This window comes from Microcebus murinus, chromosome 1 (genome assembly GCF_040939455.1).
Source record: "Microcebus murinus isolate Inina chromosome 1, M.murinus_Inina_mat1.0, whole genome shotgun sequence".
Classification (NCBI taxonomy): Eukaryota; Metazoa; Chordata; class Mammalia; order Primates; family Cheirogaleidae; genus Microcebus; species Microcebus murinus.
In genome coordinates, this window is record NC_134104.1 from 38527037 (window position 1) to 38815394 (window position 288358).

Genomic DNA, 288358 nt, shown 5'->3' on the forward strand with positions numbered 1-288358 from the left:
CTAAGACTTAAAGTAATAAGTGAATAGCCTCCTCTGTATTCTTCTATTCTTAAAATATCAATCCCAGAGGCAACTACAATGAATGGCTTAGTGCCTATCTATGTTTAAATTTTTTTTCTTAATTTTATTCAAAAATATTCACATATACATATATACAAATATACACACACTTTTAAAAAATGGAATTGTATCAATAAATATAGTTATACCATAATTTTTTCAACTATTTGGTTATTGGTTTATAATTAGGGAGTTTTGTTTGTTTTCTTGTTTTTCCCATGACAAATGATTCTTTAGTGGGAGTTCTAATACAAATACTTATGTCCTAGTCGGTCTCTTTTTGTTTGTTTGTTTATATCATCGCCTAAAAAGGTTGTACCTTCAGTCTCAGAAACAGTTTGTGAGAGAGTCTATTTCCTTAAACCTTCATCATCCCTGATTATTATCACTTATCTTAATTTTAATCAATCTTATTGTAATGTTATTTCATATTTCAAACGTTATCAAGAGAATGAAAGAATATTTAAACAAATGTAATGGTGGATATAGCATGTTTGTTCATAAACTGAAAGATTATATATTATAGGAATTTCAATTCCTAATCTGATCTATACTGTCAACACAATTGTAATTAAAAAATAGCCAGAAGTTTCAGAAATTGACGTGCTAATTCTAAAAGTTCTATGGAAAGCTTAGAGGGATAAGAATCACCAAAGCAATCTTAAATTAGAAAAACAAAGCTGGGAGACTTACAGTTCCAGGATTATATTATCTCTTATCTATCATATAGTTTTGGTAATTCATAAAGTCTGAATGTTAATATACACATTGTACAAAGACAAATAGACAAGAGTCCAGAGTCCAGAAAAACCTTTACATACATGATCACTTGATTTTGGTGAAGGTAATTTTAGTGCTGCAGGAAATGATGTTCTTTTCAACGAATGATATCAGGTTAATTGGCTATCTATATGAAAAATTAAATCATGATTCTTAAATTATATCATACACAAAAAATTAATTCTTGAATTTATAATTAAATACAAAATGTCTGCCAAAAAGTTTCCAGGAAATAGCCACAAAATAACATCTTCTTGGCCTTGAGGAGAGGCTGTGAATCCGGGAACTCTCATACACTACTGGTAGGGTCATGAATTGGAACAAGGATTTTGGAAAATTATTTGGCATTACCTATAATCCAAAAATTAACTCTACTCCTAGATTTAAATAGACATTCATACATATATTCGCCAAAGCACATATATGAAATTGTGCATAGTAGCCCTATATATAATAGCTCTAAACTAGAGCAACCCAAATGTCCATCAACAGCAGAATTGATCAATAAATTGTAGTATGTGTATAGACAAACACATATACATTTATGTAATACTATAAGGCAATGGAAATGAATGAACTACTGCTACATGTAACAACATAATAATTGTAGTATGTGTATAGACAAACACATATACATTTATGTAATACTAGAAGGCAATGGAAATGAATGAACTACTGCTACATGTAACAACATAATAATTATTGCAAAAAATATCGAAAGACTACAGTTGCAAAAATGGTAAAGAAAAAACGTACATACTGTATAATTACATTTCTATAAAGTTCAAAAAAAGACAAATTAATGGGGATAGAGTTATAATAGATTACCTTAGAAGGCAGTGACTAGAAGGGACTACAGGGGACTGTTGGTGTTCTATTTGTTTATCTATCTGGTAGTTACCTAGTTGCACTGACTTTATAAAAATTTAATAAACTGTACAATTTGTAGTCTTTTCTGTCTCTATGTTATACTTTAACCAAGTGTTAGTGTACGTTTGGAGTTCATATAGTATGGATTTTGACAAATAAAATCTTTAGTAAAGTTTAAATAGTGACAATTTCTGAATGGCATTCCTTTAAGAATCTATAAAACTTTTGGTAGTATTTTAAAAATCCAGTGTTGGAGAAAATAATCATTCTGCCTTGGAAATAACTTGGACTTCTTAGTTAAAATTGTTATTTTTTTAAATGATTTTTTTACACCTTTCCAGTAGTTGATGTTTTCTCTCAAACAAATTAAAGATAAAAAATTAAAAATATCTAAACAAATTTTTTTAGTTCACAGAGAATTTTTAATTATAAAACATTGTCTTTAAAATATAAAATATTAGGCAGAATTAATTATATAATAGTTCTTTGAGAATAGCAAAAGTTAGTGGGTGTGTATGGATTGTTGGCAATGGCCATTGTTCTACTTGCTACAGTCGAAAGGTGATTGTATCCTATCTGACATTAACTTGCATTGCTTTCTTTATATTATATATACAGTGAACTCACTGCTCCAGTCATTCAGTTAGAACTTTCCTTAGGTATTGAGATTTAGACTTTCTAAAGTCTTTCATTGTCATAAGCCACTTTATTTAATTTCTTCATCTTAGAAATGGGACTTCTCCCACCTCCTGACATCATGGTGACATGATGATTAATTCGTTAATGTTTGTAAAGTGCTTTGAGGATGTAAAGTGCGAAATAAGTGTTAAGCACTGTTCAGTATCGCAATCAATCAACATAATGTTTTATTGTACAGAATCTGCTGCTACTTCAAATGTAGCCATTTAGTTAATGTGAGAGTTCTTATGAAATTGGAACTCTATCAAAAAATTAAGAGAAACTTTATAAATTATAAAGATGTAGCAGGGATCAGAGTTATACTGATTTATTTATTTAGTGTTTTAGTTTATATCCATTATTAATTTTCATCTTTAACCCCAAACAAGAAAAAATTCTTATTTCAACTTTCCACTTTAATTTTATGTATTAAAAATACTCATACAATAATTTATGTTGGAGTCTCCTTAGCTGTCTTCAATTCTGAATACAGTATTTAATTTCCAAAAGTATTGTTGCTCTCTTTTAAAGAATAACTGAGGGCTGGGAGTATAATTAATTTATCCTTGTATCTTCATAAAATCTAATTAATAGTTTTACATTAATGAAAATAAGTGGCAATTTTATAATATGGATTCTAGGTAGTATAAGAAAATTTTAATATCTAGTAGAGATAATCTATTAATAACAAGTGAAAGAGGTTTTATATAGCCCAGATATATTGACTCTAAGCCCAGATGTACAGAATAATCAAGAAGGTAAGAAACACAAATTCTATTTCATTTATATAAATCTCAGAGAACACATATTCTTTGTGTAGGAGTGATGTATTAAATCAAGTTTATTTATCCATGTTTAATATAGAAATAAGCAAATGATAACTAGAAAAAAACAGTTTGTTGTTTTTAAAAATAAACTATTCTTAAAAAAAAATACCTGCAACAGATAACGTAAGCACATAAAAATATATTGCACTCTTCATTGTGGCTATAATTTCAGTCTTTGAGGGAAGGTTTAAGGCGTATACTGGACAGAATGAAAGAGCAAACAGAGTTTATGTAGCCTAGACAGCTTTCCCTGCTTCTGTAGACCTAGGGAAATTTCTTCTCTGAGTTGACGTCAGTACTTGCGTGAGAAGAATCTGGGAACAGCAAAGGATTTAATTAGATAACTGACTTTGCAAAAACAAACCACACTTTAAAAAACATACAGATCCCAGAATCCTCACTCATTCTGAGAAATAATTTTCCTGGGTTCCTAAACATTATCTAGTGTAATGTTATAGATGAAGTCACTGAGCTTCAACACATTCTCGTAACTTGTCTGGGGCATAAGACTAAACCCAGAGGTTGCTCAGTCAAATGTCTGCCCATGTCATCTCTCCACTGTCTTTGTGGGTGAGGGACTGAGGGTAGGTTTTGGAATTAGGACAGAGTAGAAGTGGGGTCAACTTCTGGCTTTGCCACTTTCTATTTGTGTGACTTTGAGCACATCACTTCTCTGAGTTTCAGTTCCTTTTAAATAGAAATAGTGCCTGCTTTTCAGAGTTGCTATAAAGATTCTAGATAATGTACCATAAGTACCCAGTGCAGAGCCCAACATATAGTCAGTAGCTCAATAATTGAGGAGTAAATAATATAATTATGACCTATGATCCTTTTTTACATATTTATCTCAGAAAATGGTGATTATTGCCATACCACATTATATTATTATGTTAGTGTAGTAGCTTACAGTTATCAACTCTTTACATTTATGCATTTAATTTCACAACTGCTAGGTTAATATTCTCTTTCTATTTTACAAATGAGAAAACTGATACACAGAGAGATTAATAGATATGTGTAACACAATCAAGACTCATGGAAATTAAGTAACCAACCCAAGGCCACAAAGCTTGTGCCCAGAGACCTGGACCTCTGTCAGATTGGCCTGTTTTCCCTCCTGTACCATATACTATAGCTGCCTTCCTAAATGACTTATTAATTTTACCCTGTAGCAGTGATCCTAAGTACAAGCAAGAGAAATCCCCCCAAAAGGGAAGAGTATGGAAAACTGAGAGCAGAAGAAGAAGAAGAAAGAAATAGGTAAGACTGGAAAATCCAAAATGTAGTACATAGAGTTTGTAAACAACCAATGCCATTGATATATACCTTTACGTGAATTGCAGGATTTAAAAATAACACACTATTTTGTTACTTGGTATAATATTAATTTAAAAGAATCTTAATTTTTTTCAGGAGTTAGTGTACTATCAGTTTACATAATATCCTCTCTTTGCCACCAATTTTACAGACTAAAGTAAACTCAGTGTAGTATCTGTAACTGACATAGCACTCATTTGTCACTGGAGAACGTACATTATGTCTTCAACTGTGGCAATGACTTTATCCACAGATCCTTGGGGAACAAAAATATATCACTTACACTGCTTGGTGAGCTCATAAAGTTATTTATAATCTGTAATGCAACCATTAATAGATTAAATATTTATAACCATATTTAATAGCTATATATAACTGGCATAATTAAAAAAATACAAATGGGAAGCAAATGCTTTTTTTCTCAATAGCACAACTGATTTTTTTGTCTTTAAATATACTTAAGAGGAAAACTAGATTAGCATTTGTACAAAACTCAGTAAAAATGTCCACTAGGAGAAATCTGTAGCATATTCTTATAGCAGTATTACTCACATGAATGCTACATAGATTTTTACTTTTCCCTCCCTTCCTCCCTCCCTCTCTCTCTCTCTCTCTCTCTCTCTCTCTCTCTCTCTCTTTCTTTCTTTCTTTCTTTCTTTCTTTCTTTCTTTCTTTCTTTCTTTCTTTTTGAGACAGGGTCTCACTCTCTTGCCTAGGCTAGAGTTCTGTGGCATCATCTTAGCTCAGAGTAGCCTCCAACTCTGGGGTCAAGTAATCTTCCAGCCTCAGCCTCCTGAGTAGCTGGGACTACATGCATGTACCACAATCTCAGCTAAGTTTTTAAAAAGTTATTTGTTTATTTATTTTGTTTTCTTTTTAATTTCAAAATATTATGGGGGTACAAATGTTTTTGGTTGCATGGATCACTTTTGTAATGCTTGAGTCAGGGCTATATGTGTGTTCATCACATAGTGTTCATTGTACCTGTTAGGTAGGTTTTCACCCATCCCCTCCCCCATCAAGAGATGGTCTGCATCTCTTGAACAAATCCAAGAATACATCTTTCATATTTGTTGGGAGTAGATGGTATGACATACCTAACAATTTTCAGGAAGCCTAATAAAATATTACCAATTCTATATTCTGAGTATAAGTAACTTAGTTTAGGAAATAATACCAAATAACATTACTTAAAAACGTTAAGGGGCCGGGCGCGGTGGCTCACGCCTGTAATCCTAGCTCTCTGGGAGGCCGAGGCGGGTGGATTGCTCGAGGTCGGGAGTTCGAAACCAGCCTGAGCAAGAGCGAGACCCCGTCTCTACTATAAATAGAAAGAAACTAATTGGCCAATTAAGATATATAGAAAAAATTAGCCGGGCATGGTGGCTCATGCCTGTAGTCCCAGCTACTTGGGAGGCTGAGACAGAAGGATCGCTTGAGCCCAGGAGTTTGAGGTTGCTGTGAGCTAGGCTGACGCCATGGCACTCACTCTAGCCTAGGCAACAAAGCGAGACTCTGTCTCAAAAAAAAAAAAAAAAAAAACGTTAAGGAATTAACTGTACACTGAGATATAACTTTGGCACCTAATGTAGCAGCCCGTCCATACTTAATAAAGATGTATATTTTCCCTTATGATTATTCCCATCCAAGTACTAACCAGGCCTGACCCTGCTTAGCTTCCGAGATCAAACAAGATTGAGTTTTCAGTGTGGTATGGCCATAGACTCCTTATTATTACTGATGTAATTTAAAAGTCTCCTCTAAAAATCAATATATTAAAAAAAATCCAAAAGTAAACAGCATGCATATATTTAGTGTAATATTCTTTGCCTTTCTTAACTTGGAGCCTAAAAGCCTTTCAGTAACTGATGTCAAATTCTTAAAATAGACTGCATTATCTTCAACCATATTATCTATTCCCATATGTCATAAAACGACAGTTTCCACCAGAATACCAGGAAATATACAAAAGGAGTCAGTAAGTAGTGCTGCTTTCCTAATGCTTCTCCTAATGGGAGAGATGCTAAATTTGATTCTGATTTTGAAATGTAACATAAAAAAAGATGGAAAAATATATTTTAGTTATAAAAAGCATCATAAGTTAGGGTATGCTATGTTAGATTTTCTCTGATTTCAAACAACATATAAAAATGTGAAAAGGCAGGTATTGCATTCCCACTAAAATTCATTCATTCATTAAACAGATATTTTGAGTGCCTTCTAGATCCTAGTTGTTCTAGATTACAGCAATAAAAACTAAAGCAAAGCAAATCTCTTGCTGTGTAGCCCCTAAAATAGCCCCCAATGATCTCTGCTTCTTGGTATTCACATCCTTGTATAATACTCTCCCCTGAGTGTTTGTTAGACCTAACAATTCACTTCTAATGAATATAATATGGCAAAATTAATGAGCTGTCATTTCTGAGGTTAGGTTACAAAGAGACTGTGATTGTGGTCTTGCTCAAGCTTCTCCTGCTGACATTCTCTTTCTATCTAGGACATCTTACTCTGGAGAAAACAATGTCTCTGCCATCTTGTGAGCTGCTCTATGGAGAAGCTCATGTGCCAAGGAACTGAAATCTCTGATCAACAGCCAGTGAGGACCTGGGGCGTGCCAACAGCCATCTGAGCGAACTTCCAAGATGCACTTGCAAGCGCATCTTGAGATTTCCCAACTAGACATATGAGTGAGCTTGAAAATGGATCCTTCCCCTCAGGCTGACTACTACAGCCTCAGGCTGACTACTGCCTCTGCCAGTCCTTTGATTGCAAGACATCTTGACTCAACAGCACCCAGCTAAGGTGTGCCCAGATCCTGATCCATAGAAACTATGAGACAACAACTGTTTATTGTTTTAAGGTGCTACATTTGGAGGGCAATTTTATACATAGCCATCGATAACGAATACACTAGCCCTCATTGTTAATATTCAAATATGTACACCTGACCTAAGAAGAACACATTTTGGAGTATAAGGGATACAAGAACTAATGTAAACAGTATAGTGGTTCCTCAAAAAATTAAACATAGAATTACTGTCTGATCCAACAATTCCACTTTGGAGTAGATACATAAAATAATTGAAAGCAAGGACTCAAACAGATATTTGTACATTTATCTTTATGGTGGCATCATTCACAATAGCTAAAAGGTGGAAACAACCCAAGTGTCCACAGATGGATAAATGGATAAATGAAATATAGTATATACATAAATCAAATATTATTTAGCCTGAAGAAGAAATTCTGACAAATGCTACAACATGCATGAAACTTGATGACATTTTGCTAAGTGTAATAATCATAAAAGTACTGTATGATTCTACTTATATTACATACCTAGAGTAGTCAAATTCACAGACAGTGACAGAAAGTGGAATGGTGTTTGTCATGGGCTGGGAAAGCAGGTAGTGGGTAGTTATTGTTGAATGGGTATGTAGTTTGACTTGGGGAAGATGAAAAGAGTTCTGGAGATGATTGGTAGTGGTGGTTACACAACAATGTGAATGTACTTATGTCACTAAGCTATAAACTTAAACATGGTTAAAATGGTAAATTTTATGCTATATATGTTTTACTGCAGGAAAAAAAAAGAAAACACACACAGAAAAAGAAAGAACTAATGTAAAGGAAAATCCTTACCCCACTTGTATACTTTCCTTAAGCTCAGACAATTGAGGGTAACTATTGGGTAGATGTCAAAGTTTGGGTGTATGACAAGACTACTGAAGGTGCAATGCCAACCCTCTTGGTGGTGATGGGAGGCATTGGTCATGCTTCTCCATCCCACAGAGAATCAAGAAGGGTAAGTAGTGCTCGAATGCACAAAGTAATGATAAAATCACATTCAGTGGGGGAAAAAAAACATAGAAAGCAAAAATAACACTGGTTCTAAGCCAGTGTGGACATTATAGATGTCAGGTGAGACAAGGTAATAGAGAAGTCCAGAGTGTCTTGTCTGGGAGACACGGCTAAGCCTTGATTGGTCACTGATGTGGTGGGGGTATGTAAGACCAGAGATTAATAAAAACTTCCCTGAACCACATTATCAGAGCAGCATATGTGGGTGGGGTTTTCAGGGTTAGGTCTCTCATAGCACTTCACATAAAGTTGAATCTATTCTATCATCAAGCTAGAAAAGAGATAGGCAGGGTGGGATGTAGGGCCAGACTGACAAAATATATTCAGTCAGAGAACAAGTGGGTACGTATCTCTGAGTAAATGTCTAAGGCAGGGGTCCTCAAACTTTTTAAACAGGGGGCCAGTTCACTGTCCCTCAGACTTTTGGAGGGCCTCTGGAGAGTGCGGCGCACATTCCACACATGTGCACTGTGGGCCCCGGGAGGAGTCGGCTGCTAAGCAGGACAGGCAGTGGCAGCAAAAACACCTTGTAGGATGGATTAATGTCCTCAGTGGGCCTCATGTGGCCCGTGGGGCATAGTTTGAGGACACTTGGTCTAAGGCCTTTGTGTTTACATCTACAGGTAAGAGTTAAAGGATAAAGGTAATAAAAAAGTATCAGTCTCTCAGAGATTCCCTGCAGAATCCCTCTCCTGCAGGGAGAACCAGAGTACGAATCTGTCCAGATGGCTCACACAGTAGGCAAGCTCAGGGAGGGCACATAACTCTCTAAGTCTAGGGATGAAAGTTGTTAAGTCCTAGTGCCATTTTTTTAGATTCTAGGTGTTTTTGGTTTCTTCAACATCTGAATAAAGTTTGAAGAGAACTTAATACAATTGAATAGTTACATTATAACTTATTTCTCGGTGTTTTTGGTGCTAAAAGTTGTCTCATGCAGTGGTGAATACAGAACAGTGTGATGAAAAAGAATAGGAAGAAACTTCTAGCACAGTGCTCACTGGCATCCCAGTGAAGGTTCAGGGACACTTGAAAGCAGAGTACTACACTCTTCTGAGGGGTAACAAAGAAGAAAAAAGCTTAGTGGGAGATCACAGTGGATGTGGGACCGAGGGCAAGAGAAGCACTGTACTGTGTTAATGACCTCCTCCTTTTATCATTTACACTTCACATTTGGATGTTATATATCTTTGAATACTGACATTTCAATTATTAATATATGTTTTGTTTAGACCATATCAGCCTAATTATAAAGTGAGGCGGATCATAAATTTGCTATTTTTATCATTTTAGTATTATTGGATTATGCAGGACACCACAGTTGATCGCAAGGATACACAGATGATTAAGAGTAAACTCTTTTTTTCTTCAGCAGCCTGAAATTAAGTGGAAGGAAATAAACATTTACCTTGCAGCATGAGATGGAGGATAATAGAGGTCTGGATACAATGCAGAGCAGAGGGAGTACTTATGGGGGCCAGAAGTCTTCCTGACAAAGGTGAACGTTAAAATAGTCTTGAATAGTTCTAGCCTGTGGAGAAGCAGGGAAATGTAAGAGAGAGCATGAAGCATGAATCCATAGCCCTGGATATGGATAGGAGAAAAACCTGAGATATGTCAGAAGAGGGAGGTATAGCCAGACCTTACTGGGTCCTGAATGCCCCGCCGTGATTCTCTGTACACAATGGGGCACTAGTGATACAAGTGAGATATCAAATTTATGATTTTTTTTTTGGTCGATGAAAACTATAAAAAGAAATTGCTTTCGTACAGCTATAAATGGTATTAATTTTTATGAATTATGTGGATCTTCTTCCTTAACTTTCTGTCTTTTTCTCTACATTGACTCTACAAGGCCAAGAGTGCTTACTCAGATGGAGATAATTCCCACCCACCTCACTCCCTATCTACCCCAACCGTGGCCTGGAGAGACAATAGAAGGTTATGGTGGAACTAGAAGTAGAAATGTTAAGCAAAATGGTTAATTTATTTGGAAACATTCATATAATAAATATCACTATGAGAATTTTTAAAAACTTCATTTTGGAGATCTCTATCTGGAAGACAAAATTGATCATTGGGATTCCTGAGTTCTTATTAATATCTCTCTAAGCCAGAAGAAAGTAAAAAAAAGAATACATTCTTTCTTTCTTTTGAATTTTAAATTCTTTTTCTTTTGTTTTAGTATTTTATTTCTTTCTCACAAATATTGCATATACTGTTATTTTTATTTTTAATTACCTTTAAATGTTATCAAATTATTAGTGGTATGATGAAAGTTTTATTTATGGAAAGAATAACCAGAAAAAAATATAAAAATAATATTTCATAGATAATGGAAACAAAGGTTTTACCTCCTTGAATTTCTTTCTGAAGAGTATATTCAGACAAACTAATTTGGTCCCATTAATTATAAACTACCTATTAAGTTATTACAAAAATAAAATATTTGTATTATAAAATGGAACATAAGATACAACAATCACCATCCCATGAAAATTCTATACTGTAAATGCAAAAGTAATATAATAACCAAGGTAAAAGTGGCTTGAAATCTTATAAGGATTTGCTTCATAATAAGCCTGACAAAAATTAGTTACAGCTAAATATTTTGAATGATTTATAAGGTTTTCTGTTCTTCTTATTTTGGAATTGATTCCCAAGAATAATGAGGGCAGAAAATCAGCTTGAAGGGAACATTCCAAAAGTTCTCCTTAAGGTACAATAAAGAAATATTTTGCAATACCAACAAGCAGCAATAACAATAGCAAAGCAGACAAAGACAATAAAAATAAACAAAACTAAAATTTTAGGCATATCTTAGCTTAAAGCTGAAGTCTAACTTTTTCATTTTCAAGAGAATGCATTTTTCTTGCTAGAAATTATGAGTTAGATAGGACTACTGCTTTCTGTGTCTTTCTATTATCCATTCATCAGACAATGGGTTTTGGGGGGGGGGTAATATGTGCTTGTCACTATACATATGTGCCCTTATAGAGCTAACAGTTGAATGGAAGAACTGGACCAGAACATAGTAAATTAGAAATGAAGTAAGAACTGAGAAATTCCCATTGGATATAGCAATGAGGAGGTTGCTGTGGTAGGAGCTGCTTCTATAGAGTGTTAGTTCTTGTGATGACTTGAGGAAAGATGAATGGAGAGATTTTGTAGATAGACTATAGACATTTTAATCAAGTTTGGCTGTAAAGGTTGAAGACAGATGGGGTGGTAGCCTACCTGGGGCTTAAGGGTGGAGAAAAAACCTTATATTTTATATTGAAGAGAGTAAAACTTGTTCACATGCCAAACAAAGGGAATCAGAGGGGAAGATGAGGAAGAAGATACTGGAGGAACTGTTACAATATACAATAACATACATAAGTATGGAAATAAGTGAAATCCATGGGCTGATGAAGGTAGGGATTATATACAATTTAGACCTACAGTAAAGTATAGATTCCTCATCTTTTGGAATTCTATTTGCAGGTAAGACTAGTTGAGGCAGATGGTACTTTCTTACCACTGTGTTTGTTTCTCTACCCAGTTTTTTATAATGAGAAAGCTGGTGAGGTAAAAAGAATTAGACAAGGAACAATTTTCATCACAGACTCTACCTCCCTTTGTTTCCCCTATAAAAGGTATCATAATTTGTTCTAAAATAATTACTTAAAAAAGCAAAAACAATAAATCTGAATAAGAGCAATAGGGTGTTCTTAAGAGCCTTCACACACTTCAAATGATTTCAGTGAAATAAAAAAAGAGTGAAGTGATACCCTTGTGGATTGATAACATTTTTCAATGGTAATCTATATTTTTCTTCTTGTGTTCTGTTTTCCTTTTCCTTGGGTCCATTTAAGGAGGCATTTTTTCCACAGTGGTCATCAAACCAGGCCTAGAGAGAATGGAAAGGAGGCTGCAAGTCTGGGTGCATTTTGTTTTCTGCAAGCCTAAGTCTAGAAGAATTTGGAGGAATGATGGAGGAGTTAAAAAGAAGGTGGTTTATGGGTATAGACAAAATGTTTGAACACATTGTACCAGATAGTAGTGTTTCCCTCCAGACTAGGAAAATTTCTCAATGCTTTAGAAGTTTGGTAAAGGAGGTGAGGAAGGAATCTCTGGGTCCTGACATCAGCAATGACCTGCTCTCTGTATCCATTACTGCTGCTGGGGGAGCCGTAAGACCTGAGGGAGGAATGGCTTGTGGAGTGCCTTGGCAGGCAGCATCGTGGGCAGCTTCAACAAGTTCCCTGTGTCCTTAGCAGAGCTTAGAAGCTCTGGAACCATTAGGTCTGGCTGGGCTGTGCAACAGGAACAATGGATAGCTTAACAAAAATCTGTTGGTGTGGATGCGGAGAGATAGGAACACTCCTACACTGCTGGTGGGACTGCAAACTAGTTCAACCTCTGTGGAAAGCAATATGGAGATACCTCAAAGCGATACAAGTAGATCTACCATTTGATCCAGCAATCCCATTACTGGGCATCTACCCAAAAGATTCAATGACACTCTACAAAAAAACACACCTGCACTTGAATGTTTATAGCAGCACAATTCACAATTGCAAAGTTGTGGAAACAACCCAAGTGCCCATCAATATGTGAGTGGATTAATAAAATGTGGTATATGTATACCATGGAGTACTATTCAGCTCTAAGAAACAATGGTGATATAGTACCTCCTGTATTTTCATGGATAGAGGTGGAACCTATTTTACTAAGTATCCCAAGAATGGAAAAACAAGCACCACATGTACTCACCATCAAGTTGGTATTAACTAATCAACACCTAAGTGGAAAAGAAAAATAAGATTTATTGAGTGTCAGGCAAGTGGGGCAAGTGGGGGGGATGGGCATATACATACATAATGAGTGAGATGTGCACCACCTGGGGGATGCTCATGCTTGAAGCTCTGACTTGGGGGGGGCAAGGGCAATATACGTAACCTTAACATTTGTACCTCCATAATATGCTGAAATGAAAAATCAACCAAACAAACAAACAAAACAAACAAAAAAACAACACAAAAATCTGTGATGACCGAAGACTGAAGACCGGATGCTCATACGTCCTTAAATGCCTTGGTACTAATTTGTTTCAAAATCATTAGACCAGTACTGCTCAGTGTGATCTAATGGTTCCAGAAGGGATATTTATTCTCACTTTGGTGAGTTTTGAAGGAAGAGAAGAGCAAGTTCCATAAAGATACATAATTATAAAGAAGATGAGCATCAAAGCCATATGGATTCCACCTTCCCAAAAACTTTGTAAATCTTTAACCAATACATTTATACTGATGTTTTTCACTTTGGGCTCACTTTAACATAGATTTACAATTCACTAGCACAGAAAGTTAACACACCCTCTAGGTACACAACCAAATTTCTAGGTGCTCACTGCTGAGTACAATTGAGTCGTATAGCTTCTTTATAAAAAATTTAAAAACTGAGAACATATATAGTAAGCTTCAACAAAAAAGACGCCAGTATTAAATTACTGTTTATTTCAGTTTTAAGGTAAAAGAACCCAGTATAATAAGTTTTTAACGTATACCTATTTGTCATCTCACTGCATACATATGGAAAGAGTGATGCTCAAAAGGTAAGAAATTTTCTAAAATAAGGCAACTGGTAGCTTGGGGAGTTGGTTTGTGAATGCAGGTTTCTCCCTTTCTTTTTCCTCCTTTGTTCTCTCTCCCTTCCTGGCTTTTTCTTTTTTTGTTGTTTTTTTTAATCCCCTTAAGTTCCATTTTACTATCTTCCCTGTTTCCATAAGTGATTCTGCCTTCTTTCCTCAGCAGTAATATTTATTATCAACAAATATACATAATTTATACACTGAGATAATATTTTTTGTCTTTAAAGTAGTAATTTTGTGTGGATTTTCTAATAAGATTGCTTTTTATAAAACAACTTTAGAGCACTCTCAGCATTTGCCTAAAAATGAGTTTATGAGCCATGCAAGAGGAATTTTATTCCATGTCTTGTTACGTCATGTATGTCTAAAATTGATACTGAATTGGTCACTGACAATTGTCATTAAGTTTAGTATTAGATAACTAGTGGATAATTTAAAAAATTCTTAAGGGATGAAATACATCTCCATTGACTTTAGAACAAAAGTGTATTACAAGCTCATAGGGCAATTTAAGAAAAAGGCTTAAAGTATAAAATCACAGCACTGCTAAACTGAGAGAAATCTTTGTCCAACTTCCTTATTCAGCTTGAAGGTACTTTTAAGTGGTTTAATTGTGGTTTAAAGATAACACAGAGATTATCACATTAGAAACACAAAGTTATTCAAGAGAATTCTCACCAAAAATATTCATTTTCTGTCTTTACACATTTATAAGACATCTAATTCCAAGAAGGAGACTTAGTGTCTACCACTAGAGCTAATGGAACAGTGAAGACAGATTTCTCCTTAATCCCCCTGAACCAAAGAAAACTAATCTTTAAGGCTTACTATAACAATGAAGATTAAGAATTTCATGAAACCCAGGTGGATAAACAATATCTATATTATAGCCTTAAAAATGTATACCATTTCTTAAATGTGTTTTAATTTTACTTTAAAACATGTGAGGATTTAAATAATTTGGATTTTAATCATTACTCTTTACTATTTTTTTATGATGCAAAAATAATGCATATATTATAGTATCCTATAGCTAAGTTAAATATCTTTATTGTCCAACAGCTTTATAGTGGTCACTTCTAGAATTTTGGGAGTTTGTAATAAATTTTAATTTTCCTTCAACTAAAGACTTTTTTAACCAGATTTACATTAAGAAGAAAGTCTCAATATTACAGAGTTGTCCAATTTTATCAATGAGAAAGCAAGTAGCATGTATTTTTATTGAGAGAAGCCAACTAAGTAATAATTAATTAATATATGTTACAATATTTTTAATACCTATAGTATTTTATGTAACATTAATAATTTCTCAAGAGATTACATATGATCTAAAGTCAGCATTTTAGAAAGGTACTTGCCATTTAAAAAAAAATGTTTAATTTTTTTTGAAGTATGCAATCAGTAAAAATAAGGAGTCTTTTTCCTTTTTTTGCAACATGTAAAAATCTATGTTGTTGTGGGAGTAATATTATTGATTTGCTGGGTAGAATAGGTTATCACCAAAAAATTGCTTTAGAACAATAAGTGTAAATCTACTTTTCTTCTAAAAAATATAAATTGAATCAAATATTTGGGCCATGAAAACCCTTATTAAAATTTGAAATGAGATAAAATATTTTCAAATATCCCTACAATATTTCTTATTATCTAGAATTAAATATGTATTTTAAAAGTTAATTTAAAAAAATAGCTTGTTAAATGGTTTGTGTAATTTGCCTAATGAACAAAATATTCTTCAATAAAGAACTCTTTGTTTAAATAGGCCTTGAAATAACATATGGGTTTTTAGTTTTTAATACCCTTTTCCCAAAACTTAGAAACTTTCTGAGGCAAGACTATTTTAAAAACCATGTTGATTATAACATTATTTGAGTAGATGGCAGCTTTCTGAAGACAGAAAGCATGTCTTATTCATCCTAGCACTTAGCATAATTCCTAGAACTTGGCTTATTTATCCAGTCTATTGGACAAACAGATGAATAAGTTTTCCACATGAAACATCTTCAGGATATCTACAGCTCCTTTATATTATTGTATTTTTATTGTGCAAATAGAAATGTATCTTTTGAGTTTCAGAAAACTAAAAAAACAATAACTTAAATATATCAGCAGCTAAAAAAACAAATCAGGAAGTGATATTTGTTGGCTACCCATATGAAAATGAAATGCAACTTATAATACTTAAAAATCTTACCTACTTGGGGAGATACTGAATAATGACAATGATTAGTAAAGATAAATTAGATTTAATTATGAAACCCTTGAAACTGAGACATGAAATTTAGGGTTAGTGGGCTAGGCACTATTTTAGGTCTTAGTCAAGGGTTTAAGCATGATAAACTCAGAATTTAAAATAAATGAGTCTCACTGCTATATAAGAAACCCTTAAATGATAAGACTGAAGATAGGGAGAGCAGCTGAGAGGTTGTTGCTATAATTCATTGTGAGCTGTATGGTTGAAATGTGAATATAGGGAGACATAAATAGAAGATATTTAGCAGAAAATATTGATAGGACTGGATATAGGCCAAAAAGAAGTTGAACTTTAAATTTCAAGCTGATCTGACTGACAAAATTGTGAACAAAACCTTGAAAAAATAAAGCACGAGGGAGAGAGGATTGGAAATGTGATGACTTGTTTTAAACTCATTAAATTTGAAATGACAGTAGGGAATCAAACATCTATGTGAAAATATAAAAAAGAAAAAATCCAGCAGGCCATTTAGAGACATGAATGGTAATGCATAGCTAAATACACGTTTTTTTAAGCTTAATCAGCAATGTAGGAGCACTTGAAGTTATGTTAAGGGAACATGATTATATTGAGACAGGAGAACAGAGTCACAGTGAACTCTATAAATTATAATAAAAATGAGAGTAGGAAAAGAACCTGTTGAAGAATAAATAAGGAAAATTAAAAGAAGGAAGGTGAGAACTAGATTAAAGTAGGAGATGCAGAGGGTGGACAGAATTTCGTGAAAGGAAATATAGCTATGGTGTTCAGGAGCCTACTATCAGCTCAGGAGAGCAGATTGTTAAATTTCCAGCAATTCTATGAGTCAGTGCTTAAACATAGCCATTAAAAAATGTAAAATTCCAAGTGAATAAAATAAGTTAAAAACTAAGTGAATAAATACTCAAAACTTACCAATTTCTAATTATTTTACTAATATTAATAGTACTTAGGTCATTTATATATATTATATATAAAATATAATTCCACATTTATATATATATATATATATATATATATATATATATATATATATATATATATATAATATGGAAATCCTAAGTAACACTGTTTTGTTGTTATTGTTAGTCAGTAGTTTATTCACTGTCATGGCCATGTAATATTCAATTAAATGAATACATAATATCACAATTCATTCTACTATTGATAAGCATTAAGTTTGTTCCAATGAAACTTATCTACAAATACAAGCAATGGGCTGGATTTGACCCAAAGGAACTAATTTGCCAGCTGTTAGATAGTTAACAGAACTCTAAATCATGCTTGATTTTTTAGCACTTGTCATTTTCATAGTGTAAATACTCCCACCATTGCTGATTCAAAGTTACCACTGTGACAACTTTGTGTGCTGAGTTGGGAAGAGACATGCAATAAAGCAGCATTATGCCAGTTGAGTCTCGGCTGGGAGACTGTGCCTGACAAAGGAGAAGGAGAAAGCCTGTACAAATATCCTGAGGATTTAAATTGTTTTTTAAAAAATCTACTCTCTTGCAATAAAAAGGTAATCACTTTCAATAGCTTTATTAATTATAAAAGAAACTAAATTTTAAATAATATTACTTGGGATATAGGCAGTTCCTTTCCTCTGTAAACTTCAAAGTTAATAATGTGTGGAAGTTAATTTCCGACATTTCCTTTTAAAACTACTGTGGCATTCTCTGTCTGTTTACATATGACCTTCATTAAGGGTAAGAATTTCCTCATTTAGATTTTGGCTTTATATGAGGCTAATATTGGTTGTTTCCCAATACTTTATGTCAAAAGAAGATAATTCTTTTTCTTTCTTTACTTACGTGTTCCTGAATCTCTAAGTCATACTTAGGCTTGGACAGGAAGGCAATCACACTCTTTGAATTTTTTTTCTCTTAATTCATCAGATCAGAGCTGGCATATGGCTTGTACTTTAGCGTCTTGAAAACACTGGGTAAATCCAGCATGGCTGTAGACATCAACCTTGTGAGAAAAGATTAATTGCATTTTCTCATCTTCTTTTATGCTCCTTGTTACATGATTATATCTTAACAAAAGGCCAAGTCAGGTGTAATAAATTGTTCAGATGATAAAAGATTAGAACCAAAAATTGTGAATATTTTGAAGTGTAGACTGAAATCTCACTACCACTGCCTCCCTTCCCTGCCTGCCTTTATCTCCGTACATTTAAACTTCTTTGATTTTCTTTTCTTGGGCTTTGAAACCCATCTCTCCAGTATAGGCATCTAAAAATTAGTCACTGATGTATATAAAAAACTGGAAAAAATGCAGAAAATCTTTGGCTTTTTTAAAAAATTTCAGCATATTATGGGTGTACAAATGTTTAGGTTACATATATAGCCTTTGCCTCACTTGAGTCAGAGCTTCAAGTGTGCCCACCCCACGGACAGTGTACAACACACCCATTAGGTGCGAATGTACCCATACTCTCCTCCTCCCACCCACTGGCCCAACATTCAATAACATATGAATGTTACTACTATATGTGCACATAGTGTTTATCAGTTAATACCAATTTGATGGTGAGTACATGTGGTTCCTGCTTTTCCATTCTTATGATACTTCACTTAGTAGAATCTATCCAGGATAATACAAGAGATGCTAGATCACAATTGCTTTTTGTGGCTGAGTAGAACTCCATGGTATACATATACCACATTTTATTAATCTACTCACGTATTGATGGACACTTGGTTGTTTCTATATCTTTGCTATTGTGAATTGTGCTGCTACAAACATTCGAGTGCAGATGTCATTTTTTATAGAATGTCTTCTTTTCCTTGAGGTAGATGCTCAGTAATGGTATTGCTGGATTAAAGGGTAGTTCTACTTATAGCTCTTTGAGGTATCTCCGTATTACTTTCCACAGAGGTTGTACTAGTTTGCAGTCCCACCAGCAGTGTATGAGTGTTCCTATCTCTCCACATCCACACCAACGTTTATTGCTTTGGGGCCTTTTGATAAAGGTCATTCTCACTGCAGTTAAGTGATATCTCATTGTGGTTTTGATTTGCATTTCTCCGATGATTAGAGATGTTGAGCATTTTTTCATATGATTATTGGCCATTATTGAAAAGTTTCTGTTGTTGTCCTTTGCCTACATTTAATGGGTTTGTTTGATTTTTTTTCTTGCTGATTTTTCTGAGTTCTATATAGATTCTAGTTACCAGCCCTTTATCAGATGGGTAACATGCAAATATTTTCTCCCATTTTGTAGTTTGTCTGTTTGCTCTAGTGACAGTTTCCTTAGCTGTGCAGAAGCTTTTCAAATTTCATCAGGTCCTATTTATTTATTTTTGTTGTTGCCATGATTGCCTTTGGGGTCTTCTTCATAAATTCTTTGCCCAAGCTAATGTCTATAAGAGTTTTCCAACACTTTCTTCTAGAATTCTTATAGTTTCATGTCTTAGGTTTAGATCTGTTATTCACCATGAGTTGATTTTTGTGAGAGATGAAATCTGTGGATCCTGTTTCAGTCTTCTACATGTGGCTATCCAATTTTCCCAGCACCATTTATTGAATAAGAATTCTTTTCCCTCATGTATGTTTTTGTCTGCTTTGTTAAAAATTAGATGGCTCTATGAGGATGGTTTTATATCTGGGTTTTGAGTTCTGTTCCATAGGTCTATGTTTCTGTTCTTGTGCTAATAACATGCTGTTTTAGTTACTATAGCCTTGTAGTATAGCTTGAAGTCTGATAAACTGATGCCTCCCAATTTGTTCTTTTTGCTTAGATTGCTTTTCCTAAATGGGGTCTTCTCTGGTTCCATATGAAGTGTAGAATTATTTTTTCTAGATCTGTGAAAAATGATGTTGGTATTTTAACAGAGACTGCATTGAATCTGTAGATCACTTTGGGTAGTATAGACATTTTAATAATGTTGATTCTGTTGATCCATGAGCATGGTATGTTTTTCCACCTGTTTATGTGTTCTGCTATTTCCTTTTTCAGTGTTTTGTAGTTCTCCCTGTCTTTTACCTCCTTAGTGAAATATATTCCTAGGTATTTTATTTTCTTTGTTGCTATCGTGAAGGTTATTGAGTCTTGGATTAGGTTCTCAGTCTGACTGTTATTAGTGTATAGGAATGACTGATTTCTGTACATTAATTTTGTAACCTGAGACTTTGCTGTATTTGTTTATCAATTTCAATAGTCTCATGGCAGAATCTTTGGGGTATTCTAGATATAAGATGATATCGTCAGCAAAGAGTGATAATTTGACCTCTTCTGCCCCCATTTGGATGCCCTTGATTTCCTTCTCTTGTCTGATTGCTCTGGCTAGGCCTTCCAGCACTATCTTGAATAGAAGCGGTGATAGATGGCAAACATGTCTGCCGCCAGTTCTGAGTGGGAATGTTTTCAATTTTCCCTGTTCAGTATGATGTTGGGTGTGGGTTTATCATATATTGCTTTTATACTTTTTAGATAAGTTCTACCTATGCCCATTTTTAAAGCATTCTTATCATAAAAGGGTGCTGAATTTTGTTGAATGCTTTTTTCTGTGTCTATTGAAAGGATCATATGGTCTTTTTTTTTTGCTTCTATATATGTGGTGAATTACATTTATAGATTGTGTATGTCGAACCATCCCTACATCTCTGGGATGAATCCCACTTGGTCATGATGGATTATTTCTCTGACAAGCATCTGAATTCAGTTTGCTAGGATTATGTTGAGAATTTTTGCATTTATATTTGTAAGGGATATTGGTCTGTAGTTTTCTTTTTTTGTTGCATCCTTTCCTTATTTTGATATCAGGGTGAAGTTGGTTTTATAAAATGTGTTGGGGAGGATTCCTTCATTCTCATTGTGGAATAATTTTTTCAGGTTATGCACCAGTTCTTCTTTGTTGGTCTGGTAAAATTTGGGTGTGAAACCATCTGATCTGGTACTTTTCTTTTAGAAAGGCTTTTTATTACTGCTTCAATTTTAGTACTTGATGTTGGTCTGTGCAGGAATTTTATTACTTCCTGATTGAGCCTTGGGAGGCTGTGTGTTTCTAAGAATTTGTCTATTTCTTCCACATTTTGAAGTTTATGTGTATACAGTTTTTCATACTATTCATAGATGATATTTTGTATTTCCATGGTATCAGTTGTAATTTCTCCTCTTTCATTCCTTATTGAGCTTATTAAAGTCTTTTCTTTTCTGCTTCTCATTAATCTAGTAGAGGGGTGTCAATTTTATTTTTTCAAAGAACCAACTTTTTAAAAATTAATCTTCCATATAGTTTTTTTTAATGTATTTTATTTAGTTCTGCTCTGATCTTTGTTATTTCTTTTCTGCTGCTGGTTTGGGGTTGATTTGCTTATCTTTTTCCTGGACTTTGAGATGATTCATTAGATTCTTGCTTTCTGATCTTTCTGTCTTTTGGATGTAGTGCTTCAGGTGGTAGGTGGGTCCCTGGAACTTCCAGGTTTGTCCTTATTCTTTACCTCAGCTGATGGAGGGGGCAGATTGTGGGGAGGGAGGCTGGGCAAGGCTGGATTGGGAGAGCCTGCCCTCCACCCTACAAATGCTGTTAGCAGGGGTTAAAGATCTGTTCTCTGCTTCTGGACAAAGCTTCCAGGGAGTGGCTGAAATGGCCCCACTCATCCAAAAAGTCTGCATGTGGAGGTGGGACTGTTTGAGACCTGAAGTCTGGAGCAAGCTTTGCTCCTTTCCACCCTTCCCTATTTCTTGATTTCTCCCAGGCCTCTGTCAGCAGGCAGGAGCTCAAGCTAGTGGATCTCCCCTGAATGTGATGTAAGCCAGGAGGATCCTTGCCCAGAATCATAGCCTCAGTTGGGAGTATGGCCCTCCTGTGCGATCAGGGTTGCCCCTCAAGCTGCAGGTAAGACACACTCTGAGCTGCCCTTGAAGGCACACATACCTCAGTAGACTAGTTCACAAATATCTCTTCTGTGTCCCTGGCAATGTGATTAAGACCTGGATGTATGGGATCTGGCCTGCAGTCCCATTCCCTGGACTACAGAGATCACTCCCTGACCCTGACAGGGAGAAGAGGGCTGGTCTCAAGTCACCCACAAGGTGCCCAAGTTGGATCAATGTCATTCTGCCTCAGTATTTGTCCTGCTCTACTGGACTCACCAGGCAAGCAACACCTAGGAGGGCTAGCAGGTGGGGAGCTCACAGTCCAAGTATCCCTAAGTCCACTACAGAGCCCCAAAAAGAAAAGGTCCCTTTCCCTGCTGATACCTTTGGGTGGTGGCACCTCCTGATCAGCTCAGGTCTGTGGGGCAGAGGTGCCGCAAAGGAGCTGGGAGCCTTGCGCACTGTCCTTAAGGGGCTCACTGCTCACTGGTGGCAGCTGTCTCTGGGCTGGTGTTGTCAGGTCTCTTTAGTAGCTCAGGAGCCCACCAGCAGTCTGAGATGCAAGGGAGGGAAAATTTAACTGCTCCACCTACCCTTATCACTGGTCTCCAAGCCTCTTAGGGTTTAGACTCTGCTGATGCCTTTCTCCTTCCAGTTCTGCTCTGCAACTTCTTGTTGTTGAGTCTCTTATAGTTTCAGACACCCTTCCTTCTGACTCTCATCTGATCTATGTTTGTCTGCCTGTTTATTTTATTTTTTTTCACTTTCATCTAAAATCTATCTTTCTTGCAAAAACACTCTGGCTGGTGGTTTTTCTCATCGGCCATCTTGCACATCAATGCAATCCTTGGTTTTTGAACTCAAATGCTTTACTTATTATGTACGAAGAAAATATTTATAAAGAATATTTGTTATCTAGTTTTGAACCCTCCACACTCCTGCCAACAGCTCCTCTGAACTGGCAGAAGGAAATAGAAGAAGAAAGGAAGCGAAATAGTTAAGCTTGCTTAGGGCTGGGCTCATGCTTTGCCTCTATTTCCTACTCAGTATTATTTCAAAGCAGGTGGAGTGCTTATTGATAAAAACCCCCACGATAAGTTTGGATTCTCAAAAGTAGAGGGGACCAGTTTTGGGAATTCAACAAGTTCTACTCTTGTAGGTATTGCCTATGTTGGCGAGGTTGTGAGTCCTGATGGATTTTTTTTGGTATCCAAGAAAATAAAATCTTGATAATGATTTATAGTTTTTTTGATTCATGAGAAGATAACTAAAACTTTCTACTGCCTTCAAAGAGAGTGAGCAATTAGCTGAAAGAAAGAATCAGCAGACTAAATTAATTTCTTAGTTTTGGTTGCTCGATGCTATTGCAGACATGGAGTATGATAGACGTGTCACAGACTGACAGTGGTAACAGATGCAGGGATAAAGGCCAAAAGAGACAGGGGCCACCTCAGCACATGACATTGTAGTGCAGAGGCAGCCACAGACCAGATGTCTTCTACTGACCTCCTTCCCCTCCATATGAACCTCTAAAAATTAAGTACCAATTTCAGGAGAAAGAAAAAGAGAAATTCTGAATAAACAACATTTAACCCTGAGATGATCAAGGGTAGCAGGAAATGATTAAAATTCTATTTTCTGTGATCAGGCATGATGGGACCTAAGGCTCATTTATTCAACATATATATTGAACAATTGCTATTTACCAGCCACTGTTTTAGAATCTTGAGATATACTGGGGACAGAGATCTGTGCCCTTATGGAGCATACATTCTAGTGGGTGACACAGAAAAAAAATGACTAGGAAAGTTGCAATATTAAATAGGATGGTCAAAGTTGGCATCATTTTGGAGGTAAGATTAAGCAGACTCTTGATAGAGGTGAGGAGTTTAGCTAACCTGATATTCAGGGGAAAAGTATTCCAGGTGACAGAGAACAGCTAGAACAAAAGTCCTAGGGTAAGAGTACATCAGACTCATTTAAGAGAAAGCAAAGTATAGGCGAGTTATAGGAAATGAGGGCACAGAGTTAACAGGGGGCAGATCTTAGAGGCTTGCAGCTCACTTTGCAGAATTTGGCTTTTACTTTGGGTAATACAGGACTCCATTAGAGTGCTGTGAAAAGGAGGAAAGTGATCTGATTCACTTTTCCAAGGGATCATTCTGCCTGGTGCCATGGAGATAGACAGAAGGGACAAGCATAGTGATAATGAGATCAATTATGAGATTATTGTTGTAATTCAGGCAGGGGATAATAGTAGCCATGGTAAAAGTAAGCACAGTGGTCAGAGTTTGAATATATTTTAAAGGTAGAGCCAATAAAATTTCCTACTGGATTAGATGAAAGATATGAGAGAAAGAAGAAGTCAAGAGAACTCCAAAGTTTTTTGTCCTGAGTTACTGGAAGAATGTACTTGCAATCCACTGAGTTGAGGAAGGCTACCTGATGAACAGGTCTGGAGTTGGAGGAAAGATCCAGAGACTAAACTTGGGCATGTTAACTTTAAGATGTCTATCTGACAGCCAATTGGATTTTTGAGCATGTAGTTAGGTACATGAAATTGATGGGTCTTGATTGGATATATTAAGGAGTTTTCAGCACATAGATAGTATTTAAAATCCTAGGGCTGAATTGAGGGCTGGTTCCCTGTTCATATGTTTGAGTAATTTATTAACATACCACTATCTTGCAATAACAACCATAAATTATAGATAAAATACCAAAAAGAACTACTCAAGGCTTTGGGATTTAACCCAGGCAGATTATGGATTATGTTGAAAAATTAAAACATGTAAAGAGTAACTGACATTGGGTGAATTTCTCATTTTTACAACTTTTAGCCTGCATACTATCATCAGTAGTTTCTGCAAGGAGTGTCTAAAACTCTAACATAAAATCTTAAGTTGTTCTGGACTGAAGAATCAAAAGACAGAGTTTGGGGCAACCACAGACAGTAGAAAGTTAATGGGGAAACAGAGAGCCAGAAAGGGAAGGTCTAATCTCTGTGTATAAACTCTAACAAGTCTCTGGCTGACACTTGAACCATAAGTATGTAGAAAAGACTTTGGCTAAGGACAAAATAAGTGAACTGGCATTTGAGCAACCTCAGGAGAGAAAGGGTTTGTAGTTTGAGTCCAATTACGTTAACTATCTAATAAAACAAAAATTCTACTTTTTGGAGAAATATAATAGAATATAGAGTCCCCATAATATAACATTTACAATATTCTGAATATAATCTGAAATTACTCAACATATGAAGAATCAGTAAAATGTGACTATTGTCAAGAGAAATAACAATCACTGGAGGCCAACATTGAGATGACTCAGATGTTAGAAAGATCGGGCAAGGATTTTAAGCTTGATATTTTAACTGTGTTCAATGAAGAAAGAAAAGATATTTATAATGGATGAAAATATAAAAATTCTCAACAGAAAAACAGAAAACAAAGATGAACCAAATGAAAATTTTAGAACTAAAAAACACAGGATGTGAATTAAAGAATTCACAAGTGTGCTTAACAGTAGAATGGAGATAACAAAGGAAAGAGTCAGTGAACTTGAAGAATGATCACTAGAAATTATCCAATCTGGAAAAGTAAGAAAATAAATATTCATAAATTTGAACAGAAATTTAAGAGTCTGTGGACAATATCAAAAGGACTAACAACAGGACGTGGAATCCAGAAGAGAGGAAAGAGATTGAGAAAGAAAAAGCAGTCTTTAATTTGGTGAAAGATTCAATAATATACATTCAAGAAGTTAAGCAAACTCAGATTAAGGCAAATATAAATCACACTATTCCTGGTCACATCATAGTCAAACTTCTGAAAACCAAAGATAAAGAGAAAATATTTAAAGCAGCAAGAGAAAAATGACAAATTACCTACAAGGGAACGAGCCACTGGCTTCAAATCAGAAACCATAGACCCTAGAAAAATGTCTTGAAAGTGTTCATGTAAGTTGTGGAGCTAGATAAGATCACTAAGGGAGCAGACAGAGAAGAGGAACTTAGGCATTAAGTATTATAGAAGTGATAAGAGAGAAATGAAGACCAAGAATGTCATTGAGGTGTCCTGGAAAATGTATCAAAAGGGAGAGAATGATCAACTGTGTCAAATGCTGCCGATAAGTCAAGGCCAGAAAACTGGCCATTGGATTGAGCAACATGGAAGTAAATAATTCATCTTGACAGGAACAGTGTGGGTATAATGATGGGCTTAGAACTTGGTTAGAGTGGGTTTAGGAGAGAATGAGAAGAAATGAATTGGAAATAATAAATTAAGGCAACTCTTTCAAAGAGTTTTACCTTGCATGAGGAGGAAAAAATGGAATAGTAGTTAACAGAGAGAGTGGGGTCAAGTGAAGCTTTTGTTGTTGTTGTTGTTAGCATGCTAATTAGCATAATCTGTTAAAGAGCAGAACAAAATTCCAAGCATAAAAAGGGAGAGAATTGTCTATTGCTATCAGGTCTGTAGAAAAACAAAACAAAACATTTGAGCTAGAATTGTACACATGAATATGTGACTTGAATTATCATATCGCCTCTATATTATACAAGGCCCTTTACTCCCCAGACTTCACTATGTACATACAATTTGGTCATTTTTGAATGTAATATTTGAAAGTACATCTAGTAAAAATTATGTCAAATTTTATGATTTTATAGAGTAGTAACTTCTATTTGTTCTTTTTGATTTTTAATTTATGGACATGTTTTAAATAATGACAGGTTACATTTCAAAAATTATGTTTTAAATTATTTTAAACTCAGAAAATGCATTTTTCTAACAATATTGGTGTCATGTGTGGTAGTTTATCCTGGCCAGGTCACCCAATCCTATAAAGTAGTTGAATTGTATTACTAATTATTTGAGATGTTTCAGATATTAAGACTTTTATTTCTATGGTAAAACTTATTCTAATCTCCAACCCAAGATTCTGGAACCCATCTCCCATTATGAAGTGGACCTGAAGGTAGGAGTGGAAACACAGCCTCCTATCCGCACTCCACACCCTCATCTTCCAGCAGTGAGGGTGGGATATTAAGGCTCTCATGGCATCAAGGATTGAAGCAATGGGATAATGGAGATCCTGGACATTTGTTTCTTCACCAGTGAAAATTAAATGAAGACCCAGGAGTCACTACAACTATAGGGATGAGAAGGAAGTTTCAGCAGCTAGAGTGTGGTGGTGAGTTTCTGGTTTCATAGCTGCGTATATACGAGGGTGTGTTAAAGTCTTTCTGTGCTGTACAGGTTATGTGTGTGCATACATGTGCTATTTTTTTCTGTACATACTGAAGTCCTGTCAGCTTGTAAACCCAACATCTAAAAAGTGTCAGTTAATAAACTTTCATCCAGATCCCTGCTTTTATGATTAAGAGATTAGGATTACGTTAACTAAGGATAGATTTAGACTAACATATTTTAAAGGATTTCCAAGAGAAGTCCATTTCCTAAACATTCTGCACCTACAAGATTGTACAGTGATAATTAGTGTATGTGTGTAATGGTGATGCTCAGGGCAGGGAAAAATTTCTGAAAGGAATTATGAATCATCCATAGTTAAATTATTCACAGCATGGATTTAGTATTCTTTGTAAATCTTTGAACATTGACAAACCATATAATTCATGGGTAAAAGGAATGTTAACCAGAACAGTTCCCAATCATGGGGATGAGAACTTATGATTGTGTCCTTAAATGGAGAGATATTTTATTTATATTTTATTGAAGTAAATTTTTCTTTCTTTTCTTCTTGATCTTCTGGGTCATTGTTACAACTGTTTCCATTCACCATTTTCTGCTTACATTGGAAGATAAAGCTGATATTCTTAGATACATATTGGACCTTAAGAATTGGAGGTACATTTGCCTGTTTGTGAGGATATTGAATGACTTTAAACTTGCTAGTTAGAACATTTCTTATCTCAAATGCACCAGGGAAGCACATGGGTTCAAAAGGTTTAGAGTCATTGTAATTATGACTCATTGAGAGTATGAATTACAGCTAAGTAATTTTCTTTTCTTGTTTCAAAAGAAATGGGTACACAGATGTATATTCTGAATACTTGCAGAGTCTTAATTGCTTGCCACGGGGTAGTATTTAGGAGCATGATTAAATGGGTTAAGACACATCTATAGAAAGGAAACTTCTAAGAGGGAATGTACTTGTTAACGCTGCTTCTGGGATTGAATTTAAGATTTGTGACATTTTTCTACTTTCTAAAAATTGCATGTGGTTTATGTACACAGTGTTAGAAACTAGCTGTATTTTTCATCAATGCTATATTTTGTGCTGATTCATTGACATTTTTCTCAAATAATAGTTGTTATTTCAAAACTCCTCACTTTTCAGAAATGGCATAGGCTTAAGTATCAAGATCTCTTCTCTGTAATTGTATTCTTCTAAGATATCACTGGTGCTGCGATCAGGAGCTATTTGTTCAATCGTGACCTGTGGGGCTTTCTTAACCTCTTATAAACTTAAGTGCCAATCACCAGGCTGGATATAATTAGGCTTTGGTGATATCTTTGAGCTTTGAAGGCTAATGGATAGCCTCAAGTATTTAAATAACTGCTTGAACTTTTTTAATTGATACAAACTGTCTGTATAATTCCACTTCATCTAGTATGCCACCTGAAGAGTTTATCTTAGGTTTATGTACTTAATTGATAGTGTACAATGGTACAAGATATTTATATGAGTTTTTGTCTTACTGGACTGCATGTGAGATAACTATTCTAAGTTATATTTTAAATATATATACCAACTTCAGAGACTAATACAATGGAATCAATGTTTATATACTAGATCTGCACATTTAATTTTTTCTAATATTTCTTTTGTAAATATACTGAAACTTATGCATCCAATAATTGTTTCTATTTTTTTACATTGCAAATTTATATGAACACATTTTTACTTTTCAGTTAAAATTAGAGTATCCATGTGAAATTTATGAAAACTATACAAAATGATTTAATATTTAGCTATAATAACTAATTATTTGAAGACTTTCATTTGCATTGTAAGGTTTTATTGATTTCCTATGTTAAAAATAATCAAGATCCATCTGGAGGAATAATTGAGTTCAGAGATTATTGTTCTACAAAAAATAAGAGAATAAAATGTACATTAAATATTGACCTGAATCGTGATTTATATAATATGAATTTTTATAACAGAAATTGTGGAAGTAAAAAGAATTATAAACAAGAAAATGATTTTTAGAATTTATCATTGAGAATTAATCTTAGTATCACAGATTTGGAGTAGCTATGTATTTCTGAGTCTGAAATTCTTGTTCTGCAATGTGCCTGCCAGGTGACATAAGCAAGTTAGGAGACTTCTGTGAGCAGCTGTTTCCTCATCTCTAAGATGGGGAAATAATTATGTCAAATACTCAACACTTTTTGATATTTCATGGACACAATAAATGCTATATCATTGTTATTATTCCCACAGAAAAAATTATCCTATTACTCTTTAGTTTCACTTTGATTATAACCAGAATTATAATCAGATTTGGCTTTAGATTGCCTTGAACTCTTTTTAAACACAAAATTATGCCCTCAAAGTATTAAGAGTTGACAATACTTATGCTAGAGTCTGAGGGAAATTTACTTTTCTGAAAGGTAACTACGTGAGAAAGTCACCATTTATTTGAATGTATACGTTTTAGTATATTTGAAAAAAATAGCGATGCTCTATAATCACTCATATATTGATGTGCTTTTGTTTATTGTATTCTCTTGATAAGTAGAGGATTATATAAAATCACATGTCATTAGATATTATTAAATCTAAGTCATGAAATGGGTCATTCCCGGATTGCTAACCTATATACTAGTACAAATATATTATTTTTGGTGTTTTTGTTTGATAATTTTTATTTGAAAGAAGTTTGTGTGGGTGTATGCATGTATACATGTATGTATTTTTCTTTTTTTTTTAGTATTTGCAACTAGTATGGTATAGTAAACAATCTCCAAAACAAATCTTTGCTATGCCATTGTATAGATATATAATTTTAGGGTTCTGTATGACAAATAAGAAATGCCTTAGAATTAAGGAGCATATGTCTACTCATAATTTTTATTTAAAAGAGAGCAGAGGCATTTGCACATGTCTTCTTCTATTGTTGGGAAAAAAAGAGTATGAGCCATGGTTTTAAAAAACAACAACAAAAAAGCTGTATGTACATGACTCTGCTACCTCCATTAGTTCTTGGAAACAGATTATAATTTTGTAGGTTGGTAATTTTGGTGTGCGTCTTACCTTTGATTTCAGAAACTAATGGATATAGCAGAGTTATGTATGTATAATTATCTTTTTTTCTGGTAGCTACTAGCCATATAAGGCTATGAGCACTTGAAATTTGGCTTTTGTGACTGAAAAACTGAATTTTAAATTTTATTTACTATTAATTGATTTATATTTACATTTGAATAGGCACATTTGGCTAGGAGATGCCATATGGAACAGTACATTTCTGGATTTATGCACAATTTTCATACATGGTTCCATTTATGTCTTGCTTTGCTGCTGACAATGCCTAGGGTACAAGCGCCTTGGCATGCGTATCCCTGAACCAACCCCCTCATCTTACAGAAATGGCTCATGCAGAAGATTACAAAGCAACATACAAGCAACACTGAGGCTCAGATCTCTAGATTTTGTGTCCCAGTTTTAGAGTTCCCAACAGAACTTAATTTCTGATTTTCTTATGATAAGTGATAAACTTGGCACATAGTGATAATGATATTCAATAAGCGTAGTGATTAAACTCTAAGTAACTTTCTGTGGTATGGTGGTAAGAATTGAGAGGAAAAAAGAATAAAGGGAGCATTCTTATAACTTGTCTCTGCCCATTATCTCTCCAGTGAATCTGTTGACAGAAGTGGCTATGTTCTTAATAATAAGCATTATCACTGGGCTTAGTAACGAATTATTAGTTGGAGTTTGTTATGTGAAAGCTGCTAAATTGAGTATGAGATAAAGAATGACATCGATATAAATCAGTTAGGGCTACTTTTAAAAGTTGTTTTCTGATAATAAAACATAGACTATTTTAATAATAGTAAACACATTACAATGAAGTACACAGGGTTAGTGATTTGGGGATCAAAGGGCCATTGCACATAAATCACTAAACAAATGCCATCTAGAGACTGAGACTAGAATTTTTATGTCTTTTTGTTTAAATCCAGATTTTCTCTTACCAGGAGAAAATTTGAAATTACCAGAATATAAGAAGCAAATTAGTGCAATGTGCTCTTCAAAGTTACCTTTATGATAATAGAACACAGAAGAAATTGTCACGTAGCTGCTTTCATCTTCCCAATCTATATTTCACAGTGGCTCTTTTAAGTCATTCAGTTTTCCCTATTATTACAAAATATTTATAGGATGGTACACAATAAGAAAGCCTGACTCCTGTTATTTCTATAAGAATAATTTCCACAAAGTTTTTGGAGGATTAAACGTTCAAGATTTCATGATTTGCAATCCAAGTGCTACAAACTTTGTGGTAGAATTTCAGTAGATGCTGATAATATTTCTGCCAGAAATTTAACTAGTCTCAAACTCTACTCAAAGGCATTCTTGAAATTAAGAGTAGCAGGCTGTTAACTACCTGAGTGCCTCATCTTTTAAAAACTGTTTATAAGATTTTGGTGAGACATATAAAATAATTTCCATCACCAACAAAATTTTCCTTGTGGAAGCAACAAATGCTTTGAGCTTTAAATGTTTATATATTCCGAACTTGCAATGAAGGCATGCACTTTTTATTTCCTTGAGACATTGTTTTAAAATCTTCTGTTTAAATTGTTATTCTCTGAGCTTTAGTAATAATTATAGGTTCATACTGAATAACTCATCAAATCTTGGAAGAAAACAATAGAAATAATAGCAAGAGAGACTGAGTTTAGAAAACTGAGTCTAAAATTGAGTTCAAAGCTAATTGCTCTTGTTTTGGGTCTACATGATACAAATTGGATACTTACATGGATTTGATGTACTAATTCCTTTTGTGTTATGCAATTTTTAAAAATCTGTATAGGTAACCTATTAATATGAAGTTGGCTTTCATTTAAACTTATTATCTCCCATTCCATTGGAAAGATCTCTGTTTAGAACTATGGGAAACAAGGGCAAACATACACATTTCTAATGATAAATTAATAATAAAGGGAGAGATATCATTAGCACATTGTAAATTATACAGTAAGCCTTAGATGACTTCTTTAGTACCTTAAACACCCAAGAAATTTCACTAGTTGGCAGCAATTGGAAATGCATATTAATTGTATACCTCATCCCACATCTGAAATAAAAGGAAAACATCAGAAATAGACTAATTCTGGTTCTCTTTTGAATATCATATTTTAATTTCTTTTATGTTTCTTTAATCTTTTCAGCAGTGCTTAAGGATTTGGAAGATGTTGATTAAAGCATTTCCTCTGATTAATTATATTTTGGCTTTCAACTGTTTTATTTTCTTTTAAAATCAAGTGCACACACATTGTCTGGATTATATGAGCATCTGCTCTTCCCAGTCTCTGCAAATATTTATATAAATCTAACTGCCACCCTGATCCCTCCAAGTTATCACTGCTTAGCTAATCCTGATTGCATCTCCTCATTAAACCATCTTCAGGATATGGAAACATAAATAAAATAGATTAACGACCTACATTTTAGGGATACTTGTATGCATGGCTTGCCACTTAACTCATGTTATTAAATTCTCAGAACTCATTCTGAAAGCACAAGGTTTCCTTTACCTCTGCTTTCTTTAATTATACATATGATTATTATTAATCTAAAAAGCATAGACATACCTCATTTTATTGTGATTTGCTTTATTGAGCTTCACAGATATTATATTTTTTTTATAAATTGAAGGTTTGTGGCAACCTAGCATCTATGAATGGCATCATCGGTGCCATTTTTTTTCAACAGCATATGCTCACTTGGTATCTTTGTGTCTCTGTGTCACATTTAGGTAATTTTCACAATGCATCATACTTTTTCATTATCATTATATGTGTTACAGTGATCTGTGATTAGTGATCTTTGATGTTTCTATTGTAATTATTTCAGGGCACCAGGAACCTAGTGAACCTAGCTCATATAAAACAATGAACTTAATTGATAAATACGTGTGTTCTCATTGCTCCACCATTCCCTGCCTCTCTCCCTTCAGCTAACTTTGGATTTGGTTTATTTTTGTTTTTCTAGTTCCTTGAGGTATGATGTTAGGTTGTTAATTTGTGATGTTTCTCACTTTTCTCATGTAGGCATTTAATGCTATAAACTTCCTTCTTAGCACTGCTTTCTCTATATTTTGTGTTTTCATTTGTTTCAAAAATTTTTTAATTTAATTTTTTTACATGTTTTATAAGCATTTATTGAGTTGAAAAACTAAAAAATGTAAATTTCATGTCATACACCTTCATTTGGAAATTTTCTGCATGGGCTAGATTAGTTAAAGTTTTTTAAAAGACCAGTGACATTTGAACTGAAAATATCTTATTTATTTATTTATTGTGGACTTAGAGAATTCTCCTATAGCAAGTTAAGCTTTTTTCCATTGATCTAAGATCATTCCCCTAGGATTCAAAATTAAAGTCAATGTCTGGATCACTGTCAATTGGATGCTTGAAAAGCTTGATATATCTTTAAATGATAACCCAGAACACAGCACAGGGCTTGCGCTGGTATAGACTGTGCTCTCTCAGTGGAGATAAACAGAATTTTGATAATTAGTGTGGGAGGGAGTGTCCTTATTAATGACTTCAACAGGATCTAAAATTGGCATTTGTCAGACAAACCATTATACGCTGAAGGTCAGTTGTGTTCTGACATAGGACCTAACCATTTGCATCCTGCTACACCCATCTCTAACATAGAAACACTGCAAGTTTCTTGATATCAAATACTGTGCACAGTTCTCTACTTCCTTAACAATTCCAGTAGCATGCACTCTCATTTATACTGCTCTCTGTAGATCCTCCATGAAGCTACAGCTTGATAGTTGAACAGGTGTGCCTGATGTTATAATGAAAATAATTCCACAAATGAAAATTAGGTTTGTTTTCTTTGTAGGCTCCAGACTTAGCTATAGAACGCTTTGGGCTTCCTTTATAGAAGTTTCCTTTACATAAGAACTTAACTACTGATAAGGTTTTCTTGCAAACTGGCAAATAAGAAAGATCACTCCTAACAGAATTTTTGTTTTTGATTTTATTTTTTTTCTAGCTAAACACAGAGTAGAAGACTTTCGGGGTTAATTTAAAATACACTTTATAGGTAGAGTTTAAATTGGAGAAAGAGTTTGTATTCAGTTGTTAACAAATATTTGCATCCTTTTAGTTATCTCTGAAGAAAAAAAAATATGGAATATGAGGCTCAAAATTCATTAGTCCTTCTAAGTATCTGTGCATAGTTTGGATTACCACATTTTATGTCCCAATTTAAAAGTCATCCAAGTTCAAATTTCTTTCAGTTGCAAATATGTTCAGGATCCCTGGGGAGTTTGTGGCTGAACCAGATGGCTGGTAAATATGCAGAGTTTCATCTATTGTAACTTCTTTATCTCAAAGTAATTTAGTTTCTCCTCTTTATATAGCCTTCAATGGAAAGCAAATTGTGTAAGGAGAAAATGTTACTGATGCTTATTCAAGTTTTTTTGGGGGTGATTTAATGTGAGTCAGTCTTAGTAAATATGGAAAGAAATTGGGGCCATAAGATAAATTTCCAGGTTCACAAATTATCCCTAGCATGCCAAATAAATGGTTTTTGCATAGAAATGAGTGTAACTTGTCCCAGTATAACAGAGGTAAAGGTCTGAAAAAGGGAAACGCAATGTTTTATGAGTTGTCTCTTTAAAAACCCCACCCTTTTTGGGATTTAAACCTGTATTCCTGTTGAGGCCAGTAAGCAAAGGGGCAGAAAAATGTTCTTTGTTGTTTGCTTTATAGTATCTTATGCCACAGGAGATGGCTCAACAGAATTGTCTGGACAAGGATCAATCACTGGTGATAAGGTTGACTGAAATCACCAATTATAGTCAAACAGTAATAGCCCAAAGCCACAACATTTGACACTGGTCACATAGACTCCAGCTCAAGCACACGCACACAAAAAAAACCCCCATTTTTTAAAAAGCACTGTTTTTTGCTTAAAGCCAGGATGGCAGTCTTTGAAAAACTAGTCCACGGCTCTCCTCATTTGCTGGCAAATTAACAAACTCCTTCCTTTTCCTCAAATCACTTGTCCTCATTCCTTGTTTTCACTGATTTGGCTTCAGGAGCAAGTACCAAACTTTCAGTAACATCAGTAGAACCAAGGAATTTCAAGAGCCACAAATTTCAAAAATAGACCAACTTCCAGATTTGACTGAAATGTTTTCTGATTGGTCTAGCCAAGCAATGTTATGTATTTCAGAAATTCTCAAACCATGTTCTGCCAACTTTGCCAATATATTTGGGAGGAAAGATACAAAATTAATCTCTGTCTTTATTTCCTTTATGACCTAGAGATTGTTCAGATACGTGTTTAATTTCCATGAGCTTGTATAGTTTCTAAAGTTTCTCTTTGTATTGATTTCTAGCTTTATTCCACTGTGGTCTGAGAAGATACTTGATATAATTTCAAACTTTAAAAATGTGTTAAGATTTGTTTTGTGGCCTAAAATGTGGTCTCTCTTGGAGAATGCACCATGTGCTAATAAAAAGAATGTATATTCTGTAGTCATTGGGTGAAAGGTTCTGTAAATATCTCTTAAGTCCATATTGTGTAAACTCTAATTTAAGTCCAATGATTCTTTATTGATTTTCTGTTGTGGTGATCTGTCTAGTGCTGTGAGTAGGGTGTTGAAGTCCCCTACTATTATTGTGTTGTTGTCTGTCCCTTTCTTTAGGTCTAGTAATATTTGTTTTGTTAATCTGGGCACTTTGTTGGCTACATATATATTCTGAATTTTTATATCCTTTTGCTGAATTGATGTCTTTATCATGATATAATGACCTTTCTTCTTCTTCTTCTTTTTTTACTGTGTTTTGATTTAAAGTATGTTTTATATATAAGTATAGTTCTTCCTGCTCACTTTTGGTTTCTGCTTACATGAAATATCTTTTTCCACTTCTTTATTTTTACTCTATAGGTGTCTTTATGGGTAAAATGAATATGTTGTAGGCAGTATATAGTTGGGTCATAATTGCTTTTTTAATATTAATTCTGCCTATCTATATTTTTTAAGTGGAGTATTTAATCTCTTCACATTTGTGGTTAATAATAATGCGTGAAGCTTTCTTATTGCCATATTGCTAATTGATTTCTAGTTGTTTTATAAATTCTTTGGTTCTTTTTCTCTTTTTGTCATTGTAGTTTGCTGAACTTCTGTTATATTGCTCTTTAATTTCTTTCTCTTCCTCTTTTGTATGATTGTTTCATAAGACCTGTGAGTCTTATATTTTTGTTTGTTTTAGTGATGGCAAATATTGATCTTTCATTTCCATGTTTAAAAGGTCTTTGAGCATTTCATGTAGGACTGGTCAAGTAGTGACAAATTCTCTCAGTGTTTGCTCTCTGGGAAAGACTATTTCTCCTTCATTTATGAAGCTTATTCTGGCAGGACATAAAGTTCTTGGCTCCAAGTTTTTTTTGTTCAGCATTTTCAAAATGCCATCCCATTCTCTTATACCCTGTAAAGTTTATACTGAGAAGTCTTAATTTTTAAGAAATATATTTGATATGGCTATCACTGCCATAGATGGTGATTTCTCTAATGGATATGGGTAATGTAAATTGAAAACCTGAAAAAGATTCACCATTGTAGATATCATTGAGAAACTTTTGATTAATGGGAATAGGTCCAAATATTAACAGTAATAAGAATTTGAAAGATATTGATTACAACCCTCATGGATGACTTTGAGGGGTTCAAGACTTTAGTGGAAGAAGAACCTACAGATTGGGTGGAAATAGCAAGAGAACTAGAGTAGAATCAAAGCCTGAAGATATGACTGAATTGCTTCAGTTTCATGATAAAACTTGAATGGTTGAGGAGTTACTTTCATGGATGAGAAAAGAAAATGTTTTCTTGAGGTGGAATCTACTCCTGGTGAAGATGCTGTGAACATTGTTGAAATTACAAAAAAGAATTTATAATATTACATACTATTATTTGATAAAGTGGCAGCACTGTTTGAGAGGATTAACTCCACTTTTGAAAGAAGTTCTAACATGGGTGAAATGCTACCAAACAACGTTGTGTGCTGTTTTGTGAAAGTAAAAGTCAACATGACAAACTTCATTTTTGTCTTATTTAAGAAATTTCCACAGCCCCAATCTTCAGCAACCACCACCCTGATCAGTCAGAAGATATCAACATTGAGGCAACAGATTTTACCAGCAAAAAGATTACAACTTGTGGGAGGCTCAGAATATTTTTAGCATTTTTAGCAATATTTTAAAATTAAAGTATGGATTTTTTAGACATAATGCCACTGCACACTTAACAAACTAGAGTATAGTGTAAACATAACTCTTATATGCACCAAAAATAAAAAAATTCTTGACTTGCTTTATTGCAATATTTGCTTTATTGTGGTGGTCTAAAACAAAACAGGCAACATTTCTGAGGTATACTTATAATTTGGATATAATGGCTAAGATCTTATCCAGAGAATATACTGTTTTGTTTTTCTCCATAAAATTAATATTACCAAAAATTTAGAATTTATTAGGAAGTTTAAAGGTAATGCATGAATGTTGAATATTTCCTATATTCGTTTTACCTTTATTCTTAGAATTTGTTCCTTTTCCTTTTTTATTTGTCTATGGGCTAAAAAAATATCTAAAGATAGTAACTCTCGAGAGGGATGGAATGTGAATACTTTCCATAGATATTTTCCTTCACCTGGGTTTCCTTAACTAATTACAGCTTTCATACGGGGACAGTACTTTAATCTGGGCCCCTAGCTTTATTTCATGCTTTGATACAGAGTGAGAGACATCTATTTGACTTCATTTTACAAATTGTCCTTTGACCATGTAGTTTCTGTAGACAGAATGATTTTTTTTATAGTAAATTTCTAAGACTGAGAATTTTTGTTCTTGCAGCTTTATGTAATTATGTTCAAAGGGGTTTGAATTAAAATGGAACAGATGTGTCCATCTTTAATTATGGTGTAACAAATTGTGTTACTCTAAGGCTTTATTAAGTGAAACGCTCATCTTTATGTAATAACGGGTCAAACGGTTTCAAAATGATATCAGTGAATACAGTGTATTGCCTATTCCACTGAGACTTCAAAAAGACTGTTAAAACTCAGAGCATGTGCATGTAAAGTCAGAAGAGACTATGGAAAATGTACATATTTGTTTTTTATTCCTAGGTAAGTGAAAACAATCATTAGAAACATATGATATATCTTAATGTCATCTAAATAGGACAAAATAGTTAAAATTTGACTTCACAGATATATATAAAAAAGAGTAGTGGGAATATTCATTCTCTTTATCAGAAAATACTACTTTAGGGTTTCCTAACTTTCCTGAAAACCTTTTTGTATTCTTTTGTTTAAAAACTATTTTGTAAATGAGTAGCCAGAAAAGGCCTTTTTTTTTTTTTTTTTGCACCACCTCTAAATCTGTATAACAAATCCTTTTTAAGACTAGTTGGAAGCTACCTAGAGAACAAAAAAATAGCAAGAAGAATACGGATAGGTACAAATCTTTTGACTTGAGCCCCATTTCAGTGTTTGTTTTTGTTAGTTGTACCAGAATTGTTTTATATTTTTGGACATCTTCAACTCCTTGTGATTTTCCTTTCCCATACCCAATCTGTCAACAATTGTTATTTTTATTGTTGAATATTTTTCTTGATATACTGTTTTATTCTTTTTTTTTTATTTCAGCATATTATGAGGGCACAAATTTTAAGGTTATGTATAATGCCCTTGTGTCCCCTCCCCCCTCAAGTCAGAGCTTCAAGCATGACCATCCCCCAGACGATGCACATCTCACCCATTTTGTACGTATATACCTGTCCCCTCCTCCCCCCTCCCACCTGCCCAACACCCAATAAATGTTATTCCTATATGTCCACTTAGGTGCTGATCAGTTAATACCAATTTGCTGGTGAGTACAGGTGGTGCTTGTTTTTCCATATGATGCTCCATAATCATCACCACCCTAATCCAGGCTCCATTAGGTCACACTCAGTTTACCCTGTCAATTTTCCAATGGGTTTTCTTGATATATTTCTCTTCCCCTTTCTATTCTTTCTTCAATTCATTGCAAATCTAATGTAAGGATAATAATTTTAGTTTGACACATCTCTTCTTAAAATACTGTGACAGATTCAAGGCCATATTATGCAAGGCCATAATTTTTGGTCTAGTCTCTAGGATCATCCATAATCTCTAAGTGCCTCCTTATCACTCCTCAATAAAGTGGGTAATAGGATCTTCCCTTCATAATGTGCCTTCAGTTTCAGTATCTAAACATAGTTTCCTCCAGGCAGAATTATTCACTGCATCCCACCACACATACTATTATCCTCTATCTTCTTCCCATGATCTTTCTTGAGCCTAGGATGCCCTGGGATCTGTCTCTTTTTCATGGAACCCTTTCTCTTTTTTGAAAGGCCAGAGTTTTCATGGTGCTTTCTTTCCCCTCCCCCTACTTTTCCCTTTCTCTGAGTTATTAATTCATTTTTGGTTCACATCTTGAGTGTTTTTCAAACTGGTCTGACTCTTCATAAAGATCTTAATTTCCTTGTAAAGACTTATTTATACAGTGGCTCAACTATCAGTATGAATTATTTGATTAATTGACACACCTTCTTTAGGGGATTCATTGCTAGGACTGTATTCTTGTTTACTAGAATGGGCAAGAGGCAGAAAGATGAGATAGGCGAAAGAGAAAATTTGAGAAATGAATATTTTATTTTATTGCAAAATCTGTAAAAATGTTAGTCTTAAGGGAAAAATACACTAAATTCAAAGATGAGGAAAAAAAGTAAACTTCACAGAGCTGTAGTAAACATCAGATGTTGAAAGAGAAGATTATGAGATTATCCTTCAGCTTTACTCTTTAAAAGACAAATTACAACAAAAAAACAAAATAAACCTAAAGAAACCATAGAAAACACTAAGCGAGAATGCAGAGATAATAATAGATTTCAAAACAGAAAACGCATCCAGAGAGCCCTCTCAATATGGTTCTTCACCATCCAGGAATGCTACCTCAAGTCTTTAGGCCCCCATAATGATCTCTAGTCACTCTCCCTTTCCCCCCCCCTCACTTCCCCCAATAGACAGTACACTCACATTTTTAGGATCCAAGTAAGGGAAAAAAGTTTGAATTTTTGGGGATTAGGCAGAGCAGCAGAATAGGCAGTGTAGTTTGATACTTCTTTCTGCTAATCTTCAACATGGAACTCTGGCTCTCATCTGAGAATAAACACCTTTAATTCTAATGAATTAAAAATAAGACAAAGATTAAAACTGAGTTACTTATCTAATACTAGAGTATGAAGAAATGTTATTCGTTGTATTCACTTGCCTCATTAAGTATACTTCATGACTTAAACATAAATAACATATATAGAATTTTGCTTCTATATATTCTATATATTCTAACATATATAGAATAGAATCCTTGAATAATAAATTCAAAGGAACAAAACTTCATTCATAGCAAAAAGTATGGAGTAGAGATGGAAATTCAACCAGAGTTGAATGCTACAAATGAATGGCATTTTCTTAGACAAATACATCTGTTATTGTAGATCAAATAATGAGGTTCAAAGTAGACTTGGTTTCGGATAATATGTTAATTTTTCTCTAATTCCAAAATTATTATAATGTTTATTATAGAAAATTCAGATAGAGGCAAGAAAAAAAAGCAAAAAGCTACCCTTAATCCCATCCTACCACCTAGTGATAACCATACTCAATGTGTTGGTGAACATCTTACCAAGATATATGATATCACATTATAACAGTCTAATAAAAAATTTTACTTAGCAATATGTAGTCATTTTCATGTCAATTATTATAACATACTCAAACTTTGATGTCCAACATAGGGCAATTCTAAATGTATGATAATTAATTCCCCATTTTCCCATTAGAAGGTCAACTTATTTGGTTACAAAAACATACTTCATATAACATTTTAATAAATATTAAATTTATTATTAAATTTTAATTTAAAAAATCGCATACTCCATGATAGTTCATGAATTTTTTTATCTATGGAGACATGCTTTTGGATCACCAGTTTTTCAGAGTTCATTTTTTTTTTTTTTTTTTTTGAGACAGAGTCTCGCTTTGTTGTCCAGGCTAGAGTGAGTGCCGTGGCGTCAGCCTAGCTCACAGCAACCTCAAACTCCTGGGCTCCAGTGATCCTTCTGCCTCAGCCTCCCGAGTAGCTGGGACTACAGGCATGCGCCACCATGCCCGGCTAATTTTTTTTTTTTATATATATATATCAGTTGGCCAATTAATTTCTTTCTATTTATAGTAGAGACGGGGTCTCGCTCTTGCTCAGGCTGGTTTTGAACTCCTGACCTTGAGCAATCCGCCCGCCTCGGCCTCCCAAGAGCTAGGATTACAGGCGTGAGCCACAGCGCCCGGCCTTCAGAGTTCATTTTTACTTTTATATTTGCTTATGTCATTGTTACTGGAAATTTCACCAAAAGCCATAAGTATTCATTTACATAGCATTAAAGTTATGTATTTTTGTTAATCTCCACAATATAATCATTTGTTATGTTGCTTTTATTTTTATTTGTTTATTTATTTATTTTTTTTTTTGAGATAGAGTTTCACTCGGTTGCCCTGGCTAGAGTGCTGTGGCATAAGCCTAGCTCACAGCAACCTCAAACTTCTGGGCTCAAGCAATTTTTCTGCTTCAACCTCCCAAGTATCTGGGACTACAGGCATGCGCCACCATGCCCGGCTAATTTTTTCTATTTTTGGTAGTGATGGGTTCTTGCTCTTGCTCAGGCTGGTCTTAAACTCCTGAGCTCAGAGGATCTGCCTGCCTTAGCCTCCCAGAGTGCTAAGATTACAGGCATGAGCCACCGCGCCAGCCACTGTGTGGCTTTTATTTATTTTATTATTTTTTATTTCAGCATTTTGTGGGGGTACAAATGTTAAGGTTACATATATTGCCAATGGGCCCCCTCCCACCCGCCCGACACCCGATAAATATTATTCCTATGTGTCCACTTAAGTGTTGATCCATTAATACCAATTTGCTGGTGAGTACATGTGGTGCTTGTTTTTCCATTCTTGAGATACATCATGTGGCTTTTAAAAGTGACCTTGTTCACTAGAATATTTAACAGTTAATGTTGTGTAGTCAGACTCTAGGAATAATCATTAAATATATCCTAATCATCTATAATTCTATTTTCTTATTGTTTCAGTCATGTTAACTTTCTTTCTATCTAAATATATGTGTGTGTGTATGTGTGTGAATATATCTATATGTATATTTATATTCTAAATATATGTGCGTGTGAATATATCTATATATATATTTATATTCTATCTAAATATGTGTGTGTGTGTGTGTGTGTGTGTATACACACACACACACACACACAAAGTAACCTTGATGAAGGTAATTTTGGGCTAATGTCTTTACCCAATCCTTGAAATGCTATTCAAGACAGAGGAATTAAGAAAGCATCCTTTGAAAAGACTTGTATTAAACTAACTCATTTTTTTGAAGGGTAATTTTGGGAAAAAGAAATTTATCTTATATTTGAGTTTATAAATTATAGAAAAACCCCTTATCAGGGTCTTATGAAACATGTATTTGAGATTTTTTTTTTGTTTTACACTTGCTCAATAAAAGCTTTTTATATTCTATAATTAGACAATCAGGATTTTTAAAAAAGAATATTGAATCTGAAAGCGATTTTATTGCTTGTCTAATCTAACCCTTTTCATTTTGTAAATGAAGAAACAGTAGGAGTAAGAGGAAAATGACCCCTTCAAGTTGCACAGAGAGTTAATATTAGACAGATTTCCTGGTGGCCAGTTTATTGCTCTTCACTTGATATCATGTTGAGGTGTAAACTTTTTTTTTTTTTTTGAGACAGAGTCTCACTTTGTTGCCCAGGATAGAGTGAGTGCCGTGGCATTATCCTAGCTCACAGTAACCTCAATCTCCTGGGCTCAAGCGATCCTCCTGCCTCAGCCTCCCGAGTAGCTGGGACTAAAGGCATGCGCTGCCATGCCCAGCTAATTTTTTCTATATGTATTAGTTGGCCAATTAATTTCTTTCTATTTGTAGTACAGACGGGTCTCACTCTTGCTCAGGCTGGTTTTGAACTCCTGACCTCAAGCAATCCACTTGCCTCGGCCTCCCAGAGTGCTAGGATTACAGGCGTGAGCCACCGGCATGAACGCCCGGCCTGAGGTGTAAACTTTTGTATAAAACTAATTCATGCTAAACTTGTTCCAGAAATTTAGAGACACATGAAAAGAACCAATTCTAATTAATTCTACCAGCCTAGTAAACTCTGTATCAGGATAATTTCAAATTTATCTTAAGAAATCCTGCACTACTTGTTGTCTAAGCAATGAGGACAAACTTCTCTACTCCTTCTCTTTAGAAATACTGCTCTTTATTACCTGGATGGACCCTGCTTCCTCTATTCTACTTCTTTATTTAAGGGAACTTACTTATGTGGAATAAGCTTAAACATTTCCTCCCAGTCTTCCAGCTCCACATATCTCTGGATTCTGGGAGGACATTCATTCATTTATTCATTCAACAAACTTATACTTAGTGAGTAAGCTGCTGCTTTGCACTGAAACTGTGCTAGATACAGAGGAAGCAAATATGAAAATATAAAATTTGTGATAGTCATTAGGGCTATTCACAATATTTTAGCTATTCTCTTTATAAGTGTATAGTATGATTAAATTAAATTGTCCACCTCCTTTCTATTAGATATGTATTTGTTACTTATTTGTCATAATTTATTAGTTGCCTATGACTGACTTTTGGAAGTCTATGTCAAGAGGGAGCCTCTGTCAGCATGTAGCATTTGGTGACCACAATTAACAGAACTGTTCTCCTGGCCAATGTTGGACAAGTGATATCAGACTATTAAACTACTGAGATTTTAGGGGTTATTACTGCAGGTTAACCCAGCCTATCTTGAGAGAAAACCCTTGATTTCAATATCTACTTAATTGAATGGGGTAGAGATAGTATTAAAGTATTTCAATTATACTCTAATGAGGTCTATTATTAAAATATGCTCATATACGACGGAAGGACTAAGGAAAGAATTTGAGGCCACTTTATTTAGCAGGTTGTAAATCCTGCTGGGACTAGGTCTCTCATACCAGGGCAATGGGTTTCCTCCTGGCCTGGGTGTGTCTAGAATTGCCATCTAGAAGCAAAGGCCTAGAATCAGGAACTTCAGGAATCTCTTGGTGCTTTCTTCTACTGTGGTTGAGCTGTTCCCCAACTTGCAAGACAAAGGCCTCTGTACTTTCTCTTCTCTTTCCCTGAAGTAAAATGTCTTCCTTTTTACACTGCACTGCTTGGAGTTGAGGGAGAGGTAATACCCACACTCCCATGGCGACTGTAGCTGGTGTCACACTGGGTCACACCCTAAACCCACTGCCTCTGAGACCAGTGCAGCATCAGGAATTGCCCAAAGGTTTCAGTCTTTCTCTGTGGCCTGACAGCCACTCAAATTTATTCAAGGCCCTAGACATTTTTAGTCAGCAGTAAAGCTAACCAGGCTTGGATTCCTCTCACTGGAGTGGAATATTCACCTATCTTCCAGGGCAGATATAAATGCCCCTTCTGTGGGCACCAGTGAAATTCTTCATGGTATTGTGTTCTGCTGTGACAGCATGACCTTGAGTTCCATTGCAAAGTCCCACCCTCCCTTCACTCTTCCTCCCCCAAGCACACACTTTCTCTCTCTGAGCTGCATCATGCAGGGTTAGGAGAAAGGTGGTATAGGCAATGTGAGACTGTCCTTCCTACCTGCTTCAGTGCCTCTTGTCTTTTTATTATGTTAAAACCAGGGACTGTGATAGTTCACCTGATGTTTTTACCCTTGTTAAGGTGCTTTCTTCTGTGGATAGTTGTTCAATTTGATGTTCCTGTGCAGGGCAGAGAGAGGATGATATGTGGAGGATTCTATTCAGCCATCTTGCTTTGGTTGCTATTAGTATCTTCAATGCTGTTTTTCATATTATATTTTCCTCCGTGGTTTTATTTTTAATATTTTCTATAATTATATTCTGAAGTTTACTAGTATGTTCTTCTACAATGTCTAATCAACTATTAACTCCATTTAGTGTATTTCTTTTTTTTTTTTTTTTTTTTTTTTGAGACAGAGTCTCACTTTGTTGCCCAGGCTAGAGTGAGTGCCGTGGCGTCAGCCTAGCTCACAGCAACCTCAAACTCCTGGGCTCGAGTGATCCTTCTGCCTCAGCCTCCCGGGTAGCTGGGACTACAGGCATGCGCCACCATGCCCGGCTAATTTTTTATATATATATCAGTTGGCCAATTAATTTCTTTCTATTTATAGTAGAGACGGGGTCTCGCTCTTGCTCAGGCTGGTTTTGAACTCCTGACCTTGAGCAATCCGCCCGCCTCGGCCTCCCAAGAGCTAGGCATTTAGTGTATTTCTTAGTCATAGTTTTCATCTCTAGAAGTTAGAGTTGGGTTTTTTCTTTTATATTTCATGTCTTTACTTAATTTTAACTGAATACAGTTAGTGCAACCATTTTCAGTATCTTCTAATTCTAAAATCTGTATTATTTCTGGGTCAATTTCATTTTATTGATTATTCTATTCTTGTTTTGTATCTTTGCTTTCATGCTTGGTAATTTTTATTTGCATATTTTATAAATTTGTATTGGATGCCATGCATTGTGAATTTTACCTATTTGGATGCTGGATATGGTTTATATTTCTATAAATATTCTTGAACTTCATTCCAGGATACAGTTAAGTTACTTGTAAACAGTTTGATCCTTTCTGTTTTTTTTTTTCCTTTTTGAAAACCACTGGGACCAATTTAGTATTCAGTCTAGTGTTAATTTTTCCTCACCATTGAGGCAAGACCTTCCTGAGTATTTTACTCAATTACCTGTGAATGATGAATATTCTTAATCTGACTGGTGGGAAAATGTACTGTTCCTGACCCTGTGTTAGTGCTGGGGCATTGCTCCTGATGTTTTCATCCTCTGGCTTTAAGTAGTTTCCTCACATACATGCGCTGATAATTTCTTTGTACAATTTTTGAAGGGATCCTTTGCAGACACCCAAGGTTCTGCTTCCGTGCAACTCTCTCCTCTCGTATACTATGTCTTGTGAGCTCTAGCAGTCTTCTTCTCCCTGCACTTTCAGGTCTGTCTTCTCAACTCAGGAAGTCCACTGGGCTCCTCCCTGGATTCTCCTTCCTCCTATCATGGTCTGAAGACCCTTTCAAAGATAGTAAATTAAAGAAATTGTAGGGTTAACCTCTTCTGTTCCCCAGCTCTCAGGGATCACTGTCTTTTATTGGCTGTTGTGCAATGTCTTCAGATACATTGCTTTATATATTTTGTCTGTTTTCTTGGAAGAAGTGTTGCTTCAGGTGTGATAGTAAATCTAGTCACTGTTACTTTATCTTGGGTTGAATCAGAAGGTTCTATTAGCTTGATTTATAACTTTTAAATATTTAAAAATATTGTATGTGGGCCTCCATTTGTACTGTTTATCAAATGTTAGGGTGGCTCTAGAAAAATGAGAGACTTGTGTGTAAAAATATGAGAAAAAGATGGATAATTGATGTAATAATAAAGTCTCAAAAAGGAGGAATTATTATACCTTTTATTATAAGATTTTTACAGAAAGAAGATAATATAGGATACTTGAAGAATGGCTTAATAGTTGATAATCCATGCCATCAATATTTGGAGATGTCATTGATTATTGACGTGTAAAAGGCTTACTGAACCATAGCAATAGCATAATTGCTTTTTTAAGGTCTTAAATTTATGGCTGTATTACTTCTAAAGCTATCTATTTTTTCTATCAGTTTTCAGTAGTCTTGGTGTAGAACAGAGAACTAGTTGGCTAAATTTATCTATGTCTTACATGGAAAAAAATAATGAAGCCCAGATTTTAGGCTAGATATGAAAGAAATTAGAAAGATATTTAAAAATTTGGGAATGAATGCGTAAAATATAGCTCACATTTATTTAGCACATACAAACTGTGCTCACTGTTCCAGATTATCTCATTTGTTCTTCATAATACATTTATTTGGTAGTTATGGTAGTTATGATAGGTTATGACAGGTGGCTGTGGTGGGTTAAAGATACTTCCATTTTCCTTAGACAAGGAAATTGAGACCTCTCCCAAGTTTACACAATTAGGAAGTGCCTGGATCCAAACAGCTTGATTTAAGATCCCATGAACTTAACCACTGACTATATTTCCCAGGAGGTTAACATAGAAATGAATCCAAATATACAAGACAGCTGGAAGGATTGTAGGTTATGGTCAAAGAGCAAGACATTAATTTTAACAATATCAGGGACAGAGCAACTTTGAGTCCTGTTAAATCTGAGGGCAGTTGAGTTGAATGGAATGGAATTAGAATTGTGGCAATTTAATACTTTTAGACATGATTTTTTATAGTTCAGATTCATAAACATTAAGATCACCTATGATATTGGCTGAATTTGAGGCTGAGGGTGAGACTAATGAAATTTTATTTTTGTATTTTATTTGTCATACTGAATTACTTTCTATAGGCCTTTAGAAAAAATGAGTGACCCTAACATTGGACTCCTCATTTTATAGATAAGGAAAGGTTCCCAGGTCCTCAACCTGCCAGCACACAATCTAATAAATGTATAAACTTACTTTTCTGAAGTTCATTACTTATCATCACTCCCGAAGTAATGTGGGTCTTAGTTAGGTGTTCCTTCTCAAGAAAATGTCTTGATATCATTGTTTGGGACTTAATCTTTATGCAGTGACCATTATGGCTTCTTTGGTCACTGATACCTCAGTGATAGAGAGGAACTCTAGTGCCTCCAGAAGTAGGGTCACCTAAAGTTTCTTGCTATAATAGAGAAGTTCGCCAGAATGAGTATATACCAAAGGGCCAAAGCCTGTGGAATCTTCAAGTTTCTTGGTATTGTTGTAACACTTGTGTTGCAGTGTCATGGAGCATCATTTCTCTAATGCCATTTTAACTCAGGAAAACATTGTAATTTTAGCAACATACCCTTTCAAGAGGCTTATTATTTACACAATATTTTCTGATGAGGATTGAATGAAAGGTGGTGCCAGTTTCAGCCTAAGACAGAAGACCATCATCAATTCTGTCCTATACCCAATGGGATTATAATGTGAAAATCAGTCCAAAAGTTACTAAATTTTGAAAATATTCTCTTTCATCTGATTTTGTTTAGTGTAGGTGTCCTGCTCCATAGCATCTGGTCCTCAGAGAAGGATTTTAAACTCCAGCTCTATGAGGTCCCACAGATCTGCAGTCCTGTGCCAGGTTGTGGATTTTCATTTGTGGCTAGTTCCATGATTAAAATGCTTCAGAGCATACCAGTGACAAGGCAGCACTGGCATTCCAGTTCAGTCAGTTTGTGTAATGGTTAAGCCACAGTTGTATGCGGATATCATGTTGTCATCATGTTCTGGAATGAGTTGACTGAAAACCAGATGTGGTTGGGAAGACAAAAAAAAAAAAAATCAACCTATAAGGCAAATTAGGAAAGAGAAATTTATTTTTCTCAAAGAGAATTGAAGTTTTCATGTCAGCAAGTCCTAAAGTTTGGTTTGCAAATGAGTCTTGAAGTTGAAAACAAAATACTTTATTTCCTCAAGCTATAATTCTGTGTCCCCCACCATGTTTATATTTTAACAAAGAATGGATATGTACAGGGTAATCTTAATTGAAGTGCTAAAGTGATCAGCAATTACTAGGATTAAGAAAGAGAAATAGGTAGTGGTTTTGTTGAAGGGGGAAAGAAGGGCAAAGGAAGGGTGAAATGTGTAATTGAAGCTAACTCAAAGAATAAGAAAATCTTTTTTAAGTAACGGTATAATCAATACTGTAAGTTGAAATGTTTTTTTCAGAAGAACATTCAGGCTTGTGATGGAGGCAGCCCCCTTGTTCTTATCAAGAGGATGAAGGTATAAAAGAAGAGTCAAAAAGCTTCTGGGGAAACTGAGGCTTCATTTGTGAAAGTCATGCTCTGAGTGAGCCTTAATCATGGACAGGGAAATAGACATTTAAGGTTGAAGTACAGAAGGTGTCATAGGTAGGGACAGGGGCATGGAGTGGAGAAAGGATGCAGCAATCCTAATGCTAGAGCACATGCTGAGTTTCATTTTTCATGCATTATTGTCCTGTAGTGTTTATTATTAAGATAAAAAGATTTCCAAAGCTTTTGGAGATAAGAAGAAAAAGAAGTTCTAAGGGGACTCCATATTATATACTTACATTTCCCAAATAGTTAGAAATCTGTGTTTTCAATACTGACCTTTAACTTTGTTGAAGACAATGCTTTGGAAACAGATCACTAAGTCTGAACAGGTTATTGCAAACCCTTCACACCAACAAAATGCACACTACTCTTTTCATCATTCAGGAATAATCTGTCTGATACTGTTGAACATTAAATACATGGAAAATTTCTGTTATTAAATAATTGTGTGTGAGGGTGTATATGTCTGTGTGTGCATCTTTTGGGCATACAAGCTAGTGCTAATTTGCAAAAGCTAAAAGAAAAAATCCTCCTTTGGATAGCATTTATTAAAAATGCAAGTCATTTGACTAATGGTAAGATGATAGTATTTGCTTCCTCTCTCAAATAAACAGATTTGTTTCCAGGAATTTAAGTGATGGAAAAAATGACCTTTAAACCTAATTTTCAAATGGTAGAGAGTATTCTATTGTGAAAATAAACATACACATATTTTGAGGAACATAAATCTCTAAGAATTTTTGGAAGCAAAAGCTATTAGCTGAACAATATGGAATTTAGATGACATTGCCAACATTTTCTCTTATAAGTAAACTAGTTTTTAATGAAAATTTGGAGGAATACTATTCTAACAAAGAATAAGTTTAATTGTTAAAACTATTTCTGGACAAACTAAAATTTTTTACTGTTAATAATTTTTCAGTTTTTCACTTTTTCAGTTAATAATTATTTGTTGAGGGCCTATTAGTTGCCAGGTTCTCTTCTAGGATCTCAGGATAAAGTAGTAACAAGGCAGAGTATTTGCCTTCAAAGAGGTGATATTCTTGCTGGAAAAGATAGACAATAAAAACAAAAAATAGGAATCACATAATATCAAATAGTGGTAAGTTCAAAGGAGAAATAAAATAGGAAAGTTGGCTAGAGGGTGATTGAGAGGCTACTTCAGCTAGGCTGGCTGGGAAAAGATTATCTGAAGAGGTTGCATCTGGGTTGAGGTTTCAAAGATAAGGAGATGGACAAATTAAGATTTGGGGGAAAAGGGTTTAAACGGTAGTAGTCATAATTGAAAAGGTCTTAAATCAAAAAGCTTGATATTTTTGTGGTGGAAAGAAGGTCAGTATGTTTTTTCCAAAAGAAACAGAAAAATAATTTCTATAGGTTTAAACAATTAGGATATTTTTGACTCATGTAATGAGAAGTGCAAAGGTCAGGTAGTTTTCAGTATTATTTGATCCCATCGCTAAGAAACCAGAATTTATTTCTTCTGTCCATTTTCTTTCCCAGTGTGTTTGCATTGACCTTTTAGCTGTACTTTGTGAAGGTCAGTTCACTTTGTGGTTGTAGGTTGGTTGCCAATAGCTCTTAGACTTCCTCATTTAAGTTTGGAAGGCAAGAATATTAATCCCCAAAAGTCTCTTTGAAGAGTAAAGAACAACTTTCTCACAAGCTCTGTAAACCTCTCCTCACATGTTACCTAAAACTTGTAAATTATCAATCCTGAACTAATCCCCGGTGAGGGGAATAGAACTACCACCCTTAGGTAAATTAGGCCCACATCTGGGTATGTCTGGAAGGAGGAATCCATATGCCCCATACTGTTGAGACACATAGCCGACATGGCAAAAAGGATGGCATGAAAAAAAATAATTGTTTTTGGAGGAGGACTGGGGAAATTGTTGGTTAGGCAACCTATTGATTATAAGATGCAGCTACTATGGGTATAGCATAGTGAAGAACGAGGAGAGTGGAAAGAAATTAGGCCAGACACTTAGGCAAAAGTTAGATTATGCAGAGACTTGTAGGGTACTTAGTTTGCATTCTACTCTAGTCAAAGGGACAATAGATTTTTGGATTTTTAAGCTTGTATGTGTGGGTGTGTGGTGGGGGGTAGGTGGGTAGGGTGACAAGTTTGTGTAATTTTTCCTATAGAAAACAATTACAGAAACTGGAAAATTGTCAAAAACAGTAATTTGAAGGCACTGGAAAATGATCAGAGGCAGGCAAAGACTTGAGAAGAGTCTATTACTAAAATGTTACTACTGCATCAAGTAGAATGTGTAGCTTCCTTGCACTTTTTGCAAAACTTGAGCCTAAATGATTCAATTTCAGAGTAGAAAAATCACTGAATACTTAAGGGAACATTCTGGAGGCAGGAGCACGACAAAAGGGCTGAAATCCGAAAGTCTCAGCATACATTTTGCCAAATCTCTGGATGACCAGTAAGTGTGCCTGTTTACATGAAGACCCAGGAAGTCTGGTGAAAAAGTCTGGTGAGAAAGGGGAAGTGGATTTCCTCTTGAAAGATAGAATTGCTTCTGGTGAGATATTGGAGCTCGTTGTGTCTTTGATTGAATGTATTCCTTAGTCCACACACAGCTTGGGTGGCAGAAAACAGAAGCCTTGTTAGATTGATTTGTCAGAGGGAGAATTCTGGCATAGAGGAGTAACTGAAAATTCACTAGGGGGGCTAAAGGAAAGAAACCACCAAAAAGATGAGCCCAAAATCTGAGTATAAACTCAGTTAATGTCCTTGACAGCCTCCTAAATAAAATAGGTGTGGAGGAGACCAGCAGGGGGCCAGGCTAAAATAGCAGCAACTGGAAGCCAAGAACACTTGGCAGCTATATCAGCTTCTTCACACCATGAGGGAGACAAATTTCAGTTTGAGTCCAGGCAAGTTAGTGACTTACTAGAACCAAGACCCAAAAATCCTAAGAAGAAGAAAGAGATTTCAGAGTTACTATAACATACTGTCTGTGTCATCCTAAATAACAGAGAGGGGACTCTAAAAGAAAATATTTATCTAGAAAAAGCATTGCAGTGGGGAATGCGTGTGCCATAGTGAACTATGTTTATATTCAGGGAGGTAAAGACAGACAAAGATTTTTAAGGGAAAATGAGGTGGATTACATAATTATTTTGAGATAACTATCCTTTGCTACAAGTATCAATAACAAGGGTGGTATACGTCCAAGTTTGAACAAGCAGTTGTTGGGCCACTTCTCACAGAAGTATTTTTTTGTGTAAAGTTGTGGTTTTTGCAGTCTTTTGTGATAGTTCTTGTTATTAGGCTTTTGGTCATGAGAATCCTTCCTTCATGGCCTACCCTGCCTCTGTTTTACAGGGTTTTTTTTTGTTGTTGTTGCTTTTTTAACAAAAGTGACTCCATTTTGACGCTGACAATTTTTACATTTGTTATGGTTTAAATGTTTGTGTTTGTACCAAATTCATATGTTGAATCCCTAAGCCCCAATATGGCTGCATTAGGAGATGGAACAAACTAGTTCAAAAGAACTAATTAAATGTAAATGAGGGCATAAAGTTGGGGGTCAGATTTGATAGGATTTTTGTCCTTATAAGAAGAGGTCACTCTCTCTTTCTCCTTGTATATGCACAGAGAAAAGGCCAGTTGAGGACATAGTTAGAAAGTGGCCATCTGCAAGCCAGGTAGAGAGCCCTCACCAAACATTGAATCAGCCAGTACTTTTGTCTTTGACTTCTAGCCTCTGTAACTGAGAAAATCAGTTTATGTTGTTTAAACCACCCATTCTATGGTATTTTGTCAACAAAAAATTACTAGCCATCGAAATAGTCTGAAAAGGGTGACACATACGCAAAAAGAAATCTATCAATACAAACTGATTGCAAGTATGTCAGTGTTAAATTAGCATAGACTTCAAAGGGGCTATCATAAGTATTCAATGAATTAAAGGAAAATATGTTCAAAGATAGAAGGGAAGTATGCTATTACTGAGTGAACAGATAGGGAATTTTAACAGAGATATAGAAACTAAAAAAATGACCAAGTGTGGATTCTAAAATTGAAAATTATAATAACTGAAAATAAAAATACGTTAGATGGGTTCAACAGAAGATTGGATACGCCAGAGAATGAATCAGTTAATTTGAAGATACTTCAATATCTAATCCAAAGGGGAGAAATAAAAGTAGATTGAAGAAAAATGAACAAAGATTTCTCAGAAGTGGCATGTGAAAAATATCATGTGTTTCAACTTACATGTAATTGGAGTCAAGAAAGGATAAAAGAAAGAGGGACAGAAAAAATATTTCCAGAGTTGATAGCAGAAAGCTTCTGATGTTTGAGGACAAACATTGACTTACAGATATAGGAGGCTCAATGAGCCCTAAATTAGAAAATTAAGAAAAAAAGCAGCATCTACACATGTCATAGTTAAAATGTTGAAAATCAAAGTTTAAAGAGAAAATATTGAAAGCAGCAAAAGAAAAACATTAAATAAATCATTTACGTAGAGGGGACTATGATAAAATTATAAGCTTACTTCTTATCAGGAATAATAGAGGCTGGGAGGCATTAGAATGACATATTCAAAGTGCTGAAAGAACAATACAAAAAAGTCAATGTAAGTAATAAGAATTAAACATCATGTAAGTAATAAGAAAGAAATAATGTATGTAACAGAAGAAATTACTGAAGTAAAAATAGAAAAAAAATGAATGAAATAGGGAAACTCAATGAACCCAAAAGTTAATTCTTTTCAAAGATTAAATAATTGATAAATATCTGGTTTGATCAAGCAAAAATTAGAAAACATGAATTACCAGTATCAAGAGTGAAAAATGAGCCATCAGCACCAATAGTACATTTAAAAGATAAGAAACTTTTATGAATAACTCTATGCTAATACATTTTAAAAATTAATAAAATGGACAAAATTCTTGAAAGAAAAAATGACAAATGATTCAAGATAAAGGAGAAAATCTAAATAGTTATATATCAATAAAAAGTGAATTCGTTTCCTCGATAGAGCTGGAACCCATTCTACTAAGTGAAGTATCTCAAGAATGGAAAAACAAGCACCACATGTACTCACCAGCAAATTGGTATTAACAGATCAACACCTAAGTGGACATACAGGAATAACATTTATCGGGTGTCGGGCAGGTGGGAGGGGGTAGGAGGGGAGGGGTATATACAAGCCCAACGAGTAAGATGTGCAACGTTTGGGAGATGGACACACTTGAAGCTCTTATTTGAGAGGAGGGGGGGCATGGGCAATATACATAATCTTAACACTTGTACCCCCATAATTCACTAAAATAAAAAATAAAAGTGAATTAGTGGAATTTGTGATTAAAATTTTTCACTAAGGAACTCCACATATAAGTTGCTTCTTTGGTAAATTCTATCAAATATTTAAAAAATAAATAATACCAAGTCTATACAGATTCATTTATAGAAGGAAATGGGTAGAGAATGTATTATACATGAGCAAGGGCTGAAGCACAAAGACTGGTTAAGAGCCTGTTAAAACAGTGTACATTCTTTCAAGAATTCAGGTCCTGCCTTTTCTTGTTCATTTCTATGTCACCATCTCTGGAATAGTGTTTATTTGGCATATTGTAAGTACTCAGAGAATATTTTTTGAATAAGTGAATTAATATTGAGGCCTTTTGATCTTAGTTATCTAAAATGGCTGATTTCAGTCTTTAACTGAAATTAGACCTTAAACTATATAGACCTTAAACTATCTTCTTCATCATTATTTTCTTCTAAAAGAGACTTTTCCCTCTCCCAGGTGGAGCTCTTCTGCTATTTTGTTGATCCACTTTTGCTTCTGTAGCTTCAGGATCCAGTTCTTTGAATTATTTTCTTTGTTTTAGTTGTTAGTTACTGTTTATGTTCACTTTTTTTTTTGGCCTACAAATATACTCAAAGTAAAAATAAGCAATAGTTTTCCCTTGTTCCTGCCACTTCCTCAAGCTAACATATTTTCCCTCATTCCTTTTATGGCTACACTTACTGAAAGAACCTCAACATTTGACCTTCATGTCAAACTTGAGCACTGGTTCTGGTGTATACCAACATTTTTATTTCTAAGGTTACTAATAATTCCTAATTGTTAAATCCAATGACTTTTCTCAATTCTCATTCTCTTTAACTACTCTGCAGCACTTAATACTGTCGTTTATCCTTTCCTTTTTGTAACTCTTGTACTTTGGCTTCTATGATATGGCGTTGTGATTTTTCATCCACATTTCCAAATTCTCTGTCTCTGTCTCAATCTTTGCCTCATTTCCCTCATTTTACCTACAAAGAGAAGGTGTTCCTTAGAAATCCTTTCCTCCATCTTCTTTCCAATGGCAACCTCATTTGATATCATGGTTTTAATAATTAGCAATGTGCTGGTGATTTATAAGCCTACAGTCTGACATTTTTGCAGAGCTCCAGATCATCATTTCCCCTGTTCTTTGGATACCTCAACCTAAAGTTCTTGTCATAACCTCAAAAGTCAATATTTCTGAAATGAAACCCATCATCATTCCCAAACATCTGCCTCTCACTATACATTGGTGCCTCTCTACCCAGACTTGAGAACTTTGGTATTTCCTTTGATTGCTATCTTTTCTTCATTTTCACATTAATTTATTTGTTAAATCCTATTTACTCTAGCTCTTTTATGTCTGTAACACTTGCCCACTTTTCTACATTCCCATTGCTGTTATGCTGTTCAGGCACAGCACTATGTTTGTCCTGTGGATGATTGAATCTGTATTTTAACTGCTTTTTTCAGATTGTAATGTCTCTTATTGTCATCCATGTTGCATTCTGCTGCGGAATTCACCTTCCTAAGATGCAGTTTTAAAAATATTATAAATATTAATAATCATAATAGAAAAAACTTAGTAAGTGTTTACTGCATGCTAGCAACTCTTTCAATGCTTTACAATTAGCCTTCATGCAAATCTTATTGACACTCTCAATATTTCCATTTTGTAAAAGAGAAAACTGAAACACAAAAAATGTAAGTAATATGCCCAAGGTCCCACAACTGGGAAATGGTAAAGCTGGTATTTGGTCATTTTAACTAACACATTGTACTGACTATTCGCATAAAACCTGAAAAGACTCTTCATTTTCTACACAGTGACCATCTGTGAATTTTATTCAATTCACTCTTTTTTAATTGAAAAGAATTTCATCTTGTTCCAAGCAATAATATGAGTGATATAACAGATTTTATGTGCTAATGATATATTCTTTTCAATTTTTTACATGCCCATAAAATGCATATATAGCTATTAAAATGAAAAATATCATCAGTGTGCCACTTAAAATGATATTGTATGCCATATTTCAAGACATACAAAAAAAAAGACATACTGATCAGCAAACAAAGTTAAAATCATTATGCTGTTATGCACACTTTTTGTTATTCAGATTTATTAATGATGGAAATCCAACTTAAATATGTAACTTTTCCCCCACTTTTACCATTTAAATTCCCATCAGTAAAAAACTAATAAGTGAATAAATCAATAATTTCAGTCTCTCCTCCCTGTATATACTCCAGTTCTGGCTTTTTGAATTTTGTTCATGCTATATTCTTATCTGTAATACCCTAGTAACAGAACTTCTGAATATGCAAAAGTTCTTCCCATTCTTTCTCCTCATGAGGACTTGATTCAGTTGTTTTAATATATTCCTGTGGTTTGATATATTTTTATATTCTAAACCAGTCCTTTCCAATAAGAATCTACACAATGAAGAAAATGAAAACAAATTGTTCAATATTGGTAGCCACATCTTATTATTGAGCACTTGAAATATGGCTATGAGACTAAAGAATTATATTTTTAGCTTAATTTAATTTTAATTAATTAAAATTTAAATTTAAATAGTCACATATGGCTAATGGTTTTTTTAATGATAATACAGCTCTAAACTATCAATTCAATACATTGGTATTACTGAATGATCAGTATATTTTAAAAATGGATATTATAGTAGCATATACCTGTCTTGTCTTTCTTGTTGCTTATAGTTTGTTGGAGGGAAGCATTTACATTTTATCATTTTATTGTGTATCCTAATACATCTAGCACATTTCTTTTTGTTTAAAAAGTACACAATAATACACAATAAATATTTATTATGTAACTAAATGAATGGATGGCCATCTGTTAACTTTCTTTAATTGTGTTAGTATTAGTGGTATCAAAAGCTGCTCCATATTTTAATTTTTTAAGATAACTAAGGTAAAATAAATACTTATAATAAACAACTTGTCTTCATCTTTGCAATTGACTATATGATTCCTTAACGTAAAGTGCTTTTATTTAATCAATTCAACAATATTTTGCTTGGCAATGCTAAACATTAAAAAAATCTTTTATGTTAACAATCTCAGCTCCAAATCCAACTTGACCACAAAGCCCCAGTTTTACTATAGCTCAGTCAACAAACCCTGGACATGTCAGCCTAGATTTACCATGGTTCTAATCAGCATTTTGCACATGGACAGCTCCCCATGTGGCACACACCCTTGTGACACTTGTCTCTTTCTAATGCAACTGCCTGCATCTCCCTCTGCTAGTTTTAGAATAAACGCCTTGTCGAGAAAAGAATTAGATTTTGACAGCTAATTCCTATGGTTAATTGAGGTGATAGATATACTTGACATTTATCTAAGTGCAGAATAGAAGATTAAGATGTATTTTTTACATGCATTCTCTGTTTTAGAGGAGGTCATTTTCTGGGGTCTTTTTAATATGCCAGTGCAATTAATAGTAGTGATAATGCTGCTTCATATCATAATGTCTTTAAAGTTCTTTCAAACTGACAGGTAAACTTTTCTTTTTGTAGGGTTTGAATTAGTTGAATCTTCTTATAGTCTACCCTCTGGGTCTTCTCCTCTCAGTCTTGTAAATTAATATGGGTTGAAAAATACAAAAAGATAGTGTGCAAACACACTCAGCTCAAAGAAAATAGGGAAAAAGGGTCATATTTGAGATTACCTTTATTATTGTCCCTAAATTTGTGAGGGCATGCTCTGGAATTGTTAGGCTGATGATAAAGACATTTTAATTTTTGCACATGTATTCAAAGTTCCTCAGCATTTTTTGTGCTTCTTGTCATTGCTTTGAAACACAGACTGTAGTTTTTCGTTTTCCAGGGAGGTTTGTTTTATTTTTTACTATGCCAAGGTTATCTTATGCTGATATGTAATAACTTCCTTAGTGATTCTCATCACCTAATTTAATATTTGATATTCATTTATTATAGCTACTATATTAAACATAATATTACATTTGTAGAATTTCATTTTGATCTGTAAAACATTTAGATAAAACTTAAAAAGTTTGTAGATTTACAGAATATCAATTTGTGAAAGGGATGACAAAAGCATATATGCTTTAAAAACTTAATGCAGTTCTTCATTATAAATATGATAGATGATATTAAATATTATCATATTATAAATATGATAGATGATGTATTGGGAGAAGAGTTAGAAATAAATTTGAAGGTTGGGAAAAATCTATTTAAGATGGAAAACAAAAATAATTTTCACTTAGAATAGGTAAACCATTCTATTTAGGCTAAAATACGAGGAAAAACAATAGACTGGGATGCCTAAAGCAGTAATGCTGAAAGAAATCAAGTGTCTGCAATTTAAGAGCCAGAAGAACTAGGCAAAGAAAATATTAGATTGTCAGTAAATATCAGTGGTTCACATAAAGCATCTGGTTGTAAGGGTTCAAACTACATGTTAATGTTTTAAAAAATATTACCTTTGATTTTTATATCATTTATTGTGATCATTGGGGCAATAGCATTTTAAAAAATATTTATTTAAATAGCACTGTTTAAAAACTATTTATAAAATTATTATAGATAAAACAGCTATTTCTAAATAATGCTGTTTAGTAATTAATGCCAGAGTTATATTTTTATTGATTGATAATGCTTCATTTAAAAGAGAGTATGATAGGTTACTATATCTAAAATATGAATCAGAATTAAGGCAAGAAAGAAACATAATAACTATAAAAATACAAAAAAATTAAGAAGTGAAAAGATTGGGTCAGAAAAAGGAAGTAAATGGTGTAGACCTACTAACTAATGACAAGGGTTTTAGGAGGAAAGGATACATAGATTATTTTTATTTCTTGCGCATGTTGAGCTATTAAAAATTAGTATCTTTCTTAATTTATTTCTGCCAAGGAGCTTAGATGTTAGACTGATTGGGCTTGCACTATATCCCTTATACAAGTGTAAACAGGGAACCACTAGAATTAGGAATTAAATAGATTCCTCTTGGAAGAAGATACTTAAAATGCTAGTCCCTTGCTTATCTTGGATGGTGACAAAAAGACCCTGAAACAGGGAAAGGATGCCTCAATGCCCTGTACTTGTGCCAAGTTAGGGCTAGGAATACAGTCACTGTCCTGAGATTAGAGTGTGGCAGGAGCTTTGTTTATCAAGATTACCACCCTTAAATGTCCCTGCTCATGAAATATGTTCCTTGAGAGAGAGAGACCTGTTTATAAATGAAGACCTAAGCTCTTCTCCAAGGGAAGAGGCTAACTAATATCTTAAATATTCCTCCTTGAAACTTCTACATGGGAGGCTAAGCAGAATGATCCTGAATGGTACCAGCCAGAGCCCAGTGACAGGGAGGAGCAATGAGACCTTGAAATAAAAGTTCCCATAGGAAGTGAATAGTATGGGCTGGTTCTTTAGATAGACTATAAGAATTAATTATTATTGCTATTGTTGTGGTGAGGGTGAGGTCTTGCTGCTTGTGATACAGCAGGGGGCTGAGGCAGGAGGGCCCTCACGGCCTAGCCTGGCTGCCGTTATGTGGGAGAGAGTTGCTGGATATGTGAGTGGTTCCTAAGACAGGTGTATCCTTACACTCCAACTGTGGAGAACCACTGTGGGTACCACAGCAGATAAAATTAACATTTACAAGACTGGGTAAAACAATTTCAGCAGTAACACAATTTTAAAAGTGAGAGACAATGGCAGCAAAGAAGGATCAGATGTGAGATTCCTATAAGCTTGGTTTCAGAAGAAGGTAAGAGGAAACTTTTGGAGGTGATGGATAAATTTATGGCATTGATTGTCAGGAGGTTTCACAGGTGTATACTTATCTCAAAACATATCAAGTTGTATACATTAAATATCTATAGGTTTTTGAATGTTGATCATACCTCTATAAAGCTTTATTTTTTTTTTAAATAACTAAAAAGACAACCTGTACTAGCCAAGAGATCAACTATGAGTTTCTGTTCCACCCATTCTGAGAAGAGTGGCCACAGGCAACTCTAGGCCTACTCTTTATTTCTCTCCCCATCTGATGCTTCACCCAATTTCACTGCCAAATAAAGACTTTCTATGTATTGTTCTCATTCAAATGCCTTGTGAGAGAGGATCTAACTTGTTCAGTTAGTCACCATTTGATACAGAACATTTCTTTTGAATGTAAATCTTGCAGCTAACCACCTCAGAGTTATCTTCTTACACAAAGGGTGGCTGTCTTTTAAGTAAGAACTGATCCTTGGTACAATCCTCTATGGTCAGAATATCAGTATTGAGGAACACAAGGGTAACTGGTCCCCGTGAATTCGTGCCATGAATTTGTAATAGAGAAATTCAGAAGCATGATACTGCTGCAACCCTACCAGATCGGGGATGGCTAGGCAGAGGCTGCCAGTAGATGGAGCTTCATTAAGACCTCTAGAGACCCTGAGCACTGGGAATATTATAGTACTTCTGAATGTGTAATCAAAATATATTAATCTGTGTATACACACACACACACACACACACACACACACACATACACACGTCCGAAACAGTTCTAATTTTTCTACCAAGTGTTTTTCTATTTTTGTTAGAGATGAGGTCTTGCTGCTACTCAGGCTGGTCTCAAACTCCTTACCTCAAGCAATCTTCCCACTTCGGCCTCCCAAAGTACTAGGATTACAGGAATGAGCCACGACACCTGGCCTGTCTGGTTAAGCTATTTTTGAGGTTTGGCCAGGTAAGTATGACAGAGAGATGAAAAAAGAATTGAGGTCATTTTTCAGGGAGCAATTATAACAACCCAACATGTTCTAAGCTAGAGTAGGAGAGTGTGAATATGGGATGTGGGGAAGAATGGAATACAGAATGAAGACAAACTGGTGGGGTTAGTCATATAGAGATTGAATGTTACAGTGGGGGTACAACTGTTCGCAGAATGGAGGAAAAAATGTGCTAGTCACTGGATGTACTGCTAAAGTGGAGACTTTTAATGTACTCTGGGGTTTGACCATATGAGTAGGTGGCTGAGATGGGAAGGAAGAAAAAGATCACAGGTGAGGAAGTCAAGGAACTGAAAGATCAGGTGTTAAATGGACCATCCACATGGATGATGATGTTACCAATAATAAAGCCAGGCCTGGAGATGATGGGAGATCTGGGATGGAAATGCAGTGAAATAGAAGCTAAGATCTTCAACCAATAAATGGTGGGCGAGAAGTCAATGAAGATGAAAGTGGGCAAGAAACCTGGAGACTATATTCTCAATCTAGTTATTTTATACTTCTGTGTTTAATTTCAGCATTGGTGTAACCATTATCTTTAATTTGGCTGCAAACACTTGCTTTTACTGAACTATACCCATTACATTTATGTGCTTGCATATGTGTATCCTACTGTAGAGACTAGATGTAGCCCCCATGATGCCCATTATCTTTTAAACCAAATTCTTCATGGGAATACATTGCAATTTTGTGCATAGCCCATCTTTGCCACACTAATCTATAGGATGGTATTGGTATATGAATTTTATTTCTTTTCCTTTCCTTCCACCTGGAAATGCCTTAAGATAATCTATAAATATTATTATAATTGTCCTCCCTATAGTATTCCCCCAAATTTGGCATCTTAATTTTGGTTTTCCTATTTGTCTGTGCTCATTATTCACTTTTTTTTTCTGGTGGCAGTTCTACTATCCGATTTTCTCTGTTACCATTCCTATTTTAGATTCCAACAATTCCCATTATTTCTTTGCTGATTATTTTTTTCATATAAATTTCTGATTAAATCTCCTCTCTCTCTCTCTCTCTTTCTCTTTCTCTCTCTCTCAAACACAACACACACTATTAGTGTCTTACATGAAAGAGTGGTTTGTTTAATATCTATATTTTTTAAAATGTAACTCTTCTAGTTATTTTTGGTGGTAGGCCAATTATGTTAATTAGAGTATATTAAGCAAAGTACATATTTCCAGTCTCTGCACATATATTATTCAATTTGATCAAGCTTCAATATATAAAAGCTTTTTGCAAAATGTAGTGTCAAAATGTTAGTCTTTGGTCAGAATCTTGGCAGATTAAGTCAATTAAAAAGGTCAAAATGATGGTTCTTTATTTTACAGGAAGTGCAAATGTACAGAATCTATTATTTAATTAAATGCAAGTCTAAAATAGAGAATATAAATGCATCCAAGTCAAGAAGTGGAAAAAATTGGTTTGTTAACAGTAATCACATATAAAGTTGGCTGTTTAGTTTGTTGCCATCTTATTTATCCTCCTTTGCTGTTATGGAAAACCTCATGTCCCCATACAGATGCAAACATTTTCTAGTTAGTCAAACTGTCTGCATCATTAATTTTTGGTGAGTTGAACATCTGCTGAACATTGTGTCTAAGTCACAGTGAAGTCTTCCATTGAGAGTATATCTACTCTTTATATTATTTACTCCCTCTGCCCAGTTTAATACAAAATAATATTGTTAGTATTGATTGACTCATTAATTTACCAAATATTCTATTAATATAATTACTTATTCTCTCCTTTGTACTGTTCTAAAAAATGAGATTATAGTGAAGCAAATAGACCAAAACAAACAAACAAAATATCACCCCCAAAAAACCTTGCTCTCATCAGCCTACATTGTAGTGGGAGGGGATAGATAATAAAATAAATAAATTATATGGATATATTGGATGATAATTTGTGTTCCATAGAAAAATACAAAAGTACCACGTGGGAACTTCAGGAGTAACAACAGGGTAAAGGTACAATTTTAAAAAGAGGATTTAGGAAGGGTATAATTGAGAAAGTAGCATTTAATGAAAAACTATACTGATGTGAGAAAATGAAGGTGGTGTTCACCAGGAGGAAGTTTGTTCCAGGAAAAGGGAACAGGGAGAGTAAAGGCCCTAAGTCTGCATCTTGTCTGGCTGTGTTTGGGGAACAGCCAGAAGCCAGCATGGCTTGAGCAGAGTGAAGCAGGGTGAGAGCAAAAGCAAATGAGGTCGGAGACTCCAGGGGAGCCAAATCATGGAAGACTTGCAGGGCATCGTAAGGGCTTTGGCTTTTCTTCTCGTTGATATTGGAAATTAGTGAGCAAAGGAATATGAAGGTCTGACACAAGTTTTAAAAGAGTCTCTCTGTGCTGAGAACAGACTACACGGAAGGCAAGTGTAGAAGCAGGGACGGTCAGCACAGATTGGAATAATCCACACAGGAGTTTATAGTGATTTATCCCAGGGTGCTGGGGGCAAAGATGGTGAGGAGAAGTTGGATTCTGGATGTATATTAAAGACAAAGCCAACAGTAGCAATCTATTACAAAATTACACAGCAGTGCACAGCAATGGAAACAGTGAGACTAAAAACCCTGTATTTTTTTTTTTTTTTAAACTGAGAAGGCATATTTTCTCCTGTTCTGTGAATGTATTCTATTAAAGTATGGCTTGTTTCTGTCCACTGGAAAGGAACCATGCTAGTGTATTTCCTTTCTTCCAAGAAAATCCCCAGAATAGCTTGTGTGAAACAAGTACCCCACAAGGGTCTGGGGAACCTTACCTGAGTCAGAGAATAGGCTTATCTGAAAACAGCTTATCTGAGTCAGAGAATAGGCTTATCTCTAAAGGTGTCTAGGACTTTAAAGCCCCTTCATCTATTCCATGGATACAAGAAACATAAAAAGCTTGAATTGGGCTGTGTGTGTGTCTGTGAAGGATGGTGTGATAAATTTGGGTAAGTTCAAAGTTATTACAACAGATCTGATACTTGATTGGAGCCAAATGAAGCTGGCAAGCAGGCATGAATAACAAAAGGCCCTCTTTCTGAAAATTTACTTTACATGTAGCTTTTGGATTAATGGTAAAGATTAAACACCGGGACATGAGATTTTAAAGGTCATTTTATTTAACCCAGGAAAAAGTAACTGCTAGAACATTCTTTGACTCAGTGACACTGACCAGGCATTGTGGAGAAAATGATGTCATGTATAGGAAACGAAAGAGTTAGTTATGAAGCGTTGTAATACTTCATTAAGCTGTTGACTAAATGTCACATCCAATGAGAGGTCTTTTCTAAGAGTTGTACTGGTTACAAATACTTGATGATATAATAATATAACAAAATAATTAATAACTAAATTAAGTGGACATTTCTTAATTTTACTTCAATTCTTTGATTAAAAGTTGCCTGCTTTGGAGGTACATTTATTAGGATGTGAAGGTTTTACTTATTTCATGAAGTATTAGCTAAGGAGTTATTGAGTAGTCTGAAATAATGAATGCAGCAATATAAGTATCTAATTTTTTTTTTGCCATGGATTATTTTAAGGTCCAGGAAAATCTAGGTTTCTGCATCATGTATTTTGATAGCTTTCATATGATAGTATACTTAGGAAATCTGATTATGAATATGTTAATAATGATATTAATTACATTATTTTGTTATTTCTAAAATGTTATGTTATTTTGTTATTTCTGTCCTTTCTAAAATGTTAAAATTAAAAAAATCAATCAGTGCTTATTTAAGAGTAAGTTCTGCATAATAATTAAGAAGTTGGGTACTGGAATCAAATTTCTCTATGTTTAGCCTCAGCTATTTCTAGCTGTCTGACTGGGGAAAATTACTTAATCTTTGCATGCTCAGTGTCCACATAGGCAAAATGAGGACAATGATACTTAATAGGCACCTGCAAGGACCCAGGAAGTCTGTGTCTCTCTGTTTCTATCTTCTCTCTCTCTCTCTCCCTCTCTCTCTCTCTCACTCTCTTTCTATATATAAAATCTCTATAGATGTATAGATATATCTATACATATAGAGATATGTATGTACCCCACTATTAATGCATAATTCATAATAAGAACTAAAAAATGTTAGCTATTATCATTTTTGGAAAGGATTTTTTATATGATTATTTTTAGGTTTTTGCACTATTGAATTATACTGTTTACTTATTTATTCATGCAACAAATATTAAAAATCTACTCTGTGCCACACAGTATGCTCAGTATTGGGCATATAGCTGTGACCCAAATGAACATAATACCTGCACTAATAGACATTACAATACAAGACATAAAAATTTTTTAAATATTAGAAAAGCAAATTCAAATCTGAAAAAAGAAATAAATAGGTTTCTAAAGGTTCTCATACCAGGCAAATCTAAGCTACAATAGCTTTTTGTTGTTGTTCTTAAAATTATATTTAAAATATGACTGCATGATTATGTGGGTTATAGTCAGTTGGAAAGTGGGAAAAATGTATTCTAGACAGAAGATACATCAGGGGCTGAGAACCAGAGGCAAGAATGATTTGTTTGAGAAACTAATAAACTTATCATCTTTAGAGCAGAAGCAGCAAAGAGGAACTGCAACTGATGAGGCTGTGGAGGTAGAGAAGGGTCAGATTGTGTATAGTCTGGTAACCCACACTGGAAATCTATAGATTTACCCTAAGAGCCACGGGAAGTCATTCTAATGATTTATGGCAAGAGTAACATGATCATAAATTCATTCTAAAAGAGATTACTCTAGAATTAGTTAATGGGGGTGGAGGAAGACAGCGAAGAGTGATTGCAGTGGGAATAATGAGGAGGCTATTGCAGCAGTTCATAGAGATGAGGGTGGCTTGATGATAGCTTGAATGGAGGAAAATGGATAGAACCAAAAAAATTTAAGATTTGGAATCACAAAAATTTGCAGTAAGTTGATGTAGAAGGAGTGACAAAGGGAGAATGGCCAAGACCAAGACCCAGATTTCTGTAGGAATCACCTGAGAAGATTGGGGTGCCCTTTACAAAAATAGGAAACATAGAATAGGTGGTACAGGGCAGGATAAAGTGATAGAAGATAATACAAGTTGCTTCAAACTGTAGTTTTTGAATATGTTAAATATAACTATTTTACATTACCACTAAAAATTTATGAAAGCTTCATTTTTTCCACGTCCTTACTAATATCTAGTGTTTTTAAATTTTAGTCATACTAGTGGATAGTGGTGTCTCAGAGTTTTAATTTACATTTCTAACATGGCTAACATGTTAAGTAGACTTGTGGTTCAGAATTCAGGAGAGAATCTGGACTGAGGATAGGTAAATTGTCACATACCACAAAATAGCAATTAAAGTCCAATGAACAGAATTATATATCCATAGGGATAGAGTGTGTGGTGAGAAGAGAGTGGGATAGATCTCAAGAAACTCATTGACAGAACAGGAACTCATTGTTCAGCAAAGGAATCTAAAAATGAATCGTCAGAGAAATAGTAGAAAAGCTAGGAGAACATACAACATGTATGTTTAGAAAAGAGAGAGTTCCAAAAAGGAGGAAGAAGTCAACAAATCAAACTTTCAATAAGAAAGATAAATAAAGAGCAAACATATTTTGATAGAATTTTGGAGCAGGGAAGACATTACTGACTTTGTTGAAAGCAGTTTTAGTGGATCTGTGGAAGTGAAACAAGATTGGAATGAGCTGGAAAGGAAAAATGTGATGAAGAATTGGAGAGAAGAGAGGATAGTTAGCTGGACTATTGGGTCAAGGAAATATGTTTTTGTTTTTAAGATGGGGCAATATGAACATTCTTAAAAGCAGATGGGATGAGGTTAAAAATGCAGTTTTGTTACAGTTGAGAGGTGCTTAATTATAATAACAGCACAAGGCTCGGAGATGGGAGAAAGAGCTGGAATTTAGAGAATAACTGGAAGGATTGGCTTTGGAAAGGATGAAGGACATTTCCCCCCTTGTATTAGGAGAAAGGGAGAAGGACTTGTTATAGCTGTATCTGAGACAGTATCTTTGGCATTGAAAATTGGAGGAAATCTCTCACATATCTACAGAGAATATGAGGGAAGATGGAGGGTTCTGGGTTCAAGCAGATTGGAGAAGTTTTGATGCAGTCATTATGGGGAAAAGTGGAAGAAAGATTTTAGATAAATTTACTCAGAGTCATGGGAAATATTGAAAGCCCACTAAAGACTATTACATTTTTTATGTCAGCCTGTTAGGTATTCCTCCACATAAATTATAAGCCTGGAGAAATTGTGTGGTAGATTTACCTAGAGTTAGGGATTTGGCATGTATGTATGGGTAAAAGAATTTTAGGAAAGAGAGTAGTAAATAAGATGATTTGTTGAACAAAAATAGATGGGACACGGCCGGGCATGGTGGCTCACGCCTGTAATCCTAGCACTCTAGGAGGCCTAGGCGGGCGGATTGCTCCAGGTCAGGAGTTTGAAACCAGCCTGAGCAAGAGCGAGACCCTGTCTCTACTATAAATAGAAAGAAATTAATTGGCCAACTAATATATATAGAAAAAATTAGCCGGGCATGGTGGCGCATGCCTGTAGTTTCAGCTACTCGGGATGCTGAGGCAGGAGGATTGCCTGAGCCCAGGAGTTTGAGGTTGCTGTGAGCTAGGCTGATGCCATGGCACTCACTCTAGCCTGGACAACAAAGCGAGACTCTGTCTCAAAAAAAAAAAAATAGATGGGAGAGATATAAATAGAGATAAAGCTTATATAAATAAGTATATATAAACATGGATAGATAATAAATACATACATATAAACATACATACATACATATGTAGATAGAAAGGGCAGTGGTTCAGTGGACTCAAAAATATTTTGAAAACAGGTGTAATTGCAGCAGCAGAGCGAAATATACAGAATCTTAGGAGATTGTGTGTCAGAGAATGAAATTTCTAAAGCAGTTTAATGTGATTGCCTGGTTTATTTTATGGTTATAGAAGAGTGTGGTTGAAATAAACTAGAGAATATTGCCAAAGGAGATGTAGAATTTGAGATATAAGATCCAAAATGTAGAATTTAAAAATAAGAGTACAGTTTGGCCAGGAAAGTGCAAGGTGATCTGGGTGCCAAAGTTATCAGTGAATGAGGAAAAATGACCCAGAGATCGGTAGATAGTACAGAGGTTTAGCAGAGTTGAAGAACTGAAATGATATAAGCTACACATGGGCAAGAACAATGGGCTGGAAGCAGTGCTCAGGAACAGTGAAGACACAGATCCAACTCCATGAAGTGTGTGGTATGTGGGGCCATGTGTGGCCTTTATTGGAGAGAAATGTCCAAGATGTGGTGTCCTCAGAAGAGAACAAGTTTACACTTAAAGTTAGGAGAGGTAGCGAACACTCAGTTAAAAATTTAACAACAATGTTTGTGCATAAGTCCTTATGTGGACATTTGTTTTCTTTCTCTTGGGTATTGAGTACATATAATGGTATGTGTAAGTTTGCCTTTGTGAGAAACTGCCAAGCTATATTCCAAAGTTGTTGTACTATTTTACATTACCACTAAAAGTTTATGAAAGCTTCATTTTTTCCATATCCTCACTAATATCTAGTGTTTTTAAATTTTAGTCATACTAATGGATAGTGGTGTCTCAGAGTTTTAATTTGCATTTCTAAATGGCTAATGATATTTAGCACCATTTTATGCTTTTATTGGCTACATATTTTTCATGAAAACTTTAAGTCTTTTGTCCAGTTTTTTATTGGATTTTCTTATTGAGTGGTAATTGTTGTTTATATATTCTGGATACAAGTCCTTTGTCATATATATATTCATGTGTGTGTGAATGTTATTTCTTTAAGTATATATGCTTGTGTGTATGTGTATTTAAGTATACACACATGCATATATACTTATACACATATACATGCATAAAATTCCCTTCTAGTTTCATTTTATTAATGGTTTATTTTAAAAAGTAGTTTTAAATTTCCATAAATTCCAATTTATCAATTTTTTATGATGTGCTCTCTTTGTTTCCTAAGACATCTTCACTTATCCAAAGATCATGAAGATTTTCTCCTTTTTTTTCTTTCTAAAAGTTTATAATTTTAGCATTACACTTAATTCTATAATCCATTTCAAGTTAATTTTTAAGAATGATATAAAATAAAGGTCAAAGTTCATTCTTTCCCATAATGATTTCTAATTGTTTCAACATCATTTGGTGAAAACACAGTCCCTTTCTTGTTAACTATCTTAGCACATTTGTGAATATCAATTGAGTTTATCTGTATGTCTAGTTTGGGAGACTCTCTTCTCTGCCATTGTTCTAGATATGTTTTCAAATAATGTAAGACTTCTTTTTTCTTCTATGTCAAAGTTGTTTCAGCTAAAATCCTTTGCATTCTTATATTAATAATAAAATCAGCTTCTCAATTTCTACAAAGAAAAACATGTTGGAATTTTAATTGGGATTGAGTTGAGTCCGCAAATAAATTTGGGGAGAATCAACATCTTAACAATATTGAGTCTACCTATCTGCTAAAATGGTATACAGCTCCTTTCATTATTTCTCTTTTACTCTGTCTCATATTTATCTTTTAGTTTTCGGCATTCAGGTCCTTCATATATGTTGCTAAATATATCCCTAAGTATTCACATTTTTTTGTTATTTAAAATGGTCTTAAAATTTTATTTTATAATTGCTTATCACAGTTAATTCCTTTTAGTTGGTGGTCATATTTACCTAATATATTTTGAGCATCTGCTAGATGCAGTCACTTGCTTTATTCTGGAGTTACCATGATCAGTAAAATTATAGGCCCTCTCTGCCCTTTTAGAGTTTACAGTCTAATAAAGGAGACAGACAGTGATAAAACAGTCACACAATCAGTGCAATAAAAGAGGAGTACCTACTTTTTTAAGGCATATAATCAAGCAGTTTGGCATTGTGAAGGGAATAGAGAAAGCTTTCCCGTGAAAGTGCAAGAGAGTTGAAGACTGAAGGATAAACAAGAATTAAGTAGATGAGAAAGGGAGGAAAGCACATTTTAATCAGAAAGAATGTGAGCAAGGATGATGTGGAGGGAAAAAATACAGTAAGGATGAGGTACTGAGAGATAGTAACAGTAGTTAGGAGAGAGCAAGGGGAAGCATAATGTTAGATTTTGATTGAAAGATGCCTTAATGTCTAAAATATGATCTTGAACCCAAGCTTTTCTTAATTCTGAATGATTTAAAGCAGGAACATAACATTATTATGTTTACATTTAAAAAAGATCAATATAGCCTCCATGTAGAAAGTGGATTGGAGTGAAGCCACAGTAGAATTAGGGAGGACAGTTAAGTGAATATTGCAATAGTTCAAGAAGATGGCTTGGAATAGAGTGGCGAGTTAAAAATGGAGAGAAGCATATACGTTCAGGAGGTAATTCAGGTAAAAAAATCTAATAATAGTTATAGCTTGAATATGGCAGATAAGGAAGAAGGAGTTGAGGATGGTATAATGTACCAAAGGTATGACAGTGACATTTTTAAGACAAGCAAGAGGAGATGTGCAATAGAGTTAAGTATGTTTGAAGCTCAGAAAAGAGGTCTAGGTAGAAGATAAGCATTTACTGTCCAATGGAGTGGAGCTTTGAGATGAAATCCTAAGTGAAGATAAAATGATTTTAGTAAAGATTAGAGAATGAAAGGAGGATAGGGCCACACTAAATTCCTGTTTTCTGTCTTTCTAATTCAAATACATTCTGGCCATAGGTGTGTCAAGACTATTATCCTTGTTCATCTTGATTTTTTTCCCTTGAAGTTTCCAATTTTGTCAATTTTTTCTACTTTGATTTCTTATGTTTTGTGTTACATTTGCAATAGTATACTTCTGATGTTACACTTGTAACATTCATCTTTTAGTAGTTTTATCAAGTTCTACAAAATTACTACTAATAAGAATAACGATACAGAATAAATGTCAAAATGCTGATAATTCCTCACATGACAGTGCAAAATTGACAAGTAACAAGTTTATCAAATAGGCGTTTAGATGGGCATATTTACTTTCTAGAGGATCGCTAGAAAGAGATAAAATGTGAAAGAGTTTACCATAATTTAATAGATTGGGGAATAAAAATTGGAAATGAAATGGGAAAGATGTATTATAGTATCTATATTTGTAAAATATTAAAATATTCAGTGTATGTAAGATCATGGAAAATCAGCTTTTTAATCACTTATTATTAGTATTAGAATATCTAGTTATTTATTTCCTATCTCTTTTTTTGCAAAATAACACCACAGTTTGAAGCATTTCAATTTCAAATAGTATCTCATTACTAAAAGTAAAAAGTAAGAAGTGTCCTGATAATACATAAATTGGCCATTCCCCTTTTAGATTCCATTTATTATTTTATTTATTCATAAAGCAATCCTTAATCTGGGAGCTGGGCCAGTAAATTGATTTCATTTTCATTACTTATAACAGCTTTTTGGATAAGAACCATTGTTCTATCTAAGTGAAATTGGGTAACCGTTTCCTGACAACCTACAGGAAAAAATATGATTTCCTACAATAAAACACTGAACTACAGCCAACTCAGAGAAATATGCTGAATTCATGAACAGAAAATTAAATGCTTTAATGTAGAATGAATATAGATACTATGGCTGCTGGAATTGTTCTTAAACTTGAGCTGCTATTACTTATGCAAAATGTCCAAGGAAGATGAATGGCCCATTGTTGAACCCATTGAACAAAAAGCTTTGATTTCTAACAGTGATTTTAATCAGGACTCATTATGTGACTTAGAATAAGATACTTAAAAATTTCATGCTTCTGCTTTATCATCAGTACATAAGAAAAAAAAATATACTTCTTTTTGTCCTTTTACTCTTAAAGTTATAAAGAATAATATGTTAAAGTACCCCGCTAATATAAATGCAAAAACTTCAGTTAAAAAGTTATTTAAATCTGAGTACCAGTTAGATATATTAATCCTAAAATAAATTGGGTGCATATAGACTTAAACATTTTTAAATACTGTATATACCAAAATATATTATATTATGTGTTCCATCTTTATCAATGCAACTCTTTCCACCGTGGTAGATTTACTGTTAAGAATAGAAGAAAGTAGCATATTAAATGTAGAGGGAAATCCTAGCTATCAGATCCCAAAGTCAGGAAGCTTTATTTAGTGATTATAAGTTGAAAGAAGTCTGGCCTCTCAAGTCTAGAGATGCTTGATTTTTTTTCAACTAGGAGCCTTATATATGGAGACAAATGATTCATTATTTGGAATTGTTTTTCATTATTACTCTTTGATGGCAGGAAACATTTACATCTTGCTCAGTGTTAAAATCTGGATAGCTTTCACAGTCTCTTGTACATACCAATGCTCAAAAGCTATCTGAGAAACGAATGATATCAAACAAGATATCCACTTACTTATTCATAAACTTTTAAAAATTGAAATAATGACTGCCTTAGGTTTAAGGATACAAAGACATATTAGACACACTAAGGAGTTTGAGAGCTGTCAGAGAAGAAAGACATACAAAAAAGTAGAATTATAATAAAGTGCTAACTTGATAGGACCTAGTTGTTGATATATTTGGCGTTTTTGAGTGAAATTATTTTTGAGGGATATATTCTTCAACAATAGCAGAGAGACTGAAAGCATTTCTTGGAATTCTTTTGGAAATACTCTGTTACTATGAATTCCATTACAGAAGATTTTACTACTTCATTTGTATACCAAAATAGTTGTTTTGGGCTATATTATTAACATTATGAAGAAGATGTTTTATTGACTTTTAACATTTGAAAAAAAATCACATATACATCCTATTAATATATAAGTCACCAATATGAGGCATATTCAGGAATGATTTTCCAGGGTCAGTTGAAAATAGTAGGGAAGCCAAAATCCTCACCCACTCTGCTTCTGCATCCAAAGCTCAGACACACACATACAGACCAATAATAGCCCAAATTTTATGTCAATCTTTCATTCATCCTTTTGTTTATTCATTTGATAAATGTTTATCAAGTTCTTACTATATGCAGGTAGTGTGCAGGACATGGGACAGGTAGTGATGAATAAAACTTATTCTTCCTGGTAGATATAACAGGCACATAGGCCTGAGAGTGAAGTAAGGCTTCCTACTTCTTCTTCCATAAATTAAAGATAGAAAGGCCCAGGGTGCTAATTCAACCTGAGTCACCACTCCAATTACGGTTAGAGAATCTGGAAAAGGAAAGAGAGAATGGAAACCTGCCCCTATATGAGGTATCCTTTCCTAGCGTGTTTTCCCGTGAAGAGAATTGTTAGGTTGGTGCAAAAGTAACTGCAGTTTCAGATCATGAATTTTAAATCATTATAACTAGGCTCAAAAACATCTTTATTAATCAAAATACGAACCATTACAATTGACACATTTTTGTCAATGAGAAATAAGTTTGTTTATTCCTGTAGCGTAAAAATTCATGCTTCAGGATTCGACAAAAGCTTGGAAAGCATTTTCTGCATCCTGCTGGTTGTGGAAGCATTTTCCCTGCAAAAAGTTGTCGAGATGCTTGATGAAGTGGCAAGAAGTTGGCAAGAGGTCAGGTGAATATGGTGAAGTTGGCAAGAGGTCAGGTGAATATGGTGGATGAGGCACAACTTCGTAGCCCAATTTGTTCAAATTTTGAAGTGTTGGTTGTGTGACCTGCTGTCAGGTGGTGTTGTGGATAAGAATTGAGCCCTTTCTGTCGACTAATTCCTGCTGCAAGTGTTGCAGTTTTTGGTGCATCTCATTGATTTGGTGAACATACTTCTCAAATATAATGGTTCCCCTGAGATTCAGAAAGCTATAGTAGATGAGACAGGCAGCAGACCACTAAACAGTGGCCATGACCTTTTTTGGGTGCAAGTTTGGCTTTGGGAAGTGCTTTGAAGCTTCTTCTTGGTCCAACTACTGGGCTGGTTTTTGCAGGTTGTTGTATAAAATCCACTTTTCTTGCACATCACAATCTGATTGAGAAACAGTTCATTGTTCTTGCGTACAGCTTCTGAGACACCCACTTATTGAGCTTTTTCATCTTTCCAATTTGCTTCAAATGCAGAACGACTGTAGAATGGTCGACATTGAGTTCTTCGGCAACTTCTCGTGTAAGTTGTCAGAGGATCCGCTTCAATGATTGCTCTCGATTGGTCCCCGACAACTTCCGATGGCCAGCCACTGCATTCCTCATCTTTAAGGCTCTTGTTTCCTTTGCAAAACTTCTTGAACCACCACTGCCCTGGTCATTCCTTAGCAGTTCCTGGGCCAAATGCCCTGGGCTAAATGCACAACTAATTGATGTTGTGCGTTGTCTGTGCTGCTTTACGACCCATTTTGAACTCGAATAAGAAAATTGCTGGAATTTGCTTTTTGTCTAACATCATTTACATAGTCTAAAATAAATACAAAACAAACAGCAAGTAATAAGTAATTAGCAAAAAACCATAAAGCGAGAAATGAGCATTAAAATGATGTATAACATAACCACATTTATTTAAGAATGTATTTCAATATCAAATAGCAAATTTCCACAATACTAAAACCTCTATTACTTTTGCACTAACCTAATACAAAGGTGAGCTCAGAAAGAAAATTAACTGGGGAGACTGGATCCTGCATTTAGGCACAGAACCTACCCAGATTAGTAAAATATGGCATACAAACGACAGAGAATGCACAATGGAATGCCTAATTGAGAAATAAAATAAAAAAGAAAAGTATAATACTTTATCATATGATAGAAACATCATAAAATGAATCATATGATGAATATTTGAGAATAGAAAGGTACTATCTGTTCTTGCATAAAACAAATGGTAGATTACATATTAGGAGCAAGATGATAAATGCTAGAGAAATTTTGGGCGAGAAGTTCATTTAATCTGGCATAATTGAGACTTCAGAAAAATATTATCTGAGCTGGGCCTGGAGGGGCAAGTTAATTCATTCAGTATTTAACAAATATTTGCTAAAATTTGACTACCTGGGATTAATGAAACTGGTGGCCTCACTTGTAAGATGGGAGATTGAACTGAATGATATTTTTTCAGTTTGGGCTTACCTACTACATGATCTAATTCTATGGGTAAAGAAGTAAACTTTGGTAGGTAGAAGGAACAGAAGCAAGTTATGGTAGGCCCTCAAAGATGTCCACGTGATGTATGTCCATCATACATCACAAAAGAAGCTTTGCAGATGTGGTTAAATGAAGGATTTTGAGATGAAGAGATTATCCTGGATTACTCCAGTGGCTCTAATATAATTACATGGATCTTTAAAATTGCAGACCCTTTTCTAGTGTGGTAAGAGACAGGGAGGTATGACTAAGGAAGAATGTCAGCAAGGTGCAACATTGTGGGCTTTAAAGATGGTAGAAGAGAACCACAACCCAAGGATGATGGGTGGCCTCTAGAGGCTGAAAAAGGAACACAGCCCTAATGACAACTTGATTTTAGTCCAGTAAGACCTAACTTACAAAGAAAGCCCTGTTAGACCTCTCAGCAACAAAACTGTAAGATAATAAGTTTGTGTTCTTTCTAAATTTGTTATATCAGCGACAGGAATTTAATGTAAAAGCATTCATGTCAAGGTGATAAGATGAGCCATGATGCAGAGGAGGAGAAAAATCTGGAGTATTTTTGTGAACAGAAGTTAAGGAATCAGTAAGAAATTTGATGAAGGTGTAGGATGTATGTAGAAGAACAACAGATGATAATTCAGTACAAATAGATTGGGTTAGGTTATTTACGTGAGGATCCTAAAATTTAAGCAAAGATTTTTTTTATGATGAACAATAATATGAAGTTATCAAAAGTAATTGAGTAGTATGCCATTTGTATTAAAGGAGAAATAGAAGGCAAAATATTTAGTACTATTGCTATTTGCTTTTTGATAAATCATTAAAATATAAAACATAAAAGTCAAATTTAAGGCCTTATAAAATGACTAATAAAACAGATTGTACGCTTAAAGAACTAATTCTGATTATTTGACAAAAGCTTAAATTCTCTTTAAATTTTTTAAAATAAGATTAACTCCAGGAAACTGCCATTATTTAAATAAAATCATAACCACATGCATGTGTAATCCAGATGATTACTTGAATCTCAACAATAACAGTGAAACAGAAATCCATTAGTTAATGGTCCTCAATTCATGTAGTTCTTGCTAGTATATAGCATCTTACAGCAATTTTCATTTAATTAAAAAAAACTATCTTCTAGGGACTAAGCTTAGGAAAAAAGATACTGTTTTACAGAAAATTTGATTCAGGACAGATTGCACTGCTACTACAATGGAAATATGTGTGATTAGAAAAAGTCAGCCTTTTAGGAGAAAGATAGGTTTATTAGGATTGTCAAGTTCCAAATGATGAATTAATGAAATCCTCAAATCCTATTGCTGTGGAGTTGAGGATTTCATTAATTGGAAAGACTCACACGCAAAGTCTCTGTGGGAAGTTGTAATCTTTTCCATGTCTTAAGAATTGGCTCACCAGTCCAACTTTACAACTGAGTGTATTTAAATGAGATTTTCTTAAGAAGAAGAATAAGAGAACGCAAGGAAAAAGGATAAAGAAGGAGGTGAGGGGGAGGAGTAGGGAAAGATGAAGCATACAGAAAAAATTCTGAGAAGGCTATTATTTACAAAGGTATAAATTAAAAAAAACAAAAAAACCCCCCACAAACTTCTGATTTATTTGTTAAATGAGCTCTTGCTAAGTGTCTAGCTTCTTTTGGCCATGAGGAAAATAGGATGAGGCAACTGTCTGCTTTGGAAAGAAAGGGCAATCTGCTATGTTTTATTTGTCATTCTTTGGGCAACTTGTAATATCACACATGGTAACATTCGACATAGGTACAAAATGGGATAAATGGAAATTTAGTGAGCTATCTGCTTAAAAGACATTCATTTGAAAATTTGTTTTAACTTTGGCTTTTAAATAAAATTTAAACAGTGTTACTTGATTTCACATTCACCAGAACAATAAATATTTAACAATTCTGACAGTACCATGTGCTGGTGAGGATATGGAATAAAAGAATCCCTCATATGTTCGTAGTGGTTGTATAAATTGATGCAAGTTTTAAGAACAATTTGGCAATATCTAGTTAAATTGACCAGGATTCAGTATTCTTATTCCTAGTGCTGTACTTACTTCAGAAAAACTCTTGCACAAGAAAATATTCACAATAGTAATCAATGTGACATTGTTGTTTATAGTAAAAAAAACTAGAAACAACCTAAATATATATTATTAAAAGTGGATAATTTTATATATAGCCATCACAATGAATAAAGAGAAGAAATTAAAAATGTTGAGAGAAAAAGGAAAACTCTTAAGAATTCATTCAATATAATACCTATTATTTCAAATTTTGAAACACATACAAATAATATGTTACATGTAAATACATAGGCATTATTATATATTTGTATGTAGAAAGCATAAAAACATGAATGGAAAGAATGCATTTCAACTTCAGAATGTTGAATATGTCTAGGATTCAAGGGGGATGATGACATGAATAAAATCAATTAGGTTGCTCAGAAAGGATTTCAGTCTAACCTCTACTGTTTTATGTCTTTCCACAATTACCCAAAGAAAGTTTGATAACATGTTTATTAAATCTGTGAGGTGGATATGAGATGTTTGTTATATTACTTTTGTATATTTTCAAATTTCAATCAATTTAAAAGATAAAAGGCCATATTTAATTATTTTATCCTATGTACTAATTATCTCATGCATAATCTGGTAGTGGTTTTAGTTTGGGTTATTTTGTGTGGTTCTGTTAATCCTATTTCGGGCCCAGAACCATATTTTTCACTTCAGTGAGTTGATCAATGTTCTTGCCTAGTTGTGTGCTCACTCTGTAGCAAGACTTTCTACGACCATCATGGATTTTGCTGATCCATTTGCAAAGTTAGTACTCAAAGAGTTTTCAATATCTGTAGAACTATATGCTGCAATATTTCTAATAGTTTTTTTGTTTGTTTGTTCAAGATTAAATTAAACAGCCCTGAATATGATTCATTTAAGCACATGCTCTGGAAAAATAAGGTCACCATTAAAAAATGTAACTTTATTCTAAGCTGGCCAATTTGATTTACAAAGATAAATATCTGCCATTTCTGAAAAAAAAGACCAGCTTTTCATTAGAGATGAGCTTAATCATTGACACCATTACTTCAAGATTATAATGGGGCAGTTTTGCTCTTTCATCTTCATCCTTGGTAGAGCAGCCTTGACCCTTTAGCTTGCTTCATTACTATCTTTCACAATAAATCATCAGCCCAACACAGACAACTATTTAGAGAGCAATAATAATAATAGTTAACATTTAAAGAGCTTTTATTATTTGTAGCACTATGATTTGTAGCACTGTGAATGGATTATCCAATAAGATTTTAGCAACCTATGATAAAGAAGCTGTAATTATTTACTTTTTCTTGATGCAGTAGCTGAGGCTTAGAGGGGTCAATGACATCTTCAAGAATATAAGAACTCTGGGCAAATAAGAGCATAATTGTGAATTAAAAATATTTAACTATTAGCTTGGTAAATGTTGTATTGAAAGATAACAACGCTTTGATTGGAAAAGAAATCTGGAAATAAGTTGGAAATGGTAAAAAGGAGACCTATGAATATATGGTAGGGGCAGAGACAAACACACCCTCCCGGGAAGGGAAGCAGGTTCTATTCTTTTCTGATAATATTGAGAAATAAGTTCCACATACTTTGTGTATTTCTCTTCTTTGGTGTATATGTACCTTGAGGGTTCCTGTGAAAGAAATCAAGTCCTAAGTAACCAGAAGAAATTGAGAAAAATATCAGAAGAAAAATGGTAAAACAGATAGTTTGGAAATTTGGGGAAAGACTAAAGGATTTCATATTAAATGTGAATATACTTCAGAGACTCAGATAATTTGGAAATCCTCTATATTCACATGTAGCTTATACATTTAATGTTGTATATGTTAGATCAATGCTGTCCAACAGAACTCTCTCTTTAGCTCAGGCCCAACTGGAACAGGTTTACATGAATAAAAGGGGTTTTTCCCCCCTTTAAACTTAACTAATCTGTTTAACACATTGCACCCTCAACCTTCTCTCTCTTTGACTCAATATTGCCTTCACTTTCTGACTTACTCTTTGTCTCTCTTTACAGAAACATAACTTCATTTACTCTTTTATATTAACAAAGATTCTGTACTTGACCAAACTTCAGTCAGGCTCCTGAACCTTCTAGCCCATCTGTTGTTTCCTTATAAAATTGAATTTAAGCAACAACCCTGTTAAGTCAGCTTAGTAAGAATCCCCATTTCTGATATCTGACCACTCTCAAGGTCTGATCAGGGTTCTCATCCTCCATCATCCCCTAGGTCATGTTTGATTGTCCTGGCCTGCCTTTAGCAAGAGTCCTGCTAGGTTCGTATGGCCAGAATACACTCTTACCTTAATGTTTTCTCTTAGCAGTTAACCATCTACTGACCCCAACCCTGCTCCTTGGGTTATAAATTCCACCTGCCCATGCCGAATTTGGAGTTGAGCCCAATCTCTCTCCCTCACTGCAAAATCTCACTGTAGTGGTTTCCACACATATCACCATGCTCCTCTCCACCTTGTATAAAGTCTGCCTTACTATCTTTAACAGGATCCACCCTGTGCCCTTCGGCATCCTGTGCCCTATCCAGAAAGACTGATCTATATACCAAGAGTTCCTCTTACCCTCTAGTGAACTTGTGCTGGAAGTCTGCTACAAGAAATCAGAGAAAGGAGAGAAAGGTCGTTGAGTTTAGTCTCTTGCTTCCGTCCCTGTAGGATTACCTCCCACTGACTCTGCTTCTTCTTTTTTTCTCTTCCTTTTATTTCATCGTATTATGGGGTACAAATATTGTTAGGGTTATGAATATTGCCCCTGCCCCCCTCACTCCTCCCATGTGCCAGAGATTCAAGCGTGTCCAATCTCCCGGTGGTGCACCACACACATTATGTAAGCACACACCCTTCTCCTCCTCCCCCCTCCCGCCTGCCCACCACCCGATGAAAAGTTTTTTTTTCTTTTTTGTTTGTTTGTTTTTGACATTTTGGTTACATTGTATGACTCTGCTTCTTGATCAAAGGTCAGAGCTGCCGTCCAAGTAGCTTTCTCTACAGAATCCTCTCTTTGACTTCCAGAAACCATATCACCTTCTTCAGGTTAAGCTTAGGACTAATAATAGCGTAGCTATTTCCAGCCCTGAACTCTAGTGAGATCTCTTGTCATTTCTTTATACTCTGCCAACACCTCGGCAAATAGCTTATTTAATAAACTCTCTTTCAATTATCCTAATTTGAGTGTGTCATCTCTTTCCTGTTGGGACCTTGGCTGAACCAACTGTTTTAAGGCACTTTTCCTTTATTTAACACTTTCCTGATATATAGTCTGTCCTGAGCACCCAATTATCTATTATTTGATTATTACTTTGTTTTCATCTTTATTCCATTAAGGAACTTATAGAATACAAATATTTCAAGATGGAAAGTTTAAACATTCTGGTATCAGCTTTTCCATGTACTAGCCATGTGATCAAAAGTAGATCATTCATTTCCTCTGAACCTAAGTTTTTTTCATCTAAAAAATTAGTGGAGTTTAAGGTTATCTTCTGGCTTTAAGATTCTATAATTTTATGAAATAAAGAATATATGATTTTTTAATCTCATTGATTACTCACCTCTAGGCTATGCTTTTGTATTATATGTGAAAAATATAAATAGAAGAAAATAAATCTGAATGATTTCAAGATACAAAAAATGCCGATTTTATATAAAAACACAAAATAATGGCTATCATGATTATGCAGCTTTGAATTTGAAACTTAAACAATAAAACTACTCAAAACTAGAAGCAAAACAAGGAAGTTAAGTGCAGGTAGTTTCTTATTTAGTGCATGCTGATTATATGTACTCTGAATCTTTAGAATTCAATGAATACAATTTACTTATATTTTCAGGCATGGCTAAGGGAAAAGTGGTTACTTTAAATGTTACCTATAAAAGCTCTAGCTGGCAGTTAAACTTTTCCATTTCATTTTCCTCTTATCTCTTTAGAAATGAAGAGATAACTTTTTGAAATATATAACATTCTAAAAGAGGAGAAGAAACACACTCAACATTCAATGGTCAGGTCTTGGGGAATATTTTGTTCCTATTTTAGCTAAAGGGTATAACATTGATTGAATGATTTTAAGATGGGATTTTTTGGCCGTCGTTCCATTAAACTTGATATTAAAATATCAAAACATAATATGATAGTATTTCTAAATAACGTTGTGCATCTTTCTTCAGCTGTGTTTTCTTTCAATGAAATCAAACAAATACACCTGCATAATTAAAAAATTCTTTATTTTTGTTAGTCCCTGGAAAGAAAAAAATGTATGTAGTATTCAAGATTTAAATCCCATACTTGTGGCAGACCCATGCCGCCATGCAATTGGCCACAGAATTCAGTTTCTGTCATGGAATTTGCCCTGTGGAGATCACTGCGCTTCACTCTCATGCGGCTGACAGAGAAGTGAGGGGGAGTATTGCATTTGCTTTGCTTTGGCTCTGGCTTAGGAAAATTGTTCAGGCAATTGCTTTTTGTAGCATGTAATGCTGTTAGTTCCTATCCCACTGCTAACAGCCTCCCTCCCCCAAGCAGACCACAAAGCGGATGAAAGAAAGAAAAACTACTTCTTCTACTAACCATATTGGCCCAGTTTCAATAGAAAACAGTAGCTTTTCAATCCTACCTCTTCAGACTCTATGTGGATTCAAGGAAGCCAGAGTGGACTCATTTATTCTATATTGTGCCGGGTATTACCCCAAATTGTGCAAACCTTCTTTTTCTTAGGTATTATAACTTTCAGAGAAAAATAAAATAAAAACTTCAGAGAAAGTAGAAAAAGGAGGAGAGATTCTGAATGTCTATTTATGCATTTCTTGTAACATTTAGCATGTTAAATGTGTGAATATGTTCATCTTATGCTTTTATGGATTGATACAAAACAAGATTGTGCTACTAGATTCAAGCCAGCAAAATGAGGAGGAGACATTAAAGTTTTATCAGCTTCTTGGTGGCATATGTAGTGTTGAAAGTAATCTCTTTACGTTTTTGGAATCATAGTCACTGCCTGTGATGGAGGTCAGTGTGCCATGCTTACCCTCCATGCAGGTAGTAACACAGGTGACCACACAGGCTGAGAATACAAAGTTGTTGGTTTTTTAATTTTTTTTTAATGGCTTAGAGATTCTTTCACATGCAAAGATTTATTTCCTGTAAAGGCGATACCCTTTGGAAGAAATTCAGGAAAATACCATGCAAAGGATTTATTTTTATATGTGCTAGATTAATTTTAAGATATACACTAAAGTGATACATTCAGTAGAACAGAAAGAGAAAGAAATCCATTCACCAGTACTAAATTAACTTCATAATGGGCAAACTGCTAAGAAATAAGAAATAGAGGTGAGAAAGGAAGCAGCACTCAGGTGTCATATCTTCTTAGGTAGTTTTCACATAGGCAACAGAAATGTAGGTTTTTCTTCAAGGAAATATAGACCAATAATTGGAGGTTTGCTGTTTTTTATTGTTCACCACAAGTCTGACAACCCTCATTTAGTTTCTAATGGTTTGTTTTCCTGAACTCTAAAATTCGGTTCAGTTTCCTTGTCTATTAGGCTAGTTTGTTTTGTCTCTCTCTCTCTCTCTCTCTCTCTCTCAGATGTTATATTACGGAAATAATGTCACAGGACTTTGTGGGAATGGAATAAAAAAGAAGAGTAGAGACTTTTTTACTAAATCAGCTGATTAATCTTAGATAGTATAATAAAAAAAATAAAACTTGAATTGGCTTTGATAATCCAGATTCAAGCCAGTGCCTGATCAGGTTCTCAAAACTATTGTTAATAGCAAGTAAAGCATCTATTAGCTGTTCCATATATCGGGGGGCAGTTATATTCCTGTCTTCCTAAGTGTTTATATTCAAGGTTGCTCATTGAAAGGGGGGCACTGTGATCTGGAAGCTGCTTCTATCCCAGACTGAACACCTCTACTCTGTTATTAAATGCATCACACTACTCATCTCAAGGATTTGAGTACCTAACAAATTAACTGGAAAACTTCCTTTTGTTTTAATGTTTTGGTAGTTTCATGATCAAAAACAAGTCTTAGTAAATACATAAATTTATCATAATTTTAGATCCCTGAAAGTGAATCAAAATAAATCAGCCAAGACCATTACTGCCAACTGAGACCATTGGAAAGGGGCTCTGGAATGGTGTAATTAGTTGCCATTACATAGCTGCAAGCCTGCAATTTTCCTTCTGACTCTGACCCACTGCATTGCTTAAGTAAGTATTTGCACGAAAACTTGTGATAATTGATCCCCTTCTGTGTCAAGTGTCTTCATAACTTTAAAAATTAAAGATGAGGAGTGTCTCAAGTGGTTTGGCAGGCAATTTGATTCCAATTTTATTATCACAATGGGTCCATAATATGCATGAAGTGTCCTTTCTGATTAGCCATGCCTCAGCAGTTACTCTATTTCCATTTTTGCTTGTCTTTCCCTCCCGCTTTTCTGTCTCCTCTTCTCACCCAGGCATCCCTTCATTTTCTGAGAAAATGGAAGAGGCTGCTTGCAGAAATTAGTTAGCTATTCAAATTAGCTGCCCAGAATCAGGATGGGCTAATATATGACAGTATTCCTTGCTATACCAGTTGCCTCTGTTACATGTGAAAATGATTCTTTCCATCACTTCAGAGATTAGGGGGGAAAATGCCTAGGTGGTCAGTTACAGTGAAAACTTTGCCCTAAACAATATTTTTTCTTCATTCTCTCATGACCAAATTATAGAAAATGAGGCAAAGAGAAAAAAATTAGCTTCTTTATTTTTTAATTTTTGTCAAGTCTCAGTACAAATTGTAGCACATATATACAGTGCTATCCATAAGCTGAATATAATTTAATGAAGAAGTCATTTAGCCACAAGATCATTCTGTTTTATTTTATTTCCTTTAGGTTCTTTTCTCATATTTCTATTTTTGCTACATTTCCTAGTAAAGTTAGTGGTCTTGTCTTTAATTGCCTATCAGGATATATATTATTTATTGGTCACTTGTAAAATGAAACAATAAAAACTCAAATTATCCTTTACTACAGGAACAGTTATAAAAGCAATGATAGTATCTAACTAGGGGGACATATTTTTAGCTACCCTAAGGCCATTGTTTGTGCCTGAATTAGTACTATTGTGTGTCAAAAGTGACTTTTCACCCACCAGTCGCTGAGAAATCCTATCTGGACTAAGTCAATAAATCAGAAAATTCCAATGTCTTCAATAGAAAGATCCAAATTTTGCTACAAAATGACTAAAAACATATGGGGGTTCATTTAATTTCATAGGAACATGTGACTCACTGACTCAAAAAGAAGGCTGCATGCATGAAATGAGAACTGCAATGGGGCAATAACTTTAATCAAATCTCAAAGCTTGGAATATCCTGAACCTGTTTAGGATATTCCTGTCCCCACATATTTCCAAAATTGTGAGAGTTTCTTTTGTTTGTTTATTTATTTATTGAGAGAGAGTCTTTTCTCTGTGGCCCGGGCTAGAGTGCCATGGCGTCAGCCTAGCTCATAGCAACCTCAAACTCCTTGGCTCAAGCGATCTCTCTGCCTCAGCCTCCCAAGTAGCTGGGACTACAGGCATGGGCCACCATGCCAGGCTAATATTTTGTACATATTTTTAGTTGGCCAATTAATTTCCTTTCTATTTTTAATAAAGACAGAGTCTCGCTCTTGCTCAGGCTGGTCTCAAACTCCTGATTTTGAGGGATCCTCGCGCCTCGGCCTCCCAGAGTGCTAGGATTACAGGTGTGAGCCACCGTGCCTGGCCTAGAGTTTCTTTTATATAGTGATTTATTTCTGTAGCTATAAATGGAAAGGGTCTAGTCTTTTAGGTATATGACAACTCACACGCATGTTTGAGGTTGCTGGGAGTCCGATTGTAAAGATCTCTGGTTCTAGAAACTTCAGGATTTATTTTAGTCATTCGTTGCCCTGTGAACCACTCATCCACTGAGCAAGCTCTCCTGCTACTAAAGTTCTTTAAAGCAACTGTCTTTTGTGACCATCTGATTGACAACAGTTTAAAAATCTTCAAGATGATTGTTCAGGAAATCTTGTTACAAAAAGTCTCTGTAAACTTTGGTTATTATCCTTAAATCTTGTCTTTTCAAGTTAAATATGAATTATTTCCTACAAGTTTAGCCCTTTTATTCTTATTTCTAGTCATCATTCCCATTATTGTAACATGTTAAGTTCAAATATGACTTTAGTGATTGTCAAATGGTTCTATTTGATTACTTCTTTGCTGTAAGGATATGAAGTCAACTTCACAATGATTTCTTATCACAGTGTTGGTTTACTGTGTGAATTCTGGTGATAAAAACTTGATTTGGGTATCCAAAATTATCCTATAAAATAAAGACTTTTGTTATGTTTAGAAAGATGAAACAAAGCAAATAATAGCTGAATAAAATGTTAATGTTGTCCTTAAATGTAAAGTAATTTCTCATTTTATCTGTGAATGGGCAAGAAATATTTACTGTTTAAAATTATAAATGCTTGTGGTATAATATGTAAAAATAAGTTTTATTACCTTAAATTAAATATGAATTATAAGTTTCCTTATACATATAGTTGTAGCATATATCTATTAGTCATTTTTAAATGAATATAAAAAATAACATTTTATCTTAGGATAACATTTTTCTTTTTATTTACAACAATAAGGAAGACATCATACAATGTGATCAAATTAAAAACATAATTTATTTTTTAAGATTTATTTATTTTTTAATTTGTATAAATTTATGGGGTACAAGTACAACTGCATTACATGTATAGATTGCAAAGTGGTGAAGTCAGGGCTTTTAGGGTAGACATCAACTGAATAATGCACATTATACCGATGCAGTAATTTCCCATCATCCACCCAAGTCCCACCCCTCACCCTTCTGAGTCTCCATTGTCTATTATTCCACTCTCTACATCCATGTGTACACATTATTTAACTCCCACTTATAAGACAAAACATGTGATATTTGTCTTTCTGTGTCTGACTCGTTTAACATAAGATAATGGCTTCCAGTTCCATTAATTTTGCTGCAAAAGATATGATTTCATTCTTTTTATGGCTGAATAATATTCCATTATATATACATACCACATTTTCCTTATCCAGGTAGAGTTGTTTTTAAGGCATGAAAAAAATATCAATTTTCTCCACATTTTGAAGCAAACTGAGAGCATCTTGCTTCTTCCAATCTGAGACATTTTATAATGTCTACATGGAACACAAAATTTACCATATATTTTAGCTTGTTCATTTGCCCACTCCATTTATCTATTTTGGACTTGTCTCACTACATGATTATTAAGTTCTTATAAACTTGGACTATTTGTGTCATTGTTAAGTACACAGTAAGTATTTGAAAAATTTTCATCTGTCTGATTATCTGCTCAGCCATTAAACAGATATGATTTTCTAGAAAAAATTCTATTTAATCCATTTAAATTAAATTTTAGCGCTGATAATTACTTAAGGTATTAGAAAAATTTTATTTGGAACATGGGTATGTGTATCTACTTTAATGGTAAATTTATTAAATCTAAATATATGCTAAGTACTGCTGATAAAAATCTAGTGTCTGAATTGAGATGTTTTCTAAGTGTGAAATACATCCTAGTTTTCAAAGACTTACTATAAAATAAGAATTAAAATATCTCATTAATAGTTTATTTTATATTATTAAATGTTGAAATAATATTTTGGAAAGATTGTATTGAATAAAAACATTATTAAAATCAATTTCATGTATTTTTTTTAAATTTTTTAATGTGATGACTAGAAAGTTTGAATTTACTTATGTGTCTTGTATTGTATATCTATATGACAACACTGTTAGAAGAATACCCCCCAAAAAATATAATATAATACCCCAAAAGTAATATAATATGCTTTGTACATAAAAATAAATTTGAAATGAAGAGAGTTTGGTATAAAATGTCATAAACAGCTCAACTATGATAAATACTCATTTTAAAAAATTTATTTAAACTTTTTTTCCTTTTAAAAAATTTGATAGATTTAGGAAGTACAAGTTGAATTCTGTTACATGTATATATTGTATAGTGGCAGAATCTGGGCTTTTGGTGTACCCATCACCTGAGTAATGTACATTGTACTCCATAGGTAGTTTTCATCTGTCCCTTCTTGTGAGTTTCCCATGTCCATTATACCACTCTGTGTGCCCTTATATAGCCATAGTTTAGCTCCCATTTATAAATTAGGATATGTGGCATTTATTTGTCTGTTCTTGAGTTACTTCACTTAAGATGATGGTCACTATTCCATCCAAGTTGCTGCAAAAACCATTATTTCATTCTTTCTTATTGCTGAGTAGTAGTCAATATACATATATATGTATATAGACACACACACACCAGATTTTCTTTATCCACTCATCAGTTGATGGGCACTTATGATATTGATTCCATATCTTTAGGATTGTGAATTGTGCTGCATAAATATACAAATGCAGATATCTTTTTGACATAATGATTTCTTTTTTCTGGGTAGATACCAATTAGTGGGGTTGCAGTATAAAATGGCAGATCCACTTTTAGTTCTTTGAAAAATCTCCATACTGCTTTACATAGAGGTTTTACTAATTTACATTCCCATCAACAGTGTATAAGCATTCCCTTTCACTCCATCCATGCAACATCTATTGTTTTTTGACATTTTAATGTTCATTGTAATTGGAGTATGATGGTATCTCATTGTGGTTTTATTTGCAGTTCCCTGATGATTAATGATGTTGAGCATTTTTTCATATGTTTGTTGGGCATTAGTATATATTCTTTTGGAAAATGTCTGTTCATGTCATTTGCCCACTAATGGTATTGTTTGCTTTTTTCTTGCTGAATTATTTGAGTTTCTTATAGATTCCAGATATTAGTCCTTTGTTGGAGACATAGTTTGCAAATATTGTCTCACATTCCATAGGTTGTGATTGATTCTTTATTATTTCTTTTGCTATGCAAAAGCCTTTTAGTTTAATTAAGTACCATTTGTCTATTTTTGTTTTTGTTGCATTTGCTTTTGAGGTCTTAGTCATAAATTCTTTGTCTAAGCCAATCTCCAGAAGAGTTTTTCCTAGATTTTCCTAGATTTCTTTAGTCCATCTAGGGTCCATTTTTGTATATGGTGAAGGATAAGGATCCAGTTTCATTCTCTTTGCATATGGCTATACAATTTTCTCAGCACCATTTAATGAATTGTGTGTCTTTTTCCTAGTGTATATTTTGGTCTGCTTTGTAAAGGTCAGTTGGCTGTGGGTATATAGTTTTATTTTTGGTTTCTTTATTCTTCTCATTTCTCTATGTGTCTACTTTTATGCCAGTATTATTCTGTATTGGTTATCATAGCTTTGTAGCATAGTATGAAGTCAGGTAATGTGAGCTTCCAGTTTGTTCTTTTTGCTTAGGATTGCTTTAGCTATTTGGCTCTTTTTCAGTCCCAAGTGAATTTTAGAATTGTTTTCTGTAAAACTTGTGATAGGAACTATTTCAATCTGTAGATTACTTTGCACAGTATGATCATTTTAACAATATTGATTTTTCTGAGCCATGAACATGGGATGTTTTTACATGTTTGTGTCGTAGTTCTTCTTATAGAGATCTTTCACCTCCTTCATTAAATTTATTTCCAGGTATGTTATCTTTTTTTTTTTGCAGCTATTATAAATGGGACTGAGTTCTTGGTTTGGTTCTGAGGTTTGTAGTTGTTATTGTATAAAATGCTATTGGTTTTTATACATTGATTTTATAACCTAAGGCTTTGCTAAATTCATTGATCAAATATAGGAGTCTTTTGGAGGAGTCCTTAGGGTTTTCTAGGTATAAGATCATGTCATTATCCAACAGAGATAATTTGCATTCCTCTTTTCCAATTTGGATGCCCTTTATTTCTCTTGCCTGATTACTCTGTCTAGAATTTCCAGTGCTATAGTGAATAACAGTGCTGTAAGTAGGCATTCTTGTCTGGCTCTAGATATTAGTGGAAAGATCTCTCAGTTTTACCCCATTCAGAATGATACTAGCTGTGGGTCTGTCATATATGGTGTTTATTGTGTTGAGGTATGTTCCTTTTATATTCAGTTTTTTAAGGGTTTTTAACATGAAGGGATGCTAGACTTGATTGAATACTTTCTCCATATTCATTAAGATGATCATATGGTTTTTGTTTTGAATTCTGTTTATGTGGTGAATCATATTTACTGATTGGTGTGTATTGAACCATCCTCACATTCTTAGAATGAAATACACTTGAATATGGTGAACTGTCCTTTTGATGTGCTGTTGGATTCAGTTTGATGGTATTTTGTTGAAGATTTTGGCATTTATTAATAGATTTATTAGAGATATTGATATGCATTTTTCTTTTTGTGTCCTTTCCTCACTTTGTCATCATGGTGATACTGGCCTCATAGAATGAGTTAGGGAGGATTACTTCCTTCTCAAATTTTTGGAACAGTTTCAGTAGAATTGGCCCAAGTTCTTTGTATATCTGGTAGAATTTGGCTATTAATCTATCTGGTTCAAAGCTTTTTGTTTTAGGGAGTTTTTTTATTATTGATTAAATCTTCTTGGTCTATTCAGGAGTTCTATTACTGCTTCTTCAATCTCAGAAGGTTATGTTTTTAGGAATTCTTAATTTCTTCTAGGTTTTTTAATCTGTGAGCATATAGTTGTTCTTAATAGTGCCTGGTAATGTTTTGTATTTCTGTGGTATCAGTTTTAATGTCTCCTTTTTTGTTTATGATTGTGTTAATTTGTGTCTTTTCTCTTCTTTTCTTGGCTAGTCTAGCTAGTGCTTTATCAATTTTGTTTATCTTTTCAAAGAAACAACATTTTGTTTCATTGATCCTTTGTACTACATTTTTGGTGTCTGTCTCATTTAGTTATGCTCTGATCTTTTTTATTTCTTTCTGTCTGCTAACTTTGAATTTGGTTTGCTCTTGTTTTGCTGGTTTCTTGAAGTGTGATGTTGAGTTGTTAATTTGTGATCTTTCTACTTTTTTGATGTAGGCATTTAATGCTATAAACTTCCCGCTTAGCACTACTTTTTCTGTATCCCACCAGTTGGAGTATGTTGTGTTTTAATTTTTATTTATTTCCCCATATTTTTGAATTTCTATTTTTATTTCTTCATGAACCAGTGATCATTCAGGAGCATGTTGTATAATTCCCATATATTTTTGGTGTTTCTGAAGTTTTCAAAATAATATTTTCCTTCTTAGGAGATACATGATGAAGTATTTAGGAGCGAATTGCTTCTTTTGGAAACTACTTTTGGAAGATTTGAGAAAAGAAAGTGTGTGTGTCTGTGTGTGTGTCTCTGTGTGTGTATATGTGCGTGCAAATGCATGCACACACATGTAGATAGGTAGCAGGTACTACAGAATGTTAACTGTTGGTGAGTCATGCAGGCAGTTCTGTGCTGCTCTTCTAAACTTTCAGTGGATTTAATGTTTTTCAAAATAACAAAATATCTATGTGCAAAGATATTTTTATGCATTTGTGGCATGGAGATGAGAAATGTGATCAATAATGCAAAACCCCAACACATAAGTGACAAATATTTTCAATATATATGAAAAATGTTTAATAAAACTGATATATTAGGAAATATTAAGCTCAATAAGAAACAGATAATCACCTTAATAGAAAAATAGCCAAATAACGTGAGTAGGTTACCAACAGAGGAATAAAGACAAATGGCCAAGAGACTTATTAAAATGTTTTGCACTGATAATCAAAGACAGGAACAAATACCAAGGTAGGAATTTTGCCTCTTATTTAATAAAATATTTTAAAATTATAAATAATATGACAGTCTAAAACTACAATATATTAAGAAAACTATATGTAAATTTATATTGAGTAACATATCTTAACAAAATCTGAAATATCAGCAAAATCATAACAACAAACAGTTTTTTAGAGGAATTTTTTAAAGGCAGAACATTATAGATTCTAGATTCTGTTTCCTCACATTTAGAAAAGATAAGTTAAAAATGCCTGCATCTTGGTGTTGCTGCTGGTAATAAATGATTCAATGAGATAATGACTGTAAAATTAAAAGGATTAAATGAGATGAATACATAGTAGGCACTTAGTACAGTATTCAAGTGGAAGTGACTAATAGACTTCAATAATAGATTATGTAATAAATTAATTATATTTTATATATTCAATAAAAAACTATGGATTCATTAAACATAATGTGTTCAAATGTTTCTAACTGGCATTTTAAAGGAAAAAGTCAGGTTACCAAAAACAGTGCTTAGTATGATATTATTTTTATAAAATAATTCACAAATAATTAAATTTATACTCATTTAAAAGAATAGAAAGTCACATAGCAAAATAGTCACAATAGTTCTTCAGAGGGTAGGATTATGGATAATGCTAATTTTATTTTTCCCCCAAATTCCTCATAATTATTTCATTTATTCATGCTAAAACATCCCAAAACCCAAGCCCCAAACAACCAATCTTCTGCAAGTTACAAAATTCATCTCTGAAAATGGAATGTGATTTTTATTCCCTAATCCAGATTATAAAGAGAAAATGAATAAACAAAATAAACTCAAGGCACTGATACAGCAGGACTTCAGAGTTATCTGGGGCTATCTCCCTGATCTTAAGAAGTATTCTGCAGAGTGAACACAATGAAGATGGTCTCATACTTTATTAGAAATACAGTGGCATGGTAAAATCGGGTAGGCTTGTTTAAAAACTGGTTCTGAAGTGCATCATGGTATGCTTTAAGAAAATTGTCTTTAACCTTTCTGAATTTCTATTTTTCCACCTATTTGTAAACTGAGAATAATACTCCTTAAATAAGGGTACTGTGATCCTTAAATAAAATAATGAAAGTGGGGAGGGTATGAGAAAGGTACAGAGAAACTTCTATTTGTTTAGTATTCACTATGCCAAACTTTAAATTATTCAATTTATACGCATAATCTCATTTAATTTTCAAAAACTACTGAGGTGCTCTGGGTATAATTTCTTGCAAAGTTCAAGAGCCACATTAACATACAGAGCCACCTTCATAGTCCTAAGCCACCTTCATAGTCCTTCATAGTCCTCCAGATTCTTTTTTTTTTTTTTTTTTTTTGAGACAGAGTCTCGCTTTGTTGCCCAGGCTAGAGTGAGTGCCATGGCGTCAGCCTAGCTCACAGCAACCTCAAACTCCTGGCTCAAGCAATCCTGCTGCCTCAGCCTCCCAAGTAGCTGGGACTACAGGCATGCGCCACCATGCCCGGCTAATTTTTTGTATATATATTAGTTGGCCAATTAATTTCTTTCTATTTATAGTAGAGACGGGGTCTCACTCTTGCTCAGGCTGGTTTCGAACTCCTGACCTTGAGCAATCCGCCCGCCTCAGCCTCCCAGAGAGCTAGGATTACAGGCGTGAGCCACCGCGCCCGGCTTAAGCCAGATTCTTGAGGTATAATGTCCTTGTATCCCTACAACTTGAAGTGAATCACTTTGGCAGGTGTGATCTCCTGAGGATGTAACATTTTCCCATTAGACTTTAACTTCTATTGAGGTGCCCTGATATAAATCTTTGCCAAAATTCAGAAACAAAGAAGCCAAGGTTAGCCTCTTTGTTCTTTAGAACTGTGGTCCCCAACCCCCAGGCTCCTGACCAGTACAATCTGTGACCTGTTAGGAACTGGGCTGCACAGTAGGAGGTGAGCAGTGGGTGAGCAAGGGAAGCTTCATTTGTATTTACAGCGGCTCCCTATTGTTCCCATCACTGCCTGAGCCCCCACCTCCTGTCAGATGAGCGCCAGCATTAAATTCTGCATTATGATGAGTTGTATAATTATTTCATTATATACTACAATGTAATAATAATAAAAATAAAGTGCACAATAAATGTAATGTGCTTGAATCATCCCCAAACCATCCCTCCCAACCACCAGTCCATAGAAAAATTGTCTTCCATGAAACTGGTCCCTGGAACCAAAAAGGCTGGGGACTGCTGCTCTAGAAGGCTTGAATGAAATAGGGTGATAGAGGCTCCAGTCAGCCAGAGGAAGGAAAATCAAGGGGATTCACAGAAAGGCCACTTGCATTTGCTTTTTGTTTATAGGTTTTTCATCTTCCTAGTGAATCAGGTTGCTCCCTATAGATTCAGAGACCTGATTTCAGCACACAACTGAGATAAGGAGACCCAGTAGCATTCTGAACTCTCAGATAAACAGATCATGGTGACATTAAAATTAAGAGGCCATGAGAGATCAGTAATGCATTGCTATAGCTTTGAGGCTGGAGGGAAATTATTGTACTTCTACAATGTCTTTGCTCCTGAGACACTTGGTATGCTATACCACTGAATCACAGACATTTATCACCCTTAATACATCTACTCATTGTCAGCAGCTTCTGAACATTGAGGGAATGATGCTCAGTTTAAGACAACATAACTATAAATCCTACCCCATTAATTTACTTTCTTTTCAACAAATGTTCTTGCAATTCACATTGCTTGAAAGAAAAGCTATTTTGTCATTCAAAATAAAAGCATCTTTTTGTCTGTTTGTTTAATTTCCAAATTACATAATATTTCTTCTTCTTTTTAATTGCCCATGGTAACAGTTTTTAGTGTATGGGCTCAATGTAATAGCATGGCATGAAAATAATTTAGAGTGCCATGAGTGTCTTTCTGAATTCTCCCGTTTACATCAAGCAAATATATATTTTTTTCTTACAAATAGGATCAAAACTACTTGGCATTGTGTAAGATTACTAGACACAGATAATATAATCTTTTTCTTTTTAACTAAGAAAAGCTTGCCTTTAATTTATATATTGCATTGTTTGGCATGCAGGGGAAAATGTGATGACAGAAAAATAGGAAGGCAATTTAGTTTATTTACACCATAAATAGCCACATTTGTTAGTACTTAATGTTTATTATTTATTTATCCCTTTTTGCTGCCTCTGCGTTGAGATAAAGAGTTGACTATGTACTTTCTTCATGCTTATCTGGCCACAACAGAAGGCTGCCTGAGAGCTGGAAGGACAGGCATTTAAAAACCCAAATATTTATCAAGAATTACCTCTCCTGGCCTGGTTAAGCAGTCAGCCTGTAGTTTGCAGAGACAAGAGCCCTTGTGTTTGGGCTGGTGCTTCACTATTTCTTAGAATGATGTTCGATATTCACTCCATGAAACATGAAGTAGCCTGACAACTTATCAGTATTTTATAGCCTCCTGTCTGTAGCTTTATTATTGTCAAAGATGGTGAATTCCCGAGTGGACACACTGAGAACCAACTACAAGAGTGACAGGCATGCTAAACAAGGCAGCCCACTTTTTATGTAAGATCTAGTTGTTCATTTTCTATTAGATTGGTCCCAAATTTGCTTCCATGCAACTGTACACCACTGGCCCTGGTTCATCTTCCTGAAGCAACATAAACCAACCGTTTCCCTTTTATACACTATAGCTCTTGTCTATTTGACATTTCTGTGATTCACAGAGGCCCATGTTGGACCATGAAATATTTTGACTTGAATTGCCTAGGACAATTATGTACTTATACATCCATATTAGAATATCGTATATAAAATTGTTTCTGGTAGAACAAGGTCTAGCTAGCTCTACTTGGGACCTAAGAGAAATTTGATTTGAAAATATTTTTAAATTTATAATATTTAATCACAGCAGCTCGTGATACTCTAAATGATTTGAGAACTGGTAAAATGTGATGATGTATAAAAATATGAGAAATTTAGACTGTAGTAGATTTTGTAGTTGTAAGGAAATCTTTTGAACGAACTGAATAATAAAATATATCTTTGTGGCATTATATTCCTTATGCAATCAGAATTTATTGTAATTTCATTGGAATGTGTGAGAGGGTATATGTCACTGGGATGGAGAGAGGTGTTTTTTTTTTTGTTTTTTTTTTTTTTGAGACAGAGTCTTGCTTTGTCACCCAGGCTAGAGTGAGTGCCGTGGTATCTGCCTAGCTCAAAGCAACCTCGAACTCCTGGGCTCAAGTGATCCTCCTGCCTCAACCTCCCCAGTAGCTGGGAATACAGGCATGTGCCACCATGCCCGGCTAATTTTTTCTATATGTATTAGTTGGCCAATTAATTTCTTTCTATTTATAATAGAGATGGGGTCTCGCTCTTGCTCAGGCTGGTTTCGAACTCCTGACCTCGAGCAATCCACCCGCCTTGGCCTCCCAGAGAGCTAGGATTACAGGCGTGAGCCACTGCGCCTGGCCTGGAGAGAGGTGTTTTGATGAAAGCCAGTGGAATATTCCTAAAAATTTCACTTTTTTAAAAATAGAAAGATCATGTTGCAGTTAACATATTGCATGCCTGTTGGCATCTTATTCTAAAGCACTCTCCACACAAGAGTAATTTTAATAATTAGGACTTTCATTATGCTACTGCTGACAACTTCCAAATGTCTACAGGGAACTGAACATTTGCACGTTGTGTGTGTGTGTGTGTGTGTGTGTGCGTGTGTGCACATGCATGTGTCAAAAGGCATGCCTTCCTCCTCTACTCTTCAGCAGCATTTAGTCTGGCATAAGAACAGATTTTACTGGTTACTTTTAGTTTTAGTCAATGAGAACAGGTGAGAGGAAAGGGAAACAAAATTATTAAGAGTAACATTATTTATGATTAGGCATTTAGTTTATTGTTATTGCTGCTTTCCGCTTTCAAATTTGTTCTCTTGAATATGGAGGAAACCTGATGGCAAAGTGAATTTTTATAAATCCCAATAATAAAACAAAGACCAACAAAAGACTCTTTTGTTTAAGTGTCATCAGTCCTTTTAAAGTCTTGTTTAATATTCATTTTAGAGCAGTTGAAAGGATATTCTGACGTCCAGAAGGCTCTAAAGGACTTATACAGAGTCAAGGTAGAGGAAAAAATCAATACATTCTCACTCATACTCCCACAGCATCAGAATCACCTGGGAAGAGATTTAAAAATATTGATAATGCCCAGGCCTCTATTAGAGGAATTCTGATTTTATTAGTCTGTGATAGGGCTTGGACATTGGTATTTTTCAATATCTCCTCAGGAAATTCCAATGTGTACTCTGGAATTGGAACAACTGGTTTATTCTAGAACAGCATAAACGTGAAACTTAGACTTGGCAGGCTTAGAACGCAAATTAAGAACTACCATAGAGATGTGTCTGGCTGTTCCTAACTAGATATAGTGCTCTACTCAGTTCCAAAAATTATGATTGTTGGGTAGTACATGGTTAACTTAATATTAATAGCATTTATCTTGCATTTGGCTATCACTTACCAATAAGACTGAATGACAAATTTATCTTGCTTCTACTGCCACTTTGTTGTTATATGAAATGTGATCCATATACCACCTATGCACAAAAGTTAAAGCATCAGGCATTTCTTGAGAAAGACTTTTGAAATGAGATTTGTAAACTCTCATATTTTCTCTGATTACAGTTTTTTCTGATTACAATAAACTATATTTTCATCATTTATTATGAAATAAATGAAAGTAAACATTCATATAATTCTGTAGCAAAAATATTTAATCAGGAGTAGATTATTTCCCTAAGAAGACATAAGATAATTTAGAGGGAAAGTAAAGTATAAATTTTGGAGAAGCAAGACCTATATTTAAGTTATATTCAGAACTCAGACTAAAGGCTATGTCTTTGGGAATGTATGTTACTTGGGTTATGACACATGAATATATGACTGCTAGGGAAGGAAGAATTAAGAAGAATACAACATGACTTGGTAGAGGCCAGTGAAACAAACGTTTGTTTGGTCCAACCTGAAATGATCTCTGGTTCATTTATATCAGATCCAACTCATGTAATAGGAGTTGGGGAAACTACAACAATCACATGCAAAACATCTGAAATATAGATTAATATATTAAATATAGATTAATATATTAATATATTAAAAATTATTATTTAAACTCCCAAATTTAAACACTAAGAGCTACATTTTCAGAGAACACATTCAGGAGGAATTTGTGCAGGATACATTAAGAACCTGTCTCATTATCAAATCCCTTCCTCTTACTCTTGTCTCAGAAGAGAGATGTCTTAGCTTCTAATTTCACTTTCTTCCTTAGCATTAGATCCACTCAGTTTGCATATTGTTCTTTACAAACCCTTCCAAACCTTATTTCTCCATGATTTATGTCTGTAATCATTGAGAAAAATCACTTTCTTTGATTACACTCAAATTCATTATGTCCATGTCCTGGTTTCTTCTTCAAATACTGAAGGCACATATGTATCTAGGGAAATTCTCCACCAAGATCTTCTAGTAACACCATAACTCTACAAGGAAGCATTGCCTCCCATATACAGCAACTATTGTATTACTATTATCAGTTTCCCTTTAGCTTATATGACTTTATTTTATATTTTCAGTACTTTAAAATCATTTTTATTTTACAGAAAGACAGCTTCTATCAAGACAGTCCTTCTATCAAGAAATTGAATTTCACCAACATAGCACAACTCCCCAAAGCCATCTGGATTTGCTCATAGCAGTGTTGTAAGCTTACTTAAAAGGACAACTTTTAGCAGAAACTATCCTAGAAACAATTTTCTTCAATGGGTTTGTATATTTTTATTGTAAAAAATGTAAATATTATTTCAACAACATTTTAAACAGATTTAATAGTATAGCAGTACTAAGAATCCATGTGCTATTTAATTCTTCAATTAGCAAAATATTGCCTGTCTCTTTCTACATCGTATAGTGTATGTATTTCTGCAGATCTTTCTCCATTTCTGATCTATGTTTCTTTCAGAGTGCAAACTCTGACAAGCAACTTTTATTAGACATTTTTTTTCTGAGTAACTTTATAATGATGTATAGCCTTTTCAGAACAATCCTAAAACAAAGAAATAATAAAAATTGAACAATATAACTTAAATCCCATTTGTCTCTAAACCTCTGGGAAAGAAATGTAAAATTGGATTTAGCTTTAAATGTTAGAACTAGTTTATCAGTGTAGACAGCAAATTTCATGAAGATATTAGTATACCATCTGTCTGATTTACTGCTTATTATCTGATGCCTTGTACAGGGCCTGGTACATAGTGAGTGCTCGGTAATTACTTGCTGGTTAAATTCAACCATTTAAAAAAACAGTTTTCTCTTTTATCTCCAAGACACTAGCCAAAAGATTTGAGTAATTTTCTCAAGTCTAATAATTGTAGTCCAAGAAAATTGTGAGTTGTATCTTAGTTTTCTATTGTGTAGTCTTAATATAGTTTATTATAAAATGATATTGAATAAGAGGTATATAACTATACCTTCAGCCTTTCTGACAGCATAGTTTCATCATTAACTTGAAAAATTCTCAAATAAATAGGTTTCTTTTCATTCTCCTAATAGGAAAACAAAATGTTTGGATAAATTAGGTGAAGTCCTAGTGAGCAGAGTTTCTTTGTTTCACCTCTTTGTGTTTGTTATTTACAGAAATGAATATGATTGCCTTTAAAAATAGTTACTTTTTAAAATTATTCATTCCTTTTCTAATTATATTTTCTGAGTTTCTTTTTCACTAAAAATAGAAATATGATTTCACGCTAATGTGTATGTTTTAGTTTATTTAGTTTTTTTGTTATTTAGATTATTGTTTTATGAAAAAATAAATTTAAGAATAAAATATTATTTTTGAGCTAACTGTTTAACTATTCATCCTCTCAATCCCTGAAGAGGTTTGGTAAGTATCTGTGACATTGTCTAGCATTGAATGCATGCTGGGTATACAACTTACAGGGCCCCAGTGTTCAAGGTTTTCTTGAGGGTTGTGTCTATATTTTTATTTTCTTGCCACCAGTTTAAAAATCCTAACAAAACTGGTGAAAGGTAGATTGATAAATTGATGAACACCTTTATTCGTTTTTTTTCATTGATTATCCCTGTGCAACAGATCCTATAATACAGGAAATACAAACATCAAAACATGATTGAGATTTGTATAGGCAGAATAGAGAAAGTGATCCTCTACGTTAAGGATCAGGAGAAAAAGAGATGGCTGGGTACCCTTTTGTCTCCCTCCTTTGGTTTGGCCTTTTAGAAGTGGTAACAAAGGAAGTATCAAGATTCCAAAATGTTAGAAGTCTCCTTTGTCTCATTGCACATACCTTGGAGGATATGGGACAGGTCAGGGAGCTATGTCCGGCAGCAAGTAGTAAATGAAATGGACTGTAGCAGCAGAACAGGTTCTTGTAGCACGGGAGAAGCCCATTTATAGATGAGGAAACTGAGGCACCAAGATACGAAGAAAACCTGACCAAATTTCCGTGCCTGCGGGAGTGGAGCAAGAACTGAGAGTTTTATTCTTGAATCCTTGCCCTTATTTGCATTCTCTGTTTCATGGTGATTTGCCTGTGGATTATAACGGGTAACCTGGCACTGGGAATACCGTCTTGTCTTGGGAAATTAGCGTGCGTGCGTAAGGAGTATGTAAACCTGTGTAGTAGTTATGCATTATTCTATAGTATTTGTTTCTGAAATTTTGTGTCCTTGAATCTACTGCTAAAGTAAGATTATATATATCAGTTTGATCCCTTAGTAGTTTGTTCATGTCAAATGAGAAAATTTTGATCAGAATAATTTCCTTCCACCTTTGAGATGATGAAAGAGCTAAGACGGTGACAGCTGCTGGAGCTCTGACTCTGCTAAGCAGCAAGTTAGAGTTAATAGAATTGAGGAGAGAAAGAAAACACAGGGAAAACAAACTTTTTCTTTAAATTTTGAGTTTAATTTCTCTGTAGGAAATAAGGAAGGACGTTATTTTTGATATGGAATACATTGCACATATATCAGTTGGGGGAAATGGCTGTCTTGAAAATATTGAATCTTTTAATCTATACACATGAAATGTGTCTTCTTTATTTAAATATTCAATTCTTCCCACCAATGTTTTGTATGTATCAGTATACAAGTCTTACTCTTTTTCTGTTCAATTCATTCTACATGTTTTTTTATTCTTTTTGATGCTGTTAATAGATTTCTTAATTTCATTTTCTGATTGTGCATTGTTAGAACACAAATATAATTTTTATGTTGATCTTGTATCCTCAGTCTTTACTGAACTCATTTATTAGTTCTAGTAGTTTACTGTGAATTCCTTGGGATTTCTCTATATATGATTATATATTTTGCGAATAAAGAAACTTTTACTTCTTTTCTTCCAATCTGGAAGCTGTTTGTTTCTTTTTTTGTGGCCTAACACACTTGCTTGAGCCTCCAGTATAATGTTGGAGATTTACTTTTGTGAACTCTTATTTCTCTGTGCAAATAAGAGATTGAGTTCATAATTCTGGAAGGGACTTTATGTTTCTCAAAATATGGAGTTGGGTTTTAACTCAAAATTTAGTTATGTAACCATACTACTTATGTTCTACATAAACTTTCCATGGACTCACATATCCTATGAACTTTCTAAGGGTTTTCTGTGTCATAGTCACCTCTGGTTTTTATTTTCAACCTCCACTAAATTCTTATTCTTTGCTGCTATCTTGGAATTTTTACTCTATATTTTGCCTGTCCATCCTTTCCTTGACCAAATAACTATTTAAATGAATCTTGCATGTACTAGAAGTTTATTTATCATGTAGCGCTTATATTTATTCTCAGGGAAAGGACTGCATATAATATTCTCCAGTAAAAAGCAAACAAACTTAAAATCACATGCTATTAATAGAAATCTCTATTGTTAATTTTTGGCTACTTAAATTAGGGGACATTTTATTGGCTTTATTAAACTGCATAGGCTTGGCTACTATCATTGTCTTGATGGTTCCTCTCTCCTCATTTCAACTCTGATATATTTGCCTCACACTTTCTTTAATTCTTCTCATCTGTTATTCAGAGAATTTCAACTCTTCTCCCTATTTCTAAACTCAGTTCCAGGCCTAACTTTTCCTATAGAATTACCTTCCTGTTATTCAGCAGAATAATGTCTATCTTCTAACTGCATTCATAATCAGTTTGAAGAGTTGTGCTCTAAAATAATGTTTATTTTTCTATGTGCTAAATTGGCATAGCATTAGTTTAATGTGTTTATGTGGCAAATTCTATAAAAACAGCCCTGGTCACCTTTTTGCACAGTGTTGATGAGGTTGAATCAAGGTCTTTTGCTGCAGAATGGAGGTGGCTTCACTGACTGGTATATTATGATCCTATATAAATTTTAACGTTTTATTTTTAATAAACTTAATATTTTATTCTTCCTGAAGATGTCTGAGGGCAACTCAAAAAAGACATTGTATTTGAAAGATACAGAAAGTTTTAAAAAAGTAATACAAATTACCACTTTAGCTAGTGATAAATGCTTTAAAGAAATAAAAAGAACTTCAATCATTTCCTTAATATCATTACCCCAAAGTATGCAAAGTTCTGTCATTGGCTTTTACGTGGAAAGATACCTACATCTTTAAAAAGTCACTTATCAAGTGCTGACAGCTATATTTTCGCTCTTTTCAACCAATGAAAGTAAATTCATGAACAAACAATTTTAGAACATGGCTTCCTGGATTTACTGTATAAAAAAATAATGTTTAAAAGTTGACTAGTTATGCCTCATAAATTATTTATTTCCAGTCACAACCTTTAACAATGCCTTTTCTGTACATGTGAAAATTCTATGACATAATTATATAATATTTTAAGGAGCAAGTTATTAATGTGAGTTAGAAAATGTTCTCAGCCTAGGGAATGAACCAGAAGAGGTAAACAACAGCATATTTTGCAATTTCAAACTCATGTAATATTTTAATTCCTTTTACAATAAATCTAGAACTATAAAAATTTATGAAAATTTGTATACATAGAGCTACATTACTGATGTATCATTTCAAAGATGTTACTCTATGTATCATTTCAAAGATGTTACTCTAATGTTATTTCTAAAATTATTAATCTAAAAAGTATTAACTATTATGTAATTAAGAAAAATTATATACCACACAATCACAACTTTTAGACATTAGCAATGGTCGTATTACAAAATAAATAATAAAGTTAATTTACATTTGAAAATACTTTATAAATGCTATTTAAATGAGATGTAATTAGCTCTCTTTGACATTTAATATTCTGTACAATCTATGCTTCTCTCTTTTGGGCATCAGGTTTGATTAAAAGCAAACCAAGATATAATCTTCCTTTCTAAATGTTAAGACTTTTTCAAATCTACCTAAGAGTAATAAAAATAAATATTAGTAGTTTGATTCTTTAAACTCTGTTTTTAGATATTTATGTCACTAGCATGATATCCTACATATAAATTGAGATGGTCTTTATTTGGTGGACTCAGTTTTCCTGTCAATTCTATAACCAATATACAAATTTGCAGAAAATATCTTTCCTCTGCAATAATCCTGTGTTAAATGGCTAAGTGATCAGACATAATTAAATTCCTTATTTGATACAAAATGGTAGTACTAGTACTAGTAGTGGGAGGAATAGTAGTAATATAATAAGCATTTGTGTAATTTTTAATTTTACCACATATTGACATATTCCTTATCTTATTTAATATTCAAATCATTATCCTCTGCATTTTAATCTTACAGATGAATGTTTGGAGGCTCATAGAATTTACTTTTCCACCAAGATTATTTGGTAGAACTCCAACCAACATTTCTGACCTCCAGACTTGAATTCCTTTTATTATGCTACATGTTGTTAGGGGGTGGTAGGTAAGTTTTAATAGTCTTGATTTTAGCCAGTGAAAAAGCTGAAAACTTGGGAAGTCAAACAAAACATTCATTAAAAATTCATTTTATCTACATATATAATGTGTGGGCAATTTCCTAGTTGCGGCAAAAGAAAAAGGAATATATTGGTTAAAGTTTCATAATAAGCATTCTAAATATTTTTCCATAACAGATGCTGATTTTAAGTAAAAATAGTCCTTTCCAAAATAAAAAAGAAGCACAAAGAAATTCCTAAAATGTTGTTTTTTGATATTTATGCAAAATTATGGAACCATGAATATTTAAAAACTTGTTTATGCTTTTTTGAATTAAAATTACTGGAGTATTTGTTAGACATCATAATGTATTAATTGTGGTCAGAGTTAAAAATGACTTTCTAAGGGGCCATATCAAGTGACTGTGCAGATAGTAGGAAGAATGAATACTTCATAGCCTTGCTGCTTAATATATGGTCTAAGGACTAACATCATCAATAGCAAGTAAGAGTTAGAAAAAAGTGCAGACTCTCAAACTTTACTCCGGACTTATTGAATCAGGATCTGTATTATAACAAAGTAATTCTTATGCTCTTTATGCACTAGCCCATATAAGTAATTAAAGGATGAATTATAGATTTATTAGAAATAACATGGTATAAAACTATATTCAAAATTGGAAAAACAGAGTTTGATGATGAATATGCAACCACTTAGCAGAAATATGATATTTGGCAAAGAATAAAACCAAATGCGACTTAGCATCCTCATTTATAAGACATGAGGATTAGTCTAGTTGTTCTTAACTTGTTTCCATTTCTGACTTACATTTATTTTTCCAAATTAATTGTTAAATGACATCTTCCTAGAATTATAGTAATTATGAGCATTTAAGTGATTTATAAAACAATTAACTCATTTGAAATTGTAACTATGATCCAGCTTATTTCTTCTTGGGTCAGAGCATCTGTTAGTTTTAGCAAACATTGGCCTTTGATTTTAGATTTGGGGTTTCATTGGTAACACAATTCTTTTAACAGTCTCAGTAGGCTATTATTTTACTTGCATTCTTTGATATTATGGGTCAATGGCTACTAACCAATACCAGACTTCATGTCCAAATATGGTTCTCATATTTAGTCATCACCTGGAAGGTTTCCAGCATGAGTCTGGGCATTTTGCTCATCTGAAATACCTTAGCTTCTTGTATCTTAGCTTCTACCTGTTTTTCAATGAGCTAGGATAATGAGACAGTGATTTGCCTTCAGCCTCTGTCCTAAGAAGTGAGTTTTCCTATTGATGTTGTTTACTTTAATAGGCAGCCAATGCCCTGCAGGGCATATTTGAGGTATCCAACAGGAAGTACCAGGTTGAAGTTTCCCTTTTCCCCATTCTTGGTCTCTTCTCTGTCCCAGTCTTATCTCATAACTGTGACTTATAATCATTCTGACTTAAGTTTACACTGACTTTAATTTAGGGCAGAAAAGTTATCATTTGCAAACCTCAAAAATATCTGATATTCAGTCTAGCTAAAGAGCTGACTTTCTCAACAAGGCTATATTCTCTAAACTTTTGAATTTCAAAGGGTCAGCTTGGGGTAAAGCTTGTCATTTTTAAAAAGGTTTCAACAAATATGCCAAACCTTTCAGAGCTCAGCATTTTTCTATAGACCTCTAAACTTTTGCCTTGGTAGGTGCATTTTCGAAGATCTCTTTTAACAACAAGTGGCAGTTTGACATCTGTATTTGCTACCCTTTACACGTATGATGAATGTTTCAACCAGGGATGGAGTGACTCATCACTTCTCAGCGCTGCACCTTCTAAATATTAACTTTTCCTATAAAACAGGGTTGAGAGGAGATTGTATCTATAGAATAAGAGAAGGCTGCAATTTTCTTGTTTTTTAGATACAATATCTTCTCAAACCTATACATCTATATGTATATTATATCTATATAGCAGCCTTTCTGCTGCTTATCTTGTTATATAAAAATATAAACACATATGTATATTTATATATTTTTGTCATATAAAGATATATAGCATATATATGTGCATATATTTTTCATATAACAAGATAAGCTCCTAAAAATTAAAAAGGATAGTGCTGAAGAGTAATATTCAATAGGAGGGCTAAAAAAATCTACTAGTAATCCAGAAGATAAGTTGATAAATTTGAGAAAATTTACCAACATACAGATGAGAAACAAAGATATAGAAAAGAAGAAAAGCTAAGAGACCTGGAGGTCGGATATAGAGTATCCAATATTAGTCTAGTAAGAATTTCACAAGAAGAAAACAAAGCCAATAAAGGAGAATAAATATGAGGGAAAATTTCAAATTTTTACAAAAGTCAATCTAATGCAAATGGACAACTCACACAATTACTTAGTAACAACAATGATCAAAAGCAATGTGGGGAAGAAAACCTTATACACACACCATCCTGTCCCCGCACGTACTCACTCCTAGCATGAAATAGTGACATTGCAGACCTTCAAGGTTTAAGAGAAAATCCAAAAGCTTCCAGAAAAAAAGAAAACAAAACAACAACAACAAAAAAAATGAGATTTCTTCTAAATAGAAGAATGACTTTATTTAAAATTTAGTATGACTTCATATCAGCAATACTGAATGATAAGAGGTCATAAAGCTAAGACTTCAAAATTTTGGAAAAATTACTTGAAGATGTATTCTACTAAAACAATATAAAATTGTTTGAGAAAAATGAACACCTGGACTTCAAAAATTAGTGTAAGAAACCCAGGAATATAATATAGAAAAGCAAATGAAGAAAGCTTATAAGGAATTGGTCCAACTTAGAATATTAAATTTGAAGTTTTAAAGTAAAGTTAGGAACCATTACACAAATTATGTAAATAAGAACCTAGAAATTCTTGATGTGTTGAAGGCACATGTCTTCTGTCAAGTAAAAACGTTAAAACCAATTTGAAATTCTGGTAAAGACAAAGCTCTAAATCAATTATTCTGGAAATGAATCAAGTAAATATGTGACATGTTTTCAGAAAAATAAAGCAACTATGTATTGATCATATGAATCAGAAAAGAGAAGAGAATCTATTGGTATTCTAAATTTCTGTAAAATATTTTTGGATTTATATAATAATAGATAATTGCTCAAACCATTTCTCCTTGATGCAGTGGTGTTTTATCCTGTAAAAGTATGTTATTTTAGGGGTGGAGCAAAAATAAAAAAGCATGTTAATTTATAGGATATTTTGGTTATATAAAACATTTATCTTTTAATTTCTTTAACATTTTTATACTTTTATTAAAATTGTTTACATTTGTTTTTCAGACATTTGAGATATCTTCCAATTTTTTATGGGATTCCTCACTATGCTATTTTTACAGAAAAATTAAACTATGCTCATTTACAAAATATATACCTTAAGAAATCACATACTAATAACACCAACCATTTAATATTTTCACAATTGTTTTAATCTAGAAGAACATTTTAGGAAAGAATTTTTATTACCAAAAAATATTTATCTAACTTTTAGTACTTTATTTAATTTTATATATCCATTGGTTTGTTTAACTAAAAATTAATTAAATTACATATATAATGCTTATAAACAAAAATAAAAAACATAACATTTACATATCTATCCATTATCTACCTTAAATTAATTGCATGAAGAATCCAATGTACAACATGAGATTATAGTTAAAAATATTGTGTTGTATGCTGGTTATTTGCCAAGAAAGTAGATTTTAGGCACTCTTACTAACACACACAAAAAAGAAGGTAATGATATGGGATGATGGGTGTGTTAATTTGCTTAACTGTAGTAATCAATCACTTCACTATGTTTATGTATATCAAGATAAGTATTAAATATATCAAAAAATCATGTTGTACACCTTAAATATATACAATAAAAATAGCTACAAAAAAGAGGTGAATACAATTTTTCAAAACACGCACAATCTCATTTGGGAAAAAACAGTAAAGTAAGAAGAAATAAAATATCTTGAAATCTTACTAGTAAAAGGTAATTACAACTTGTTTTTCATCAATTTCCTTTGTATTACAGTGTAATCACATTTCAAATAAAATTTTGCATCTGGCTATTTCACTTAATATTTATTGGTGATTAACAACACATGCCAATAATTATTCTCTGAAAAATATTCTTTTAAAAAAATACTGTTAGAATATTTGATTTGCTCATGCCTAGAACTTACCTGTTATGCTATGTTAGAAAATATATGTTCTTATTTTTGAGTCATGTTGAGCCCAGATTTTCTGTTGTTTCAAGCCAAAAATATCTCTACTAGAACAAAATTTGGATCAAGAAATGCAGTGTTCCCAATAACAGACCTAAAATGTAGAATTCATGGCATAGAGGATATTCAGTAGGGTATGGGGAGGGCCCTTTATTTGCATTGTGGAAGTGGATGACCAGTATTAATTGACAAGAAGTATTTCAATACAATGTCTCCTGTTATACATGATTATATAAACTACTTGTCTACCAATACTGGAGAGGAAAAAAGTCAGAGTATATGTTGTGTTAGTGTTTCTTCAGTAGGTCTGGTAAGGAGACTAACTCTAAGTGAGGTGGCCTATCCAAATGCAGAAAAAAAATATTTGTCTTTCGGAAAGAGGCTCTTTCTACCTGTTGTCTGCATATGAGCTTAGTATCCAGTAATTTTTCAGAATGGGAAAAGCTGAATTATCCAAGGTGGCAGCAAAGGCAGAGAAATAGGAGCCTTAACTGGAGGAAAAACAACACTAAGTTCCCAGTTGTCTATGAAGCATCTTCTCTCTCCTTTTTTTTTAATTGATTGATTTTTTTTCGGCATATTATGGGGGTACAGATTTTAAGGTTTCAATAAGTGCCCTTTCCCCCCTCCCCCCACAAGTCTGAATTTCCAGCATGACCATCCCCCAGATGATGCACATTTCACTCATTATGTATGTATATACCCACCCCTCTCCTCCCTCCCACCTGCCCTATACCCTATTACTGTAGTACCTATGTGTCCACTTAGGTGCTACTCAGTTAATACCAGTTTGCTGGTGAGTATATGTGGTGCTTGTTTTTCCATCCTTGGGATACTTCACTTAGTAGTTTGGATTTCAGCTCTAACCAGGAAAATATAAGATGTGCTATATCACCATTGTTTCTTAGAGCTGAATAGTACTCCATGGTATACATATACCACATTTCATTAATCCATTCTTGGACTGATGGGCACTTGGGCTGTTTCCACAGCCTTGCAATTATGAATTGTGCTGCTATAAACATTCGAGTGCAGGTGTCTTTTTTGTAGAGTGTCATTGGATCTTTTGGGTAGATGCCCAGCAATGGGATTGCTGGATCAAATGGTAGATTCACTTGTATCGCTTTAAGGTATCTCCATATTGCTTTCCACAGAGGTTGAACTAGTTTGCAGTCCCACCAGCAGTGTACGAGTGTTCCTCTCTCTCTGCATCCATGGCAGCATCTATTGTTTGGAGACTTTTTGATAAAGGCCATTCTCACTGGAGTTAAGTGATACCTCATTGTGGTTTTGATTTGCATTTCTCTGATGATTAGAGATGTTGAAAAAGAAGCAAAAACAAAGACCACATGATTCTTTCATTAGATGCAGAAAAAGCTTTTGACAAAATTCAACACCCTTTCATGATTCGAACACTTAATAAAATAGGCATAGAAGGAACATACCTAAAAATGATACAAGCCATATATGACAGACCCATAGCCAACATCATACTGAATGGGGAAAAATTGAAATCATTCCCACTTAGAACTGGAACCAGACAAGGCTGCCCACTATCTCCACTTCTATTCAACATAGTGCTGGAAGTCCTGGTTACAGCTATCAGACAGGAAAGTGGAATTAAAAGAATCCAAATAGGGGCAGAAGAGATAAAACTTTCACTGTTTGCTGATGATATGATATTATATTTAGAAAACCCCAAAGGGTCAACCAAGAAACTCCTGGAACTAATAAATAAATTTAGTAAAGTCTCAGGATACAAAATCAATACACAGAAATCAGAGGCATTCATATACGCCAACAACAATCTACTTGAGAACCAAATTAAAGACTCAATTCCCTTCACAACAGCAACAAAGAAATTAAAGTACCTAGGAATATACTTAACCAAGGATGTAAAAGACCTCTACATGGAGAACTACGAAACACTGAGGAAGGAAATAGCAGAGGATGTAAACAGATGGAAATCCATACCATGCTCGTGGATCGGCAGACTCAACATCATTAAAATGTCTATACTACCCAAACTGATCTACGGATTCAATGCAATACCTATTAAAATCCCATCAGCATTCTTCACAGATATAGAAAAAATAATTTTACGCTTTGTATGGAACCAAAGAAGACCCCGAATATCAAGAGCAATTCTAGGCAACAAAAACAAAATGGGAGGTATTAATATGCTAGATATCAAACTATGCTACAAAGCTGTAGTAATTAAAATGATCTTGTATTGGCACAAAAATAGGAATATTGACCAGTGGAACAGATGTGAGAATCCTGATATAAAACCATCCTCATATAGCCATCTAATCTTGACAAAGCAGACAAAAACATACGCTGGGGAAAAGAATCCCTTTTCAATAAATGGTGCTGGGAAAACTGGATAGCCACTTATAGAAGGCTAAAGCGGGACCCACACCTTTCACCTCTCACAAAAATCAACTCACGTTGGATAACAGACTTAAACCTAAGGTATGAAACTATTAGAATTCTAGAGGAAAATGTTGGAAACACTCTCCTAGACATCGGCCTAGGCAAAGAGTTTATGAAGAAGTCCCCAAAGGCAATCACAATGGCAACAAAAATAAATAAATGGGACATGATCAAGCTAAAAAGCTTCTGCACAGCCAAAGAAACAGTCATGAAAATAAACAGACAGCCTACAGAATGGGAGAAAATTTTTGTATTCTACGAATCTTCTCTTAATCATTCTCTTTCTCAGGAGTGGGATAGAATCAGGGTTGCTATGAACAACCAGTTGTAATGCAAATCAAGTTATTCCCAGGGCAACTTGTACATTTCTTTCAAGGTAGAAAGTCAGGGAGAGGAATCACTTACAGGAGCTAGTGTAAATAATGCATGGATATTTAAAGATTCAAAACTATGGCAATCATTTTGACCATTGATATTAGATCATAGAATTAGGGGAAGACCAAAAGCCTGATAAGGTACTTAAGGAATTCTGTATTGCTAACGAGACCCCAAGGCTGAGTGATAACAGCCTCAAAAGTTCAACTCATAGGGCAAATTCTTTGTTACCAAACTTCTCCCAAAAGGAAAAAACACTCTTAGACCCTCTGAGCTCTCATTTTAGATGTGGCCTTAGAGGACAGATCTAGGTGTCTTTGACAGTTAATAGGATAGAAAGTTCACCTGAGACAGCAGAATTCCAAGCAGGATTTGTTGTTTGCCTGCAATAACCATTCTGTCTACTTCCTACCTCCTAAATGGATATTGTTGAATATTCCTAATACTGTTGAAGTATCCATCCTCTTCCATATATACAGGTGTCTCATGGAATACCTATTTTGTCTTCAACTCAAGGGCTGAAAGTGGAATGTGTAAGTTTGTTTTGGTAATCTTAACCCTCATAATGGAAATTAATTTAGGAATGTGCAAGTGACCCAATTCTAGCCGGTAAGATGTGAGAGAAAATTAATTGGTGGGCTTCTGAAAATTCATTATTCTTAAGAAAGAGATACAAGCAGTAGATGGTCTCCTGACTGTCTCTGCATGTTTTCCATGTGTGTCCATATGCTATGCTGAGAATTGTTATAGCAATCAACCTATTATAACAAACTGAGAATAAAGCCAATGCAGGGAGGCGGACAGAACCAATACAGAGGTTTACAGAGAAATGGGTTCAGAGGTCATCTTCACTAAAATTCACTATCCCCCTGGATTTAATATCATATGAGATATTTTATTCTCATTTGTTAGCAAGGCAAGTTGGATTTTCTACTACTTGCAGCATTTTAAAATATTCTAACATTCTCCTGATGTATATAGTACTAAATGGAACACACTCAAACTTAAACAGAATTATTATTACATGGAGGGAATTTGCAGTAACTTAATATTGATATTTTCTTAACAAAATGGTTAAAGAAGAAGATCTGGTCCTTATAAATTATAAGCCTGGATCAGCAGAACATTTTGATATTTATAATTAATGGAAGATGTTTTGCGATAAATTTTAGTATGCCTCTCTCTCTCTCTGTCATTATCTCAGGAATAGGATTAAGAGAAAAACAAAAAAGGAAGGAATTAATAGCAGAGTATAGAAGGGAACAGAATGAAAGAGAAAGAAGGAAAGATAGTCATATTTACTGTACAATGTTGTTTAGAACCTGAATTACTTTGCTCAAATTAGCAAGGTTGGATACATTTTATTTAAATCTCCTAAACATCTTATATAATATATATTACCAAGTGTCAAATATTATATACGTTTTAAATGTTAGTATATTTGAAAGAATGAAAAGTTAATCAGTTATTCTACACTGAAATGAAATAGATTAAAAGAAATTTTAAAATCAAATTAAGTGAGATTTTAAAATAGACTAAGTGATATATTAATACTACAAAGATAATTTCAGGATTCAGAAAAGCTGATATATATTGAAAAGGGAAATAAATGATTTTTTTTTCCTTAAAAGCATCCTTTGATTGTAAAGGACACTTCTGGCTACATTTCATAGTGAAAATGATGGTTGAGTTATATCATGCTAACAGGATGTCTTTTTCATTAAACATAATCTTATCATGAGATTTAAACAAAATCTAAATTTAATTATAAAATATAAAAGTGTATAATTTTTAAGAGAAAAGAAATACTACATAAGTTTATAATTAAAATAGTTGGACTGTTTAAAACTGCATTGGACTGTTTAAAACTATGAGCTATAACTATAGAAAATGCTATCTGATTATTCAGAAGAAGGAAAGTTCTCATACGATACTGATAGCACATGGAACTTTGGTGGGGCAGTTAGTTTGCTGAATAATTACATTCCTATTCCATTGCAATAATCAGAAAATAAACAAACTTGAATTGATGTTATATGTGCTGTTGTTAAACTGAAAATCTTAATCAACTTCACAAAATGATCAGTATTAAAACTTTGAGGCAAATCTGTTTATAATTGCATATATGTGGGTTTATAGAATTTTAAATGGGCAAGTATAAATAACACTGACTTCTAGTTGAAATTTTTAGTGTTCATGATTTTAAAGAATTTACTCTATGTTAAAATAGAGTCCAATACACTTGATACTCTAACAGGTTTTTATTTGGAATCTATGGCTTAATTCAATAAATGTACTATTATTAATAATTAGTGCAAGAAATGATTGGTGCCTTTTCATTATCAGATCCTAGCCACTCTCTTGAAAAATTTTAAGTCAATTCCAAGTTTTTCACACTCATTTAATTTTTCATTTTTACACTGAAGTCTACTAACATAAGGCTAATGGTACTGTTGTCTGCAACCTTCTGTCTACCTCTTTTCTAAGGTTTCAACCTGCTTTGCACCTACCTAAGAATTTATCTTATTAGAAAGCTATTTAAGAGAGAACAAATTCAAATCCCATTAATGATCCTGCTCAATTTGTGTCAGATATTTCAGAATTCATAGTATGCTACCCTCAGTTAAACGGAAGCTACTATGTTTTAATTTCAACTGAAGTTGAACAGGAACTAGAAAATTGTGCAATATCTTCATGATTATGGTCTAAGAAGGGATTTTCAACCATAACATTATTATAAAATTATTCTTGAGCACCTTTAAAGCTGATCTCATATTGCACACACGCTATATATTAGAAAAATTATAAACTAACAGTTTTTTCCAAGTCAAAGTTATTTCCTAATATCAGAAATACTATTTATTTAAAAAGAATCTTGGCCTAAAACAAAACGAAGTTTAGTTACTGTTATCACAGACCGATTATTCATCTAGCTCATTCCAGTGTTAAAAATAGGTGTTTTATTTATGTTTCCTAGTTGTATCTTCTACCTCTGCGGTGTCTCTTACATTTACCATTTCAACTTCTCCATTCTTAGAGTCACCATCATTATTCATTTCTTTAATGATACTAATTTTGATAATATTTAACATTTACTAAGTTAAATATGTTAACTTTCACTTATCCTCTTAACAACATTGTTTCCTACTAACCACTCCTAGATTATAAAGGAGGATTCTTTAACTTGCCTCAACGACTTCATATTCACTAAGTACACTCATGGTTTTATCTCTACCCTGATTGCCTCTCCAACATTCTAGCTTTTGAAATCATGCCTATCCTTAAAGTCCTCTTTCAAGCTTGGCATCTTTTCCATGAAATCTTTTCTAATCTCTATCTACCCTCTATCTTTCAACCTCCTACAATTTCTATAATTTACATGCTTCACTTTTCTTTGACTTTTCAGTGACTGCCTCATTGATGCCATCTTATTACTGCACATCTGTAATTTGAATAATGTAATGGCTTGTTAATGAGTTGAAATATAGATGCCTCAAAACCGTGTCCCATGTATTTCTATGGTGATTTCTTTCCTATAGAATTCTATTATGAATACATTTAGAGTCTAATAAAACAACAACAAAAAAACAATTTGAAAAGGCATATTTCTTTGTAATAGTTTTTACATTTTTTTTAAAAGATTGGTTTGATTTTTAGTTTAGTTACCTTTACAGATCTTAGAAGAGTTAGCCCTACCAATAATTGCGCAGGGACTAAGATTCTGTACTCTACTTAAAAAATATTATTTTGAGGTGGTGGGCAGAAAAAGTTCTAAACTGGAAGCTGAACTCCAGTTTATATTTGAGTTGTTACATTAACTTGGGTGACCAATGATTTATTTTCCAAACTGAAACAGTTTTGAGAGAGAACAAGGTCATTATAATTAAACCAAGACATTCTTGGGAACACTTCATCCCATTAACTAGCTAGGTAACCTACACAAATTAGTTTAGTTCACTCATAAATATTTGCCCATGTATTTAGAATTTTGCATTTTGAATTCAGGGATAATGTAAACACAGGGAACATTAGTGGCATAGAACTCTTCTAGAAAATAATAAAATTTAGAAAACTATTATTTGGAGTTAAATATGAGATGCTTTTTAGATTAACTAGAAAAGAGTTGAGTAGCAATAAAAATTGACTAGTTATTACCATGCAATAACCTATTATAGATTAATGCAGATATTAAATATGATCTTCAGGCCTCAAAGAGGAGTTGTATGGGAAAGGCTTTGGAAGTGTCTAGAAGAACTCTGATAGATAAGAAATGGGAACTGCTCCAAAGAATATATGTAGGGAAATGGATATGAGAAAAAGACATATGACTGTTTGAGCAAGGGTAAATTGCTTTAAATGTTTTAAAGCTTTTTGGACAATCCACACTAAGCATACTAGAAATAATATTTTCTTTAATGTGTTTCACCCAAATTCAATATTAGTATTCATTTAGCTTTGATTTTTTTGTTTTCATGTAGAAATTAAAGTATTTTCCCCCCTTAAAATGACTTTAGAGGTATGTGATCTGTTTACACATTTATATACTCTAGTGCTTAGAAGTTGCCTGCATTTCTGAAGTCATCAGAGATTATCTCAGAATCTTTCTGTAGCACTTTTATACATTCATCCTGTTACCTCATCCCAAATGCCAGGAAATATCCTGGCCAGATGCAGATAAAAATATTGCACTCTGTATTAATGCCATTATTTGAATTTCAAAAAAGAGGAAATGATCCTTAATTGTAGATTCAATTGTTATTTGCAGGTGCAAAAGGAAACTTTGGCTGCCTCATTTAATAACCTGTTTCAAGAGTTCAAAGGTGAATTTAAAAAGGATAGTACAATTTAATAAACGGCTAATTTACTAGGTGTTGCCTCGAGAAGTTTATTGGCCCTTTAGGGAAGGAACAATACTTTATATTAGCAAAAGGAACTTCTATTAGCAAATCACATTACATCAGAAAGGTGTAAACCTGTTTTTCTTTTTAAAGATATATCTGCCTATTTTTTAACTTTTGCCAAGAGAAGGATTAAAGTTTGTTGTTATTCATGGTCTGGGTTTGAAAGATAAGTGTGTCTAAAACTTGCCTACTCCACATTTCTACTCAAATAATATAGTTTCTGCAGAGAAGGATGTTTTATTACTGTGGGAAGAAAAATAAAGAAACAGAAGGATTAAATGGAATGTATTTCTTGGTTTCTTACATTAACTGATTTTGAGGTTATTTCTTCCGTCAGCTGTTGTAGCAGGAAAAAGAAAGCAATAAAAAAGTTATATAGCACATTTCCATGATTGATTATATGCTGGATTAAATTCTTGAATGTAGAGTTGTTTTCTTATCAGAGTTGTCAGTGTGAATAGCCTGGTATTTTGTTGAACATTTCTATGCATTTTGAAAATATGATATAAATTAGAAGATAATCTTTTAGACAGAGAATACACTTTTTTCTTAAGCAGAATTGTGTTAGACTTGTTATGGAATTATCGTGCTGTATCTAGATACAATAGTTCTGATTTTAATGTAAAGTCTTTTTTCATTCATTCTAAACTGATTGTTTATACATGAATTTTATATTTTTATCCCAATGTATTTTTCAATAACACCAATAATAAGGAAATACCAGTATATGTCTGCATTTTTCAGAAGTTTTCTCTAACTAGAGTTTAGCTTCATGCTATCATCTTTAAAAACTGTGGTAGAGATATCATCATGATGGATACTCAGACTTTTGGGGGGAGGTGGGGAAATGGGCATTTATTGAAACCTTAAAATTTGTACCCCCATAATATGCCGGAAAAAAAAAAAAACTGTGGTAGAGATATCAGTAAAAAAGGACCATTTTACTTAAAAACAGAAGCAAAGTTTAGGCAAATCTTTAAAAAAATAGGGGAAAGTTTGAAAAAATTCTACAATTCTTGAGAAAATATAAATAGCTTTACACCAAGCCAATACCAAATCTGAAAGGCCAAAATCTATGTATCTCATGTATACTTGCTTTGCTAGATTAGAATATATATAAAATATGTATATTATATATAAATGAAATAATAATATATAGAATATACACACACATGCACACTAATTAGGTCCTGCTAATTTCTATTTGACCTATGAAGTTTTTAAAAAGTATATGAATATGTCTTAATATTTTATCTTCCCATAATTGTATAACAAAGGGAAACCATCATAAGTTCACATAGACAAGAACACCCAAAAATTGTCTAGAAAGAGTTATGAAAGAGGTATCTATATTTGATCCCACTATATTAAAGGACAATGATAATTACTTTACAATAATTAACATGACAATTTATTGACAATGTATGCATTATTAAACATTATACCAAGCATTTTAATTACATTTTTACATTTATTCCTCAGAGGAAACATATGAGATAGGTACAACTACTGTCTTTACTTTACAGATGAGGAAACTGAGGCTTAGGGAAGTTAAATAATCTGCCCAAGGTCATAGAGCAAGAAAATGACAGAATTAGTCATATACTTTTGGTCTACTTGACTTAAATTAAAAAAAAACAACACATATCAGAAGTATGACAATTCTTTTATCCCTTCTGTATAATTTTCTTCCTGATTATAATGAGTTCTTATAAAGTCTTGTGATGTCTCTTACTATAAAGAAGCCTGGATACAATCAATAATTATTTATTATAATTAATTAAAAATTGAGATGTTTTCATTGCAATTTTACAATATAAATAAACTTCATATTTTAGTCTAATTGCTTTAATGATTAATCCTTCCATTGGCTTAAAATAAATAAAAATATATATTTGCTTTTAAAAAATAACACTAATCTACAAATTTCTACTTTAGGTACTTCAGCCTAAAGAAGTTGTAAAAATAATATAGAATTATATTTTTCAAATTTTATGATTTAATGCCTTTTTCTTTCTTATATACATTCAAACTCAGGCTAGTTATATGAGTTAGAAAATATTCTAGCCAATACAATGGGTTTATAAACACTGTTTATATTAAATGCTTTGGCACTGCTGTTCAATATAATCATCCGGATTTTACCTCAAATACTTAAAATTGTTGACAAAACAATTTTTGGTAGTGTTAGAAGTAAGGAAATACACAAAACAATAAACTTGATAGGAAAAAGAAGAAGGGTTTAAGAGTAGGAGTTAGGAAAAAGGAATGCAAATTGAGAAAAGAGGTAGAGAGATTTGGGTCAAAGGGAAAAAGGTCAGGAAGATGAAGGAGAAAGTCTTAGAAGGTATGTAAAGTATGACTGAAAACAGATGCCAGCAAGGGAGAGCTGGGGAGAGGAGATGATGATCCCTAAGGTTAGTTACCCTTTCACGATATAGAAAAAGAAATTAAATGGCCTTGTATGACCAGACAGAGACACCAAAAAGGATCCTTCTCAACCGTCTTTGAAGATGAAAATCATGAAGTCAAATCTAGTGTGTGTGGAATTTAGGAGCAGATCACTGTGTTCACAAAGATGTCATTAATGGTGATATCTACTGAAAAGGGTTGTTGTAGAGCAGTAAATGAATTAATGCACATTAAGTACTGAATAGATGTTGTATGCTATCATTATCATTATTATTTTGATATTGCTTCATTTGCTATTTTCATTTTCTATGAATAGAAGTATTGGAAAGTAGAGAAATAAAAAGATAGTAAAGAGGTAATTGAGTCACCTTGATTTATTTGTGATATCAAAGGTCTAAATAGAGTTTTTTCATTTTTTCTTTATACTTACAATATAGTATTTAGGAACAATATATAGCAAAATTATTTTTGCAATTTCACAGTGAAAATATTGCAGAATTGTCTCTTGAAGGAAGATTTTTGAATTTGTACATTTTGAAACAGAATATATTAAATAGATAAAGAAGATCACTGAAAGCTGATTAACCCATGTTCCTATATAGTTTGTTTTTTTCTGGGGATGATTTGAACAAATATTTGATGAAGAACAACACTGGAGCTTAAACAAAAATACTTTAAATGGGAGACCTTTTTAAAAATGATTTAAAGTAGTGAAAATTTAGGGGAAGCTATTAATAGCAGTTTATTTCAAAAAGTTCTAACACATTTTCTAATGAGTAAAAGGTTATGTAATGTTTATATTCAGTAAATTGCAGAAAGCTAAAGTGTTTCCTGTCATTATGACAATATTTTGGTTTGTTGTCATAACAAGAAAACTAATGTCCTGCATTTGGAAAAATAGACTAATCTGGATAGCTATTTGCTAAATATGATATTTTAAGATATTTTATTTCATTCTTATCTTAAAATGATTAACATTTGGCCATTATCAAATACACTAAGATATAGAAATAGTATATATATGTGTTAGTGACTTTAATGCATTTGGAATAAAATCTGCATTGCTGAAATATAATCGTTTAGTTTCAGATAGCTAGGGATGTTATGTTATGTGGAAACCATGAATAAACCAATATGAAGGCAATGTGTAACTTACTGAATCATCCATTGGAGGCTATGTTCTTGATTTTGCGTAGGTAAAATATCTTGAATTGTACATGCAATGTAATCAACAGGTTTCTTAATGTGTCATGGTTTTCCATAAAGTTCTTCCCTTTGTTTGCACAGCTGCTTTCTAGAGATCTGTGTATCACATTTCGCTTAAATTATTGTCACTGCTATTTTAAACCTAGTGATCATTTCCAGGAAGAAGGCTGTTTTGTACAAATGTTTGATCTTATGAGAACTTGATACACTATTTCGTTATCATTAATAGTTTTAATTTTGTGTGGTCAAGATGTTTGGATTGCTCAATATACCGTTAAACTGTGACTTCATTAACTAGGAAGAAATGTTGTTTATGCAAATTTTAATCTAGAGAGAATATGATATACAATATTCCAAAATGTAGTTCCCTTCAATCATCTTGTTAGAAACATTACATCAAGGGACAATTGATTCATAGATTGATTTATTGGTTTGAAAGGATATCTTAAATCTTAATCTCAAAGACTATATTGGCTTCAAAATAAATTGATAGGCAGGCCAGTAATGATATAAACTTAATAAAAAATTACATGATGGATTTTAAGCATACATACTTCTAATAAAACACATTGAAGTCAATAAATGCTGCATTAGCGACAAGCATCCAATTAGGAAGACACTGCTTGTTTTCTACCTTGGAGTTTACAGTCTAATTTTCACATTCATTTTAAAGGTCTCACTTCTTTAGTTGACTGTCTTCCCTGTCCCTCAGCCACCCCCAGGTTCAGATCTACATTTTTCCTAACTACATACAGGACACTTCTTCATCTGCTTTCAACGTCATCTTTGAAGATTACGTTGAAGATTACATCTTCAATGTAATCATCACCTGCCCCTCCTCATTCAGAGTCCATTGTTACTGCCACAGTGAAATTTCTTAGTGTCCTTGAATGTTTTAGGTTCTTTAATGTTTTTGTGACTTTTCACAGGATAACTTTACCTTAATTCTTCAACAGTCAAATGATCCTTCAAAAACTCAATTCATAGGTTACTTCTTCTTTGAAGTCTTTCTGGACTTTCCAATTGATACAGACGTTCAGATCATTTGTAAGGCTGTAAATATAAAAGTGTAAAGAATTCTTGATCAGAAAACACACACACACTTCTACTTGACAGTAACATAGAAAAGAGATTCAAAGCTTTTTCATTGTGCTTTTATGCTCAACAAGTTGATGGTCTTCATAATTAATGTAATAATTATTGTCAGATATTGCTTTCTATTTACTTCAGGGTCTAGCATCTTGCAGATTTCTTCTACTAACTTTATTAGAACTCCTGTTTGCATTCTCACATAGCACAAGTAAAAACTTTAAAAATATAAATCTTGAATACAATTATCATATTGGCCAGGCCAATTTCTCAAGAATGATGAATTATCTAAGGCAAATTATCTGGGCAAAATATTAATATTTGCAGTATATATGACTAAAGGTAGACATTATTATATAGTAATATAAAGAGCACCTACACTTAATAACAAAACGATAAATATATCCATCGAAGTCTGGATAAATAAAAATGATCAAGGAATTAACAGCAGAGAAAACTAGGTGGCCCAAATTTAGCTGATATTCAAGGTATGAATATTAAGACAAGAGGCCTTGGGGTAGAAGCCAGCAAGGACATAAATATTTTAAATATTCTACAGCCAGCGTTTGCAAAGTAGCTAAATGTTAATTGTATATTACTGATGGGAATGTGATTTCTTCTTAAAAATTTATTGGAGGAAAATTTGGCAAGATGTTTTAAAGTCTTAAAAATATAAAATTTTATTCTACAATTCTAATTGTAGAAAGTAATCCCAAAGAAGGAAAAATGTACAGAAATATGGGTAGACTAATAATCTTCAAAGCCTTGCTTTTAAAGAATGGTATTTGGAAAAATATTATGGATCATGGACATTGATTAAAATTATATTTGAGAAGAATATTAATAATGCAAAGTATCTGTTATTTTATTAAATAAACAAAAAAGAAAATGAGTAGTTTCATCTCATATGTGCATAAAAATCCAAATACATAAATAATTGGAATGGGTGATGGGATTATGGGTGAATTTTATTTTCTTGATCATATTCTTCTGTTTATTGTCTAAGTCTTCTGTAAATATTACACTTATCATCAGAATATTTAAATGACTAGTCATCCAGGCAGATAGCTATTTCTATCTTTTCTAAGACACAAAAGAAATTTTTATATTACTTTACCATACATCTTTAATAGAAGAGTTATATGCTATTTCCTTAACTAAGCAGGTGGTCCAAAATAGTGCATAACTAATTTGATATCTAAACATTAATTTAATTTCAAAATTACAGAAGAACTATATTCGAAATACTTCTCTTTAAACCTGAAATATTTCCTGGGGTCAATTGCATATTTTCTAAATTTTCAGTATTTGCTAGTGTTTCAGTAAGTTGTGTGGTGGAGGATATTGACTGGAAGATTATTGGAATTTAATAGGGAGAACATTAATTGGGTAGCATAGATGTAGTCTTTTTGAGCATTATAGTATTTGGACATTCTTTTGTATTTGTGAATCTGAGATCCTGGGTCATACACTTTGATAAATCCTTGATTCCTACACAAAAAGGAACAAAGAGGCTTTGTTTGGAGATACTCTTGCAACAAAATATCTATGTCTATGCCTATGCCAGTATATATCTATGCCTGTCATTGCCTATGTCTGTATTTGTGTCTTTGTTCGTATCTATGTATCTGTATCTATATCTTTATCTACATCTATATCTAAGCCAATTAATATTTAACTAGTGCTTGTGGTTGCTGTATCAAGAGACAAGCCTAGAAGAATTAAATCCCATAGTTTCTTCCATAGTATATAGGGAATCCCTTATCTGTTATAGTCTAAAATTCTGAAATAGAGCTAAAGGTTAACACTTATTTTGATCTAATATTTTTGTGTAACATTACTATTTTCCATCCCCAACTCCCATAACACATGGACACTTTAAACTCTAGCTTTTGCCACTTTGAGATGTTATTCTATTTATAGGAGACCTGCAGTGTGTATGTACATTTAGAAACTTTGTGGCAGGCCTGAGATTTTGCCTGGTAAACCAAATGATAAGAAATGTTTTCTGATGTCTAACGTATCTCTCACTACTTTATAGGTTAGTGGGAATTGAGCTAGATGTATGACTGTTATGGTATTGTTTATGATTTTATCATATGTATATTCTGTTTATACACATTTCTGCAATAGTGGCTTTCTGCTCCTTTGACTCCTGGGTAGAGTTTAGCTACTGGCAAACTATATATTTCCCAGAAGTGACCCCAAAAGAGAATTTTCTTTTGAAATTTATGCTCTCCCTCCCTTCCTCACTCCCTTCTGTCCTCCCTTTTTCCCTCCCTTCCTCCTTCCCTCCCTCCTTTCTATCCTCCCTTCCTTTCTTCCTTACTTCCTTCGCTCCCCCTTTTTTCTTTTTAACATATATATGATGTATCAGAAAAAAAGAAATGATTTTCATTTTTATCTGGAGTACTTATTTAGTTTTAACCTCCTGAATTATTCTCCTCTTAATTCTCCTTCAAAACATGGACAACACCAAACATTTTTCTTTTATTTAAATACATGGGGATAAGATCATTTCCTTGATTAACTAAGTTATATGCTAATATGTTATTTTCTGTGAATGCTTGTAATTTTAAATATATGAAGTGTGCATATGGACTGGATATGTCCAGTAATCTTTATATTTTATACATATCATAATTAGCTTTAAAATAGTTTATTGAACTGAATTTCCTATTCTTCCTTCTACTGTGCCTTTAAGACTTCAGAAAACTATCTTTTGTGGCTTTCCTGTGCTTTCCTGAATGTGCTTTCCTGAATGGAAAGTGCTTTCCTGAATGGTCTGCTCTGGAATATTCTCTAAAAGGTGATGACAACAATGGGATACCACGGAAGGAAAGGATGGGTGCTAACAATTTACCTTGTTTCATCATCCAATGTTTTTACTCACTGCCCCTAATCTCCAATCTCTCCTAACTTTAGAACTTGGTTTAGATTTTCTGTTACCTTTCTTGTATCATATGCTCCTGTCATGACAAAAGGGAGTAGATATGACACTTTATTTTACAAAAATATGGAAGGTTGATATTTTAAAGTTGTTTTGGGGGGAATTTTTCCTGAAATGAAAAGCAAAACAGAAAACAAAAAACAAACAAAAAAACTTATACAGAAACATGAAAATTAATGGATTTTTACAAAGCCTAATATTCTCATTATGAATTTGAACATATCCAATATGGGGAATTTATTCAAAGTGGCCAAACTAGTCTGGCCACAGACTAGTTTGTCTGTGGCACTTTACACACCAAGCTCATGGTTCTTGAACTTGTCAAAGTGAGGACAGAGAGGATAGACATCTTAAATACAGCTGTAAGGCGGTGCCATGTGGCTTCTGGACTGCTGGATGGATTCTTGCAGAGCTCATGGCTAGAGTTTCTTCATGTCCACTCCACTGACAGGTCTCTATATTTGGATGATGACTTGATTACAGATGAAAAGGGTCAGAATTTGTTCAAATACCTTATTTGAAATAGAGAATTGTAGAGCTCAGTTCTGGAAATGGTAGCCTAGGAATTATGTTTATTTTTCTCATTAGAACACAGTCCTCTCAGGATTAATTTTCTTCAGGGAATAAAAAAGGCATATCACCTACAAGATTGCTTAGCATTAAATTAGTTCAAGTTTCTGTCTCTAGAAATCATTGAAATGGCTGATTTTTAGTTTTCACAAAAATTCTCTTGGTTAGAAGCACTTTTATGATCAAGAATACATATTTATTAGTGTCCATGTGTGTGCATGTGTGATAGAAAGGGTTGGGGAAAGGTAGCCTTAAAGTATAAATCTGAGAGATATTCTTGTGGGTTTATATTTGTAAAAAGATGAGAGTTGAATGCCAGAATTTGACAAGGCAGCAATGTCAGTACTAGATTTATGTCTAGTACTCATGTCAGGCTAGAAGATAAGCCTCAGATCAGAGGGGTTTCTTCTGAAGTTTTCTGTATATCTGAGCCAGAGAAGCTTATAAAGTTGGTCCCCAAAAGAAGATTATCATTTTTTAATAATCAATCCTCACTCTGAGTTTGGTGCACTAAAAATTGAGTCCAAGAAATTCTCTAAATTCAAATCCTTTGGCTTACAAACATATTAATTCGGACGTAATGGCATTTTAGGTGTGGGGAGTTGATTTGGTCACAGATTAAAACAAACAATGCTAGGTTACTCTAGACTGAAATAAAAAAGAAAAGATTATATTGCATATTCTGAATATTAAGTCAAGTAAATATTGTTAGAAAATTAATCATGAATACAGCTCAGATACTGAATATTTATAAATACTAAACCAATCTACACCAATATTTAAGGCATTTATGTATTATTTATATTTTTATTCTATGACTTTCCTAGAGGACTAAATCTCAGATTTCTATTGATCTTAGTCCATACACCTATTTATCTTTTGTTTGGTTGGTTTTGATGGTTTCTTGAGAAACAAAGCATTTGCCTCATTGTACACTCTATTGTTTAGAAAGCCTTACATTTGAAATATTAAATGAGGTTGACTTGTGGGACTGTATTTTATACTAGCTCTATTGTCTATTGATTTGTGAGCATTTTGCTTGCAGACACTCAACTGCAGGTGGGATTCTTAATATTAGTAGTATTCCCTTACATTGGAACTACTACAATTTGTTGATTAATTTGCCTACTGATAATATATTATTTCCAGTTTGGACAAAGGCTGCGATGAACATATTCTTGTAAGTCTTTGTATGGATATATGTTTCCTTTTGTATTGGGTAAATAGCAGGAGTGGAATAGCTAGATCAAATGATACACGTATATTTAGCCTTTTAAGAAAAGGTCAACTGTTTCCCAAACTTCTTATATTAATACTATTTTGTATTCCTGTCAGCAGTGTATGAGAGTTTCAGTACCTCCACATTCTTGCCAACACTTAATTGGTTAACCTTTTAAATGTTAGCCATTTTAATAAATATTTTATGTGGTTTTAATTTGGATTTCCCCAATGACTAATGATGTTAAATATCTTTTCATGTACTTACTTCCCATTCCCAAATCATTTTTGGAGACCTTTCCAAATCTTTGAGCACCTTTTATTTCATTCCTTGTTTTCTTATTGAATTTTGGGAATTTTTCCATATATTTCTATATATTCCTTTATTAAATATATGCTTTGCAAATATTGCTCTATATTTATGGTTTATTTGGTTTTTTTCAGTTTCTTTTTTTTTCTTATTTTTTTATTTCAGCATATTACGGGGTTACATATGTGTAGGTTATGTATATTGCCTTTGCCCCACTGAGTCAGAGCTTCAAGCATGTCCATCCCCCAGACGGTGTGCACTACACCTATCAAATGTGTGTATGCCCAACCCCCTGACCCCCTCCCATCTGCCCGACACTAGATGAATGTTATTACTGTATTTTTCCATTTCTTAACAGTGTCTTATGAAGAGCAGAAGTTTATAATTTTGGTGAATTTTCATTTATTCATTTGTTCTTTTATTGATTGTGCTTTTGGCATTGCATAAGAAAATCTATGCTTAACTCAAAATCACAAAGGTTTTTTTATATTTTCTTCTAAAACTTTTATAATTTTGCATTAAATCTATGAATTTATTATGAATTGAGTTTGTATATACTTTGAGATATGAATCAAACTTCATTTTTTAAATACATGTGTCTTTTATCCAGCTCTATTGAGATATGATTGGCAAGCAAAAGTTATACATATTTAAATTGTACAAGGTGATGTTTTGATATATGTATATATTGTAAAGTGATTATAATAAAGCTAATTAACATACCTATTGTCTCACAGAGTTGCCATTATTTGTGTGTGTTTGGTGAGAACGCACGAGAATTACTTTTTAAATAAGTTTTAAGTTTACAATATATTTTTATAAGCTATCACTATTGATAGTAGTGCCCTTTAAACAATATCTCCCATTTTCCCTCATCGCTTAAACCCTTGTACCCATCATTCTAATCTGTGTTACTATGAGTTTGACATTTATTTTAAGATTGCACATATAAGAGAGATGATGTCTATTACTTTCTGTGTCTGGCTTATTTTACTTAGTATTAATATAATGTCTTCGAGGCACATCCATGTTGTTGCAAATGGTAAGATTTCCTTCATTTTAAAAACTGAACAGTATTCTATTTTGTGTGTATACAAACACATCACATCTTCTGTATGTATTCGTCTATTATGGAGACAGGTTGGTTTTCATATCTTGGCTATTATAAATAATGCTGTAATGAATATGGAAGTGCAGACATCTCTTAGTGACACTGATTTTATTTCCTTTGATATATACTCAGAAGTAGAATTGCTTGATTATATGGTAGTTCTATTTTTAATTTTTGAGGAACCTCCATACTGTTTTCCATTATGGCTGTAAGAATTTATATTCCCAGCAGTGATGTCCAGTGGTTCTCTATTTTCCACATTCTTGGCAACACTTGTTATCTTTTGAGTGTTTGATAGTAGCCATTCTAACAGGCATGAGGTGGTTATCTCGTTGGAGTCTTGATTTGTGTTTCTCTGATGATTAGTGATGTTGAGAATCTTTTCATATAGCTGGCCATTTTGTATGTCTTTTGAGAAATGTCTATTCAGTTCCTTAGCCCATTTTTCAATGAGGCTAATTTTTTTTTTGCTGTTGAGTAGTATAAGTTTCTTATATATTTTGGATATCAACCCTTTATCAGATACATGGTTTATACATATTTTCTTCTGTTCTGTAGGTTGCCTTTTCATTTTGTTAATTGTTTCTTCGCTATGCAGAAACTTTTTAGTTTGATGAATCTTATTTGTTTAGTTTTGCTTTCATTGCCTATGCTTTTGGTGTCATATCAAAGTAATCATTACCAAGGCCAATGCTGTGAGGCTTTTCCCTTGTGTTGTCTTTTAGGAGTTTTATGGCTTCAGGTCTTGAATTTAAGTGTTTAATCCATTATGAATGGATTTTTTTGTAGGGCTTAACAGAAGGGTCTAACTTCCTTTTTTTGCATGCATATATCCAGTTTTCCCAACATTATTTGTTTTAAAGAGTGTTTTCCCAATTGTATACTTTTGGTGCCTTTGTCGAGAATTAGTTGACCACATAGGTGTGGGTTTATTTCTAGGCTCTCTATTCTATTCCATTGGTCTAGGTACCTGTTTTTATGCCAAAACTGTTTTGATTACTAAGGTTTATAATATGGTTTGAAATTAGGAAATGTGATGACTCCAGCTATGTTCTTCTTGCTAAAGATTGCTTTTGCTATACAGGGTCTTTTGTAGTGCCATATGAATTTTAGGATTTTTTTTTCTATTTCCACAAAAAAATGATGTTGGAATTTTGATAGGGATTCCATGAATCTATAGATTGCTTTGGGTTGTATGGACATTTAAAAATATAACTTATTACAATCCAGGAACATATTTTTCCATTTATTTGTATCTTTTATAATTGCTTTCATATAATATAATTGCTTACGTTGTATTTATTTATTTTTGAGACAGAGTCTCGCTTTGTTGCCCAGGCTAGAGTGAGTGCTGTGGCATTAGCCTAGCTCACAGCAACCTCAAACTCCTGGGCTCAAGCAATCCTCCTGCCTCAGCCTCCCGAGTAGTTGGGACTACAGGCATGCGCCACCATGCCTGGCTAATTTTTTCTATATATATTAGTTCGCCCATTGATTTCTTTCTGTTTATAGTAGAGACAGGGTCTCGCTCTCGCTCAGGCTGGTTTTAAACTCCTGACCTCGAGCAATACGCCCGCCTCGGCCTCCCAGAATGCTAAGATTACAGGCGTGAGCCACTGCGCCTGGCCTAATAAATGTTTTATATAATAGTTTTCAGTGTACAGATCATTCACCTCATTGGTTAACTTTATTTATAAGTATTTTGTTCTGTTTATTGCTATCATAAGTGATATTGTTTTTCTTGATTTCTTGTTCAGATAATTTGCTATTAGCATATATAAATACAATTGATCTTTGTATATTGATTTTGTTACCCTGTAACTTTACTGAATTTGTTTGTTAGTTCTAACTCTTTTTTGGTGGATTCTTTAGGGTTTTCTATGCATGATTATGTCATCTGCAAACAGAAAATTTTAATTCTTTCTAATTTTTTACAGATGCATATCCAATTATTACAGCACCATTTGAAAAGACTAACTTTTCTGCACTGAATTTCTTACACACCTTTTGTAAAATATCTGCTATCCTTATATACTTAAGTCTATGCATATACTTCATACCCTTTTCCATTTACCTATTTGTCTGCCTTTATGCCAACACCTGGCTATTTGTTATTGTTGCTTTTTTAATACGTCTTGAAATCAGGTAATGTTGATCTTCTAACATTTTTCATTTTCAAAGTTGTTTGGATATTCTAGCTCCTTTGCATTCATTCCAGCTCTTCACTCAGGTTAGCTAATATTAACATAACCATGGCATATTTGTCAAAAGAAAGAAATTAACATTTGTTCAATAGCATTAACGTATTTTAATAGAAGTTTGCTGATGTTTCTATTAATGCCCTTTGATTGAGAACTTGATCTAAAATATCATGTTGCATTTAGTCATTATGTTTGGATTTCCCCAATCTGTCACAATTTATATCTTACCTGATTTTTTTATACCTTTGATACTTTTAACGAATACATGTAAAAAATTTGTCAATTTGGGCTTGTTTGATGTTTTCTTATGATAAGACTGGGTTTATAGATTTTGAGGAAGTGAATTATATGTTTTATATATTGCTGTATTTGACATGCTAAAATTTTCTTTAAATTTTTCAATATTTATGAGGAATATTGATGTATAATTTTTTAAATGTAGTAATATTTTTATTCTGTTTTGGAATTAGAGTAATACTTCATTCATAAATTAAGTTGGGAATAAATTCTCCATTTAAATTTTCGGGAAAAGTTTGTGCAGAATTGGTATTATTTCTTTATTAAATGTTTGATAGAATCACTGATGAAGCCATCGGGGTCTAGGATTTTCTTTATGGAAAAATTTTAAACTCAAATTTAGTTTATTTAATATAGATAGGGATTTTTAGGTTTTCTGTTTCTTGAGCAAGCATTGGCAATTTGTATCTTTCAAGAAATATCACCCCTTTCATCTCAGTTGTCTAATTTATGATAATATTCTTCCTGATATTACTTTATTATCCTTTTTATTACCTGTAGTGTCTGAAGTAATAATGTCACCACTCTCATTCCTGTTATTTATAACTTGTGTCTTTTATCTTTATTCCCAATCACTTTGGCTAAATGTTTTCAATTTTGTTTACCTTTTAAAAGAAATAGCTTTCATTCCTTGATTTTCTGACTTATATTTCATTGATTTCTCCTCTAATCCCCATTATTTTGTATCATCTACATAATTTTAGTTTAATATGCTCTTCTTTTACTAGTTGCTTGAGATATAAGCTAATATCATTGATTTGAAAACTTTCCTCCTCTTTAATATAGTCATTTAATGCTATAGATATTTCTCCCTCCTATATTCTGCTTTAATAGCATCTCATACATTTTTATACATTGTATAAAATGTATATGTATTTTATATGTGAAATATATTCACAGATATTTCTTTTATTAATTTATAATTTAATATCATTGCCAAATCTGAGAACATACTATGTACTATACATGATTTTAATTATTTAAATTTATTGAGATTTGTTGTATGGTGTATAATATTTTGGAGAGTATACTATTTCCACTTGAAAAGAATATTTTGGAGTGGAGTGTTCTATGATTATCAGTTAGCTCAAGTTAGTTGATGGTGTTTTTTCAAATCTTGTATACTGTTACAGATTTTCTGCTTGTTTTATCCATTAATGAAAAAGAGTTGTATTTTCCAATTATAATTTTTCTACTTATTAGAAATATGTCTTAACACTCCATAAAAAGACATCTGCATTCAAATGTTTATAGCAGCACAATCCACAATTGCAAAGATGTGGAAAACACCGAAGTGCCCATCAATACATGAGTGGATTAATAAAATGTGACCATGGAATACTATTCAGCTCTAAGAAACAACAGTGATATAGCACATCTTATAATTTTCCTGGTTAGAGCTGGAACCCATACTACTAAGTGAAGTTTCCCAAGAATGGGAAAACAAGCACCACATGTACTCACCAGCAAACTGGTATTAACTGAGCAGCACCTAAGTGGTCACATAGGTACTACAGTAATAGGGTATTGGGCAGGTGGGAGGGGTGAGGGGGCGGGTATATACATACATAATGAGTGAGATGTGCACCATCTGGGGGATGGTCATGCTGGAGACTCAGACTTGTGGGGGGAGGGAGGGAATGGGCATTTATTGAAACCTTAAAATCTGTACCCCCATGATATGCCGAGATAAAAAAATATAAAAACAAAATAAATAAATAAAATGTGGTATATGTATACCATGGAGTATTATTCAGCTATAAGAAACAATGGTGATATAGCACCTCTTGTATTTTCCTGGATAGAGCTGGAGCCCATTCTACTAAGTGAAGTATCCCAAGAATGGAAAAATAAGCACCACATGTAGTCACCAGCAAATTGGTATTAACGGATCAACACCTAAGTGAACATATAGGAAAACATTTATTGGGCATAGGGCAGGTGGAAGGTGGGAGGAGGGGATGGGTATATACATACATAATGAGTGCTATGCCCACCATCTGGGGGATGGACACGCTTGAAGCTCTGACTCTGGGGGGGAAGGGGAGGAAGGCAACACACGTAACGTAAACATTTGTATCCCCATAATATGCTGAAATAAGAAAAATAAATATGTCTTAAAAAATAAAGTAGAATGAAGTAGCAAGAAGAATCACATTATTGGAAGGGGAAATGAAATATACAAAAGAACTAGACATAGAAAACTATTGCCTTTCCTCGATTCCAGGAATTTGCATTTCTTCATAAAATTTTTAAGTACCTATTCCTATTGCAATAGGATGCTTGTGTTTTTATTGATTGTTAGAGATAATTATATATAAATTATTTATAGTCATCATAAATTCTGTTAAATGTTGGTATTTGGAAAAATTCTTGATCCATATGTGTTTGCTTGGTAAGAAATGGCTTCACTTAATTTTCTGAATTTTAATATTTTGTTGATTACATAAGGTTTGCTATATTCTAAATTAAAATTTTAATCATATGACATGCATATAGAGATAATTGAATTACTACCTTTTCGAAGGTTATGTCTCTTTTTTTCTTCCTGTTTTCTTCTTTATTACTTAGGCCAGATCTTCCTAAACAATATAAGATTGTAGTATAGTGGATATGTTCATCTATCACCAACTTATAATAGGACTAGTTTACATTTTAATACCAATTGAATATTTTGCTTTTGCTTTCAGAATGATCTTTGTTATCACTAAGTAACTAGTTTTTTTTCTTAGTAGTTTACTGAGTTTGTGGAATAGAGGTTGGATTTTTATAAATTTTTTCTGTTTAATTATTATAACATAATAGTCTTATATATTTATAGGGTACATGTGATGTTTTGATATAGGCATACAATGCAAATTAATCAGATCAGTGTAATTGGGGTATCCATCACCTCAGGCATTTATCATCTCTTTGTGTTAGGAACATTTTAATTCCACTCTTTTAGTTATTTTAAAGTATACTCTAACTTATAGTTTATAGTCACTTTGTGATGCTATCAAGTATTGTTCATTCTATCTAACTATCTAACTATATTTTTGCAATGATTAATCATCCTCACTTTATTCTCCCCTCCCTGCTACTCTTCCCAGCCTCTGATAACAATCATACTACTTTCTGTCTCCTGAGATCAATTGTTTTTATAGCTCTCACATATGTGTCACAAGTGATATATGCCCTTTGAGGTTGGCTTATTTCACTTAACATAATGTTCTCCAGATCCATCCATGTTGTTGCAAATGGCATGTTTTGATTCTTTTTTATGGCTATATAATGTTCTATTGTGTGTGTGTGTGCCATGATTTACTTATCTATCCATCCATTGATGGACACTTTGGTTGCTTATAAATATTGGCTATTATAAATAGTGCTGCAATAAACATGGGAATGTAGATATCTTCTCAATATACTGAATTCCCTTCTTTTGGATATATACCTAGCAGTGGGAGTGCTGGGTCACATGGTAGTTCTATTTTTAGTTTTTTGAGGAACCTCCATACTATTCTCAATAGTGTTTGCACTAATTTACATTCCTACCTATAGTGCATAAGGGTTCCCTTTTCTCCCAATCCTCACCAGCATTGATTTTGATAAAAGCCATATTAACTGGAGTAAGATGATGTATCATTGTAGTTTTGATTTGCATTTCTCTGATGACTAATGATGTTCAGCATTTTTTCATATATCTGTTGGCCATGTGTGTGTCTTCTTTTGAGAAATGTTTACTCAAGTCCCTTGCCTTTTTTAATCAAATGATTTGTTTTCTTCATATTGAGTTATTGGAACTCCTTATATATTCTAGTTAATAATTCCTTGTCAGGTGCATAATTCGCAAATATTTTCTCCCATTCTGTGGCTTGTCTCTTCACTTTCGTGATTTGTTCCTTTGCTGTGCAGAAGCTTTTTAGCTTGATGTGATCCCACTTGTCCAATTTTGCTTTGATTGCCTGTGTTTTGTGGCTAGTACTTAAGAAGTCTTTGCCCAGAACAATGTCCTGAAGCATTTCCCCAATGTTTTCTTTTAGTAGTTTCATAGTTTCAGGTCTTACATTTGAGTCTTTAATCTATTTTGATTTGACTTTTGTATATGGAAAAAGGTTAGAGTCTAGTTTTATTCTTCTGCATATGGATATCTAGTTTTCCCAGCACCATTTATTGAAGAGACTATCTTTTCCCCACTGTATGTTCTTGGCACCTTTGTTGAAGATAAGTTCACCATAGATGTGAGGATTAATTTTGGGTTCCCTATTCTGTTCCATTGGTCTATGTGTCTGTTTTTATGCCAGTGCCATGCTTCTTTGGTTACTACAGATCTGTTGTATAATTTGGAGTTGTGTAATGTAGATCCTCCAGTTTTGTCTTTTTATTCAGGATGGCTTTGACTATTTTGGGGGTTTTTTGTGGTTCTATATACATTTTAGGATTATTTTTTTCTATTTCTGTGAAGAATATTGGAATTTTGATGGGGATTGCACTGAATCTGTAGATTTCTTCAGGTAGTATGAACATTTTAACAATATTGATTTTTCCAAGGCATAAATGTGTAATATCATTCCATTTGTGTGTGTGTGTGTCCTCTTCAATTTCATTCATCAATGCTTTTACAGTTTTCATTATAGAGCTCTTTCACTTCTTTGGTTAATTATTCCTTGGTATTTTATATTTTTATTTTTATTTATTTTTTTTTATTTCATCATATTATGGGGTTACAAATGTTTAGGTATATTGTTGTGCCCCCCCTCCCCGAGCCAGAGCTTCAAGTGTGTCCATCTCCCAGATGGTGTGCATCGCACTCATTATGTATGTATATTTTATTTGTAGCTATTGTAAATGGAATTGCTTTCTTAATTTCTTGTTCAGGTTCTTTACTATTGGCATATAGAAATGCTACTGATTTTTGTATGTTGATTTTGTATCATGCAACTTTACTGAACTTTTTTATCAGTTCTAATTTGTGTGTGAGTGCATGTGTGTGCATGTGTGTGTGTATATGTGTGTGGAGTATTTAGGTTTCTCTAGATATAAGATTATATTGTCTGGTAACAATGATAGTTTGAGTTCTTCCTTTCCAATTTGGATGCTCTTAATTTCTTTCTTTTGTCTCATTCCTCTAGTTGGAACTTGCAGTACTATATTGAATAACAATGGTGAAAGTGTACATCTTATCTTGTTCCAGATCTTAGAGGAAAGGCTTTCAGTTTTTCTCCATTCAGTATGATATTAGCTATTGGTCTGTTTTATATGACTTTTATTATATTAGGTAATTTCCTTCTATCCCCAGTTTTTTGAGAGTTTTATCATGAAGGGACATTGAATTTTATCAAATGCTTTTTTCGCCATCAATTGAAATGATCATTTTTTTATCCTTTGTTCTGTTGATATGATGTGTCACAGTAATTGATTTGCATATGTTGCAAACCATCCTTGCATCCCTGGATCATCATGAGCAATCTTGCTAATGTGTGATTGAATTTGGTTTTCTAGTATTTTGTTGAGGATTTTTGTATGTATGTTCATCAGTTATATTGGCCTATAGTTTTCTTTTTTGTGTGTCTTTTTCTGGTTTTGATATCAGGGTGATACAGACCTCATAGAATGAATTTGTGAATATTCTCTCCTCTTTGATTTTTTTGGAATAGTTTAAATAGGATTGGTATTAGTTATTCTCTGAAAGGTTGGTAAAATTCAGCAGTGAGGGCATTGTTCCTGGGTTTCTCTTTGATACAAACATTTTTATTACAGCTTTGATCTTATTATTATTTCTTGGTCTACTCAGGTGTTGGATTTCTTCCTGGTTTGATCTTGGTAGGTTGTGTATGTCTAGGAATTTATCCATTTCTTTTAGGTTTTCCAATGCAGTGGCTTATAGTTGTCTCTAACAATACTTTGGATCAGTATCAGTATTAGTTTAAAGTCTCCTTTTTTTTTATTTCAGCATATTATGGGGGTACAGATTTTGAGGTTTCAATAAATGCCCATTTCCCCGCCTCCCCCCACAAGTCTGAGTCTCCAGCATGACCATCCCCCAGATGGTGCACATCTCACTCATTATATATGTATATACCCACCCCCCTTCCCCCTCCCACCTGCCCAATACCCTATTACTGTAGTACCTATGTGACCACTTAGGTGCTGCTCAGTTAATACCAATTTGCTGGTGAGTATATGTGGTGCTTGTTTTTCCATTCTCGGGAAACTTCACTTAATAGTATGGGTTCCAGCTCTAACCAGGAAAATATAAGATGTGCTATATCACCATTGTTTCTTAGAGCTGAATAGTACTCCATGGTATACATATAACACATTTTATTAATCCTTTCTTGGATTGATGGGCACTTGGGCTGTTTCCACAGCCTTGCAATTATGAATTGTGCTGCTATAAACATTCGAGTGCAGGTGTCTTTTTTGTAGAGTGTCATTGGATCTTTTGGGTAGATGCCCAGCAGTGGGATTGCTGGATCAAATGGTAGATTCACTTGTATTGCTTTAAGGTATCTCCATATTGCTTTCCACAGAGGTTGAACTAGTTTGCAGTCCCACCAGCAGTGTAGGAGTGTTCCTCTCTCTCCCCATCCATGCCAGCATTTATTGTTCGGAGACTTTTTGATAAAGGCCACTCTGATTTAATTTATTTCAGTTTTCTCTCTTTTTTCTTAGTCTGGATAAAGGTGTGTTAAATTTTATCTTTAAAAAAAGTTTTGTTTCATTGATCTTTTATATCTTTTGGTATCAATATCAGTTAATGCTGCTCTGATCTTTTTTATTTCTTTTTTTTCTATTAATTTTGGGTTTCATTTGCTCTTGTTTATCTACTTCTTTAAGGTGCATCAGTAAGTTGTTTATTTAAAGCTTTTCTACTTTTTTGACATAGGCTGTTATTGCTATAAATTTTCTTTAGTATTGCTTTCACTGTATCCCATAGGTTTTGATATGTTGTGCTTTCATTTTCATTTATTTTGAGAAATTTTCAAATTTCCTTCTTAATCTCTTCATTGACCCTTTGGTCATTCAGGAGCATAATTTTAAATTTCCATGTGTTCTTTTAGTTTCTAATTTTCCTCTTGTTATTGATTTCTAGTTTTGTTCCATTTTCATAAGAGAAAATAATTAATATGATGATTTCAACTTTTTTGAATTTTTTAAGACCTGTTTTGTGGCATAACATCTGGTCTATCCTTAAGAATAATCCATGAGCTGAGGAGATGGACATATATTCTGTAGTTGTAGGATGAAACTTTCTCTAATTCTCTATTAGGTACATTTAGTCTGTAGTGTAGATTAAGTCCAATGTTTCTTTGTTAATTTTCTGAATGGATGATGTGTCCAATGCTGAAAGTGGAGTGTTGAGATCCCAGTGATTATTTTATTGGAGTCTAACTCTCTCTTTAGCTCTGATATTATTGCTTTAAATATTTGAGTGTGAGGTTGCAGTTTATAAAATTACTCTTTAAAGCATCTATTATGTTTTATTTGTGAATTATGAATGTAACAAATTATAGTATATCCTAACAATAAATGATCATTGCTTTGTTTAAATAAGATCGACTTAGTCATAGTTGATTATTTTTTATTATACTGTTAAGTTTATTGTTTTATTTTATTTAGGAATTTTTGTATATAAAAAAAGTGACATTATCAATTACTTCCCTTTTAATTTTGAACTATTTTTGTCATGTTTCAAAATCTGAATTATGTATAGTAGCTTCATAGAATTACTTTTTCTATATTTATCATATTTTGAAAAGGTTCATATAACATTATGAATATCTATTCATTGAAAGAATAGATATTCTTTGTAAGAACTCAACTATGAAATATATTTGGGAACAGAGAATATTTGAGTTAATTCATCATAATGACATTTATTTCATTCCATTCTCATAGTTTCAATCACATTGGTACCACTTTTTTAGTTATCTGTAATATTTATGTGTTTCTAGCAAAACATAGTCTTTGAAAGAGAAGTGTCATTTGCTAAGTAAATCTGGAAATTTGAAACATTCAGAAATATTTTTTTTCTCTGGATTTTATCTCAAAGACATTCTTGTTCATTCCATTTGTCTTGAATTCCTTTTTTTCGTCTCTATATTATAGGATTTCCACATTGCATTTATCTTTTTTTCTCTTTTCTTTTTTAAGTTTTCATTACATCTGTGTGCCAGATCTTGGTTCATCCTTTAATGTTTCACCTTTAGTGCAATTTTGTTTCAGCTGTGTCTTTGTAAATTAGTATCAAGTTATGTATTTTTATACTTTTTATAGAAGTAAAGGAACATATAAAAATACACATAGTGTAAATGTTAGAGCTCAACTATCACAAAGTGAATTCATCCACTCAATCATCATCCAGGTCAAGACACAGAACATTACCAACATTCTAAAAGCTCTTTCTTTATGTTCTCACCTAATCTCTACCTCTCAAAGTGTATTATTATCCTGACTATTAATACTATAGTCAGTAGCATCTAATTTTGTAATTTCTTACAAAAAATTATGAACTTTTAAATTTTCATTCAATATTTGTTTTGTCTGAAATCTGTGAGAATTTATTTATTTATTTTAAAATATTATGAGGGTACGGATATTTTTGATAGATGCCTTGAGTCAGGGCTGTAAGAGTGCCCATCATCCAAATAGTGTTCACTGTGCCCATTTGGTGGGTTTTTGCCCTTCCCTTCCTCTTGTCTGCTTGATTTCCAAAGAGTTTTACTTTCCTTTGTTTACTTATGTGCTAATCATTCAGTTCCAATTTTTTCTATAGCACATGTGATATTTGTTTTCCCATTCTTGAGATACTTCACATAGAATAATGGTCCCAATTCCCTTCCAAATTGCTGCAAAAGGCATTAATTTATCATTTTCATGGCTGAGTAGTATTCCATGGTATTCATATATCACATTTTGTTAATCCACTCATGAATTAATGGGCACATGGGTTGATTCCACATCCTTGTGATTATGAATTGTGCTGCAATAAATATTTGAGTGCAGGTGTCTTTTTGATAAAATGACTTCTTTTCCTTTGAGCAGATACCAAGTAGTGGGACTGCTGGATCAAATGGCAGGTGTACTTTTAGTTCTTTGAGAAATCTCCCTACTCTTTTTCATAGGCGTTTTACTAACTTACAGTTCCATCATCAGTGTATAAGTGTTCCTTTCTCTCTGCGTCTGTTTCAGCATCTATGGTTTTTGGACTTTTTAATAAAAGCTGTTCTAGCAGAAGTCAGGTGATATCTCATTGTGGTTTTAATTTGCATTTCTCTGATAGTTAATGATGTTGAGCATTTTTTCATGTTTGTTGGCTATTTTTCTATCTTTCTTTTCTTTTATTTCATTATATTATGGGGATACAGATATTGTTAGGGTTACATATATTGCCCCTGCCACCCCTCCCCCACCACCATGCCAGAGCTTCAAGCATGTCCAACCCCCAGGTGGTGTGCACCACACCCATTATGTAAGTACACACCCTTCTCCTCCCCCCCCACCTGCTCACCGCCTGATAAAAGTTTTTTTCTTTTTCTTTTTGGCATTTTGGTTACCTTATATATCTTTGCCTTTCCCTAAGAAGGGTTAGAGGCATTCCTTCCCCCCCCCCAATGCTCGCCACATCCCTGGGATGTGGGTCTCCACCATCCCCCACAATGCTCGCCACAACCCTAAGATGTGTATCTCCCCCTCTCCCAAACCCTGGTGAGTAATACCACCGTTTGAGCACCATAGTTTTAATCAGTCAGTACCAATTTGATGGCGAGTAGATGTGGAACCCATTTTCCTGGTCTTGAGTCACCTCACTTTGGATAACAGGCTTAAGCTTAATCCAGGATAACATAAATGGTGCTTGCTCACTATCGTTTCCTAGGTCATTTGTCTATCATTTGAAAAATTTCTGTTCATGTACTTTGCCCACTTTTTAATGGGGTTGTTAATTTTTTTCTTGTTGATTTGTTTGAGTTCTTTGTAGATTCTAGATATTAGCCCTTTGTCAGATATTTAGATCATGAATATTTTTCCCATGCTGTAAGTTGTCTATTTGCTCTTTGATTATTTCCTTTGCTGTGCAGAAGCTTTTTAACTTAATCAAGTCACATTTATTTTTTTATTGTTGTTGTTGCTATAATTGCTATTGGGGTCTTAGTAATAAATTCTTTGCCTAGACTGAAATGAAGTCTAGAGGAGTTTTTCCTACAGTTTCTTCTAGAATTATTATGGTTTCATGCCTTATATTTAAGTCTTTTATCCCTTTGAATTAATGTTTGTAAGTGATGATAGATAGGGTTCCTCTGTTTCATTCTTCTGCATGTGGCTATCAAATTTTTCCAGCACCATTTATTGAATAGGGCTTCTTTTTCCCAGTGTGCAATATTATCTATTCTGTCAAAGATCAATTGGCTTTATGTAGATGGTTTTCATCTGGTTTCTCTATTTTGTTCCATTGGTCTCTGTCTAGTTTTTTACAAATATCATGTTGTTTTGGTTACTATACTCTTATATTATAAGAGTAGTTTGATGTCTGGTCATGTGGTGCTTCTAGCTTCATTATTTTTGGCGAGGATAACTTTGGCTATTCTGACTTCTTTCTGCCTACAAATGAAATATAGAATTATTTTTTCTACATCTGTGAAATATGCCATTGATATTTTTATGGGGGTTGCATTGAATCTATAAATCACTTTGGGTAATGTCGACATCTTAGCAATGTTAATTCTACCAATCTATGAGGAGGACATAATTCTCCATTTGTGATTCTCCATACGTGTCTTCTGTGATTTTTTTTTCATCAGTGTTTTGTAGTTCTTCTTGTAGAGATCTTTCACCTCTTTGGTTAAGTATATATCTAGGTGTTTTATTTTCTTTGTAGCTATTGTGAATGATACTGAGTCTTTGATTTGACTTTCAACTTGACTGTTATAAAAATATAGAAATGCTACTGACTTGTGTACATTGATTTTATGTTAGAGACTTACTGAATTTGTTTATCAGTTTCAGCAGTCTCTTGGTGGTGTCTTTGGGGTTTTCTAGATACAAGATCATATGATCAGCAAAAAGAGATAACTTTGACCTGCCCTTTCCCAATTTGGATATCCTTTATTTCTTTTTCTTACCTGATTGTGCTGACTAGGGTTCATAGCACTATGTTGAGTCAAAGTGGCGATGGTGGTCACCCTTACGTTTCAGTTCTTAGAGGGAATACCTTTTAACTTTTCCCCATTCAGTATGATATTGGCTGTGGGTTTGTCATATGACTTTTATAATTTTGAGATATGTTCCTGTATGTTTAGTTTGTTGAGGATTTTTTTTTCATGAATTCATGCTGGATTTTGTCAAATGCTTTTTTCCATGTATTGTGATGATCATATGGCCTTTGGTTTTGCTTCTATTCATATGGTAATCATATTTATTGATTTATGTGTGTTAAACCATCCTTGCATTCCTGGGCTGAAGCCCACCACGTGATGGCAAATTATTTTTTAATATGTTGTTGAATACAGTTTGCTAGTATTTTATCGAGGATTTTTATGTCTATATTCATAAGGATATTGTTTGTAGTTTTCTTTATTCATTTTGTCCTTATTTGGCTTTGGTATCTAGGTGATATTGGCTTTGCAGAATGAGTTGGGCAGAGTTTCCTCCTCAAAGTTATGCAATAATTTCTGCAGTATAGGTACCAGTTCTTCTTTATAGGTCTTGTAAAATTAAGCTGTGAATCCATCTGGTCTGGGGCTTTATATTGTTGTTGTTGTAAGACTTTTTATTACAGTTTCAATCTCACTGATTGTTATTGGTTTGCTCAGGAGTTCTATTTCTTGCTGGTTGAGTTTTGGAAGGCTATGTCTTCCCAGAAATTTGTCCATTTCCTCTATATTTTATAGTTTATGCATAGAGGTTTTTTATAGTATTCATGGATAATGTTTTGTATTTCAGTGTTATCAGTTGTAATATCTCCTTATTCATTTATAACTGAGCTTATTTGGGTCTTTTCTCTTTTTTTCCCAGTTAATTTAGCAAGACATCTAGCAATCTTGTTTATCTTTTCAAAGAACCATGTTTTTGTTTCACTGACTTTTTATATTATTTTTTGTTTTTGATTTCAATTACTTCTGTTCTGACCTTTGTCATTTGTTTTCTTTTCTTGGATTTGGGTTTGATTTGCTCTTTCTTTTATACTTCCTTGAGATGTGATATTAGGTTGTTAATTTGTGATATTTCTGACTTTTAGATGTAAGAATTTAAGGCTATGATTTTCCCATTAGGTATGCTTTTGCCTATTTCCATAGATTTTGGTGGCTTGTGTCTCTTTTGTTGCACAGCAAAGGAATGTTTTGATTTCTATTTTAATTTCACTATTGACCCAATAATCATTCAGTAGCATGTTGTTAAATTTTCATGACTTTGTGTAGAATTGAGTGTTCCTCTTAGAAAACATTTCTAGTTTTAATCCACTATGGTCTGAAAAAATACATGGTATTATTTTGATATTTAAAAATTGTTGAGACATGTTTTGTGGCCTAAGATATAATCAATCTTGGAGAATGTCCCATGTGATGATGAGCAGAATGTATATTCACTAGTTTTGGGGTAGAATGTTCTGTAAATGTCTGTTAGATCCATTTGTTCTAGGGTCCCATTTAAGTCAAGTGTGTGCTTATTTATTTTCTGATTTGATCATATGTGTAGCTCTGATAGTGGGGTGTTGAAGTCCTGGCAATCATGATGCTATTATTTATTTCCTTGCTTATCTGTAGTAGAATTTGTTTTATGTATCTGGGAGCTCCTGTGTTGGTTGTATATATATTTAAGATTGTTATGTCTTTTTGTTGAGTTGCTCACTTTACCATTATATAATGTAATGAACATCTTTGTCTTTCTTTACCATTGTTGATTTAAAGTCAATTTTGTCTGATATGGGAATGGCTACACCTGCTCTCTTTTGTTCTCCATTTGCATAGAATATTTTTTTCCATCCTTTCACATTGAGCCTATTCGCGTCCTTGTGTTTTCTATTTGTCTCCTGGAGGCAGCAGATACTGGGCTATGTTTTTTCATCCATTCAAGCCTATGTCTTCTGAGTGGTACATTTAAATCATTAACATTAAGAAATATAAATGATATTTGTGATGTTGTTCTGTTCATCATATTGGGTAGTGCCTTATTGCTTTGTTTCTCTTATTGTGCTATTGTTTTATAGGAGTTGAGCTTTACCTATTTTGGGTGATTTTACATGTGGAAATCTATTATGCTGATTCATGTATAATGCAGTTTTGAATATTTTTTGCAGTGCAGGTCTGGTCATGACAAATTCCTCAGTGTTTGCTTTTCTAGAAAATAATTGATTGTTCCATCAATTGTGAATTTTAGTTTTGCAGGATACAAAATTCTAGGCTTTAACCTTCTGTTTAAGAAGGTTGAAGATCAGACCCTCTTCCTCTGGCTTGTAAGGTTTCCACTCAGAAGTCTGGTGTTAGCCTGACGGGTTTTCTCTTGTAGGCCAGTTGTTTCTTATGTCTAGCTGCTTGTAGAATATTCTCTTTCATTTTTACTTTAGCCAGGTTGATTGCTGTGTGTCTTGTAGATGTCCTATTTGTTATAAATCTTTTTAGTGTTCAATGAACATTTTCTACCTGTATGTCTGGATTTCTGGTGATACGAAGAATTTTTCCTTAATAATTCCCTAGTATGTTTCCCATACATTTACCTCTTTCTTCTTCTCCTTCATATATACCTATAATTTACATTTTAGTTTTCTTCATATAGTCACATATATCTCTGAGTATTGCTTCATCTTTTTTTTGTTCTGTTCTCTGCCTCTTTAAATAACTGGGTTAGCTCCAGAGCCTTGTCTTTAAGCTCTGAGATTTTTTATTCTCCTTGGTTTGATCTGTTGCTGAAGACTTCTGCTATGTTTTTGAAATTCCCTAAGTGACTCTTTCATTTCTTTAAGTTCTCTTATATCCATACTTACATTGTCTATTCTTTAGTGGCTTTTCCATTAATTTTCTGAAGTATCTTTTTAGCTTGTTTTTCAACTTTCTTTTCAATTGCATTCATCTTATTTGCCATCCATATTCTGAATTCCATTTATGTCATTTTGACAATTTCTTTGCCTTTGGACTTCACTACTGTACCTCCATTGTAATCCCTTGGTTTTGATTTTTCATATTGTCAGGGTTCTTTTGCTGGTCCCTTCTCATCTGAAATCTCTTTCCTCAACTCAGGGATAACAAGTTTTCAGGGCACCTATTCTTTGCTGGGCACTCTCCTGCTTAATTAGAAGAAAGGAGTTCCCTAGGTGGTTCTTCCCCACACCCCACATTCTGGAATATTTATGCAGCAGAGGAGGGGAGTGTACACTAGAAGCCTGTAATACAGCTGTCCTCATTCCTTCTGTTCACTTGTGATTGCCTTTGTTCTAGCCTGTGCTGGATGCTGTTTGTGGTCGGTGTTGGGTAGTTCACCACGTAGTTGTAGATTGTTGAATTGGGAGCTGGACAAGACCCTCTTCACTGAAGCTGGTGTTGTGAGGATTGCTCTACCTAGAGTTTCCCTGTAGAGGTGGCAGTAGCAACTGAATGAGGCTATCTAAGCAGTGGTCACGGGTTCCCAGACTATGAGTGTTTTCTCAAACCAGGTCATGGTGTACTGGTGGCTCAAGGTAAAGGGGTCCCTGACATGGCATTGGATTTTGGAGCACTTCTTTAGCCTTTTGGCAGTGGTGACCATTGTGCTGTAGGGGAGGGGTGTTTGGCTTTCGGTCACAGAGTATGGCTCAGGGAAGCTTCTATTTAGTCTACTCCCTCCCTGAGTCTGGTGCCGACCTGGCGCCATGCACCCGAGAGCTCAGGTGCTTTCACTGCTGCCCTATCCTCACTGCACCTAGTTCAGTGACTCTGCATAGACTCCAGGCAGGTTACCCATTTGACTAGGTAGAGGTCTGTGGCCTTGGAGGAAGCCATATAACAATTCATACAGTGCCATCGGGATGTGCATGGTGTCCCAGTGCTGTATATTCCTATTCCTCCCTGCACAAACTTTGATCTTGTTAAATATATGACCCTGTCACCTTTTTCTTCCCCACGTTGAATGTCCCATATTGCTTCTCTCTGATTTCTCAGTGTTCCCTCAGAGAAGATCAATCCATACATAGGTAGCTGCCTGCAATTTTCACTTCTTTCCTTGAGAACAGTGTTCAGGTTGCTTTTAGTCTGTCATTTTTTCTAACCTTCACTCAATATTTTGTATGTTAGATTCATTCAGGTAGTTGTATGATGTTACATTTTCTGTTAATTTTCATTGTTGTTTGGTACCTCATTAGATGAACACATTATAATTTATTTATATATTACACTATTCGTTGACAGTTGATTCAAGTTTGGAGCCATTATGAATAATGCTCTAATAAACATCCTATTACATCTATTTTGGTGCAAATATTCATGCATTGCATGTCTATTAGTACTGAGGAATGGAATTACACACACACACACACATGAACATACACATACATACATACACACACATACAAGACGGGACTTTAAACTGTGGAAAAATGGAATTAAAAGATAAAAATAAAAATATAAACTTAATTTATTAACATAAGCTCTATCAATTTCAAGAAATTTTGTAAGCAATTATACCTGCCAGTTAGTCCATCTTGAAAGAACTGAGGATCCTGTGAATTTAACCATGTAAATTCAGTCTTTTTACATTACTAATTGAAGAGAAATGAGTGCCTTTTAAATATGTTTTAAGGTTAGGAACCAAAAACAAGTCAGAAGGAGCCAAATCAGGATTTTAAGGTGGAGGCCTAATGATTTCCCATCAAAACTCATGCAAAATCCCCTTTGTTTGAAGAAAGGAATGAACAGGGCAGAAGGACTCCCTGGTAAAGCCTTCTTGGGCATTTTTCTGCCAAAGCTTTGGCTAATGTTCTCAAAACAATATCATAATAAACAGATGTTAAATTCAAAAATCAAAAGGCCTGAGCATCCTGAAAAACCCTTCTATCTCTTGGTATCCATTGCTTTGACTGTGCTTTGTTTTCAGGATTGTTCTGGTAAACCCATGTTTCATCTCCTGTTACAATTTTAAAAAACAAAATAAAACTTCAGAATCTTGATCCTACTTGTCTAAAATTTTCTTTGAAAGCTCTGCTCTTGTCTGTAGCTGGTCTGAGCACAATGGTTTTGGTATTTATTAAGTGGAAAGTTTGCTCAACTTTAATTTTTCAGTCAGAATTATGTAAGCTGAACCAGTTGACATGTCTATAATGCTGGTTATTGTTTCTGCTATTAATCATTGGTCTTCTTCAATTGGGGCATAAATAAGATTAATTTTTTCCTTGTAAATTGATATGTATGGTCTGCCAGTGAAGGCTTCATCTTCAACATCATCTTGTCCCTTATTAAAATGAGTTATCCATTTATAAATTGCTCATTTCTTTCAAGCATTGATCCAATAAAGTTTTTGTAAAGTATCAGTGATTTTTATCATTGTTTCACTGAAATGTCACCATAAATTTGATGTTTTTATCACTTCAATTTTAGCAGAACTTATGTTGCTCTTATAGGGGTTCTTTTCAAACTGATGTCTTATTCTTCTTAGTTCCTAAAATTAGATTCTTTTCAGAAATGTTAGAACAAGTTAGTGTGAGTTTATTTTGCTACAAAAAGTTGAAATCCATGCATAGTTTTTTCATAATATACATTTTATGTAAACCTTTTGAAGAGCCCATATATACATATTTATATACATATGTATGTGCATATGTATATAAAATAATAATTTAATAGTAAAGATAAGAACTTTTTCAAAGGGGTTTACCAATTTACATGTTCACCAACAGTGTATGAGAGTTTTATCTAATTTAAATACTCACCAATTCTTGACTTTTTCAGTTTTCACTTTATGTTAGTTACACTCTGTTAATATATAGTAGTATCTTTCTGTTTAAATATGCACATCACTGAATTTTAGTCAGGCTGAGCTTTTTTTCACATATGTCTTAGCCAGTTGGATCTCATCTTTTGTGAAGCAATTGTTCACATGTTTTGCCCATCTTTCTAATTGCATTGTCTTTTGTCTTAATAATATGCAGACATTATTATAGATATGAGTCTTTTGTCAAATATATATATATATATATATAGTGTAAATGTTATTTGCATTTTGTGATTTGCCTCAGCTATTTCTAAACATTGTATCTTTTGATGATTTCAAGTTCTTAATTTTAATTTATGAATTTTTAATGGTTACTGCTTTCTATGCTCTGTTTAAGAAAACTTTGCATGCTTTGAAGTCATGGAAGTTATTCTATATTGCCATTTAGAAGCTTGTTAGGATGCCATGTAGTATATTTTAGGGGTACATGCTCTCCTCTCTTTAAGGTATTGAAATCACACCACACCAAATTCAGCAATTACAAGAAACCTTAGTGTTTATTACTCATTCAGGCACACGCAAAACAAGGGAAATCCCTAAGTAAGCAGCAGTGGTATTTCACCAGGAAGAGTTCGCTCTTGGAAGTCTGATAGGGGAGAATGGAGAGCAAGTGAGGTCATAGGGGAAGGATATATAAAGCTACTGTAATAATACATTAGTCTTTATTAGATGTGCCTATAATAGTGGGATTGGGTAGAGAATGGTAAATTAAAATATGTAACAGCTAAAATATCAATAGGTCTTTATGTCTAAATGATTTTGAAGGGTGACCCTTCCCAGGATGATATCCAAGATTTTGAATTAGATGACTAAGTGTTAGGAACTGAGATAGAAGACATAGAAAAAGAATATTTCTCCAGAAAGAAGTAACTTTATTGAGTTTTGATTGTTTTGTGTTTGAATTGTCTTTGAGACTTTTGGATGGGAAGTCAGATAAGTAACTGGAAATACAATTGTAAAGCTCAAGAGAAAAGTAAGACTAGAGACAAAAGTTTAGGAAGTTACTGGTGTGTAATAATATAGTTGATATTTGTAGAATTCCACAAGGAATGACTCAAGACTTGAAAACAAATGAATTAAGATACCAATAATATATATTTTAAATACATGCAAATAGAGCAAGAGTAAATAGATGAAAAGCCACTTTGACATAAAGTGAAAGCTTCCACCAATAGTAGAATTGATACTAAATTAATTGGACAAGTTAGCATATAGGAAGAATAAATTTGTCCATCAGAAATTGCATTGATAAGTTATGGAAGTATAGAAAGAATTATTAATTCAATTTCTCACAATTCGCATCCAAGAATTTGTTGTAATCATTACCAGGTTTTTTATTGTATCATGTGTTTTAGTTCTAAAGTCTGAAGAATGGACCCTTGACCAGGAAAAAGAAAATAACATGTCATGTCACACTATGTATTGCCTTTAAGAAGCAGTGGTAGATGCTGGAATCATTTTTGGCCAGCTACAAAGTTGTGTCTTTTTATGAAGATTCTATAGTTTATTTTAAAATACTAAGTATAACTGATGTGATTACTTAGGAATAAAATGAAAAGAGATCTAGTACCATAACACTGATAACTATATTGGAGTGAGAGTAGAAGAAAAGAATTCATTGAAGGCCTGGAAAGAAATAAGAGAATGAGTATAGAGGATCAGAGTAGACAGAAATAATAAACATGAATAAAACAGTAGTTTTAAAGGGTGTAGTCTATGGTTTCAAAATGTAGTGGCGACAAGAACAGACTTTCAAGTAGAATTATAGACTTTTGGAAGTAAGTTAAAAGGTGATAATGATAGGTAACTGGATATAAATTGAAAATCAACATTTTTGAATGTCCATTTCACCTTTCTGTAAGATTTTTATTTTATGCAAAAAACTTATCACAGACTTTAAAAAAAAATGCAATAATTAAAAGAGTACCAATGGTAGCTACTACTTTTTATTGAGCACCTATGATATCCTGCATGCTGTTAGATACCTTATATATATTATATTTTTTACATTTTAGCCCAATAAATTAAATATTATGTTTGTCTATTTTACAGATGGTGAACCTGGGTTTAGAAAGCTTAATTCAAAGAAATATATAGGATATGCTAAATGGCTGGGCATACATAGATGGCTGGGATTTGACATAAAGCCTGTGCTCTAGTCACAACAAATTATTTATGAAACTTTCTACTCCATCAGGACCTCTTCTGAATTCTCTTTATTATTTTGTTAACAGGCTTTATTTCCTCCAGAAGAAAAATCTTTAGGAAACTAAAGAACAGGCAGAAGATAATTTCAAATGGTGACAAGTTTTTTCTTTTTTCAATATCATCTACACCTCAATTGTGAGACAGTCTATAATATCTTGATGTCAACAGAAAGGTTACAAGATAGAAGTTAGAAACTACCAGAGTATTTATTTTAAAGTATCCATTGTCCCTGGACTGCAGCTAAAGGACTTTAACAGTTACTAAAACATCACCACAAGTTCAACTGCTTTTAAAAAGACTTCTACCCCAACATAAGATGGTGCCATTAGCATATTATGGTCAACACTTCGTGCCGCTAGACCACTCTTACCAACTGGCCACAACCAATTCATTAACACATAAATACACCAGTGAAAAATTAAATCAACTCGATAACCGACCTGCAGCCAAAGTGCAATCCTGTAGCCATCATCTTGCAGGATCTCCATTAAGCTCTAACAAAAAGGTCCAGAGCTGCTCAATATTGCCTTCTCCCAAGTCTCAGCATAAACTTTCACAGAAATTGTATAACAGGGCTCTGAAATCACCATTATCCCATTCCACACATCAGGTTACACGTTCAGTAAACCTCCACTGCAGAAGTTCATTGCTGCCCAGTCAGAGAGCCGTGAATTCACCTTTGTCTCACCCGAAAGCTCAAACAACATCTTCGCCTCACCTCAACAAGACATCATCAGCACTGAAGCCAAATCAAACAGCCTCAAGATCACGATTACCCTTCCCGAAACCTCAGACTACGTCTTCAAGCCTAGACTTCTGCTGGACTTCGTCTTCATTGAAGTCTAATCAACGAACCCCGAGTTCATCATTAACTTCCCTCCAAAATCAAGACATACCTTCCCTAAACACCATCTGGACATCTGCTTCCTTGGGAACTAACCAAAGAGCCCTTAGTTCAACATTACTTCAATCCAAACCTCAGAAAACATCTTCTTTGGACGGTCTTTGGACATTACTGGATCACAATCAAAAGTCTTTGAGCTCACCATCGCTCGATACCAAACATCAATCAAATGACTTCCTTCGGACATCACCTTCATTGGAGCCCAATCAAAAGGCTCTGATCTCACCATTACCTGACTCCAGACCTCAGAAGTCATCGATATTAAGCTCTAAACCTAGTGTTCTAAGCTTGCCATTGTCTTACCCAAGAGCAAGGAAATCATCATTACCACATTCTGCCCGCCAATCTCAGAGTTTACCGTTGTTTCAGGTCAAATCTCAGACAGTACTTAAGCTTGATCATAACTTCCAGAGCCCCAGCTCACCAATATGCCACTCCAAGTTTCAGAATACCGCTTTACCAAATGACAAAAACAGAACCACAGATTTACCATCACCCTATCCCAAACCAAGTGTCTCAGGCCAATCATTAGCAAGCTCCAAACACTGCATCAGGAACACAACTGCTTCAACATTGAAGTCCAGACTCCAGAGTAAAACCAGCTTTACTTTTTGTGCAAAGACAGAATCAAATAAAGAAGTTCCATGGATTTTAGGTTATAATCAGCCATACATTGTTAAAGGTGGCACTGTCCCTGATGATGTTGTAAATAAAATTGTCAATTCTATCTCCAAGACCAAAATCCAGAGGGATCTCTGTAGGCAGATTATCTTTCGAAGGATGAGGGGAAGGCCTAATCCTCATCCTGGTCCACGCCTTTCATCAAATTATATGGTTTGCTTAGCTTGTGCTTCCTGCATAAAATCTCAGTGTAGCCATCTTACAGGAAAGAAAGACCCTCGTTGTGCAACATTGTATGTCATACCAACACCTCAGGCCAATTCTGAGGGGAAAATAGAGGTGAAATTAAATTTTACTCTTTCTCTACCAGAGACTTCTTTCTCATCTTATCTCCCATTCCCTATGAAAGAAAATCAGACTGATGGAGCCCCTGAAGAAAACGTTGAAGGAGTGGAGAAGATATCACAGCTTCTCCCCACATCTGAATCTGATATCATCCAGGGGCTCGATAGGAAGAAAAAATTGTTGACAGAAGCCCCTGAGAACAAAGTTATAAGCCAACAGCCCCAGGCTATTGACTGGCTGCTTTATGTTAAAAAAAGTAGTAATTCTCAGCCACAACCCCGGCTCCCATCCTCTTCCTCTTACTCCTCCTCCTCTTCTTCCTCCTCCTCCTCTGCTGCCTCTGCCTGCTCTGCCTCCTCTTCATCTTCCTCTTCTTCCTCTTCCACCTCACCCTCCTCACCACCTCCTCTGGAAGATACTACCACATCCAGCCGTTCGGATTGTATCCTCACTAAGGTACTTAGTTCCCACCGCTTGCCTCCAGGGGTTTCCTGGCTTGAGTTTATATATAGTAAAGATCACCAGCCACTTCCTGAAAAACCATATCAAAGTCGATCATCACTTCTCCAAACAAAGCCTGTGAGGAGTAGCAAAGCACTAAGAGGGACAAAGGGACCAAACATACCATTCAAATTTTCCAGACAAAGTCTCAAAGTGAGAAATACTGATTAAATTAACATTTTGTCTCTTTGAAAGCATTCACCTCTTAGTTCTTTGAGGTCTATATTTGATTTCCCATTATGCTCATTAATATTCTTAGTAATAACTAAGTACAACTCTGTATTTTAGTTGATGAAAAATCTATTTAAAGGGAACTATTATCCTGAAGTCTGTTTTCTAGTTAAATAATGGAGTCTTCTAGAAGCCAAAATGAAAACCCAGGTTTTTTTTTTTTTTTAGCAAGTGCCTGGCTTATAGTAGCCACTATATAATTATTGTTGAATTAATTTTTTATGGTAGGCCATAGGTGAGAAATACCTCATCTGTCTTGCCCTAAACAGTATCTAGCTCATTGTTATTCTTTCCTCATAAGACATGGTAATGACAGTATCTTTAAGTTGGTCTATGTTAATTTGTTTCCCTATCTCTAAATAAAAGTAAGATCATGTTCAATAGGTAAGAAAATGTATAGAGATGAATCCTTTTAGTTATGTATTCCTGGGGAAAATTCTTCTCTCTCAATCCCATACTCTGAGATCCAATGATTTATTCAACCTTAGTTAACAAATCTGTTGAGAGAATAACTAACTGGTACAAATAATCCCACGTCATGCTGACTGTGCCAATATTTTAATTATGGTTTCTAAAGTCACCTGTCCATCATTTCTATCTATACAAACAAAATGGTTTAATAAAATGTTTTAAAAATGTTTTTGTTCCATCAGATATACTGGCACTGGGAAGAAAAGGGAGTTAGTTGACTTGCCTACTCACCTTAATTGATCATCTCTACCCCCCTGAGCTAGAACTAGTGTCTCTTACATACACTAATGACTCAACAATCTTGCTTCCTCACTTCACATCTTCTCTGGTAACCAAACTGCATACTGGACATTTCCAACTGGAACATGGCATAGGCATCTCAAACTGAACATGTTCAAACCAGAATTCATCATCTTTACCTTTAAAATTTATGTCTTTACATCTACAGTTCTTTGCCCTCTGTGTTCCATCTTTCAGTGGAGGCACCGCCATCCACCATGGTGTTTTGCTCCACTATTTTTCTCATTTCTTGCCCCTCTCCAAGTCCATGAATTTTATGGCCTTATTATCCCTAGAACTCACCCTTTTCCCCATCCCCATTGCCACTCTGCTAGTTGTGGTTACGGCCATTTGTCACCTAGATTATGGTAATAACTTGTAAACATGTACTTTGACTATTGAATATGTTCCTGAGACATAAACTTGATAATGCCACTGTGCTACTTATAACCTGTTAACTATTGCCAATTATTTTCTTGGAAAAATCTAAATTTCTTTTATAATTGAACTATGACAACCTCTCAAAACTAATTTTTTTATTTTTCTCCAGTCTCCTACTGATGCTTCAGTCACACTGATATCTTTATAACACATTGAACATGCCCAGGCTTCTCTTACATCCTGTATTTTAAATCAACAATTCTGCTGCCTAGAAAGATCTTTCTATCTATTCATTTTCATTCTGTAGGACACTGATTTGTCTTGATATCTTCTGGGAAGCCTTTTCCTGATTGACTTACAGAGGGGTTAGTTGACCTTCCTATTATCATAAAAGTCTGTGTTCCCTCTTTGTACCATATTATATTGCAACTGTTTCTTATTTGTCTTCATTCATGAGACTGAAAACTCCTTGTTCAGCATTTTTTTTACCTAGTCATTGGAATAGACTAAATAGATTCAATGCCCCAAAACATGTGTTGATATTGGGTTAATGTTATTGAAGCTCTTCATCTTTTTAAACTAATGTTTTATTGGTCTTTACCTTTCCTATAAGCGTAATATTGAATTTTTCTTTGTGCCTTTTGTCTTGGTGAAAATTTATATAAAAAAGTTACTGGTGACAACAATCAATTTTGTCTTTTTTATGTTAAAAGTGTTTCTAGTATTTCGCTATTAAATATAATGTTGGCTGACATACAGTAGATCAGTGATGATGAAAAAGAACTGATGTATGTGATGATGAGGTTTAAGGCTTTCTGCAGCCTCTTTAGAAAACCCTTGACATATGCTGTTTTTATCTTGAACTACTCTTTTGGTGAAGGACATCACTTTTGTAATAGTTTGCTAAACATCTTCTTTACTAGGTTAAACTTCATGAACAGAGATCCTGTGTCAATTTTGTTCACCGTTAACTCGTCAGGAACATGTGGTCCCTACAAAATACTGAATGCCAAATAAATAGTTATTGAAATAATTTAAACAGGAGTTCTACTAATTTTTATTTACTGACGCAACTTACATTTTTAATTTTCCACATTTTAGCTTGTTTTCTAAACTATATGTTTTGTTGTCGTGTCTTTTCACTTCTTTATTTTTAAATTACTATTTGGTTGCTTTTGACTTTTCCATTCTATTGGAAGTTATTTATCCTGTTTTTAATTCTAACACTGTCTACTTTCAAGATTTTTTCCAAAAGAATTCTTTAACCTATATTTTTCTAATGTTTTAATTTGTAAATAAAACTGGATGAAATTATAGGGAAAAATGTCTACATAAGCAACATGTGTTCAACTCTCTCTCTCCCAGCTTCTATCAAAGTACCTGTAGAATCCCAAGATGGGGAAAAACATGTTTCAGTGCCAGAAAGGTCAAGAGATTTAGGCCAGAACTTTTACAGATGAGACAATATTTAAGGGTAGAAGGACTCACAATTCACTACATTTGAAGAAAGATTATCTGAAATGTAATAGACAAAGATTAATAGCATTTCATTAATGCTTTTATGCCTTAAATAGAAAGAGCTGGTCATAAGAACAGAGTTTATAATAGTTGGGGTGGCGAAAGTAGATCCTATGAGTCGTCACATTTGATCATACCAGTTGACCAGTAAAGTGTTATGACATGTTAATGATCATTTCACAGTAATATTAAGAACTTAATAATACACATAACCATTTTCCCTATGGCCCGCCTCCTTGGAATTTAGTTTAAAGAAATTATCACGGATAAGTAGAGTTATGTAAATAAGTGATTGTTGTTATTTGCTTATAATAGTAAGAAATTGGTAAATAATATAGATGTCATTTATAGAAAAGTTTTTTAATGCTATAATCCATGCATATGTTTTCCCAGTGAAAATATTTGAGGAATAAAATTACCTACTTTAGGACAAAATCTAGTGAGAATGCTTGGGCATGGATAGCTACTTTGAATATGTGTTGGAAGAAGAAAGCAAAACAAATAAGAGAAAGCTAAACTACTGTATCTATGTTTCAGAGAGAAACTTTTAGATAAGAGATAGCAGAGTAAAGGAGAAGGATGTATCATTTATGATTTGTTTAGGTAATCATGTAGAGAACATGCGCAATTTATATATGATTCTTCCTTGTAAAACATTAAGATTATGTATGTGTGCATATTTGTGTAAAATATGTTTTATATATATGTGAAAAATTAAATGACTGGGAGTATATGCCAAAATGTTGAATAAAAATGGTTATTGCTGAGGAATAGTTATAATGGGGTATTTAGGGTATGATAATTTTTTTCTTTTTCCAAATCTTCTAAATCTCCAATGAATATGAATTCCATTTATAATCAACAATTTAAAATAAATGTTTTAAAAATGAAAATAATCTTTTGTCCCCTCTATTTTAGGTGAAGTATTCAGCACACAATTTTGCTGTTCTATTCCTTTCCATTTATTGGTATCATTTGTGGCTTTACAAGTCCACAGAGAATACATATTTTATGACATTCTTTTTTTTTAAAGGAAATGCATTTGCATTGTTATAAAGTCTTTAAAAAATATTTATAAAGTTCTATATTTCCTACACTAATGTTAAGTACTAGACTTCTTACAACATTCTTTTATTTATTGGGGTATTTGTTTCATTTATTTTAAATTATGAAATATTTCAAACTTACAGAGAAAGATAGACAATACATCAATGTAGTATATATTTATACCATTATCTAGCTTTACTTCGTGTGTTAAAGGAATAAAACATTACCAATACAAGTGCAAACTCTAGTGTATATAAACATCCAGGATCTCAATCCTATCTTTCACTCCCTAGAAGTAACCACTATTATGAATTTGCTATGCATTGTATTTGTCTAAGAAATTTACAAATATTTAAAGATCCATAATAATTTATTGTTTTGCATATTTTAAAACTTTGCATATATTTTATCACAATATATTAAACATTTTGAAATGTGTGGTTTTAAATCTGGAGTAGTTTTTGAGATTTAGTCTTGTAAGATACGGGTCATTTTCATTTTTACTAATCATATGTATACATATAAATACATGGATACATATGTATTATAGAATTCTGTGGTATGAATTTATTAATGTTTATATATTCATTTTTGGTTGAAAAGTGTTTATATGTTTTTATTTATGACATACAGTGTTGCATTGACATTTTTTTGTCTTATTTTGCACACATACGGGAAGTTTTCAAGAATCATGCTGTGTAACATTTGATCCATGGGTTAGAAGCATCAGTATCAGCTAAGATCTTGTTTAGAAATACAAAATCTCACCTCACCTCAAATGTACTGAATCATAATCTGAATGTTATAAGAACTTGAGGTAAGTTTTATGCACATTGAGAGTTTGAGAAACACTGTCCTGAACACGAAGCTTAGAGTGAAATAATGATTTCAAAGGTGCTGCCCAATAAATACATAATGTGAGATATATAATTTAAAAATTTATTTTAGTTAGCCAGGCATGGTGGCACATGCCTGTAGTCCCAGCTACTCTGGAAGCTGAGGCAGAAGGATTGCTTGAGCCCAGGAGTTCGAGGTTGCTGTGAGCTAGGTTGACGCCACGGCACTCTATCCTGGGCAACCTCTGTCTCAAAAAAAAAAAAAAAAAAAACAAAACCCACAACATTCTTTTAGTTACATTAGAAAATAAAAAGAAACAGGTAAAATTAATTTTAATAATATATTTTACTTAAAACTATATATCAAAAAGTTTTCCATTTTTATGTGTAATTAAGAAGAGTTCATGATTGGGGTTGATTTTGCTCCCAGGGATATTTGGCAGTCTTGGAGACATTTTTGATCATCACAAGTGGGGGAGATGTTCCAAATGTTCTAGGTCATGACTAGGTAGAGACCAGGGATTCTGCTAAATGTCATACAATGCACAGAATGGCCCCTTACCAAAGAATTATCTAGTCAAAATGTTAATAGTATAAAGGTTGAAAAATTTGCATTAAGGCCGGGCGCTGTGGCTCACGCCTGTAATCCTAGCTCTTGGGAGGCCGAGGCGGGTGGATTGCTCAAGGTCAGGAGTTCGAAACCAGCCTGAGCAAGAGCGAGACCCCGTCTCTACTATAAATAGAAAGAAATTAATTGGCCAACTGATATATATATAAAAAAATTAGCCAGGCATGGTGGCGCATGCCTGTAGTCCCAGCTACCTGGGAGGCTGAGGCAGAAGGATCACTCGAGCCCAGGAGTTTGAGGTTGCTGTGAGCGAGGGTGACGCCACGGCACTCACTCTAGCCTGGGCAACAAAGCGAGACTCTGTCTCAAAAAAAAAAAAAAAAAAAAATTTGCATTAATATAAAAATACTAGTGTAATTTTTATATGTTTTTTTTGGTTTTTTTTTTGCTTTTTGTTTCTAGGTTTTCAAAATCTGTTGAATTTAAAACTGAGAGCACATCACAATCTAGCCTGATGACATATCACACATTTAATAGCCACATTGAAAAGCATAGGATCATAGCATGAAAGCATTTTCAAGTTTACTGGATATTGCCTAATTGCTCCCCAAAGTGTATATAGAAATATACACACCCACAAACAACATATGAGAGTTCCCACTGTTTCAAAGTCTCACCAACAGTAGATCATGTTCATATTTTCAATTCTTGGTTTAATACCAATAATATAGTTTACACTAATAAAATGATCTCCTTGCACTGTATTTTAAATTTTTACTTCTCTTAATTGTTAGTTAATCTGAACATATTCTCACATTTTTTTGGCTTACTGGGCTTCCTCTTCCATGACTTGCCCTTTTTAGGCTTTACCCAGTGTTCTATTGAATACATTGTAGAAATTTATATTAATCTGTAGAAGTTCTTTAAATATGTATATTGAAAACATATTCTCTTTAGCTTACCTTGATATTAAACCTTCCTTGTACTATCTCAATAAATGCTACTCAGTCATTATCCATTATTATTACATCCTGCTGAATTCTTTTTTAAAAAAATTAACTTAGAATTACACACCTATGTTTAAAAGTATTGTTGAAATAAACAAAGACCAATCAAATGAAAACAAGCAAAGGCTATTTACTCAGAACTTGCTATAGCAAGGGACTCAGCCATCATTTGTGTTTGACAGAAACTCAAAGGAAAGCAGAAGAATGGGAAAGTTTTACAGTGGGAAAATGTGTGCTCTCATTGCAAGCTGATGGTACGGGAAGGTATAGCTTGGCTAACTAGAGGTAAGACTTTATATAATTGTTTAGGAGAATGTACACTTGTATTTGACGTTCTCTGGTCCTAAGTTGGAAAAAGGAACAAAAATCATGGAAATTTTTAATTATTTATCAATTCCTAGGCTTTTGGGGCCAATCATTACAGGGACTGTTGTTTGGATTCCTGGATATGATTTGGCCATTGTCTGTATATTCAGTCTCTCAGTATGATGTGGCTATATTTTTCTAATATTATCATTGGGAGTGTTGTTATATAATTATAAATGAATGGTTTTTCTATGTTTTACTCTTTTAAGTAGGTAGTGATTTTTTTTGTTTGATTCTTCTAATATTTTTGGAAATCTCTAGAAAGACTTTTACCCTGGTTATTAGTAATTTAGATTACTATGATTGTTTTTTTGTTTTTTTTTTTTTTGGTTTTTTTGGATAAAGCCTATCTATGAATCTGCCTACATTCCTAATAATTTTTTTCTTTGTCATATTGATGTAAACATGTTCCTTTTGCAATGCGGCATGATTTTCAATATGTGCACACAGTGTTTATTTTAAATTTCAGATTATTTTTATTTGATAACTTTGAAAACTGCTTTATTTAATATATCCTGATATCCTCTTTATGAAGTTACTTAATTATGTACTGAATATCTATTCTCTGTTTTTAATATATTTCATCTCATTGCATCATTGTTCCTTTTCTCTGATTTCTGGGAAATCATCTCAAGTTGTTTCTCACATCAGTAGTTCTGTTTTCTCATTTGTATTTCAATCTGCTTGTCATAGGAGTTTTAACTGTGCTTTTTTATTTTTTAGTTTTATTTTATCACTTTTAAAAATCTGCATTACTAAGATATATGGCTATTGCCCTGAGGTTTTAGATTGATTTTTTTTTCTTATGTTTTACAGAAGATTTATAAAACCATTTAAACGTCTCCTTTATATTTTTGGACAAGGAATATTTATCAGATTTACGATTATTTAATATGACATAAAATTGAAATACATAAAAACCACCATCCTACCAGGCACAGCTCTTTCTTTCTCCGTACCCTGTCTTGCAGGAACTAATATCCCAGTATCCAATACACTACACATGCCCTGTTCTATTTTTTAGTTTTTCAATTCTATTTAGGGAGAGAAGTTCCCTTCCTCCTTTCTTCCCTTCTTATCATTTCTCTCCTTCCAACAGTACCTTTCTGTACTTGTGTATTTGGTAGCAGAAGTGCTCTAGTCACACAAAATTACAGACAAATGCATTGGTGGAATGACTTTGTTTTTGTAGTTGATAGATCCTTTGAGTCTCAGAGTTGGAGAGGGTTTATAAGGAGTCCACTTATCTCTCTTTTAGGCATGCATTCACTAAATATTCCCTGCAAGTGCTGGGAGAAAAGATTTAAAGTAGGTTTCCTGGGATTCATGATTCCTTTATTCCTTTTGAGGAAGAAAAACTCAGCATCCCTTCCCCCATCCCCTACCCTGAAGGAAAAAAGTCAAGTGATTTTGTCTAATCTCCTTATCAAGTAGAGTTTCTTATAAACAGATCGATGGCATTTTCTATGAGCAATTGTCCTTATTTATAGAATACCCTCAGCAAAATATCCCTGGTTAATCATTTCTTATAGCAAATAAGCCCAGAATCTATGAATTTATAATCCATGGCTCACTAGAAAATGTACAATAAATCAGACAATTTTCTGGGTATAAAATGGTGGTCTTTTATAACATAAATTCTCCTCAGTATGGAAGGTAATACCTCACAAAACATCACTTGCATACTTTGTATGTTATTCTTTTAGAATAAATAACATATGTTGGAGGCAGGAAGGAAGGTCACAAGAGGTTCCTGGAATGTCCCGGTCTTCTCCCTTCTTCCTCTTTACCTTTGATGACCTCCATTTTTTAAATCTTTAGGTAAATGTTGGTACTGAGTAAGATGTTTGATAGTTTGAATCTGATGTGACAATCTGTTTCTTTGTGTGAGCTCAAATGCCTATTTTCTGCCAGGCTCTAATTTGGTGCTGGGAACTGAGCTGATGCAGCAAACAAAAGTTCTTATACTTACGGGCTTTGGCAATTATTGGAAGATAACTGACAACAAATACACAAATATATATATATATATCAGATGGAAAAAATATAATAAAGGAAAAAATCAGCATAAGGGGACAGAAAGCAATGGGTTAGTTGTTCTAGATTAGAAGTCAGCAAACATTTCCCTGTAAAAGGCCAGACAGTAACTATTTTAAGCTTTACAGACCAGCTTTGTTGCAGCTACTCAACCCTGCTGCTGTAGCATAAGAGCAGTCATAGACAATACGTAAACAGATTAGATTGTGTTTCAATAAAACTTTATTTACAAAATTATACAACAGATCAGATTGGCCCTTGGCCTAGAGTGCTGACTCATGTTTTTGACAGTATGGTTTGAGAAAGCTTCTCTGACTAGTAACATTTGTCTCTGAAGAAGTAAACACATTGTATGTCATAAAGAAAATCTTTAATAGTTTTTCTCCCTATTATTTACAATATGCTCAGTGGTAATAGATAATCACCCTTAGTTTTGGATGTTGAGTTTAATCTTCAATAGCTTTAATGGAAATTTAAGAGGATGAAACAGAAGAGTTTAAACAGGAAATTTTTTTTCTTAAGAATGCTGCTTTTAATTTATAAATGGTTATAAAATTCCTTTCATTAAATTTTAAATTATTTTGACAATTTTTAGTTTAATATTGATGAAGGAAATGAATCACTAAAGGAAATGATTGAGATTTGGGTGCCTGGAGCCTCAGCAAAGAAACAAGGGAGCACAATTCATGAGAGTGAAATAGAGTTTGGGACAGATTCTTGGGCTGGTAGACTAGATCCTTGGGCTCCCTCTCTTTCCCTACTCAGGCTTTCTACTAAATTTTTCTTCTGTGCCAGATGGATTGGCTTTCTTTCTTCAAAGCCAATTTGCAAGTTGTTGAATTTTATTGCAATAAAGTGCTATTTTTCTCTTCTCTTTACTTTCCTTCTCAATCTGCTTTTCCTCTACCACCTCCTCCTCATTTTCCTTCCGATCTGGAGCAATCTATATAAATTATTTGTCAAATAGTTACTTCAGAAAAAAGAACTCAGCTTAAACCATTTTTATTGATTTCTTTCTCTCTTTAGGGAAACTTGTAAATTCGTCTTCTGTTATAGCTCAATGTCAAACTGCATCTAATTTTCCAGTGCATCTCCCAAAACTTCAGCCCCTTCCTGCCACCACTCCCCTCAATCCCCACAGAACCAGTGAATTAATTGCTGAATGTAATATATAAGACACTGGACCTAATTTTCACAAAGACAAGTAATTTAACCTTTTAAAATATCAGTTTATACATCTATAAGGCAAAAGAGTTAAAGAATACATTTTCTAGAATTTTTTCATGCTTTTGCATTCAATCTTCTGAAAGCCAAAATAATAGCTAAATGTAACTATCCACACTTAGTCACATAGTATGGGATTTTTTTCCCCTCATACTTTGGTTTACAGCATTCCAAACACCTGTAATAACTGTGTGGTTACTAATATGTCATATTAACTGATCCTATGTTCATTTAATAAGAGATATATAAACCACTCCTTATTTTAAGCATTACTTAATTTCATGAAACATGGGGGGGGGCTAAAATAGAAAAAAAAGAATGAAAATAGAACAAGGTTCATTCCTTCATTCTTTCATTTACATAACATTTTATACATATCACTTTCCAAGGAAACTCTGCACATGCTAGAAAATCATTGAAATTCCTTGTGCCTTAAACTCTTTCCAGAGAAAAAGAAATAGACCTGAATTACTGTCTTATTTCATTTGGGCTGCTATAACAAGATACCATAAAGCAGTGGCTTATAAACAATAGAAATTTATTTCTCACAGTTCTGGAAGCTGAAAAGTCTAAGATCACTGTGCTGGCATATTCAATGTCTGGTGAAGATAACTCCCTGGGGTATAGAGGCATCTTCTCACTATGTTCTCACATGCAGAAGGGGAGCTCTTGTCTCTTCAGCCCCTTACAAGGATGTTAATCCCATTCATGAGCCTCCATCTTCATGACCTAATCACTTCCCCAAAACCCCACCTCCCAATAATATCACACTGGAAATTAAGCTTCAATATATGCATTTTGGGGGGAGACAAACATTCAGTCCATAGGAATTACGTTATCTCTCAAGTCTACATATTTGTTTTTCTTCCAGGTTGAAAACATAAAAGATCACTTTAACATTCAGAGAGAGTGATTGTATGTTCTGCACTTTTCAGGCTCAGACATACTCAGACTCTGGCTCTGCCACTAACTGCACAGCTTTGGAAAGTTACTTAATTACTGTGAAAATCTGTTCCCTCAAAAAGGAGGGATAATATATGTTAAGCATTTGGCACAGTGTAGTGCTGACATAAATAGTATCATTACTACCTTTATGACTATTTTTTTTTCATTTTTTAAGATATTTATTGGTCCATCATGCTTTAAAAATTACAGTTTGGAAACATAATTTAGTTATTTTTTGATAATTTAATATAATAATGATCTGAGATCCATCTTAAAACATCAGTTACAAGATCCCTTAGCCACCCCTCTTCTAACCATTAAATTTATATTTCATTTTGACCAGCGCCACCCAGGTCAAGGCTATTTATTGCTGATTGAGCAAAGTCCAGACTCTGTAGCCTGTCACATAATCTTGTCCATATCAAACTCTTTTTCACTGTCTGCTATTTTCACAATGTACTATGTCTACAATGCACTTACTTCAAACTCCACTTAATCTTTGCCTCTTTCAATTTCTCAAATTTTTGCAATTGTTTTTCTGCCTCTCAGACCTTGCTCATGCTGCTTAGTCCAATTCAGAACACCCAGTATCCACATCCTACTACTTCTATTTTCTACCCACATTTTGAGCTCAGCTTTATTAACTAAATATCAATACTTCTGTCTATCACCCTAGATCAATAGTTCTTTTTGCTTTGAATTTCTATGCATTTGGACTAGGTTTCTTTGATTATATTTATCTATAGAACCTTTCAATTTATTTATTTACGATCTCCATTTCACCCATGATATTGCAAGGGCCCTAAAATCTAAGAACCTTTCCAGCATATTTTCTTCACTCCTTACTTTACACTGTATAGTATCTTGCCTTCAGCAAATGCCTTGTCAATAAATATTTAAATGAATATTTGGTTTGAGATAGGAATTATAGGGGGATGGGCTAAGAGCAATTTCTGTTGCTTGGAGAAAATGACTTTCCCAAAGGTTATATTAGTTCCTACAGTGAGGAAAATGGTGTGTCAGAATCACATTCTGGGATTTGTGCCAGGCTTATACTACGAAGTAAGAAATGTTTGAAAAGGTAACACTGGAGAGCTACAATCTTTCACTAAAAAAGTGTTAATGACAGTACTTTAAAATATGAAAATGAATTACAGTATAATCACACACTTCTTAGTCAACCAAAATAATAAAGAATGTAATAGATATATAATATATTGGAAATGATATTTTTAAAAGATTGAAACCATATCATATTTTGCATGATAGAAAGAAAACTATTGAGTTCTATAATATGAAGTGACATTACAGTATATACATTTGGTATTCTTATTCATAACTAAACTTTAAATTAGCCTTTCTCTCTCTTTGTAGTTTTCAATGTCCTTGAATTGTCTATTGGACATAAATTTCATTTATTTTTTTTGTTTATTGTTTTATCATAGTGTGGATTTCCAGTACCATGCATGAGCATATTATGGATCTAGTTGATAGTAATTAATTCATTCTGTTCAAATGATATTTTTGCACAATTGGTAATATTGCAATGCATTTATTTGAATATTTTATATGGATAGTATAAGTTACAGTAACATTTATGTAACCTGTAATTGGTAATTAAATTGAAATACTTATGATAGTTTTAATTATAATATTATTAAATTATGCTTTTAACATAAATATTATTGACACATTTTAAAATTTAAAATGAAAGCACACTATTGGGCAGAATGGAATGGAGATGTAGACCAACACTATAAAAAAAGTAGAAGAAAGTTTGTCAGAAATTTATGAGTGTCAATTACAATGTACTGCATCAGAGAAAAATTATTTGTTCATTGGGTTAAAAAGTAAATATGGTATAATAGACAATATTAGGAAACACTTTCAGCAAATATATAGTGAATTTCATTTCTATCAACAGTCAAAAACAGTTAACATTGTTAGTTGCTTGAAATCAGAATTAAAGGTCTAGCAAACATTTTAAAATTATTTTTAAAAGAATTTGAATTTGTAATTTCAGCAGATTCTAAAATGACTTGGATTATTTAACAATAAGGAACATTACTTTTATGGAGAGATGGAAAAAGTTATTTCAGTTATGGAAACTTTGTTACGAATTTATGAGAGAAGACTAAAAACTACATTTCCTAAAGTGAAATTATTGCCAAGTAAGCCATCAAACAATGACTCCAAATACAAAACATTTCTATCAATATAAAAATCAACTTACTCAAAATTTGCAAAAAATTTTTTTTTAGCTTTAGATGAACCATGACTTATATGACAGACACTATTCAATTAATATTTTGGGTACATGATTATATATTGAAATTATAACTTTTGGATACATGGGGTTAAATAAACTATATCATTGATACTAACTTCATCAATTTCTTTTTACTTTTTTAGTATGGCTTCTAGAAAAATTTGAATTACAAATGTGCCTCACTTATGTTTCTATTGGACAATGATGATCTAGAATATAAGCTTCTGTAAGACAGGCATGTTAAATGTATTGAAAATTACTATTTTCTCAGGCCTGGGAGAAATATACTTGGAATATGGTTGGTAGTTAAAAAATAAGTTTGAGTGAAAAAAGTATATAGTGTGTTTAGCTCTCCCTCTCTAAAAATGTTTATGGGATGTATAAATAAAATACCCTTTTCTCTCTCTCTCTCTGTCTCTGTCTCTCTGGCTCTTTCTCTTCCTCCTCTCTCTGCAGCCTCTCTGTTATTTCCTTATAAAAAATGTTTGTCATAAAAGATTCATAGTTAAGAAGCTTAATATCTGTCTTGTGCTGTCACTCCTGAGAGAGAACTACTTACTATTAATAACTTGGCACATCATTTTGAATTGGTCACAGCTATCATTCCATTCCCAGAATTTTTTAAAACATAACTGGCATCATTATATAAACACTTTGATATTTCCTTCTCATATTATACTTTTATAAATTTAGATGGTAAAAAATAGTTCATGCTTGTAAGAATTCCAGCAATAACCAAATGTATCATATAGAAATCCAACATTGTTTCCACCCTAAGACATTATTCTTAGATTTTAATATCTTTCCATATTTTGTCTTTCTTTGAAAATGCAACCATATTGTACTTGTTTTTAAAATTAGGTAGGATCATACTATACATATACTGGGCATATTGCCTTGCCTCTATCTGCCTTGATGTTGTAGAATTAATCTCATTTGCTCTTTCAATCAGCCACTGAGAAAATTCCATGACTCTAATCATCATCACCCTTGGCCAGCACTCTCGTCCCTTTATGACGTTGCCTTCTTAAACCCTACCTCTTAACCCCCACCCAAATACTAAAACTCTTCCTCTAAGCCTTATGTTATAGCAAATCTTTAGCAAAATTTCTTTTACTGCATGCTCAGCCCTTTTCTAATCATTCCCTTCTCAATAATCTAGTTGATTGTTATCTATGCTTTTTCTGAGGACACTGCAACCCTTAAGTTTTTCTTCAAAGTGACATATACCAGTCTTTCTGTGATGGGGGAGTTTCATCCTTTGATTTTCATGGGTGTTCCCAATGCATTTTCTCTCTCTAATCCTTGGCTTGTTCTCCCAGATTGAAATGTCATGTCATTAGGCTGTATTGTATCCCCACTTATCTTTATTTATTTATGACATTTTCTGAACTTGGTGCCAGTCATTTGGATTCTTGTCTACTTTCATCATTTTCACTGCTACTGCTGTTAAAACTCTTATGATCCTTCTAATATTCTGAGTTCTCATTTCCTTAACTTCTTCATACTGTCTGTCTCTTTCCCTCTTGAAACCATGATCAGAATCCAGACCTTTTCACTACCAAATACTCTGAAATCTTAATTTAAATCATCTCACTCTTTTCCTATAGTGCTCTCACTCTGACAATATATTGCCCCTTACTAGGGACCACAATCCACTGAATTTACAAATATTTCAGTGTTCTTTGCCTCCTTAATTGCTTCCTATGGTAGCTTACCTTGGTCTTTCATTATAAAACTCTAATGTTCATACCCTCAGATCTCTTGCCACATTCTTATTTTGCTGCAATTCTCGTGTGAAACTACAATTCTAGTTAAAATCAATTTTCTGCCTAGTCCAGCCTTGCATCTCTGTAGGTGAATGTGGCTAGAGAAAAGCTATCATGCTGGTATGTATCACTTGAAACCTCACATAAGCCTTTAATGCTGTCTTGCAATCAAGGCTGCATTTGCCTAAATTCATCATCGTTTCTACTTTCCTAGGTAGGTATTGTATATCTTTTCCTCGTCTTGAAACTTCAAAATATCTTTGATCATTTTCACTCTCAACAAATGCACTGCTTTCTGTTTTAGCTCTCCATGTAATGATCTGAGCCTAAGAACCTCTCCCTTTGTACACCTGATCCCATCTCCTTTGAACTACCCAAGGAGAATTATCTACCAGTTTTTTCCTATATGATCAATTTTCCCCTTTCCTAATTTATTCCTATGGCAAACAAAAAACAATGTATTTTCTGTCATCCTATAAAAAGAAAATTCATTTTTCTCCAGTTTTCCCTACTGCTCATTTTTCTCATTTATGACCTCTCAGAGAAGTTGTTTTACTTGTTCTAAATATTTTTTTTAGTACTTTCATACACTCATTTCAGTGGTGATTTATCACACATCACTATACCAAAATCACTTTTGTTAAGGTCCTTCAAACCCTTCATGCTGCTAAATACAATTTTTGAATCTCAATCTTCATCTTACTCAAATTTTCAACTGGATTTCATCAATAAATGTATTAATCCTTTCTCCGTGACATACTTTCTTACTTGGATTCATACTACCACACCACATGCTTATGGTTTACTTGCATTGTTTTCAGTTTCATTCGCTACTTTCCTTATTACTAACATTGTAGTGCATCCCAAGACTCAGTCCTTGAACCTCTTTACTATCTATACTCATTTCCACAGAATGGCTTTCAATACTCCCTATTAACTGATGATTCCTAAACTTGAACCTCCAGTCCAGGTATTAAGACTCCAAACTACCTGCTCAGTATCTCCAATGTTATTAGTCATCTTAAACTCATCAGATTGAAAATCAAACTCCTTATATCCATTCTTACATCACTGTCCAATCCCCAAACTTTGCTTCTTCTAAAGTCTTCCCCATCTCAAATAAAGAACAATTCTCTTCTTCCAGATTAATTTGTAAGGAATTGGCAGCTTTACAATTTCACTTTTAAATCAAGAAGATGAATTCTTTAAATATTATTCATAGTTTTATCATTCTTTTTGTAATTTTGAAAGGTAATACTTGATATTTTAAAACATTTACACAAAATTATTATTATTTTGCTTATAATTTAGAAGCACTTCTGTTGAGTAAATTAAGTGACTCAGATTTCTCAGAAAAAGCTATTCAATACATGGAGCCAATCTCTTGTTTTTTCTTAAATACATCTTTATTTTTTAAAAATCAGAAATTTAAGTCATCCTGTTGCTCTATGTTCTAAAGAAGATGCTAAACATTATTATCCTTAATTTTTCAGTGTAAGATCAATTAGAGTTCACTCAAAAACACTCAGGAACATCTATTCAAATATTTCAAGCTCAAATTAAAAGCCATAAAATAATTTCTAGGTTATTTAGGAATTTTGAAAAACAGCTTAAAACTACATCTCCTAGAATTGCTAAGACTAGCTTAAACTAGTTTGGAGAATAATAAATTCCATTACATCTTATGTTTAGATATATAATGAATTAAGATAAGATATTATCTATTAAGTTATTCACATACAAATCAGGGTTTGTAAGCTGGTTGAGAGGGAAGTAAGAGAAGATCCATTTGAATCACATTGGTTATTTTTTCAAAATATCTACACTGATCACAAGGGACTACGTCGAGCAATTAGGAGTAAACATGTCTATTGTGGAAAAGTTCTAAAGATAATTCTGAAAGGATGCCCATTAATTTTGAGAATAGAAATGTATTTTAGAGAAAGGCACAATTTCAGATGGCTTAAAATATGTCAGCAATATGAAAGGTGGAGTTTAAACTAGAATTGGATAGAATTGAATCAAAGGCAAAAAATAAGACTTTCAGAAAGGCACAGAGATGATATCAAAGATATTAAAGTTAAGAAGAAGAAACCAACAATTTCAAATGAAGAGTACAAAACTTAAGAGTTCTAGAATACGTATTTAGCAAACATGATGACTTAGGAGGTAAACCTGATGATTTTTTTTTTTTATTTCAGGAAATTATGGGGGTACAAACATTTTGGTTACTATGGAAAAAACAAACAGAAACCCAAAGATGTTAAGAGGAGAAAGGAGGGTAAAGAATTAGAAACTCATATTTTTGAGGAATATATATCTGACTTTATTAAGGACTTTATGCTCATTATCTAATTTAATTCTCAAAAGCCTATGAGGTAGGCAGTATTATTAACCCCTTTTCACAGTTTAGGAGACTGAAGCAGAAAGCTTATATAACTTGCTCAAAGTTATAAAGCCAGTGAGCAGTAAACTGCATTTCAAACTCAATGGTATATCACTGCACACCTGCTAACACTGTCAAAACTAAAAACAACAACAACAGAAACAAAGCCCCAAACAGGTAACACTAATAGCCAGCTAGGATATGGAGCATTTGGAACTTTTGTAGAATGCTGGAGGGAAAGCTAATGGTATAGTTATTTTAGGAAAACAGATTGGCACTTCTTAAATATTTAAATGTACACCTATCACATATCTAGCAATCCCACTCCTAGGTATTTGAATAAGAGAAATGGTAACTTATGTTCACACACAAATCTGCATAGGAATAATGTAGTAACATTATTCATGTTCTCTAAAAATTGGGAATAACCCAGGTGCCATTCACAGGTTGTATGAGTAAGCAAATTGTGATCCATCCATACAGTAGAATGTTACTCAACAATAAAAAAGAAAAACACACCTATTGAGTCATACAACACCACAAATAAATCATAAATGTACTTTTCCAGACACAATAACCTATCTATTTCATTATTTGACACTCTGAAAGAGGTGAGACTATAGAGATGGAAAACAGAAAAAAGTTTGCCAGGGTCATGGGTGTGAGGCAGTGCTTTACTACAAAGGGGCTGTAAAAGGGCATTTTGGGTGTATTGGAACTGTTCTGTACAAAACTGGGGTTTTGGATATTCAATTTTATGTATTTGTCAAAAGTTCATGAAATTGTACATCATAAAGAATGAATTGTGCTGAATAAATTTTTTAAAAAAGCTTGGCAGGAGCCACTATGGTTAAGATGTCATGTGATTAATGTTAATATCACCAGTAATAACATCTTGTGTCCCAAAGGATACTGAGGAGAGCACATCACCTCTCTGGCATTCTTTCCAATAATATATTACTTCAACTGTAAAATTAGAAAATATTAGACAAACCCAATTTGAGAGACAGACTACAAAATAGCTGACAAGTATCATTGTCAAAGACAAGAAAAATATAAAGAACTGTCTGGAAGAGACTAAAGAGATATAACAATGTAAAGTGGGATCCTGAATTGCATCCTGGAAAAGAGAAAGGATATAATGAAAAAAAGGTGAAATCCAAATAAATTCTCTAGTTTCATAGTATTGCTTCAAGGTTAATTTCTTATTTGATATTTGTTCTATGGTTATATGTGACCGTAATATAAGGGAAAGCTGGATAGAGGGTATATTATTTTTGAAAGTGTTATGTAAGTCTAAGTTATCTCAAAACAAAAATTTAAAATGATATGTGCATCTAGTCTAGACAGTTTTGTATGGACTTGTTTTGGTCATCCCTTGCATCACATAAAAATCTCCTCATGAATCAGAAATAGAAAAGAAAACAGGTTAAGAGGTATGAGGCCACATACCTACTGAACTCTGGGTATAGAAATAGGCCTATGTGGCTGAAATAGGGTAATGGGAAATAATAATGTTTCGTATGAGATAAGGAAAGAATCCAGTCTTAGTGAAACAAGGAACTAGGGAGAAGAGAGATAGAGGGAGTGATTATAGGCTGGATTATTGAACAAGCACTACAAATCTTTTCCCCCTTAGCTTTCTTTACTACAGGTTATACAGGTAAAAAATACTTGATTTCTCAGCTTCCTTGAGAGCTAGATTGTGATATCTTTCTTTTTTTCATTTATTTATTTATATTTTATTTCAAAGTATTATAGGCATACAAATGTTTTCGGCTATATGGATTCCTTTTTATAATGCTCAAGTCAGGGTTAAAAGTGTGCCCATCACCCAAATCATGTTCATTGTACCTGCTAGGTAGGCTTTTGCCCATCCACTCCATCCCCCTTCCTCTGCTTGATTTCCTATGAGATTTACTTCCCTCTATGCACATGTGTACTTCATCAGTTAGTTCCAATTTAATAGTGAGTACACATGGTGGTGTTATTTCATTCTTTGGATACTTTGCTTAGGATAAAGGTCTCCAGTTCCATTAAAATTGTTGCAAAAGGCCTTAATTCATCCATTTTTGCAAAAGGCATTGTCATCTTTTTTTATGTCTGAGTAGTATTCCATCATATACACATACCACATTTTGTTAATACACTCATGAATTGATGGGCATTTGGGTTTATTCCACATATTTACAATTGTGAATTGTGGTGCACTAAACATTTGTATGCAGGTGTCTTTTTTATAAAATGACTTCTTTTCCTCTGGGTAAATACCCAGTAGTGGGATTGCTGGGTCAAATGGGAATACCTTTCTAGCCATTGAGATGACAGTGTTAGTTTGGGTGAGGGCTTCCCAGTGAAAATATAATCTTGTTAGAAGATTATACATTCTTGTATAATTCTTGTTATTTCTGCCTGAAAAAGTCACATGATTTATAGAGATACAGCTATCATATTGAGACCATAAGAATAAAGTCCCACATTATGGATGACAACATGAAGACAGATAGGACCAGCTTTCTTGATGTCATCCTTGAGCTGTTATAGCAGTCATGACTTGGAAATATTGTTATGTAAGGAAAAAACAAACAATATATGGAATAAAACCCACTCCATCTTCTTTGTGCAAGCTACTGTTTTTTGTTTGTTTGTTTTTACTGACAGCAAAATGCAATTTTAACGAGGTTAGACAAAAGCTAAAAATCATGCTACTCAAGATAAATATAACATAATTCTAAAGCATATAAATAAATCTTAATAAAAGAAGAAATAAAGCCCAATAATCAAAAGATTAATTAACTCTAGAAGAAATTAAAATAATGGACAATCTGAAAAGGTCTTCCAAATAACTCTGTTTAGAATTGAAAATAGTAATTGAAAGATAATATCCATAATATAGAACAAGAATCCATGAAATAAAAGGTATAAAACTAAGATAAAAACCAATGGGTTTAAAGAAAAAATAATTTGAAATCATGGTGAAAATTTATGATATAAAGCTTTGGGTAACTAGGAGTAAAGAAGAACTCAATCCTAATTTCATAAAAGATACCTAATAGAAATCTGTAGAAAACATCATTGAAAAGTATTTCATATATATATAAACTTTGAAGACAGGGATGTATGCATTCAGCTCAGTTTGGACATTTCATAGATCTTGACCAATTCAGCAAATTTATATGGAAGAATTTTGACCAACAATAATCAAAGCAATTTTGGAAAATAATAAGAAATTTCAGGGGCATCACTTATAAAATACCAATATTTGTTTTAAAGCTATAATTACTAAAGCATTATAGTATTATTGTAGGGAGAGGCACAAGAATAGGTCAATACATACATGAAAACTTGGCAAATTAAAGAAATGCCAAAACAAATTAGTTGCTAAATAATAAGCACTTCAATAAATGTTGTTGGATAATTGGCTGTCCAGATGAGAAATAAAAATTGGATTCTTGTCTTACAAATACACAAAATAATTCAGCTGTCATTAAAGAACAAATCATAAAAACCAGGATGTTTAACCTGAATTTTGGAAGAGATTATGTCTAATATAAGCCTAATATAAGCATAGAGTAATGTCATATTTCTTCAATGAGTCACCAAAAACAACAAAATTATAAATGTATCCATTTTATGGATTTTATTGGTTGATCAGAGGTAGAATAAAAATCTAGCTTGGGTTAAAAAAAATGATAGATCAAATCCTGGTCAGATATAAGATTACATTCACAAAAATGAGTGGCTGGCTGTTTAATAAATTCAAATATTTGAACAGTTCTTATTTGGTTTACTAGAAAAAACCCACTGTGCAAATGAATACCAAGCTAGGGTATAAAGACACAAACAAATCACGTGTCCCTGGTCATATACCATCTCTCACTTTTTATGGACTACTTCAGCTACACTGAGAAGGTAACACTACTGTTTTAGGTTAGGTAAGTAAGATGTTAATGGCAAAAAAAAAAAAGAGTAATAATAAGAACAGAGAACTAAGTAATTAATTTAATGCCATGGTATTGACAATTTTGTAACCATTTATTTATAATCATTATGCTAGCGTATAATGGTTTTATCTACGTTTTAAAGTGTTTGAGGCCTCTAAAAGGATTACAGTCATCTGCTGCATTTCAGTTAGTGATGGACTGCATAAATGACAGTGGTCTCAAGAGATTATAATGGACCTGAAAGATTCCTATGGCCTAGTGACACCATAGCCATTGTAATGTCATAGTACAATGCATTATCTTTTCATTTTTTTAGATATGTTTAGATATAGATATACTTCCAATTACAATTGCCTATAGTATTCAGTACAGCAACATGCAATACAGGTTTGTAGCCCAGCAACAATAGGCCATATCTTATAGCCTAAGTGGGTAGTAGGCTACAACATCTAGGTTTGTGTAAGTACACTCTATGATGTTTACAGCCTAATGATGCATTTCTCAGAAAGTATCTCTGTCATTGAGCAATGCATGACTATATATATATTAGGCATGTAAGAAGTATAATTGTTTGCAATCAATGCTCAAATATTTGGAGTTATCTAATTAACTTGATTTATAAGTTTGTAATTTATTAATCATGTCATACCATGTGAATATTTTGAGAAATAAGTTTTGAAAATTAATAGACATTAAATAAGCTGCAAATAAACCTGAAAGGATTTGTCAAAAATAGAAGAAAGATTGTTATAACTGACTACACTAAAATGAAAACTTCTATATATATACATAAATGTAACAAAATTCATCTTGTAAAAGAGTAACATAAAAATAAGTAAAAGGAAAATAGATGAATCACCAAAAAACCTGATGATAACAAAAGAATATAGTAAGTTTGTTGAATACAAATTAATATATATAAATTAGTGGCTTTTCTAAATACCAGTAAGAAGTAATTCAAAAGTATAATGGAGTAAATGGTCTCACATTAGAAAAAGAAAATAATGAAAAGTGAAAATAAACTTAAGAAAAGTGCAAAATTTTAAAAAGGTTAAAATGATATTGAGAAGAAAAAGTAATTCATGAAACAGCATACTTTATTCTTGCATGATATGTTATAATAATGTTAATTATATCTAAATTAATGTATACACTTAAATAGTAATATATTCAAATAAAATATAAAGATTTTCTTGGACATAGCCTAATTTTTTCTTAAGTTCAAAATTGCAAATATAGTTGGAAAAACTAATACAGTGCAATGAGAGGGGACAAACTATATGAGAAATTGAAAAATATTACATAATAGCATATATAGACAAAAAATAAATAAAACAAAATTGGGAATCCAGATACTGAACCTAATTGTTTAGTTCATAATGGAAATGAAATTCCACATTGGTTGGAAAAGAAGTATGATTCAGTAAATAGAACTGGGATAACTGGCTAGCCATATGGAAAAAACCCTTGTATTACAACCTCATTTCTTACAAGGAGATAAATTTCAGATGACTCACAATTATTATAAAAAATTGAAGCCATAAAAATAAATAATAGAAAGCATATGATACTTTTTATGGTCTTGAAATGGTATAGCCTCTGTAAACACAAAAGTAAACGAACAGTCAAAAAAAAAGAAGTGAGAGATCTGATGTGCAAAAATTAAAATTGAGAGTACATAGAAAAAGTCTAAAATGTCAAAAGAAAACATATTAGATATTTTATTCACTTAATAAGTTCTCATAAATCAATAAGCTGATAAAATTATGTGTAAAGAACTATTCAACAAACCATACATTGATTTTTAAATATGTAAAAATATGCCAAATTCAATCATAATAAGAAAAATGCAAATTAAAACACTGTTTTACCCACACTGTATTGAGAAGAATTTTTAGACTGTCTCATTCTCATACACTGTGTAGAGAATTTAAATTGAAACAATTTCTTAAGAGAGCAAATTGGCAAAATATATCAACATAAAAATACATATACCCTTCAATTCAGCAATTATACTCTATACTCTAGGAATTTATCTAAAAGTTATACTTTTACATATGAATTGCATATATATACCAGTGTATTTATTACAGCATTATTTGTCTTAACAAAATAATAGAAACAACCTGGATATATGGTACATTCATACAGTGAAGTGTCACATAGTCAAGTAAAACTATTTTCTATGAAACTGAATGATATTCGAGACATATTGTTAAGTGAAGAAAGCAAATTTGAAGAGCATCAGTCTTTAATATCTGTTGTAGGTACGAGAGATTTCAATAGTGAATGGAACCGAGTTTCTGCCCTCACGTAGCTTATTTTCTAATAGTGCAAGACAGGAAACAAAAATGTAAATAAGTCAATTAACTTTAAAAGATAATCTCAAATACTGAGAATTACTATAGAGAAGACAAAACAGGGTAATGCAAAGGGACCACCAATGTTTTTGGTCAGTGGGGGGTGGTGGTGGGGAGGGATGTTTTTTCTAAGGTTTTGGGACAAGGTTTGGTTAAGTATCGCAGGATGCCTGTTAGACATACATTCATAGAAATGTGTATAGAAATATGCTATTTTGCGTTTGTTGAAAAGATTCTGTATCTCTAACCATGCCGATACATTTACATTTTCATAAATTATCTCTGAAATAATAAGTAATCAACTACCAACTGTGCTTGCCTCTGGGAACATGAAGTCCTAGGATGTGAGAAACAGATTTTTGCTTATATTCCCATTTGTATCATTTGTACTTTTTGGAAACCACATTGTGTATATTATCTACTGAAATAACTATATAAATAAATACATACAGAGAAGTCTTTTATGTTCTTGTGTTTCCTCGGTTCTTACATGCTGGCAATGCTGGAGCATAATTTTAAGATGGCAATAATTTTAACAAGGTAAATAAAAGAAATAACTTCACTCACATGATTGTTCAGAATATAAGGGAAAATGTCTTTTGGAAAACCCACAGATGCAATTTCACATAAAATATTTCTTCATACTGAAACATTATCTTGGGAGGATTCTTGTTTGGAAATGGGAATGTATGTTGGATAACTAAAACACTGAAATCATATCTAATTTTGGGCCTCACTGGATACATTATCTTTGTCCATTTTTACTGTAATGAGTTTAATGAGATAGACAAGTGATCACTAACAAGGACATAACAGGAGTTATGCTCCCCTCATGTCTGAGTGTGACAATGCAGTGTTCAGAGAAGTCTTCTAGAAACTTTACCAAAAGATCTCTTGTTAAAAGGTTAATAGACCAATAAAAAAGAGTGATTTTGTTTCTTTTCAAACTATTTTATGCTTTAAGACATTTCATCCATAATCTTTAAATGCAGAAAATGATGCTATTGTTTATTATAACTCTGATGATGCCACCATCAATGCCTCAATGTATAATGCTTAATTTATTCTTAATTTAATGCCTCAATTTATAATGCTTAATTCTACATAATTTCAAAATATAAATATATTAACTTAATTCTTCAAAGAGCTTAATGTTTACATTGCTTGTCTCTTTTCAACGAAAGTTTCATGCTTTTCTGAGTGTCAGTTATAAAGATTTTCGGAGAAGCACATGTTAAAAATTCGTAGGATTTTAAAAAATATATAACTACTTTTTGAGGGGAAGCATAAAATGAGATACATTCATTCCTTGTGCTATTTTTCTTGGATGAAACTTTAGCAAACTGGTGAGATATCTATTAGAGAATTTACTGGCACATAAATGATTTGCCATAGAAATCTTCCTGAAATCTTCCTTTTCAAATGCACCATGAAATACTCAGTTTCAATTTCAGATATTGCATTACTAAAATATTCTCCTAGGATAACTCTTATTCATAAGTTGTAAGTCAAGTGAAACTTTAAAATGAGTCTGATCACAAGGCTAAATATATTTTATTAAAATATTCTGATACAACTAGCAATCACTAGAAAGAATTTATAAATTAAGGCTTTGCAAGTGCAAACTTATTTTATATTCTGTGCTATAAGGTATGGCACTTATCTCTCTTTAATTGTTATGTTTATTTGTTTCATTTGAGAGTCTTGAATTAATTTTACTTTATTTGGAAATTTCTCTTACAGTATTACACATAAATAGAAATTCATACCATTTGAAAATTACACTGTCTCCATCTCTCTCTGTCCTTCTCTCTGTCTCTGCTTCTGTCTCTGTCCTCTCTCTCTCTCTTTATATATATAATCAACAGATATATATTTATAGTTTCCCACTTGTCAAAAACAAAATACACAGGATTTTAATGTGGAAGGTGAGTCAATTATGTCCTAGTTTATTCCTCTTCTTTTTTTAATTTCAGCATATTACAGGGGTACAAATGTTTAGGTTACATATCTTATCTTTGCCCCACCCGAGTCAGAGCTTCAAGTGTGTGCATCCCCCAGACAGCGAGACAGTGCACACTGCACCTATTAGGTGTAAATGTACCCATCCCTTCCCCCCCACCTGCCCAACACCTATGAATGTTATTACTATATGTGCCCTTAAGTGTTGATCAGTTAATACCAATTTGATGGTGAGTACCTATGGTGCTTTTTTTTCCATTCTTGTGATACTTCACTTAGTACAATGGTTCCAGCTCTATCCAGAATAATACAAGAGGTACTAGATCACCATTGTTTTTTTGTGGCTGAGTAGAACTACATGGTATACATATACAATATTTTATTAATCCACTCATGTGTTGATGGGTACTTGGGTTGTTTCCACATCTTTGCAATTGTGAATTGTGCTGCCATAAACATTCTAGTACAGATTTTTTTTTAATAGAATGTCTTTTGTTCTTTTGGGTAGATTACCCAGTAATGAGATTACTGGATCAAATGGTAGTTCTACTTGTAGCTCTTGGAGGTATCTCCATATTATTTTCCACAGAGGTTGTCTGGTTTGCAGTCCCACCAGCAGTGTATGAGTTTTCCTATCTCTCTGAATCCAAGCAAACATTTATTGTGTTGGGAGTTTTTGGTAAAGGCCATTCTTACTGGAGATAAATGATATCTCCTTATGGTCTTGATTTCCATTTCTCTGATGATTAGAGATGTTGAGCATTTTTCATATTCTTCTTATCACAAAACAAAACCAACAAATGAAAAACATACACCATATTTGATCTTATAATCCTTTCATTTCCTACCTCTATCTCTGTACTTCTCTTCAGAGTCAATCTTATAATACATTATATTCTCAAATTTTCTTCACTTTCTTACCTTCTGTTTTTTACTATTTGCTATTATTTACGTCTGTAATCTCCTATTGTCTTTAAACTTCATTACTCCTCCTTCAGCAAACTTCTTTTGCAAAAGTCTCCAATGGCCTCCTTTTGTTTAATACAATAAGCACCTTTTACTTGTTGACTGAGTTCATCTCTAATAAAGTATGTAACATTTCATTTGTTTTTAAAGCAGTCTCTTTCATTGGCTTCTGGACACCATATCTTCTTGTTTTTACATAATGATTGTATTTAACAGAAAAAGACTGAAATAATGACTAACCCAAAAAGTATATTTTGTTCTCATATAAAATAGTTCTAGAGTTAGGAAGTCCAATGTGGTCTGGCAGCTCAGGGTATCAATGAGGATCCAGGACCCTACTTTTCTGTGGTATCCCTTAGGGTACCCTTGGTTTAATGTGGCTGCTGGAGCTCCAGCTATTATGTCTACATTGAAGGCCAGAAGAAGTCAGATGGGAAGAAAAAAGGTGACCTTCTTTCCAACATAGTGACTTCTTTATGGTGACTTCTTATTACTTTGCTCTCTACTCTTGAAGAGAACACAGTCATGTGGTCATACCTAATAAAAAAGAAGGCTGGGAAATTAAACATTTTAGTGATATATCACCATGTGGAAAAAATTTGAGTTATTTTAAAGAATAAGAAGAGGGATATTGGTCACAACTAGCAATCCTTGCTCCTATTTATGTCTTCTTTCTCTTGTCTCTACCACCTTCCCATTTATACTAACTTCTTATCACCAATATGTAAATATATTGAATCTTCTTCTATCTTAAAACAAAATAACTATAGCCAGATTGCCAGATTTCAAACCCCAGGTCTACCACTTATTAGCTTGGGGACCCCAGAGTAACTTAATTTCTCTATTCCCCAGTTTTCTTCCCTTTATAATGGTAATGATAGTAGGTACTACTTCCCAGACTTGCTGAGAGAGATAAGTTAATATTTATAATACATTTAGAACAGCACTCTGGCACATATTATGCACTGTATTTTTGATGCTAATGCTACTGATGGTGTTTGAATTCACAATGCAGACTACTCAGAATGTGAATGTGAGCTCTGGGTCCTCTTACAGTGAACATGCTACCAGGAGGATTATATGATGCTGTGTTCATCATCATTTCAGGCAACAGAGACAACTTCACCAGCACTTAGGCCTAAAGTTCACTCTCCTCCAAGCAAATTTTCAGAATAAATTCATACATTTTCCCCCATCTGTGTTTTCAGCAATCATCAAAAACATGTAAGCCCTGCATCATGGATTATCCAAAACAATGTCACCTTAATTCTTTATTATACCTGATGTAGTCCTTTCCCCTATTCTGTTGCCCCAGTGGGCACTCGTTTCACTGTGACCACTAGCATCACAGCTTCATAACTAACAAACCCTCCTTAACTTGCAAACTTTTCTAGGAGTGTTTTTTAATGTCTTCACCTTAAGTGAAGCTCCCTCTGTCATGTGAAAATTTATCTGTCATAATATTTTCAAGTGTTTAATTTTTTTAAATCTTTTTTTCTCTCTTTCTCTTTTTTATTATGGGGGTACAAATGTTTAGGTTATGTGTGTTGCTTTTCAACCCTCAACCCTCTTTTCCCCGGAGTCAGAGCTTCAGGTGTGTCCATCCCCCAGGTGGTGCGCATTGCACTCATTATGTATGTGTACACCCATCTCCTCCGCCCCCTCCCACCTGCCGAATGCCCGATAAATGTTATTCCTATATGTCCACTTAGGTGCTGATCAGTTAATACCATTTGATCCAATAATCCCATTACTGAGCATCTACCCAAAAGAATAAAAGACACTCTATATAAAAGACATTTACACTAGAATGTTTATAGCAGCACAATCCACAATTGCAAAGATGTGGAAACGACCGAAGTGCCCATCAATACATGAGTGGATTAATAAAATGTGGTATATGTATACCATGGAGTACTATTCAGCTACAGGAACCAATGGCAATATAGCACTTCTTGTATTTTCCTGGATAGAGCTGGAACCCATTCTACTAAGTGAAGGATCCAAATAATGGAAAAATAAGCACCACATGGACTCATCAGAAAATTGGTAAACTTTTTAAATCTTAAAGACAAAGTGAGATGATGTTATTCTTATCCCTCATTACTACATTCAGATCATTATCATTTAGTCTTTTGTAAAACTAAAAACAAAAACCTGATTAAAACTTTTATTTATATACACCTAATCCCTAGTTGTTCTTGTCATTTGATGGCTTCAAGATAATTTTCTCTAATCTTTCAAAGATTTTGACATATATTTCACAGACTCTCTTTAAGAAAAGAAGTGTTGCCATTTTCTTGGATCACTTTAACACTCAAGTGGTTTATTTAAATACGCATGTAGTTCTTGACTTTTTATCTCCAGAGCTTTTAAATCAGGAAATGCGATGCCTTCAGCTTTGTTCTTCTTGCTCAAGATGCTTTTGTTATTTAGAGTCTTTTATAGTTCTATATGAATTTAAAACTGCTTTTTCTTTTACTATAAAGAGTGTGTGGGTTTTTCATAGGGATTGCATTGAATCTGCAGATTACTTTGGGTAGTATGGGCCTTTTAACAATTCTAATTCTTCTAATCCATAAACACAAGATGTCTTTTCATTTATTTGTTTTTTCTTTAATTTCCTTCATCAATGTTTTATAATTTTCAGTATACTAGTTTTATACCTCTTTAGTTAAGTTTATTCATAAGTATTTTATTATTTTTATGGCTATTATAAATAGGATTGTTTTCTTAATTTCCCTTTTGAATAGTTCATTTTCTGTGTATAGAGATACTATTGATTTTTATTAGCTTTGTATACTGAAACTTTACTAAATTTGTTTATTAATTCTAATGTAACTAATGCAATCCCCGCCCCTAATGTATTGCTCCACTGCAGAAATCCTTTCACTGTGTCCATTAGAATCATAGCTTCATAATTAGAAAACCTACCTCAATTTGTGGATTTTTGTTGTTGAGTCTTTAGAATTTTCTATATATGTATAGGTGTCATCTACAGAGATAATTTTACCTTTTCTTTTCTAATTTGGGTAATTTCTTTTTCTTATTTAATTGCTTTGGCAAGGATTTAGCATACTCTGTTAAATAGAAGTGCTAAGAGTAAGCATCATGACCTTTTACCAGATCTCAAAGGAAAAGTTTTCATTTTTTCCCCATTGATTATGTTAGCTGTGGCTTTTCATTTATGGTCTTTATGGTGTTGCAGTAAGTTTCTTCTCTACTTGTTTAATTGAGAGTTTTTATTATGAATATATATTGAATTTTGTCAAAGGCATTTTCTATATCTATTGATATGATCATGTAGTTTTCATCTTTCTTTCTGATAATGTGGTGTGTCACATCGACTGATGTGCATGTATTGAATCACTCCTGCATCGCAGGGATAAATTCCACTTGGTCATGGTCATTTCTTAAAAGTGCTCTTGAAGTTGGTTTACTAGTTCTTTGTTGAGAATTTTTGCATCTATGTTTATTAGGGCTATTAGACTACAGTTTTCCTTTCCTTTTTTTTTTTTTTTGTAGTGTCTTTATATGGATTTAGTATGAGAGTCATGCTGGCCTCAAAATGGGTTTGGAAGTATTCCCCTTTCTGTTTTTTCTTTTTCTTTCTTTCTTTTTTTCTTTCTTTCATTTAAGAAGAACTGATATTAATTCTTCTTTGAATGTTTGGTAAAACTCACCTGTGAAGCCATCTGGTGCTAGGTTTCTATTTGTTGAAATGTATTTTGATTACTGATTCAATATACTTATTTATTATTGTTTTTTTTCAGGTTTTCTATATTTCTTCATGATTTAGTCTTGGCAGGTTGTGTGCTTCTCGTAATTTATCCATTTCTTCTGGCTTATCCAATTGGTTGGTGTATAACTCTTCAAGATAGATTCGTATGATCGTTTTTATTTTTGAGGCATCTAGTGTAATGTCTCCTCTTTTATTTCCAGTTTATATATTTCAGTCTTCTTTCCTTTTTCTTAATCCAGATAAGGGTTTGTTAATTTTGTCTTATATTTTCAAAAAATTAACTCTTATTTTGTTGATTTTTCTATTGTTTTTATATTCTCTATTTATTTCTTCTCTAATCTTTATTATTTCCCTCCATTAAGCTTTTTTTTTTTTTTTTCATGTCACAGCCTTTTGAGATGATGTGTGACATGGCGAGAATGTTAATGAAAATACACTGTTGTATTTTACTTCTGTAATTAAGAATCAAAATTGTTTATTAGTAACATCTTTATGTTAGTGACAGAAACTATTTACCTAGAAATAGATTATCTAGGCCATATCTAAGACAAAAATCTCAGTGAAATCAGTCCCGTATATATGTACAAGATAAGTAACTTGGCTTTAAATTGTTTATACTAATGGAGAACTACAAAAACGTATCTTTTAAAAAATAAGATGTTATACTTATTTATAATATCTATGTCCAGAGAGATTATTGGTTGTTTTTCTAATCAAAGCAATTTTGAGAATGTTAATTTGATTGTTAAACTGGAATAGGATATAGATTAAGAATTGTTATTTATGACTCCATTTATTATTTTATCACATAGACATTATATTTTCAAATGACTTTTGCTTACATTATAAAAAAAGTTTGAATTAATTAATTTTCTCCTTTCCTGTTAATTAAAACACCAAAAATGGACTTTGCAAAAGAAGGCCCAGAAATAGAAAGCCAGAAACTTGATGTTGAAGTTAGTCTATAAAGCAATATCATTGAAAAATGTCAGTTTTTTTAAAAATATCTAAAAAAGTTGGTGAAGTCACATGAGTAAATCTAGGGACTTTCAAACTGGGATCTCATCACAGGAAACAATAATTTAATCATTCTAATAATGTGTGGTTTCCTTGATTAAACTTTAGCTGATTCCAATGTTTTATCTCTTCACATTAACCTCATTTTGTGAGGAAATAATTGTTATAATGCACAAAAATAATTTAAAAAATAGAAACAGAATTTTCTGTGTACAAAATTCAAATTCATCAGAGTTCAGAAATGAAGCATAAACTCTGCCCAGGCAGGTCAGAGATTGCACTACAGTTAGAACTATACCAAGACAATTAATATGGTTCCTGTATAAAATAATAATTCATAAAATATTATTTTTTATTGTCTATTACCCTCTAATTCTGGGTTAGAATCTTTTTCTATAACATATCTCAGGAACTGTATTTTCTCTATTGTAACATTTGTCAAATTTTATTATAATTTTAAGTTTATTACAACTTTTTTACTATATTCTAAGTTCCATACAGGGACAGACTGTATTCATCTTGCTCAACATTGTATTTCCAGTAAATGAGCACAGATTTTGGCTAAGTTCACTTTTTTAACATAAAGAACTAAATGAACAAAGCAATGAAAGGACAAGTATCCTAAGAGAATAATGGAAAAAGTTAAATGAAAAGTGAGTATTTTTAAGGAATATTTAAAAAAATCCTTTTCTTTTATAATCAAATCCTTTTCTCACTATAAACATGAGTAAATATAGAAATTAATTGGGAAACTCAGTTAGGGTGAATACATATGACAGAAGGAAGAGTTGGTACCATGTTGATTTAAGTAAAATCAGCAATAGATTTTGGCATGATTATAGACTTGAGAACAGATGTATATATTTGAACTCTGGGTTTCCCATATTATTCATATTTAATTGATGTGGTTAAATCATCATGATTTTTGTGACTATTCATTAAATATTGTTAATATTTTTGATATAAAATAGTAAAGATGAAATTTATTTATTACCTTGAGACAGAATTATAATATAGCAACAAGATTTACAAAGCCAATATTTTATTAAATTGCAGATATTCTAAAGTTGACATAAGTTGAACTTTAAAAGCCAAATGTAACAAAGCAATTAGAGATGAAGGGGGCCAAGATGGCGGACCAGAAGCAGCCTGCATATGTCGCTCTCTGGGAGAGGATCAAAAACTATTTACAGATGGACCCTCTTGGAGAGAGCATTGTAGATAATCAGAGAACCCATAGGAGACATTCAGTGTGAAGGAGACAGGGACAGGGAGTTCTAATGACCAAGACTAGAAGTTACATGGGGGAGACCCCTACACGTGCAGAAGCAATAAAGAAGTGAGACCCAAGGTCCCATGCAGATGTTGCAACAGAAGCTGTGAAGGGGCTCCATCTACACTGCACAGGCTCCATGCTGATAGGGGAACTGCTTGAAGACTGTATAATGAAGTTGCATCAGAGAGCTCAGCAGAGTTCTGCTGGTCTTTGTTCTCAGGTTGTAACAGCTGACATCACTCTGAGCTCTCAGGTTCAGAACTTCTGGTCTATATAGGGATTGGCTTCACTGCAGCTGCCCCCGAATTGCTCCCTGTTGAGCCAAGGAATGAGCAGCAATGCCCCACTGCTCTTGTGCACCAGCTGGCAAACCATATTCCCCCCCCCCCACATGCCACACCCCCACAGACCTGCACACCACACAGCAAGCCACAAGCCTTGGTTCTGTGTACCAGCTACCAACCAGCACAATAAATCCCCCAGCTCTGCTAACTGGCTGGTGGGCCATACCCCCACAGAGCCAAATGATGCCATGCTTGTGGTCCAGCTCTCTACCATGGACCCACTAGCTACAAGCTACCCCCAGCCACATACTACCATTACATCCAGGCCAGGTGTGATTGCTCATACTCCTGACACCTGCAGCCACTGCCTAGGTAGCCTTGCCAAACAGCCAGTCCTGCCACCAAGGAAAGGCCTGGGTAGAGTAATCTTCCACAATGCCTACCTCAGTGTAGAAGGAATCACCCAGTCCCTTGCCCAAGCTTCCAACAGTGGCCTAGGACCAACCCACCACTCCACAGGAAGATCCTCCAGCACTGGCCCAGATCCTATGAACTGCCCAGGTATTGGCCAAGGTTTCCTGATGCACCAAGATTTTCAGATCCATGTAGGTGCTGGCCAGGGTCATGCCATCTGCCTCTGTGGAGAGGGACTTGTGCAGCCCCTTACCTGAGCTTCCAATAGGAGCCTGAGGACCAATACCCCAATCCAAATGAATATTCCCCAGAATCAGCTTGGACTATGACAAACACAGGGGATCAAGATGACACAGGACAGCTTTGTTATAGGCTCTCAGTGCATCCACTTTCTTTCCTGCCAGGTCAGTCCTACACAGTAGGACACAAAAGCATTACCTAGGAATCTCTCCTCCTTCTTACAAAGTAGGGGAGTTCCCAATAAAGGAGAACAGCCGTGCTGCAAACCTATCATCCTTGAGATGAGAAGATGCTTCAAATAAGAAGAAATCAGCAAAAAAATGGGTAACATGAAAAACAAACTAATTTGACTCCCCAAATGATCACATTAGATCCACAGCAATGAACTCCAAACCAAAGGAAATTTTTGAAATGTCAGAAATCAAATTCAAAATATGGATAGCAAAAAGATGAATGAAATTGAAGAGATTATTGAGAACCAACACAAAGAAGCCAAAAAAAAGAAAAAGAAAAAGAATGTTTCAGAACAGGAATTAAAAAATTAAAAACTCACCAAAGAGATAAACAACATAAGAAAAGACATAACAGAACTTAAAAGAAATGAAAGAGTAATTTAGGGAATTATGAAATACAGCGGAAAGCTTCAACAACAGCCTAGACCTAGCAGAAGAAAGAATCTCAGAGTTTACAAACAAGGCTTTTGAACTAACTCAGTCAAAAATGCAGAAAAAAGAATAAAGAAGAATGAGCAATCACTCAGAGAAATATGGGACTAGGAGAAAGAAGCCAATATACAAATTATATTTATCCTAGAAGGAGAACAAGAAAAAGCAAAAAGCATGACAAATTTATCTAAGGGAATTACTGAAGAGAACTTCCCTAGTATCACCAGAGATTCAGATAGTCAGATGCAAGATGATCATTGAACACAGGGAAGATACATAAGAATCAGGACATGACAAAAACACATAGTCATCAACCTAGTCAAAGTGAAAATGAGGGAGAAAATTCTATAAGCAGCAAGGAGAAAGCAACAACTAACTTACAAAGGAAAACACATCAGGCTAACAGCAGATTTCTCAGCAGAGACCTTACAAGGCAGAAGGGATTGGGGCCCATTTTTAATCTTCTTAAAAAGAACTACTGACAGGCAAGAATTTTGCATCCTACAAAACCAAGTTGCATAAATGATAGAGATATAAAGACTTTTCCAGACAAGTAAACACTTAGAGAATTTGTCACTACTAGTCCTACCCTACAGGAAATGCTCAAAAGTACAATATACATTGCAACAGCATGATAGATACCCACTAGTATAAAAACACTCAAAACTTATAGGTCACAGCTCTTATAAAACAATAGCACAAGAGAGCAAGCAAAACAATAAGGTATTATTCAACATGATGAACAGAATAGTACCCTGTATATTAATACTAACATTCAATGTGAACGGTCTGAGTGCCCCACTCAAAATACCTAGACTGGGTGAATGAATGAAAAAACACAACCCAAATATTTGCTGTCTCTGAGATATACATCTAAACCAAAAGGACTCACACAGACTCAAGGTTAGGGGCTGGAAAAAATTTCCATGCAAATGGAAACAAAAAGTGAGTAGGTATAGCTATTCTCATATTAGATAAAATAGACTTAAAATAACAATAGTAAAAAACAATGAAGATGGTCTTCATATAGTGGTAAAGGGAGCAATTCAGTAAGGAGACAGAATAGTCTTATATATACAGCTAGCACAGGAGCTCCCAGTTTCATTAGCAAATTCTTCTATTTCTAAAAAAAAAAAAATTTAGCAGGAGCATCTTAATTGCCAGAGATTTCAACACTCTGGTGACAGAACTGGACAGATCATTAAAACAGAAAACAAATAAAGAAACACTGGATATACATAGGATTCTAGAAATTATGCAAAGTCATGGATATTAAACAACCTACTGTTGAGTGATCATGGGTCAATGACAAAATTAAGATGGAAATCAAAAAATTCCTTAAAATGAATTAAAAAGGGGACGCAGGCTTTCAAAATTTATGAGATACAGCAAAAGCAGTCTTAAAGTGGAAAATTCAGAGCCTTAAAGGCCTACATCACATCAAAAAGACAGAATGATCACAAGTTAGCAACATAATTCCACATCTCAAGGAACTACAGAAAGACGAACAAACCATACCCAAATGTAGCCGAAGAAAAGAAATAATAAAACACAAAGCAGAACTCAATGAAATGGAAAACAATAAAACAATACAAAGGATAAAAAAAAAATGAGAAAGCGGACATTACAACTGATATTACAGCAATACAAAATATCTTCCATGAACACCACAAAAATCTCTACACAAACAACTAGAAAACCTAGAGAAAATGGACAAATGCCTGGAAACATACAAACTCCCAAGCCTGAATCAGGAAGAAATAGAACTCTTGAATGGACCAATAACAAGAAGTGAAATTGAAGAAACAAACACTCCACTCCTCCAACAAAAAAGCCCTGGACCAGGTGGATTGACAGATGAATTCTACCATACCTACATAGAACTGGAGACTATTATCCTAGAAACCAAACATCATATGTTCTCATTAGTAAGTGGGAGCTAAATAATGTGTACATATGTGCACAAAGAGACATAAAGAACATGAGAAACCAAGAAAGGGAGAGGGTGGGAAAAGTGGTGTGAGATAAAAACTTACTTATTGGGTAAAATAAAAGCTATTCTGCTGACAGGTACATCAAAAGCCCTGATGTAAGCATTATATTATACAAGGTATTCATGTAACAAAAACATCGTACTCCCTTAATTAATATTTTGAAATTAAAAAAGCAATTAGAAAATTAATGATCAGAGCAATAATAGGTTATTATAATTCAATAGATTTGGTCCATTAATTGATAATATTTTCTGATAAAATGCTAGCTACTCATAAAATAAAAAATAATAAAATTATATAAGAAACTTGACTTTAGAGGAAATGTTAGTGAGTATAGCATTTTCATTCAGATTTTGTCTTCTAAAACTCATAAAAAACAACAGAAAACCAACAAATGTAACAGAGAGAAAAATGTGGTCTTCAGTAAAACAAAGAAATATCTATATCCTCAGGTCCTCAACTATGAAGAACATGTGCCAAGTACACTGTTGTCATCTGACTACAAGTACAGGAGAGAACCTAAGCAAGACCAGCACACAGACTCCCAGCTGGGCAAAGGCAACTGAGAGATCTAAAATACAGAAAATAATTTTGATTAAAACCCCTATTATTTGAAGTAGATTGTTATAGAGTGAAAAAATAGCTGGAAAATATTGGTACTTAGAAGTAGCTCCTCTAACAAAAAACTAAACACGTAATGCATTGCCTTTGAGATTTGGTAGTGGGCAGACGCCAAAGGATCCCAAGGTGATTGTTAGTAATGGTTGGAAGGACAGAGAAACAATTGTTATTGGAGGCTGGAAAAAGACAACCTGTGATATGATGTGTCTCAAAGTTTGGCATCGGGACCTGAGGTAACGTGAAAAATGCATATGTGTAGCTGATCTTCATTATTCATGGATTCTGTATCTGTGAATTGGCCTACTCAGTAAAACTTATTTGTAATTCCCACATCAATACTCATGGCACTGCCATTTGTGGCCATGTGCGGAGCAGCATGAAATTGAGTCACCTGACACACATGATCCAGCTGAGGTTGAACAAGAGACAGTGCTCTCTTGTTTCAGCTCTCAAACTGTAAAAGAGGGTTCTTTTTGCAGTCTATTTAGAGCCACGGTTTTCACATTTTTGTGCTTTCTGTTTGTGACTTCACCATCAAAAAAATGCCCCCAAAGTGTTGTGCTAAAGTGCCATCTAGTATTGCTATGTACAAAAAAAGCTGTGATGTGCCTTATAGAGAAAATACATGTTAGATAAGCTTTGTTCAGGCATGAACATAGGACTGTTTGTTGTGAGTTCAATGTTAAAAAATCAATAATATGCATTAAATAAAGTGTCCTTGAACAGAAGAGCACATAAAACAAGGTTATGCATTAATTATTTGACAAGAATCTTGTTACCAGAGGCTCACAGGAATCTAATCCTGTATTTTTTCTAGAGGCAATGATTTAGTATCTACTAACTCAGCGTTCACAGGGAATCTATATAACAGGACTATCTCAGATAAAGAGAGATAACTTATATATACATACATACTTGTGGATATGGATAAGGAGATCTCCAGATGGAATGTTGGTAGTGCTAACTGATTTCATGTGTGTGGGTATAATAAAGGAAACATAATATTCAAGCAGAAACTAGAGAACATATTTCCAACCTGGGACATGCTCTTTGGGATATAAGCCTGTTTCTTATTCTCAGATTCTTTAGTCATCAAAAGACTATCAAATAGTTTGAAGGTAAAAAATATTTTCATGACAAAGATCAAATTCATGGCACTGCAAAGAAAAAAAGCAAATTCAGATATGAAGCTTGCAGATAGAAGACTCTTTGCTAGACCTTCAGAATAATTTAAGATACTGCTTAACAGATTCACCCTGCTAGGTAATAAGGATTCTAAGAATCCTAATAGTGTTGTTTCATAGTACTTTGAATCTGAGTCCAATATAGAGAAGGCTCTGAATGGAAAAGACAAGCCATGGGTGTGACTTATCTACTGGAATAGATTATACCTGATACATAAGACACCAGCATAGTTTTTAAAGGAATTATATTAGCTTGCTTTGAAAGGTAAAGAAACAAAAGAGTGCTATGAACCCCACATTTTCTAAGACAGGAAGAAAACTGAAAAACTGAAAAACAGCTACTCAGCAACTGACATGGACCATTTCTGGTGGAAAAGAAAGTATGACACACAGGATGAAGTAAAAAACCACAGGATGGAATCATGAGCTACAAAGAGCCACTCAACAGGGAGTAAGATTAGGCTCTGATCAAGAAATTGGCTACTTATCTCTACCTGGATTTCAGAATTACCATGGATTATTATCTCCTAGTCTACCATATTCCTTTGCTTTGCCCCATCTTTTAAATGAAAATTTATGCTTAGGTTCTCTTGTGTTATTGTATACTGGGTACATGGAGGTAAATTGTCTTTTAATTCTAAGAATTTTATTCTAGGAGTAACTACTCCTAAGGAGCCGGAACCACATTGACATTGATTTAGATAATGATTTCTTGACTTTAGAATATCTGATTAAATTCTTCAGGGTTCTGGGAGGGGGAAAGTGTACCTTACATGGGAAAGTATTATTAATAATTGTGCGTAAAAGCAGGCTGCAAGAATTTAAAGATGACTGCATATTCTTCACTTCTCCATTGAGAGGTAAAGTTTATTTTCCTGTCCCTTGAATCTGGGACTCAGTGACTGCATCCCCTAGAAGGTGATAGAAGTATAACATCACTAAATATGAATGTCTGATTTTGAATCAGAAATTTAGTTTATTATATCTCAAGCAAGAAGCAATAAAATCAATCAAAGTATGTGCCAAAACTATTGACACAGTTTCGCCATCCATTAGGATGTAGCTTTTTTATGCCAACAGCAAAGAAGCCTGGAGAGAGAGAGTGACAATGAAATCATGAAAGGTATTTTCCACATCTTGTTAATATTGAATATTTTTCCTTGCAAGAAGTGGTCCAAAGCACCAAAGAAGTGGTAGTCAGTTGGTGCAAGGTCTGGTGAACACAATGGATGACAGAGAGTTTCCAAGTCCATCCTCTATAGTTTGAGCAGCATTGTTTTTTGCAATATTGGGTCTTGCAGGAGGATTGGCCTGTCTCTATTGACCAACCTCAGCTACTTAATCACAAGCAATTTTATCATTTCCTCCAACTTGTTGCGGTAAGCATCCACTGTAATCAATGGACCAGGTTTCATGAAACTGTAGTGGATAAACCAGCACTGAACCACCAAACAGACACCGTTAGCTTTTATTGACACCAGCATAGTTTTTAAAGGAATTATATTAGCTTGCTCCGAAAGGGAAAGAAAAAACGAGTGCTATGAACCCCACATTTTCTAAAGCAGGAAGCAAACTGAAAAACTGAGCTACTCAGCAACTGACATGGACCATTTCTGGTGGAAAAGGAAGTATGACACACAGGATGAAGTCAAAAACCACAGGATGGAAACTTGAGCTACAAAGAGCCACTCAACAGGGAGTAAGATTAGGCTTTGATCAGGGAATTGGCTATTTATCTCTACCTGGATTTGGACTGTGTTTCAGCACTTCATCTTTATTCAACCATTGTGTTGAATGCTTGCAGCTGTCAAAAAGAATCCATGTTTCATGACGTGTCAAAATATGGTTTAGAAATGGTTCACCTTTATGTCTTGACAGCAAAGAAAGGCAAGCTTTAAGACAATTTCTCTTCTGATGTTCAGCATATGCAGTACTCATCTATCCAGCTTCTTTGCCTTGCCCATTTATTTCAAATGATCCAATATTGTTGGAATAGTAATCTCAAATCTTACAGCTAACTCACGCGTAAGTTAAGATGGATTCCCTTCCTCTACAGCTTTCAGATCATCATTATTCACCTTGGTCTCAAGTTGCCCACATGGCTCAGTTTCAAGATTAAAATCACCAGAATGGAACTTCTCAAACCATCAAAGTACTGTGCATTCATTAGCCACATCCTTCCCAAACATTTCATTGATATTTTCAGCTACATTGGTTCTGCGATGGAACTCATATTCAAAAATAATATGAATTTTTGACTTATCTATGGTTTCACAAAAATTGCTCAAAAAAAAAAAAAACAATTTGAAAGATAATCACAAGCCAAAACATACATTTGAAAGAATGAGGATGTTTCTTCACAATAAAAACAAAAAGCAAAAAACAGGTATTAAAGTGAAATGTCAGAGATATCAACTGTAAAACTTAGTACTTAAGGAAATTAGACATTCCATACCTAATAACCTTATAATTCTGAGCCAGTTCCAGGATTATGACTTAAGAGGATTTGGGCTACTATTACTTTTGCATTTGGGGAGAGCTGTGACTTTCCATGTAAGAAGTCTAACTGCACTGCAGGAGAGAATACATTGGGAGAACATGAACAGTGGAAAGGCCCTGCCAGTGCATGGAGACAAGGGAAGCTTCCTGTTACAGTCCCAGTCAGGTCCCCAGATGATGCTAGCTCCAGCTGCAATTTGAGGGCAACTGCAGGAGCAACGCTAGGTAAGACCAGCAGAACTTTTCAGTAAAGCCAAGTAAACCTATAGAACTGTTACAGAAAAGAAATGGTGATTGTTTTAAACACTGTTTTCAGGTGGTTTATTACATAGCAATGAATAATTGGAACATAATCGAATAATTGGAACCATGTTAATTATTTAACATGGTTTTAAAAATTCCCAACAATGCAAACTGACAAGACAAAGATTTAGTGAATATCAAAATAAGAAGGAAAATGAAAAAATTCTTCTTTTTCCATATAATTGTATGACTGGAAAATTCAAGAGAAGTGATACATATTTGGTAAACTAGTTGTTCTCAAAACTGAGATACAAAAATTATTAGCTTTCCTATTTTAAAATAACCATTTAGAAATACAACAGAACAATGTCATTTACTAAGGCAATTAAAAGATAAAACATCTAGAATAAGCTTAACAAGAAATTTAAAATGTTTATATGAAGATATTTTAGAGTTGTTTCTGGATATAAATGAAGGTAATATATTTAATGCATATCTTGTTTTTGTATAAAAATACTCAATTTTTAGTTTCAATTCTTATGCTAATCAATAAATGTGATCCACATAAAAATACTAACATAAATTTTTTTGAATGTGATAAAATTATACTATGTTCATTTGGAAAGACAGCCATGAGAATATATCAAGGGAAACTACACAAAGTAATATTTATGAGGGAGGACTAGAGCAGCCACATTTAAAAACAACATAATCTGTCATATTAAGTTTTGTTAAGGGAAAAGATAATCAATGAGAGACTAAAATTCATAGAAAGATATGGTAGACAGTAAATGTGATTTTTTTTTTTAGTAGTCACATTGGGCAACTGGTTAACCTAATAAAGCTATATCCCTACTTCTTTTTTATACTAAAATAAATTCCAGATGGGTCAGATACTTAAATATTAAAAATAAAGCATAAAGGTGTTAAAGTAATAGAAGAATTTTGATCAAAATTTCAAATAGAGAGGTCTTTTTGAATTTAGTATAGAACTTAGGGAAAAATTTGATCAAATTTTCCAAAATCAAAATTCACATAATCTCTAACTCAGCAATTCAAAGTTTAGGCATTTGTTTTATCATTATAATCATAAAGTAAGCAAGGTACAGTTACAGTTTACATTTGTAAAAATACTGTAAAATATTCATCATAGCAATGTTTTAAAGGGTAACAAGTTCAATACGATCTAACTGTTCACCACTAGGATAGTTATTAAGTAAATTTTGATTCATCTATATAGTAGAAAACAATACAACTTTTTATAAAATGACAAAATTCTCTATGTTTACATAGAGAAAGCTATCTATGATATACTTTTAAAAAGCAAGGCACAGAAAATTATAGAAAACAGCATATTTTTTGTATAAAAAGCACATGTATAATGTACTGGTATATAAGCAATAGATTTCTAGAAGGTTTAATGAGAAACAGTTTAGCTTGTGCACATTATTAATGCATGCATTATTCCTTTTGTGTTTTTATTTTTACTTTTGATTTCTTTTATTGCCCTCTCCCCAATCTCATTACCCTCCCCTACATTTCCAACTCTTGCTTAATTTATGTAAGTGACAATTATTCTCTGGTTTCATTGTTTATTCATATGCTTTTCAAATTCCTCCAGATTGATGAATAGATAAAATTCATTTGTTTATTGTCTTATATAATTTAACTATTTGAAAGTTCCACATTTATTTAACTACTTCTCTATCAATTGATACCAATGTTTCCAACTCTTTGTTACTAAAATGATACAACAAAAATTATCCTTCTTATGGCTACTTATTCAATGCAGAGAGTAATCTTTTAAAGTATTATACAATGCAGAGGTGGAATTGCTGGGCTATACTGTTTATTCATATCCAATTCATGCTTTCGAACTACTTCAGAATGCCTGATCGATTTCCATTGCTATCAGCAATGCCTAAGGGGCTATGCTTGTTATTACATTCTCCCTAGCTCCTGGTAATGATTTACTTTTGACCTTCTGATGGTATAAACAAATATTTTTTAAAGTTTTTACTTTTTTGCTTAAAATAATGCTGAGAATCTCTTCATATACTTACTACCTTTTTAAGTTTCCAGTTTACAGAATAAGTCTCCTAGTCATATTATTTTTCTATTGTGTTTCTGCTTTTCATTGTTGATTTCTAAAACATTTGTCATTATATGAATACATCGATATATATATAAAGAGAGAGAGAGAGATTTAACTTTTATATATGTTGTTAACTTATTTTCTTTTGTTGAACCAATAACCTTTCATATTGGTGTAGTGAAATTCATTAGTATGTTCACATGTAGCTTTGAGATTATTTTGTCTCTCCTTTCCTCTCCTTTCTTTTCTTCCCCTTCCCTCTCCTTCTCACTCTTCTCTATTTCTCTCTTCCTTCCATCCTATTTTTTAAAAATTTTTTTCCAGAACTATGTTCCTGCGCCAATACCATAATACATTTCCCATATTTTTCTCCAACAATTTTATAAACTTGCCTTTCATAGTCATTTCTTTAAACCATCTGCAGTTTATTCTTTAACCCATCTGCAGTTTATTTTTGTGTATAGGATATAATCTTACTTTTTCTCATAGAAAGAGCCAATTTTCCACTCACTTTTATTAGATGATTCATCTTTTTCCCTCTTATTTTTGGTATTATTACTTTTATAGCCTCCCATTGTATATTTTTATCCCAGGTTCTATTCTCTGTTCCAAGAGTCTATTTGTTCTTGTGTCTATATCTACTACAATAACTTATTAGGTTTTTTTAGGATTTTAAAATGATCTTATCTATCAAAGGATTTATATATGTATATAAAAATACATATAAAATAGAATTTTTCATCCAAATCCCCAAAACTCATGCTGAAATTTTTAACAGAATACATAAACTTTACAAATTAGTGCAAAAATTATATATTAATAGTGTTCAAATTTTCAGTCAGTTGATAGAATATACATGCCATTTATGCACATCTTTTTGTGCTTATAAAAACATTTTGAAATTATCTACCTCAGTTTTTATGCATATAAAATGCATATTATGTGATTATTAATTCCTACATACATTTTATTTTTTGTGATGATTATAAATGTCACCTAATGGCATCTTCTTGTCTATTATATTTTATAAAAGTGCCTATTTCCATTACAGGGAAAAACTACTGCTTGTTCTTATTGATCTCATATCTGGCCATCTTTCTGAACTTTGTGTTGATTTACTTATTATTTCTATGTTGCTTATTTCTTCCTATGTAATTGCCTTGGCCAGACCTTTAGTTAAAAGTTGAGTAGTAACACATATGATGGATATATGTTTTTGTTTCAAACTTAAAGAAATGCTTCTAAAGTTTAGAATTATATTATGCATTTATTTGCTATAGGTTTCAGTAAAATAACTTTTACAGGCTAAAAGATTTCTGTCTCATTCCGACATTCTAAGAAATTTTATTGTACATAGGTAAAGACAGTCATAAAAGCTCCTGTTGCCTTTATATTTAATTTCTATATACAACTTTTCTTCATTTGTCAAAATAAGGTAGATTTTATTAAATGATTTTTATAAAGTTATATCATACTTATGTTTTTGGAACAAACTATTTGGACATAATTAATTATATCTTAATACATTGAAATATTTGCTTGAATAATGTTATATTTAGATTTTTTGCAATCTTGTTTATAAGGAAAATTAATTTTCATTTATTGAATTACTCCTATCAACAAACTTTGGAATCAAGGTTATACTAACCTTATAAATGAGCTGTAGTCTCTGCCACTATTGTTTATTCCCAATTTATTACACTCATAATTTTCCTGACTCTATTTTTGCCTCAAACTATATAATAATATCATTATTTTTTCATCTTCTTTTGTTCTTAATTTTTCTTTCCAGATATTTGTAATCTTATCCTGACATTTGTGGCATTTGGTCCAAAGGAGAAAGCCACTGACTTGAACTTAGTTCTCCATCTAGTGAGGAGCAGGAAAGGATGAGATTAATCAAAAATATAATTTGAATTAGAAAGTGAAATTATAACTACTTTTGTTTTTTGTTATAAATACATTTTTACTTGAAGTATATGTTATGCTTTCTGAAAAAGATATATTCCATATAAGAATGCTTTAAAATGATTTGGACAAAGACTCTTATTCTCTAATGGTTTCTTCATATGTTTCAAAGTTTATTTTCATGGAAAAAGTTGTGCCTTAAGAGTTTTAACATACATTCCAATGAACATTGTTATCCATATGCAATTGATGCATAGTTTCGCCTATACTGTGTAAAAGAAACTAGTCGAATTGATAATTCATGTGACCTTGAATATGCAATTAAAGCTATGCATATGTCAAAACACACCACACTGTTAATCTCCATGTCATTATTTAGTTCTCATTGGATTTTTAGGACACAAACTGAGTCATGCTCATGGGAGAATCTTTAATCAGACAGAGCTTAGGCAATATGAGTAATGAGCATTTTGATAGCAGGAGTATTATTTTTTAAAAGACTCTTTGAAAATCATTGTAATGCAAGCTTCTAATCAATTCTTGATAAGCTTAAGCAATAAAATTACTATAAATATAGTTTTCAAGAGAAAAATTATATGTACTAATTAACCTGAAAAAGCCCTGGGCTTCTCATTAATAAAAAAGATGACAAGTATTAAACCTATCCAGATATGTTAATCAAACCACTGCTTTAAATAGTTACATGCAAAAATATAATTATATGCTAAGTAATAGATTTTAAAAAATCACCTAAAGAGCAATCCACAATACTAGAGTCAAATATGCATATACTTATATATACACTTGGAAATCAGTTTCAAACACCAACTGTATTGAGCAATGAAATGTGAAAAAAACTTTTTTATTTGAAGTTGATTATGGCTATTATTATTATTATATTATTGAGCTTTAATATGCCTTTCAAAGTAAATTTTCTTTGGCTTTGAAAAGATTCAAGACATTTTCACCTATCTCATTTCCTCTTTTAATTTTAGGTGCTTTGCCTTTGGATATTTATTAATTAAATTATGATTGATTGATTGACAAAAAATAGAAAATGAAATATTAGTAAGACATCAGCAGGAGAAATAAGATCTCTCAGGAGAAGCATAACTTTTACTTGTTTGAATATAACTAAACCTACTAAGTTGGATAAGTATCTCTATATTTTTGTATCTATTCAGAGCACAAAATATTAATATAATTAAAAACGAAATTAGTAATTTGACCTATACCTTGTTAAGAATATTTCTATAAATATTTTAACATGAGAGACTAAATGGATCTAAAAGGAAACTCACTTTTAATTGAATTAGAAATCTAATTTCTAAAGTAAAAATTTATAGGAGAAAGCTTGGAATTATTATATTTAAAAAGAATATCTCTTCTTTAAAAGATCATACTTTGGAAATGCAGACCTTATATCAGCAAGCTCTTAAAGATTTTTATGTGACACTTATGAATCTATAATATGCTACAAAATTGCTCACAGCAAGGAAACACATGGAAAAATATATTAGGAAAATAGTTGAGTGATTTACTTTCTTAAAATCTTCTTAAGTGAATACATCCATACAAAAGTAGCAATTGGTGGTAGCAGTTCCATTTTTAAAAAATTTGTGGAAACTACTACTAATAATTATACATTACATTCTGGTAGGCAAGTTAAATAACCTTTTTGAGTGCCTTTGGAGGTCCCCTTTGCACTAGTCTACTGTAAAAATATACTCATTTAATATCCTTTCTTTGTGGAATGGTTTAAAAAACCCATATGTTTTTTCTATTCACAAAGCTAAGTGAACCTGCCATAAAATTTTATGCATAATAATCTTTCAGAAATCCCAGTCATCTCTAAAAATGAAAAGAATGATAATGCTACTTTTCAGTAATATTGTCATTCTAAGTTAATATAGTCACTTTTACATATTTTGTACTATATCCAAAAGTAACTATATATAAACTCACTCTAGCATATCTCTAACTTCTGAAAATTGGAAGCAAGTACTCCACTTGATCCAAGTTTCTGATTGGAAGAGTAATGATTTTATTCAAGTAACATAGTCTAAGGTTAGCACAACTAATGGTTATCACAGAGTACAACTTTGTAAGAGAGATTTGTAAACATGATTAGTTTTAAAATACAATAGTCATATATAGAAATGCTAACATCTCCAAAACACACATTAAAATTGATTTGGCTTGTACAAATGCTCATTTCACACCACCTGGCAAATTTTTTGTGTTATGAACTGAGCTAGGAAGACATGCTGTAATGATTGATATTATTAGATATGCAGATACAGTTCAGAGCTACTGATCCTTGACGTTCTCACAAAGGTACATATTAAAGAAAATAATAAATTCATAAATTGATGTCATTTTGAATCTTTTATAGCCCACTAAGCACTTACCTCTGCAAATCAGAACCAGCTAAATAAATGAACAAATGCTTATATATCTTCATATTTTCCAGGGGAGGTCCAGATCAACTATCTATGGATGTTTGACAATTTTCTATGCCAAATGTTTTTCTTCATATTGTCCCATAAATAAAAAGAAAAGAAACAAATTCCACATAAAGGAGAATGTGTGAACTTTTCTTAGAGTGTAGCTATTGGCTGACATAGAATTAATTTGCTGAGATGAGCTTGTGATGGTTAAATTTATGTGTCAACTTAGCTGGGCCATGGTGCCCAGATACATGGTCAGACTTTATTCTTGATGTTTCAGTGACAGTGTTTTTCGATAAGATTAACTTTTACATCTATGGATACTAAGTAAAACAGATTGCTTTCCATAATGCGGGTAGGCCTCATCTAAACAGTTAAAAGCCTAAATAGAACAACAGCTTCCTTTGGGCGAGGAAGCTTTCTGCCAGCAGCAGGCCTGGGGACATGAACTGCCACATCATCTCTTCCTCCGTCTCCAGCCTGTAGATTTTGGACTTGCCATCCTGCAATACATAAGCTAATTTCTTAAAATAAATCTCTTTCTATATATACACATTTCCTATTGGTTCCATTTCTCTGAAGAACCCTGACTAATATAAGCTGCTTACTAGTTAGTTACTCGGAGTCTTTAGCAGTGGGAGACAGTTTTGATCCTGGAAGTTCTAAAAACATTAGGCTCTATAAGAAGAAATTTCCAGATCACCTTCCTTTCTAAGCCATTCCTTGGAGTCTTTGTGCGATCTTAGATCATAAGTGATTTGTTGTTCATATTTTGGCTATGGTGATGGTTTAAGGTACAATTCTATACTTATGAGTTTACAGAGCTTCCTTTTGCCTTCTTTTTCTTCTTAGTTTTTGGAGACAGAGTCTCACTCTGTTGCCTGGGCTAGAGTGCCGTGGCAATCAGCCTAGCTCACAGCAACCTCAAACTCCTGGGCTTGAGTTATCCTTCTGCCTCAGTCTCCCGACTAGCTGGGACTACAGGAATGCACCACCATGCCTGGCTAATTTTTTCTCTATAATTTTTTAGTTGTCCTGCTAATTTCTTTCTATCTTTAGCAGAGATGGGGTCTTGCTCTTGTTCAGGCTGGTCTCAAGCTCCTGACCTCCAGTGATCCTCCTGTCTCAGCTTCTCAGAGTGCTGGGATTACAGGCCTGAGCCACTGCGCCCAGCCCCTTTTGCCTTTTTGACACCTATTGCTCACATTCATTAATGCCAGCCACACAGCATTCTTCTAGCAACTTCCCTCTTTTGCCTGGGAAGTTTTATAGACAAATCCAAATGCCTCTGTGAATCAGGTAGGCAATGTGAATAAGTGAATAAGTACATGTGTGTTAAAAAGTTATGCTTACTCCATTGAGTCTATTTCTATCATTTGTTTCCCTTTTTTGATGGAAACATAGGTATAGATAAAATTTCCCTATTTTAAAGGAAAAATTATGTAAGCATGATGATAAAAGGCACGCGGGTGGTGGGTACTGTGGGAAAATGTGGGGAAAAGGAAATATGCCATTTGAAAATTTAAGCCACTTAACTCCACTGAAGTGTTAGCTTTAAGTTTACAAAAGAGTCAATTGTATAAAAATTTACTCTTTCATAATCTTTCCACAAGTTTACTTTTGTACTTTATATTTTAAACAAATTACTTACATCATACTGAAAGATTAATGGTAATGGATCATATTATTACAACACTTTTGATTAATACAGCTATATCAGGTGGGATTTGGGAACCTTAATTGGATTTTGCAGCAAACTGAAGCAGGCCCAGATCATTTCTCCAACCATCTTCTGCAGAGGTGACATGGCCTTTGGTACTTTCTTGCCTATTTACAGTATTTATTTTTCATCTAGCATGCTGCCTTTTAAAATGCAAATCTCTTTTTGATCTACGAATAGTTTCAGAAACTTTTTAGAGAGTTCATATCCCAAAACTAAATAAAAGTGTGATTCCAACAAATAATTTCTATTAATAAATGTCTAAAGAATTTTCAGTCCATACAGTATATGTTTTTAAAAAATACCTATTATGACATATTATTTTGACTCTGCACATAATTTTATTAGGGGAATTTCATTTATTAAGGGAATTTACATCTCTCTACATTGAAAGACATCTTAAGAACTAAGCTTATTCAAATGTGTTGATAATAAATTCAGAGATATTGTGGATATTTATAAAGGCTCACTGGAGAATGACCTAAATAGTTTAGGAATAACTGTTTTTGTTCCCTCCTACATCTCTCCCCTCCCTCCTTTCATCTCGTTACATCTCAATTATTTTTCCCAGAAATTAATTTGTTTTTATACTCTGGGCACAGTGCATCATATATTTCCCTCTCTCACTGGTAGCTGGCAAGCCCCAAAACAAAGTTGTGTTCTGCCATATGGAATGTATTTTCAGAATGAGACTTTATAGAAATTTTCTTACTCTTCTTTTTTAGATTTCCTTAATTTTATCATTTTTTCATGGTAGAATATATAAATGCATATCTATTTTTTATGATGTCCCTAATTTGGGGGAAAAGGCAGAGTATAAATTAGAGCCATAAACTTGGTCTACAGAGGGTAGGGACATGAATGCACAAACACTAGCAGTATAAGAAAATGAGAAGAGGAAGGCCCCATGTGAACTCAAGGATATTTCCCTATCCAAAGACACTAAAATTAAAATTCCTTTGAAATACATTTTAGAACTCCAAACCAACCAACAAACACTGTTTCTGAGATAAATTCAAACTGTGGAAACATATGATACTTTTCTCACAGTGTGTGAGAAGTGAACAAACAAGTATACTAAATAATTACATAAATAGATGAATAAATAATGAGCTTTATAATAACTTGAAATTTTTGTTTCTTTCATCTATTGTTTTCCTTTCCGTTGAAAGTTCTACCACTCTAGTTAAGTGTAGAATAATTGTAAATCATGAATAAAATAATCTTCAATTGTTCCCACTATCTCTAGCCACTAACTTATCTAATTCTTTTTACACAATGATGCTGTATTAATTTCAGTTCATTTTATTCTTAGCATCACATGTTCAAAAAAAATTGAAATTTTTTTCACATATTCTGTCTTTTGTGTTTTGTGATATCAATCTAGTATGTCTTTTTTTTATTTATTTATTTTTTTTGGCTCTCTCCTTTTTAAACTGCATATCCGATCTCATCAAATTCTTTCTGCTTTTTCTTTGAAATATGTCCAGAATCGACTATAGTCTCTGTTATCTGGACCATTGCAATAACATCCTAACTGGTCTTTTTGCTGACCACTTTGTTCACTTACAGTTTATTCTCCAGTAGCAGCCAGAGCTGTCATTTCTAAAAAATTTTTATTTTGTAAAGGTAAAATATTTATCCTGTTTCAAATGAAGAAAATATAAAAATATAAAATACATTAGTATCTCATTGATCTAGTTCCTACTTCCTTCTCCATAGGTGTCATTTTTCTTAGACCTTATGTGGTCCTCAAATTTATTTCTTTAATTTGTTAGCAAATGCAAATGTATATTTTTTGTGTATTCTTATGTATTTTTTGCACAATATTACACTAGTTAACAATGAGCCTGTACTTTAAAAGAAAATTTTCTATTATTACATACTGTGTACCTTCCTTGCTTATTGCAGCTGCCTTATATTCAGTTGCATGGCCATAATATAATTTGCTTATATTCTCCCTTATTCATGTATATTTAGTATGTTGTTCTAGCTGCTAAATAGAAATAATGCTGCAATCCTGCACTATCTATAACATAAAAAGAGTTATTCTGTTTCAAAGGGTATTTTCATCTACAATTTCCATGTATATTGTCAAGTTAGGCCCCAGGGAATTTATACTAATTTATCCTCAATAATGGATGAGGATGCCCATTTCTCCACAGCCTCACCAACACAATGTATTATCAAATTTTTGGATTGTTGCCATATGATGCCTCACAGAGTGTTTTGCAGGAAGTAGGTTTTCAATAGTGCTTTTTGGACAAAATTGATAGACATACCTGTTATGATTTGCTTCGGATAGGACCAGCTTCTATTGGATTAATAACTCTAAGGCTTATGTATATGTTTCAATAAATGAATAGTACAGCGGTAATGAAGATAACACCAAAAGGTGTGGATCCAATGGAGAAGGTGGGTTATTTGAATTCCAAATAGTATTGATAATGGGACTACTCTAAACAGGGCCAGACTTGCTTTTTTATTGCTTGAATTTAAAGACAGTAAAATCAGGTTTATGTTTAATCAGTTTTATTCTGGCCAGTAGCAGCAACAGAAAGATTATGGATGTGGGGACAAAAAGACTTGGCTTTGTTGCTGAACAAACTAATGTACCAAACAACAACAATTAATATTTATAAATGTGCATCAAGTTTCTGGGACTGAACTAAGTTCTTTAAGGTTGGTGATATTATTAAAACCATTAAAACCATTTTGCAAATGTAGAAACTGACTTTTAGAGTGATTAAGTCCTATAGCTTGCCACAAGTACTAAAACTATATATGCATATAATATCCTTCCTATTTCAGGAAAGCTAAAACAGTCAAACTTTCATAATTCATTATTTAGTTATTACAGTTATTGCATTATGTTTTTCTTCCTATGACACAGGATATTTTATAAGACTTTGATTGAACATCAACCTGATTTGGTAGCATATGTGCTCCACAGTTGCCTATTTTCCATTTGATAAATTTAAAGAGGAGTGTAGTTATCAGACTAAACCCACCTTCATTTATATTACTTCAACAGGTAGAATAAATTGTGTGTTTTAAATTTCCTGTTTCATAAAAACGAAAAATGATCTGGCAGGTGATGTGGATTTATATTTCTTTTGTGAATGTGTGTGTTCACTGGGAGATAATTATATTTTCATCTGATCCTTTCCAATATAACTATTCTTATCCTATAATATGCTTTGCTTTTCTATTATTTATTTTGCGGTAATTTAATATAAGCTGTTACTATGTTTTAGTCTGGGAAAGAGTCCCAAAACTTCAGATTTCATATCTAGCATAGGCACTGGCTTAATATATAACTCACTCATTTTTAATGCTTTAATTTTTTTCTATTCAAAAGATGCATTCTTAGACCAAATAGAAATTGTAAGAATTCAACAGTTCATCTGCATTTTTAGAAATACTCATTAATCTGTTTATTTTGAAAAATATGTCCTTTCATGATAATTTGTTATATCTATAGAAGGCATATAGTAGAAAATATATTTATTTTTTGCTCTATGGATTTTTAATTTCTTGGTATCATTATATTGTAGCCTTAATGTATAATATGGATAATTTTTTGGTTGTTGACAAAATCTAACTGAATATTGTAAATAGTAGAAAACCAAAGTACTATTGTACACAGCTGGACAGTACAAGAAAAATACATTAAAAATAAGAGTTTGGTTTAAAATACTAACTTTCATGAATGTGCCTCTCAATCTTTAAAGATTTTTCTACTCACTTGGATTTGGAAGTGTGGGATACAATCCACATTTTTAAAACAATGGAAGGGCTGTCTTCTATTTGTATGATACTATAGCTATAATTAAAATCATTTCTGAGAAGGTGTAGATTCCACTATAAATCATACCCTATCTCCCCAACTCCTGTTGTCATTATACTACTAAAATTTGTTTTTTAAAAAAATCCAGTCCAATCTTGAAGGAAAAAGAGAAAAGGAAGAGTTTTCATAAAGCCAGCCTGTAGCATTAAAGGTCAACAAATAAAAACAGATGAACGAGTATTCTTGTGTGAAAAATCTCCTGCAACATGGAGAAGTCATGTCAAATGTGGTCATCTACGTCATCTCCAAAAGGCAGTCAGTTCTGTCTGCATTGGCACTTTCAACTCAGCTTCATGTTGCCTGTTGTAAACGAGAAGCCACTGATATTTTGGCAAACCCATGAGAGACTTTTATGAATATTTATAAGAAAATGAGATCAAACTTTTTATAAAATTATACCTTAGATTTAAAAACCACATGTTCTAACTAATAAGTGGGAGCTAAACAATGGGTATACATGGGCACCAAAAAATGTAAAAGACATTGGAAACTAAGAAGGGGGAAGGGTGGGAGGGAAGTGAAGTATACAAACTTATCTGTCTAGTACAGTGAACACTGTCTTACCAAAAGCCCTATTTCATTATTATACAGTGTATCCATGTAACAAAAACACTTTTGCTCCCTTAATATCTTGAAATAATAATTTAAAAAAAGTTTTGCAAAATTGTTTGTAGCACCTGATCTTCCAAAAGACTTTCAGACTATGTAGTTATTTAGAATAGCAAGATCGATTTTCATGGTATTCACAAACTCATTGTGGTACATTAATCTGTTTATATGATTTTTTTTAAAACAAAAGACAAAGCATCTTTATGTTCTCATTGTATCTTCATATATGTTTCCATGAATACTAATGCTGTTAACATTCTGGATTTCTAGAGAAATCTCATATCTATTTCTTCATAGAATAGGAAGAATTTTCATATAAATTCAGGATACCTGGCTATCCTTTACATATTGACTTTTTTTAACTTAGCATATGTAGGAATAATCTTACTGCATTGTAAGAAAGGGGTCAAATGAATTAAAAAATAAATTTTTATATAGTGGAAGTAATATAAAAAGATCTAAGCAAAATTATATTTTAAGATTTATAAAAGGGATTCTGCATGTATTCTCAAATTCTCAAATATGCATTAATGTTATTTACTAAAAACAATTGCATTGGGGAATTTCTGAATGAATATTCTTTTCTTCTTTTTTAAAGTAAGAATATGCTTTCAGGTCAGATAGCGTTTTGCAGGACCTAGGCTGATACAATTTTGCAACATGGGCATTTAAAAAAATAGACTTTATTTCTAAGAGCACTTTTAGGTTCACAGTAAATTTGAAAGGAAGGTACAGAGATTTCCCATATGCCCCCTGCCCCAACACATGAATAGCCTCCCCTATTACCAACATCCCCCCCCCCGAGTGGTATATTTATTACAATTGGCAAAACTATATTACACATTACTACTGGAGGGGGCATTTTTAAAGGGTAAGAGCATAAAATATCTTATTTTGGAAATATTTCAAAAACATATGACCATAAGAACACATTGCTAAGGCCCTCCCAGTCTTGGAAGGGTTTTTCAGGACAGTGCAGGGTTCTGAAGTTTCAGTATCATTAACTTCATGGTAAATTTATCTCTGCATGCTGTTAAAAAGAACATCATTATACCATTAGAAAAATAAACCTTTTTCTAATTGACTCCCAGAAGATTATACCAAAGTACACACCCACTGGCAGAAGGTATCAGAACCCATTTCCCTATATTTGCCTACCCGTTTACACTCATAATTTTAAGTCTTTAACAATTTGGTAATTAAAATAAAATCTTATTGCTTATTTTTATTTTATTTAATTATTACTGAGATAGATTTTTTTCCCTGTGTGTTTATTGACACATTTTTTTTTCTTATATGGATTACATGTTCATGTCTATTCCCTTGTTTTTGTTTTGTTTTGTTTTATTCCAGACAGGGTCTCACTGTGTTGCCCAGGATAGAGTGCAGTGGCATCATAGCTCACTATAACCTCAAACTTCTGGGCTCAGGCAATCCTATTGCCTCAGCCTCCCAGGTAGCTGAGACTACAGGCAAAAGGCACACGCCCAGTTAATTTTTTTCTATTTTTAGTAGTGATGAGAGGGGGGTGGTGGGGGGGGGTTAGGGGGTGGGTGTCTCAATTTTGCTCAGGCTGGTCTTGAACTCCTGACCTCAAGCCATCTTCCCGCCTCCCTCCACCTCCCAAAGTGCTAGAGTTAGAGACATGAACCACTGTGCCTGGCCATCTCTTGTTTTTGATTAGGATACTCATATTATTCTTTCCTTCATGGATTCTCAGTTTAGTATTATAACTAAAAACATTTTTATACTTCTTGAAATTAGATAAACATATACATTCTTATAGTTTTTAAAATTTAATATATTCATTAAATCAATTTGCTTGCCTTCAATTTAGTGTAACATAAAGACATGACATTTTATATGTTTTTAATTTCACTGCACTGTGATTTGTGTGTGACTGATTCACTTTTAATTTTGATAGTCTATTGTGTTTATATTTGGGATCTAGAATGTGAAATTTTTTTGTTACTATTTCATGGACACTTTATAAAAATATATAATTTCTGTTTGTGTTGCTCATGTTCTATATATGTGTGTGTGTGTGTATGCGTATGTATATATATATATATATATATATATATTTTTTTTTTTTTTTTTTTTTTGAAACAGGGTCTTGCTCTGTTTCCCTGGCTACAGTGCAGTGGTGTCATGATAGCTGACTGAAACCTCGAACACATAGCCTCAAGCAATCCTCCTGCCTCAGTCTCCCAAGTAGCTGAGACTACAGGCATGCACTACCATCCCTGGCTAATTTTTCTAGTTTTTGTAGAGACGTGGTTTCACTATGTTGCTCAGGTTGGTTTCAAACTTCTGTCTTCAAGTGATCCTCCTGCCCTGGCCTCCCAATATGCTAAGATTACAGGTGTGAGCCATCATGCCCAGCCACAATATATAACTCTTTAAAAATCTATCAAATATATAAGTGAATTACTCTGATTCTTAATTATTCTATTTCTGCTTGGTACATTTTTAGATACATAATGTTATATTTCCCAGTAAGAATGAATTTATATAAATTCTTTTTTATTTCTACCAACTTCCTTTTTGTGTACTTTAATGCAAAGATTTGGTATAAAACAATTTTTAATATTATATATCATTTAAAAGTTTGTTTTTATTTCCCCCAAATTGGCTTTCTTGATCCAGTTTAATATTTTTGCCTTTGAAAAATCATTTGAGTGAATATATCATACTTGTTTTTTGAATATACTCATGTAACATTTTTACATAATGTATATAATTAATTATTCTACATTCAGTTAGGAAAATCATTTCCAGGTGATTGGATATGTGGTAAAACCAGATAATTACATAAGCAGGTGTCTGTTGTTGAATTTTCTTTCATGTAAAATGAATTCCTTGATCAGAAGAAATAGGATATGGAATGCCATGAGAGTGGACTATGTATTTGGAGTCCACGAATGGTGGAGATCACAAAGGTTTATGAGCACTAAAAGCAAATCCAAATATAGAATACATGCATCTGTTCCGGTGAGGGTGAATCTCTGCCTGGCTGTGAGGGAAGAGGTCTGTATAATCAGGCTGCAAGCAGGTAAATGGCTGGTGCACTTAGGAAACAGTGCCTTCTCTACTGGCTTTGACATACTTAAAATGCGATTTAGTAGTGGGAGCGTACATACAAGTATAGAGATTAAGATGAGGACAAAAAGAGAAGGATTGAGAAACCCTAGAGCAAGTAGATGCAAGAGGAGGAATAAGCAGCCAAGCAGGCTGAGTTCTAAGGAAGGAAAAGGAGAAAGCAGAGGCTTGAGGGCTAGAGGCTGAGAACAGAGACTAACAGGATCATTTTTAAAAGAAAAACAAATCAGTGTTTTGTTAGCAAATTTCTTCTTCTAGCTGTCTTATAGAATACTAAGTAAAATCTCTATGGATTGGTACTGTTTTTGTGATATTGAACTTTGTTCAGGGCTAAGGGTTGAAGAATATGAAGGGGCTACAACCAAATAAAGAGGCTTTTAGTTGTTATAGAGAGAAAATCAATCGGTCCCAAATCCCACACAGAAATGTTGGGAAAATACACACAATTCATCTGTTTGCAGAAGCTCAAACATTATCAGTTTGCTTGGGAATCCTCTTGTTTTTGCCTACACTGCATCCTGCCCTGGCACCCTGAGAGAGGTGAAAGAGAAGAAAAGGGAAAAGAAAAAGCAAAAGGGGAGAGGACAGAGAGGGGAAAGGAAGAGAAAGAAAGGAAATGCATGAATGAGATAAATAGTTCAACATTTATGTTGTAAAAAAGTCTGAAAAGGAGAAAAGTAAAAGCCAAAATAATTTATTTTTTATAATGTCAGTATGAGACGTTTCTTTTAAAATGTGGATTAACCTTTTAAGTCAAGTGTCACTCACAATACATAACCCTGGCATGCATTCCCATTATTAGGGGGATATGGTCCTGATAATTTGCAAAAGGTGACGGTGAAGGTTATGTCTCTGACTGACAGTTGCAGATTGGTTTGTCTACAGTAATACCATCTCTGAGTAAAAGACACCTAGCAGCTGTGCCTCCTCACTCTGGCTGCTCCCTGGTGTTAACTGGTTTCTAGAGGGTTTTGTCTCCTCTTACCTTCTGCGATTATGAATAAAATTTTATCTTTACTATTACATTTTTAGAACCAAATGGTCACATTTTCTTTAGTTGCTTTCTCCTAGTGTCTCCTTTTCCTAAAATTTCTCCAAAATCTTTGGCACATAAATCTGTAGTGAGGACTACAGACATATTACTACTGGGTTTAACTAAACATCAAGAGCACCCTGAAAAGGAATAGCCCCCTGGAAAGGAAAACTTCAATTTAATTCCCCATAGCTTATGTCTCACTAAACTTACAACCAGTTTAGGTATTTATAAGCCACTTTATCAATAATTTGAGGTAATATTTTTTATATTCAAATCTATTATTATGTTTAGCTTTTATAATTAACAATAAATAATTCTGACATCTTTTTAAGAAGCAGCAATGAAATAATTATTGAGCATAGCATTATGTACTTTTTAACTAGTATAAATAAAAATAATCAACTTATTTAAATTGTATGATACAAAATGTTAAATCATACATTCCAAATACTTCATAGAAATTTCCAGTTTTCTTTGGGGAAACTCTGAATTTTTTTTTCAAAATTTGTTATAATTCTCAGGTTATTTTTATTTTGAGGGACAACATAACATGCATTTAAAAAGAAGCTGGCTTCAATTCTGCAGTTGTGAACACTGTTGCTTCCAATGATTTACAAATTCAATCACTTTTCTCATTTTGTTCTCTGTAGCTTTACCTGAAAACTAGTGAAACAGCATACATCCCATAGGGCTACTGAGAAAATTAAGTAAGAAAAAAACAAACAAAAAACACTTGCACACTGCCAAACACATATAAGATACTAAATAAAGAGTAGTTACATATGACTATTTGGGGCAATTAAGTGAATGATATGAGAAAATCTTAGCATAGTATAATTGTTAATCCTGTAAAGAAAATCTAGAAATATTTTAGCTCGTGGAATGCTAGAGTTATTAGACTATTAAATAAGTTGTGCAACTACTCTATATCCTAAAGTGAAGATAAAAATGATGCTTACTTTCTAGTGTTATTGTGTGAAAGAAAGAAGTTCATTACCACAAAATGTGTGGAGCAGGGATTGGCTTATACATTATATAATTATATAAGGATTACACAAAGATTTGTTAAATAAATGATTTAGTTGAATAGGGTAGAAATTTTACTACTCAGTAAATGCATGATATAATGAAACTGTTCATCAGATAAGCTTTTATACTATGTATTCATAGGTTAAGAACTACTCTGCAAACCACTCATTTACATGTATTTATGATTTGTTGATCTGGAAGATATTATTTATTTGGAGTACGTGTAATTTTCTATGCTCTTGACTATAGTCTTGCTACATAAAATATAATCCCCAGACCAAAGCCATCAGCATCATGCAAAATATTGACCCACCCCAGAACAACTGAATCAGAATCTATGTTTCAACAGGTTTTCCAGGTATTTTGAGTGAACTACTTTAAAGTATACATCTCTAACATCACACTTTTATAAAAAATAAAGGACTACAAGATTAGAGAAAACTCACAATAGAGTTATATATATTTTTCTTTGTAAGAAAATTTTAATTTAAACAAAAAAGCATATATGAACTAAAATCTTCTTATAGTAATTTCTTCTAAACTATAGATCTGACTTTTTTTTCAATTTTTCCTTTCTTTTCCTCTGATTCATATAACAAAATCAATATGTTTTATTATTACTGGTAGCCATTTTGATTAGTTTTCTGGGACTGTTTTATGTTCTTTTTTTAATGAAGAAGTATAGCAAAAACATCTACTAGATGGATAAATTTACTTTCCTATTTCTGAGGTAAGGTATAATTGCAGGAATTGAGAGATTGAAGACCTCTGGGAGAAACAGGCTGTCCAAAGGTGAATGAGTGTCTTTTACAGCATAGCTTCTTGAAAGGAAAGACAGGACGGCAATATGTTAATAGGTTTGACAGCACACTTGCCAATTTTGACCCAGAGGTCACTGGTCCTCTGAGCGATGAAGTCTACTTGTTTGAGATTCGAGTGGAAAAAGGGTTTATGTTATTTGTCCCCAAGAGTCACGTTATCCGCTGGAATGCTTGAATTCTGGACCTGTCAAAGCTGAGATATGTAAAGTCAGTTAGGATTTGATTATCTACAAATATATGGTCCAATATTCTAACAGATGCCACCCATGTGCACACATGTAACATACACGTTTCCTCAGCAGCTGTGGTAATGTGGTTGACCTACATCATAGCATCAGGTAAGTCCTGTACAACTTTGTGTTGTGCTGCAGAGGATTTGATGAAGACTTATAAAATTTTGTGTTATGTTACTCCGGATTCAATGAAGATTTGTAAAATTCTTTCTGATAACTTGACAGTTCCCTTGGATTTGAAGATACTTCAGACACTTTATGATGTTTATTTTCTCTTTTAAGAAATTGATTTTAGGGAAAATTCATATTTTTCTGGAGAAATCCTGTTACAGTACACTTTGTATATTTCAAAACAGTCCAACCACCCTTCAGAAAAAATCAGTTTTTTAATGCTAGACATGTATTGCATGGTAACAATTCAAGGAAAAAAAGCACTCAGGTTGAACTTGAACTCCCACATAATATAAGTAGGCTTGAGGGATTGGGGTGAAGTTTAGCGATGAGCCACTCTGTGTCATTCTGTATACTCTCTATTTTTTCCTGAGGGTTAGCACCTATTTTTTGACACCTTCTCCTTCTCCCATCTCACTTGTTGCAAATGAACACACCCAGCTAAGGAGAGAGATACAGGCATACTCACCCACCAATGCCAAAACATTCAGGATCAGGGGAGAAGAAGAAAACCTCAGGGTTACATACATTTTCTAGTGTTGTTATAATATTCTATGTCTGATGCTAGATGTATGTATATATGTTATATGTTTATATCATATGTAACATTATAATTTTTCTAATGTAGAAATAGTAAACAAAGGTATCAGACTCACATAAGCCTGTATTAGAATCCTAACTAATAATCTCCATGTGATGTGGATGAATACATGACTTAGAGTTTTCTAAGCTTTAATTCCAGTATCTTTAAAATAGTAATTATACTAAACCTAGCTAATGAGTCTATTTAGTGATAAAGATGGATAATGTGTCTTTAAAGGAGACTTGAGATATAGATACATTAGGTATGTTTGCTTAGGTGATACTCTTCCCTAAAACATTTCTCAACCACTTTTAAAAAAGACTAAGCATTTCTTTCTTTCTCATGATATATAGGGTAGCTCAGAATATCTTCATTCTTGTCAGGGAACAAAAATGGGGTTCACTCTTAGGATTGACTAAGATATATATACACATGTTTGGAGAAATGGTGTGGCTAGGAAGTTGGCAAAGAAATAAGTTTTAGTATGATATGGAATACCCCAAACCACACAGTCCCAAGAAATAATTCTCTCATAATAAGCTACACCCAGCTAGAAGGCCAGTAGGTCAGAAGGATGGAGAGGTTTCAATTGCAGTTATTATAAGAGGCTCACATTTGGAGCTGGTCTGATTCATCCTGGTGTCACTACCCGTCATCTGGTTTGACAGAAATTTCCCAAGTCCAATAAATATTGCACAAGAGACTTCCTTAGCATGCAGGCCCAAGACATTTTACCTAGGAGGCTTATTTTTTATCTCATGTGCTGTGAGGGTTGGGTACATTAGTGGTGAGGGAGGGCTAACGAACTGATATAACAGTGTTTCTGTAAATAGGACCTTTAGTGGCATATCCACATGCTTCATATGAATAAATAGACACCAATAATTTGGATAGGTTATTATGTTTTATTTTGTAACTAAACATAAAAACATATCTAATTCTAATGCAAGGGGAAAATAGGAGGGTTATGGTACAAAGAGAAATAACGAACAATTTGCTTATGTAGAAAATTGACTTAGGATATTTGATTTCTCCTTAAATAAGTCAATATGCATTAAGCTAACCACACACTAATTTAGTTAGAGTAGAAAATGGTAATACATGCTTTTGAAAACAACTATATTAACATAGAAGGGTAATCATCACAATAGTAAATAATAAATCAAGTGACAGATTTTAATTATCATTGGGGCTTGATTTTGATTGATGTTACACTATTTAACAATACTTTTTAAATACATAATTCAAGTATTTTGAAAATGTTGTTCTGGCAAAATCTATTAATAGTCAATAAACCAATGGTTTCTTAAACCAAAGTACAATTTACAATCCAGCTACTTAATGACTTTTCCTAATGAAAACTCTCCACTCATTATTCACTTAGCTCTCTTCACTTATTTAAATTGATGAAAGTCCACTGGGAAGGGACTTTTACAACATTTATGTTGATTTTGTACAAGCTAAGCCAGGAATTGGCAATCTTTTCTCTTTAAAAAGCCAGATGACAAATACTTTAGTCTTTGCAGGTCAGAGAGTCTCTGTTGCAACTACTCACCTCTATCATTATAGTGCAAAAGCATCCATAACAATATATAAATGAATGCGCATGGCAGTGTTCCAATAAAACTTTATTTATGGCTGGATTTGACTTGCAGGACATAGTTTGCTGACCCCTGACCCAGGGAATTGTCAGTTCTTAAATAACAATGACAAAAAAAAAATCTTTAACCAAATCCCAAATAATATTAAACAATAGATATACAATATATTTAAATCCACAATATAATGAAATAGTTATTAGAATTGTGTTTTGTTTTTTTTTTTAAATCAGACTAGTCATATAGCTCTTCTATGCTGGTTTATGAGAGAGACCCAAGTGAAAGAGGACAGTCAGACATTAAAGCAATGCCAATGAAACCCATATTTAATTTTTACTCTTGTTTTGCTTTGGTGTGATGTCCATGTTAAATGTAAACATGAAACATTTTCTTTGGTCACAAGTGAGTTTTAATCTAGCCTGAAGCCGCACTTTCAAAATTGAGTGAGTATGAAGGTAACTGCTAAAATTCTATAGTCCCCAGTTTCAGGAATATTTTTAAGATGCATTTTAAGTTATGTGCTCAAAACCAGTGCACCACTTTTCTCATTATTTGGCATACTCTTATCCTTCAAGCAACCAAAACGTTAGAGTGAAGAAAACTGCAGACATTCTGGTATTTAACATGTCTAGAGCAAGTGAAATAAATTTGACACTTTCCTATGTTGTTGAATAAATACATCGCAATTCCCGCATTTATCTCCAAAAAATATACTAAGTTCACAACACGAGTGAATTTAAATTCAGGAATGCAGCAAAAAGTTATGATGGCAGGAAAAAATGAAAGAAAAAAATTGAGAGCACTCATTCAAATCCTGTTGATTCTAAAAACTAATGTCAAATTTTACCTTTTCAAGCCAGTGTCTATTAATATTCCTTGGTTTCATGGATTGAATTAGAACATAATTGAACTAGAAAATAAGCTAAAACGTCTTTCCATGAAAACAAAACTATTAAAACAACTTGTTTTTTAAGTATGTGATAACTAGGAAATACAGTGCACAGAATTGTAAATACCTGGATTCTATTTGTTAATTTCTCTAATTATTGGCCACACAATTTCCTCATTCTTCATTCTAATATCAGCATATAACTCTAATTATCAAGAAAACAATACAGTCACAAAATATACAAATCGTATCAGAAGGAGAAAAGGAATCAGCATTCTTGCTATTTAAAATGCATAGTTATACAGCCACTTTTAATAATTACTTATTATTTAATAATTGAATATTCATTATTGAATTAATCTCCTATTGTTGTCCATTTATGCTGTATTTAATTTTTCAGCTAGCTAAGCAATTGTTCTGTGAACAACCTCATTTTTACAAACATATTACTTTAAAACACTTCCTTATTGTATTAGTTTCCTATTGCTGCTGTAACAAATTATCACAACTTTAGGGACTTAATAAAATGAATTTTTTATCAGTCTACTACCATTATAATAAGCCCAAACTCCTCAGCTTGACTTTTGGGTCTCCTAGTCTGGAGGCAAAGCAAACTAGACATACTGTCAATTCCATGTTGCTAGCACATACACAGAGACAGAAATCAATCTATCAAAAATTCTTCCAATTATTAGACAATTTGGTGAAAGATTTGGTACTCCTGGATGCTTGGTCAAAAGTATTTTCCCTGAGGAATATTCCCAATACTGATTATAAATGCACTCTATACATTTATTTTCTCTTAGGGTGGGAATTATGCTTGATTTCTGAGTTTGTAGAGTGCAACCTTGCAGTAGTATGACAAATTCTGAAGATGCCTGTGTGGAAAGCTCCATATTTTATGCATTCCACTTGGCGAGATCAAGTCTTGGCATGCCATTACCAAGGAGCTGTGAAGCCTAAGGAATCTTTTTTAAACTACTGATATTAAAAACAAATTTTGATCAACTCTGTTGGAAGAATGACTGAACCATTTTTCTATTCTCTCTATAGGAACAAACACTATAAGAAGCATTATTATATGAAGAGCTAACCAAGGATTATGTGCCCCAAAATGGAATAAAGTAGTAGGAAGTTAACTATTCAGAATACTTTGCTATGTTTAGTTTTGTGGGTTTTTTTTTTTAGTATTTATCAGTGTTTTTAATTTAGTAAGTTGTAGTAATTTTTTTCATTCTAATTATATTTCCATGCATGAACCTAATTGAAAGGATAAAAGTTTGATTTTAATCTTTCTTGATTTTGCTTGTTGCATATGGCTCCTTGTCTTCTTTTCCATTGTTACTCCACTTTTTACAAGAACATTTTAAAGTCTTTCTCTCCTTTCTTCAGTTGCAATAGTGACAGCTTTGACTTAAAATTAATTTATTGCTTAAACCAAATACCCTCATCATCTGTTTTATTTTTTAATTCATAATATTCACATGCATTGATCAAACACATTTATGGTCTGTCACTGTTTCCTGTAGTGGAAACATTCGACAATCTATCAGCTTTTAGCATCTTCCATGGACTTTTCTGTGACCTCTATGCAGACAGGCATATATTTTTGCTGTTTAAATCAGACACAAAGCAGCCTCAGATTATCCTCACAGAATAGGAATTCCACTTGTGAAATTTTGATGTTGCACACTGTCACTATTTCCTGTCTGTAAATTATGACCAATACCATAACACAGTTACTTGCATTAAATCTGCCGACCTTACAGTCAGTGAATCCACCTCAGGCAATACAGTATGGTAACATCATGCAAAGTATAATCTTCCTGTAGATCAGCAATGTCAAAAGGGACAGATTTTAAAAACACAACAAAAATAAAACCCTTGCATTGTAATTGGTTTGTGAAAGTTGTATTTGAAATGCAGGTGTGTTTTTTCCTCCATCCAGCTATAGCTCGTGTGTGTAGACAAAAAGAGGAGTCAATACAAAGAAAGTCAAATTTCTACATTATCCCTTCCCTTAATCTGTCACAGGCCAGTGATTGGGTTAATAGATTGGAGAAACAGCTATCTTGTCAAGGTAAACTAAACGTTCATCACAACTAGGTCCTACCATCAATGGGTTGTCCAAAAAACAGGAACAAAAAGAAAACAAAATCTCTAACAATCTTTCATTTTATCTTGCCGAGCACCTGCTGCTCCAAATGATGCCAAACTGACTGACAGCAGGTAGTTTTTAAGAAAAACCAGATACTTTTCTCCTCTAGGCTTCTCATGCCTTCACTGAGCCTGTGGCATGGGATTGTTCAGCAGGAAACGTCAATAGTGCCTGCTGTCAACACAATGAGTCTATGTGCATTTTTTAAAGGCTCTTCTTTCTTGAAGTTTAGTTGTCAAGAACCTCGCTTTTAAATAGATTTCAGTGTCAATATGTGCTGCTTCCCACTAATGTTAAGAAATGGCCACAAAGAGCAGGGTCAGATGCTTTGTCAGGATGTTGGCAGTGCTGATACTTATTGGCCGCCTACCCATCAGGAAACCTCTTTAGAAACCTGGAAGGCCTGGATGAAAAGGACGACGCTATTACAGCTTCTTTCATGAAGTGTTTTCATCATCACCAGGCCAAATATAATGTGTGTGTATATATTAGACATACACTCAAAATATATTTTTGTCCTAGATATCGAGTGTCTATATTATTGAACAAATGCAATGGCAAATTAAGATATACATGTAAGAACTTTAATATTTTCTAATGTACATAAATTATTACAGAGACAGAAATATCAGCTGCCAATTTCTGCAGATGACACAGCTCTTCATGTTTAAAGTAGCTCCCCTGCAGTCTATAAATATACTTTCCCCAAATCCATCTATAGATAGGATTTTTTTTTTGAGGGAAGAGACAATTGTACAAGTTTATTTCTTATTCTATGTAAGCTGATCAATTTAAATTTACCTCATGTTTTTCAAATGTAGATCAAATAAATAGAATGTGGAATGCTTTTAGCATCAACCTCTTGAGCCTCGATATTATTGTGGACATTTACTGAAAGCATTGAATTAGATTCATTTATTCTTTCTTTTCTACTACAAAATATTTTAAGTACCTTAAAAGCACAATGAATTGTGTTGTGTACCTCGCGGTATTGAAAGATTAATTTCTTTACTAACCAAGAAAAGTGAATTCCAGCTTCTAGCTGGAAACAGATACTGAAGTGAGTAAGAATTATAACAGGAACGTAGCAGTAGCAATTGAGAGGAAACAACTGATTCATTATGACTGGAAAAATATAGTGCTTCGTGAAGGAAGTATCATTTAATTTGAACTTTGAAAGATGATCAGAATGTCTGTAGTTGGAATTGGGGTAAGGAATGGTAGGAAAAGTATTCAATATTGGGAAATTGGTATGAACAATTTATTAGAAGTAATTCATGATTTTATGTGTATATGGAGTAGGGAGGGAAATGAGCCAGGCATTGAAGTTAGCAAATAAAATAGCACCACTTATCCTATGAGAAGTTCTTGTGAGACATGGTATATACAATTGGGACTTTTTCAATTTATTCATTCATTCACCCAGTCATTTTGTATAACAAATGTCAGTTGCGGTCTTATTATTGACCGGGTTCTATTTTATGCACTGGGGACACAGAGGTGAAAAAAATAAATTTCTTGTTTTTCATGTAATTAACATTTTAGTGGAGAAAGACTGAAAATGAATAAATAAACAGAAAAGTACATAAATATCAAGTGGGATTAATTGCAAAGAAGACAAAAAGGGAGGGTAATAGTATAGGCAGATTGATGGGATGAATAGAAAATGGTACTGCTTTATTACTGTGGTCATAGCAGACCTCTCTGAAAGATGGCATTTGAGCCAAGATTTAAAATGGACAAAGTCAAGATCTATGCAGAGATGAGAGGAAGAATGTTCTAGGCAGAGGGAACGATATGTACCAAGGCCCTGAAAAAAAGAAACCAATTACCTTTCTTAGTTTTTTTATCAAGTGAAGAGGTACCATTACATAATCTCTGAAGTTTGTAAAATAGTGTTTAGTTTCTTTAAGCATCTATAAGAAGCAATTGACTTAGTGAGAACAATTAATATCTCAATGTTTTAGGAAAAAGGGAAACTTTTAGTTTTCAATAGAATGATACCTTTCTAATAGTTCTGAAAATGGCATGGAACTTTGTGTTGGAGCGCAGGAACACATTTTCAGAATTTCTGAACTTTGCTGTACTTGAGTGTAAATTATTTAGGGCTATACTACCCACAGTCACATAATTTCATACACTCAGCACTTCAGTTCTATTTAAGTTAACTCTCCAGATGATGTTATTATTTTAATAGTTCATATGAAAAGAAAGAGAATAGTAGAAATGATCTCACATAGAAAAATAGAATGAATATATCCCGATAATTGGCAAAACATTGTTATCTTTGTCTAGTTTTTACTTTTGTCTAAAGCACAAGAAAACTTTACAATCATGTTGTCATTTTGAGTGGTGTCAAAGCACGCTAAATCCATAGTCTGGGTGTTGTGGAACAATGGTACCTTGGAAGACTATACCGCTTGCATCAAAAAATATACATGAAAAATGAGAAAACAAGTGATAACTGTTCAATTAAGATTCCCAACACAGCTAAATTAAAGATAGTTGTTGCCTTAGCAGGAAGAAATTTCAACATATCTACAAATTAAGTCAAATTAATAGAAATTTTTCTTTTACAAAATAAGCTGGAGTTATTTTTTACATATTCCTTATATACTAGTATGTTACAGATTAGAAGTAAAAGTTTAAAAATGATAATTTGCTGTTTTTGAAGATCTTATTTTGCCAAAACCTACTGCTTATATTTATAACTAAGTAGGAATATTTAATGAAGTATTTCCAAGTTAGCTATATCTAGCATCTTTCATGAAAGTCACTATCACTTGCTGACAAATTGTTCCTGTAAGTTTCCCAGTAGGAGGTTGATACTCTTAGAATAACAGCAATTGACACAGATGATGAGGGGAGCAAAGTCTGGACCCTCATTAGATCTGAGATACTCTAGTTATGGAAGTTTTGCATGATTCAAGTGTTCCAATGGTAGCTAATGTAAGCTAGGGCATTTTTATCATTAGAGATTTGAAGATCCATGTTTCTGCACCATAAATGGAAATTCATTTGCTGTTCTGATCTGAATCAGAAAGTGACATTTTCATATAGGAAGCAGTGTATTTTCACAATACAAAAGAATGCAAACATAGCAGGGAGAGGAAGCACACAGATCTTTCTTGGAGTGTTCAGGTTAGGGAGTGGGGAGCCCTTGAGTTTGATGGCAGCAGGCATTTTGCAATTCATCAACAGAAGCAAACCTCAAAAGAAACCATCATTAAAGACTTGATACTTGAAGCATATTTTAAGAATTAGATTAGCCCAATCTTAGACTAATCCACAGGGACTAAGAAATTAAGTTAAGAAATTGATCAATTTTAGCAGAAGTAAAGAGGAACAGCAGCATAGTACCAAATGGAGAGTTTATACAAACTGGAAGAAAAACACAGGTTGTACTTTAACAAACCAAATGTAATTACTATATCTTTAGGAGAAATCAGAAGTTGACATCAAGAAACTTATTTTGTATACATCATTGCTTTTGCAGTTGTTTCTTTTCCTGCATAAGTTAGGGGGATATATATATATATATATATATATATATATATATATATATATATGTTTCTTATTCAGGAAACTTCCCCTTTTTCTTGAGTCAAAGTTATACTACAGTTATTGCCATACATACCTATTTGGCTTCATGGACCCACAATCATTCCTCTGGTTTTTGAAGAGGGTAGATGTAAATACAGATCATCCTTTAGATATTTGCACCTTAGCAAGACTTAATAGTATATAAGTAAATCAGTAGTATATATACTGATTTAAATAGAACAGACATATGATACATGGCTATAAGATTAATGATAGCCATAAAGCTGACTCAAACTTCTTACAGGGTCAACACTACGTGTCGCTTGGCAGTATGGTGCAGCCCGGACTGGGGACTATAGGCCTCTATAACAGGACTTAAAAACCTTAGTTGTCCTAGAGATAAGGCCACCTCAGCACAAATGCAACTTTCATGACCCTAAAACAAAGGTTACTCTTACAAGAACAGCTTAAACTCTTTTTATGAAAGAGAAATACCTGGTTATTGAACTGGACTAAATACATGTATAAGAAAGATAAAGAATTCCTCAAACCCTGAAAATGGTCTGCAGAGGGAGACCCTGCTGGTCAGTCATCTGACCCCTGACTATATCTGGTCCATACCACTGGCCTACTCTAGCTATTCACCTTGTAAGAGCACTGACAGAATAAACAGCTTAAACATCAGAGATGGTGCCTAAGACTCATCGTTGATGAGAGTCAGACTAAAGGGGAAGGTCACCCAGGTGGAAGATGGTTAACTAGGACTGCCTGAGAGCCCCAAATGTGATGTGACAAACAGTTTATCAAATACTTATTCCTACCAGTTATAATTATTAAGAAAATACTTCAGCATTTGGGACAAATATGAAAATTTTATCCCTATCTCCTCCTCTATAACTAATTTAGAGTATTCTCATTTATTTGATTATTTATATATGTATGTTACTTTGTTAAATTCTTTCTTATACATGAAAGTATATGATAAAAACCTGTCCACCAAGATAATTTATGAATTTGAAGATATAAAAAATGTCATGAAGAAATTTTTGTTAATCAGTATTCCTTAATATAGATATAAGAAATAGATATAATTATGATTTAGCCAAATGGGAGGTAGTATGAAGAACATTAAAATTAGGTACACATTGTTGTAAATCTGTGATTTACCATTTGCTAAGTTTATATCTAATTATTATAAATAATTTATCTCATTATTTATATTATTAAGAATTATTACTAATTATTACAAAGTTTCAGATTTATACAATGGGTATAATATTTCCTCACAATGCTCTCAAAAGGGTTAAATGAACTCAGGTAGTAAAGTGCTGAACAGTGTTCTTGGTAAATATTATGACATCAAAGATTATTACTTTTTATTACTGAAAAAATACAGGAAAAAATAGGTGATTTAAGGTTTGTTGCAACTACATTTTTGTTTAGTTCTTTGGTTCTCCTGAAATCAAATTTCTATAATACTTGCTTCAATATGAGATTTTAATTTGTAATGACATTGATAATTATAAAATTATGAAATTATAAAATAAAAAATAATAGTTATAGAACACTGATTTTTTGATTCCCTATGCTAACAATCTCATGTCAAGTAATCCTCATCTCTTCACTGAAAAAGAGGTATTGTCCTCACAATTATACAAATGAAGAAACCATAGAAGAGGTACATCCATGAACTTGCCCAAATTTCAAATAAAAAAAATGGTATGGTCAGGAAACATAAAAATGCAAAGAATGTTATATGTATATTTTGAATTTGAGCATTTTAAATAAATATATTAAGTAATTGTATCATGACTAATATACTCCCATTGTATATCTATGTTAATAAGAAATGAGTTTATAATGAAAATAAAAATGTGTAACATTAGAAAAATAAATGATGTATGTGTATAAATATGTGCATGTATATGTACATATATAAAGATTTTCTATCACATGAATGTCTTAAATGCAGTTATTTAAGTCACTATAAAGGGTAACATATAAAGTTACCCTTTTTATTATTTCTATTTGTGGAGTATGAAATTCTTTATGGAACAAAACATACAGAGAAATGCCTTTATATTGTTTAATTTATTTACCATGAATGCTACTGAAAGTTACTTTTTAAAAAGTAATTTGAAAGACAAGAATATAAAACAAGAAATCAATAGTTTGAGCTCTACACTCACAATTAATTCTGAATATTAATTAAATTAACTATAAAATATATTTTTGAGTGTCTAATAAAGTCCATATGCATATAAAAATAAAAACAAAAGAGAGTTGCAGTTTTTCCTATAACCATAATCTACATTTTTTTAAATGCCACTTTTTTCTCAGTTGCTTTTACTTATAAGTAAGGGAACAGGATGATAATATACTTCTGCTATATCACAAAGACAATATGAAAACTGTGAATTAATAATTCACAAAATAACAACATAGGCATGTTCTATAACTATATTTATAATAAAATATAATGAAAAGATTCAGAGAATAGAGATTTTAAAACATGAAATTATAAAGGACATGCATAAAAGAAAAAAGAAAACCATTTTCTAGCAAGAAAATTTGAACAAAGATGGAACAATTGCCTTGGTTATTATTAACATAACTTTAGAAAAAACATGGAATTTATAATGCTGTCTAAAAACACTTCGTGTGATCTGATAGAAAAAGCATTGTTTTAGAAAATCAGTGCTGGATGAAATGAATTATAGGTATATTTACATGGAACAAGTAATAAAGAGACTTTGAAGTTACATTTATTTCACTCCCATACTCAAAAAAACACAGAATCTACTCTCTTAAGTATGACTAAATAGATTCCCAATTGTAGTGATCCTCCCATGGAATTATGGCTAGAGATGATCTTAGGAACTACTAACTAATTTTTTGTTTGCTTGTTTTTGAGACAAAGTCTCACTTTGTTGCCCAGGCTAGAGTGAGTGCCGTGGCGTCAGCCTAGCTCACAGCAACCTCAAACTCCTGGGCTCAAGCGATCCTGCTGCCTCAGCCTCCCGAGTAGCTGGGACTACAGGCATGAGCCACCATGCCCGGCTAATTTTTTCTATATATTAGTTGGCCAATTAATTTCATTCTATTTATGGTAGAGACGGGTCTTGCTCTTGCTCAGGCTGGTTTCGAACTCCTGACTTTGAGTGATCCACCCGCCTCAGCCTCCCAGAGTGCTGGGATTACAGGCGTGAGCCACAGTGCCTGGCAGCAACTACTAATCTTAAAAAAATGAGATGATTTAAAGTATGTATGTGCATATAGTTAGTATAACAACATTTGCATTTTAGTTGTCTTTAAAAAACTTAGATGACTTTGAAGGAAAACAATTTGCATCTAAAATAATTTTTTGAGCTAAGGAATATTTGTATGCTGTGTACTATGACTAAGCCATTGTTTTAACCCTTTATATATGTTCCTTAAATCCTTATACCTCTCGATGGGGCAGATAGTATATAATGATCCTGTTAAAAAGGAAAAGTCTGAGGCATAGAAAAATTATGTAGCTTTTTCAAAATCTCATCACCAGTGAGTGGGAAACTTTCACATGGCTTATTGGCTTAGGGTATTCTGTAAGTAATTTGCCTAACAAGATTAGTATTTTATTTCTATTAGCATGACTATGGTAATCAGTAATATATTATGTGTATCAAGTGCTTTATAATCACTAAATGCTTTTTCATTCAGCAATGTGTTTGTTTTTCACAGAAACTTTTCAAGTGAACAGGACAAGTATTCTTATTCTTATTCTTATTCCATAAACTGAAGGCAGGGAAGTAGTGTGTCGACACAAGGAAACAGCAGAGCCAGAACAGGGAGCTGGGGTTTTGTGATTCCCCAGTTCAAGATGATTTATATACTTCAAATACTCATGTCACTGCAGTAAAATTATCTAAAAGATCCTATTGAATCACTCACAAACACACACACACACACACACACACACACACACACACACACACACACACATATTTCTTAAGAAACTATAAGTGAAAATAGGTTAAACTAACTAGTAGGTAATATTTACTGAGCATACATTAAAGTGATAGTGCAGTTTAGTTCCATGGACATAATAGCTATGACTAAAATTTTGCATCTAATCTCCTTTGAAAATAAGTCAAAGAAACTTCTGGCTCTTAAAACAATGTTAACATGAAACAAATAAAAAATAAACAAATACTCTGTTTAGATATTTTATTTTATTTATCATCCATTGGATTCACCTGAGCTTACTCAGCTTTAAGAAATTCTAAAATTTTGATTATAGTTGTTTAAAAATGGTTTCATTATTAGATTTAATAAATGATAATAAGAGATATTGTTCAGCACTGTATCTTACCTTCATGGGGGATTTTTCACTTAATTTATATGACGGAGAGAGATAGTTATCTACCAAGTACTTGTTCTCTCCTTCTATAAAGGGAGTTGTCACTGGGAGGTAGCCACCAAGCCAGGAACTATATTTTTTTTAGCCTCCAGAGGCTGACTGGTTGTGACACTAATGATGCTTGAAGTTTAAGATCTTTCACTGCCAAAGGCTCTTCCAAAGCCTTATACCTCATTTTGTACTAGTAATTTGTAATCTTTTTAACTTAAAAGGGAGCTCTAGCATTGTATAAGCTTTAGAATCCACAGTATTTGAAAATTGCAGACTCCTTTTATATCCACATAAAGCTGCATGACTAGCCCTCATTGAAAGATGATCATCAAAGTATGTTTGTAATTTTGAGCCTGGGCTTTTAAGAATTGAGTTGTGTTTCTCCATGCTGTTCTTATTCCTTCTGCTGGATGAATGCTAATAACAAGGGCTTACTTCAACCTAAACAATTCTACGGCATGGAGGTTCTCTCCTCCCTCGACAGTAGGAGCACTCATGGTTGGACTCCTATGTGAGCAAGAAATAAATTTCTACTCTTTTAAGCCCTTGAAATTTGAGGTTTAGTTGTTATGGGAGTTTGTGTAACCCTAACTAATAGAGGTTATGATTATTTAAGTTGGGGCCAATATTGCCATTCAAAGTAAAATTAGGTGGATTAAAATCTATCCCATACTGTACTTGAAACAGAATACTTCAAATATTTAGAAATTTTACAAGCTATAAGGCTTTTTTAAAAATTACAAGATGACAAGTTTCATGATAAAGCTGAAGAACACAAAAGATAGATATCTATCTCCTTTTCTTAATATGCCTGGCATAGAATTCTTGTCTATAGTAAGGAAGATCGAATTTTTATTTTATATGAGGAAAGTGAGACATAAGAACTCCAAAGACATGATAAAATGGAACACTATTAAAAATAACTTTTAATATGCTGTGTGCTGTAAGGCAAGGGCAAAGGCCTTGGTGATCCACAGACCTGAGTTTGGACATTGGTTTCACTTCTTAGAAGGTGCATATCGTTAGGTTAAGTTTTTTAATCCCTATATCTTTTGCCTTTTACCTGATCTATAGGATAATGTCCTCTTAGTATTTGCCTTGGCTGTTGATATTATTGTCGTTGTTGGTGGTGGTGCTGGTGGTGTGTGTGTGTATGTTTGTGTGTGGGTGAAAGAGACAGAGAGAGAGAGAATCGGAAACATCATGGCCATGTGTGGATACAGTGCTTGGATTGTAATAGCCTGCAAAACAAGGCAGATCATTTTTCCTCCTAAACTCATAAAGAATTTAAATGTTATTTAAATATCTATTTGGTCGTTATACCCCACTATTATTAGAGAAAATAAAAATCATTGAATTGACTTCTTCTAACAGAGTTTGAAACTATGGAAATGAACATTCTGTGAGCCAGACAACACATGAAATGACAACCTGATATTCACTGGAGGTGCTTGAAGGAAATATTCTCATCTGGCTTACAATGGCAGTAGTTATGATCAAAGGATAAACAACTTGTGTAAGAACACAGAGGAGGGCTCAACTAATTCTGCTTTGTGAAGTACAAGAAGGAATTGCATAAAATTAACTAGATGAAAAATCAGGGCGAGGGTATGCCATTCAGATGGAATAAATTGCGTACGCCATTGAGGCATGAATGTATCCAATGGGCTGAGGGAAGATTTAAAAGCTCCAGGAACCAGAGCAGGAAGTAATTAGGTTCGATCTCTATGAAAAGCTCTCTGGTAGTAATGTGGTAACTGCAGTGGCATCAGGGAGTCTGTCTAAGGAGTCCACATAGGAGATGGATAGTATCTGAGCAGGACCAATGTCACTAAATACAGAAAGAATCTGAGTCCTGCCATGTACACCATTCTCTCCACCTGGAAATCTCTTCCCCTTTGTCCCTCATATTCTTCCTTCAACTATCGTTCAAGGGTTACCTCCTTCAGGAAGCCTTCCTTGACCACACAGGCCGAGTTAGGTAACTTTCATCTGGGCATCTATGGCCTCTGTCATAAAACTTTTCATACGGCACGGGAAATGTTAGATTATTGAATTTGTTTTCTTATCTGAGCACTCAATACAGTGTCCGACAATGTAGAGGACAGACTAAATCAGATAGTGATCTAATTATCTTAGAAATGGGGGAAACTAAAATTTAAAAATTAAAAAAAGAAAAAGAATTTGGATTCAAAATAATGGGGAGAGGAATTCACATAAGCGGAAACAGCGCAAGGAAAGCGTGGATGTTGGAAAGCACACGGTGATTGCAGCATGGTTTTGAGTTTAGTTTAATCATGAGATAAATGAGAGTGAGGCACTGAAAAGGCATTTAAAAAAATAAGTTGAGGACTTTTAATTCTAGATTATGACTTTGGATAGTTATTCTAAAAGAAATAGGCAGGCTAAGAATGGTTTAGGTTTTTATTTATTTTTTCCCCAGAATGCAAAAGGCACAGGCAGAGCTATGCTTCTAAAAATTACTCTGGCAGGGATGGGAAGGATGAGTTGCTGAGGGGATTCCTTTCAGTAGGAAATTTAGTTGAGAAACTCTTGCTTTGGGCAAAATGGAGCAGTAATACTACTAAGCCATGGCATTGAGAGATGTTTTATTCATATTGGGGGGTGGGGTGGCAAGGGAGACTCTTAGACTCACTGTAAGATGTATCAAACCAGTGTTGGTACAAATAAATGCTATGTACAAAAGGATAGATGAAAGATAGAAGTACATTTTAGAGACATAGCCTATTGAGTTGACTCAGAGTCTTGTCATCCGCCAGTAAAAGGCACACAAAGTCTGCTTTACCAAATATAGCACTAACAGTGTGCATTCCTGGCCTCGTTTGATATAGTGGAAAGTGTGAACTCTAGAAGGCAGGTAAACTTGTGAAGCTGGCCTATGTTAAAACCAAATAGTGCAGAAATGTACAACTCCTCGATTCTCTGCTTTTCTCCCCAAGTATTCTCTGCTAATTATGGATAATTATAAAAAAGAGTAAAAGCATCTTTCTCCTAGGTCACTAAAACATTAACATATTTTTTAAATGCTTAGTTAGGTTAAGTCAGAAAGCTTACAATGGGTAATGGCAAATTAGAATGGCAATTTAGGATCTGATGTTTTCAGATTACAATTAAGCAATAAGGCAGAAGCCCAGGGTGTGTTACTCCCAGATAACACACTTCTTGAAAAGTGCTGTGAGGCATAAGGGGCAAATTAGTGCCTCCAATGAGCTGGGAAATGTGTTATCTCTCTGTAGCACAACTCTCCGGGTGTATTAATACCACATACATAGTGTTAGATGCATTTGTTGTATATGGAGTGATTGAATCATGTAAAACATATGTTTATAACATGTTTGCTCTTGTGGGCTGGCAATGGCTGCTTATTTGGAAACATCAGCCATGACATTCGTTACCAATAATAGGTGAATGGGCTGTGACTTCAGTACTGTGACATTGTGAGCCCTGGGAGGTGTCTGCTCTGTGTGCTGGAGACCAAGTTCTCACAACAATTCAGCTTATTTCAATTGAGCAGTTTTAATGATTTCTTCCACTCAGCACCTGTATATTCATTTAAATGAATGGAGTAAGGTAGTTCAAAACTGGAATTTTTAATGTGGAGCTTTTTTCCCTTCCTATATCATTTTGACTGATTTTCATAACTAGGCTGCCAGTTACTGGGTTTTCATTTGATTGACAGAAAGTGATTTCTAGTTCAGCCAATATCAAACACCTCAGCACTTCATCCTGGAAGATGTTTCCGTAGTTAAAGAGGCTGTGTTGGACAAAGAATCCTTTAAAGCTAGCTCTTTCTTTCCCCCAGTGAGTACCACAGTGAGACACACCAAGAGAAAAGAAAGACTCATCTTTAATCTGTTCTGCTGAGGGAAATCAAAGAGAGTGAATTAAAACCAAGAGTAGCTTCTTATGCTCATTGGAGAGCCTTTTTTCCCCCCTGCTCCATTTGATATAATAAATAAGATCATCAAAGTAAGTCAAGCACAGGTTCGGAACCTGCTGCTCTTTGACCTCAGCTTCCTCCCTGCTTGCACAGCCTCCCTTGGAATTTCTTATGATGTCAAATCACAAAGCTACATGAAGTGCTTAGACTCCCGGAGCAGAAAAGAAATTTTATTTTTAGATTCCTTTTCTGTGACTCTAGTAAAATAATATGAAGTTCTTTTATGGCTCTATCTAAGAGTTTTAATAAATCTGCTGCATTTAAAGGCATGAAAGGGGAGATAACAAAAAAATTCTGTCCTGACTGCTTCTAGCCACGAGGTCATCTTAAGAATATCTGTTGAGTCCCAATGACATGGTACCAACTGGTGTTCACTGTTGGAAGCTATAGGGAATTTCTTCCCACCCAGTAGACATCTATCTCCAGATGTGTTACATAAAATATTTCATACAATAGGCATTTTTTCACATAAAATTTTATATCTTATACTTTGGTTGTCTTATAGCATTTAAGAGGATTGAAAAAACCCAAAACCTGTCTTAACATGTTTCTTAAAATTAATATTCTTTATTGAACACTCTGATAAACCTGTTTTGATTAAAAATTAAATTTAGGCATGGTGGTAATAGAATTACTAACATCATCATCAAATGTTTTAGTAATACTAACAAATAGCTCATATAGTAACTAACAAAAGGCACTTCTTCATCCAAATTTTCTCATCCTCTATTTATTTTTTGTTCTGTTTAGATTTTATCTACCTGGAAAAAGGTTCACTTAGATGCTTAGATTTTTCAATAAGGCTGGCCAGGATTATATATGTGGAAATAAGAGGTCCAAATTGTAAGATTAAAAAAGTGATATTGGGAACTAAGTGGGTTTTAATCCTATATTAATTCATTCATTTAATAAATTTTAATTGTATGCCTACCAAACAGCAGGTGCTCTTCTAGGCACTAAGAGTACAGTGTTGATTTTCCAAATGAATCATTTATATTTTTACATACATCTTTACATTTTATATAAAATATACATTTTTACATAAAACTATCTAATAAAGGACTTTTGAATATTTAGTGTTCTTTAAAAAATAAAAAATAACATTTAAAAGACAGAACTTATCTTTATTAAGTAGCTACTATTTAACAGGTTTTATGCTAGAAACTGCACTGCCTTCCATAAACATAGAAACCAACAGGAAGAGTAAAGTTCACCTAATACACAAAATACAATGGAAAATATGCCTTGAATGAAAGTAACCACTGAATGCAAGAAGAATCAGGAGGAGTTCTATCAGACTCAAGAACACAGAAGGCTTTGGACAGCACAGGCAGAAGGAAGAAGCCCTGGCAAAAGCTCAGAATGCAAAACACCATGAGCGCTTTTGCAGGAATAGTACTGCAAGGATGTGTGTGGGTGATAACAGAAAATCCACTTAGGCTAGAGAGGATCCTATTATGACATAACACAAAGGTCAGGTTAGTTAGTTTATATTATTCTGTTAGTAAATGGCCAGGAGTAGAAGTGTTCCGAGGGAGGAAAGTAGTGTCTTGATCTAAATTCTGTTATAAGAAATAAGTCTAGCAGATTATAATATTGGGGCAGAAAGAAAATGAAGGCAGAGAAAACTACTAGGGAAGTTCTTGTAATTATAATCCTAAAACCTCCTCTCAGAGTAATTGCCGGATCAGATTGTCGGAGGGAAAAACAAGCACATATGACTCTCCCGACTGGTCTCAAGCAGCCACATCAATGATTCCATTTGGAAGGTTCTACACCACTTCAAGGAAAAAAGCAACAAGAAAATTAAATAAATGCAATGCAGAGACAAAAAATGTCTACTTGCTGTAAGAATGGTGAGTGAGTGAAAAGGAAGATGAGAAATCTGTAAAGATGATTACTAAGCAAAATCTCCAGAATTTGGCAAAATCTCAGCAGTCGACATATTAATACCACTTCCTTCTGGAAATATCCTTTATATTCCAATTTTGTCTCTTTTGTTATCTATATTTTCGAATACGCTTCCCGCAATAGCTTTTTGTAATTGGTGCACCCTTCCTCACAGTATTTTATATTGGGAAAATTTTTTTGTGCTCAGCAAAGCATTTAAGTTACAAATGTAAGTTGTGCTACTTTATCCTGCAACCTTACATAGTTGTCATTGTACTCTGATTTTCAGACATACTATTTTTCAAACTAGTGAATTGTCTGTAATTTATTTATTTACTATTAAACAAGGGAGATAAGGGGACAAGTATCTTAAATATTTTTGCATTGTTAATTTTTTTTAGCTCATGTAACTGTGTAGAGTAACATTAACTTTTGACTTAATAATATTTTTCAATGCCTCCTGTGCATCTTTAATGATTGTCATCTATGTGAACAAAGAAGAAAAACTCACTCTTTTCTGTCATGATGCAACTCTGCAGAAGTAGGCCCGCCCACAGATGTCAATTAAAATAACAGTTCTAGCAGCGAATCATTTGTATTTTTACATATGCGTGGCTTTTCACTTTCTAAGAGAAGCATTCCAATTCTTCTTTTAATCATTATATTTCACTCTAAGCAGTAAACCCAGATTGAACTATTTTACTGGCAAAATTGTTCAGACAAAATGGATTTTCAAAGTGGCATTTCAAGAAGCTGAACTCACCATTTTTAATAGATCAGGGCACTGGGGCTGTAACTCTCATGTTTAAGAATAAAGGCTACTCTGTAGTACAACTGTTCTTTATTTTAATTTGTGCCTGCAATGCTTTGTAAAACACAAGGTCATTTAAAATTAGGGATAAGACATTTTTTTCCCATCATTTTCATTTCATCATATGCAATTTTTTGATCACAATGTAGTTTGCTTAAAGCTGCAAATCCTCTAAATTATGGGGTTTGTTTCCAGCCTGCCGAGAGGGAAATTAGATATAGAACTTCTGTCTCCTGTTAATGTTAATGGGAATTGCATGTCTAATTCTCTTAGAAGCCCAGAACAAATGTATGCTTATGAGTCAGCATTACTGGGTTTTCTGGGGCTTTACCCTTTAAAAGTGTCATTAGTTTGAATAATAGCCAGTCCCTCTGGTTACTCCAAACCCGGCCCCAGCCACTATAGTTGGAAACTCTTGAGATTTGAGCTCTCATAAATAGCCCAAACTACCCTCAAATCGGAATGCTGTCATATGTTAGCCATTTTTGTTTATTTGGGATAAAATTCAAATTCCCAAACTGTTCAATTTTTATGTATTTGCCTTAATTTTTATGTTATGGGATAATGCTTATGAGGCATTGAGATTATTTTTTAAGACTCATTAAAAAAGTGCTAATCTTTATTTGAATCCTAGGAAACGTATTAACTTTCCCTATGCATTTTTTTCTGATTATACTATTAAAAGGTATTATTCCTTCCAGGCAAAATTATTTCAAATAATTCTCTGTTCTGTGTTATTTCACCCAAAATATTTGCTCTTACTAATATTATAATGATATTTATTGCTGACTAATTAATTATACTGTGTTAGTACTTTATATTATAAGTAGAGAAGGGCATCGTTTTCTAGAATAAGTAAGATAAAATTGTCAATAAAGTTTTCATAATCAACAAGAACATGGCTGAGGTGGGAGAATCACTTGAGAATGGGAATTCAAGACCAGCCCGGGCAATATAGCCAGACCCTGTCTCTATAAAAAATAAATTTTAAAAAAATTAGTCATGGTGGCATGCATCTGTAGTCCCAGCTGCTTGGGAGGCTGAGGTAGGAGAATTGCTTGAGCCCAGTAGTTAGAGGATACAGTGAGCTCTGATCATGCCACTGCACTCCAGCCTGGATGAAAGAGCAATATCTCATCTCTAAAAAAGAAACACCAAAAAAATAAAAAAACACAACTAAACAAAACCCCAACCAACCAAATAACAAAATGTCCAAAATCAATAAGAACTTCAAAAACACCTCATAGGCACTTTTTATTTTAATCAAAGATCCTCTTATTTTTTTCTTGATGAATGGAAATAATTGAAAAATATTTTAAAAGGAAGGTCAATGTGTAGAATCTTTGGTGAGTATTAGGTCTGGCACCACTAGCCAGCTGCTTCCTACCTTGTTATTCAAAGTATGTCCTCACCCGGAAGCTTATTAGAAAGAATCTCCTCGCTGTCCTATTCTTCCTAAATCTGCATATAACCTCATTCTCCATATGATATTTTTGCACATAGAGTTTGGGAAGTACCGCTCTATAATATTTAAATAAACTCAATACTCAGAATTAAGATGCTTTTGATGCCAGGATTTTTCTATAATATCCCATTAGATATAGACACTTGTGACTATGCCTTAAGCTGTAGACATCTACTTTTCCCGATAATGTACTTATTTCCTCCTTACAACATAGAAAGAACTCCTATAAAGTACTTGAGAATTTGAATAATGTATGTTCTGGAACTATTATAAATGAACACATTTGTCTCACCAGATAATCATTTATTCATTTTTGTGGTTCTCAAATTAAAGATGCATAACAATGATTGTGGAGTTTATAAAATGCAGAGTCTTGGGCCCACATCCCCAGCTATTTCTGTTATGTTAGTCTAGATTTTGCATCCAGGAATCTGTATTTTTTAAACTACCCCAGATAATGTGAGGTTTCCCTTAACAGCACTTTGAGAAAAATGATCTGATGCCTAGTTCATATGCTAAGTTTGTTCTTTTCATTCCTGAGCTTTGTGGCATAATCCAAAGTTACCACAGTTTTGCATTTTGTAGCTCAGGTAAAATGTGAGAAAATAGCTAGAAATAATCCCATTGAGTCTTGAAACTTTTCATTTGTCTGTTATAAAAATATTAAAGTCTTCATTTATATGACTAGAAGTAATTGTACAATATGATTTTAAAGAGTTACAGCCAAATTTTTCTCATCAAAAATAGCGTATTATCAAATGTAGATATTAATTTTGTGATTTTAAAGAGCTATAGCCAAATTTTTCTCATCAAAAATAGCTTATTATCAAATGTAGATATTAATTTTGCCATTTTTTATCACAAATTTTGCCATTTTATTTAGGGTAGCATATTTTGAATATTTAAGAAATCGTTATCCTGGTTTGTAAAAATATGCTATCAAGGTAAGGATTAAAATTAATATTATGTTTGAATATTTGAACTCTTGAATAAATAACAGTGCAACAACTAAAATGTTACGTTGTCAGCTTGTCCCTGTCTAGTGATTTTTTTCAATCATTTCAGAGTTGAATATGTTAAAGATTCATTCATTCAGAAATATTTATTAGAGAAATGGAAATGAGTGTATTGCTCAGGCAAGGTCTACAGATTGACAAGAACATGCCAAGGACCAAACTTTTCAAAGAAAGAATATATGAAAATCAGGAGATGAAGAAGTAGCTTATAGATGTATTTGAAAAGAAATGACCAGAGAAATAGGAAGAAAACAGGAGAACACATTTGGAATTAAATTAGATTTCAGCCACAAAAATAAAAAATAGTTACCTTTCCATATATTTGGGAAATTTAAATAACATACTCATAATTAATCCTTGAGCTAGAAAGAAAATAAGATTGAAAACAGTAAATGTATACTACAAAATGTCAATTAACATGTCAGTTATCATAGCCTGGGTGTGCTCTAAAAGGGGGCACCGTGAAAGAAAACTATGGTCCTAAAGTACAAAAAAGAACAACTGAAAATATGTATGACAAGTGTGTTAAATTCAAGAAGCTAGAATTAAGTTCAACAAATTTTAAACTTACAAAAGGAATGATGAAGAAGGAAACATATCAAAAAATAATAAACAGCAATATAGATTTATAAATATTAACTATTAACATATTGATATATGACATATTGATACATATTTAATTTACAAGGCATAGTGAATAAAGGAAAATTTTTCCACGGCTAATTAATAACTAACCATATTATTAAAAAAACAAAAGAACTGAAAGCAGCCAGGGTAGTATCATGTCATGGAAGTCAAAGGGAATGACTGTGGTAAGAAAGTATAGTCACATGCTTCCTAGAGAGAAGTAAATTCGGCCTTAGAAGTTTCCGCTTGATTGTGTGACAAGGGAATCAGGTAAATTTGGAGACAATAGTCTTAAGGAATTTTGATTGTTGCAGGAGAGAGTAAGGTTGCCATGATTTAGGAATAAATAATATGTCAAGAATTGAGTACAGTGAGTGAAGATAGAGTATTCAATACTTTGTGTTGTAAAGGGGAAGGGAGAGAGAGTGGGAAGCTCTGTGGAGCACGAGGCTGAAGCAGTGAGGGCTGAATATCCAGGCATGAGGAGAGTTGGTGGGGCCAGATTGTGGAACATGTAGGAGGGGAAGGGACCCAGAGCCCGGATGAGAGGTAGAGGTAGCTGAGCCATAGAGATTCCATTACAAGAGGAACACAGGAGGACATGGTAGGCACAGATGCAGTTATGATTGTAGGTTTGTCAGTTCCTTTTTAATGGTTTTTACTTTGTTTTGAAGCAAAAAGCTAAGTTATATGATGAAATAGAGATATTGATGAGTTGGAGGTTTGATTAAAAAGGGAAAGTTAGAATAATAACCCTGGAAAGTAAGGGAGTGAGCAGATCAGAGATCACAGAATAGCCAGACATTGTTGAGTTAGACTCTATGAAGCCTATAGTGGCCCAAATATGCACAGTTCTAAAGTTGTGTTTTTTCTTTTCCATCTCTACCCAGCAAACTGGGGGAGGTTGAATTTACCAAGGGTGGAGATTTTCCAGACAGATTTTGTTAGAAAGACAGTAGGTGAAGAAAGGTGTGGACATAGATAAAAGAATGACTGAAAATTAGGAACCATGGGATGCAAGTTGGATGAACAAGGAAGTGGCTCCTGAAAGAGATTGGCAGATAGGAGGGAGTGGTGAAAGCCAGTAGGTTTGACGAAGTAGAAAAGTTAATGACTAGAGTCTCAAATCCAGCAGGATTTGGAATGAGGAAATCTAGGAGCAAAGTGCAAAGACACTGATGTCTGAAGAGGTGGCTGCAAGGTCATGTCAACTCAAAGGAGGGGTAAAGGGGCTTCTTTTTAACAGGGTGGAAGAATTTGGATCTGGCCATCTTAGCGTAATTAGAGGAGTGTTTGTGTGTCACTCTCTCTGAGGGTGAGGCATCTGGAGAGTGAGCAGTTTGTACTTGAGGAGGTAAAGCCATATCCTCAGCGAAGAGCCAGGTTTTACTTAAGGCCAGCAGATAGAGAGAATGTTCTGAGAGGAAGGTGAAGAAGTAGGTAGTTTGTCAACCAGAAAGCAGAAAGATTTAGAAGAGGTGGGGTTAAATCAGATGGTGTAGTTAGTTTGAAAGGAAAAGCAGAGGGTGAAAGCAAAGTTGAGAACAGATTCCTTAGGAGCTTTATTCATGAGCAATGAGCATAAAGAGAGATGAGCCACGGGTGGTTACACAGTTCACAATGTTGCCAAAGAACTAGTCTGGTGGAAACCAGGGATTTGGCTGGGAGGTGTGTTTTGAGGCATAAGCTTACATTACATACTTGCTTATACGTTTTAGTGACATCCTACTCTTCTCATGTGAAGACTTTTCTGGAGGCCAAGACTCAACTATTTCTGATGGGTGCTAATTATTTTTCTGTTATGAACTGCATCATTTTCTATAAATAAGAGAGAGTGAGACTCCTAGAATTAAAACATTTATGTAAGTTGAAAGATTGAGAGAGCAATAAAGCAATAGGAGGGTTGAGAAAAGGGTTAAGGTATCAAGTGGATTTCTTCATCCTGCTTTGGGTCTGGCCTGGATTTTGTAGAGGATTATGTTCCCTGGAAGATGGACAGTATTCAAGGTCAGAGGAGAGAGAAGGGAAGAATTGAGAATACAGTAAATGATAACAGATATGCTGGGAGGATGAACTTTACATATATGTATATTGGTTAATGATTCCATAGAGTTTGAGATATCACAAGGCAGTAAAAAGTACAGCTGTGGAAGGTGACCTTGGGAGCAAGATACTTAGCTTTAGAAGGCACAATTTCACTTCATCTAATACCATTTCCTCTAGTACTTAATACATTTCAATGACACAGTCCTTTTCTTCAATTTCTCAGTCAAGTTATATTTCTTCTTGCCCCAGGTCCTTTGCACATGTCATTCCTTTTGTCAGGAATATTCTTGCTTCTCATTACCTTGGACAACTCCTACTCATTATTATGGTCTCAGCTTAAATGTAACTTAAGTCAGTACCACTATTACTTTTTTTTAAATAGTACTATGTAGTTTTTCTTTGAAGAAAATTTAACTAAATAATTATCTGCCTTAATCCTACATTCAACATCCTCTGTCACTTGTCTCTAAGCCCTGTGTAGGCAGGGAACAAGAAGGCTTTCTTTACTGTAACATATTTGTCACTTAAGAGCACCCGGCACAAAGCAGGTAATTTGAAGGGCTGATTGTTGAATGAATCAGCACAAAAATGCCAACTATTTGTATGTGTAATTATGAAAATTTAGCACCATAAAAACCTTGTGTAAATCAAGTGTTTATTACTATACAAATATTTATATTAACTCAAAGGATATTAGAAATAAAAATTTATCTCAGATGGGACAATGTTCCCTCAGTCAAATTAAGCTAGTTTATTATTTGATAAAACAGTAAAGACAACAGAATTATTATACTATTCTCATCGCAGAAAATGAAATCACTTCTATGTGAAACTAAGATTTGTGTTTGCATTTTATATCATTAAAGGAATGTATGTTGATATAGGCATCCAGCAATGAAGTTTTTCTCAAACTGTGTAAAAATAGTGGTTTTCCTCTAGGATTGGAGGGATGAATATCCATTTTCTAGACTATTTCAAAAGATCTGCAAACTCAGTCTAGTTTGCAACAGAAGAGTGAAGATTATTGTTTAAAATGAAATTAAATATGTGTCTTAAATAGCTTCTCCTTGGTAAATTGGACAAGAGAACCACATCCCATAAGAGATCTAAATATGAGAAGAAAGTCACATAAAGAAAATCCTTAAAATATTATGCTTGTGTAAGTCAGAATTATTTTGATAAAGCCCATTAACTGATGGCCTGTATGGCTATTTTTCTTCCAGCTAAAAGGTATTTGAAAAAAAAGAAGTCAGTTGGGAAATGGACTATTTGGCTTACTGAAAGAGTAAACACTACAGGAGATTTCTACATTAGAGAGTTGGTTTCAGCGCTGTTGGAGTGATTTTTTTTTTCAAATCAGTAATACAAACAAAACATAAAAACTGCAGCTTCAGCACAAAATAAGGAAGCATAAGAATTCAAGAAATTAAAATCTGGATGGGACCTCGGGTGATTAAATCCCTTTCCCACACACCTGGACAGATACAAATGGGTAGGAAAAATCAGAGCAGTTCTGGTTTTTGAAAAGTCTATTCTGTTCTAGTTTTTCAGAAGAAAATCTTAGAGAAAAGGTGAGTTTTACAACCAGCCTCATCCTACACTTAGAAGAAGAGGCTATCTTCAAACTAAGAAGATTATATTATTGGATAATTAAAAATGCTTTTAGAATGTACTTCAATGTTTTAAAAATAGCATTTATTATTTTCTGGTTACAACATTCTATACAATTATTGTAAAATTTAGTAAAGGCAAGAGAACAAAGAAGTAAATAAAAACCACATGTAATAAAAGAATTTAATTCCACATGAAGAAACTTGATTTGCAACTAAAGCCAGGATTTGCCATTGCAGTCTCCTAGTATTAATGTTCTGAATGGCAGGAATGAGGCGGAAGGGCTATACCTAAATTTGGGATAACACATCAAACATGGGAGAAATAATTACATGACTCAGCACAGCAGTAAAAGTCCTCAAAAAATTCTTCCCTGATGCCCCCTCCAATTACAGGCAACTATGGGTGTAACTGAAAACAAAAACTACAACAAGGGGTAGGTTTGAATGTGTCTCCTACAAACTTCAACTATTGCCAATGCGTTAATATTAAGAGGTGGTGATTAGGCCATAAGTGCTTCTCCCTTCTTAATGGCATTAAAGTCCTTATAAGAAAGGCTTCATGAAGTGTTTGGCTAGCTTTTTGCTGGTCTTTCAGTCTTCTACTATGAGGACACAGCAAGAATGCCCTTACTAGACACCAGATGCAGTTGCCTTGATCCTGGACTTCCTAGACTCTAGAACTAGGAGAAAATAAATTTCTGTTCTTTATAAATTACCCAGTCTCAGGTATTCTATTACAGCAGCACAAACATACTAAGACAGAAATTGATAACAAAGAAGTAGGATATTGTCATAAAAATATTTAAGATGTGGAAGTTGCTTTGGATCTGGATAATGGACAGGGACTGGAACAGTGTTGAAATAAATGTTGGAAAAAGCCTGTATTGCCATGAAAAAAGCATTAAGGGGGAGTCTGGTGAGGGCTCAGAAGCAGAGAGCTTTAGGGAAAACCAGAATCTTCTTGGAGATTATTTAAGCGTTTGTGAACAGAATGGTGGTAGAAGTATGGACAGTAAAGGTTATTTTCATGAGGTCTTACACAGAAATGAGGTATATTTTATTGGAAACTGGGGGAAAGGCCATCATTTTTATAAAGTGGCAGAGAACTTCACTGAATTCCTCATGGACACTGGTGTGGATGGCAGAACTTTAATAGCAGTGATATAAGATATTTGGCAGGAGAAGTCTCTAAGCAGTGTGTTCAGGATCCTGCCTGGCTTCTCTTAACTGCTTATAGTAGAATGTGAGAAGAGAGAAATGATTTAAAGATGAAGTTTATAATTAAAAGGCAAACATAACATAAAATTTGGCAAATTCTCAGCTTGGCCATGTAAAAACAAGTGCATTTAGGAGAGAACACCAATGAGATGGTCTAGAGACTATTTAAGAAAGAGACTAGGTGGAGTAGAAGGAAGCCAGGTGCTAGTCATTAACACAATAGCAGAATGACCTCTCAGGCATTTCATAGGTCTTCAGGTCTGCCATGCTCATCAGAGGCTCAGAGTGCCAGCATCTTGAGGACAGAATGGTTTCAAGAGAGAGGCCCAGGGCACACATAGGACCTTGAGGCTCACTGCCCAGGGCCTCCTCAAGTCTCTGCTCCCTGTATTCTGATGCAATGCTCCTTAGTTAACCCAGTTGTAGCTCAAGTGGGTCCAGGTGTAGCTCCACTACAGAGGATATAAGCTATAAACCTTAGTGGTGTCCATGTGGTGCTAACTATGCAGGAATGCAGAGTACAAGACCTGTAGGGACATGGCTACCTCCATTTAGGTTTCAAAAGGGCTCTGAGACAGCCTAGAGGAGCAGGCACAGACTTGCTGCAAGGGCAGAGCCACCACAGAGAGCCCCACCAGGGCAACATAGAGTGGAGCCATGGGGCAGGGCCACCCCAGAGATTCCAGAACTGTAGGTCTACCAGTATACAGATATCTGCTACTTTTTTCCAATTTTGTGTCTATTTCTTCAATTTTTCTTTGAAGGAATGTCCACACTTGGTTCATTTTCTGTCACCAGCTCCAGGTTTTGACATATAACCTAAAACAATAAATCATTGCAATCTACCCAAATTCTCACCCTAGCCTCAAGAATTGTTTCAGGAATTAGATATGTGAATTGATTTAGGCCGATGGGAATCAGGCTGGGATTTTTGTGAATACAGTTGGAAAAGAGCATTCTTTCCTGCTGAACTTGAACAAACTGGACATAAATCTAGAATTTTGGGGAGCTACCACAAAAATAGAGTCTGCCTTACTGAAAGTGAAGCTAACATAGATCATTATAAAGTAGAGCTCCTACATTCATAAGTTTTACACTTCTAACACTACCCATCAACTTTATAATTACACAACACAATTCATTCTTTTTTTTTTCTTTCTGAGGCAGTTGGAACTAGGTTTTCAGTTACTTTTAACCAAAACAGCTCCAATGATCATTTAGCCTATATGAGGTCTATGCCAATAAATTTTCAACTCTGTGTACAGAAAAAAATAAATTGTCAAAATAGATTTACAAAAACCAAAAGAGGTAAAAAGATATCCACACTTCTTCATGCATGATTCTTTCACACCAAATCTGCCAGACCCAACTGATTTATACATGAGTTCTTTCCCTTCTTTAAGTAATGGATTAGCCCTGTGAATTAACTTGGCCTAGAACAGTGCCAGTCCATGTGATAGCCACCAGCCACATGTGGCTATTGGGCGCTTGAAATGTGTCTAGTCTAAATTGATATGGACTATAGGTATAAAAATATATATTGGCTCTTGCCGACATAGTATGAAAAAAAGGAATGTGACACGTTTTTCATATTTTTATACTGACTATAGGTTGAAATGTTAATATTTTGACATCTTGGGTTAAATAAAATATATTATCTGATTTTATGTTTTTTTCTTTTTACCTTTTTAAATATGGCTACTGAGAAAATTTAAAATTATGTATGTGGTTCACATTTGTGGTTTGCATCATATTTATACTAGACAGCATTTGTTTAGAGTATATGAAAAAGAATAATTTTGGAACTTTAATAAATACATAGGGCATTTTTCTTTATATAAATTTTCTGATTCTGCTTTTACCAATGTGCATCACTTTAATTTATAAATCTTTGTAAGTATTTAAAATACACAGACACACACTGCCTTTGTGAGTATGGACTAATATCTTGTATATCTGAGCCTAGAAGAATTTTGGAAATCTTGACAGAAATTGATTTATCATTATGGAAACAAATTTATTGACACACATAAGTAGAATTGGCACAGTTTGATTCAAAGCTCAAATGATATCACCAGGACCATATTTTGTCTCTTGACTGGCCCTGTTTTCTGGCTCTGCCCGGTTGTCACACTGGCTTCAAGCTCAGTAGAAATGAGAGTTAGTGTCAAATAGGCTTAGAGACACTTTCCATGATCAAAAAGATAGTGAAACCGGGAGAGTTGAAGGGAAGGACAGAGATAAATTAACCCAAGTTCATGGAAAAGGAGTTCACAGTCAAAGTGTCCTGAAAAGACAATGTTGAGAATGAATATGAAATACCCCTGTAAGGGAAACATGAGACATTAAAGGAAAGAATATCATGTTGAATTAGAGAATTGGGAGGAGACAGTAGCAGTCCATAGATAACTGTAGGGATGCAAAGTAGAGTAGATTAGAAAGATATTAGGAACTATTTAACAGAGAATTTAATAACAGTTTAGTTCTGTGTTTGTAGCCAGTACAGGGTTAAAAATCCCATCAACATGATTCACGGAGGAAGAATGGGCCACCGGGATGAGGAACTTCAGAAGAAATATAGTGGAAGAGAAAGGAGCAGTTTTGTTTTTATCAAGTTGGTAATGAGATGGCCATAAATACCTCTGTTAAATCAATAAGGGAAGCTCAGAAGTGGATAAACATTCTTGGTGACTACTTCTCTTGGGAATATGGGGTTTCATAAAATTTAAATGTTCTTAGAACTCCAGTCAAATGCCATGAGTCTTCTGATCTCTTGAAAATGGCAGAAGACATACATTATGATGAAATGATTTCAAACCACTGAGTAATTTTACAATTATTTTGAGTGATAGCATAACAATATTGAATAAGAGTGTTTGTTTTAAAATTTCCTTTTTCTCTAGGAAATGGGTCCTACTTTTAATTTGTATTATGTTGGTGAAAAGTCTAGTTCCCATGTACTACTATTACAATGATGACAGAAAGAAAAAAAGTTTGAAGCTACACATCTGTGGGAAAGGATGATTTGATATGAAAAGAATTATACTGAATTGGACTGAGCCACATCGATAACAGCATTTACACCGAGGATGAATGCTGGATGACAAAGATGAAAGTTTGCCTTTTGTCAGTGTGCAAGGCACAAAAAGAAACAGTATCTGGCAAGTGGCTAACAATTACTAACCCAGAAAACATGTTCCAGCACTGTCAAGGACAGAAAACCTAATGCTTACTTATAAAAATATTATTTTGTTACACATATGAATTCTGTTAGATTTCCTGGTATGTGGAGGTATTAGAGATATGTGCATTTTTTTCAGGTGGTGGAGTTTTATTTCAGTTCTGGAGTGGTCCAGGTGTTTCTCTTGCATGCCTGTGAACACACATAAGGGGCAAATGAACACAGGCATATATTAGAGTGGAAATATTTTTTGAATTATTGCTTTGAATTATTTTTTCCAAATGTTTTATATTAGGAAAAATGTAAAATATGATTTTTAATACTTATGCATTTTTTATACTCATGTGGATACTTTATGGCAAATTTAATTAAATTTATATTAGAATGCAAACACACGTGAAAGAGAGAGAGGGAGGGAGAGAGAGAGAGAATAAAATTAGAGCTGTTTAGTAGTTGAAAAGCTTTCGGATCCTCTTTAAGAAAGTCAAGGAAATAAAAAGAAGGGCATGGGTCCTTTTAAAAAGCAATTCAGACTTTTAAAAATCCAAGCTCTCATTGTAGCTCTGCCACTCACTTTTAGAAATTAATTTCATCCCCTTTCTTACCTGCTTTGAAGAGTAGAAGCTAGAAAAGTTCCTATAGTGTGCGAGTATTTATCCTAGATGTGTTGGGAAACAAAATAAAATAATGGATTTATTGAAGAATTCTGTACTATTTTATTAAAAACTAAGTAGCACTTCTATAGTCCTTACAGAGTATAAAACATTTTTATACATGTTATCACATCTGAATTCTCACAAAAATCAGTTATAATTCTCCTCAAAATTGTGCCCTTGATAAAACTAGTATATATAGCTGTTAGTTATATACGCTTCATTTTTTCCTCTCTAAATTGTATCTTCTCTTATTGTGTATTCTTAAAAGTTTCCTTACTATTTTCCTGAACAAGACAAGTTCCAACCAAATTAATAAAAATAGAAAATAAAAGCAATAATGTCATTTTATGATTTAAGAAAACACTGATGTTTCAGGTGATTGTCTATTTTCTGATATGATAATATAACTAAGGGCAAATATCAGATAACTGGTTTTTCCACCATAGTTTCTCCACAGCTCTTTGTTTCCCGAGGTTATCTTTGTCATCTAGTGCACAAATTAATGCATTCTTTAAAGCTAGTTTAGAGAGTAAAAACTGCCGCAAGAAAACTTTTAATAATTATGTTACTGGACTTTAAGTGGCCAATGCCTCACGGAATCTTACCATCACACAATTCCAAGTTTATGGCCATGCAGGAAAAAACAAAACAAAACACAAAACAATACAAACAAAATGACAGCTAACACAACAGACCCCCTCTTAATTCACTTTTGCTGCTTAGAGGTTCCAAGTCTCCACATTATCCTTGGATCACTTGTGCTTTTCTTGTCCTCTGTCTATTCTCTCTCCAGTGCCAGCTCCAAAACAAAGTCTGTGTTGTCATTCATACATCTTTTGTTAAGTTTTAAGAAAAATTGTGAGATGAAGACCTTGAAAAATGTATTTGCTTAAATAATTTTAGGTACCAGTTAGCTATTTGCTTTTTAGGCAAAAGCCTTTTTTTTCTGGTATTTCTGAAATTATTTTCTATTGTTTTTTTTGTCTGGTAGCCCTAAATTCAGCATTCTTCAGATTTGTAGAGCCCCAATATACTACACTAAAGAGGATCATACGATAATAGCAATGATCCCAAAGACAGCTCATGATTTTCCAAATATAGGAGAGCTAAGGTCATTGTGAGTCTTTAGTAGAGGTCACTGTTCCTTAAAATGCCCATTTAGGAACTCAAAGTGATAATGGTGGTTGTAGCAACATTCTTGAGTGCAAGTTTTCAGGCATTGATTTATATGCTTTTTCTTATTTAATTATTCCAAAGCCCTGTGGTTTAGCTCTATAATATCTCCACAGAGAAGACAGCTGATTTTTTAAATCATTTTCTTTAGAGAAGTTAGGCACTTCTGATTATGTCTCTCTGTATGAGTACATAAATATAGGTATATGTATAGAATTATTAATATAATGTTTTAACTAAGGGGTTTGTGTCTATTTTTTAGAATTTATTTCCATAGCCTGTAGCAGAGCATCTTTGAGGGGAAGAAATATACTTTTCCTGCTGCTTTTATAGTTCAATTTAGTTAAAAATATAGAGGTGTTTTTGGTGAAACTTCTTAAAGAAACTGACGAATCAAATATTGTGAATTTTTAAACGATTTCATTGTGTTCAAATATTTATGGGCTGGCAGAGGAAGTTCTGAGAAAGCAAGAAACAAGAACTCAAGCAATGATTGGAGATTTTAGTTTCTGAGTGGTTTGAAGGTTCTGAAAAGCTGTAGCTCTGGGTTCCCTGTCATTTACAAAAGCCCAGGAGAGCACACAGAGAATTTAAAGGGCCTTGGAGTTAAAAGAGAAAGCAATCAAAGGGAAGAAGACAAGCAGATATTGAAAAGGGTTCACTTAGGTTTAAGGTGAGTTAGAGGAACCAGGTCATGACCAGGGTGTAGGTAGGTTATCAAGGAAAACAGAATAGAGATTCTGATAACTTCTATCCAACTAGGAATTCACAATGCTCTTTATAATTATAATTCCTCCATAATATGCTCTGAAAATGTGTCATTTGGCTGAATAAAGAAATAATTATTTATTAGAGGAAGAACAGAAGTAGGAAAATTGAGAGTGGTTCTGGATTTCTGAAGCATTATGTATTTTAAATACTAGTTTAAATTCTTATATAAGTGTTGCCAAAATAACTATGGAGAAGGGGCACAAAATAAGAAGAAGAAATTATTTTATACCCCAAGCTCTAGTAAACAATAAAAATAATAATTTATAATTAGCTTAAACACACTATATTAAAGAAGTGGTTCTTAAAGTGTGGGAGTCATTTCCAGTTGCTTAGAATGGGAATATAATATCACTTCAACTAAGATCCCTTTGATCAATTTCACTGTAAGGGAGGCTGGGAAATGTAGTCTAGCTTCACACCCCAAAGCCTGAGGAAGGCCATGTGTGCTCAGTCAGCTGACTTTGCCAAGCATGTGCTTATACATATCACTTTTTACTCTAGTTTATTGAGCTACATATTTTTTTCTATTCTTATAGCTCATTTATTTGCAACATATGTTCATAGCCTATTTACGATTTCAGCACTCTACATGATCTTGGATACTATAATATCTCCTTAACAATTTCATAGTTAAAGATTAAGAACAACCTGGCCTTTGAAATCTGGCAGTTTCAATTTAAATGTAAATTATCATGTCCATTTTGGCTATCCAGTGGCCACACATGTCTAAATTAGTTTAATCAGTGGATATTTTTATTTCTTTTAGAATACAAAATATTTTTATTTTTATCATCCTTTATATGCCAAGAACATAAAACTATAGGGTAGACAACCATGTATAAGCCGTAAGAGCCACAAACATATTTTAATAAACATTGGTCTTATTACAAATGCTAGAAAGAAGCATCATCTTTAGACAACTTACCAATTACATTGGTCATTCTATTATCCTGACTCTTCAGAAAGCACTCTTTCCTTTTCCTTCATTTTTGGGTTTCTGCCAGAAGATAAAGGGCATGAGTTATTCAACGTGGTCTTTGGAGAGATACAACTGAACTGGCAGATAATTTAATAATACTGTTTGACCTCTTTGTCTTATTGATTTATTTATTGAAGAGGAATGTATACACTGGAATGTACTATTAAATGATATTACGGAATCATCCTAGGAATGAGTATACACATGTGTGTGTATGCATATTTTTCTGAAGCTCGCATTCAGGTAAACCAGATACCACATTGAAGATTTATAAAGCACTATGATTTTGTGATTTTCTTCTAAAACCATTTAAATTGGCAACTTGCGTGTCTATGAAAATAATTTGTCTACATTAAAATCTGAAAAGATCACCAATTATGAGCCACAATTAATGCCCCAGATCTCTGGAATTCTTTTGGTGACCCTCTCCTATATTTCTAACTTGCATCTGTCTTTCTTTAGAATATGTACATTTTAATACTTTTTATTAAATGAATCTTTTTATTAAAATGATAGTTCACTAAAAAATACTCTTTTATTGGGAGTTCTAGTACTGTTATATTACTCAGAACAAAAAGGCATTTCTTTAAGTGTTTCAATACTAACAGCATCAGTAAATGTCTATTGAATAATTGTAAATGATCATTGCTCTAACATTGGCCCTATGTAGTTTGTCTTAGACATAGTTTTGTTGCTCAAGGGCAAACATATCTAATAAAAATTAACATAGAGAATAAATAATATATCTTTCCCACATTCAGGATAGATTTGATTCTGTTTTGGGGAATTAATCCGTGATAAGATAGTACAACATGTGTGTGACATTTACTATCGTTTTAGACGTGTTCACTTTTAGGACTATTTTTCCAATGTGGTTTATGACTTCCTGAATATTTTCCTTCCAATTTAAGTAAGGTGCCACTCATTGAGCAATGAGTATAAGGTTAGAATTTTGAGTTATTAAGATGACATTTTTACATATTTGGTCAATTATAAGGAAGAATTAAAACCAAATCAGTTGTGAAGACAACTCTTGATTATATTTATGCTTTCCTTTTTTATTTTTCTTAATATAATTACTCATTGTGCAAAGTAAATCATAGCTTACCTCTGTATTCTCTAATTCCTCTAAATAAGGGATATTTTTTTGCATGTATTTTCTCCAGTAGTTGCTCACTTCATTAAATCTCCAAACCATGATCTAATTAGCCCCATCTCCAAAGGAAGTTTTAGACCATCAGTTTGTCTAATTGGTGAATGTAATGTTACGTTTTTCTACTACTACTTTGACTCACAGTACATACTAAAAACTTCTTCAATCTTTTTTGTTTTTCTGCTTATCAGTAAGCACAGCTACATTATTTAAAATTGCAGACAAAAATTGTGTTTCACATATCTTGTGTTATTTTTACAATGCTCCAGTGACATAATATCTCACCCTCTTTTTACTATGTCATAGATGAGCAACCCAAAGAACAGAGATGCCAGTAACAGATCCAGGGAGGGTGCAGATGACAGGAAGCAGGTAATCAAAATTCCAAATTCTCAAGCCAGATCTATTGTAGTGAGACATTGTGGCTTCTTCCTCAGGTAACATCTCACCTTTTCTCACACATTATTTTTTTTATGAAAATATGTATTTATTACCAATAAAGTGGCATTTTCCACAAAGTTTTTTTTTTTTCAATTACACACATATGCACACACACAATAGCAGGAAGAAATTACATTTTTCACATACTGAAGATTTGTATTCCAAAGAAAACAGGCTTATGTCCAAAAGACAATTAGAAAGCAGCAAGAAATATTTTACTTTGAATATGGGAAACCTTTTAACAGAGACTCTTCTTAGGCAAATCAGTGAGGACTTAGTCATTAAAAACACTTGTTGCCTTAAGGTTTTAAATATTTATTCATCAAATCAGGATTTTACTTGAAGATTTTACAATTTGTATGTAATTAAAAATCAACTTTTCAGAAAATGTATGAAGTTTTAAGTGGCTGAACTATACTGTGCTAGAATTATTATTCTTCATATGTTAAATGATACATAATTTATCCTTCATAGCTCAAAATTCAATGTAAAACCTAATATTAACTTTATCCAGTGGAGTAACATAAATGCTTATAAACAAGGTATGGAATAATTGTTGGCATATGCAAACTGAAATGTAATTGACCATTTTCAAACATGCTTAATCATCACACTTCTTTTTCACATTGATATTCATTTTGCAGAAATAAGATAACTGGTACTAACTTAAGACAAAAACGAATCACACCAAGCACATATTAGTAAAGATATTTTGGTGGGAAACAAAGTATTTAACAACAAAAACATTTGGTAACACCCATTTAATAATGTTACCAAGTTTTTCAATGTTTACATGAAAACGTTCATACTAGTAAAAATGTTATTTTAAAATAATTTTCATATTCATGCATTAGACTTAGTTTAAGAGGGGAAGGATCTTTATTTTAAAATTTTTATAAAGAAAAAATACCTTTATAAAGAGCAAATGTCCATGTGAGAGGACATAAACTTACGGTTCATTATTTTCTGACCTAATAAGAATATAAATTTCAATGGCTACTTAATATACAAAACCCATACTGAATGGAATTCTTCAATTTATTCAGGCAAGCAAGTCAAAAAAATAACTTTGTTACTACTGGCATAGTTCCAATCCACTGTTTAAAGGCATGTCCTTGGACTAGTCCATTTTCTTACAAGATTTATTTTTTAAAAGAATAGAATTTGTTTGGCTCTGTTAATTAGTGTAACCCAGAGATAAACAAATGATTTTCTCATTTAATTCTTTCAAGCTGAAAGAAAACAATTTAAACTAGATTTTCTAAGATAATGGGTAGATCAACACCATAAGGAAGGACCTATAAGCTAAGTTCTAAAAACATTATGCTTTTAAAGTAATCAATGCTTTCCCCTCACTCTTTACATAACACTGAAAAATTTCAAATATAAATTGTAGAAACCAGTATATGAAATCTTAAGAAAAATGTTACAAATAATTATAAAAATGCTTCTGGAAATTTAAGAAGTAAAATACAATTGACTTTAAATTAAAAAACAAAAACAAAAAACACCCTCCCACACACTTTACAAGGTTATTCTTTAAAAACCCTGTCACCTGATTTTATTCTCTGTCAATCTTTTGGTTGCATTTTGCATCATCTAATGGCCACCTTGTGGCATTTCAAAGAAGTCCTGCTACCATTTTTGAACCCCAGTGCTTTTTATCCCTTTGAAATACCAATATAATTATATCATCAAGTTTCATAAAACTTTTTTTAAAGGCCCATAAAATTCCATTTCCTAGTGGAGATAGGGTACTCTTTTTTAATAGGAAGAAATGAATACATTTGTCATAAATTATTACTATACATTAGGCTGGATATTTTCATATCAATTTTTAAAAATTAAATATAACACTGGGAGAAAACTAGACTGAAGCTCTAGAGTTATCTTTAGGCTCTAAAAGTTATTAGTTACTTTGAAATTAAAGCTACCATTATTTTTAAATTATTGGAAATTGTTGTGATTTTCCACTCACAATAAAAAAACTCTTTAAATTTTTATAAGTTTCTGAACAGAAGAATTTTAGATAAAAGGGAAAATGAGAATAACGATTCAGACTTTAACAAATAGAAGATTCTCAAAAAAGGAAGTTGGTTCCATTTGTAACATATGTAAAGGAGAAAAGAATTAGAGAAAGACTTCAAGCCATATACACAGTGGAAGGTATTGACAGTAATGACCTGACATTTCTGCAGTCTTGTTTAGAATAGCACTATTGGACATTTGAAGCGAAAGCTTTAAGTGCTCCTCAAAGCTTGTGGTATTGAGGAATACTCAAATTTCAGTTGCAAGCTTTTTTCCCAAACTTGTTTTTAACTTGTTAAAAAATCAGCCACAGGCAATAGATGTATCTTTGGAAACTTAAAGATTCAGTCTAATTTTATTTATGGGTTTCAAGTTTTGACCAACACATATTTGAAACTTTCATATCATTTTACACTTAGTTGAGTGAACACAAATTAATTTTAAAAGAGAAATGAAAAGTATTTTACTTTTTCACTAGATTCTGTAAAACATCAAGTTTAGAGTAGACATGTGAAATTAGATATAGGATTTTAGTAATTTAAAATACTTAGGGCTAAAAAATAGGGGATAAATGTGCTCATTAAGAATACATTTAGGGTGCCACTCAACTGAATTTATTTATAAGGAATTGAACTTTTTATATTCAATGCAAATTTAGAACACTCCACATATGATAAAGGAGATGTTGGCTAGAAAATGGATTTAAAAAATAATCATTTTGTGATGAATTGATTATATCATCATAATATGCATAATGTCATGCATGAAACTGAAAAGCATATACATTTTATTGAAGCCAATACAGATATTTTTGCACTTGATTATGTTATGTTAGTTATTTTGAAAGAAAAATGGATAATATATGTATATATAAAAGTCTTAGTAGTGATAAAATCTCATTGATATAAATCATTTGTCTTATATTTTTTCTCTTAAAAAATTAACCAGAAAAATTCAATTAATTTCAAAATAGGTAAGTATATTCAATCTCTTGTCCTTATAGACACTTCAGAAGCATACGTTGCAGTCTGTATTTTGAAGGCAATGAATTGTATTACAATTATCTCACAATTCTTACTTCAAAAGTACTTTTGGAGATAACCATGTCTAGTTAATTTAGTCTTTTATTAGTGTTACTTTCATTAATTTCTACTTGTTTTACTCTGTGGATGCCAAACCTAGAAACAGAAGCCTTTTAAGTTCTGGCATTTAAAATCATCTGAATGAAAAATTATTTTATGAGCCAGAAAAATATTTAAAGTTAGAAAAAGAGTGTAACTCTTTGTCACTTTGAAAATTGATGCAGTCTAATTTCCAGAATGAAGTGGGTAGCAGGTAGTAACTAAATTTTTGAGCATACTTATAAAATTGCACATATTTCTAGCACCTAGACATATGTGCTAGAAAGTTTGTGAAGTTGTACACACTTGCATCACTATTTGTTTGAAATGTTTTGACTTCCTAAGAATCAGTTATATTCACATTCAAATATGTGTACAAAAATAATTTCAAAGTCATATATAAATAGAAATGGCTCATTTACTTCTCTCCATCTGTAAGGTAACTGATAATTGTTGCCATGGGCTGTACTTATGGTAAGACACCAGTGCTTTATAATTATGTCTTAAGATATAAGATTCCATATTTTAATCTTTTGTTGGATTATTTCAAGGTCTTGCTTGAATTGTGCAACTTGTCTATCTGCAAAATGGGACAAATTAAATATTTTATGGCTCTTTTACCCCAAGATGTTTTGCAGTGGGTGTTTGGATGCTCCACCCATAGGTCAATTATTGTTGGAGTAATTCATGTGAATTCACATATACCACTAGGGTTTATGTTAAAATGTAGTCATAGCCCAATTAGATGAAATAATAATTTAGTGACTTGAAAAAACTGCTTTTACTCCAGATAGCAAGCTTTTTCTCTCTAGGGAGAAAATTTTCTCTACCATTTAGAATTTATAAAATCTTTCTTAAGATTTGCACTAAGGAACATGAGAAGGGGCAGCCAGTTGGGTTGGCAGGATACTACAAACTTCTCAGTGACACAGGAGGATAAAGGAGTGTTTAGTCACTTTCATATGTGTTTCTAAATGTGTATGTACTATTTTGTCACTAACTGTAAATTTATTAAGGAAATATTTGCCTCTTTTACTAACAGAATAAAAAGAACTCATCAGTTTGAATAAGTAGTACAAAAGTGGAATGCTTGTAGACATATATTGAGTAGTAAGTGCTGAAGGAGGGGTAGCTGCCAAATAGTTGGCTTTTTGGTGGTCTCTAATTTTTATATTACATAATTCAAAGCTACTTGTGGCAGAATATGAGATTCAGTAGGAGAGACAGGACAATTTACCAAGAGGTTTTTCTTTTTTAATATTTTACAAAGTCAAGTACTTTCTCATCCCTTTACTATTACAATTTTGTGGGCATTAGATTATATTGACAGGTCTAAATAAATTAACTTCTAAAATAAAACAAAATTGTATGACATTTGAATGGGTTTTCTTGTTGCTGAAGCAATAAGCTCCACTGACACAAATCTGAGTGTAACATATGGTCTCAGCCTTAGGCCAGGGTGTTCCATTTGAATTATTCCAGGCTTTTCCTTAAAGTGCTCTGCTTCAAACATGAATCCAATTACCAACTGCAGTCAGGCAATTGAAAGGCTTCAGGAGAAATACTCTAATAGATGGGGAGGGGAGTAAAGGACTATGATTTGTGTGGTAATCAGCAAGAGAAGGTCAATTGTAATAGAATAGACTGGTTTCCAAGACAGAGCTAATGTAGGATGCCTTCCACTCCATGGAGGGATGCTATCAATAGATTTGTTGTTTTCATTACCAAGAATGTCACTTACTGACAAGATGAATAAAGAAAGTGTGAGAAGGCCTGTTGATGGATCAGGTGATTAAAACCTAGGTTGTGGTGAGCAATTAGCAAACTGATGACCTGTTTGAGGACTGAGAATGAGAGGTTAAAAGAAAGGTGCTATGCAAATGTCTACCTGAAAGAATAGTTTTGTGTTCTTTAAAATTTATGGTTGAACTCTAGGGAGAGATTAAATAAATATGCATCTCCCCACTATGCAACACTCCTTTTTATGCTCTAAATTATTGAATTCCTTCTCCCTAGAGAAAATATAAATATAAAGAATGCATACTCATCATCCCACACATATTTTTTAACAATCTAATTACTTAAATTGGTGTAAAGATAGAATCCTGCAAGCTCCAATAACAAAGGAATATATTTTGTTTGCGAGTTCTCTATTTTTCTTTTAAGAGTCCTTATATTGAATCAGTCACGTAGCCAGATAATTCTTCTTACAAATTACAATAAAAGCAAAACAAATGGCACTTTGAATCTAATAATCTAAAATATTTTTACCAGAAATATTAAACCTCTTTTATAAAGATACATTCTAGCCCAAGGAATGACTTATTCAAAGCTAATTTTATCCAAGTCCCTGCCTCCACTCTTTGGTACTAACCTATCATATTACAATAGAGTACTTCCTATTTTAAACTTGCTTAAAGGTTCTACTTCCTCTACCTCTCAATTAACAAACATACAATGGTGCATTTTGCTGCAGGTTGTCAGCATACCAACAGATCACCTTCCACAACTACATATAAATTGCTATGAAAAGTCATAGGGAAAACTTAAAGCTTACAATTTAACTAAATAATACTACAATTTAAAAAGCTTACTTTATTAAAAATAAAACAAGAAAAAAAAAATACCTTTCCCTTTTGTACAACATACCTTTGTGGCTTTTTGACTTCCTAGCAGTATTCAAATCCTAAAGTTGTAAAACATTTTCAAAACAATAACTTCATTGAGCAAGGCTCTCCTTTCCCCATTGCAAGCACTCATTTACCCCTATTAATCTGCTAAAACTGAGTCACACAGTAAAGTACTGAGAATGCCATAGGGATTTGAGATGCAGTTAGTATTAAAGATTTTTTTTTTATTGAGAAGATCCATTGCTATAGGACAAAATATGCCTGTGCAATCTAAAATTTCAGTTAAATATCAAAAGCCATTTAACTAATGAAAAACTTGTGTTAATAGAGCCATCGGTGGCTTTTTGGCACGTCCTAAATGAAAGGTGTCTTTGGTAGTAGCCCTCTCACAATGTGGAGCAGCCATCTGCTTACCATACTTGATTGCTGTTCATTCTGTAAGAGCTCTCCTGCTTCCAGCACTTATGAGCGATTAGCTGTTGCCCAAGGATCTTGATTCTGCAATTTCACTGGGCAATTAGAAGGGGAGAGAGAGTCCATGAGGGCTTCAACAGACAAAAATATGATATGCTTTGTTAGCAGCTACATTTGAGTCAAGCTTTAAAGCACTACACACCACATAAATATGTCCATAGGAAAAAAAGAAAGATTTTTCAAGCTGATGTCAAGAGAAAGAAAAAAGAAAGTCATACACTAGCACAGTCTTTTTTACTGAATTCTCTATAAGTTAAAGAAATCAGGCTCTACATTTTTCTGGGGCAGGACATTTCGTGGTTAGAAAAAGAAAATTTTTAATTGCCTCTGTCACATGCTTCCCTCAGCAATTTATTTTCCCAGCAGTTAACAACTGCCTTTTATTGGTTATTTGGTGAGCATAGCCCCTGGCTCCAGTAGAGATTTTAATTTTTAAATATTGGGCTGCTGACAATGCTTCTTCTATTGCTGTGAAGGGACACTGTCTGGAATTCTTTGACTTCCTCAAGCAATTTTATTTCCTGTTGTAAATTTAAGAATATGTTCCAATTAAACATTTAGAATAGATTATTCATTAGGCTTTTATGCTCAATATGATTATTTTTCTTAACAAATGAGTTAAAAAGAAAAGGCTTATGCATAACTCTCCTTTCCTTCCCTTCTGACCTATTTTTTCTTAAAATCTCACACAGTTGATTATGGTAAGGTAGAGTTAATGAAAATTTTTGTAGTACAACCAAATTCTATATATTTTTAATAAAATCCTATTTTGCTTATTATTTTTTCTTACATCAAATTTTTTTACATAGGTGTATTCAGCTAGGTAATGCTTTCTCTATATTAATCTCAAATTAAGTAATAAACTACTTGTTTGATTTTTTATATTTACCTGTTCATCTACTGTTTGCCAAGAAAAAATATAAGATATTAATGAAAGTGATCAGTTGCTATTTATTCAATAAGAGGTTAATAAATAAAAGATATTTTCCTTGTAGAAAACATAAAAGTGTTCTCACATTTCCCATGGGTCATTAATATACAGTCAATACTTTTGATTCATTTTTGCCATAAATGGTCAAAATGGAAGTGGCACGTGGTATTTGGTGGGCATTTTAATTGAAGTACAAACATGACCAGACTGGGAAGAGCTTATTACCCAGAAGTGGGGACTCCACAAGGGTGATCTGTTGTGCTGCACCGTGACATTAATAATGGCTAATCTACTTATGACAGCAAAAGGAAACTAGGTTTTACAGGTAGAACTCTCAGTGCCCAGTGACCAGTCAATAATTTGGTCACTACATTTAAAGACAATTGTGTCAGCTTTATAGAGAATCTTCTAATATCACCCATTGGAAACAAAGTTTTTACAAGCAATAATGTAGAGTTGACAGGCTAAAAAAAGAAAACCAATTAGTTGGGAAGAAAATGTATGGCATCCAGAAATAATATTTGCACACAATTATCTTGGTTTAAATTATTTAATACATTTTATTTTAAACTTTCCCAAACATTATGATGATATTTCCCCTCAATTGTATATGTGCATAATTCAGTTTCTCCTCCAAAAATTAAAATTTAGCCTCCTTTGCCTAATTTCTAGTTTTGGCACATTTTACATTATTTAAAGCCAACTGGCTTAATAATCATCATTGACTAAAATTAATCAAAGCCCAGGAGTAAATCTCAATTAATTGGGCAATAACCAAAGAGATTTTTCTCATCTATTGTCCTAGAAGCATAGCTCACGAGGGGAGATCACAGAGTTACTAAATTTTATAATGAAGACTCTGAGAGAGGCAGACTAAGCCCTGAGTATTGATTACACACTGTAGGGAAAGGACTAACTGGATTAAAATTCTGCAAGTGAGGGCTTAAATTTGAAAAAGGAAGTTGCCATTATAATGTTTATTCAGGGAAATAAGAAGTCAGGGGCCAAAGTTTCCAGGATATGAGTGCAGGTCTTCAAATAACAGCATTCGAGAAAGGAGGAGAAAACTGTTCTAAAGGCCAGCACATAGTTTCAGGTGTATCAACACCTCCTCAGACGATTTCTGAATCAAGGGAAAAATAAAAACAAAACACTAATGCAAAGGAAAAAAGGAAGTTAGTTTCCCAAATTACTGATCATCACACAGATGTTGAAACAATTTATATGAGCTCAACCCACCTCCGTCATTTTATAAGTCGTAAACTCAAACATTCTCTAGTTTCTCGGCACTGAGAAACAAGGCTGTATAAAACTGATTCTGATGGTTAGGATTTTCAGTCTAGCTACAGGGGCAAAAAATAAACTGAAACTAAAAGGTCATACTTGATAACTTCAAAAGAAAACTCTAGAAAGTAAGACAGCTTCAGGTTATAACAGTCACTTCAGAAAATATAACTTGCCAATAAATTTTTTTTTTAAGATTGGAACTTCCAAATACTTGGCTTCTTTTCAAGCCCTTTCACTATGTTGTGATTGTTTTTGTTTGTTTTTCCACTGAATAGTGTTTTCCTCTAAGGTCAAGATTAAAAAGTAGCCACATGTGATGTTTATATATTCTACAGTCATATGTAAATTAGCAAATAATCAAGTAGAAAGCAGCTTTCTGTTTTGATTCTCGAAGTGGTAATGGCCCATTTCCACCTTCCAGTTGGACATGGTTGATCCCCTTCTCCATCAGAGGTCATCTCTGCTGCGAAAACAGTGAATGTGGAGTTATTTATTCAGTTGTTGCATATTAGTTTCCCAGTTGTTAGAAGATCTGAACAAATACAAAATCTTACACTACATTATATTATCCTTTATTAGGGGGAAATTGAAGTCCAGAGATCAGTATTAAGCCGGTTTCCAAAATCCGCTTGTTCTATGATAGGGACCCCAAGCTGACCTCTGATGAAGTTGTATTAGAAGGATTTTACCCTTGTTACTAATTAAATAAATAGCTGTGTTTGCATTATTTTTCTTTATAGTTAAGCTATGACATCAGCTCTTTCAAAGAACTAAAGACAAAGAGAGTCAAGTTCCCATTTAAGCAGGAAGAATATATTTTGCATATTAAGGTCCTGACATTTGGCATCTAGTGTGCAGTAGCTTATTGCGATTAATGTGCCAGTATATCACATGTCAAAGAGCTTTTCATTGAAGGTTGAGAAGGGCAAAATGAAAGATTTATTAAAACTCAAACTTTTCAGATGTTGTTGGTTACCTGCTCTTCCTAAGGCAATTTACCTAAGGGCCTCGGGGAGCAAGAACAGTGGCTTGAAACATCATATTTTTTTTCAGTCCTGGAGCAGAGTGTATGAATGTAGACTGGCAAGTAGATCAAAGGATGTGATACATTCAACAACCTCAGGGACAACATTTGGGTAAACCTTTTTGTTCATCACGTATACTACAACTGCTGCCCTATCCTTTCTGTATATATATTAAGTACTATCCTATGCAAATATGTTCACCCACTGAATGCAAAATAATGATTACTATAATGATCCTGAAAATGTTCTCATTTCAGAAAGGAAATCCTATTTCTCAAGGGCACATAGTTTTGCCCCTTCATATGTTTTTGAATTTCCAATATAAATACATTCATCTCTTTCTACCTTGAAATTATTAATGACATTTTTGCAAAGCTAAGCTATATTTGCCACTTCATAAAGAGTTTTAATAATTTTCTTTGTTATATCACAGCTGCAGTTACTATAGTAACCAATTTAAGCAACAGAAATAGTTATTACTATGTGCCTTCAATGTGTAGTATGTACAAGTGGTAGAAATGCTATAAAAGTACTTTAAAGAAAAGAAGTTCCCTCAGTTTTAAAACTATCTTCATTTTTTGACAATGCCCTTGCAATCATTTGCTTGAGTAAATTATTACTAAAATTTAAATTAAACTTCTCTAATATATCACTATGCTGAATCATTTTAAAGCAATAAAGATAATGTCAATTAAACTAACAGATTAGGTGAAAGAAGGCATGGTTTTGTGGGCACAGTCCTTAATTGTGAAAACTTGGGTGGTTTGAGTAATCTTCTAAGGAGGAGAAGCCAGTATTCTGGGTCTCTTGGACCCAAAGATATCATCCTCCAGGAATACCCTAAATCCAAATCTGTCAGATCCAAATTCTTTTCTTCTCTGTAGTTAGAAGCCACAGTCTTCTTTTTTTTTAATTTTAAATCAATTTTTGGAATATTTTTAGATTTATAGAAAACTTACAAAGATAAAACAGTTTTCTAAAACCGTCACCCAGTTTTAATTTCCTTTAATGTTTTTATCTTTCATTACTGTGGTATATTTGTCAAAACGGAGAAAACATTATTGGTATCTTGTATTACTATTTACTGAACTCTGGGTTTTATTTGGGTTTCACGAGTTATTCCACTAATGACCTTTTGTCAGAAAAGAGAATATTTTCCAGAAGTTGCCATGACATTTCTCATGTCTTTCTGGGCAGATTGGTGTTCACTAAACCAAAAGTCATCATTGGCAAACAGTGATGGAATTGACAGTACTGGTTTAGGGACCAATCATGCTTTATTTACTGGATTTATCTGAAATTAATGGTCTCTCTTAGACCATTGATGCCAACTCTCATCTGAATAAATCCAAAATTATGTGAGCAAGAACCAAATGGCTAATGGTTGCTGAGCATTGTGTTGTAACATTATACCACAAGACTTATACTTGTACAATGTAAATGTCAAATGCAGTTGACTCTTGAACAACATGAGTTTGAGCTGTTCGGGTACACTTATACTTGGATTTTCTTTTATCTCTGCCACCCCTGAGACAGCATGATCAACCCTTCCTCTACTTCTTCCTCCTCAGCCTGCTCAATGTGAAGATCATGAAGATGAAGACCTTTATAATGACCCACTTCCACTTAGTAAATAGTAAATATATTTTCTTTTCCTTGTGATTTTCTTAACATTTTTTCTCTAGCTTACTTTATTGTAATAATATAGTATATATTATATATAGCATATAAAATATTTTAATTGACTGATTATGTTATTAATAAGGCTTCCTCTCAACAGTAGGCTATTAGTTGTTAAGTTTTGGGGAAGTCAAAAGTTATGTGTAGATTTTTGATTGCATAGGAGTTTGGCATCCTTAACCCCTGAGTTCTTCAAGGGTTAACTCTACTTATATTTTGAAAAAAAGTTCAAAGTATTTTTTCTGTTTTCAGGATATTTCATGTTGTCTCTGATTAGTGGAAAAAATAAAGCAAAATTGTGAGCCTTGCTGACATTGTTGCCTTAGCTAAACCTATGTTAATGATCCTGCCAAAGTCCATTGGTCCAGATGATGAGGCAGGTATGAATCTCTGCTGTATATGAAGCTGCACTATTTTGGATTCAGACTGATGATAAGAGATGGAAATGAAAATAAGTTAAAAGAAGGATATTAAAATTATGTTTTATCAATACTGGCCTTCAAATAAATAGTAAAATGAGTGGAGAAGTATTTTTCTAATCTTTTCTTGAGTTTGTGTGTGTGTGTGTGTGTGTGTGGTTGTATATAAATTTTTAAATTCAGTACTCTGAACAACTCCCCCAAATTTGAGAGTACTGCTCTATTTATTTGTGCATTACAGTGCATTCTTCTAGGGCTTCATTCTTTACTCTTAAAAATTGCATGAATCATAGGATTTCTTGGAAAATCTATTATCTTTTTAAAAAATACATTAAAATGTACATGAAAAGTCAAGGACAGGAAAAGCTTTGTCAGTACAATTAATATTATGCTGATTATTGAGAAACAGTTGGTCATTTTAGTCAAATGTAGCAGGATAAGATATTCATGATTCTACATATATTATTATATATGCCATTTTTGTTAACATCTTAGGAATGAGATATAGAACTTAAGAGAAATTGACTCTCATTGTACCTGCAGTGACTAAAGAAAATGAATCTCCATTTCTGATGCCTGGGCTGTATCTGTTGAGTTTATCTTTGTGGTGAATGTCTTGTTTAGCTTTTAAAATACTGCCCCAAACAAACATAGTTCACCTGAAGAGCAAAAAAATATGAAGTTAAACAGCCTGGGTTCATAAATATGAATCTACCACTAGTTAATTGAGTAACCTTGGCCAAGTTAACTGTTCTTGCCTTGGTTTCCTCACCAGAAATGTGTGGATAATAATAAAAACCTATTTCTAGTTTGTTATCATCATAACATGATTTAACATATGCTGGAACAGCATAAGAGTTATAGTAGTGGTTAATATTACAATTATAATTATCTATTTGAGAATTACAGAAGCAAATTTTCTTATTTTTAAAATTGTCATTGCTACACAATATATAGAAAATGCTACAGGATAAACAAAGAATTGAAAGATAAGAATTCATTTGCATCCATGTGAGGTGAAAGAACAATTCTTCTCTATTTTGTAGTAATTTATTTCACTGTTAACAAGTGAGGAAACTACTTTTGAACTTTGGGATGAGAAAAAAAGAGGGTATTCTGTACGATATAGGGCTGGAAATCTACGAGGGAGATGGCAGACGTACCATGGACAGTGGCAATGGAGGGATGGTGATAATGGCCACAGGGAGTGCGGCAATCCTCACCTGAAACCCTCAAGAGTACAGCTCAGGGAAAGGCACATGATCGAGCTCTCTGACCAACCTTGGTCAGTGATGTGTATTTTTCTTTCTCAAATTAATCAAAACTAAAGAGCATAACTCTCAAATGTTGGGTATGTTGGGGCATGGTGGTAGTAGTGCTTAATTTTTAAGCGTCTACTACTTTGAGCCCTACCATTGTTAATAAAACTTTAGAATTATAAAAATATAATAAAGTGTTTTTTTAAATTTAAATTCATCTTCTGAAACAAAATCCTGAATTAGAGGAAATACTGGAGAGAGCTAACTGACTCTCTCTTACCCCTAGAATGTCATGTCCGGAGCTGTGAGAGACACACACGTGAAGACTCATGTGTAGTAAAATGTCATTTATTTTGAGCATTTGAGTGCAGAAGAGTGGAGGTGAAACAGTGTCCACCCTGAAGACACCCTGAGGAAGGATACCCACCTTGGGTTGTATAGAGGGTTTCTCCAGGGGGAGTGAGTACGTGGGCCAGAGAAGCCACTGTAATAAAATTTTTTCAACCACCAGCTCCTAGGACCCCTGCCCCAGTCACATCCATCCTGCAGCTCCAGCGTCCTTATCAATAGAGATAAGGAGGGATAAACTTCGTCCCTATGGGAGTAGGGGGTTTGGGAAGGAATGCTGACTGCAGCTGTTAGATCCACAATGGCTGGCTGGGGACTCTCCAGACTCCTGCAGCTATTGTTTTACAAGCTGAAGTTTTCCATTCACAGCATTCTGTCCTATACATACTTTTTGGGTTCCCACCTGGAACAAACCTAACATAGAAGGCTATTCATTTGTATTTTAAAAAGGAAAAGTAATAATTTCCTATTGAATGAATGGCTTGGGAGGCTGAAGTGGGAGGATAGCTTGAGCCCAGGAGTTTGAGCCTGCAGTGAACTGTGATTGTGCCACTATACTCTTGCCTGGATGACTGAGTGAGATCTGGTCTCTTAAAAAAAAAAAGTAAAAAAAAAAAAAAAGAAAGGGTAAGGTACTCAGTTATAAAGATATTCCTATAAGCATTTCCATATTTTATGGAACATATTTATTCATGTTAAACATATTTATTCATTTAACATAACATAAACATATTTATTCATTAAATGTATCTGTATGTATGTATGTATATACATATGTCCATATATATATACATATGCATACACACGTCCAAAAAATGCATTAGAGTCTTTGAAGCAGCTGTATTGATAATATTCCCAGAATGAAAATAATATATATGCTCATCAACAGGTGAATGAATAAATAAATTGTGGTATCTTCATACAATTAAATAAATTTTAAAAGAACAACATGGTATTATACAAGAAAGTATGGTAGAATTTCATAAATATTTTATTGCATGAAAGAAACCAGACACACACAAAAATACATAGTATCTGATTCCATCTAACTGAAATTCCTGAAAAGAAAAGAAAACTAATCTTTGGTATAGAAGAATAGGGGTTAGTTCAGTGGGGGAAAGAGCGACAGTGTAGACAGGGAAGGGGCCATAGGGAATCGCATGGGATGATGGAGTGGTTCTACATCTTGATCTTCATGACATATATATGTAGAAAATTATCAAGATGTGTATGTAAAAATAATGCCATTTATGCACTTTATGTGTGTGCGCATGTGTGTGTGCGTGTGTGTGTGTGTGTGTGTGTGTGTGTAAAATTTTCTTGAATAGTTTTTAACTATTGTGAGACAGGAAGGCATTAGGGATACCATGGACCATTAAACAGACCTTAGGAGATCAGTTTAGGATAGGGTCACAGGTAAAATAAAGGATTCGTAATTAATTCTGAGTTTCAGGTAAAAATAAATAAACAAATTTTAATGTAAGTATCACCTTCCCCTCCAAAAATATGTATTGTTTACCTAAAATTTAAATTTGACTGGGTATCCTATATTTTTCTTTGCTAAGTTTAGTAACCTTGGGCTGAGATGAAGCTGAGGTCATGTAGTATTGTATTGAATGTGTTATTACCTCAACTTTGCATATCATTGCCAGGCAAATCCCAGTGGATTGGCTTCTCATGAGCCAACTAAAACTTTTCTTGCTAATATTAACCAGAAAGAATGCTTTCAGGTGGTGGAGCTTAATGCCTCAACTCTAAACTTTTCATCTAGTAGAACCAGAGAGGAGCAAAACCTCACAATAGAAAAAGCTTCTCTTCATATATAAAAACTTGAAATACAGACTGCTCCACCTACCATTATCACTGGACTCCAAGCCTCTTAGAGGTTGATCTTTGTTGATACCTTGCTCCTTCTTGTTTTGCCTTGCAACTTTGTTCCATGGAGTCTCTCAAAGTCTCTGACACCCTTCAGACACACATCTGATCTATGTTTTTCTGTCTATTCACTTTTTCTCTTTCATATAAAACTTCTTCTTACTGAGGTGCTCTGGCAGCTGGTGTATACAATCAAACAACTAAAAGTAGACCTATTATTTGATACAGCAATCCCATTACTGAATATTTACCTGAAGGGGGAAAAATCATTTTATAAAAAAGATGTTTGCACTTGAATGTTTATATCAGCACAATTCACAATTGCAAAGATGTGGCAACAACCCAATTGCCCATCAATACATGAGTAGATTAATAACATATGGTATATGTATACCATGGAGTATTATTCAGCCGTTAAAATAAATGGTGAACTAATAACTTTTGTAACAACCTGGATGGAATTGGAGACCACGCTCCTAAGTGAAATATCACAAGAATGGAAAAACAAACAGCACATGTACTCACTTTTAAATTGGAATTAAATTATCAACACTCATATGCACATATGGTAGTAAAATTCAATGGAAATCAAGCAGGGAGGAGGGGGAGGAGGGGTTAGGAAAATTCATACCTAATGGGAACAATGTACACTATCTGGGTGATGGACAGTGTATAAAAGTAATTCATATAACCAAAACATTTGTATCCCCATAATATTTTAAAATTAAAAACATAAAAATAAAAAAAATGCACTATGATGTGTGCTACATGCTAAAAGAGCTAATAAATATATATTTTTTTCTTTTTTAATAAATAAGTAAAAATTGAAATAAAGCACTTTTCATTCAGGCAAGCACTGTGGGTGTAAGTGCCATCTCTAAGCCCTGCGGGGACAATGGGCAGTGCCAACAGATGGCCACACTCTTTTCAAGATTGATCTTGCCTTTCTGGCACCAGGCTCCTACTTCAGGTTTGCCAAGAATGGTCAGCATGTCGTGTGTTAATTGCTGGCAGGGACTACCAATGACTTTATAGGCCCAGCTCACAGTGGGCTCTTGATTAAGGAGAGCATGCAGCTCTCAGCTCCAGCAGGACTGCCTTCAACAAAGTCATAAGACAGTACACCTTTAATATTACTTGCACAGTAGGTGGAAAACAAGAGTTATTGTTGGCTCTGTGCCTGTGACTATAAAGCTTGCATTGAGTGGCTTTTAAGCGGCCACTTCTCCATCAAGCAGAGCAAATTAAAGGGGGCAGCGTATGGCTAATGGGATGTTAGCATGGGCAAAGTCCAGTCATCTTTGTTGGTAAGGGGAGGAAGGCATGTGTGTTACTGGACAACAATGTGGCATCATCTATGTCTCAGTAGGAGGAATTTGAGATCAGGTGTTGACAGATGGAGGTCTCTCAGGATAGCATTAGGCATTTTTCATAAGTGGAGATTAACAGGTTGTTTAAACATATTAAAATCTCTAGCATTTTGTGAATGAGACTTGTGAAAACATTCTAAGAGAATTACTCAACATATCTTCATAAAGAGAGAGTGGAAGGCAACCCAAAGGTTGGCCCAAAGAATGTCTATTCTGTAGCTATTTCTTAAAATAATGACTGCTAGAAGTAATACTAGCACGTTTATTATAAAAAGCCTTATGTCAAGATAGAAGAAAAGAGAGACATTGTGCTGTGATTTTAACCTGAAGTACAGGAACTGTGCTATACAGAACAGTCAGGCATGTATTACACAGTTAAAATTATCTTTAACTCAAAAACGCAAAGGCCTGGAATGAATATTTAAGAGGTACCATGTCATTCAACAAACTCCAAAGTCTAAAGAAATTATATTGGCTTTTTTCTGTATATAAATGTTGTGTATATTTACAATAGTATACTTATAAAGATGGGTAAACCATAGTGAAAAACTAAATATTACTCAAATCAAACTAGTCACAATTGACTACCCTTTGTGAATTTCTTAAAAATTAAATTTTTAACACCAATGTATTTATACTGTAATTATATGATTCCATTACACTTTAAATAAAAATAACTCAAAATATTCACAGCACTCTATAGAATTTAAAATTCCATTATGGATGTAAGAAAGTCCTTTTTCACTCTTTTGATCTTCATTAGCAAAGAACCAACCAATAGCAGTAGGGAAACATTTCACACACATGAGCAACACTGTTAATATATATTTTAACTTTGTATTCTCTGAGGTGAATAATAACAATTCTTAGAGACTGACAAATAACAAGCCATCAGTAATTATTTACTGAACTGGATTTATCTTAGCTTTTATTCATCATCCAAGGCTTGGAATTTGCCACTTTATCAAAGCTATCAACTACTCAAAAAAGAAACCAGGTTGATTTCTTTAAATATTTTTTCTTTGCATTCACTGCATTCAGTTTTTACCAAATTAAGGTACTGCTCTTCTCTAAATAGTTATTGAATATGTTTAGATCCCCTTATTGGTACTACCTTTTTATGGACCTTGATAACTCTTACCTGGAATTGTTGCCATTGTTAAGACAACTGCTTGCCCTGCCTCCAACTTCCATTTCTTCAGCATTGCCACGCACAGACACACACACACACACACACACACACACACACTCACACACACACACACACACACACACTATAATCAGAGTTATTTTTTAAATATACAAAAACTTAATGTGTAAGTCCCCTCCTAAAACTTGCGTATAATTTGCTATGTTGCCAATAACATCCAGACTTTTCACCAAGACATGCAAGACCCCTTGAGGATCTAGCCTCGCCTCACTCCCTGCCTCTTCCTCCTTCACTTAGAGCTCCCTGTCCTTTGTGATTTTGTGCTTGCTCTGACTTTCCTTCTGCCTGGGATGGTCCTTCACTCTGAGCCCACTCATTTCTACTTATGTTTCAAAACCCAACTCAGGTGTTAACTTGGTGCAAAACTTTCTTAATTTTATAAGTTCTAATAAATCGCCTGCATCACCTAGAGACAAAGACAGTTTAAATAAAATAGGTAATTAGGCCGGGCTCTGTGGCTCACGCCTGTAATCCTAGCTCTTGGGAGGCCGAGGCGGGCGGATTGCTCAAGGTCAGGAGTTCAAAACCAGCCTGAGCAAGAGCGAGACCCCGTCTCTACTATAAATAGAAAGAAATTAATTGGCCAACTGATATATATATATATAAAAAAAAAGTAGCCGGGCATGGTGGCGCATGCCTGTAGTCCCAGCTACTCGGGAGGCTGAGGCAGGAGGATCGCTTGAGCCCAGGAGTTTGAGGTTGCTGTGAGCTAGGCTGACGCCACGGCACTCACTCTAGCCTGGACAACAAAGTGAGACTCTGTCTCAAAAAAAAAAAAAAAAAAAATAGGTAATTAAAAATGTAAGAGAGTACTACTGTTCGAGAATTTGTTAAATAGTTTCTGGCAAGCTATTGTTTCCAGCAGTAGGGTATACCTGGTACCTGGACTAATGTCGCCACTAAAAGCAACTAAGCAGGCTAAATAAAATATTTTGAAAAATGATCTTATATTCATACATGAGCAATGTGGATACCTAAATGGAAAAATGAAATTAAGTCTCTATCTCCATATACATAAATCAATCTGAGTAGAATATAGATACAAATGTAAAAAGCACAACTTTAAAACTTTTATAAGACATATTGAAAGATATTTTTATACTCAGGGTGGGAAAAGATTTTTAAATCCAAAAAGCATGGAGCAAAAGGAAAATTATGATAAATCTGAGTACATTGAAATTACAGCTATCTATTCCTCAAAAGATATCCTTAAATGGGAGAAATGACAAGCAAAGCCTAGAGAGAGGTTTTGGCTAGTCATACAATTCAAAATTTAGTACCTAGAACATATAAAGAGCCAAACATAGTAATAAGAAAAATATAACTAACCCAAAAATACAATTGACAAAAATATGTAAACCGATAGTTTAAAGAAGAGTAAACACATATCAATGATTAATAAACACTATGCACACACAATCACACACAAACACACACAGAGATGCTTAATCAGAGAGTTCAAATCACACAGACTGGCACGCACTGAAAAATCCAATAATATCACTTTGGCAACGATTTGAAAGAATGAGAACTATATTTTTCTGAAGAGTAGTGGGAGAAAAATGAACTAGAACAACCAGAGAATTTAACAGAACATATCTTAGATGAGATTCACATAATCATTTATTCAGAAGTTTAAGTTCTTTATAATGTATCTAAGAGATAACGCTTGCACATGTACATAAGGAGCTATGTAGTAGGATGATCAGGAAAAGAATTTTTATTTACACCACTATATACATTGTTTATGGCACTGAAAGTTAATGAACTAAAGTTATTTGCTATTATCTTAAAAATAAAATATTGAGTAAAAAAATAAGATGCAGAAGGAAATATTCAATGTGATATCAATCATCTTAAATTTAAAGTAGGGCAAATAATACCATATATTATTTGGAACAAAGATAAATTTAATTTGAAGATATGCTTGTGAATGGACCAAAAATAAATTTTCAGAATTGCAGTTTCATCTGAGAGGAATTAAGTTAACCATTAATGGAAGTGCACACTATATTTATAATACTTTTGATTAAGCTAGCTTACAAGGACATAAGATTTTGTTAAATTATATATTTTTTTATATTTCAGAACTATTTTATAATAAAATTTGAAGCATGTGTATTTTGTTGAAGCAACAACAGTGGAACTCTGGTTCATTGAATACTAATAATGAAATATAGTTTGGGAGAAATTTCACTGCATTTCTGTTTATTTTTTTAATGTTGGTCTTCTTTTTATAATTTAATTCAAATATGCCCAAAATATTTTCTTTGTTATTCACTTTTCTAAAGGACACTTTGATGATGTGCTCTTTGCGAAGCAATTTGCTGAAAGAATCAATTTAATTTATGTCCATTTATGTTTCTTCGGTGATGACTTAGCCTCACATGAAGGACTTGTAGAGATCCAAGGAGAATGTCACTCACAGACTGATTAGCATGAACTTCCTCTAGTGATGCATAATCTTTGACAACCATGGTAGAAACTTATTTTTCCAAGAGTATCCAGAGGACAGGCACCTATAGATGTCATCTGCCACCTCTAATTTATTAACTAACTTATAACCTGCTTTCATAGGCATTCATTATATTCTTTAACCTTGACCTTGTCTTTTACAGCTTGGTATTATTATTTCAACAAAATACCCTTTCCTACCCCTCACTCCAAGTAAAAAAAAAATCAATAAAAATATTTTTAGTGTCAAACAGAAAACTTAAGAAGTGCTGAGAGCCCTGGCACATCAGAGAACAGAGGTCGCAAGGGGCCCATTTGTGTAAATATTTTCAATACTATTGCTCATGTCCATTAATTACTTTCCGATATTTGAAAATCACATGATTTTTTAGCAAAACAAATGACATTTTTATAGTACTCAGGTGTTCCAGGATTGTCTTAAAAATCTGATTATAGCAGGATAGCATGAAATACCCATTTTAATTGGACTTTGAGTAAAATTACAGAAATGCTGTTGAGCATCTTGCTCTATCCCGGTGGTTGGTGAACTTTTTCACAATGGTCCAGATAACAAATATTTTTGCAAGCCAAGAAATAAAATATATGACATAATGTTGGTACTTGTATAATCTTTTATAATGTAACCGTTTTCAAATATAAAAACCATTTTTAGCTTGTGGGCCATAAAACAACAAAAAAAGATGGGTGGTGGAAATTGGGTATATTTAAAAGATACATGGCACCTGGGTGACACTTCAAGTTCACGTTTTTAGTTTTCATTAAGAATGACTGCACACAGGTGGTTTCAGGAAGACCTACTGAGCAGCTGTGTACTGCAGGGTTATGGCTCTCTTGACTTCTTCCCCACCTTCTCCTGGTGTCCTCAGCTCACCCTAGCACAGATTCAATGCCTCCACCCACTCCACGGCTTCTACCTCAGTCTCCTTATTCTATTCTTGCTTCTTTCTCAGCTTCAGGCAAAAATCTAAAAAGCAATATGGAAGTGACTCATATTTAGGAAATGCTAAAATAATAACATATGACTAAATTTCACATAGAAATGTTAAAAACGTGAAATCAAATGGCAATTAGTAATGACAAATGCTTACCTGAGCTGCACTAACTGCTGCTTCAGCCCACCAAATGTATAATGAGACAAGCTCAGACTGGTCTTTTTTGCAGAGAAAATTCCCTAAATTATTGTTTTTATTGCTTTAAAGTTAGATGTTAAAAAAAAAATTCATGAGACTATGTTTCCTCTGAAACACTCACAAATGTTTGAGGATTTCTAAATGACTTATTGAGAAGTAATAAAATAAATATTGTATTAGGCAAATATGCTATTTCTGTATTCCTACAAAACATACCTTTTTGTCATTTGTTTTTCCTCAGTCTATAATAATAGCATTAAGAGGTCCCGATGATTACAATGTACAAAGAAATTGCATATTTCTCTCATTTGTGTGTCAAGTTCATAGGATGTCAGGCAAAGCCCACTTAGACATTGCACAGTGAACATTTTTATAAATTATCCAAGAAGTAAAAAGATGAGAGTAGAGATCAGAAATCTAGAAAGTGGATATTCATGAGAAAAATCTTTGGAACATATATCTTTACTTGGCTTGCCTAATAGATTTAATCACATTTCAGGTCTCCAGGATAACACTGAGTGATCTGAAAGCAAAAGGATAAAGATACAAAAATGCATGAACAGACAATTAAAAAATATGAAATTCTAATAATTAGTATATAGGAACAATTCTCAATTCCATTAGCAAAAAAGGAAATTCAAACTAAAACACCAATAAGATATTTTCCACCCAGAGTATTGACAAAAGGTAACACAATAACATCTTGGCTGGAAAAATACATGGAGAAATAAATACTATCATTAATTTATAGATCTATAAATTACTAACATTTTTGAAAAGTTAATCTGTTACTATTTATTTTTACAAATACTTAAATATTCTTTTTATTATGTTTAATCCTTTTGGTTTCAAGTGAGAAAAAATAGTAATCCAAACTGGGTGAACTCTCAAAGGAAATTTATTGGCTTATGAGAGTAAAAGTGATGGATTCAGGTTCAGGTTGATCTAGGATCCAAACAATACCAATGGCAATCAGTGTATCTCTCTTTCTTTCTCTCTTGCTTTTATCTTCATCCTCTATGTTGATTCAATTCCTAGAATGGGGTAGCATTTCTGGAACTTACATTTGGAACCTTCATAATATATAAGAAAGACGTCCAGCATCTGGCACATTTCAGTAAAAATGGCATAGGATCTCATAAATCTGATGAGTTCCTGTATCCAAATTTTAACTATTCTCTGAGATTAGGATAATAATATCAGATCAGAAAATTCTGAATACATGGCACCTTTGAATCTGAGTAGAATCAGCCTCACCAAAACCACATGAACTGCAACAAATGCCCCCCCACCAAAAAAAAAACTACAGTGTGGGCCGGGCGCGGTGGCTCACGCCTGTAATCCTAGCACTCTGGGAGGCCAAGGCGGGCGGATTGCTCGAGGTCAGGAGTTCAAAACCAGCCTGAGCAAGACCCCGTCTCTACCAAAATATAGAAAGAAATTAATTGACTAACTAAAAATATATATACAAAAAAAATTAGCCGGGCATGGTGGCGCATGCCTGTAGTCCCAGCTACTAGGGAGGCTGAGGCAGTAGGATCGCTGAGCCCAGGAGATTGAGGTTGCTGTGAGCCAGGCTGACGCCACGGCACTCACTCTAGCCTGGGCAAGAAAGTGAGACTCTGTCTCAAAAAAAAAAAAAAAAAAAAAAAAAACTACAGTGTGGTTATCAAAAGGTTGAACAATAACTTTCTAAAAAAGAAATATCTCTATACTCTTCTTTTAAGTATACAATTGCATTTTCAGATTCTGTTCCATGATGTATAAATACCAATGCTTATAAGTACATGAACAAGAATGTTCATTGCAATTTTGTTACAGATATTCAAAAAGCCAGACCCTGCCCCCTGATCAAAGCCAGAACATTGAAAAATATATGGTTGACAAAATTTTGGTACACAAATACCAGGAAAAATGACATAGCTATTTAATAGAATATGAATATCTTTGCAAGATATACAGGGGAGAAAAAGTAAAATGCAAGGTCACACTAAGAGTTTGATTCATTTTTCTCCCCAAAATGAAAATATAGAAAGCCTTTATATATGTATGAATAATTATATGTTTTCCTGAGCAAAAGAAAAACCCTTGATTGATGCATATCATAGGAAGGAGCTGAGACAAAATATACTATAAATCTACATTTTGAATCATTTAGAATTTATTTGACAAGTGACAGACAGCCTTTTTCAAATTGGTTAAATCCCAAAAGGAAACATGAATCTGAAGGGTTGAGGGTTTTAGGTGTAGCTTTATCCAAACATAAATCTCTACAGAGCACACTATACAACTCTTCTTCTCTGTGATGAACCACCATTTACACTGGTTGTATTTTAACGGTTATAGCAATTTCAGTATTTACTTTATGGAGTTTTTACATCTTATAAATAAAAGTGTTAGAAGCCCATTATTTTTAATTTAGATATCCCTGTACATTTAAAATTATTACATTGAGAAAATATTATTTTAAATATTAGATGTTAGGAATAATGTTTAGAAATATAAATTAAAATAAATTGATGAGCCAGGCTAGAATGGATACTAACTATGGGGTATCTATCTAAACAGAGGTGAGGCATAGACTCAAAAATATAGGTCCAAATAGAATTAAGTGAAAAAAAAAATTGGCATTAGGAAGTTCTGGCAACCAATGTTCAAATTTCATCCATAGGTTAGCTAGGTACAGTGAGATAAAATGCAGTCCTAAGGCCAAAAGGGGGGACTTTCTAATAATTCTAAGGAAGCCAGAAATTTCCAGAGAATAGTTGCCTCCTCTGCTGTAGTTACTTTTGTCTTCATGTGGTTGTTTATTTGAATCCCCCCTGCTAACTAACTCATGGTTGAAATCATGTAAAAGTTAGGAAATACAGCTGCAAATAGAATTGGAAAAAGGTTATTTCAAAGTTATAGAAATTGGAAATATTCATGATTTTATAGAGAGTAGGAATCCTGCTGCTGGGAAGCTTGTTACTGACTATGAGGAGAGTTTAATTCAGAATGGGTTTGACTGTTGCCTTTGCATGTGCTAGTCAGGGGGGTTCCATAAGCTTCAGTTTCCTCATCCATGAAGAGCAAGTTTCATTCATCAATTCATTTCCTATCAGCACCAACTCCACCCTTCTTTGCTCAATTTCCTGATTCTAGAGCTGGACCCTGTAAACATTTCTCTTTTCCAGGTAAAGTAATGTTAGGCTTTGCCAGGAGAAGGTGCTGAAAAGACACCAGAAGACATGAGCAGAGGCAAGGCTTCAGCTGGTGATGCTGGTGTACTTTTCTTCTTGCTCCTATGCCACAGCTGCCTGTGCTATGTGGGAGACCCAGTGACACTCACCCTCCTGTGGGTCTGCCAACAACTTTCTGCTTACTAGCTCTGCTCCCCAGAAACCTAGTGCCCCACTTTCTCATTACTAGTCTGGCCTGCCTGTGGCAGACAAGCTTTGATACTGGCACTACAGCCAGCAGAACTTCTCTGCTATCCAAGAGTCTGCAGAGGTCTAAATCTCAGCCTTGGGGTAGCCCTTTCCACGTTTGCTTTTCCAAAGCCCTATAGATGGTAGCTGGTTCCTGTCTTTGTTACTTCTACATTCTTTAGAGTTTTCTCTTAACTCTTGTAATAATTCACTGTTTTTCTAATACATTTTAAAATATATTCTATTTTCTCTCTTTAAATTACTCATGAGCTTTTTGTCTTCTGACTGAACTCTGGCCAATAAAGTGGGATAACAAAAATATCTCCCTTTTAGAGGTTGTTTATATGAAGTGCTCAATAAATCCTAGCTATGATTATTATAAATGGTCATTATAGTGATTTAGCAAATTCTAAAGAATGGAATGCTTCCTTAAAATATTAGACTATTTTATTTATAATTATCTTTTCTTCCCTACTGAATTATCTGGGCTTACTAGTATAACAAGATGATATGTTTGAAATGTGTAACTATATAATCACCCACACTACTGATCTCACAGAGCTGAGCAAGGCTTAGAGCGTCGGTGCGAAAATCACATAGGAATTATCTACAGTTTCTTTGTTTTCTTTTGACTAGATTATTACCTAATATATTTCTAAAAGGTTCTATAATTTGTTAGGTTTCAGAAATACTTTCAATGTGTCTAACATTCTTAGCATGGGAAAATGTTCTTTTAAAAAATGGTCTTTGTTTTTTAGCCAAATGATGAGAAGTAAAAGAGGTGGATGATGTTAAGAAATTTAGAACATTTTACTCTGTTCTTTTTATAAATGGCTAAATGGAATTATCCATCTATATCATAATTAATTTTCCACTTATTGTTCTGTATAAACCCAATAGAAATTCATTCATTCAAAACACAAAATGGTAACCATGACTTCACCTATTTGGAGCAGAGTGCCATATTCAGAATGCTATTTCAGAGATACACTGTTATTTACAAAAGAGATAATATATTTCATTTTAATTTTCATTCTGTGTGTCTATACATATAATTAGAAGAAATTTAACTTAGCTAGAAATATCACCACAAAGAAGCCTGGGAACTTGGCTACTGGTAATTGGAATTGCTTTTCAACTGCAAATTGCTCACTTAGTGAAGGTTTTATTCATGGACCTTTTTAAATACATTTCAAAACAATATTTGGGGTTCAATTTATTTTATTGATGCATATAATTTTTTAGAAGAAATATAGGAATTTGAAGGAAAAGGATAATAGTTATGCCTACTGGGGGTCACTAAGGCATATATCAAAGCAAAAGGGAAACACTCATGAGTAATCTAAATTTATTAGAAAAAATTGAGCTCAGAGAGAGGTAGAGAATCTATAATCAAGAAAGCCAAGATAAAAACCAATTTTTATTAAGTCAGGTTCCCAGCAGAAAATAGATGGCACACACAAGGTAGTATCCTATTTTGAAGAACGTTTAATAAAGGATTATGAAACCCAAAGGATATCGCTGTGCCCAGAAGGCTATTATCAGCAGCTTCGTTAACATTTCTAAGTCAGAGAAGGATGGGTATAGGGGGTACTAGTATAGGAACCCAAAGTGAGACAAGGATGTAGAGAAATTATCCTTGAGGAAAGCATTCACCATCAGTTGAGGGACCAAACTAGTACAGAGTGACCCTGCAGAGACAGACTTTGGGAATAAAATCCATGATCTCATCCTCTCATGCTCTGATAAGGTATAGAATCTCCCATTGGCCTAAATCAATAAAAAACCAGCAGAGTTTAAGGAGGCCTATTGATGTATTTCAACAAAGTCAACCTTTTGAGACAAAGAACAATGCAGGGGATAGAGAGGAGTGTATTTGAAGGAACAAATAGAAGATATCTAGCAAACTATTTCAATATAAAAATAAAACTTTTAATCACTTTGTGTGGCACGGTATAAACAAAGAAATCATAATATAGAATAAAGGGTAGACAAATAGAAGCATAGGGTGATTTTTTAACATTCTTACTACTTGAAACTTGATGGCCTACTTTAAAGCCAAATGATATTTAGTATATAAATTAAATTAAAAGCTAAAGAGAAGATAGAAAACAAATGTGTTGGGCATTGAAAAAAGAATTGATTGCAAACATTTCTGTATTTGGAAAATTAAGTCTTGCTATAGACTTATACACATGTATGTCTAACTTAATAAATATTTTTGAAATGTTTAATTTTTATCTCAAAATACATTTTATATATGAAAAGGCATGTGAGTCAGAAAAAAGACTTTTCTGATACTGGGAGAAAACATTGTTTTAAAAAAGAGATTTAAGATATATTAATTTATGTGTATGAAAATTTATCTTTTGTAAGGATTTGTAATGTGCAGTGTATTTTTCATTTCATTCCTAATGCATACTTAAAATTGCAAGATAGTCATGTTGTACAAATGGCATCAGTGTTCATCTTCCATGTTTTAACAAAAATGTCCTGTACAATTTTACTTAGTTAAATAAATTCAACTGTTATTAACCACACACTTTTGAAAGGAAATATAATCTATAACAAACGCTATTTTATTGGGGATATTTTGTGTTTTGGATTTATTATCATGCTTGGAATGCAGCTGGTTTGCCTTTTAAACACAATGTTTAGATAGTAGTACCAAGGCTAACATATCTAAGTGAGAAGCAATAGTCCAGATGCAGACACAGAGCCATAAGGAAATAAAAACCTTTCTGCAAAAAATTATAACGTGCAAAATGGTTTCCAGATAACTGAGAGTCAATGGCCTTTTCTGTTTACTCCGTGTAGGCGGGGCAGAGAAAAATCAAAGGAAAGCCTCTAGAGGCATTGTTGAGTTCCATAAAGCCATTGAAACTTGCAGATTTACATAAGGGATTTTGCAGGTTGAGTGTTTGGAAAGTAGATTTCTCAGCATGTTCTGGCATGATAAGGGTTTTAAGGCAGATGAATATAATGTGAATATAATTAAGCTCTTTTCAGATAATGGTATAATAATACTATGTCCTCTAAGGATAGGCAGAACTATAGCTGTGAGTACATTTCCTTCATTTGTACCTACGTGTTCTATTCTCTTCCAGGATTTCATTAGGAATAATTTTCATGCATATCATTCCCAATACCTCACTTTATTGTTTTAATGTCACCAGTGCTTTGAATAAAGATCCACAGTGTTGAGTGGAAAACGATAGAAAGGCACAGGAATGGAAGGGACTAGAGCAGAATGAATGAAGAAGGAATTCTCAGATGATATTTTATACACATGTCTTTATAATGATTTTTTTTTGTAAAATGTTTAAAGTATCAGTGTCTTTGAAATCTCATAAGACAATTGAAAAAATGGAACTTTAAATATTGATGGGACCAAAAAAAACTTAATTTTGCTTTGATTCAAAATGATTTCCACACTAGTGCTATTCATTATGTTTATCAAAACTCTTCTCACTTGATTTTATATGGTTTGCTTTTTTTTATCTTTCAGAAAAAGAGATTTATCCAACTTTCTTATCCACATCTTTCAAATCATCAAAGCATTGAATAGTTGTCTTTATTTGTTTTGAAAAATTTATATCTATAAAACAAATTTGTACATATTCATAGTTTCTTTAACTGAAGACAAAAGAAACAGAGCAAAAAGTTTTTGAAATTCATTTAAAATTAAAATTATAAGAAATTTTTTCTTACCTGAATAGGGCTCTTATGCTAGGTGAAAAAACAAACAAACAAATATTTTGGTTCCTTCACTGATTATGAAGAGATCAAGAATAAAGCAGAAAGAGGCTTCTTCAAGGTAAAAGAGAGATTTCATTACTTATATTATAAAATGATAAACCATATATTATATTTGTATAGTTGATATATTATATGTGTATAGTTCATATATAGGATACACAAGCTTTGATAAAAATATAAATATGAGTGCACCTGGGAAACAACTAAGTCATATTCATACCTCTCCACATAATTCATTCCTAAATTCCTATCAAAACACTTAGCATACAAAAAAGTTCAATATTTATTTGGTAAATAAATAAATAAATGCAAGACAAAACAGATAACTAATTTAAAAATTCTGTAGACAAAAAAGAAAGGAAAGAGGGAAAGAAAGATAAGAGGGAAGGAAATGAAAAAAAAAAGAAAAGGAAAGAAAATAAAGTGAGCTTAATCTAAGAATTATAGTTTGAGAAATAATCAGAAGTACTTATACATCCATGGAGCACATCATCACTCAACTACAAGTTTTGGGTTTATTTTTTTTTACAATAAGGAAAGTGCAACCCCATAGGGGCATGCCTGGTATAATATAATAAAGAAACCACCTGGAAGATAAAAACCTTGGCTCTGCCTTAAACATTTTACCATAAACGAACTATGTATCATAGTTGAAACTCATTTTCCTCACTAGGGAATTAAAGATTAGACTATATAATTACTCACATTTCCTTATAGATGTAACATTTGATGATTCTGAATGTACACAAAAAACTGTATATTTTTCTACAGAGGCATATAGTCTCAAAAAGAGCAGTAGAATGCCCACCATTGGTTGTAGTGGCAGATTTACAAAAGACCCAAAGTGTAATTAAATAGGCATTCTAGTCTACACGCCGAGACAGTGAGAACCAAGCACAGTCAGTGTATGTGTGGGCTTGTACACACATACACACACACACACACACACACATACACACACACACACACACACACACACACACACACACACACACTCTGACGCGTTGCCTGTGGAGGGTTCCAGCTCTCAAAGTAGAGGCCATTGAATGACCACATGTAAATAATCTATTTTTATGCAAGTTAGCATCTAGCATTAGATCAAGTAAAGGATGATAAACAGGTGCCTACCTTTCTCTTCTTTTGAAAGTATTCTTGTTTGTTTTATATTAAAATATATATCTTTAAATACTTAAAAATATTGGAAAATTAGAAAGAGATCAATGGCTGGAAATTTTGAGAAATGTTTTAAAAACTGAAACCAAGTGTTATTCAATTGCAGTAGAAAAAGATCATCCAAAATATAAAATAAAGAAAATTTCTATGAAGGGTGGGAGTGACTTTGTGAGTTTACTAGTCAGAGGCAAAGATACAAGGTGATTATTTCAGAAGCTAAATTTAGAACAGTCAGCATGGGAGATTTTCTTTCCCCTTATTTTCCTCTCTTAAATCCATCTGTGCCCAGCACTAGGCAATGTTTCCAGACTGAGGCTTTGAGTAGAAGATGGGATGGAGAGGAAGGGGAAGGGCCCTTCAGTCCTTCATGGTGATAACACATGGGGAATGAACTTTCCCAATATCTAATATAACACAATGTTGAAAAACTTCACTCAGGTCCACCCTACTCCCCAAATTACAAGAGATCTATGGTAAACACAAACATCATCTCAAACATTTGAAGAAATGCAATAAATGCGAAGAAAACCAATGCAATAAATGAGAGGCATAAATAAAAGAATGGGGATATTAAATATCCCAGGTTTCAGCTACTATAATACAAATAGAATATTTTAAGGAAATATAATACATGTACTCAAAGAGGTAAAAGAAGATAATGTGTGTGTGAAACAAAGAGGTATAAACAAATGCAAACACAACAAACATAACAATTAATGTTTACAGTATAAATTTCTCTATTTAAAAACATACTTTTTGATGGAGGGGGAAAAAACTAACTATATAGTGATAGCCTACCTAAAACAGTGTGTTAAAACAAGTTTGAAAATAAAGAGTTAAAATAGGATGGTGGTTGGGTGGGGAGTTCTAACAAAAAGTACATGAATATAGCAATTTTATTATCAAATATTAGGAATTTTAGCCCAGAAGACTTCAATAGTACAAAAATTTTGCTATGAGTACACACTAGCAAATATAAATTATAGGCAGAAAAAACTGACAGAACTTCAAAGAATAATAGAATATTCCATAGTCACAAGCAGAGAACTAAATACTTTTTAATAAAGAAATATATAATTAAAAGACAAAACAGCAGATTTAAATATCATAATTTATAACTGTGAGCTTCATAGCCAATAGCTAGGAAATGCACTTATTTTTAAAAACACATGACATATTTGAAATCTGTACAGCAACTTTGGCCCTAAAAAAAATCAATATGTTAGAAAATGCCCATAATTTTACAGGCTACATTCTCTAATGACGTGTAATACATTTAGGAAAATTAACAACAGGAGCAGAGCCATCAGACTTTTCAATGTTAAAACGTCATGCAAGGAGAAAATGGGGTAATATTTTAAAAAATTGTGATGGGGGAAGAAAACCTTCACAGCTCAGTATTTATATTCTTCCTTTAAACGTGAAGGTAAAGTATAAAACTCTTAATCATGCAAGGTCTCAGAAGAACTTTTAGAAAAAGTTAGGAGAAAATCTTCAGGATTTAGGGCTGACAAAGCATTCCTAGATGTGACTTTAAAAGTGTGACTCATAGATAGGAAAACTGATAAATTGGACCTCTTTAAAATGGAAAACTCTTACTTGTAAAAGCCCACATGAAGAGAAAGTAAAAACAAGCTATAAACTGGGAGAAAACATTTGCAAATCACATATCCAACAAAGAAATAGAATTTGAAAATACAAAGAATTCGCAAACCTCTCAATAGTAAAAATTCCAACAATTTAATTATAAAATGAGCAAAAGACTTGTACAGATATTTCACTGAAAATGAATAAGGTGCAAAATAACACATGAAAAAATATTCGACATCATTAGCCATCATGGAAATGCAATGTAAATCCCAATAATATATTACTAGAAACTTATTAGAATGGCAAAAAATAAAAATTACAGTGAGAATATCAAATACTGGTGAAGATATGGAGAAATTGGATCACTAATATATTGCTTGTGAGAATGTAAAATGGTAAAGTCACTATGAAAAAGTTTGTTAATTTGTTATTAAACTAAATATGCAATGACCATATGATATAACATTGCAATCTTAGGCATCTATCCCAAAGAAATCAAAACTTTTGAGAAACGGATAACTACTGGGGTGGGAAAATCTATAGAAATGCAGGTTTTGGACAGTTGAGTATCAGGGATTTGGTTGAAGTTAAATTTGAAGTTTTTATTTTATATACCACTGCAGATATTATGCCAGTAGTTAGACAGATGAGTGTAGAGTTCAACGTAGTTATCCAGGCTGGAAATATAGATTTTCGACTCCAGGACTTAAAAATGACTCTAAAACTATGAGATTTAGTGTCATCATGAAAGAATTGACTACAGTTAAAAAATTGTTACAAGGATTAAACCTTGGGATATGTCAATGTTACGCAGTTTGAATGACAATTCTGAAAAAACAGTAGATTAAGGCAGAGTGACCTATAAAAAGGGGGAAAAGAAAACATGATAGGTGTCTTCCACTATTGAGATTATCCTTATGTTTCTATGTAAATTATTAATCTAGTGAATGACAGTAGTATATTTTATGTAAAATCAACTTTGCATTTCTGAAATAAATACAAGTTGATATTAAAGTGTTGTTCTCTTATACATTGCTAAATTTTTAGCGTTGTTAAATCAATGTTTATTAATGAGACTGGAATATATCTAATTAACATTTTTACTAAGTTTTAATATCTAATAAAAAGTGTGTGATTTTTTTGTCATTTGTTGAATGGATTATACTAATAGCAAAAACATAGAAAAGCTAGAATTTAATTAAAACTAGAATATTGGTGAAGAAACAAAAACTAAAGTATGGAAGACAAAAGTAAGCTTAGAAATAGATCCATGTATGTATGATAAGTTGGTATATGATAGAGGTAGATCACAGATCTATAAATAAACATGAATCACTCAGGATGTAATATGGACAAAACTGGTTTATTATATGAAAAAAATAAACCTGGCTCTTTATATCTTACGTAAATAACGATGATTAAAAATGCAAATGAAAAAGGCTCTATATTGAATAATACAAAAATATGACATGCAAAAGAATATTTTTGTGACTTCTTCAAGGGATTGGGGAAATGGTACTTAAATAGAAATCCAAATATAGAGCATATAACTTTAAAATGTAGTGAGCTTGACACAATTAAACTTGAGACTTTTTAAGGTTCATTGAAGGACACCAATAAAAAGTAACAAGTGACAGATTGAAAATATATTTACAATATATAAGACTTATAAAGACTATTAGCTAGGCTACATAAGAAAGTGCTGTTCAGCTTCAAGTAAAAGGGTGCAAACCCAATTTAAAAAGTTATAAGGACTTTAAATAATTCTATAAAAGAAATTCAGTGTGTAACTAATAAATGAACTGATGCATATATTCACTAATAATCACAGAAAATCAGGTTAAAACAATGAAATATGTCTACCACCTATCAGAAGGCAAGAATTTTAAATGTTAGATAAAAAGTAGTCTTAACAATGATGTGAGAAAATGAGAATCTCTGAGAATTGCTACTAAAGTGCAAAAGTATTACGGCCTTCTGGAGAGAAATTTGGCAGTGCTTAGCAAAAATAATTGTGCGTGTATAGTGTGATATAGCAATTCTGTGCCTGTGCATATATCCCCAAGAAGCTCATATGTAGGTCCATAAGGGGATACGTACAAGGCAATTCATCAGTGTGTTTGTGAAAGCACAGCGCTTGAGGCAGCCTAGGAGGCTAATGGGTAAATAAAATGTGGTGGCTGCTTAACCTTGCATAGTATGCAGCAGTTAGAAGCAGTTGACTAGGCATATGTATATAGCAACAGTAATGTGTCTTAAAACTTTATGTCTAAAAAAGTAGGAAACAGATATATTCTGTAATAATGTGTTTTTATATAAATTAAAGGACTCACATAGTAAAGCAATAACATATGTTTTCCATAGATATTTACAAATCCAAAGACACATACTAAAATACATTTATTTTGGGGGAAGAGGCTGTAGGTGGAAGAAAAATAAGAGGGATTATGGGAGATAATGAAAAAATAATAATAGCTTTTTACAAGAATAAGCTTTCATTATCTTGAGATATTGACTGATTTATTTATTGATTTATTTATTGATTGAGATGGGATCCTTCTCTGTTGCCTGGGCTAGAGTGCAGTGGGGTCATCATAACTCCCTGCAATCTCAAACTCCTGGTCTCAAATGATCCTCTTGTGTCAGCCTCCCTAGTATTCATGACTACAGGTGTGTGCCACAATACCCAGCTAATTTTTCTATTTTTTTTTGTAGAGAGGGGGTCTTGCTATGGTCTTCAATCTGTTATTAAACTTTTGGTTTCAAATGATCCTCCTTCCTTGGGCTCTCAAATTGCTTGGATTATAGGCATGCCCAAGGATCTTTAGACACTTAAAATATATATTTTGAAGAATTCTCTTTATTTACAGCAAAAGCTAAGTATTGAATCACTCAACTTCTCTAGGTATCTATGTGTCCATCAGTAATGGACAAGGGTATTCATTGCTGGTTGCTTACAAATAAGAAAATTAGATATAATTATACATTCACTAATTGGTGTGTTGTTAAATAAGATGCATATACACCATATAACACTATGTAACAATAAAAAGAATACAGTTGGTCCACCAGTGGTGAAGGATAGATAATTAACATATTGTTACTTGCAAAAGAAGCCAATCACCAAAGCATGAGTACAGTATGACACCAATTATGTTGAAATAACTAAGACAAATTATTTTTGTACACACATTTATAAATGCATAGCAGCAGTATAAATGAATGTTCATTAACCTGAAATCAGTTGCTATGTATAAAGGTCAAATAGGACTTTACTTATAAATTTCCAGTGTGTCTTATTATAGCAGTCCCCAATCTTTGTGTATCAGGGGCGGGTTTCATGGAAGACAAATTTTCCATGGATTGGCGGGGGGAGGATGGTTTAGGGATGATTCAAGCATATTACATTTATTGTGCAGCCAAAGCTTTCTGCTAATGATAATCTGTATTTCCAGCCTCTCCCCAGCACTAGCATCACTCCCTCAGCTCCACCTCAGATCATCAGGCATTAGATTCTCACAAGAAGTGCACAATTTAGATATCTCGCATGTTCAGTTTACAGTAGGGTTCGCTCTCCTATAAGAATCTAATGTTACCGCTGATCTGACAGGAGGTGGAATTTATACAATGATGTGAGTGATGGGAAGCCGCTATAAATACAGATGAAGCTTTTTGTGCTTATGGTCTGCTCACATCCTGCTGTGCAGCCTGGCTCCTAACAGGCCATGGACCAGTATGAGTCTGCTGCCTCGTATTGTGGGGACCACAGTTTTATTGTCTCTCACATGCATGTATTCATGTACATTTTTGTATAACTTAAAAAATACATATTATGTACCTTTATAGATAATACCAAATATCATGCCCTAAATCTTTGGTGCATATTCTTGGAAAAGAATTCTTCAATTAAATATGCTTGAAAGTTAATGCAAATTAATTTTTCTCTCTTAGAAATTCAAAATATACCTTAACACATTACGGTCTGGGAAATGCTCTGCAGCCAAACAATGTCTTCAACTTTTGTCTTGTCAGTGTTTCCTAAACAATTAATAACTTTTTTTTCTTCCCTAAAGGACACTTAGTTGCTATCTTTCCTGTGGAGAATGATGCATGGTAAAAAGCAGTTTGGAATCAAAGAAATAGAAATCGAAGAAAATAAAGATTAAGGAAAACAAACAAACAATAAGTCTAATTCTTAAGGAGTTGTTTCATTCAGTATAAAACATTTGTCTCAGCTTCCTGCCCACTGAGAGAGATGGAGCTGTATTACATTAGATACTCCTTCTTTCTTATAAAGAGAGGGAATGAGTTCTGGGTAAACAGTTCTCCTTAGTACTAAATTCGAAAATAAATGTCAAATTTGGTGGATTATGTAGATGTCACTGAGTCATACGGTTGAGAACATCTTCAACATTGTGAAATTTATTCTGATTTGAATGTATTGTTAGGTCATAATTTAGTAAAAATGTTCTATTTACATAAAAAAGACTTGATTTTTTTTAACTTTTAATTATTACATTATGAACAAATAAAGCCTAAAATGCTGAAAGGAATGGATGAACATCATATTTTTTATCTCTATAAGCATGATTTACCACCCATTCATCCAAAAGGAGCATTTTTCATCAAGCAATCTGTACCAGGCGCTGATATTTGACTTTGAGTTGATCTTTCTCAATGTTGCCAGAAACAAGCCAGAAACCTCAGTAGCCCGAAAGAGACTAACACAGCCTCAGTCACTCAAAATTAGTAAATTCCAAAAGCTTATTTTTTAACAGCTGTTACAAAGAGCATCATGTAATGAAAGATCAAAGATCAAAGATCAAAGATTATTTTTGAAGAATGAAAAAAGAGGAAAGAATTATATTTTAGGCTCATATGATGGTTTCTGTTGAAAAAAGATTTCTTCCTGATATCCCTACCTCTTAAAATGTAGAATTTGGCAGAGCCATCTGGTTTATTCATCATATTAGTATTAATATCAATAAGCATTACTATTATTTCATGCTTTCTACAGAACAAACACTTTACGTGTACCTTCGCTTCCTTCTGAGCAAGGTGCTATTTTTACCTCCATCTTGCAGTAAAGGAGAGTGATATTCAGAGAAATTAGGTATTGTTACCAAGTCACAGAAATGGTAGAAGGGTGGCAAACTGACTCCAGAGCTCAAGCATTTGCCTCAACATTTGTATTTAAATCAGTCTTTTCAAATAATAATAAAACAGTATCACAGCACTATGATGCTACTATTAGAAATAGCATCTCCAAAGTCAGCACTGTACAAAACAAAACAATGTCAACTCATTTTCATTTTGATCAATGAGGTCATATGTGATGAGGCTCTGAGTCCTAGGGGAAAGATACGGAAATGGAAGATGTCTTTGCTATTGCAATCTTGACATTATCCACACATTGCTTTGGCCCTTTCTGGAGTTCTGTAACTCAACCTTTTTCTGGCTTTGAGGGAATGAAGCCTTGCTCTTGTCCTTTTCACCTGGAGTCTGCTTTACTTTCTCTCCTCATTTGTTCTATAATAGATAGTAAGATATCTTGTAAAGTCATGGCCAATTTAAACCCTAATTTTAGATCTTGGAGGTCACAGTTCTCAAATGTGGTCTTTACTGTTTTTCTGTAACTGGTAATTTTCCCATAGACTCCTGAGGATTGACTGTATCCTGTCATCTGGCATTGCCCTAGGAAATGATAAACTATTTTTCCTCTTCACCACTAAGGCAACATGAAAATATTTGTTGGCTCCTCTCTTTGAAAGTAACTAAAGAAATGCAAATGGGAATTGAAACCACCACCACCACCACCAACAAAACCACCTTAGGCTATAAAAATTGCAAAGGTTTATGTATATTTATATATTTTTTCTGGTGAACAGTTGTTAACCACAAAATACTACATCTATCTTAAGTGTTTTATTTTCATATATCCATCTGGTTCAGTTGTTTTATGTAATTATTTTCCCCCTTGCGGCATTTGCTGTGTAACAATGCATGGATAATTGCATCCATGAAGACTCCTGCAGTGCTGTAATAACTATACAAACTAAAAGATGGTTTGTCAATGGAATAAAGCAATCCTCAAGATTACATAAGAATTCTATAATCAATGTTGTACAATTTTTCAATGGGCCACAGAGGTGAGAGAAAACTCTTGTCAAAAACAAAACTTATGAAAACCATTTTTGTTCTCCCTCTTATGGTAAAAAGACTTTCTACAGTTATATAGACATAAAAATATTGTCCAAATTCTCTAGGCTGTGCTCTGATCCCTTCATATTTTATGCTCAGAACAGTCCTTGGCAAATAGTAGAAAACTTAATCAATGTTGTTACATCCAATTGCATCTCCACACAGCAAATACAAAACTCTTAGACTAGAAGTAAACAAAGCAAAATGTTTACATTATTGTTATTTACATTTTTCCACATATTTCTTAGGTTTTCTATCATAAGCATATTACTTTTCCTTTAGAAGTAAAAGTAATTTTAAAAACAAAATAAATAAAACCAAATTTCTTCCCATTCTTTTGGGCTTTATAAATCCAATTTCTCTTTCAAGATTCAGTTCTAGTGTTGTCATTTCTAAAAAGTATTTTTTCTCTCACTCCTCATTTTTTTTCTGACTCAATTTGGTGTTTCCTTCTCTGTAAGCTCATGAATTTTTATTAAATTAATATAAATAAACTTAGAATACTTTATCATAGCTGTTGGTTTATATACCTGCCCCCCTACTCTATGAATCCCATTAATTCATGGAACATGTTGTACTCATGATCATTTTCTCTGCCCTTCCTTGTATGGCACTTTGCATGTGGTGTTAGAGAAAGGCTATCATCTGAATAAAGCAAATAAGTAGCTTAGTAATGATATGACAATATTTATGACACTGTGTTTCTGTTCAGGTCTATATTTAGGTCTATCTTTGAAATAATTTGGATTACTTTTCATTATGTGAAAAACCATCAGAGGCGGTCAAATAACTATGATCATACATTATATGGTCATGTAACTTGTATATAGAGATTTTAGTCTTCTAAGTCAGCTTTTTATACTGAGCCATCAAACTTCAAAAGAAAGTTCAGGTCTCTTAAAGTGACAGGAGCATCACCAAACACTTTGCAAAAACTAAATTTTAAGTGTCATTTCTTTGAGTATTTCTCATAATCAGCTTTTCTCATATTCCAGTCAATGCATATCAATCTCTAATAATAGGTTTCTCTGATAAAAGTATATGAATGACTATGCCCTTCTTCACTTTGTAAGGTACTTTTCAAAGTGTTTTATCTTTTAGACTGCTAAAAGACTACTCATGGGAAGACCATATTAAACCAGTAACTTTTAGCTCAAAATAGTGTGCAATTGGATGTAAGTACATTTTCCCAACAGGCAAATAGAATTTTCCCATTAAAAATTGTATTTAAGTTATTACATGGATAATATATTATTGTACTTGAAAATAAAGTCCCAAGAGAAACTTGGATTACTAAAATTCTCACTCAACTCTATATAAGTGTTTCAAAGAGGTTTAAGAAAATGTGTGTGGTGACAATAAACATTGACCACTTATGAGCAGGAGCAGGAAGAAGTAAAATATTTTGCATCTTAGTGAAATCTTTCAATAACATTGACCCATGTCACAACATTTTTCCTTTTTAGACTTTAATAAGATATATAGAACATAAAATGTGAAATCTAATTAAGGAACACTTCTATTAACAAAGTACATATCAGTGTGAGCCTAAATGAAAATTAAGTTTACAAATCATGATAAGGACATAGAAGTTAACCATACATCCATGATGGAACCACTTAACATTGTAAAGATGCCAATTCTACAAACATTTAGATATAAATGAGCAGCAAATTCAGCACAAAATGCCAGCAGGATTTTAAGGGCTTCTTGGTAAGTTCAACCTATAATTTAAAGAAAAATTACTAATATTTAAGATTACTTTTGAAAAATTAGAGCAAAATAGTGGATACTTGTCTCCTTCCCCAATTTGTAAATACATATATTAAAACTTCAATAATTAAAAGAGTATTGTATTGCTATAGATAAAGATAAGTAAACCAATGTGAAAAATAGGTGAGAGAATGGAAAATATATATACATCTATAATATATAAAGGATTACTATCTGATATATTAAATACATTTCTATGATTTAGACAAGATAGTTAATTAATTTATTTGATGAATAAATGTGGTTTCCTTTGGTCCAGAATCTCTGAATGTGCTTAAAAATATTAATGTATCCCCCATAATAAACCTATCAGAAGAAAAATAATTTTTGCTCTCTTGCAAATTAAGAAACTGAGGCACAGAGAATTAAGTAACTCACCTAAAGCTCCACAGTTCGTTAAGTGGTGGAACTGGGAATTGAACCCAGACAGTAAGTCACTAGAAAAGGTATACTACTCATCAATAGGAAAACCAAGATGTAAATGAGCAGAGGATATACATAAGAACTTACAGAAAAGGGCACCTTAATAACTGAGGGGAGACAGAACTATTGCTAGACTAGAAATGAGCTAGCTTCACAGAAAGGACTATAAGTTCTCCCAGTGATAAAGCCTCTGGTGTCCCAAATCCACAAGTTGATTGGCTTCTGAGGTCAAGATATTTCTTTCACTGGGAATGCCATCCCTCTAATTGTAAACTAAGGCCTTCTAATGCTCACTCTCTGCTATATCTGCTCCCATATGGCAGTTATAAGATGCATAACTTAAGACAAACAAGGCAGATATCACATGCACATGGACCAGCTTATATCTGGCACATGTCTCTGATCTCATAAAGGGGACGAAAATAAGACTCAATTGCCACAGACACATTTGTGGGGTATGGAGCTGCTGTGCTCTCCCAGTATCAGATAGCACACACATAGCTCATTGATAATATCTGTCAGGCAGTGAAATTTCCTCAAATAATAAAATCTATTAATGGCAGATATTCTAATTATATTCTAATTTTCTATTCTATTCTATATTCTCATTCTAATTCTATTAATGGCAGACATTCTATAGATGTCTGCCACTGCCCTAGGCCTCTCAGAATGGCATTTGGTGGTTTATAGTACTATTATTCATGGGCAATAAATACTATTGAGCAATGGGATGCCCCTCTCAAATATTGTCTACAATAACCTTTCCTGCAATGACTTTGATAGGGCAGTCTATTTCAGCTATTCTTGGCTAATTGAACTCTTAAACAACTTAATACTGCCATGGTCTGCCAGGATTTTTTGCTGGGTGAAGCTCCTAGGCACCCAGGAGTCAGGGATCGGAAATGAAGAAGGACAGTCCATCTGACAATTTAGGATCCTTGTATTCTTTTTATATCACAATATATAGAGTTTTATTTAGAATGAATAGAGGATACTATATTGCTCTGAATGTTGCTATTGTCACTTAATATATAATAGATATATTTCCATTTCAGTTCACAAAGGGATTTTTAATGCTACAGAGTACCATATTTCTATCTGACACCAAAAAATGCTAATGATTCTATACACCAAAACTCACTCTTTGATATGCAGCAATACAATAATGGTAGGGGACTTTGACACTCCACAGACAACACTAGATTGATCAGCAAAACAGAAAATTAACTAAGGGACACTGGACTTAAATTGAACTTTAGACCAAATGGACCTAACAGACATTTACAGAACCTTCTATCCAATAGTCACAAAATATAGATTCTTCTCATCAATGAATGAAATATTTTCCAAGATAGACCATATATGTGACCACAAAATATATCTCAATAAATTTAAAAAAATCAAAATCATACCATATATCTTCTCAAACTACAATGGAATAAAACTGGAAATCAATTCCAAGAGTAACTCTAAAATTATACACATATATAGAAATTGAACAACATACTCCTGAACAATCTTTATTTCTATGTGGAAATTAAGACAGAAATTAAAAATTTTTTGTAATAAATCAAAATAGCAACACAACATACAAAACCCTCTGTGATACAGAAAAAGCAGTGCTAAGAAGGAAATTTATAGCATTAAATTCCTACATTAAAAGAATAGAAAGGTGACACATTAGTAACTGAATGCTAATCTTATGAAATAAGAAAAACAGGAACAGACCAAACCCAAAGCTAGCACAAGAAAAAAAAAATAACAAAGATCAGAGCAGAATTAAATGAAATTGAGAAAAAAGAATAATACAAAACAAATACAATACAATACAATAATAATACAAATACAATACAAATACAATAAACAAATATAATACAATACAATAATACAATACAATGAAACAAAAGTTAGTTCTTTGAAAGATAAACAAAATTGATGGACAGCTAGCTACACTAAACAAGAAAAGAAGATATAAAATCCAAATAAATTCAATAGAAATGTAAAGGGAGACATTATAAATGACACCATAGAAATACAAAAAAATCATTAGAGACTACTATGAACAACTGTACACCCTCAAACTACAAAACATAGAGGGAATGAATAAATTTCTAGAAACATATCACCTCCCAAGACTGAACCAGGAAGAAAAAGTAATCCTGAACCAAGCAATAATGAGCAGTGAGATTGAATCAGTAGTAAAAAGTCTCCTAACAACAGCAACAATACAAGCCCAGGACCTGATGGATTCACAGCTGAATTCTACTAAGATTCAAAGAAGAACTGATACTAATCTTCCTGAAATTGTTCCAAAAAACTGAGGAGAAAGAATTCTCCCCAACTCATTCTACAAAGCCAGTATTACCCTGATACCAAAGCCAGACAGGGATACAACAACAACAACAAAGACAACTACAGGCCAATATCCCTCATTCCAAGGACGCAAGGATGGTTCAATACATGCAAATCAATATATGTGATTCACCACATAAACAGAATTAAAAAAAACACCGTATAATCATCTCAATAAATGCAGAGAAAACATTTGATAAAAATCAGCATCTTTAATGATAGAAATTCTCAACAAACTAGGCATTACTTTCATCAAAGTAATGAAAGCCATATTTGACAAACCCACCACTCTTCCTTTCTCTATATTCACACTAACCT

At 33.5% G+C, this 288358-nt stretch overlaps 1 protein-coding gene across 2 annotated transcripts; it reads left to right on the forward strand.

Annotated features, from left to right (window-relative positions):
* Window positions 1-26702: 26702 nt before the first annotated feature.
* CSNK2A2IP (casein kinase 2 subunit alpha' interacting protein) lies at window positions 26703-150336 on the forward strand. Of its 2 annotated transcripts, XM_076001010.1 has the most exons (4): window positions 26703-27278; window positions 83684-83834; window positions 98053-98215; window positions 147819-150336. In XM_076001010.1, the coding sequence occupies exon 4, from the start codon at window positions 148109-148111 to the stop codon at window positions 150332-150334; it is 2226 nt and encodes a 741-aa protein (XP_075857125.1). In that variant the 5' UTR covers window positions 26703-27278; window positions 83684-83834; window positions 98053-98215; window positions 147819-148108; the 3' UTR covers window positions 150335-150336. The 2 variants fall into 2 exon arrangements, with proteins under 2 accessions (XP_075857125.1, XP_075857130.1); XM_076001015.1 differs by lacking the exon at window positions 83684-83834 and having other exon boundaries at window positions 26704-27278.
* The last annotated feature ends 138022 nt before the right edge of the window (window positions 150337-288358 follow it).

Coding starts and splice junctions, on each gene's coding strand:
- CSNK2A2IP (XM_076001010.1), top strand. CDS start 148,109: ATGGTGCCATTAGCATATTATGGTCAACACTTCGTGCCGCTAGACCAC.